This window comes from Phyllostomus hastatus, unplaced genomic scaffold, assembly GCF_019186645.2.
Source record: "Phyllostomus hastatus isolate PE091 unplaced genomic scaffold, TTU_PhHast_1.1 phas_contig_524, whole genome shotgun sequence".
NCBI classification, from domain to species: domain Eukaryota; kingdom Metazoa; phylum Chordata; class Mammalia; order Chiroptera; family Phyllostomidae; genus Phyllostomus; species Phyllostomus hastatus.
This window is the reverse complement of record NW_025333900.1, coordinates 6426318-6685240: the sequence shown is the minus strand read 5'-3', so window position 1 is coordinate 6685240 and position 258923 is coordinate 6426318. Positions and strand designations below refer to the sequence as shown.

The 258923-nt window shown below is 39.4% G+C and overlaps 1 protein-coding gene across 8 annotated transcripts; it reads left to right on the top strand.

Annotated features, from left to right (window-relative positions):
• Nucleotides 1-54161: 54161 nt before the first annotated feature.
• On the top strand, nt 54162-255717 carry KIF13A (kinesin family member 13A). Of its 8 annotated transcripts, none has more exons than XM_045847006.1 (41): nt 54162-54396; nt 54648-54738; nt 140140-140152; nt 161691-161751; nt 178164-178256; nt 179151-179331; nt 182538-182625; nt 184233-184367; nt 185056-185168; nt 196027-196138; nt 196520-196732; nt 199205-199315; nt 200716-200850; nt 203433-203563; nt 208683-208769; nt 208861-209027; nt 211381-211500; nt 215320-215533; nt 219218-219380; nt 220418-220558; nt 221295-221444; nt 223563-223724; nt 224253-224426; nt 226271-226422; nt 227361-227493; nt 227697-227843; nt 231032-231070; nt 232780-232879; nt 234200-234326; nt 236217-236272; nt 237740-237864; nt 238131-238307; nt 239022-239114; nt 239265-239417; nt 240390-240467; nt 242308-242355; nt 243410-243521; nt 244646-244797; nt 245769-245810; nt 249396-250187; nt 254150-255717. In XM_045847006.1, exons 1-41 carry the CDS (start codon nt 54342-54344, stop codon nt 254174-254176), a joined length of 5463 nt encoding a protein of 1820 aa, XP_045702962.1. In that variant the 5' UTR covers nt 54162-54341; the 3' UTR covers nt 254177-255717. The 8 variants fall into 8 exon arrangements, with proteins under 8 accessions (XP_045702962.1, XP_045702959.1, XP_045702964.1 ...); XM_045847003.1 differs by lacking the exon at nt 245769-245810 and adding an exon at nt 245309-245413; XM_045847008.1 differs by lacking the exons at nt 211381-211500; nt 245769-245810 and adding an exon at nt 245309-245413.
• Nucleotides 255718-258923: the final 3206 nt, after the last annotated feature.

The following is a 258923-nucleotide window of genomic DNA, read 5'->3' as shown; positions in this document are numbered from 1 at the left end:
GCGTTAAAGCAAACTGCTAGGTAATGTGAGAATTAATTACACGTGTGGACTAAGTCTGTTTACACATCATCATCATCTAAAGACTTAATTGAGTGCTTATCCAACATGACCTTTACTTTAATTCCTGACGGGAAATAATTAAAGAGTGTGCCAACAGAAAAACATCAATCAATTGCTACTTAGCACAGGTTAAATCCTGTGCATTGAAGACAAAGAAGGTCTTGTACTGCAGTTTTTCCTCCACGGTCAGGATGAGTACTCACAGAAAAAAAGATATGGATTACAAACAATTAGACAGTATTCATCCCTGGCTGGTGTGGCTCAGTGGATTGACTGCTGGCCTGTGAACCAAAAGCTCACCAGTTCGATTCCCAGTCAGGGCACATGCCTGGGTTGCAGGCCAAGTCCCAAGTTGGGGGCATACAAGAGGCAACCAATCAACATATCTCTCACCCATCATTGTTTCTCTCCTTCTCTTTCTCTTCCTCTTCCCTTCTCTCTAAAAATAAATAAATTAAAAAAGAGAAAGTATTCAATAATCTAAGACTGCAAGTGCTTTTTGTCATTCAATCATTTAACTAATTGTACAACTACTTATTGAAAGTTTACTATCTGCTGGCACTCTACAAGGTGCTGAGGATTTTTTTAAAGCAGTGAATAAGAAGTAATTCACTGCTTTAAATAAGAAACAAAATAATCCTGGCCCTCATGGAGCCTATATCCAGTGAAGATGCCAAAAACTAAAGAAATAAGTAAAATATGTGGTGATAAGTTCAATGGAGAAAAGTAGGGGCAGAAAAGGGGGTAGGGTGTGCTGGAGTGGAGATGAGACTGAGTTATAAATCTAAGTTGGACAGGTGGTTAGGAAAAGACGTTTCCAGAAAGTAACTTTTGCAAAGACCAGAAAGAGGAAAACAAGTGAGTCAAATAGGAATCCGAGGGAGGAACATTCCAGGCAGAGAAATCAACCCCTGTGAAGGCCCTAAACTGAGAACCCACCCAGTGGGTCCAGGGAACAGCAAGGTGACCACAAGGCTGGAGCAGAGTGAATGAGGGGAACGTGGTAGGAGGTGAGAGCAGGGAAGTGGGGATGCAGGCTGGAGGAAGTGGGTTGGTCCCTGAAGCCCTTGTATAAATCACTGTGGCCAAGGGAGGATTCTCAGCAGAAGAGTGACATGATTTGACTTACATTAAACATTTGTTGGCTGCAGGTGCTATGAAGATGCCAAATGACTAAGGTATCAACCACACACATGATTCATGCCCTGCCTGTGGAGATTCTCGGACTCATAGAACACAGGGCTGGACATGACGAGTGACAAATCACAGCCCAGCCAGGGGGAGCTCACTGCCTCCAAGGGATCAGGGAAGGCTCAGTAGGATACAACTGCACCTAGCAGGTGGATGGAACTTCGGTGGCAAAGATGAGGGGAGGGCACTACAAAGAAGGGCACCGTCTGAGAAGATACATGCAGAGGAGAATGCAAACCATGGCAGGGTCTGAAAAACTCAGAGCTTGTGAGCTCTGGCAGAAGGGAAGATTGAAGGCATGTGCCATGGGGCCTCCTCCAGGAAGGCTTTGTCCTTTTGAATGTCATTCCAAAGGGCTTGGACCTTACAGCCGTCAGAAACCATCAGAGTCTGTAAGCATAGAACGTGGTCATTAGCTGTCAAGTTAACTAGGCAGTGAGGTTTCTTTTCTTTGTGTTTTCTTCAATTTTAAAAATAACTTTTTCATTTTTTAGCGTTTCCTAATATTTTATTGTATTTTTCCCATTATGGGGGACCATTATCATTTGGTCCCCTTATACCCCCTCCCCCCAGCAATCACCACGCTGCTGTCCACGTCCATGAGTCCTTTTTCCTTTTTGCTCGATCTCTCCACCCCCAACCTTCCTCCCCCCAGCTGTTAATTTTTAACTGTGGTAAGGAAAATACATAACATAAAATTTACCACCTTAACCATTTTAAGTGTACAGTTCAGTAGTGATAAGTGTATTCACACTATGTGCAATAATAAATCTTCAAACCTTTTACATCTTGCCAAACTAAAACTGTACCCATCACATAACTCCCCATTACTTCCTCCCCCAGTTTCTCTCAATCACCATTCTAATTCTCTCTGTGAATTTGACAACTCTACATATCTTACATAAGTGGAATCATACAATATTTGTCTTTCTGTGACTCGCTTATTTCACTCAGCGTAATGTCCTCAAGGTTCATCCATCTTGTAGCCTGTGTCAGAATTTCCTTCCTTTGTCAGCCTCAGGGATTCCCAATTTTGCTCATCCATTCATCTATTGACGGATACGTTTGAGTAACACTGCTGTGAATATGGGTGTGCAGATATCTCTCTCAGATCCTGTTTTCACTTCTTTTGGATGTATGCCCAGAAGTGGAACTGCAGGATCATGTGGTAATTCTATTTTTAATGATTTGAGGAATCACCATATTGTTTCAGTAGCAGCTGCACCATTTTACAATTTACCAACAATGCACAAGGGCTCTAGTTTCTCCACATCCTTACCAACACTTGTTATTTTTTTTTAATTGTGGTCATTTCTAATGGATATGAGATTATATTCTCTGTTTTTAATTGAAATTGTGATCTCCAATTTCCCTCACCCTTCCTCATTTTAACCACCCCAACCCCTACACTGGGCAGGTTTCCGGTGACCTCTCTTACTTGTCCAGGAGTCCGAGCTGGGAAATTTCAGAGCCAATGGTCTTTCCTACCCCTCACTCACTGATCCCCTTTTACTTGCTGATTCATCTCAGGGGAACTGAGCATAAACTTTGCTTTTCTGCTAGGTTCTGTGAACATAATGTGAATTTTACACTTCGTTTTAACCAGGTTTAACCACAAAACACTTCAACAATCCAGGAGAGGGAGGCATTTTATTTGCAGTTCCCCTAAAAGTGAAGACTCCAGGCACAGGCAGAGCAGCCTGACAGGAGTGTTTTCTGGGCTCCATAAGGATCCTCGCTTAAACCGCATTCCATTTTTATTGTTGGACTGTTGAGAGGTGTCTCCAGTTGATTAGATAAGGAACTCTAAGCAAGGGTGGAGGAGGAAGATGATAACATTAAAGACTTTTCTCCTTTAGTTCCTGCTCTCTGAAGCTTGCCTTCATCCTGTGACTTTTTCTCAAGGAGATCCATTTAGTGCCGTGTCCTTGCCAAGCTTTGTCTCTTGTTTGAAAGTTTTCTTCTTTGAATAAGAAGTCTTTGATTTTTTTTCCTTCTGCCCTTAACAAAAGTTGCTGTAGTTAAGTGCCCTGGGCCAAATTCTGCCCTTAGTTACTATTTCTATGGCATTTGTGTTGCACACATAAGCAGACTCTGAGGTAGATTCTGTTACAAATGTTTAATAATATCAACTTATATCTATAAATTATTTTATAGTGTATAAAATGATTGTACATACATCTGACCATCTGATACACACGCAAACTGTGCAATAGGTAAGGCAGACAGACATATTTAGTCCTATTTTATAGCAAAGTAGCAGACTCAGAAGGTCGCGTGGCTGGTCTGAGGCTTCACAGGCACAGATGGGACTCAAACCAAGACCTTCTGATTCTTAAATCTGTGCTAGGTAGGGTTTTGTTTTGTTTTAATGTTTTATTTATTTTCAGAAAGAGGGAAGGGAGGGAGAAAGAGAGAGAGAGAGATATCAATGTGGGGTTGCTTCTCACACGCCCCCAACTGGGTACTTGGCCCCCAACCTGGGCACGTGCCCTGACTGGGAATCGAATGGGTGACCATTTGGTTCTCAGGCTGGTGCTCAATCCACTGAGCCACACCAGCCAGGGCTGTTTTATTTTTTATGATTATGGAATTATGAATGCACATATTAAGTTAGATTATTATATTATTCCTGCACCATGCATGGTATGAAAAGTGAGAAAGAAAATATAATTCAGTGAAAGTAATAAAAGTTATGAACTGCAAGACACAGGTAAAAAAAAAACCTTACAAAGACTGTTTGGAAGAAATATAATAGATTGCAAACTACTAGAGGGCAATGACTGAGGTTTATTCACCTTTGCATTTTGGATGATCCCTAGTGTAGCATCTTGCACTTAGTGAGTACCAAATGAATGAATACAATTACCTGGAGTCCTAGAGGAAGTTCGTCAAGGGTTCAACAGGAGAATTTAATGAAAGTGTAATGAAAGCAGAGTTTAATAAAAAGTTTAATGAATCTTTCATGATGTTCTCCCAGGAAAAAAAAAGTACCAACTAGCCCACTGGGACTTTTGCTTCTCTGCAGCTAGAGAACAGGAGAAGTCTTGGTTTGCTATGACCCACATTCTACCCACCTGAGAAACGTATGGTTGATAATAGATGCAATATTGGGTGATCAACTTGTGCTGAGAATTTCTGCTTTTCCAATCTGTCATCATTGTTCTGATATACATAGTGATGTTAACCCACCAATTGATCTGAATGTCTGTGGTCATCTGACCCACTGTAGGTGCCCAGTAAGCATTATTAAAAGGATGAATGAATGTCAGGAGTTAGCCAAGGGCAGACAAGAGCACCCTGGCAAGCAGAGAGGCTCTGGGGAAGGAGCTGTCCTGTGCACCCTCTTCCCTAACTAACGCTAACAGTGAGGCTGTGGGTTTGGAGAAGCAGCACTCATCTGCCACCCTCTTCTTCAAGCTGATGAGGGAAAAAGCCCCCACAAATTACAATATAAGTACCTTGGCAAGAGTTTTTTAGAGGGTTGTATGCTGGTTACATCACCGGTGACATGAGCCGGTGCTTTTGGAGTTCACTTTTCCAAATATTTATAGGAGTTTATGATCATTTATTTCACAGTTCCATTTCTGATCAGGTAAATTATAAACTTGTAAATGACTTGATAACTGAAATGTTTAAAAGAAATCTGTAAAAAATATTAGGTAGAGTAAAAATAGATATATTTCAGTTAACTAAAGAATTCCTTTGGATATTGAATTATCACACCTAAACTTATTGGTTTCCTAAGTATGTATTTTCATGTTTCCATTTTTTTAAGTAAGCCTAACCTATTTTTTGCAAATGTCAGTTAGGTCCAGTTGATTAATGGTGCTGTTCAGTCGAACAATGTCCTTACTGATTTTCTGGGTGCTGGGCCTACCCGTTACTGATGGAGGTGCATTGAAACCTCCCACTATTGTAGTGGATTCATCTGTTTCTCTTTGCAGTTCTTTCAGATTTTGCTTCTTGTACTTTGACTCTGTTGTCAGGTATATAAGTACTACGGATTGTTATGTGTTCTTAAATAACTGACCCCCTTATCATCATCTAATGCCTCTCTTCATCTGTGAAAATTTTACTTATTCTGAAGTCTGAAATTAATATGATACTCCAGCTTTCTATTGGTGAATGTTGGCATGGTGTAGCTTTCTCCATCCCTTTATTTTTTACCTATACCTGTCTTTATACTTGAAGCGGGTTTCTTTTCTTCTCTTTTTTTTTTTAAAGTGGTTTTCTGATAGATAACATATAGTTGGGCCTTATTATTTAATCCACTCTAATAGTTTCTATTTTTCAATTAGTGTTACTTGGACCATTCGCTTATAAAGTAATAGATTACTATCTACCATGTTTGTAACTATTTTTATTTGTTACACTTGTTTCTTTTTAGATTTTATCTTCTTTTTCTTTTTCTGCCTTATCTGATTTTAATTGAGCATTTTTTTTGTGGTTCTATTTTCTCTTCATTCCTAGCAATTATACTTCCTTTTCAAAAAAATTTTTAGTGGAGAACCCAAAGTTCATAACACGTATTTTCAACTAGCCTGAGTCCACTTTCAAATAATGTTATGCAGCTTCATGGATGATGCAGGTAGCTTTTTATAGAGTATTCAAGATTCTTTCCTCCAACCTCTTATAAAATTTCTGTCAGTTATTTCACTTATCAATACATTGTTATTGTTATCACTTTGAATAAAGTTATCTGTTAGATAAACTAAGAATTAAAATATACTATTTTGTTTTACCTTCATTTATTCATTTTCAACATTCTTTGTTTAGGTAGATCTGAGATTCTGACCTATATAATTTTCCTTCTCTCTGAAGAACTACATCTGGACAGACAGGTCTACTGGTGATAAGTTCCCTTATTGTTGTTGTTTTAAGATTTTATTTATTTATCTTTAGAGACAAGGAAAGGGAGGGAGAAAGAGAGAGGGAGATAAACATCAATGTGAGAGAGAAACATCAATAGGCTGCCTCTTGCACATGCCCCAGCTGAGGACCAGGCCTGCAACCCAGGCACGTGCCCTGACTGGGAATTGAACCAGAGATCTTTCACTTTGTGGGAATACTCCCACCCAACTGAGGCACACTGGCCAGCATGGATTTCTTCATTTTTGTTTATCTAAGTCTTTTTTTTTTTATCCTTCACTCTTGAAGGATAACATCACTGGGTATGGAATTATAGGTTGGTGGGATTTTCTTTAAACATTTAAAATATTTCACGTCACTCTCTTTTTGCTTGCATGGTTTCTGATGAAAAGTCACATATAATTCCTATGTTTGCTTCTTTTTAAGTAAGATTTTCCCCACCCACCAGCTTCTTTTAAGATTTTCTCTTTGTCTTTGGTTTTCTGCAGTTTAAATTTGGTATTCTTAGGTATAGATTTTTGGTGTTTATCATGCTTGGTGTTCTCTAAGCTTCCTAAATTTATAGTTTTATATGTCATTAATTTTGAAAAATTCTCAACCATATTAATTCAAATATTTCTTTTACTCTTTTTGCTCGTTTGTCATCTTCTGGTATTCTAATTATACAAATTTACACCTTTTATAATTTCCCCACAGTTCTTGCATATTCTGTTCTGTTTTTAAAAAATTTTTTTGTTCTCTCAACATCAGTTTGGGAAATTTTTATGAACGTACTCGTGTCTTCAGGTTCACTGATTCTTTCTAAAATTTTTAAATTTATTTATTGATTTTTAAAGAAAAAGAAGGGAGAGAGAGAGAAACATCAATTTAAGCAATCATTGGTCAATTCTTCTATGTACTCTGACTGGAGACTGAACCCACAACTTTGGTGTATTGGGATGATGCTCCAACTATTTGAACTACACAGACAGGGCCAAGTTCAGTGATTCTTTTCTCAGCTGTGTTCAGTCTACTGATGAACCTATCAAGGGCCTTATTCTATTTATACTTTTGATTTTTAGCATTTCTTGTTTATTCTTTCTTAAGGTTTCCATTTCTCTGCTTCCATTTTCCATCTATTCTTGCATATTGTCAATTTTATTATTAAATCCATTAACATATTAATCTTAGTTGTTTCAAATTTCCTCTCTGATAATTCCAAAATCTATATCATATTTGAGTCTGATTTTGATTATTTGTCTTCTCAGATTGTTTTTCTTTGTCTTTTAGAATGCTTATCATTTTTTTGCTTAAAGAGAGACATGATGTTTTAGATAATAAGAACTATAGTAAACCAACTTTACTGTGAGAGTTTATGTTAATTTGACTAGGAGCTGGGCTATGTTTTATGTTTTCTGTAGACTGAGGTGTCAGAGACTTCAATTTCCTCTGGTGTCCTTGTGTTTTCCCCCCTCCTATTTTCTTTGGGTCTTGCATTTCCTTTAGTTACAACCTACTGTTACTGTGCTGGAGCCATGTTGACAATAAAGTGTGGGGGAAGGGAAGCACTCTGTAATCTTATAACTAAATCTCAATCTTTCAGTGGACCTGGCCCCCTCAGCTGTGACCTGTGGAAATAGTTTTTATCCTTTTTTCTTCCCCTCAAGGGAAACAGAGGCTAGAGGGGGTTGTAGCTGGGTAACTTCCCTTCTCCCAAGTTGGTGAGTCTCTGGTAAAGTTGTTATCCTCAGAGAGCAGGACTTTGTAATGCAGAAGATTCTAGGTGATTTTCAAAAAGGTTACGTTTGCCCTCCCCCTGCCAGAAATATAAGGGGACATTTCTTAAAGTTTCATCTTGAGAATTTGGTGGGTTCCCTGGAGGTAAAACCCATAAAAGTGTGGGGTCCCCCTAGTCTTGGCCCCCTTGGATTTTTCACTGTCCAAGATGTCATACTCAGCCTCTAGCAGCTCATAGAAATGACCATTTGAATATTCCTACCAGTTTACAGCTCTAGCAGCTGTTGTTCCAGATACACTGATCTCAGTTATTCTCCGCATTCACACATCTCTCAAGATTTCAGAATGGCAGTTTTCCCTGTGACCTCATTTCTCTAATAGGTTTAACAAATTGATTTTCAATTTATGCATCTTTTTGTTGTTGTTATAAAGACAAGAGTGGTGACTGCCAAGCATTTTAAATATTGGGGCTGAAACTAGACCTGTCCTATATTTTCAGACTTCTACTGATCCCTTCTCCCTTCCTTCTGGTAGAGTGCGGAGAACACTAAGACAGTAAGTTTCTGAGAAAGGTAGATGAGTGTTAGAATTCAAGCTGCATTATTTTTAGTGTTACTGCACTGCTTTTGCTCCATGGGCTGGCCTTGGCTGGGTGTGGTTCAGCATCCTCCAGGTCCTTGACTCACCCAGGAAAGATTTCAAAGATGAATTGCAGTGAGAATAAAGCAAGTTTTATTCAGGTAGAGAAAACACAAAGAGGCTAGGGCGTGGGCGCTGCTGTGAAAGAAGTGAAAAGCATGAGTCTGAGTGGATGCAGGCTAATTCAAAAGTGAGCTTGTACACCTGGTCAGTTCTTGGAATTTTTTGTGTTGCCAAGGGTGGGGAGGGCCTTGTCTTCAGGCTTCGTGGCACCAAATTCTCACTCTGCCTTCTGGTTGGGGTGAGGACCTTGTTCCTAACATGGTCCATTCTGGAAGTGTCATGGCCTTTGTTCCCCTCAATACCCCTGACAGATTATGGTGTAAGTTTTTATTATAATGATGGTCTAATGAGCTTTGGGGTCAGTTTCTGGTCAATTTTCCCTCTATCTTGGTTTGATTTGGTTCTTGCCAGTTCTTGTTGGTGACCTCTGCAACCACTGCAGGGGTTTTCTCTTTGATCATGCTTGGAGGTGGGGCTCTGGCAAGAGGATGTGGGCTCCTACTTCTTCCACTTGTTGGAGCTTTTCTCTAATTTCTTTCTATCCTGACTCATTAGTTGCTAACTTTTTATGCTATAAACTGTGTGCATGTCAGGTACATTCCTCATTCCCCTTGACTGGGTTATAATAGAAGACAATATTACCAGGAAGAGAGATTTAGACAAACATCTCTATTCCACCAAAGGTTTCATTTAAGCATGAACAAACAAGCTGCATAAGACAAGGACTTTCAAGTCCCTGCCTTGTTGAAAGAGAGCCATTCATGGAACACATATGAGTGGAAACAAGGGAGGAGGAGTCACTTGGCTAGATCTCAGGATCTGGCTAAAGTCACTTAGATGATGAGCTTACACTGTCTTCAGACAGAAAAATTGTCACTCAGCAATTTCCCTGGCGGCCATGGCAGCCTTTAGCCCAGGGGTACCAGGTCTGAAGGAGAACAATGAAAGAGGTAGCTGGAGCATTTTTTCTTGAGTACCCTGACACCTCTCTGTTAATTCAGCTTGGCTCTTGCCCTTTTTCTTTAATTAAAAATTATTTTAAATGATTTGAGAGAGAGAAAGAAAGACATCAATTTGTTGTTCCACTTATTGATGCATTCATTGGTTGATTCTTGTATGTGCCTTGCCCAGAGATCAAACCTGCAACCTTGGTGTATCGGGACAGTGCTCTAATCAACTGAGCTACCTGGCCAGGGCCCTTTTGCCCCTCCTGATGGCAGCACCCTCTCTTCTGTCTCCTCAAAATATTTACTACCCAGTTTCTGCAAGTATGGCTCTCAGCTAATGGTCAGACACAGTAATCCTGACCTTTGTGTTCCCATCACCAACGTATCTCAGAACATGCAAACATACAACCTTTGCAAGGGGTATTTAAATTTTGACAAGGAGTAACTTACAATCAATGTGCTTCTAAGATAGTAACCTAGGACATGGAGAATATATTTTTCAGGTAAAGGATCCTAATGGTACCCTTCTTATAGCAACCCCTAAAGGGGCATGCCTCTATAACAGCGAACACCCGAATGCAGGCTACAGGTATCATACTTTTCCTTGATACTACTGCTAAATGCAATTTTTCAGAGCACAAATTTCTTTTGTTTTTAAACTTGTATATCAATTTCTTGGAGAAAAGGAAAAATCATTTAAAAGCAAATGTACAGTGACTTCTGGTTTTACCTTTTAAAATTTTATTTCATTTTTCAAAGCAAAACTCTTCTACATTTAAGGAAAAAAATTGAATCCAACTTAGTTTTCTGTGTCAGGACTTTATTCTCATCTCTCCAACATGACTTTGAAATTCTGAATGTTAATCCTACACAAAAGCTCATATTGTAAAGAAAAAATAAAAGCCCTTTATTTTTAACCAGAAAGAATTGCAAGAATTTTTTCATCATTAAGTGGGGAATAAATTGAGATACTTGCCACCACATACCTAGGAGCCAACATCTGTAATGGTAGGTTTAATCCCAGGCATTTCTTTTCCAGGAAGATAATGTAACAATGCAGATTCAGTTGCCTTTCACTATGAAAGCCATTACTTGAGAGGCAGGTGCTGATGTAAAGGAAAGTGGCTCATTCAAATGCCGGCCATCTGGAAGATGGGTGACTCATGGCTCAAAGCCCATCTTCCTGGGAAGACGAGGACTCTTGTCTGAAAGTCCACCTCCACTTCTTAGTGGAGGCAGAGGTTTTTATAAGGAAAGAGAGAGGAACAAAACGAAGAGATCAAGGGAAGGGATTGAAAACTTCTCTACATGCACTGAGCGTAGTCCATTCCAATAAGGGAAGTGATGGTCTGGTGTGCACCACCCTGGTTTAGGCATCCTAGATTCACATCATTCTAGTTTCACACCATCCTGGCTCCAGAGTTGAAGGTTAGCACATCTCCCAGATTTGCTGGGATGTCTGGAGGTCAGAGTCTGAATCTTTTGAAGCTAGTTCCTAGGATTCTTATACAAACATTCTTATGCAAGATGAACTTGCTGTTCACCTACAAGCTACATATTAGTCAGAGTCAGCTCTTACAGAAACAATGTCAAAAGAATGGCGGGGCGGGGTACAATTCCCCATTACAATTTCCCACTGTTACAATAACAGAAAACAAAGGGTAATTCAAAGAGGAGTGAAAAAAATCTAACAAGATTTCAGAGATAGAGTTAAAAAATATTTTAAAACATTTTGGATGCTAAGATTTATTTTTAGCTATTTAGTTAGTTGTCATGATGGCAGTGTTGTTAAGTTTTTAAATATCCATAAGTTATGAGATGTATACTAAATTATCTAAGGATTAAATGATGTGATATTTGGAATATGCTTTAAAACACTTCAGTTTAAACAGAAAGAGGAGAGAGATAGAGAGTGAGGGAAGTGGAGAGGAAGGAAGGAGGGAAGGAAGGAAGGAAGGAAGGAAGGAAGGAGGGAGGAAGGGAGGGAGGAAGGAGAGAAGAGAGGGATGAAATGTCCAAACCCAAAGAGAATTTTTATCAGAGTTTATTTGAGTCAAAGTGACTACTTATGCTGGGGAGCAAGATCTCAAATGCTCTGGAGAATAACAGTTTTGCAGCTTCTTTTGTGCACTTGAAATTGAGGAGGGACTGTAACAAAGATTACAGGAGGTGGGGGATAAAAAGCAAAGCAGGGATTGGATTACAGAATAGTTAACAAGATTATGTGCTTCCTTGAGGGTAGTTATACTTTATATCAAAGATGTGTTAACCTAAAAGCGAAAAACAATGGACAGGCCTTGCTTTAGGCAAAGATAAACCTTTTCCTATAAAGTTAAATGCCTGGGTTGTGACTACCCACCATGACCTGCCTAGTTAGAAATGTATAATCAGATCATTCTTCGAGGTTACTTTTCATAGAACCTCCCCATCTTTTTATTTTGTCCACAAAACAAATGTGACAAAATTGTGATTTTTGAATCTGCATGATGAGTATATGGCTTTTATAAGTTTCCTTGGCTGCCATAAGACATTACTCCAAATTGGGGATTTAAAACAAGAACTTACTCTCTCATAGTTCTGGAGACCAGAGGTTTGAAATCAAGATATCAGCAAAGCCACATTCCCTCTTGACTCAGGCAGAATTCTTTCTCACCTGTTCTTTCTACTGATGGCCCCAGGTTATCCTTGGTTCATGGCTGCCAAACTCCAATCTCTGTCTCCATGGCCACATGGCCTTCTTCTGTGTGTCTGTCTTCTGGTCTGTCTCTTATAAGACCACATGTCATTTGATTTATGGCCCACTAGATAATCCAAAATGACCTCATCTCAAGATTCCTTATTCGATTATATCTGCAGAGCCCCTTTTGCCAAATAAGGTCACATTCATCAATTCCCAGGGTTAGAACATAGACAACTTTTTAGGGGGGCTTGCATTCAACCACTACTGGGTATATTATACTACTACACTGTTCTCTCTACTCGGTCTTTTTAAAATTTTTCATATTAAAAAGTTTTGGGTTTTTTTTTTTTACATTTTGACTAGGGAGGACTATATTTTACTGAGCTTTGAACATGGCAGAGTTCAAAGCAGAAAACTTCATAGTCTGAGGCAGAAAGTATGGGTGTGTTAAAGGAACAGAAAAATGTGAATTGATAAAAAACACCATTGAGAAGTGATTCCCTTCCTCTTTTTCAACCAAATAGATACATACGCTGTATGTAGAACGGTGCAAAGGAAGTACAGACTTACCTATAGCCTTACCTAACTCCACTTGCAGTGGCTATCTCTCCAACCTTTGCAACATTTTGCTTTTCAAAAAGGCATGACAGAAACAGCTGGAGAGGAAGGATAAGAGAGCCACATGAGCTCTGTCATCATTTCAGCCCCCCAGATTGGGCTGTTTCTGTCCTCGGCCACCATGATTCATGCTGCTTGTCCTGCTGCTAACGGTAATGTGGATGCTCCTGCACCAGGGCTGGCAGGGACAAGATGATGCAGCAGGTCGGTTTGTCTCCCACACATAGTTCTCTTTGCTTTTTAGCCCTTTCATTTCCCCTCTGGAAAGAGAACTCTCTAGATGCTGATACCAAGGGACAGCTGGGGCATACTTCCTTAACTCACCTCCAGAAAGGAACACCGTGCTATGGTCCCCCTAAAATTTACATGTTATAATCTTAACCCCCAAAGGTGATGGTATGTAGGTGGGGACTTTGGGAGGTGCTTCAGTCATGCAGGCGGAGCCGTCCCGAATGGAATCATTGAAGAGGCTCCAGAGAGATCCCTTGTCCCTTACACCATGTGAGGACACAGCTAGGAGCCAGGAAGAGGGCCCCATAGAAAGATGACTAAGCTGGCACCTTGATCTTGGATTTACCAGCCAAGTTGTTTATAAGCTACTAAATCTATGATATGTTGTTATCGTAGCCCAAAACTGAGTCAGAAACCTTTTACTATGTACCCAGGACACATCCATGGCACAGGGAGGATGGAATGGGCTACCACGGGGCATGTGTTTGGAAAATGACCTTTTAATGGGAGGAACAAAAAGTAGAATTGGAATTCTTTCTTTGCACTTATTCTTTCTGTCTTAGGGCTGGAAAATGTGGATGGCCTGGAGTGGGGGCAAAGGTGAGGCAAGGGTAAGGTGATGATGTGGACAAAGTACTCTCTGGAGTTGTGTATTCACAACCTACACAGCTACATACAGTGGCCATGGGGATTTAGGGACACAGCAGTATTCAAGAATGTGCTTCCTTGTGTGTTTCTGTATTAGCTCCCCCTTTGGACATGTCAGCTAAGCTGCCTGAGTTTCCCCACTTCAAGAGACTGACATTGAAGCAAATAGAAGCTTTTGAGCCATCTTCAGGGTGAGAGTCCCCCAGGGTGACTCTCCCTGACTTGGCGTTCCTGGAGGGGAGCCTTGGGAAAGCAGCTGAAATCTTTGCTGCTGTGTTCTTCACTATCTCCAGGAACAGCAGTGCTGTGCTGAGCAGTTTCACAGAGTCTGTCCACTGACTTGCTTGTCAAAGTGGTAGGGCAGGCAGCCATATTTTTACCAGCCTCTTCTGGACATGGGACCAGAAAGGTGCCCTTGTCCCACACAGGTATGGGCTCTAGTGGGGCTGTCCATGACTTTCAGCCTCAACGTGGCCATGTGGCTTCTCTCTTCCAGCAATTTGAACTGAAGAGCAATAAGAAAAGGAGTTGGTTAGTAGTCAGAAAGGCAGAAGCCAAAAAATTGCATAGAGTGATGCCGCAGATAGGTTTGTGGTCATTAGTGATGCCCCAGATAGGTTTGTGGCCAAACCAAAGATAAGAAGGAGTAGAAGCATGAATAAGCAGAAGAAACTCCCGGAAAAGAGACAAGAGAGGACCAGGAGAGAGCAGAAGGAATGAGTGTCCCTGAGAGACCAGGGGAGGTGTGGACCCCTGGAGCAGCCCTAATTTCTGGTTCCTTTCCAGGTCTAGGGTTAGTACCTGGGTATCTTTACCATAAATCTCACTTTCCTCAGGATGATTTTATTAGATTTTTCTGGCATCTGAAGCACCCAAGACAGGAATCTTCCCTCAACCCCATAGTGTGCTTGATCGTGCTTTCTTTATTCAGCCTACATCTGTGGTGTATTTCAGGAAAATGCAGTGTTGGCTCACTGGAGAGCTCTTGAGACCCATTAACTCACCACAGAAACAGGAGGTATTCGAGGAAGCCCACCCTCCTGGAAAATTATTGAGTTTATCAAACTGTACAGAACACCTATCCTAAAGTCCTAAGACCTGGAGATAGAGGATGGCTTTGGAAGGCTCACCAGGGTACCGGCCTGGGAAGTATAAAGAAGAAGGAACATCTCACTCATCTGCAGCCCCCTTTCCTTATGTCCTTCTGTTGGGAACTGCCCTGCCTGGTATCAGAAGCTGTAACCCCCACCAAGGCTAAGGCTGAAGGAGTGGCCTTGGACTGTAAACCAGCAAGGAGACAAAAGCTTATCTCCCTGGCAGGAGCGCTGCTTCTGCTGCTTCATTCATAACTGAACTCCAAAGCTTGGTTGGGTAGCCAATGACAGGTAAGATTCCCCAAGGGGGGAACGATCTAAGACAGGCATGATCACGTGGGAGGCCCCCAAGGAAGGACTTTGGGGGCTACAGCAAAAGGGGGTGATGGACCCTCGCTCCCTGGCTTTGACATAGGCTGAGTCCTCATCATCTGGGAGAAAATCTCCTTATCTCTTGGTTTCCTTAGTCCCCCAGCTCCACCTAAGCCTGAAACAATGACAGGGTGGTACAGCTCTGTGCTGAAAAGGGCGGGTTCCCCAGGTGATCAGGCCTAAGAAAGAACATGTAAATTCCTGTGAAACCTGCTTTGTTTAGAATGCTCTCAGTTGAATGATAAGGGTCCAAAAAAGAAGTAAGTTTGTTCTTTAAAGTTGTACAGCTCTTTGACTCTGACTCAAAATAGGCCTTCAGACTTCCTTCTTATCTATTGTTTGATCCTTAATTCCTAGCAATGAGTAATGAGCTTTTACCTGAATTCTTATGCAAACGAAACCAATAAAAAGCCTCTCCAGAGGAAGAACGGTGCACTCTCCCCACCAGGGAGGGTGGCCAAGTGGCGTGCTCCCCACGTGAGGAGTGACCACGGCGCCCTCCAGGAGAGACGGTGGCCAAGGTGCTCCCCACATGAGGAGTGGCCCTTCTGTTCCTATTCCTCCACAGGACCTGGTTGTCTCTGTGTATGTTTTTAGCATGTTTCGACGAACATCCGCAGCTGAGATTGATACAGCAGGATGGTATCCTCCACATCCTTCACCATCTTTTTCCTTTTTTCCAATAAAAATTTGCTGTTGCCTACTATCCCCCTTGTTAGATATTCTTTGATATACCTTTCTACACTAACTGTGGAAGTGACAACTGGAGCTTAATGTTCTGTCCTCCATTGTGTAAATTATGAAATTACAAATAATTCCTTTATTCTTGATTTTGAAACTGGAAGGAAAGAGAGGATGAAAAAAGATGAGAAATGCTCTCTTTGTCAGGGCTGAAGAAACAGAAGTGAGTTATTATTTGAAAAGGTGTATTAAGTATTATGACATAAATTTATACAGAAAAAAATTAAAGTAATACAAAGTCTGAGAGTGAAATTCAATTAATCTTGGCTGGTGGTAAATAACTAATGATATGATTACCCCAGGAGTCTATATCAAAAACTCAGCTGGTAGAGAATAGAGACTGTGAGAAACTGAAGTGGAGTTCCAGCTAAGAGAGCAGAGGTTTAAAAATATTGAGAAACACTGTCTTAATCTAAAGAGAGACACATTTGAGGCCACAGTTTCAAGCTTTGACAGGGTGTTGACATATGTCCTTGGGCACAGGTCTGTCTGGCCTCTCCAATATGTTCACGTGGCAGATGCTTACTTGAACTGCTTCTCTGTGAAGCTTTTCCCACACTATCTTCGTGTCGTCTCAGTTCTCTGACCCCTGACCCCATTGTCCTTGGGGCTGCCCTTTCTCTTTGGCTAATATGTGGGGATCAGAGTTAGGACCTCTGGGATCTCTTTCTTCATAGTGAACCTAAGAATGAAATACTTGTCCAAAATTGCACATGAAAGTTAATAATGGAAACTAGTTGTATCAAGTCAAGGAATGCACAAAAACAGCATTTAGAGAGAACACTTTCAACTGTCAAAGAACCAAAAACTGTATATTTGTCCCACTGAACTGTGGAATTGTTCTCAAAATTCAAACATTCAGTGATTGGAAATGTCATAAATCAACAAATGGTAATTCAGTTTTTTTCTAATGTGAAGGGTAAAATGATTTATTTTTTTACATGTGAAAAGTTCAACTCAGTAAGTAATTAGGCTACAAATTTATGCACATACATTTTTTTTTCTTAAAAGCCAAAGATGCACATTAATTCACTTTTTAAAAAGTTTGGTTTTATCTTCTGCAAATGTTATCTTCTTAAATGCAAATTCCTGATGCAACACACCTTCAGGTATAGTAAAGGGAACATGAGCAGCGGATTGCCCAGTGGAAAGTGTATGGGCTACTGAATTAGAATAGAGTCACAACTCTGATGCTTTTCCTTGCTTGCTGTTGGTTTTGGGAAGATTAATTTAACAACTTTTGACCCTCAATCTCTTTATCTGTCAAATGGTTAGGGTATGATTTATTCACAGGGCTTTGGTGAGACATAAATGAATCTTCTCCAGTGGTAAGTAGCACTGCTATTCATTCAGTTGCCCAAGCTAGAAACTTATGAGTCATTCCTAATACCTCCTTCAAAATACACCTCAAAGTTTTCCACTTGTCTCTGTTACTACACCTATTCCTAATCTTAGTCAACATGGTTTTTCACTTTGACTGTTGCTTGAATCTCCTGACTGGTGTCTTCACACTTACTCTTACTTCTCCCACCTACTCAATCCATACATAGAAATATAGTTTTTAAAAATATAAATTATGCTACTCTCTTCCTAGTTAAGCTTTTCTGATGGCTTCCCACCATATTTTTATATAACATCTTTATTAAGATATAATTTATATGCCATAATTTCACCCTTTTAAAAATACAAAACCAAAGGTACAATGTATTTTTTAGCATATTCAATATTGCTCACCATCATCACTATCTAATTCCAGAATATTTTCATCACCCTGAAGGAAAAACCAATATCATTAACAGTTATTTCCTATTTCCTTTCCTCCCAGCACAACCACTAACCCACTTTCTGTCTCTGTGGATTTGCCTGTTCTTACTATTTCATATAAATGGAATCCTATAATATGTGACTTATTTTGGTCTGGCTTTTTTCACTTAGCATGGCATTTTTAAGGTTCATCTATGTCATAGTATGTGTTACTACTCTGTTCCTTTTCTTTTCATTTTTTTTTTTGTTATTTTCTCTTGCTAATCTGCCTCATATCTATTTGATTAGAAACTTCAGGATAAAGGAAAGTTTTGTTGTTCCCTATAACATTAACTTGACTTTACTGTGGTGATCACTTCACAATGTATGCAAATATCTAATCATGATGTTGTACACCTGAAATTAATGTGATACTATATGTCAATTATACCTCAATTAATTCAAATCTTGAAAAAAATGAATTAGCTAGAGACTTTGACTAGAATAATTCCAAGAATAAATTCAAATAATAATCTTGATGTAAGAAATGTCCAAACTTGTAGAGAATTTTTTACTTTATTTGAGCCAAAATGAAAATATATGCCTGGGAACAAGATCTCACATGTTGCTCTTTATTCCTTTCTATTTCCCTATAATATTCTATTTTATAGATATACCACATTTGTTTATCCATTCATCAGTTAAAAAACATTTGGGTTGTTTCCACTTTGGGGATATGAATAATACTGCTATGAACATTCAGGTACAAATGTTTGTGTGGACACATATTTTCAGTTCTTTTATGTATCTACCTAGGAATAAAATTACTAGGTTATATGGTAACTCTATGGTTAACCTTTTAAAGAACTGCTAAATTATTGTTCTAAGCAGCTGCACTATTTCACAATCCCATGAGCAATGGATGAGGGTTCCAATTTATCCACATCTGCTCCAACACTTTCTCTTTTTTATATTAGCCATGAATGAAATTATATTTCATTGTGGTTTTGATTTGCATTTCCCTAAAATGTTCTACGTCTCAATGTTAATTGAGACGTAGATAGACGTGTAGAACTACGTCTATAGACGTGTTCTACGTCATCTTTTCATGTGCTTTTTATCCATTTGCATATTTATTTGAAACAAATTCTATTCAAATACTTTACCCATTTTTAAAATTGTGTTATTTGTCTTTCTTTATGTTATTATTGAGTTGTAAGAGTTCTTATATACTCTTGATACAAGTCCTTTATCAGATATATGATAATACAATGTTTTCTTCCATTTTGCAGGTTATCTTTTCACTTTCTTAATGGTGTCATTTGAATCACAAGTTTTTAATTTGATAAAGTCCAGGTATCAGTTTTTTAGTGCTATAGATATCATATCTAAGAAACCATTACCCAATCTAAAGTCATGAAAATTTACTCATGTTTTATGCTAAGAGAACTAAGTCTCTTCTTTAATTACAGGAAACCAAGTATCAATTTATTGTGTAGTGCTGATTGCTATTTACAATATATAAGAAATTATTGTTCTTAAAACCAAATCTCCCATACATGGGAATAAGCTCACATTATTTAAAAAAAATAGTACTATTTACAAGTCTTTATTAAACAGTAGTTTTTCTAATTTCACTTTCCCACCTGAAGAATGTGATGATGTAATTTATAATCATGCTTTAGAGTTGGGAATAAACTGGGAGATCATCATGTCCAAGGCTGGAATACAGATCCTGCTCTTCTGCGTTCTCTCACTGGTGGCTTCTGCCTGGAATCTTGTCCTGGCTCAACAGGAGAAGGGACTCGGTTTAGTTAGTGACGTCTATCTGCCTTTGATATATGAGGGGAAGGTGACAGTGTGAGTCCAATCTAGTCCTGATCTAGTCCAACCTCTTTATTTTATGGGTTAGAAATTAAAGCCCTGGTAAATTGAGACTTCCTGAAAGTTATACAGTTAGTGGCTTAGCTAGGATTGCAAATTCAGTAGGAAGCTATTCTTGAATAAAATTTCTCCCCATTCACCCCCTGAACCCAGTTGTTCTAAACACTTGTCCCTAAATGCCTCTTGAAAATATTTCCTCTACCCTGATTCCCCTCATCCTGCCTATTTATCAAAAGTGCCCTAATTTGTCTACCCTCCTTAATGTCTATCTCCATTTCCACTTCCAATCCATCCTCCTAGGTCTAGAACATTGACAGAGAATTCTAATTCTAATTCTTAGAATTAGACAGTGCCATTCTAATGCTTAGACACTTGCAGAGTGCCAGCGCCCAGTGTACTTCCATCCTTTGCTCATTTCCGGTAGCCCACGTCCTGTCTGGCAAAACCCTGCTCACCCTTCAGATCAGCTAAGGTGTCGAGTCTTCTGTGAAGCTTTCCTGAACTCTTCTTTTCCCCCTGGATTACCAGTCTAGAAGGGTCTGTTCCATCAACACAGTCTTCCTTCTCAGGAAGATCTCCTCTGTGCATCAGTAATATTCATTGGTGAGTGACAAATCAGCTTGGAGCGACTACATTCACCTTCATGGCAGGATGCCAGGGCACTGCACCACTGAGTAGAAACTCCAGACTTAGGTTTTTGCTGCTACCTCTTTGATTCCTTTAAAAAATTACAACTGATACACAGCAGGGAATGTTACTTAAATATATAACCTACATTATAGGAAATAAAACTTTTGATAATAGCATTTTATGTAAATATTATTTATAGCAATGAAAAACAAAAACACAGAGTATCTGACCATTAACGTGATGGTTAAATAATTTACTGTATATGATGACATATGACATAGCCATTTCAAATCATGTCTATAGACGTGTTCTACGTCATGAAAAAGTGCTTACGATATGATGATAAGGGTGAAAGCAAATAAAATATGTGCTTGCAATAATACTTTATCCACATAAAACGTGTATTGACACTAAACTGAGGGGAAGTGTTAGTAGAGATTGCCTCTGGATGATTGGATTATGAGCCATGTTTTCTGTTTGGTATTTTCAATGTAGATGTTAAGACCATTTATTCTTTTACTAGGCCTTTGAGGTATAACTTACATACAGTAAAATGCATAAGTTTTAAGATAAAATTTTCAAAGATTTTTTTTTATTTTAAAGGGGGAGAGAAACATCGATAGGTTACCTCTCATCCATGCCCCAACTGGGACTGAACTCGCAACCCAGGCATGTGCCCTGACCTGGAATTGAACTAGTGACCTTTAGCTTTGCAGAATGATGTCCCCCAAAATGAACCACACTGGTCAGGGCAAGATAAAATTTTCAATTAAAAAATTAATAAGTATTTGTATATCTATTAATACGCTCCTGTGTGACAACCTTCCAGATCAAGATAGTGCAGATTTCCATCACCCCAGAAACTTCTCTCCTGTCTCTAGTGAACACTCACTCACCAGCATTCTTGGCTTTTGTTATCATAGACTACTTCTTCCTGTTCTTAAACTTCATATAAATGGAATCATCAGTATATATTACAGTATATATTATTTAGTGGTATCTGGCTTCTTTCACTCAAACTAATGTTTTTGAAAGTCATTAATTTTATTACTTATACTGTTGTTGCTATTGTTGTTTAAATATTTTTGTTTATTTATTTTTAGAGGGAAGGGAGGGGAGGGAGAAAGGAAGAGAAACATTGATGTGTGAGAGGAACATTAATTGGCTGCCTCTTGCATGCCCTCACTCCCCCAACCAAGGACCTGGTATGAAACACAGGCATGTGGCCTGACTGGGAATTGAGCTGGCAACCACAATACCCAACCCACTGAGCCACACAGGTCAGGGCTGTTTTTTTTTAGCTCCTGAATGGTATTCCATTATATTAATGTACCACAATTTGTTTAGTTATTCTCCTACTGGTGGTGTACATTTTGCTTATTTCCATTTTGGAGCTATCATGAATAAGATTGTTGCAAACATCCACATACAAATTTTTATGTGTACATATAAACTCACAGATATGCACTCAGCAGTGGAATTGCTGAGTTGTAAGGTGAATATATGATTAACTTTGTTAGAGAGTGCCTGTTTTCCACAGTGGTTGCTCCATTCTGTATTCCTACCAGTATTGTATGAGAGTTCTAACTCCTCCACATCCTTACCATTACATGTAATTGTCGGTTTTTCTAATTTTATTCATTCATTTAGGTCTGTCATAGCATCACACTGTGCTTATTGTTTGAATTTCCCTGATGAAGAATGATTTTGAGGGCCTTTTCATATGTTATACAGACTTTCACTTATTTTCTTCTTTGTGAAGTTCCAGTGCAAGTCTGTTGCTATATTTTAATGAAATTATTTATAAGTTGAGTATTGGTGTGTAGAAGTTTTTCAATATACATATATGTCTATATAGGTGTTCTGGATATAAGTCCTTTGTCAAATATATATATACTACAAATGTTTTTCTCCAATTCTACATCTTTTTACATTCTTAATAATTTCTTTTGATAGAGGTTTTCAATTTCACTGATGCCTAATTTTCAATTTTGTCTTCTATACTTTTTGTGTCTTGTTGAAGAAATCTTTGCCTACCCAAGAGCCATAAAAATATTTTTCTGTGGTTTCTCCTGGAAGCTTTAAAATATTAGACTTCATATTTAGATCTACGGTTTTTTAATCAGGGAGAAAATAAACTCAAAGAAATATAGGTGACAGGCTGCTGGTGAGTTTGTCCATTATTTAGGTTGGGGAATGTTGAAATTTAGGCAGTAACACAGTATGACTTCACCTGGGTAGAAAAACAAGTGATGTAAGTCTGTAAGAACATTCTGATTCTAACTCTGGTGCCACAGACAAGTTATACCTTGGGTTTCTTACAGTTAAATACTTGGGAGAAGTTTTAAGGAATTTGGAGGGGAATAAGTAGAGAACTTCTGGGCTTCAAATGATCCCCCTCTTCAGGGCTTAGACTGCAAGCAGTTTCTGGGTGGGTTTTTTTTTTTTTTTTTGCAGACAGTGTAGACTCCAATGAAAGCCTGGCTGGGGCCCTGGCACCTTCCAACATGGACACCTCCAGAGCAGAAGGCATGAAGGAGAGGCAGTTAGAGTAAGCAAAGGAAAATCACATCATTAGTTATGATGAATTGGGATTAAATGGGTATTAGTCACATCTCCAATGTGGAAAGACATTGAGAAAGATGACCAGAATTCAGGGCCTGAATTCCTAAATCCTCTCCAGTTGCTAATGAAGCAGCTGCCATCCCATGTGAGTTTCCCAAGGAAGATATACGCACAATAGACAAGACCAGGCACAGGATTACTTGTGACAGCAGCAATATTGGGTTCTGAACCTCTGTATTGTCCTCTAGTGAGCTAGACTGACCCTTGTTTGTTACATGGTCTTATCTTGGTCCTCTAGCCCAAGTCTCACACTTTAAGCAGCAGAAAACTCCTTTGGCCTTCTTCCCTAGACCAGAATGACAAATATCGCTCACATGCATGGCCACTCCCACTTTGGTGGCTATAGAGGATACTGTGGTATGCTACCCAGATTACCCTTTCAGGACCCATACATGCATTCTCTTAGCTGTCACAAGTGTAGACCAGTGATGGCTCATAATTGCATCTTCTCTGAGAATGGCCTTGGCCAAAGGGAGCACCCTTGCCCAAGGTTTCAGCCCTCTGGAGTCAATGTTGGAAAAAATGGGCAGGGGGGCGGGAAGAGTTTAGTGCTAAGGCCTGGCACTTTGTCTCATTTGGGACAACCCAGCTCCAGAGTCCCCTATGAAAGTGGCTGAGGATTTTGTAGCAACTGCAATGTCTCATATTACTTACCTCATTTCCTTACAAGTGTTGTTCTTGAGTAAACTCCTTAATAAACCTCCTGCAAGCAAGTCTCTGAGTCTCAGAGTCTGTTTCTATGGAATCCACCTAAAACACTGGCCTTGCCTGAATACATTACTAATTAGTCATATTACTTGTTTTTCCTTGCTGAGCCTGGATTAATTTGAAGGGTTCTTTTCAAAATAGCCAATAAGTAACTATAGAAAAACAAAGGGAGTGATAAACAAGTTGAAAACCACTTAGCATCCTTGCTCTAAGCCCTCATTTTAATATCAGTTCTCTAGATCTTGGTGTTCTGGTGACAAGAAGAGACAAGAAGAAATATGCCTAAGGAAAGTTCACCAAGGAAAGGAGAGAGCTACTTGAATGTCAAGCCTTGAGCAAAGCCAATCTAAAGTGTTTTTCCACAATTATCCAAAACATCCCCCAGGTGGGAGATAGCCCCGGGCCTGTCAGCTGTGCAGGGAAAACCAATCCAAAAGAGTCACTCTCAATGGCTTTATTCTTTGTTATACCAAATTTCCATTGCCTTACACCCAAGTTATAAAACATCCTTGGCCTTGACCATTCATAGCAGGATCCTCTAACTCTTCTTTAAGACATACACAAACTGGAAATCTGATGACTTTGTGGTCTATTTACACTACCCTGAAAAGCTGCCTATCTTAGATCTAAGACAATGGATGCTAGCTTCTTCATTTATAAAATTGAAGATGCAGAAGAAAGACTCAGTGAACCCAAAGAGAGATTATTTGAAATTAGCCAGTTAGATGAACAAAAAGATAAAAGAATAAAAAAAGAGTAAAGAAAATCTACATGAATTATATGATACCGTCAACCAAATGAACATTCATATCATGGGAGTCTCAGAAAAAAGAAGAGAGGGGAAAGGCAGAAAATGTATTTAAAGAAAATCATTTTCAGCTATCAAGCTGAAACCTTCCCAAATCTTGGAGAGATATGGATTTCCAGGTACAGGAAGCTCAAAGGACCCCAAATGAGATCCACCCAAAGAATTACTCTGAGACACATTATATTCAAGATTCTAAAAGTCAAAGACAAAGAGGTTAGTTTGAAGGCAGCAGGAGAAAAATAACTTATCACATACAATGGAACCCCTAGAAGGCTATCAGTGGTCCCAGAAAAAAAGACACCAGGAAACTGGCATTTCCAAAGCTGTCTTCCAATGTTTTTCAATGTTCTAATGAAAAAGCTTGCTTGAAACATGATCACCCTGTTCTGAGGCATACCCCTCCACACACACACACCACTGCCATTAAGCTTTTTACTGCTTCAACTAGTATTGAATGGAAATGGTATAGATAAGACTGGCCTTGAGAAGGTTATAAAGCATGATTTTCCATACCACACACTCTATGTTATTCTCATTTCTCACCCTGTATCTATGGCCTCATCAGAGTTCCTAATAAGTAGTGGATTATGGAAGAAAACTTAATGAATGGTTTATAGATTACTTTGCACCACATGCTGGCACCAGATAGATGAAAGCAGAATTATGACCCCACTCAGGAGTGGCCATCAGGAGGGTGAGCAAGGGAAAGCCTCCTGGTGCTTAGGATGTCAAGCAGGATCTCTAGTTATTCACTATTCCTGGAATAAGAATTTTCTAGGGGAAAGGATCTGCATCCATCCATAAGTAATAGTTAAAGATTTGGTGGCAAGAAAGTCCAAAACAAACAAATGAACAAATAAACAGTCAAAACAAAATAACCCAAAGAAACAAAAACAGTGCAAAGAATAGAAGAAAACTTTGAAAAACTAGAATTAATATCCTCAAGAGCAATAAGAAAAAAGGACAGGATATTGAAACATAAGAGAAGAAGAACAAGAAAAGGATTCTAAGGAAAGAAAATTTAAGAAAGAGCTTTTGGAAATAAAAAATAAATAGGCTAACCAAAAATTTAAAAAGTCCATAGAAATGCTGAACAGGAATGGTAGTAGAAACCTCTTAAGATGTACAACAAGGTGGACAATGGGATTAAAAAATAAGAAAATTAGAGAATCATTCCAGGAGGCCCAAAATCTAGCTAACAGATTTTATAGAAAGAGAAAATAAAGAAAATTGAGAGGAGAAAATTATCAATGACATAATAAAGAAATATTCCAGAACTGCAAGATATAAATTTCCAAATTTAAAGAGGCTACAATAATAGCTGAACATAATAATGAGATGATGATGATGATGATGACGACAATGATGATGATAAGGTCCACACTAAGGCACTTTATCATGAATTTTCTGAAAACTAGGAATAAAGGGAGAATTTAGTTGAGGAATAATCATCTTAAAAAATGTTCCTTATTAAGAATTAAGATAACCACATGTAAGTTTTCTGTAAATGTGCTCTTTTGTTATCTAAGACCATTATTATTTTCCTTCCGTTTGCCCTTTGAATTCTGCTCATCCTAAAATAGTAAGCCAAATCCTTTTTTTTTTTTTTTGGCAACAAAAAATTGCTGAAGATTCAGAGGATTCATTCACAGAGCAGAATACTGAAAAGGGAGGCTTGGAGTCCTGCTGTGCCGTAGAGTTGACTGAAGCAGGTAATGAACCTCAGCCCAGTGATCTGTTAAATCCATAACTCAATTAGAATACAAAGGTGTCTTTCTTTTGAAAGGCTATTTTTCAAACCCTCTAATGTAAAAGCTAGGGAATATTGCTATCAATTCTTCCTTTCCTCTAAGCAAATAGCATTTCTCTGCCCTGAACAGATGGGGCTCTGTGTGATAAATAGCCCAGTGTTTCAGTCCAGCCGCGGATGGCACGGACAACTTGTCCCCAGTGTGGCTGTCTCTCCACTTTCATTTCCTTTGACTAGACTGGAGCAGTGTTTAAGACTCAGACAACAAATCTGCAGGAATTAGTTTTGGCCATCCTCACATTCTAGCCATTCTTTATGATGATGAGAAGGGTAAGCACCTTCCAGGAAGTGTTCTGGAGAAGGTGAGAGATGCAAAGGAGGAAAGAAAGGCAGCCTTTCATGCTTGGTGCAGCCTTGGTGCTCTCCATATTAATAGCTCAGTCACTAACTGCTGTGGTTAATTACTTTTCTCAGAGGATCCAGTTGGTTTTCTATTTATGAAGGCGACTACAACAAAGAGTATGCACACGCAATGCACACTCCATAGGCACACACAAACAAACACACATGCCACTACTACTCTTCCAACTGCCTTCTGATTGGCTTCCTTGGAATCCCTCATGGTCCACATCATTACTATAAAGAATGTCAATCATCACTGCATAAGAGAATCACTTATCTCTTAAGGAACATCAGACAGAGTATTTGCTGTTCTAATGATCTCATCTGCACCGTGTAGAGCTCAGAATATGATCGGTGTTGCATTCAAGTTCCCTTTGTCACATTCTCGCAGATAAGGACAGACTGCCACAACTGTCTTCCAAACCAGTAGGGATAGGTCATATGACTGAAAGTAATGGAAAGGACAAATTTATTTTGGAGCACAGGGACAAGTTTATATTCCTACACCTGCAATTTGTTCTGATGATGTTCAATATGCTTCATGGGCATTATGGGTCAGTTCAAAACCAATAACTTGTACATAGTTTGCATATAAACACCTTTGGGTGCACTTCCCGTTTCTGTCTCTAACTGCTTATTCATAAAACTCTGTGCAATGAGGACTAGTTGCCAAGGTTTCATGTACATCATCTCTAAACAGTCAATCCTCAACAAATATTTACTGAGTTCCTTCTAATTGTCAGGTAGGGTGGGTGCAGGGGAATCTTGAATGCTGGCTGCAGGGGATTCTTGCCCTCATGGTCACTGGAGTGTGGGATCTAAGTTGCATGGGGTCCCAAGAGCACACAATTGGATGGATCTTTTAAAAAGAGAACAAAATGCCCTGGCTGGTGTGGCTCAGTGGATTGAATGTGGGCTGAGGATCAAAAAGTTACCTGTTTGATTCCTAGTCAGGGCACATGCCTGGGTTGCAGGTCAGGTGCCCAACAAGGGGCACATGAGAGGTAACCGCACATTGATGTTTCTCTCCCTCTCTTTCTCCCTCCTCCCCAATAAATAGTCTCAAAAAAATAAAAATTTTTAAGACAAATAAAAAATTAAAAAGAGAACATAAATTTACTATGCCACATATTTATTTAGATTAAATATATAAATTATCAAAAAATAGTAAAAGAGGCCCATCTAATTGAAAGATCTGAGGTATAAGCTTCACATATATCATAGTAAATCCTCTGATGGGGCAGTAGGTAGTGTCTTGTCTCAGTTTTACAGATAAGACAAACTGGTGTTCTATTAGTAAATGTCTGAGTTGAGGTCAGTAAGACTGACCATTCTACTGCTCAATCCAGGGAAGTATGAACAACTACCAGAAGGCATCCAGGTGGAAATAGCTGTCCTCAGCCAGGGCACAGCTCAGATTATGTTGGCAGGAGTAAAAAAGAGGCTGCCCAGACATCTCTGCTTCCATCCAAACCAGGGGACAATTTGCCCCTCAAAACATTTATTATAAGCTAGACCCTGTTTTCTTGGGGTGTTGGTCCTCACAATTCAGATACTTCTAATTTTCACTGCAGCTGGGTCTGGTTTAAAATTCTGTATCTGCTGTTCTATAACTCACTGGTAAAAGAAAGAGGATGAACCAGGCTATAATTTCTCAGACGTTTCTGGAGAGCATTAGATATCTACGGATGTGCATAAGCATTATGAGAAAAGATGTGTGTGGCGCATTAGTTAGGAAGTACTGGGTGGAAAGTTAAAACTGATTTCTTTTGTACTGGTTTCTCAGGGACTTTATTTTGCTAATGTGTGTAGTAGCCCTCTTTATGTTTTCAAATGACCCATGCTTGTACGTCTGGGCCTTGACATGTGATGTGAACTCTGTAGAATGCCTTCCTTCACCTGGTCTATCTGGAAACCCTCTTTATTTTTTATTGAAGTGAAATTCACATAACAAAAAATAACCATTTAAAAGTACATAATTAGGTGGCATGTAATATACTCAAATGTTGTACAAATATTACCTTTGTATAGTTGCAAAGTATTTTCATCACCTGCAGAAACAGCCTCATACATATCAAGTAATCCCTCTCTCTTTTCTCCTCTTTTGAGCCCCAGGCAACCACTAATCTACTTTCTGTGTCTATTCTGGATATTTCCCATAAATGGAATCATAACCTATATGACATTTTGAGACTGGCTTCTCTCACTTAGTGTAATTTTTAGTCACTCATGTTGTAGCCGCTATCTGTACTTTATTTCTTTTTATGGCTGAATATTCCATTGTTTGGATATACCACATTGTGTCAGGTATTCATTAGTCTATAGACATTTGGTTGTTTCCACCTTTTGGCTATTATAAATAATACTGCTATGTTCATTTGTGTACAGGTTTTTGTGTGGACATATACTTTCAGTTCCCCAGGAGTGAACTTGTTGGGTCATGTGGTAATTCAGTTTAACTTTTTGAGGAGCTGCCTAATTGTTTCCTACCAGCAGTATATGAGGGTGCCAATTTCTCTGTATTCATTTTTTAAGATTCATTTCAAGCTTCATCTCCACTGTAAAGTTCATTATAGCAATGAACTGTTGATTCCTTGCACTGATCACTCTGTATTTTTATCTCTGTCTCCCACACCAGAGATCTCCTTAAGTATAAGACAACGACTTCCTCGCATTTATATTCCCAGGACCAAGCATGAAACCTGGACTTCAATCAAAAGTTGTTGAAGAAATGAGTGAATGAACTAGCAGATGATGCCTGAAATTAGTTTCAATGTTTGACCAGCATTGTATAAAGTGATGTTTGGGTATCCTCTTTTCTTGGGACCTGCTACATCTCCCATTTCTTTGCTTTTGTTATCCAGTATGGAAACCCAGGTACTTTTCCCCCCATCTTCCTAATTAATTCCCTAGTTTCCTCTTGAGACTGAAGTCTGCCTGAATTCCAGCTCCCTTGTCTGATTCCTAAAGTTTTCCCAAATTTATCTAGCCAGCACCATCTGGAGGGTTAGTCCTACCCCTGTGCTTCCAGTAAGTGTACAGGATCCTGCTCTAAACCACCTGGGCCACCAGGCAAGCAGACCTGTCACTTATCAAAATGGTTACCCCGGCTCAAGCTTATTCTCTCCACAGCAGATACAGATATTGCACTGCACTGAATGCAAGTGCCCACAACTTTTAGATGACTGCCTGTGGGGCTGTTAGTGCAGGACTATCACAAGGAGCAAACCTAAGAATCTCATTAGTTGTCTCATTTTCCACAGTATGTGTATTGTCCTTCTTTCTTCCTTCTCTTCTGCTTCCTCTTCTACCTCCTCATCTTCCTTCTCTTCTGTTTCTCCCACATCCTCTCCCTCCACCACCTTCTCTCCTTTTCTTTCAATCTCTCTTTTCTCTTCTCCATCTTTACCTCCCATCTTCCATGGCCCTCTGTATACTTTATGATCTTCTTACCAAAGTCACGACAATCTCTAGGCTGTGCCATCATCTGCCACTAGTAATGTCAGACTGTTCCCAATGATGATGATGATGAGAGGTATCATGTTTCCTCTTCACACATGCCACCTCTAATCCTCAAGGCAGCTCTCCGTGAGATTGACAAGGGAATATAACTTGCCCAAAGCCACAAAGTTAAAAAAAAATGGATCTGGGATTTCAACCTATGTCTGGATCAAAAATTCACCCTCAGTTCCCTCTGCTGCCCTGAATGTTCTTTGCTACTAATACCATAACCTTTTTCTAATCCTTATTTAAACCCAACCTTTAAAAAAAAAACCTGCCAAGAAGACTAATACCTGACACATGAAATTCTTGCCCTCAGAACCTCCTTAGTTAAGACAGAACAGCCCTCCCTCAGCCTTTTGCCCATCTTGCATGCTTCTCCTTCTTAAGTCTTGTTCATTTGAACTGCCGATGAGCACTTTATTGTATTCTTCTTTATTTTTTGATAGCAACACATAATAAATTATTTTTTAAAATATGTCTGTTTATACTAGTAGCCTTGTAAGTCTGTATTGTATATTTTTGAGGACTATTTGGCTACCTATCAAAAGTAATTAAAGTATTTATATTTTTTGATTCACTAACACTATTTCTGGGAATTGATCACAAAGGGAATACATTTTTTAAAAGCTACATATAGTGATGTTTATAGTGGTATTAATAGGATATTTAAAAATCAAAGACCCCTAAATACTTAGGTATTTAATAGTTGGGAATGATGAAGTAAATTACATATGAATGATAGGATATTATGTAGCTATTAAAAATAATAAATATGTTGTTTATATCATAACATTAAAATGAGTGAAGGAAGTAGGACCCATCTATATATACTATGGTCCAGGTGAAAGCCGCATCCTTATATCAATGCAGACTGGAGTGGATTTGCAGTTGTAAAGCAGATGCACAAAGTGGTGTGAGTATACATGGGGACTTTTCTTTTTTTATTAGAATTTCTTCTTTGTGATATTTAAAAATCGATCTGAGTTTCTGAGGCAGTTTGCTCCAGTGAGGAGTGCTGGCCTCACGCATAACAGCTCTGGCTTGCTCAGCAAGCTTTGTATCAAGAGTAACCTGCTACAGAGTTCGGTGTGGGGTATGGACATCCCACTAACATTAAAGTGTGAAGGGCCAGGAGAAATGGAAGTGGGGTTAAATTGCACATCATTCCAGCTGGAACACCAAACTGGGATTGTCTGTGGACAGATAGGAACCTGTGAGGTGAGCCTGGTTAAAATTAGTGAGGTCACCTGATAAAAATTCAGGCTCTCCCTAAAAAATTGGAGATTGTATAATTTTCTCCTCCTTAAATTCTTTCACAGATCAGCTCCACCCATATGTTACTCACATGCATCCTCCTTTGCACAGCGAAAGAGGCAGGAATTTTTTTTAAGATTTTATTTATTTATTTTTAGAGAGGGAGGGGAGGGAGAGAGAGAGAAACATCAATGTGCGGTTGCTGGGGGGTCATGGCCTGCAACCCAGGCATGTACCCTAACTGGGAATCGAACCTGAAACACTTTGGTTCGCAGCCTGCATTCAATCCACTGAGCTACGCCAGCTGGGGCTGAGGCAGGAATTTTTAATAATGAGAGATTAAATGTCTGTAACTGACACATTAGGATCTAAACTGTTAAGCAAACCATTAAAATGTTTTTTCACACAAACACCTCAGTAGCAGTGAAATGCACATGACTGATCTAGCCCCAGAGATACTCAAAGGGAAGACCCACCTGCAAAGGTCATTTCCGAGACATTCCAAAACAGTTTTACACTGTGCACGCCACAACGTGAAAGGATTTGGTCAGGTGGGAAGTCAACAGCTCTCTTTTGAAGCATTGCTTGAAAATGACGTTATCCTGGAATTCTTACAGAGATTAATAATTCAGGTTTAACTGTCAGATAATACTTGGTTTCTCCAGAATATCAGAATCCCTGAAGATGGAAAGAGGAGAACTGTTTGCAATTAAATCAAAGTACTGGAAACACTGAACTTTAGAAAAGGCTGGAGGGGTGATAGTTAACTGAAATCACAGGTGTGTCCATTCATCACTGGGTGGATCATGATGATATATTAGTACTGCTTCACCCACAGACAAAAGGGTGATTCAGCCCCTGGGAGCAGCTCTGGTTTTTGGGTGTACCCTTAGTGAAGCCCAGATTGAAATGACCTCTTTGTGTTTCTGGTATTAGTCAGGTACTAATTACTCCTAAGAGGACTATTCCATTCCTCTTTGCTATGTGAGCTTTAAAGCCTGACAGTCCTGACTTATTGACACACAGATATAGTGATCTCTGACTGGTTATCTGTGGTTATAAGGCAAGAGGCTGTGCTCAACTGAGACAAACAACGATTCCTAATGCACAGAGTGAAGCAGGTGGCCAAGAGCTAGGATCCAACATCCGAGTACAGTTATAATGGTTATGTAGGGAAAGCACCAATAAATACATTTAATAGCTATAAAAACAGGATGCTTTTTGTTAATTCAGGTCTTCCAAGAATTGGATGTCATAATGGGACTCAGTGTGCAAGGATTTTGGCAGGACAAAATACCTGTGTGAGAGAAGATGAGGAGGAAGCTGGGTAAGGCTGGGAGAGCATGAGACCACATGCCCATCTGACCCCATGCAAAAGAGAGAGGGAAAGATAGTAGGTAGAAGTGTTCTTGACTGTTGTGCAATCAAAAGAAGGCTTATCGAAGCCATTGGGTGGTCCAGGAGCCAAAGTCAGCTGAGAGGCATTCCTTGTTCCAGAACAGCCTGCCTTAGCATTTCTGCTTCCCTCAGTCACCACTAGAAGCAGCCCTCAGGGGGCATTGCCTCAGCACACATACTTCAATGGCTTTTGGAGCACAGCAGCTGAGTGGCTTGGTCAGTTACACTCCCCACAGCTGGAGTTCTGTAAAGCATCGTTTCACAGCTTCTACAAATCAAAATATCACTAATACTGAAAAAAGGGTGGTATGTGGTAAGGATATAAAGTAAGTGTATATAGGCAGCTGATGAAACAAACAAAATAAAAACCAGAACCATGCTTTAGGAGAAAGTTAAAAGATGAGCAGAGAAATGGTAGGATCAATTTCTTACCCCAAATATGAGCACAGTCCACTAACAAACTAACTCGACCAACAACGACAAAAACGAAAATTAAAAATCCAACCCTGACACCAGCCAGCTATTTTGCTATAGAAAAGTCAAGATTTATTAACTAATACTGACAATATTTATAGTTTGGGCTTTATCCTTAACAGGTAAAGAAGATTGGATTTTGGCAGATGCAGGGTTTCAGAATATTTTCTCCAAAGAACGATTCATCTGTTGAATATATTGTTCTGGACAGAGTTTGAATAAATTCATACCAGCGTCTTTGATACTGCCTGTTTATTTTTTAAAATACCAGACTAATAGAATACAGACCAAAGCATTTCTCCAAGATAGATTAGTGGAATCAAATGAAACATAGAGAAAAATTGTCAAGTGCAAATGGAAATTTACTATGTGATAAAGGTAGCATTTCTAATTTGTAGGAAAAAGGTTATTTGAGAAATAGGGTTGGGACAACTGGTAGCCATCTGGAAAAAAGTAAATTTTGGATTCTTACCTCAAATGTTAAAGCAGAATAAATTTGGGAAGGATCAAAGACTTAAATGTTAAAAATAAAGTAAAAGTACTGATGGGATAATTTTTAAACCTTCTATATGTAGTAAAGAACTTTCAAAATGTGAGACAAAACCCAGATGCCAGGGAAGAATAGAAAAATAAATTTAACAAAGACCAAGTAGTTTTTCCCTGTGGGGGGAAATAAAAAAGACATAAACTATAAAATATTTTAGCAATTCATATTAACAAGGTCTGATTTCACTCAAATATAAAGAGGTCCTATAAGTTAGTAATAAAGTCCATTAACCCAATAGAAAAATGAGCAAAGGAGATGAAGAGATATCTCATGAAAAAATATGTAAATAGGACTTCCAGTCAAGATAGAGGTATAGATGAGCAAGCATTGCCTCCTTGCACAACTATAGCAAAAAATACAACTAGACTGCAAAACAAATATTACCCAGAATTGTCAGAAAATCAAGCTGCGTGGAAGTCCGACAACCAAGGATTTAAAGAAGCCACATTCATTCAGATGGGTAGGAGGGGCAGAGATGCAGAGATGCAGAGATGCACAGAGATGCACAGAGAGGCATGGAGAGGCATGGAGAGGTGAAGAGGTGTGCAGAGATGCAAATAGGTGAGGAGCCATGGAGTGGTGTGGAGATATGCAGAGGCTAACATAGAGTGCCACATTCACATGTGGTGGATAAAAATCAGGAGGGATAAATCAGGAGTGAGGAATCCCAGCCCCAGATCAGACCACCCAGATCAGGGTTCCAGTGCCAGGAAAATAAGTTCCCATAACTCCTGGCTATAAAGACTAGTGGGAGTTGGGGCAGCAGAAGACATTGCAGGATTCTCAAGAAACTCCTCTTATGATGCCTACCACATACTTAGGACTCACACAGACACACCCCTTCTAGGGTTCAGCACCAGGGCAACAACTGGAAGGGTATCACTGGTATATCAGGAGAAAGTAAAGTGACTGGCAACAGGATGAGTGCAAGGAGATAGCTTCTTCCTGGGCAAAAACTCCAAAGACCAGGCAGCGGCATTGTCCCCACTTTGAGCCCTCCCCAGACAGAGCAACAGAGTGGGGACATAGGTTGCCCGCCCTGGTGTATACCTTAGGCTCTACACCATACAACTTACCAGTGTGCTTTTCTACAATAGGCCATGCTACCAAGACAGGGAGTCAAAGCAGCTTTACCTAATGCACAGAAACAAACACAGGGAGGCTGACAAAATGAGGAGACAAAAAAATATGACTCAAATTAAAGAATAGGATAAAACTCCAGAAAAAGAACTAAACAAAATGAAGGTAAGCAACCTATCAGCTGTACAGTTCAAAACACTGGTGATAAGGATGCTCAGAGATCTCATTGGATACTTCAACAGCATAAAAAAAGATCCAAGCAGAAATGAAGGTTGCATTAAGTTAAATAAAGAGAAATCTACAGGGAACTAAGAGTGGAGGGGATGAAGCCAAGAATCAAATCAACAATTTGGAACACAAGGAAGGAAAAAGCATTCAATCAGAACAGCAGGAAGAAAAAATAATTTAAAAAAATGAGGATATACTTAGGAACCTCTGGGACATCTTTAAACATACCAACATCCAAATCATATGGATGCCAGAAGAAGAAGAGAAAGAGCAAGAAATTGAAAACTTATTTGAAAAAATAATGAAAGAAAACTTTCCTAATTTGATGAAGGAAATAGACATTCAAGTCCAGGAAGCACAGAGAGTTCCAAACAAGATGGACAAAAAAAAGACCACACCAAGACACATCACAATTAAAATGTCAAAGGTTAAAGATACAGAGAGAATCTTAAAAGCAGCAAGAGAAAAGCAGAAAATTACCTATAAAGGAGTTCCCTTTAGACTTCCAGCTGATTTCTCAAAAGAAACTTTGCAAGCAAGAAGGGACTAGCAAGAAGTATTCAAAGTGATGAAAAGCAAGGACCTACAACCTAGATTACTCTATCCAGCAAAGCTATCATTTAGAATAGAAGGGCAGATAAAGTGCTTCCCAGATAAGATAAAATTAAAGGAGTTTATCATCACCAAACCATTATTATAAGACATGCTAAAAGGAATTATACAAGAAAGAGATCAAAATTATAAACACTAAAATGACAATAAATTCACAACTATCAATAACTGAATCCAAATAAACTAAGAAAACAAGTAGAACAGGAACAGAATCATAGATAAGGAGATCATGTGGAGTGTTATCAGCTGGGAGGGGGAAAGGGAATAATGGGGGAAAGGTACAGTGATTAGGAAGCACAACTTGGTAGGTACAACATAGACAGGGGGATGTTAAGAACAGTATAGGCCAAATAACTTATATGCATGATCCATGTACTTAAACAAAGGGGCGGGGGTGGATTGCTGGAGGAAATGGGGGTACCAGGTAGAAGCAGGCAAAAGGGAAAAAATTGGGACAAATGTAATAGCATAATCAATAAAATGTATTTTAAAAAGAAAAAATATAAATGGTTCTTGAACATATAAACATGCCCAAATTCACTCACAAGAAAAATCCAAGTCCTTCCAAGAAGCAGACACCAAGATGGGATTAGACATGCAAGAGATGACTTGGGACAAATTCCTGTGAAGGAACAAGGGACAGGAAGGAGAAAGTGAAGAGAGGCTTAAGACCATGATGCTGATCTGACCCCTGGGAAAGAGTAAAGAAACGAAGGAGGGTTGAATAGGGGGAGTCTCTCTGTAGCACAGTTCTAAGAGAGTTTGCCCAGAATGATGGAGAGCTGAGGTGAAGTCACCTACAGAGGAATCCCATCTCTTGCAGGAATGGGCCTTCCTTAGTGTCCTTATTGCACTCAGCCACTGGCTGGGAGCAACCAGTGGGAAGCCTGGCCTCAGCACACTCACAGTGGTGGATTCAGAACACAGCAGTAATTACATGTTCTGTAACAACATGTCTGAGTGGTGCATTTTTGAGGCCATCACACTTGCCTTGTTAGCAAAAGTAGGAATGAACAGGCAATCTCCTACATTGCTGATGGGAGTGAAGCTTGGTATAACCTCCATGGAAGGCAATTGGTAGCACCTCCCAAAATCTCATCTGTATGAACTGTTTGAACCAGCAACCCCACTTCTACAAATTTTTCTTTCAGACATATGCATATTCAAGAGATTCACTCTGTCATTGTTGGTAACAACAAAAGATTGGCCCTAAATGTCCCTATTCACTAAGGAACTAGTTAAATTATAAAATACTTTAAAGTTATGAATAAAGAAGGAGGAAGCTCTTTGTGTGCTAAGAAATAATCTTTAAGATACATTATTAAGTGACAAAAGCAAGGTGAAGAACAGTAAAAATGGTATGCTAAAATTTAGGTTAAAACTTTAACGGGGTGGGGAGAGATGGACAAATTTGTGTTTATATGCAGAGAATGTCTTGGGAAGAGAACCCAGGAGACAGGTGACATATCTTGTCCTGAGGAGGGGAACTGGGCTACTGGGACAGAAATAGGAGGGACACTTTTCATTGTTTGCCATTTTTCCCTTTTGAGTTTTGAATCATGTGAATTCAAAAAATACAAATTTGAAAGGAATGTAAGAGCCTTTCTGACTTGATGCACACTATCACTATCCTGAATAAATGAAAAGTGGATTCTGTGTACCTAGGGGATATTTACTCAACAAAAATTACCTTGGGTCACCCTCCCAGCTACTGACACACTGATACCCTCTCTTCATAAAGTTTAACATTTCAAATTTAAAATCTCTATAAAAATGTAAATAAAGCATGGTTTATCCCTCAGCCTTGACAAATATACCGTTATAATGATCTTCAGTGTTCATATTTAGGATTCTTGGTTTCTTCAGGATTTCACCCAGTGAGGTTATAAGGGGGGAGGGCTGGCCGGTCATCTTCCCTTTTCTTCTGTCACCTCCCACTCTATCCTGAATCATGAGTGGCCTCCCACACACACGTGGACCAGCTTGCATGTTCAAACTCCATTTACACCTCTGAAAACAGCCATCCCTCGGTCACGCTTCACAGCGGCATGAATGGCTTAAAGAAAGATGGAACCAGAAAAGAGATCCACGCAGATTATGGAAGTAGTATTGAGGTCTTTTGGGAATTTCAGGATATGAGATGCCTGAAGGGTGGTCAAGAATAGGGGGTGGACTTCTGATGTATCAGGTTGGCTCCGCTGAATCCTATTTCCCAGAATTCCATTTCCCATGTTTCTTGTGGGAGACTTGGTGGGCAAGGAGGAAGCAGCTTCCTTTTTGCAAGTCACGTGCATGGTTGCTAATCTGCTGGCTCACCTGCTGGCTGTGAGGTAGCAGCAACTGCTCCACCTCCCCCAGGATCCTCTTCAGCTTCTCTGACTCCTGGGCCAGCTGTGTGTATATGTTTAGCTCTGTGACAAAGAACACCCATACCCCTAAGGTCAGAGTTAATAAGAACTGGCACAGGTTTCTGTCCATCTTTATGGGACTCTGGCCTGTGCTGTGAGGTCAGGTTTCTCTTGATCTCCCCACTTTATGTCCATCTTCCCTTCCCCATTTTCTGCCCTGTAGATTCTAAGCTTCAACACCAGACATTATGACAGTGGCTTAGTCACTCCTACAATGGTATGAGGTCAAACCCTTTTGACAAATTTCTCACCCTCCCTCCCCTCATATGTGTATTTATGCACATAGTATGTATGTGTGTGTTTGTGCACGTGTGTAATTATACATATCCCCTAGTGATTCTGCTTCTCAGATTGAACCCTAATTCAAAGGTCTGGGCTCTCAATGGACACATGGCTGGAGGAGGGCTATCCTTTAGCACAGCACCCAGCTCAGGGGCCTGAGCAGCCAAAGAATAAGGAGACTAAAACCAGGGTAAGAGGACAGAGGTGTCTGGAGAAAGGTAGCCATTTTAGGTGGTCCAGGACAGCCTTTCCAAGGTGGCCTTTGAGCTGTGACATGAATGATATAAAGAATCTTCTAGACATAGTCTAGAATGAGAACTCTGAGATAAGAAGGCATGATGTGTCCTGAAACAGCAAGAAAGTCAGTGTGGCTGAGCTGAGGGTGCCCAGGGAAGTGTGCTCAGAGGCGAGACCAGAGAGTGGGCAGCATCCTAGGCAGTGATGGCCCTGTGGGCTCAGGTAAGGCATTAAGTTTAATCCAGGTGTGAGGGAAAGCTATGGTAGGGTTTGAATACAGTAATGACACTAAGGAAAATTCTAAAAACAGTACTGTGGCTGCTCTGTGGATATTGGATAGACGAAGAATAGTGTGTACACATCTCTCCATGTGCCCCCACACTCACTCCCCATGTTTCCCCTCCTGCCTTCTCAGCTGGCTCGCTCCTCTCTGGTGTCAGCTGGTCAACCCCTGGAAGGAAGGCATCATGTAGGAATGAGTACTTATGCACTAAAAGTCACTGATCCTCTCAAGGTGGCCTTCTCTTCATGACTCACTCTGCTGACAGGAATGGCTCCTTCCCCTCCTGCTTCCCTGTGGCAAGATCTCCTCTGGTTCTAATCTGGTTTACTGAACTGTCCCTGAAGGTCCTCCCTCCCCGTATAAAAGGTCCCCAAACTCTCCTTAAGTTATCCTAATTTAAGCCACCCTCTCTTTCATCTTTGGGATGATCTAATTACAGAATTAGAGTATAACCCACTCTACTCTATTCAGAATCCTCTCCATCTTTCAATGACTAAGCCTTCATGTCTGGTTTCTTCTCTCCGTAGAATAAGTTCTGTCCCAGGAAGTGCTTCAGCTGTACCTTCGAATCCATGTCCTCCAGGACAGTCCTGATAGGCATCCAGAAAACAGTCTAGATGTGCCTGTACCTCAGCAGTGGGCCGAATAAGGCTGAGTTAAGGTGAAATCCTACTGCTGGCAGGTCTATGTGAAATCCTGCTGATGATGTGAAGTCAGTCAGGAGGAAGCATCTTTCACTAGGAAGAGACAATGTGTCAGAGACAATGTGTCCTGAGACATGCGGGAACCCTCGAGGTAACACACAGTTCTGTATGAGATCCTCTTGTTACAGCATTAAACACAAAGAAAAATTTTGCTCCTGATCAATAGGGCTTTGCAGTTTATTTTTACTTCTCTGCTAATGTAAGGAATCTGTAAATTTAATTCATATTTTCTTTAAAAATCGACCAACACTGAACATATTAACATTACATTCATTTACATGGCTAATAATTTTTATTATAAATTATCAAAGATATGCTAAAAATGATGTTTTTCACTTCAGTGTACAATCAATATTATTCAGTATTAGGTTCAGGTGTACAGCATAGTAGTTAGCCTATCATACACTCTACAAAGTGTTTCCCCTGATATTCTAGTATTCTAGTATGCCGCCTGGCACCATACATTGTTTTTAATCTAAAAGTGCACTTTGGGATTAATGTAGATGAAACATCTTACATTATTTTAACCTTTAATTTCTTTATGGTGGTTAGGCTCCTGTGCTCAATACCATCATTGTGTCTGATCATGAGTTGAGAAAGTTCATTGAAAAACTGTATATTCTTTGTACTAGGTTTGCAAATGACCTATTTCAGGTTCATTATTATGTCCATTTGCAAAACACCTCTCTTTCTTCCATGAGAAGTGACCTGTTGGTAATATTAGAGTCATTCTTTTAAATTTTTTATTTGTATTGTTAAAACACTGTTATGAAATGCATTAAACATTGTAAACCATGAGAATAATTTAATAAACCTCAATATAGCAACTACCTACACTAATAACTGACATTTAGGCCCTGAAGCATCCTCTGTTATATATATTTGATAAACTATTTAAAATAAATCCCAGGCATTATACTTGCCTTTAACTACTTCAATATGCATCTTTTTAAAAAATGGCATTCACCTGGCTGGCGTAGCTCAGTGGATTGGGCACGGGCTGCGAACCAAAGTGTCACAGGTTCGATTCCCAGTCAGGGTACATGCCTGGGTTGCAGGCCATGACCCCTAGCAACCGCACATTGATGTTTCTCTCTCTCTCTCTTTCTCCCTCCCTTCCCTCTCTAAAAATAAATAAATAAAATCTTTAAAAAAATGACATTCACTTACATAACCAAAATATTATCACTTCACAAAAGTAACAATAATTCCTTAAATATCATCTAACATTTAATCCATATTCAAATTTTTCTTATTGGCCCTAAAATATGTGCTTATTGTCAGTTTGTTTAAATCGGGATCCAACACTCCATACACTGCATTTGGTTCAGTTTTGTATTGTATTAAAAGCTCTTACAGGAAAATTTATTGTCACTCCTTTTTCTTCTTCAAAATGTATGAAGATATTTGACCTTTATAATAATGATTTCCTACACTATGGAGGCAATAAATATGTATGTAGCTAAAGCCTTTTTAAGGTCAATAGGTGCTTGAACTTAGTTTAGGTCTTCTGGAGAAAGCATTCACATAACCAGCAAGGTTCTCAATAGCCTCACAAGTGTTGCCTTACCATCTATTTTTAGAAATACATCTGTCTGCTGCCACTACAGTGCATTACTCCCTTCACAAATATGCGGGATTTTCTTGTTCAAAAGGGAACACTCATTTTTAGAGCCATATTTCTTCCACTTGTCTGGCAAAGTCTTTAGGAAATGCTTTCTAGAATTACAAAGCTATACCTGCAGGGCTCTCTAGAAAGTGGTAGAAAGTGGACCCACTGAGCAGGGAAATGAACCATTTCTCAGAAGGCACCTCATGTGGAAGCCTGAACTCCTAGCTCCATGAAGGCACTCCACCTGGAGAAAGATTTTGCAGGTTATTGTTTTCTTTCCATCTTGAAGCCTTCTGGGAGAAAAGGACAATCGGTGGAGTAGAGATCTGCAGAAGTGTTTAACACAGTCCTAGGAGGTTAGGATAGAATTCAAAGGAGCTATCCTGAATCGTCCCGTGAAGCAAAAAGGTGTTTTCACTTCCACATGAGGGAAATATTATTTAATTTATAACAGCTGCCTTTAACTGACTCCCCACAAGATTAGTTTGTGGTTTTCCCCTGGAAATTTTGCTACTGTAGGGGTCTCTCTTGATATTAACTCGACCAGAAGAAAACTTTTTTTTAAACAAATATGTCAGTGCTTATTCAGACAAGAGCCTTGTCTTATTCAGACAAGAGCCTTGTCTTGAATGAACATCCCAATTGGGCCTGGGCTGAGGGGTGTGATTGTGGACGGGGGAGACTTGCGTCTTTGGTAGCGTGAAGGAAAGACACTGGAATCTGGTGGGTTGGGAGTTACAGGAACTGCTAACTGGAGCCTTTCTTCGGCGGGTTCTGCAAGAGGATTAAACCCTAATGCCTCAAGGCATCCGCTGTGTGTACTGGATTAACCTCTCCTAGGAATTTAGAATAGGCTAGTTCTGTACCAATTTGGGGGAAATGAGACAAGAATTGTTGCAACCATTTTCTGTGTTCTGTCATTCGAAGGAGGAACCTGGGTTGGTTGATGAAACTTCCCAAAGCATCACACTAGAAGGGGTGGGCAGAGTGCCAGGCAAAGGCTCTGAGTCAATGTCTCAGCTAAGGTCAGGTAAGATGCTTAGGTCCTCCAGGCCTGCAGCCCCACTCAAAGGGAGTTTTTAATGAAAAACCGGTGACCTGGCCTGGGGTGAACATCCTGAGAGCTGTTAGACAGAGGGTGGAGCTGGTGTGGACAGGGCCTGTGAAGCCAGGTCACACCCCAGCATGTTGGGGACTCTTCTCTTGAAATTGCCTTCACTCTTATGAGACAAGCAAGTCTAGTTTATTTTCAGTCCTACCTCAGTTTTGAACAAACCAATATTTTTCAGCTGACTTACCCATTTTATCTCCGCAATTAACTACGAGTGACTTTAAGCTGTTTATGAAAACCAAGACCATCTTTCTGGCTTTATTACTGACCAGCTGTGTGGCCTTAGTCACTCCACCAAATGTCACTGGTGCCAACTGATCTAAAGCAAAGTGATTGGATTAAAGGGTCTCTAAATTACCTTCCAGCTTGAAAATCCCAGGACTAAGTGACAAATAAAGACCTGCCATCGAAGGTCTTAAGAACACTCACAAGAATGACACAGCTCTAAAAGGAAAAAGTTTAGAAACATCACAATAATCAGTACATTCCTTCCATGCTGACTATTTTGAAAAGAGCAGAGACCCAACTATTCAATTTATTCATTTAATCAAGGTCCCACTGAGAAGATGCTAGCTAGGCGTTAGGGTCTGTGCCATGGGCTGGTGATACTCAGATGAGCAAGGTAAGTTTCCTACCACCTTCAACAATAGCAATAATAAAAATAATTATCTTTTACTGAGTTCTTTCAATGTGCCCATCACTTTACAGATCAATTCTGTAAGGAGCTCACAGTTCAGGAAGGGCGATCAAACCAATGGATCATGAGGCACTGTGATTATGACAGCTGACACTTAATTTTTACTGTGTGAAGGCAGAATGCCAGTCACTTTGTATGAATTACTTCATTTAATTTTGAAAATAACAATTTGAAGTAGTTTTATTATTACTGACATTTTATAGATGAGGAATCTGAGGCACTGAGAATTTATATAATTTGTCCAAGGTCGCACAGCTAGTAGGTATGTAAGGTTAAAAATGGTTACCCCCAGGAGTGGGATAGGAGGGGGAAAGGGTGGCTTGGAGATTCTATAAACCTTTCTACGCTATCTGCTATTGGAATGCCAGAAGGGTATCATAGCACATGCAGGCCACACACCAAGAAACGAATCAGTGCTCCTTCAGAAGGAAGCGGGTGAGGGCCGTGGGGTACCCAAACTATCCTGGGTAAAGTAAAGACGAGCACAGCACCAGAGACAGGCATTCCAGGCCCAGACTTTTCCTTGAGCCCTTGACCCTCTTCTTCCATCTCATTGAGTTAATGTGCTGGGAACCTCTACTTTTGGAACAGGACATTTGTTTATGACTTATGGGTGAGAAGGCAATTTAAGGATCTCCATCCACCACCACCATGTTTTCCAGGCCATTTCTTCATGTGTCATGGACTATGCTTCCTCCACACTCCCACACACCCACACCCCCTCCTCTGGGAACCCCCCCTCCAGCAACCAACACCTGTGCAGAAGGTATTGAACAGTCCAGACTTGATCCCCTCCATGTCTGTCCCAGGATTTCCTCCTTCCTATTTAGGCTGCTTCTTGCGGATGATCAGGTGTGGTTCACATCCCATCATAGGGATGTAGGGACAGGATTATGACCAAATGATTTCGTGGTTAAAGGCGATGTGGAGGTGTAATCTATTTGTCTATCAGATGAAAGAAAATATCCTTCTGGTGGAACTGCAGCTGCAGAATAAGCATTGTGGGAAGGGGGAAGGTAACTACCAACCCCACCACATGCAGGACCTGAAAACTCCAAATTCCACCCGCAGTCTTGCTCCCTCTCAGTATATCCTTGAACCCCGAAACTCCCACATCATGACTCCTGTCCTCCTCCATTCTGTTGGTCACCCACTCTCCCCTGCACACTGATCTCTTCTGTGTTTTCTTCAGTCTGTTAACATTTTTAGTTCCTTTGCCTCTACCACTAACACTCCACCCACTTCAACACACACACACACACACACACACACACACACACACACACTGACTTTAATTGGATCTGAAGTTACTTAGAAGACAAGATACTGCTCGCTGTTCTATGCAGTTGACTGTTACTGGGAAGTGGAACGAGAAGGCCACACACAAAGATGTTGAAGGTGGCCCTTTTTCATTATGTGTACAAAGGTCATCTGGAGGGACGGAAGAAGAAATTAAGCATGCAGAGAGAGACAAAAGACCACAGGGCTAAAAGGAAACACGGCAGTAACTTGTACTCTCAACTTGCCAGACTCTGGCTGCTGCCCTTCATGAGACTTACGGAACTTAACTTTCCAAGAGGTATGTTCTTCCTATATACTTCACTTTGTTTTAGCCGGTTTGAGGCTGTCTCTGTTTCTTGCAACTCAATTATTCCTGATTAAGATATTCTCTTGCCCTGATTGGCAAACTACCCCTAAGCCATTAGGATCCAGCTCAAAAGTCCTCTCTAGTGTGAAGCCTCCTGCAGGATGGAAACTGTGGCTTCCCTCCAAATTGGTTCACACACGGTGAGAATGTGGCCCACTTTAGATGGCATCTAGCTGTTCCTCCCTTGCCCAGGAACCCCTTGAGGGAAGAAACAACGTCGGTTTTTAAACCCCCAGCAATTTCCACAGTACATGTGCCAGATGCTTGATGAACATTTGATAAATGAATGGATACATTGGTGGATGGGGGGTAGCTTTTCCACTTTCTATCAGTGATCTTGGAAAATTAAAACTAGAGTGCTCTGATTTCTCCTACCCTTACCCACAAAACTTCCAACCTGCAGTCTTCACAGCTGGATACATTCCTCAGCAAAGACTTGTTCTCTTTTGGGCTTCCTCTCACCTTCTTCTTCTTTTGGCTAGTTCCAAATAATTCCATAAGCTTACGTTCAGGAGCTAAGGCTATACAACAGCCAGGGATGGTACCTCTGCCCTCACATGTGGGCTGCAGCCAGGGTGACTAGGTGGCTTCCCCAAGCTATTCCTAAATGCCAGTCCAGGCATGGGCTATTCCAGAGTCAGCCCAGCCCAGACTTCCTGAATCTGAGAGCAGACACAGAAATCCCTGCTTCAGCAGAATGCAAAAAGTGGTCAGCCAGGTTTGGGACCATCCGGCAGGCTGAGGTAGGTTACGGGTCTATGCATTGAGATAGACATGAGACCCTATTCTGATCAGCCTCTGGTCCTGCTCAGAAGAGGGCAGAGCAAGAGGGCTGACCTGCGGTGTGGACGAAGACTTCCATCCAGGGATGTCTCTCTACCCTGCTCTTCTTCATCATTGTCCTTGCCCACCCTCTACCTCAGGAGCTCCTCAAATCTAGCTTGGATAATCCATTCCCTGATCATTCTCAGTGTCTGGTTTCTTCTGGGGCCAACTCTTCCAGTACACATTACTCGATTAGCTTCCTAAGCACAGCATTTCACTGTTTTCCCGTCTCTATAATCCTGTCTTCATTGGTCCCCCCACCCCCGCCCCACCAGACTGCTCTTCTACAAATATCCATATTAAAATTCTATCCTTTTTCAACAACGACCATAATAGCAGTAACAATAACAACTACTATTTGTTGACTATCTCCAAGCCAGGCATTCTACATACATTATCTCATGCAACCCTCACAACAACCCTATGAAATAGATATTATTGTACCCATTCTACATATAAGGCACCCGAGGCTTGAATGTCCAAGGTAAACACAGCAGGTAAGTAAGAGGCAGTAAACAAATCACAGTCAGGCTGAAACCCAAGTCTCCTTTTCCTATCATGCCACTTTGAGCTCAATATGCTCTGCAAACACTGCCCCCTGTATCCTAGATCACTGCCATAAAAAGTATTTTCTCTTCTATCTGCCATGGTATTTTGTGACTCCTTTGTGGAAGCCACCTATTGCAGTAAACTGTACATGATGTGAACGGACTACTCTTTATATTGCTTATCTTTTGTGCCAGAAAAACATAGTTGTCAGGGTAAATCCATTATCACTCTTTAAGAAAACCACTCACATGCATGTTCTGATTTGTATGTGTATTCAAATCCCAAGGTTACCTCATCTCAGGTATATGACCTTGAACAAGTAACCTGATAATTTTCTTTTTTTACTAATCAGTACAATGAAGGATAATAATAATAATGTGTGCCTCAGAGGGTTATTGTGAGGCTTAAATACTAGAACTGCTTGGTAAGTAGTCAATGTTTAATAAATGTTTGCTACTGTAAATTATTGCAACATATAAATGTTATTGTGGTAGATGGCTTGGAGCCCTTTTGTAAAGGAGAGACAGAACCCCATGTATTTTCTGTCTACCCACTCACTGCACACTGAGTATTTCTGTACACCAGTATGTGGGAGTTTTCCCTCTCACCAAGTAGCTCTCCAATTCTTGCAGGGGTGGGGGGGGCACCAAGTGTGTGCTGTGCAGTTTAACTCAATTCTGACATTCTCCACCTGGGTGTCCTATCACTGGTGTCAGCATCAGATCCCGCAGGTGAGGGGTGAAGTCCCACAAGGCTGCTCCCCACCCATTTCAGACACCAAACACAAGTCCAGGTTGTCACGGTGTGTTCCCACAACCCCCTCCTCTGTTCAATAATTTGCTAGAGCTGCTCACAGAACTCAGGAAAACAGCTTACTTCCTAGATGCCTAGTTGATTTACAAAAGGATATGCACAGGGTAAGGTATGTGGAACAGGTTTGGGGCTCCATGCCCTCTCCAAGCACACCACTCTCCCAGCACCTCCACATGTTCACTAACTTGGGAACTCTCTAAATTCAATCCTTTAAAAAAATTGTTTTTAAATGAAGGTTTCACTGTGTAGGCTTGGCCGATTAAATCATGGCTATTGGTGATTGGATCAACCTCCAGCTTCTCTTCCCTCCCCTGAGGTAAGGGTGGTGGCTGATGGGGCTGGTCGTTCTCAGCCTGCAACCACAGGGGTGGTTTCCTTGGCAACCAGTTTCCATCCTCTGGTTATCTAGGAGCTTTCTCACAACCACCTCATTTCACCATTAATACTCTGGAGCTATTTCAGAAATGAAGGTCAAAAACCAAATATTGTAACAAAAGATGTTCCTGTGCTCTACTCACTTAAATAATTGTAAGAGTTTCAGGACCTGTGAGTTAGAAACCGTGGGTAGAATTGAAAATATATATTTCTTATTACATATATGACAATATCACATGCTCCTTGGGGGAGAATCATTCTTTCCTGCGCTGAGGCTAGGCTTAGCTATATGACTTGCTTTGATCAATGAAAATGGAGAAGCAATATGTGTCATTTCTGAGCCAAAGTTTGAAGAGCCATTGCGGGTCTGTCACCTTCTCCTTTCCTTCTCCCACAAATCTGTTTCATCAGTCTGGGACTCAGAATAAAAGTGGTAAGAGCAGAACTGTGATGGACAACCAGGCTGTTACAAATAAGACATGTAAGTGAGGCAAGGAGCCTTGTTTTCATAAGCCACTGAATGGTTGTTGGTCAACACTTTAACTTAGCCTAGGCTGATAGATACAGTTGTTAAAGTAGATTGATAGAAAGCTCCTTATTTAAGTATTTGCCTGCTCTGTCAGTGCTCATTAATCGCCTGTAGACTTAAGCCATGAAGCAGTTTTTACCTCAGCCTAGCAACCCCCTTTCCACTGAAATAGCTTTGGAACTTTGTCTTACAGAAATTGGATGATTCCAGAGACCCTGGGCTGTTTATCAGGTGTCTGCCAGTTTTTCAGAACCCATGGCATTTCCGGTTTCTGAAGTAAAGCCCTATTAATAAGCTCTTCCTAACAAAATGCATATTTGTAACGTCCACAAGACTGTAAAGTGCAAAGTGAATCTAGTGACTAGTGTGCACAGCAGCTGTGGCTGGTCAGGCTGGCCTTTGGAAACTGTAGAGGTGGTTGAGAGTGTCTGGGCCAGGCTGTGCTGTCAGGGAGCCTCCTCCCCTCCTGCCTCTCCATAGCTCAGGTGAGCCTTTACTTCTACACCACAGGCCCATGGCCTCCATGAACTGCCTTGCTGTGTACCCTTGAGCTTCTCTCTCCTTTGACTCTGGAACAGGACACTGTCTGTCTAGCTCCCAGAGCTTTCCTTGCTGTCACTTGAGGAAAGACCTTGCATTCTTTTATTAGCTTTTTTTCTTTCTTTCTTACTGCTTACTTCATTAAATAAGGGGAAACAAAGTATGGGTGAATTGAGAAAGTTCCAGATTCTTCTTAAGAAATACATTCAGTTAAAATTCCTAGTGTATAGTCTATGACTCCTTAGGTGGATAACCTTGGAGTTCTTATTGCTGGAAGTCTGAGACCAGGGTTCCCACAACCTCCCCTAAGGGCTTCCCTAGAAAGGAGCCTTTTTGGAATCCCTTTCTAGAGAAGGGGCTCTGGAAAGGTCCCCACCCCATCCTGTCCTAGCCAACTGGCCCAAAGAGCCAACTGTGGCAGGACCACAGGATCTCCTTGTGGCCTTAATGTGAGTAATTCATACTTCTTAGTGGCTCTGGGTATGGGTAGGCTGATGGCATTGAGATATTGAAGGCTTCCCATTGGGGATTGTTTTAAGGGTGTTCTTCATTTTGTAGTGTAAAATACCTCAGATATTTAAAGAATATGGTAGAGTCATATCTACTGAATAATGTTGAGTAACCTAGGCTCATTGAAGGAGTCCAAGATCAATAAATAATAGGGACAGTGATAATAATGATATCAACAACAGTAATAACACCTGATGATAACTCATTTTACCCTTACTGGGTGTCAGATCTTGGTCTAAGTGTCCCTGGCACATCAAAGTAAGTCTCATCATCAGCACCAGTTTAAAGATCAGGAAATGGAAGTAGAGATAGAATCATTGATTTGAACAATATTGTGAAGCTTGCAAGTGGCAGAGGTGGAATTTGAGCTGGGGGTTGCATGACTCCAAGGTACGTGATTTAATTCTTTGCACTGTGCTTCCTTTCATTCTTCATTATGTTTATAATCTATGTACCCAACTTTAAATGTTCCCCTTCTGAATGGTCTTATGGATGTAAGGTGGTATCAGCAATATTTTGTGTAACTTGTTGACATTATCCATGCTGACAAAATACAACAGTTAACTGTTCATTGAGCACCTTCTTGTCCTCTCAGACACATTGGCACTTTTCCCAGGTTAGTTCGAGTGCCACTGCAGAATCTAGGACTGGGAACACAGCTCAGTGTTGATAGAGCCCAGAAGCAGAACTGAGAAGGTTTTCAGCTACCCAAACAGTTCCCTCTTCCCTAAGTGTCATGCTTCATGATTATTCTTCAGAGCAGTGTCTTGGCCCTCCCTGTGACCATGAAAATACAGCTGCCCAATAGCCCTCCTGTTGACTTCCTGGAGATGCCAGCCCCCATTCACAACACTGTGATGAAAATTTCACAGATATTAACTCACTTTATACTCAGAACAACCCCATAAAGTAGGTACTTTTACCATCACTAATCACCATTATCCTATTTGACAAATAAGGGAATTGAGGTCCAGAAGAGTTAATACAGATTTTCTAGCCCATAAGGGAAGGCTCAGGATTTAACCTAGACAGTCTGATTCCAAGGGTCACACTCTTGGGTCACAACCCTCTGAATCCCAAGCCCAGATTTCCGGTTGGAAGAACCCGATTGACAAAGTATGTGGCAGGAATAGACCGTGGTGTCCTATAAGCTGTATCAGTCGGCTGGGGTTATGAGTACAAACGTGGCAGCTGAAGATGGGGAGCCAGAGCTGAGGTGTGGGGACGAGGGAACAGTAGTTCTGAACATTGTATAATAGGCATTTGCTCACAAAAGTGTTACTACAGCCTGTGTGGTAGGAGTTCAGACTCCACATTTAGTCATAGACTGATTGAAGTTTAGGGAAGTTTAAACCACTTGTTCCAGGCTATGAATAAGTGAGACAAGATTCAAATGCAGCCTATCTAATTCCTAAATTTTACTTTACCTGAAGGCATAATCCACTTTCAGAGGAGGATGGCCAGGACAGCTAAGAGAATGCCTTATGTGGCAGACTGTATTTTCTAAAAAGAGCTACAATTATTTCCTACCCCACATGATCTTCCTGAAATATTAAGTTTGACATTTCCCCTACTGAGATAAAGGGAACATCGTCATCCCTTGGGTTTGGGAGAGCTTATGTGGCTATGGCAGAAGTGACTCCCCAGGACTTCTGAGTTAAGGTCATAAAAGATAATATGGCTTGCTCTCATAGTCTTGCAATGCTCCATCTCGGGACCTAGCCACCATGCTGTGAGGAAGCCAAAGTCTACCCATGCACAAAGACCTTATGGAGAAACGTTACACCTACCTAGAGAAAGAGAAATGTCTGGCCTGCTGGAGCTGTTCTCTGTCACCACAGTTCCAGCTCCAGCTACCATCTAACTGCAACCTCAGGATGGAACCAGAGCTGGAACTGCCCAGATGAGCCCTTCTCAAATTGTTTTAGTCTGCTAAGTTTTCAGAGGATGTGTTATATAACAGCGACCAAGCATATCCTGACCTCTTCAGAAGAACATGAGAGGCATCATTAAGTATCAGAAGGGCTGTGGTGTGTAAGAGGAGTTTGACTTGGAGTATGAAGCTCTAGGAGACAGCACTAATACCAGGAGTTGGGAATATGTGGGGAGGCAAATTTGATTCTTCATGGAAGCCTTCTCTAGCTGTACAACTTTTTTTATTTTTAAAATTTTTTATTTATTGATTTTGGGGGGGGGGGAGGTGTTGTTCCACTTAATCATGCATTCATTGGTTGCTTCTTGTATGTGCCCTGACTGGGAATTGAACCTGCAGCCTTGGCATATAAGGATAATGCTCTAACCCAATGAACTACCTGGCCAGGGCTCTAACTGTAGCACTTGAAAACAGAGTCATGCAACAACGAGCATGCCGCTGTCAGACATATACAAGCAGAGGAATGACCACTTTTGGCAATGTTGTAGAAGGGTCCAGAAGACCCCAAGGCACTTTTCAACTCTAAAAAGATATAATTTCAAAGGAGGTAGGGCTAAAAATGTTTTGCAGAAGAAACATTTAGTAAACCTTTCTTAGACGAGGTAAGGGCTAATCTAGGCTTTTTAAGTTGGAGAGGGTTGGGAAGGGTGAAAAGAAGAAAGACCACTCAGCTAAGAACCAATGGAAACTGTTTATTTAGCCAGCAACACCCAAATAACCATGCTGCTCTCATCTGAAAACCTATTCTTTCTCGCCCATTTATGGCAGTGGTCTCCAAACTTTTCAGCGGCCCCCAACCTTTTTGGCACCAGGAACTGGTTTCGTGGAGGACAATTTTTCCACAGAAGAGGTGTGGGGTGGGGGACGAGGGTAGTTTGGGGATGATTCAAGCTCACCTCCTGCTGTGTGACTGGCTTCCTAACAGGCCTGGACCGGTATGGTTTGAGGCAGGGAGACTGGGGACCCCTGATTTATGGTGTGTTATGGGCCTTCATCCTTCCAGACCCTCTCCCAGTTGCCTGAAACTCTCTTGGCTCCCTCAGTGCTCAATCCCACTGGTTGTTAAGTCATTCCACACTTATCTCCACAGTAAGTCCTGCATCTGTTCCTTATGTTCCATTTGCACTGTCATCGGCTTTGTTCATGCCATCCTCACCTCTCATCTGGATGACTGCAACATTCCTTTGCATAATCTTTTATGAACTCAAATTCATCTCTCAGAATGCTCTGAACATGTCAGTCCTTGTCTCTAAAATCAAAATTTTCAGTTTCCATTGCTTTTAATAAAAAGTTGAAATTTCTTAGGTATTCAAAGTTTTCATGATATGGCAGAAAACGAAGGGCAGGGAAAGCGAAAGAAGATGTGTCAGGACAGAGACATTAATTCCTGCCCAAGTTTCTTAGGAATGCTATAACAAATGACCATAAACTGCATGGCTTAATATGACAAATTTATTTTCTCAGTTTTGGAGCCTAGAAGTCCAAAGTCAAGGTGCAAGAAGGGCTATGCTCCCTCTGAAGGCTCTAGGGAAGAATTCTTCTGTGTTTCTTTGTGCCTTGTCAGAGCTCCTGGAAAGTCTTGGCCTTCCTCGGCTTATAGCTGTATCACTCTAATCTCTACCTCTATCTTCACATGGCCTTCCCTGTGTGAGTTCAAGTCTGCCTCTCCTTTCTTGTATAAAAACACCAGCCATTGGATTTAAAACCCATCCTAACCCAGTATGATTCCATTTTAACTTGATTACAGCTGCAAAGACCCTTCTTCCAAATAAGGTCACATTTACAGGTACTGGGGGTTAAGATTTGATGGTATTCTCTTGGAGGTAGAATTCGACTCTCTGTAATTTACATTGGTGGAAACTGCAGAACAACAGCTTAACAGAGGGATGGAATGAATCTTGCTTGTAAAAAAGTTCTGGATGGAATGAAGAATTTCACGGGCAGGAGAGGTAATATTAGCAGGATAAACCAGATTACCAGGAGGGCATTTTGAACAATGTAACAGCATGCATGATAAAACAGTAAAATTTTACTCATGAAAAATCACTCTGGAAACTGGATATAGAAAAGATTATAGGAAGTAAACTTAGGAAGTTGGGTTAAGAAGATGTCACAGTAGCCCAAAGATGAAGAGGCAGGCACAGAGTTAGATTGTTAGCCTCAGGAGACTGTTAATTTTGTGTCTTTTGTTCAGCAATATATCCCACATCGTAAGTGTGGGGTCCACGTTTGTTGAACAGATGATCGGATGGACAAAGTAGGCTTCTGTGGTAGGAAAGGGGAGTAAGGAAAGATTCCACAGATCTCTCAGAAGTGGGCTGTGGCATCTTTCCAACAAGCAGGGGTGGAGAGGTAGCCTCAGTTGCTACTCCCCCCCCGCTCCCTTTAACAAAACAGGTTCAATTAAACATGTTGCATAGAGTTTACAACATTACTCTCTGTATTTCTTTCAGTAGCAGTTGCTACTTCTTAAAGTCAAGCCCATACCAGGCACCTGTTCCAGACAGAACTGACCCTGTCTCATAGCACCTGCACAGTCTGGCACCATGTCTGACTCCGTGCTATTCCCTGCCATAACGTGGGCATCCGGGGCAGAGGAGGCATAACTTTACTCATGTTTGATTGAGTGTGCCCCCCACAACGCGTTGCACACAGCAGGCCCTCCCACACAATTTTCAATGAACTAATGAAGAATTAAATTCACATTTACTCAAAATCGAAAGATATCCCTAGATCCAAACTCTGGATTTTACACTTCTGTACGCTTCGAAGTGGCTGCCTGGCACACAGCGCCCCAAAGCCCCCGTTGAACCACGCGGAATAAATCGGATTCACCCAGTTCCGTCCTGGCAGCGAGGTCTGCATTTGGCAGGACGACAGAATCCGCCGCTATTAAATTCTTATGTAATAGTTAATGGCCCTCGCAGCCAACTTGACATCCCTCCCACAGCAAGGGAAGGGGAAGGGAAGGGAAGGGAAGCGAGAGCACTATTGACACACACACACATACTCTTTCGGTGGTGCGTGCACAGATTAATGTCTAACCTCGGTTCCCCACAAATCCCGCGGCAGGCGCCGCGCCGGGCCGGCGGAGGGGCCGGCGAGCCGGCGTTTCGGTTCAGGCGCGTTTAGGCGGCGAGTAAGGCCTGCCCACCCGGCACGCCGCGGGGCCGCGGGGGGACAGCGGCCCCAGGAGGGGACTCGACTCCGCGGCGGTTCCCGCGGGGTCCCCGCGGGCGCTGGTGCAGGCTCGGCCCCGGCCCCGGCCCCGCCCGGGGACCGCGCGCGCGTCCCGCCCCGAATTCCCGCGGCCGCGAGCCGCGTTCCCGGTCGAGCCCCGCCGCCGCGCGACGGAGGGCGCCGCAGGAGTCCGAGTCCGGCCACTCGGAGCCGCGGGGCCCCGGCGGGCGGCCCGGGGGAGCCGAAGATGGCGGGGCGGCCGGGCCCGGGGCGGCCGCCGGGGGCCCCCGGCGCCGAGCGCCCGGCGGGGCCCGCGCAGCTAGAGCGGCGCCCGGGCCCGCGCACGGCCTCCTCCCCGCCCGCCGCGCCGCGCCGCGCCCCGCCCCGCCCCGCGCCCGCCCCTCCCCGGGCCGCGGCCGTGCCCCGCGTCGCGCTCCCCGGGATGGCCCGGGCGCCTCGGCGCTGCCTCGCGGAGCTCACGGCGGAGCGGCGGCGGCCGCGCTCGAGGGGCGCGCGGCGGCGGCGGCGGCGGCGGCGGCGGCGCGGCGCGTGAGGGGCCGCCTCGGGCCGAGCGGGCGCCGCCAACATGTCGGATACCAAGGTAAAAGTTGCCGTCCGGGTCCGGCCCATGAACCGACGAGGTGAGGATCTTTCCGCTCGTTTCTCTCCGGGGTCTGGCCGAGGGCGGGGGCAACTTTGGAAACTGCGGGGCCGCGGGGCGGCGGCGCTGGGCGGCCGGCGCGCCCGCCGAGGCCGGAGAGCCGGGCGGAGGCGGCGCCCGCACCGGCCCGTGCAGACCCCGGCGCCGGGTGTCCGGCTCGGCCGCCTCACGGGAGAGCGCGCGCCGGCGGGATGCTCGGCTTTGCAGCGTCTGTGTTCCCTTTGCTTTCAGAACTGGAGCTGAGCACCAAGTGTGTGGTGGAGATGGAAGGGAACCAGACGGTTCTGCACTCTCCCCCTTCCAACACCAAACAGGGAGAAAGGTAACGCGGGCGCACGGAGGGCGGGAGGGGGACCCGACCCCGCGGTCTCCAAGTTTGAGCCAGGAAAATGGGAGTGCTCTCTCCTATTGTTAGGAGGAGCGGCTTCAAGTTTGTCGCACACTCGTCTCTGAAGCTGCTGCAAGTCCAAGTTCCTCTCCTCCCTCCGGCCCCCCTCCCCGCCAGAGCGGCGTCGGGCCGGGCTCCCTGTCCAGCCGTGTCTGTGGCCGCCGTCGGGGCACCCAGCCGGAGCCGGGCCAGATGGGTGGGACCCTGGAGAAGACTAGTCCAATAGCCACATTTTACAGATGAGAAGGCTGAGGCTTGAGTGGGCCAGTGTCTACCCTACAGCCTTATTTTTCGCGGAATCACTGCCCCAGGCTCTTTCCACCGCTGCACTGTTTGCTTTATTTGACAGACTTGTTTAGGGACTGTGTGTGTAAAACGAGAGAGGATCCCACATAAAGCAAAACAGTCTTGTAAGATGCAGGCTCAGGCCTGGACCATTGAAAATCTTTTTCTTTTTCTTTCTTTCTTTCTTTTCTTTTTTTTTTTGTGTGGTTCTGAGATGGGATAATGCTTGAATGTAATACGCGAATTTTGATTTTCAAGGAAACAAAAGTAGCGTCGGAGCGGTGTAGACGCTGGGGGGATGTTTAAAACGGGGCTGCCTTTACTAGATGGCAACATATTTGCATTTGAAAAGTTCTAACTGTTGGATCCTTATTAATTCTGCTCTATTCCACCCAGCAGTATGGGAAAGTGCCCTAAAATAATTTGAATATTTGGCATTTTTCTGGTAAACCCCCCCCCCCCCCCGCCAAGAAAACGGCTGGAATTCATTCAGTATAGCAATGCACTAGCTTATTAAAAATAGTAAAGAAAAAACAGGATATTTGCCAAAATTAATTCTCTGGGACATGAGTATGAGGTTGTGTTTCTAGAAGTCACCTGTTGACTGACACACTACAATTTAGTGATTTTTGCTCTTCAAAGATTTTCACTGGAAACTTGGAAGCAGTGTTTGTTACTTTATTGCTAAAGGTAGCAACTGCCTCCATTCTATAATCATGTAGTCTTTGGGCACAGTTTTGCTAAATTTGGGGAAAAATGATCAAGACGTAAGATTTTTTTAAAAGAGGCTAGCAATTTTTGCAAACATTTTGCTACCCAGAGCAGATTGTTCTAGTGATAGTAAATAGCTAAGTTATGTAGTTATGTTTAAAATGTTGTGTTAAATGCTTTTCAATAATGGATGTATCCATATCCTTGGGTAATATTTTTAGATACATTTTAAATATAATGTTTTAGATTCATATATAGCAATATAGTTGTGTATTTTATGGTTAGTAAGTAAACTCATTGAGTACATTAAAATAGCTACAGGTTGAATTAGATAGCCAGTGTTTTTTTCCCCCAAACTGGTTTTTGTCACATTGTTTCAGAAAAAAAATTCTGTGGGGTCAGAGTCTTCAAAGCAGTCTGGGAAACAGGTAGAATAGTTTAACTCCTGTTATGTAGCTGCTGCTTCGCTTGCCCTTGCTGGTTTGGCACCTGTTTCTTGTCACTCCTAACCATAAGGAATGCAACTGTTAGCTACTATTTAGTGAAATGAAACTTTGTCATGTGTGGGGAGAAACAGATTTAATTTTGTGGAATTTGGATAGAAATTATAACTGTAGACAGTTGATTAGAAATGCTAAATAATCAGTTGATCAATTTTAGGGCTGCCACTGCCGTTATTAATCAGGGTTTTTTAAAGTAAAAATGTGTAGGATGCTTTTGGGATTTATCCATCTGCTTGCTTATTGGAATAGCCCCTTCTCTGAAGTGACAAGAATAGCATTGAGATATGGGTGTTCTCTTGTTCTGTCCTTCTGACAGATCTGATTCTTTGAGTGACGGATGGGCACTTTCTGTAGGGTTCTGCGTGGTACCAGTCACTTAGGTTACAGACCAACTGAGAGGGGTCAATGCAACAGTGTTGCTTGTAGGTTAGGATTACTCTGTGGCAAGGATGGAGACACCAAATGCATTTTGATTTTCATTATGCAGCTTGGTTTCATGTTTCTCCACCAGGTTTTCCCTTAAAGCAACAGTGCATTTGAAAATAGAGACAGTTCCTCCCTTGGGCTCTGGGTTGATTAATTGAGACAGTGATCATGTTATGTTTACAATTTATTTCTATCATTTGTTTTGAGATAGAGCTCAGGGGAAGGCAAGAACATTATTTTTCCTACCTAGAAGTCCAAGGTTTGAAGTATAAGAAGTCCTTAAATTTGTATTGGAAATCCTGTATCAAGTTGAGAAGTACTGCTTTCCTGAGAATTGTTAGAAATTATTAATATATTAACTGTGAATAGAAATTTTAAGTTAGTGGGTGAAAGTTTTCAGTCCTATCAGTGAGAGTGCACTGATCTTTAGGGGAAGAAACAGACAGGCTTAGCTTTCATAATTTTCCCCCTTTATGGAATCAAAGCCGAGACTACATGGTGAGGACTAGAAGATCACAGGGCTTCTGGGGTTAATGGTGTTTGTTTTGGTCCTGATATTTTAAGTTTATAGTATACTGCAGAGATCCAGGTTAATAGTTGATGTGTATACTATTAATGTTCTGAAACGTTAAGACATATATGAATTTGTTTCTTAAAATACAGTTGTATTACTATGCAGGAGACATTTCAAAGTTCAAATGATATGGGCACCATACTTGGCACAGGGGATCCACAGATAACTACAGGCCCAGTAACTGTGGGCCTATGTCAGGGGACCTTGCCTTTGACAGGTATGAGAAGAGGGAGAAAAATCATTAAAATGCAATGTGGTAGATTATTTAGAGAATGTTTTTGCCATTGCATGTTCTGTATTACTTGGAAATTATCTATTTCTTTTTCTGTCTCCTCTCTGAGGCTGTGAGATCCTTAAAGGCAAGTACTTTGTCCTATGTACCTTTGTGTCCCATGCTTTTGAGCAGCGCCTGGCATAAAGCTGGTGCTCAGCAAATGTCTGTACCACTTAGGTTCCCAGTGTGATGGAGCACTGAGGAGGGGCTGTGGAAGTGACTCAGGGTTCTGGCACCCGGCAAAGACAGGTGGCATTTATGCTGGTCATGTGGGTGCTAATAGTGTAGATTCACTTTTGCAAAACAGGAGAAAGTTTTTGCCAAAGAAAGTGAAAGCATACCTGCCAGAAATGACTTCTGGGTGATTGTGTGTGCACGTGTGTGCATGTGTGCACACACATTGTGGAACAGGATGTAGAATTGAGGTAGTTCAGGAGTAGGGAATGGAATAAGAACCCTTAATTTGCAAAATAGACAAGAATTAACAAAAAATCAAAGTATGAAGAGATGTATGGTAAAAACTCATCCTTTCACCCCGCCTGTCACTCCTGCTCTTCCCATCCCCCCCAAAAAAGAGATAACCACAATTATTACTTTCTCATGCAGATTTTAGACATACATACTATGTGTTATTTATGTATTTCAACAAAAATCTTTTCTACCTTAAAGTAGCAGTAAATTAAGACTCATTTATTCTTTTTTACATCCAGTATGGATGGGAGTGGTAATTTTAACAGTATTTATGGGTGGCTTATGAATCTGATCTTTATAACTTTTTAGAAGTGAAGCTTTACCATGAAGAGACTATAAATAGAACTTGCTTTCTGCAGAAGTTTTTGTTCTTGATTATTTTATGCAAGTAAATTGTAGGGCAAGCATTCAAAGTGATGTGTATATAAGCTGGCTAAATTAAAAAGAAAAATTGAAGTAAATTTGGGCTCTTAGTAAAAGAGCATCAAAGTTTTATTTTCTTGCCCATATTTTCCATACTGCAAGGTGTGCAGCATACCTTATAAAGCAAGTGAGGGAAGGTCAGTGGAAGAAAGCTATGTCTTTATCCACTGCATGTATATTTTGTAGTTTATGCATTGTATATTGCAAGTTTTTATTTCCACACTGGCTTCCTCTGCCACTCCAAAATGCTTCCAGGATGGGTCCTTTTGCTCAAGTGTCTATATATACCAGAAATTTAAATATTAGTGAAAGTCATACAAAATTTAAAAGATTACCAAAGAAGCATAACATTCCATATTATAAAATTATTTGGATGATTTTGAACTCTGTTTTCTGTGTTATTACTTTTTTCTCTGGCTCAAATATAATAGAGTTGATTGTAAGAAAGGAGTATTTAGGTCCCACTAACGCAGGAGTGAGCATTGTTCATGCACGGTATTGGTGGGAGTTTAAAGCACATTGTAATGGAGTGTTTTCAGTAGCTGTCAACATTTTCTGTTTCTTTGCTTTACAGTAAAAGTAGGTTGAGCTTTGGCTGGGTGGTTCAGTTGGTTGGAATGCCGTCCCATGCACCAAAAAGCTGTGGGTTTGATCCCCAGTCAGAGCACATATGGGAGGCAGTTGATGATGTGTCTCCCGCCCATTGATGTCTGTGTGTCTGTCTGTCTGTCTCCCTGTCTCCTTCCCTTTCTCCCTTTCCTTTTCTCTCCCCCCACCCCCACTGTCCCCTCTATCTCAAAATCAATAAAAACATATTCTTGGGTGAGTATTAAACATAATAAAAATAAAATAAAGGCAGATTGAAATCTCTTGCTTTTAAAAAACAAAACTAAAGTGATTATAATGCAGTGTAGATGAATGATTTTAAAGTTATTTTGTTCATAGTCCAGAGTTAAAAATACATTTTACATTATGAACTGTGTGCATGTGTATGAAGGCTTATGAAAAAAAAATCATAAGTGCTATGTCTCTCTTATTTTCCGTCCCTTTCAGTTCTAATTCATTTTAGAAAGATGGTTGTGACTTACTGAATTAATTTCACAGTCCACTAATAGGTCTCACATTTATAATTTGAAAATGCAAGTTTAGAGGGTAAGAGGTTGGATTCTATGTCAGTAGGTTTACAGTTGTGAGTATGTAAAACAGTTTATTCTTATATTATAATATTACTTATTAATATTGTATTATTGTATTATTTTCCACATGAACTACTGTAAACCTACTTTTGCCCCACCTTGCATATTTCAATCAGTATACATAGTTTAAAGTGTAAAGTAGTTCTGTAATTTATAAAGGCTATGATAAAAAAAATAAATTCTCCTCTTTATTCCTTGTCCCAGAGAGGGCTATATATGGCAATTTTAGATCAGTCTTTTGGAATTTCCCTCCATATTTCTGAGTAACATCTGGTAGTGCTAGTTGTTGGGTTTTTTTTTAAACCCTCACCCAAGGATATGTTTTATTGATTTTTAGAGATTGAGGGGAAGGTGTGTTTAGGGTGTGGGGGGAGAGGGAGAGAAACATCAATGTGAGAGAGAAACATTAATTGGTTGCCTCCTATAGATGCGCTTACTGTGGGGATCAAACCCAAGACTTAGATATATGCCCTGACTGGGAATCAAACCCACAGCCTTTTGGTGTAAGGGACGATGCTCCAGCTAACTGAGCCACCAGCCAGGGCTGGTGGTGCTAGTTTTTGATTTGCTCTCTTTGTTCTCTTTCTGTGTCCTATCCCCAGCCCACCCCAAATTCCTCCCATTCCCCATTTTCCCTGTAGAGTTATTTAGTAATTTTTGTTATATCACCATTTAGTGTTTATATTGTTTGCATGACCAAATAGAATACTATTTATAGTTGAATTATATACTATACGCTCTCTTTTCCTGACACATAGAACTTTTTGTTTTCCATCGAGCTAACAATTGTGTCTATTTTTTCCTTTTCTTTAATTTGTTGTTTTTCTGTGTACTTACTTTTAATTCAACATTTACATTATCTGCTCCTTGCCTGAGTCTCACTTCAAGACGTTCAAACACATCAAGCACTTTATTGATTTCATTTTCTTAGAGACATTTCTCCTTGACCCTTCTAATATGCTCCTTATGAACTGGCGGCCCTCTCTGGCTGGTTTGGCCGCCATCCAGAGGTTTCTATCACGTCATTCTGAGGATTCCTTTTACCTGTCCATGTGTGAGGACTCCTTTTACCTGTGGAATGTCTTGTTTTTCTGTTTCCCTGTTCTTTCTTGCTTTACTGCTTAAATTTTGTAGAGCACACCCTTGAGTACTTTCCTTAGAAAAGGTGCTTGGGAGGTAAAGTGTTTTTGAAACCATGAAATTATCTTCATTTTACCTATCTACATCATCGATATTTTGGATGACTATCAAAATAAAGAAGCTGGTTGGCCTAATATCTTTTATCTTGTTGGTGTTTCTGTTAAAAAGTCCAAAACTATTTGGATTTCCAATCCTTAGTGTATAATCTGGATTTTCCCTCTTTGGAATCTTGTGGAATATTCTCCACCCCTCCCTCCCCCCTTTTCGGATAAATATTGGGACTTTTGACCTGGAAACTCATGTTCTTAAGTTCTAAAAAAATTCTTGAATTAATTCATTAACAAATTCTTTATTCATTCTGTTTGTTTTTTTTTCCCCACTGGAACACTTATTTGGATGTGGAGTTACTTTCCCGAACTGGTCATCTAATTACTTATTTTTCTTTCTACTTTAAAAAAATATTTTATATTTTTGTTTTTAGAGAGAGGGGAAGGGAAGGAGAAAGAGAGGGACAGAAACAATGTGTGGTTGCGCTCCCTCTTCTGCAGACCTGGTTGGCAACCCAGGCATGTGCCCTGACTGGGAATTGAACTGATGCCCGTTTGGTTCACAGGCCAGTGCTCAATCCACTGAGCCACACCAGCCAGGGCTTTTCTTTATACTTTCACCTCTTGTTTCTTATTCTACCTTCTGGGAGATTTCCTCTACTTTATATTGAATCCTTATGTTTAATTTTTCTTTCCTGCAATCATGTTTTTAATTTTCAGGAGCTCCTTTTTTTGGCCTCTGTTTTTATTTTTTTGATGGTATTCTGTTCTAGTTTCCTGGTTCAGCATTCGTGCCCTCTTTCTGGGGACATTAATGATAGATTCCTCTGTGTAGTCTGCTCTCTCTCTCTCCCCTCCCCTGGCCTATAATGCATTGTTTTGTTTGTGTTGGTCTCTAATGTTAAGGACCTATCTCAGGTGTGGACTCTGGGGTTTCTCCAGAGTAAAGACGATATATGTTTTATTTTTGTGTTCTCAGTGCCTACATTCAAGAATGCCCAGCACACAGAAAGCATTTTGTAAATACTCTTGGCTATTTAAGCAAAACTTATTACTGTTAGAAGCTTCTATCAAATCCCCTTTTTATTTAACTTCCCACAATAAAAATAAAAGTAATGATTCTCCTAAGAGCATATGTAAATGCTAAAATTGAAGGTGGTAGCTGCCCCCAGAGAACTCTCAAATTACCCACATTCAAGAAGGTAATTAGTTGTAGTCAGGACAGAAAGTTGGAAAATTTTGAAAAAATCCTATTTCTGTATTACTATTGCATGCATTTTAGGTCAGAAATTTTTCAAAGTCACTTTTAATTAAAAAATGTGTAAACATACTGGGCTGGGAAAAAATTTTTAAATGATACCACACTGGCCAGTTCGTTATCTTACCACTTAATTCAGCTTCTTCTGACAAAGTCTAGTTAGAGGTAAGTGTATAACTTGGATTGTTTCTAATTTTCAGTAAAATTGTACATGTCATGTACTCAGGTTTTTAAGAAATTTACAGGAGCAACTTTTTCCCCAATAGTATGCTTTTTGAAGACATCAAGGTTTCTCAGAGTTATTCTACCACAGTTACCTTTTCTTAAATCTTCCTGGGTGCTAGAACAGAGACCATATTAATGTATTAATTCAGCAGAATTTACGAGTTTGTACAACATTATCTAAGAAGGAAACAGAATAGTAGAGACTCCAAGATACACAGACATATGCAGGAAGATGATTTCGTACGTTGATGATGGAAGAAATTAAATTCACTAACAACAGAGCTGTCAAGAAAACAAGTAATGCTAAAATGTATATTAAAACAATCGAGTTGATTTAGGTGTGATCTTTTCAAAGAAAGTCACTCTATAAAGTATTTCTGGGAATGTAGACTTGCAAATTCAGGAAGAAAATGTGAGAAACACATAGTTGTTAGGTATATTTGGCAGTGTACCACCCAAACTATGTGGAAACTCAGTAAACACGGGAAAAATAAGTCAAATTTTTACATCTCTGAAATTTTATTTCATAAAATGCATACTTCTTTGATTTGATTGTAGGATCTAAGTTTGAAGAAGAGAGGAGAAATTATTTTCAGTATTAGAAGGGCACCCAGTCCAAGCTTTCTCATTTGCTTGAAGTCAGTCTTTATTTCATGTTACTGTGAGGTGGAAAATTCAGTGAATCATTGATCAAGTAGTGAGCTATTTTACCAAATGTTCTTGGAATGTACTTTTCACATCAAAACACAACTGCCTTTTTAAAAAAATTGCTTCCTTAGATACAGGGTCTGGCACAAATAATGCCCCCTTTTTATTACAAAATCTTTTATTACAAAATCATAATCATGTAATTCTGTAACATAACAATATCACACTCAAGCCCACCATGTGCCATTTTAAGAGAAATGTTCAAATTGCTATCCATCTCATGAGAGACATTCACATACCCTACCAACCACATGCAAGCAAGCCTTACTTCTACCACACCCTGAATTTTTGCACATGTAGGTGTAAGAAGCATGGCAAAATAAAAGGGGGGGAGTCCTTGTTCAGCCAAGTTTAATGAATCAGTTATTCTTATTTTTCCTCTATTTTCATATTCTCTTTATTCATATAATAAATTTTTGCAATTACAATTTTGTTTTGCTTTTCTTCCATTTATAGTTTGTCATCCAATATAGTTTTCACAAGTAAACAGGGGTGAGCAAAATTAGGTTTACAATTGTTCATATGGAAAATAATACAATACTTAATATGTAATAGTACAAAAATAAACTGTTTTGTGTAATCCCAACTGTAAAATTGTTTTTGCTCATTTCTGTAATAAAAAAATTTTTTTAATTCTCATCCAAGGATATGTCTATTGATTTTAGAGAGGGAGAGAGGGAGGAAGGTAGTGCAGAGAGAAGCATTGATGTGAGAGAGAAACGCAGATTGGTTGCCTCCTGTACACGCCCTGACTAGGGATCAAACCCACAACCTAGGTGTATGCTCTGGTGGCGAATTGATCCTGCAGCCTTTTGGTGCACAGGATGGTGCTGCAGCCACCTGGGCCACCTGGCCAGGGCCCATGCCCATAATTTTAATAATTGAGCATTCTGTTGACTTTTATCATTTTTAACCATTTCTATATTTTTGGACCTTAAGGTTGTTTCTTTTAGTGATTATAAATAACTGAGACCATCCTTATGAAACTTTTAAATAATCCTTTGCTAATTGAAAGACATTTCTTCTCAAATAAGCTTGCTAATATAAAAATATATCTTTGAAATTTTACAACAGCATGGACTATTCTCTTTCATTATAATGGAGTTAAAAGTTGATAATTTTCAGATATAGGTATGAGATAGGTCATGGAAAAATTACTCTCTATTGGCAGTAACAAGAGTAGTGGTTTCCTCACTTGAGTGTGCAGAGACTCATCTGGAGAGCCCCACCCCAGAAGTTTCGGTCCAGTAGGTCTGCTGTGTCACTTGAGAATGTGAATTTCTAAAGAATTCCTGGGTGATGCTGTTAGCTCAGGACCAAGCTTTGAGTACCACTGGTCTAGATGAGGACTGTCCAGTAGAATTTTCTGTGATTATGGAAATACTTCATGTGTTTGCTGTCCATTATGGTAACCACTAACCCTGTGTGAGTATTGAGCACTTGAAATATTTGCTAGGGTGAAGAGTGGAACTTTACATTTTATGTAATTTTCATTAATTTAAATAGCTATAAATGGCAGGTGGCTACTGCATTGGACAGCATAGGCCTAGAGATGGTTCTCAGCCATGGTTACACATTAGAATTACCTGAGTGCTTTTTTTAAATTTTTATTTTCTTTAAGATTTTATTTATTTATTTTTAGAGAGGGAAGGGGGGAGAGAGAGAGGGGGGAGAAAGAGAGGGGGGGAGAGGGAGAGGGAGGGAGAGAAACATCAATGTGCGGTTGCTGGGGGTTATGGCCTGCAACCCAGGCATGTACCCTGGTTGGGAATCGAACCTGCGACACTTTGGTTCCCAGCCCTCTCTGAATCACCTGAGTGCTTTATAACTAGATGCCTTGGTCCTACCCCCAGAGAATCTGGCTTAATTGGGCTGCAGTGCAACTTGGATGTTGGGACTTTTAAACACTTCCCAGGTGTCCCAGTTACTGTTGTCATGTAACAAATCACCCCAAAACTTAGTGGTCTAAAACAACTACTTTCTTATGCCCATGGATTCTGTGGGTCAGGAATTTGAACAGAGCAAAGTAGGTATGAGGGTCTCTCCTCTGCAGTGTGTGGGGCCTCATCTGTGAAGACTAGAGGTCTGGGGGTGTATTCATCTGGAGGCTTGACCAGGTGCATGTCCAGGTGACGTACTTGCATGGTCGGCACTTGATTCTCATGTGTAGCCAAAGTTAAAAACCACTGGTCTGCTGTAGTAAACCAAGTTTTAAAGCCTACTTTCGTAAGTTGTCCTTTGGTTTATTTACCATTTTGATTGTGATCATCTATGCAAATCCTGAAAACCACTAACTTTCTCAAAATTAATGTCTGAAAGCCTCATAAAACCAGCCTAAATATTTACCATATAAAGACAGTTTATGGAACTTTAACAGGGTCTTCCTGTGCCAAAGGTGGTTATTATTGTAAAAGTGAAACCTCAGAAAGCTAAGTAAATTGTCTTCCATTTTTAGAAAAAGCCTCCTACTCCTAGTCAAGTGTATTTAATCATATCACCTCTCCTTATTTGTTTGTACAATAGTTTAATTTCAGCAGAGGGGAAAAGAATTACCTGAATTGTCTAGATTAGATGCAGGATACTTGCCTATTCTTTCTCCTGTACTGACTTCCTGGGAAGTACAGGCTTGTCAGCTTTCCAGTGGCCTGTGGGCCAGTTCCCTGTTTCAGGCCCTTTAACCATGTGGTTGTACCAACCTCAGTTCCTGTGTATTAATCAGCATAGCATGATAAACAGGTACAAGAATGAGTGCCTCCTGGTTCTGCCCCTAACTTGGTCTGTATCCTTGAACTAGCCATAATTCTTTTTCATCTGAGTTTCTTCATCTGTAAAATTGACAGCTAACCTAGATAAACTGTTGTGTTTTTTTTTTAAGCTCTAAAGTTCAGATTTATCCCAACTGTATTTAGATGTAAAGTTGAGTCACATAGACTAAGTTGGTAAATTTATAGGGGCTGAAATGGGTTGCATTGTAATTTACTTCTCCTGGGAGTGTTAAGAGAGCTGGGAGGACAGGGTCACCGTTCTGGGCAGGCCCCACCTGTGTGCAGTAGCTGACGAGAGAATTGAAGGTGTCAAGTGAAATGAGACAGCCACCAGCTCCAGATACCCAAAGTCGTTATCAGGTGGCTGAGGAGCCTGGGTCCTTCACAGATATTCTACATGCCTCCTTCCTTCACTGGGACAGCAGTTCCTGCATATGGCTGCAGGGCATTGTGAATCATCTGATTTGGACTTTTCAATTAGTTTTCATCTTGTACAGTTGTGCTCTTTCAGGACCCAGTGATTTTTAAGCTGTTCTCATAGGCATACAGCTGTTTTATGCAATAAGTATGTTTGTATGGGGGTGGAAAATGACATTTCCAGAGCTGTTAGCTTAAAGCTTACTTGGGTAGCTTGTTTTGTTTCTGAGGGTTCTGTTACAACTCTACCAAACTGTAGTTAATCCCCAATATTTTCTGTCTTCCAGTGGTGTGTGTGTTTCCCTCTGGTTTGTGCCTCTTACCCTTTCTTTAAAAATGGATTGGAGTTGTTGACTACGTGGGAGTCTGGTCTGTAGGTGTGAGGAGTGTCACTGCTGTCAGAAGAAGCATGAGGACAGCCTCTGTTTGTAGTTTCCTTGAGGAAAGAAGTTTGGAACCTTGGGCTTTTTTTTTTTTTCTTTCTTTCTTTAAGACAGCAACAGGAAGGAAGCCTTTGAGTTAAGGGAAGCTTTTCCCTTTGCTGTTGGCTCTTTGCATTGTCTGAGAAGACACTCCCTAGATTGTTACACCCACCACACATGACCACACACATCCCTGTCTCTCCAGCTGGGAGCCTCAGAGGAAAAAGGGCAAATGATGGTGAATTGCATAGGCGATCTCTTGTGAGCAAAGGGTAGATTTATCCCAAATTTTGGGAAGGCTGTAAATGATAAACTCACATGTAGTTTGTTGATCAAATTAATAAGCGTTTAAATATACCTACCTTCTGTGATTTAATAAAACAAACCATCAGAATTGATGCTTAGTGTGTGCACATATTATTCCAGCTAAGCAGAGAATGTATTAAAGGTTTACAGCTGAACTTGTAGTTGTAACTGCCCTTTTTAAAATTGGATAACAAACTGTTAGAGTGTTTTGTTTTATTTTGCCTTTTTGTTTTCTACCCTTAACTACTTCTATTTATATAGTTAATTAAAGCTTAGTATTCAACATACAAATTGTAACAGGGAATGGTTACATTACTACATTGAGAAAGATACTTAGAATTACTTGTTTCTCTTGGGTAATGTTTTAAGTAGGGAGGGGTGTGGTAGAGAAAGCTTATCGAGATAATGGTGTTAAATTTGAGCAGCCTTATTGAGTTTTAAACATCTGCTTTTTTTGATCTAGAGTTACAGTACAAATAGGTAACATTAGCATGGTAATGTCACTTTAAGTTTTTTTTGAAGCCTTGAAGTACTGCTGACTTTGATAGAACTGTATTCTTCTCTTGAGGATGGTAGCTTAGTCTGAATTTTTATGATGAATTATGTGTTGGAAATAATTTTCCAAAATTGCTGTTCTACTGTACTTCTAAGGGACTTTAAAAAAAGTTCTCTAGGCAGGGTATTAACTAGTTTTTTCTAAGAATGACTTCTTGCAAAAATGCCCATAGATTGGTTCCGAGAGTTGAGAACCAAAATTTCAAAACCAGTAGAAATTAAAAAATTGGAGAAACAGAGTTTCTAGCTGCTTTTAAATGTGCTGAGAAGCACATTACAATGAAAACACCACCATATCTTGATTTTGCACTTAATAAAAAAAGGGACTCAACAGAACAGAAGGAAGGACATAATTAGAATTTAAACATTGGATACATTTACTTTTGTAAAACATAAACTCACTGCGTTGTTAATTTTCTCCTTTCCTGGGAACTGACAGGAACATCACCGCCGGTGACCTCTGGACTAAGACGTGTCGTCGATGTCCCTGGTGCCTGTGATGTCTACTGGGAGGGCCCTCAACAATTAGAGTTTCTGAGCTTTTTGGACTCCTTTGGTCCTTAAGGCCAAAGCATATAGTATGTATTTTTAAATAATTTTTTCTTTTAAAAATTGAATAGAGCCCTGATTGGTGTGGCTCAGTGGGTTGGGCATCGCCCTGCAAAACGAAAGGTCACTGGTTCACTTCCCTGGTCAAGGCACATGCCTGGGTTGCATGCCAGGTCACCAGTTGGGGGCGTGAGAGAAGCAGCTGGTCAATGTTTATCTCCCTTTCTTTCTCCCTCTCTCTCCCTCTCTATAAAAAATAAATAAAATCTTTAAAAAAGTTGAATAGAGTTCTCCTTATTTGTGTGTATAATTGAATTTGTTAAATGGCAGGGTACATCTTTGCTTTTGTATTTTGATATATTGAAGTAACCTCACCAATCTATTTAGAAGTTAACCTAAACAAAGTTTCAATTTTTATAATTATTGTGAATTACCTTGTAGCTGAGCCAGAGCTTTTACTCTCGATGAAGGAAAATCTTTTCTTGACTTTTGCAGTGTTTCTGTGGCCATCAATTGGGTGTGAATAACTAGTTTTGTAAAACACTATCAAGTATTGTGAGAGAATGATGTAGTAGCCAAGAGTCACCGAGTGGACTTTGAAGGCAAACTGTTCTTGTTTGAAATTGACTGTGTAACTTACTAGCTGTGAAATGTTGGGCAAGTTCCTAAACACTTGTGTCTTGGTTTCCTTCTCTGTAAAGTGGGAATAAAAAAAGTACAGACATCACAGGGTTAGGGTTAACAGGGTGCCTGGTTCATAACATACACTAAGCATGGACAATTTCATTATTTTTATCACTGTAGAACACCGAAAGGTTATTTACCTGGGCTTTTTTTTTAATGCCTAAAAACAGTGATTAGAGAAGGAGGTCTCAAAATTCTTACTTCTAAGTGGTAAGAATTTTCTGATTACTTTCTATTTAAATGTGGATACTTTAAGACTACCTTTACAATGTAAAATCAAGTACTTCACCATCTCAACTGCCAGACAGAGGAACATGGCTTTGCTGAGAGGGATGCAATGAATTTTGTCGAGAAGGAAATTCCTTCCATGACAGGTGTTCACCAGTTTCTGGTCATTTGGCAGTCATTTTTTTTTTAGGTGAAGAATTTTTGTCAAGAACTTGTATGTGAATACCTGTAAGAAGTCAATGTTCCTGATAAAACTTTGCCATGTTTTTAAAAGTGTGTGTGTAAAGAATGGGGGCTGGTGGTAGGAGGGTGCAGCAGAGCTGTGGGGCAGTAAGTGAGGGGGAAAACCTCAGTGCAGATAGCCTGCCTGGAATGTCACCCATTGTCAAACAATTGTACCTGACATGAGGGCCTGTTTGTGGGTTGTAGGGATGGGGCTGTAGCTCCAATTCTGGAACTTCAACTCTGTGCTCTAGTTATTGGGTGCTGCTCTCCTTTGTTACCTTCGACATAGTGCATCCTCAGTAAATGTTTGTTGTACTTCATTCTGTTTGTAATAATGTGGTTATGGGGCTTTAGTTAGTATAGGGGATTCACAGGTGAACAGAACCACCTAGTTATAAACTGACTTCTCAGAAAATGTCTGAATCTGAAATGTTGTGTTTAGTAATATTGAGCTTCTGTACTTCTTTTTTTCCTCCTATGGCAACTGACTTTATTATCCTAGTCCCCAGGCTGGTGACTCATTCTGTTTATTATACTGGAAACATGAACTCAGGGCCTCTCCATTAGAAATTCAAAATAGAGCCCTGGCTGGTGTGGCTCAGTGGATTGAGTGCTGGCCTGCAAACCACAAGGTCTCAGGTTGGATTCCCAGTTAGGGCACATGCCAGGGTTGTGGGCCAGGCCCCCAGTAGGGGGAGTGCAAGAGGCTACCACACATTGATGTTTCTCTCCTTCTCTTTCTCCCTCCCTCCCCTCTCTCTAAAGATAAATAAATAAAATCTTAAATTCAAAACTAGAGAAATATTTTTACTTGTATGTCTGGTTTTCTGGCACCCTTAAGTGAATATGTTTTATTTCTGAACTCTCTTTTATTTACTTATTTCTTTTTGGTAGTCATTTGGTTTTTGGCATTCTTTTTATGTCACACTGAGATTTGAGAAATTAGGCTATTTCACAGAAACATTCTAGTTTCCTTAGAATTTACTATTGATCTTCTTTAAAAGTTTTTTTTCAAAAACTATGTCATGCAAACCTAAATGCATGCATATTTGCGGTATTTTTTTTTAAATACAGGAGAGATGTATGCCCTCTCAGAAATTTTGATCAGTTTATCCATTTTTGTGTGTGTGTGTGCAGAAATACACTAAAACTAAAGAGGAAGATAAAACATTTTTATGTGCTAAATACTTTGTAAATTTACATGAATGAACATGACATGTATGCTGTGCTTTTCTCTTTTTTTCTGTCTGCACATCAAACATCTCCACCAACATTCACAGCCTGTGGCCTTGTAATTGGGGAAAGTACAGGTGTGCATTTCTGCTGTAGCCTCTGCCTGCTCTCAGCTGTGCTCTCAGAGTTTGCTGCTTTGGCCCTTGTTACAGCCCTTGAAGCAAAGAACAGGATGGGGAATGGGGAGGAGGAGGAATTAGGGGAGGGGAACAGGCCTGGGCCCTGAGCACCAGCATCCTGGCTGCTCTGACTTTCCAGCCTGTCCCCAAAGCAGCCTTGGAGTCAGCAGTAAAGCCTAGACAGGGTGGGGGGTTGGGCGAATGTCTTAAATTTAAAGCATCTGGGTATGTGTTAGATGTCTTCAGAAGATAAAGCCTTTTACTTGATTAGTCAACCTTCGTGATTAGACAGACGCTACTCAGCATGCATCAGATCCTGTCAGGAAGTGTCATCCAGGTATGACACTGAGTGCAGAGGAACATTTTTATTTCAGGGTTCTGAGAGAAGGGATCTAATGACCACCTGATAGTAACTAGATTTCAGATAAGTTACATGTGTATAGCAATTTGCCTGCTTCAATTACCAGGTTGTTTGTCAAAATTAATTTTAATGCAGTCTTTTTTTTTTAAATCTTCATCTAGGGACATTTTTCCATTGCTTTAGAGAGAGTGAGAGGGAGGGAGTGAGAGAGAGAGAAAGAGAGAGAGAGAGAGAGAGAGAGAGAGAGAGAGAGAAATATTGATGTGACAGAGAAACATCGATCGATTGACTCCCATACTTGCCCCAACTGGGGACCAAGCCCACGACCTACGCACTTGTGCTGACAGGGGATCAAACTCTCAACCCTTTGGTTGATGGTACAATGCCAACTGATCACACTGGCCAGGTCTTTAATGCAGTCTTTGACCTTAAACATCTGGATCCTGGAAAGCTCTGGCTGTGGGTATTAGTGACAAGGGACTTCTCCCTAAGCCTCTTATTTAGTGAGTTCTTTCCAGGGATGTCAGTGATAGGCTCTGGTTGTGGTGCTGAGCAGAAATAGATTATAGCCATTAAAAAGCCCAGAATCCTTTCTCCTTATTCTGGTGCCCTTCTTCCATTTGCGTGACCAAAACCTGTTGGCCTGAAGAAAGACAAACAGAAGTGCCGCAGAAGGCCAGCTTGGTCACGTGTGTGCCTACGGTGGGCTGCTGCAAAAATGCAAACTGATTGGTTCTTGGTCTGTGTTAGAGCTGCACAATGTGGTATTTCAGGAGGACTGAAAATTCTTGCTCAAATTTGAACGTGAGGAAACTTAAGCCAAAGCTACCTCTTTCAAAAGTATCTCCTTTATTTAATCAAGCCCTTGGGTAAAATGAGGTGGTTTGAGAGTACTTTTTTTCCTTGTAGTGTTGGCAGTGCAAGATGCTTGCAGGCCCCAGAGCCTTGTGGTTCTGTGCACGAAAGCTCCCACCTCACTGATGCTCCAGAGGTGCTCCAAGTTGTTAGGACGTCCCAGCCTGCCCTTTGGCAGGTGAGGTGGAGTTGAAGTGGTAGTTGAGGAACTGATGTGCCTCCTGGGGCCTGTAAATTGGAGGCAAATAACAATGCTCCTATTTCCAGTTTTCTGAAAAGCTATTTCTCTTGAAAGCTTTTCAGTTGCTTGTGGCTTCTTGCTTGCATAATGTGGCCCTTTAATAAAGACTTCTCATATCGTAGCAGGGTATTACATCAGAGCACGCAGCCACATGGCACTGGCGTCATGACTGTGTGTGACCCTGTGTGACCATTGTCAGCAGGGGGCGGAAGCCCTAGGCAGTGTCTGGTGCTGCCTGCTCTGGCCACTGTTTCATGGAGGCCAGTACTCAAGTGGAAACTGCCTGACATCTCACATACTCCAACATGGGTGACAAATAGATGCTTCCAGAGCTCTGTGCTGCTTTGCACCAGCTCAGTGAATGTTGTTTAGAGTACATCATCTTCAGAAGGTAAACCACTTGTTTCTCATTTTGGCTGGACTACTGCCTTGATATTAGACTGGACTTTTGGGAAGGAGCTTGACATTTTATTTAATAAACTGCTCAATCTTCTTTGCTTCCATTGGCAGTTGAGGAGCTCTGTGCATAGTGAAGGGGAGGTAGAGCACATATAGGAATCATGTGGTACCCTGTGTCTGACTACACCTCCCACTCATTACCTCCACACCGAAGGTCAGCTGATCCTCTTGGGAGGCTGGCACAGCAGCGCAGCTGTGCCCTCAGGAGACTGCCTGGAGGATTCTGGCAACAGGCCTTGGGAACCGTGGGTATGTGAAGAGATGTTCCAGGCTTCTGGTCATTCACTAGTTTCTAGAGTGTTTTTACAGGTTAGAGGTACAGCTGACTGTAAATATTCTATTAGTGTGTGCTTCCTTGCTTGCTTGTTTATTTAGCTTACTTACAAGCGGAATGATACTTACAAAGTGCCTTGGCATTTATTCACTGACAGTTCATTATAGCTCTTTTGAGTTTAGTCATAAAGTAATGAGTAAATATTTACAAATATTTGAGCGGAAGGTAATGACCACTTCTATGCCCTGAACCGCAAACGGCTTACCTTTTCTAGAGTATAAACTTGAGAGCAGAGCCCTTTATTTTATTTATCTCCTATTTGTTCTGTACTTCTTTCCCTCAGCAGCTGGTACATGCCTGTACATAGTAGGTGCCCTCAGGTGTGTATGATTGGATACAGTGCAAAGGTATGGATACATTGTGCCTGGGTATGTGAGTCTGTGCGTGGAGTGCTATTATGTGATCCTCTGGCTGTATCCTTCACTTGTGGTTCTACTGCCTTTAATTTCTGCATTAGATTGTTACATAATGTCAGGCTGTGCACTGTCATGTGGCTGTTTTGGATAAGGCAGTGCAAATGTAGCTCTGGCCCCTTACAACTTTTACTACCACTGCCTAGGGCTGACAATAAGAGGCCATCTCTGTTAGCACTACTTAGAGGTTGATCCAACTGAGGGGCCACCCAGACTTTGACAAAGTTCATATTTTTAATTTGCTGCACAACCTACATAGCAGCCTCAGCTGCAAGTTCTGTACAGGTCACTAGTGGAAGAGAATCCTGTTGTAGCAAAGCATACATGACCTTAGGTATGTTTCACTTCCAATAGTGCCAGAGCTGTTGTCTGCCCCAGAGGTGGTGTGTGTTCCCAGACTTGGGTGCACCCTACGCCAGCCAGACTTGGTTGGTGTTGATGTGGGTCATATTATGAATAGTTTTTCCTCCCCTTGTCCTGGATGGAGAGAGGTGGAGAGACAGAGTTAAGGAAAAGAGAAGATATTGGAGTGAGGTGCTTGCTAACCTGGGACAGCTCCATGAGTGGCGGGGGCCATTGGCTTGCTTACTCTTCTTTCTCCCGGTGGGTAAGAGTACCTCTCATTCTCTGGTTCCTAAATGGCAGTTGGGTTGATGCTGCAACTTCTGCTTGCCCTTGTGGCAGGTGTCAATTTTTTAAAAACTCTGAAACAGAGAGGTCACAAGATGCTCTTGAGTATGCCAATGCCCCAGGAGTGCTAAGGATGGCGGAAATTCAGAGTGTGCTGTCCAGGCGTGCACATGGGAATGGAAGTCACACGAGAATGGCGTTTTACAAGGATAGCTTTGAGTCTGTTAGTATTTACATTATTATGTAAGCCCTTGCAGGCTTTATTAAGTCTTTATTAACACTATAAGGCTTTATTAAGCCATTACAGGTTTTAATTTCTTAAGCACCTTATTAACAAGTTACTTTTGATATAGTTCCCAACAATTACAAAACTTTCGGGAGTCATAGTACCATGGCTGAGCCCTGTTGGTTCAGAAATCAGACCAGAAAGGCAGAAGACTCAGTGCCTAAGAGCAGGAGAAAACCCATGCTGCAGGCCTCACCTGCAGGGGGTGCAAGATGGGCAGCAGCTTGTAGCAAGTTGTTGCAAATAGCAGCCCATCTGGTGGGGCACTTCATGACTCAAGAAAAACTGGCATCTTTGCTCCTGGAACCTACAGCCCTTCCAGAGAATGCTTTGGATAATTTTCTGTGCCTTGGGCAAGTTGAGTTTTCCAGTCTTTGGGCAGTTGAGTGTAAGAGGGCTCTTGCTATCTTACTTTCTTCACAGCATTTAAAAAATGATAAAGGAACAAAACTGTGCTACTTCTAGTATTGTTTTAATCCAAGTGTCGGTGTGACTGACTTTTTAGGAACTCGCAGCTAACTTTTGCAGGGCTCAGGGTTTCTTTATGCAGGTGAAGTGAGAGGCATATATCCTTCCTTCTCTTTTTGAAATCTCAAATAACTTTTTAACAGTTTTTCTTAATTATAAAAGTGGTGCCTATTCACTGCTAAATGATTTAGAAAATGTAAGACATTAGAGATAAAATAAAATTTGCTCGTCATCGCTTAACATTTTGTTGCATTTCTCTTTTTATGTGCATGGTAGTTGTACTGCTGAGATGAACTTTTAAAAAATTTATTGATTTTTTTTTAGAAAGAAAGAGGAAGGGAGGTATAAGTAGATGGATGGATGGATGGTTAGATAGATAGATAGACAGATAGATCAACTTGTTGTTCTACCCACCTATATATTCATTGCCGTTTCTTGTATGTGCTGTGACTGGGGATTGAATCCACAACTTAGGCACATTGGGACAACTGAGCTACCTGGCCGGGGCAAGAACTTATTTCCTAAGGTTATGAAAAAAAGCAATTGCATACTGCCTCTAGGCTGTAACATTATCAAAAATTATAAAAACTTATAATACTAAGTTAAGTAAAACATTGGTCGAAGTCGAAGTTCTATCTCATTGACTTTTTTGGTTTTGCTTTATTTTTTAATCTTTTCCTTCATCAAAGTTTTCTCTGTCTTAGTTTCCCTTTCCTTTGAGAAAGTGTGCTCAGTACTAAAAGGGAATAAATTGTTCACTAGCCAAGATAGATGCCACTGGCATATTTAGCATTTTCCTTCCCTGTTGATGAGGCAGCATGTGAAAGGCATCTGGGCTCCCTGGGTGTGAATGTTGACACCTGTGTGTCTTCACTGGGTGGTGAGGAGCAAGCTGCCTGATTACACTGCTCCTTAATTTCCAGCTCTGTAAAATAAATAAAGCACTTAGATTAATTTCTTGCATGTGGTAAATAACATGTTGGCTATTTTTATTAGTGTATTCTTTTTACTCTTAATGTAGTAGTAAGAACCATAGACAGAGGGATGATCCTGAAGTAGTGCGATACACAACGATTTTAAGAACATCAGTACTGATACTGTCTCACAATTGCCAGGAGGGTGCAGCCAGGCTAATCTGTGCCGGGTGTGTGTGGGAACAAGCATTGTGTCGTGCTCGGATGACACTTGTTATTCACACCCTCCTTTGTCATAAATGCTCCAATTGTCACGTCTTGACCAGTGAGAATCTTAATTGTGTCCTTTCACCTGCTCTTCAGAACTTTGGAAAGTGTACTTGCTCACTGGCGAAAGTGCTTCAGAATAACGAATACCTACTGTTTCAGGATATCACTTGGTTTTGGGGGGGAGTGGGTGAGGTGGGGAGGACCTTAGAGACAAATTCTAAGGGGTGCACCAGGTCATTTCTCTTGAGTGCTAAAGTATCTATGTTAGGCCACTTCAGAAATGGAATTATAAAGATATACACACAATTTTTGTGTGTTGACATTGCTAATTTTCATTTTAACCATACCTTTTTCTTACCACCTATTTGAGAGTTTTTAATCCCAAAATTGTACTTCTCTTTAATTTGATGAGCATGTGGTTATTCCTTAATCTGAAATTATGACTAAAGCTAATGCGTTATCTGTGACTGCAAAGATAAATCTAAACTTAAACCCTCATAATAAAAGAATTATTATCCTACTGGATAAAGAATAAGATTTGACATCCCTGATGTCTTCAGTGGCTATGCTCTGAAAACATACCACTAAGAAGCACAGTTACATTACTTTGCTTTGAGTCACTTGTAATACTTTTTCCCCTCTTGATTCTAAAAAGAGAATGGAACTTTTGACTAAGTAAAAGTTATGTGAAATTTTGTAAGGACAAGAGAACCAGCTTCTATGTCTAAACTCTGAGTTTCCCTCATTAATTGTTGAAATATTGGCCAGTAAAATGGTCTTTAGGCGATTTGAATCAAATGGAACAAAAGCCTATTCTTCCTTATCTATGATTTTTTAATATTTGAATACTGTTCTCAGATGGTCAAGTTTTGGATGGTTTGTATGACTTTTATGGCTTTATCTTGGATTAAAATTAGCCAACTTCAAAGCTCTGTAGATGGTGATAACCCAAGTCCATGAAATATTTGACAGGCTATTACCATTTTTGTTCAATTTTATATGCCATTAACAAAAATCCTTCTGGGTTTCTCTTCAGGAAAGTGGCATCAGTCTACAATTTGACAGCACTCCACTTACATTTATTTTCCTCCTTAGTATAATATTGACATTTTCTACCATTTTTATGAATTTGATTCACTTGTGCTTTATTCATTGATTAGGTTCAGTACTTTTTATTTTCTTTGCTTTTTCTACATTTGAGGCCAATAGGGAATAAGGTACAGATTCCTGATGTCACCTTTTGAGAACCAAAGACAGGGTTCATTAAAACATCCTTTCAGGCCGGTGAGTGATCCTAGCTTCTAGAAAGTAGAAGAAATTACATATTTGAATATCATTTGCATTTTGTCTCCCATTCTTCAAATGTGTTTTGTGAGAATTAATGAGGTGACTACAACATGCTTGGCTAAAAAGAGAAGGAATAGTTAGTGGGGTTGATTTACTCTAAACTAAACAACTGGTTCCTGGAAAATATTCTTTAAAATCAACTTTGTGGAGGTATAATTTACTTATAAGAAAATGCACCCATTTAAGCATATACCTTCTTGAGTTTTTACAATTGTATACACCCGTGTAACCACCATCACTACAATACAGAACATTTCCATCATCCACATAGTTCTCCTGGGTCCTTTTGCAGTCATTGGTAATATATATTTTTCATATTTCTAAACCTTTTACTCCCCGTGTTACTCCACATGACATTCTAACTCCCTTCTCTACCCTACTTCTATCGGTCACAATGTTGAAAGGGAAACAAAAGCCTTTGATGTCTAGATGCAGTGATTATGTATTGTTAATTGTACTGTGTGGGATAAATGACTGTCCTTGTGAACTTTAACTTGACCATGTAGTAGGAGAGGACAGACAGACCTACCATCTAAACAACTGAATCATGCATATATGTGAGACACTGTGGGGCTGGTTGATAATGTGAGCTTGATTCTGCTCACTGTTTTGTAATTCATTAGCCAGAACGAATTGAAGAGATAGAACTTAAGTCAAACCTGAGGACAATTCCAGTTGAATGGAAAAGTGTTGATTGGCTGGATTACACCTCCAACATCTGGAGGCTCCAAAGAGAGTGAGAAAGAGGACTGCTGAGAATTTGTCAGGACAGAGTAGACAAAACAGTCATGCCTGGTTCTCTGGCCAAGTAGCTTTTGCATGCCTGTCAGTGACCTCCAGACTCAGGCAGACACACCTGCTGTGCCCACACCAGCATCAGCTGTTTCGGTAGGTTGGGACCGAGGTATAGATGATTGTATCTGCCTCCACCCACTGAGCCTTTGAGGCTCCTGCCACTTGCTGGCTGTTCTCATTTCTGTGGTCAGTGTCCCCCTTTTTTTGCCTCCATTGCCATGTGCTTTCACATATCTTTTCTGGGCTGGCTGTTCTCCTTCATGGCCTCCTTCATGGTTTGCTGCTTGCTTCTCTCTTGTGTCTCAGCCTGTGCAGGAAAAGTTTGACTTGTTATGACTGTTTCAATTCTGTTCTTCATTTTGTTACCATATGTTCACTGAATCTAAAATGGTATGGATTCTAAGTCACATTGGTATTCAGGTGCCACAAAGGAAAGAAACACTGTTGCTAACTGAATCATGAAACCTTGAATGTAGATGTAGCCTAATTTCAAATCGTTAAAATGTGTATGAAAAACACAGTATTACTAACCAAACACAGAGTGCTCTAGAGTATAGACTGGAGCAAAGCGTCAAGGGGGAGGATATCCAGGGTGAAAGAAGAATAAGAGAAGTCATTTGAAACCATGGTAAGACATTCAGTGTACATGGCAATGCCCATGTAGCTGCTGCAGGTGGACCTTATTGTTGGCTGGAGGATCCTGGAAGTCCATGTAAAGAGGAAAACAGCTACTGTTGTTACTAAGGCCTGGGTGAAACATCTCCTTATCTTTACAATATCATTTAGTGAACAAGATCCTCAAGAATATCTTCACTGTAGTACAGTCACTTTCCCCCTGCTTTGTTGACATATAATTGCCATATAACATATGTAAGTTTAAGGTATATGTGTTGATTTGATACAGTTATATATTACAAAATAATCACAGTGTTAGCCAACACTCCATCATGTTACATAATTACCATTTCCTTTTTGTGGTGAGGACATTTAAGATCTCTCTTACAGGTTTGAAGTATATAATGTTTTTAACTGTAGTCACACCATGCTGCACATTAGATCCCCAGAACTTGAAATATAGTTGATTGGTCTGGTTTGTCTGTATAATTTATGGTTGTCAGTTTGTAAAATATTGTAAGTGAAGTTTGCCTTTCATGTTCTGGCCTGTTCATGGATAATATAAAACAGCAATCCCCAACCTTTCTGGCACCAGGGACCGGTTTTGTGGAAGACAGTTTTTCAGCAGATGCGGGTAGGAGGATGGTTTTGGGATGATTCAAGCACATTACATTTATTGTGCACTTTATTATTATTACATTGTAATGTATAATGAAATAATTATACACCTCACCATAATGCAGAATCAGTGGGAACCCTGAGCTTGTTTTCCTGCAACTAGATGGTCCTGTCTGGGGGTGATGGGAAACAGTGACACTTAAAATGTGTTGCTTATGTCCAGTCTACTCTGTAATCTTGTTGTCATTGCTGTCACCACAGAAAACCCTCTTCACAAAGACAGGATGTTGGAAATGGAAGCAGGCTTTTCAGTGCTTTCATGGCAGTCTCAGGATATTCCACCTTTAATGGACTTTAATCCAGAATGCATGGAGGTTTGAAGTTGTCTCAAATATACTTTTAAGGACACTGTTATTTGTGATCTCAAGCAGTTGATCCTCTTCCAACATGGACAAAGTCGATTCACCTGGCTTATTCACAAGTGGGTCACAGATCCATTCCTCCCCAGTTCAGAGGTCTTTTGTGGTTGGGAAGTAATGCTCACACTCTTCTGAAAGCTGAGATAGGTGACCATGTACCAGCTGGGAGAAAGAAGGCCCTGGCTCAGTCTCTTTCAAAATCTCTTAATGTTTGAAACAGGTCAGACATCCCAATGTTCACTTGTTGCCCCCAAATTCCAGTTTGCTTCGAATGCAGCTACTTTAACTGCCAATTTGAACACAGTTGTCATTCTCTCCTGATGTGCAGATTGAGTTCATTGAGAAGGTTGACTATGTCACACAAGTAAGCAAGTTTTGTGACCCATTCTGTGTCACTGAAATGTGCGTGACTGTTTTTCCCAAAGAAATCTCTGGAGTGTCTCTTGTAACTCATCCTCTCTGGCTGGTGATCCACCTGTAGAAAGCCATCTCACTTCTGTGTATAAGAGGAGACGTGTGTGTTCTGTGTCCATCTCGTCACAGAGGGGTGGCATAAACAGATGTGAGTTAAGGGCATGTGTTTTAATGTGATTGATAATTTTAATCACATCCTGCAAAATGATGTTAAGATCAGGTGACACTTTTCGGCTAGCCAGCATTTCTCTATGGATGACCCAGTGCATAGACTCACATTCCGAAGTGACCTATTTGACCTGAGTAGTGAAACCAGAGCCATCCAGTCATGGCAGCCACTCCATGAATACACTGACACAAAATGACCAATTCGATTTTCCTGATCTGTAATCATTCAAAGACTTGAATAGTTCTGCATCTGTGGTGTTGGTCAGCAACAAAAGTATACGCCCTCATGCACATCCTCCTGAAAAATACGTCTCACAAAGACAAGCATTGTTACCTTGTTGTCAACATCAGTAGACTCGTCAACCTGGAGTGCGTACCATAGTGACTCATTAATCCTAACAATTGTGCCTCAATGTCTTTGGTATTTCATCAGTTTACCTAGTTATGGTGTTAACCCAAAGAGGAACATGTACCACCTTTTGAACTGCAGCCTCTCCTAAAAGTTCATGACAAATGTGCTTAGCAGCAGGCAGGATCAGCTGTTCACCAATAGTAAAAGGCTTCTTAGGTTTAGCAGTGTGCTTAGCCCCTAAGAATGATTCTCTCAGTGCAGACACATTTGATGAAGTGGTGGACTTCAATAATTGCTTCTGTTCTTCATGTTCACATTTTTTTCTTTGAACAACTCCAAAGGCTTGTCTTTTAATGCAAGGTGCTTGGTCTCCATGCAGTGAAGCAGTTTTGAAGGTTTGATGACTTCTTTGGATAGCCAGTCACCACATATTGTACAAAGTGGCCTTGGAGACTGTGAATCACCTGTTGCAGTGGACCCATAATTTAAGTAGGGTTCTTGATATTTTCTTTTAAATGCAGCTTTATTTCTTTTTGTTGGCAGCCTTAGAGTCTTCTGCCATCTCATCGTTGGGTCTTTCCCCTTTTTCAAAGAAGCTTCCAGTGATATTTGTTTTTTCCTCATTTTGGCTAGGGTTAGCTTGTGGGCTTACCAAAACTGTGATTGAGACAAGTGCGTTGTGTGGGAAATAAGCACAGACTAAAGTAGTAAATAAAATAATGGGCGGGCCATGCACAGACTAAAATAAGTGTCAGACTTGACTTAAAGTCTGCCACCAGGTGCAGCTGCACAAGTGAAGTACATCAACTTACTTGCCACTATAAAGCCTGCTAACCAGATGCAGCTTGTCATTTGCCACTCACTGATAGGATTTTCATATGAGTCTGCAAGCAATTGATTTTGTTCTTTGTGCAGTTAAACCTCTCTGCTAATGATAATCTGTATTTGTAGCTGCTCCCCAGCACTAGCATCACCACCTCAGCTCCGCCTCAGGCATTAGCTTCTCATAAGGAGCACACAACCTAGATCCCTCACATGCGTAGTTCACAGTAGAGTTCACACTCTTATGAGAATCTAATGCAGCCTCTGATCAGACAGGAAACAGAGCTCAGGCAGTAATGTGAGCAATGGGGAGCAGCAGTAAATGCAGATGAAGCTTCACTCATTTGCCTGCTGCTCGCCTCCTGCTGTGCGGCCCAGTTCCTAACAGGCCACGGACTGCTACTGGTCCATGACCTGGGAGTTGGGAACCCCAATATAAAAGGCTTAAAATATGCTTGGTGCTTGTTGGGCCAATTACGTGGTTGTTTTGGGTCCCTAGCATGCTTGCTGGAGCTTGGTTTAGCTCATATCTTAATAACTTGCTTTATTAGCTCCACATCAGTTGCTGCCTCCCACCTTTATAATCCTAGCTCCTTATCAGCTCTTCACACTTTACTCCAGCAAAGTCCACCTTCTTGCCATGCCCAGATCAAATTAAGTTGTGCACCCAAGTTCTCACTTCCTTAGTTTCTCCAGCCTGAAATGCTCTTTTAGTCTCCTCTCCACAAACTTATGTTCATTAATTCCTTTTAGAAGATTCAGAATACATTCTCCTCAGCCCTGGCTGGATAGGTCAGTTGGTTAGAGCATCATCCTGATTCATCAAGGCTGCTGGTTCAATCTCCGGTCAGGGCACATGCAAGAAGCGACCAGTGAATGCATAAATAAGTGGCACAGCAAATGTATGTTTCTTTCTCTCTGTCTTGCTGCCCCCACCACAAATCAATTAAAAAAAAATGCATCCTCCTCTGAGTATCTTTCTTTGACACTTGTCTTAACTTCAGACCCCCTTGGAATTATATAGATAATTTTGACCATGTTATCATGAACTTGCTCATTTGCCTTTTAAATAGTTTTTAAAGATAATTATATGGTTAGCTTCTTGAAAGGGCTTAGTTTCTTGTACTTTGAAGCTTTGAAGGTGTCTAGTGAGAAGGTGGGCACTGAAGAGCAGAAGGACCCTGAAAGCATAATGAAGGAATGGATGGTGTGTGGTACTCTGAATTCACCTCTTAAGTGGACAAGGGCATCAGAGTTCCTTCCTAGCTCTGTTCACTTTTGCTTTGCTGTTTCTCATGCACTACAGTATGATGGACACCACAATTCCATCACAATTCTTTACTTATCCTTATTCTTTTTATAAAAAAATGATTTTGTTTATTTTTAGAGAGAAGGGAAGGTAGGGAGAAAGAATGAGAGAGAAACATTGATATGAGAAACATCGATCAGTTGCCTCTTGTACATGCCCCAACCAAGGACCCAAGCTGAACCCAGACATGTGCCCTGACCAGGAATCAACCCAGCGACCTTTTGCTTTGAGGTATGATGCCCAACCAGCTGAGCCATGACAGCCAGCTACTTTATCTTTATTCTTTTGGGAATAAAATTCCTCTGTAGAGGAATGACATAAAAAGTATTCTCAAACATTTAAAACAGTGGCCCCTTTGGATCAACTTAAAAATCACACATCTCTCTGGGAGATGATATTCTCTTGTAGCCCCAGTGGATGGGAAGGGGGTGCCCTGTAACCTCTCCCCAGCGATAGCTGATACAAGACTATACACTCACATAATAGTGTTGAAGATTATGCGTCTACAGTAGTCACTGATATGTTGGCCAGCCCGACCACACTCATAAATGTATATCCAGGATACAGAGAGAAAAATTTATTTGTGGGGAGAGTTTTGCTTAACAAAGATGACTTGGTTTTGAAGTTTAGCCCTGTTGTTTTCAGTTATTATTCGTTTGTTAAGTTCAGCAAACCTTGGTGTCTAGATGCTGATCCAGTAGTGTTAAGCAGTCAAAGCAAAATCCAAAATAATTTTTCATGGTTACCTACTCTTAAAGAATATTTTATTTTTAAATTCCCATTGACCCGTGTTCTTATGATTATACCATGTTGGCAACTTTTAACTCCTAAAAAGTTTCTTTGCTGGTTAGGAAATCAGAAATGCCATTCAAAATGAATGCATAATGCAACTTTTCTAGGAAGTCTGGGAAGCATGCTGATTGGTGGGAACTGCAAGCCTTTAATTGCATAAGCAAATCTACTATTAGATGCCCCTGATTTTCATATTGACTTTAGAGTTAATGTGGAGGTTTGATGAATATAATTGAAAATGCTGTGTATCTTTCCTGAAAAGGATTTCTCTTTACTTCAGACAGGACAGATATCTACTTGTTAGGGAGAAAGCTACTGATAACAAAGGTGTTGAGATCATCTTGTTTTAGGGTTATTTACAGTGACTGCCTATTTCTAGCCAGTTTATTTTTCTAAGAATAACACATTCTTTCCTCTACTGCTGTCCAATTCTTAATTTGGATGTGTTCATACAAAGAAACATCTGGTATTCCAAGAATTTTATTAGTGACAACTGACTGTTTTATAAAGTTCTTTTTACATTGCAGCTTCCAGAGATGATGTAGCTCAATTAAAAAATGCAAATATATATAAAATACATGATTTTGTATGGATATAGCTGAGTTTTCCGTGCAGGCTCTATAAATATAAATAAGACTGTCTCTAGACACTCCTGCAAAGCTTCAGGCAAGCTTGTTATTGTATACCTAGCAGGAAGCCACACAGTAAACATGGAATGAATAATCAGATGTATGTAGCTCCTTATATGGTGACTTGTATATATATAGCTTACCAACATAATAGTTTTTATTTAGAAATAACACAAAAATGTTAGCATTGTCCAAATAATTTTATAACTTGGTTTCCATATGTACAAGAAAATAGTAGGTGAAAATCAATTTAGTGTTTCTATGAATAAAATAATGACAGTGGATTAGATGGAGTAAATGAAATTAAAGTATAAGTCATATATCAGGAATTAATTGAAAAGATCACAGTATATATTCAAGGTGAAGATGAAGGAATTGAACAGAATTCTCCAATTAGAAGCATAAGGACAGTTGATGGGAAAAAGTAAAGTGCTATTAGAACACTCAATTGTTGTAGACTTTTCCTCTGAAAATTCAGATGACAGCTGCACTACACTTTAGAGAATAGCCTTACTATTTATAGCTTGAGAACCAATGTTATGAGCAACAAACTATGTATTGAGATATTTATGGACATGTTACTTCATTTCAGATATCAAGCAGTCCACTGTATTTAGTATTCAAGAGATACAGAGTTAGATGTGTGTTATACAGAACATCCTATGCACATACTTATTCTTAAAGAGAAATTGCCAAGGGCCAGAGATGACATTTTTCAGGGAAGAGTTTTGCAAGCCACTTCAACATCTTTTGAGAAATTTAGATTGGTCATCTGGAGATAGTAGATAAAATTAATGTCACTGAAGACAAATTACAATGGATTACAATGGTTAGTGATTATTCTTTGGTTAAATCCTCATTGTGCACAAGGTATGATTGTAACTAGATGAAAGGTTACCAGCTTGTAGAGGCAGTGTCTATTATATGTCGAGTTTTCTATTTCTGTGTCAGGTTATCAGACAGAAGACTACTTCAGTAGCAGGGTTTGGTGACAGCTTTCAGAGACATTTCTCTATTGAAAATGTTTTCTTTGAATGTTTCCTGGAGGAAGACTGGCCCAAGACCTCAGCGTGTTCTTTTAAAGCTTTTTGAAAAGTGTGTGGAGCCACTGTGCTGGTAAGCTTAGGACACTGTGAACAGGAAGCAAAAACCCTCTTATTTGGCTGTTAGGTACTCCATGTACAGAATGTCTTCAGCTGTTGTGATAACCCTAACACTGCCTTCACTAATTATTTCATTTAGACATACCTTGCATCCTTAATTAGATTGTATATTTCTTCCATATTGACAATCTGTCCTAGATTTTGTTTTTCCATCTTGGCTGATCTTACAACATTAGACAAGAAGTAGATAATGGATAACACTTTGCTAATTAATTTGGAAAGGGAGGACGAGGAAAAGGTGGCACTTATAACTGCGTGGATGACAGCCTTTGAAAGGGTGCGCACATGCTGGACCTTCTTCAAAATGGACCCGTAGGGTGCTGGTCACAGGCACAGCATGGATGAACTTTCAAAACCTTATGCTAAGTGAAAAGCTAGTCATCAGGGACCACATGTTGTATGATTCCATTTATATGAAGTGTCCAGAACAAGCAAATTCATAGAGGTAGACAGTAGATTGACGGTTGCTGTGCCTTGGGGGTTTGAGGGAAAATGAGGAGTGACTGAAAATGGGTATGGGGTTTTTTGTTTGTTTTTTGAATGTTGAGAGTGTTTTGCAGTTAATTGTGGTGATGACCTTTCAACTGTATGAATATACTAAAAATCATTCACTGTATGCTTCAGATGGGCATATTGCATGGTATGTGGGTTACATCTCAATAAAGCTGTTATTTTAAAAAATGAACTATGGAATGAGTTGCATTAAAGCAGACATGAATAGTATATGGCTGGCAGAGTGTGGCTCCTTAGGAGTGTTTTGCCGTGAGCACGTATTTAGTCACTGTCAACCAAAGGTTGTTGAACACCAACAGGAATCCCCAATGTGGGGTACAGTGAATAAGGAAACTTGATTCATTATAAGCAGTTCAACTGTGATACAGCATGGCTGTGAGAACAGTGCCGCTGCTAGGAGACGCTGGGGTGAAGTGGCCTAGGGGCCAGGCCTCTCCAGCTAGGCAGCTCTGCTCTGCCCTGCACTGGTGTCTCCTGTGCTCTGGTGAGACATCTTAGGTGTTTCATCTCCAGACAATGAGACAGAGTCTTTGGTGGAAAGAGAAAGTGTGCTCTCAGAGCCTGAGAGGAGCTGACTTATATAGACAGAAGTCCCTGCCCTGGTCCCTGATTGATTTGTCCTCATGCAAATGAGGACTCCAGATCCTTCCAGTTTGGTCCAAAAGGCACTGTCCTAATTGGTCAAAATGAAGCACTCTTATTGGTTGGTGAAGAAGCTGATTGGGGTGGGGGAGAGATATAGCTGCACAGCTCTGTTTGGATGGGGAAAGCTTCAGTCCTATTGGTTGAAAGGATTCCAGGAACTTTACAAGGGCAGGCTCACACAGGGCAGAAACAGGGCAGACAGGTAGTTGCGTGCAGAGGTAGGTAGTTCAGCACAGGCTTCTCTCTGTAATGCAGTTTGCATGAGCGGTCCCTGTGTAGAAATGGCTGGTAGTCTCTGCTTTTTAAACTTGAGTCAAGTTAGCCACTGGGAGCCCTTTTTAGTAGGTATCATTTTTCTTAGGATCTACATCATTCACAGCCAACAGTATTGTATTCTTTTAAGGAATTTTAAAAGGAAATTTTAAATTAAGAAAAAAATCTTAAAGCGCCTCAATAGAGTTTTTTCCAGATGGGTGGTTAAGGAATGTTTTTAATATTTAAGTATTTTTTAAATGTTTCATTAGGATTTGTTTAGGCATGATTAAGTAAGTGTCTTAGAGGATTATTAGACAACTAAAGATAAATTCCTAAGATTGAGAGATTGTTATTGCTTTGTAATTTTGTAAGATACTCAACTGTTGAATAAATAATGCTTTTCTAAAATTTCATGGGGTGTTCATCCAGAAAATAGGGTGTAAGAAAGGAATGTGTTTGTGTACATGTTCTACTATCTGTTGGTACTTAAAGAGTTTAAGAAGGTAAATTTGACCAATAAATTACATAATGACAGTGCTTTATTTTGTAATCCATTAATAAACTTTTATAACATCAGATGTATTTGAGTTATTATACTTTAATCTTCTGTTTCTCTAACCAAAAATAAAATTTGCACTCATATTTGTTCAAATCCCCTCAGGTTTGTTAGAATTGAAACAGATTGCTCTTAACTCTTCTTTTCCTTATTTGTTAGGAAGTAGAGATTTGTAACTTTGCATTTACACTGATAACAGAAAAGATCAGATACCCCACACTCTGAGAATCTGCCAGATGTAATTTACAGTTGAACAAAGATTTACAAAACAACAAGGGTTAAGTTAAACAATTAGAGCAGTATGCTACAGACTATATCCTAGGAAAACTATTTGGGTCAATAGTTTTTGTCTTCAACAGACACTTGCATTATGAGTGCCCAGTAAATTGGTTGTAATTAATAATTGTCTTAGTGCAGGTCTTTTTTTTTTTTTAGGAAAAAGGGAGCTGCATTTTGTGGGAGTATATCATGTTAGTTAATCAGTGATTTTTATTAATATAAAAATTATTACATTTAAAGTCCACCAGTAATACATGTCATCTCTTTACTGTGTTTAGTTTTGGCCTTACCTCTTAATTTGTCATTCTTTGGACATAATAGCTTGAGATGCCACTTTTTATTTATTTTAGAACTTGCATGTAGTATTATGACTATCTGTGTAATACAGGGCATTTTAAATTGGGGTCAGCGAACCCCTGAAATTAAAAGTAAAGTGGTATGCTTGTGGATGCATATGCAGTTTCCAAGGGTGAGAGTTCATGTCTTTAATCAGCATTTCAAAGGGTTTCATAACTCTAGAAAATGAAGAACACTGGTGTCAGGTATATTTTATGGTTGTGTTTAGAAGTATGTTTTTCTTTTTCTATCCTGTTTTTCCCTCATGAGACCTGCACTAACAGCAAAGTACATTTAGAGGCTCCTTCTATAGCCAAGGTCTCCAGACTGTCACAGTTGTTTATACTAAAGTGGTGAAATATATCAGCAGCTGTGTTTTATTTCTCTAATTGCTCAGTAGCCAGAATTAAAATGTTATGGGTGGCTTTAATTCATAGCATGAAGGCCTTTGTGGTTACTATAATAAATGTTAAGCAGAACCTTCCCCAAAGCCATTGGTCACATGCTTTGCCTCACTAGTAATTAACTTATCAATGAGCTATGGTACACTCCGGTGACTTGTCCCTAAAAGATTTATACTTACAACAAACCAGGGCACAATAAATTTTTTTTATGCAAAGTGCTTTTTTTGACCCAGAGGAGGCTAATGTAAATTTCTAATGAGCTATGATGTATAGTGATGGGTGAGCTTTCAGCATCTCCTTTGAAGCGGCTTACACTCCATCTTGCTTACATTCCATCTTATCTGGCCTTGTTTTTCCTGAGGTCATGTTGTTGTGCTGTTCATTTGACTTGTGTGTTCTTATTGAATATATTATTGTAAAGCAAGAGGCTGTTTAATTGGAAAGTGTCTGTTAGAGTGTGGATTTTGCTTTCTAAGAGCCCCTGCTATATTGTAAAAGATGATGTGTGACAGAATATGTGTCAGATTTTGGAACAAAACCATTTCCTTCAATGTTTATGCAGCATAACTTCTTTTACTTTAGAAACTCTATAGTGTTGACAGAGTGAGTTGATTTCTGTCATGGTTTTTGGAAGTTGGGAGACATTTGGCTCTTTGTATGCCCTCCCCAAAGAAAATGACTTTCTTTTTAAACAGAAATTTGTGAATCTACAGTGACCACTCCCAAAGTGCCACTGCTTTTGGTGACATACAAAACCACTTGGCTACTTGATGAAAATTAATTGTAGCCCAGGACATTTGAACAATGAAGTCAAGCCTGCTCAGATGCTCCAGTCTGGTCATTCCAGCACCTTTGGTCTGAGGCCAGTGGGAGGAAAAATGTACCTCAGTTATGTGATTCATTACCATCAAAATGGTCAGAATAGGCATTAAAGTGTGTTCTCAATATAGCATGATGTTCCCTATGCTAAGTTTTTATTGGACAGCAGTTTTAATTTTTTTTTTGAGCTTGGAAAACATGTCAAGTTGCAAGCATAGCAAACTTCCACATTTTAAACCTTTGTTAAACCTTTGCTTTATCTCTTTATGATTTTATATGTGTATATATAATGTGCTTTTTCAGTTGTTTGAGGGTAGGTTGTGTACATCATAGTCCTTTAACCCTTTATACTTAAGGGTATATTTTCTACAAATATAACCAAATTGAAAATATTTAACAAAGTTTTGAAATTTTGAATTTAAGGAGGAAACAATGTCAAAGTAGCTAGTCTTAATTATTTTTTTGCTAAAATAAATGTTTTTTCTGTTTGTCTCTCTAAAGTAGAACTATTTAAATTTCCTTTATTAAAAAAATTGAAACATTGCATATGTAATAAAGGAGTATATTATTTATATATTTATTTTAACAGTTAAAAGTAAGTATCTTATATTACTACCTGGTTTGTACTTTTGAAGTCCCTTGTATGACTTTCTCAATTACATTCCCTTCCATTGCTCCTGAAAGGAAATTATTATCCTGAATCTTGTATATTTCTTTCACTTAATTTTCTTTATAATTTAAATACATTTAACTTTATGTTTTCCCATTTTTTATCTTTTTATAAATGGAAAAATACTCTTTACAGTCCTCCCCCAACTTCAGTTGCTCAGTTTTGTGGGGATAGCTTTATTGACCAATAATTTATACATAATAGTAAGTACCCATTTAAGTGTACAGTTTGGTGAGCTTTGGTAAATATTCACAGCTGTGCAGCCACCTCCATAATCAGCTCCGGTTTTGAGATTAATCCATGTTGATGCATGTAGGTGCACTTTATTCACTTATCCTGTTCTGTGGTATTCCATTGTATGAATATACTCCGGTTTATCCTTTTGTTGTTGATGGATATTTGGGTAATTTCCAGGTTTGGGCTTCTGTGAACAATGCTCCTGTGCACATTGGGATTACTGGATTGTAGGATATATGCATGATGAAAATTTACTATATACACACACACATATACATATATATACATATGTGTGTGTGTAAATACATGGGTCCAGAAAAAGTGCAGCCTTTATTAAAGTAACAAGGATGATTTGTGCAACATTGATGTAACTTGGCAGCCAAGGAGAGTGGACTGGAATATGCATGTGTGAACAATGATGACTTCACTGTACTAGTCAGTGGGGGCAGTAGATGCCATTGAGTGAGTATGTGTACTGTGTGGTCGTTGTATTCAGAATGGCTGAGCAAGTAGAGCAACAAATCTGCATCAGATTTTGCATGAAGCTTGAACATTTCTTCACAGAAACTGTTGAGATGATTCAGAAGGCTGCAGTTATGGGCCACTAGCAGTTGGCAGCTTCATCATGACAACATGCCCACTCATATATAATGTCTTGTGCAGAGATTTTTGGTGAAACTGAAATCACCCAGGTGACTCAACCCCCCTACAGCCCAGATTTGGTGCCCTGCAACATCTGGCTTTTTCCTAAACTAAAATCACCTTTGCAAGGGCAGAGATTTCACACTGTTGATGAGATTTAGGAAAAATACAACGGAGAAGCTGATGGGGATTGGGAGAACTGTGTGAGGTCCCAAGGTACCAACTCTGAAGGGGACTGAGGTGTCACTGTCCTATGTACAATGTTTCTTGTATCTTGTATCTTCTTCAATAAATGCCTTTATTTTTCATATGCCATGACTGGAAATATTCTGGACAGACCTCATATATGTGGTACATATAGTATATGATAATGATGCTACTTACAATGATAATACCTAATATTATAAGACTTTAAAATTTTTATCAGGTTGGAACATGTGAAATGCTATCTCATTATGGTTTTAATTTGCATTTCTCTTATAACTAGTAAGATTGAACATCTTTTCATGTATTGATATTTGTTGGCTATTACTATGCTTTCTTTTATAAAGTGCCTGTTCATTTTTTTCCCATTTTGTTCATTTTTTTGCCTTTCTCTAATTGATTTGTAGGATTATTCACATACTATAAATATTACTCTTCATTCATATGCAAATATCTTTTCTCAGTTTGTAGTCATTTTTTAATTATTTTTAATTTCTTTTGATTATCAGAGGTGTGATTTTTAAAAATATTCAAATCTACCTTTTAAGGATATTGTCTTATATGTCTTCTTTAAAAAGTACTACCTGATATCATAAAAAATACTGTTTTGTAGTTTCTTCCACAAATTTAATGTTTTGCATTTCACATTTAAATCCTTGAAATAGGTTTTTAAGAATATAATGTAAAGTAGGGATTCATTTTCCTTTCATATAGCTGCTATCCAATCACCCCAGCATTGTTTATTGAATAGTCCAGCCTCTCACCACTTATCTGGGATACCAGTTCTGTCCTATAAAGTTTCCAGATAACTGAGGATCATTTTCTCAGCTCTCGATGCTGTTTCTGTTTTGTTTCTCTATCCCTGAGGCATACCCCATCCTCTGCTGTGCTCATGACTTCAGGGCCAGTTTGTTCTGCTTCAGGGATAGCTTGGTCCTTCTTATAGATTTTTACTAAGAAAGTGTGTTGTGATTGCAGTGATGTATCCCTTCATGTCGGATTAACATCTTCACAGTATTGAATTTTCTAAGCGGAGAATATGGTATATGTATCTTAAAATGTATCTTTTGTTAGATGTGTACATAGCCCTAAGTACTAAAATGTATTTATTTTTTGCTATTTTAAGTTGTATGTTTAAAAAATTTTTTTTATTCACATAATATGATACATCCATTTTCTTGTAGCTGTAAATGTATGACATGCTGAATTTTAAAACTGAGTACCAGCACCCAGATAAAAAGAAAAACAGGACATTAGTAGTCCCCTAGTAGCCCGCCCTGCCCCCTCCTGTTCCTTCCCATTACTGCCATGCCCTGAGGGCTGCCACTGTCTGGACTTCAAAAGTATGGGTCAGTTTGGCCTGTTTTTGTACTTTATGAAAATGAATCATAGTGCTTGTTCTTCTGTATCTGTTGTCTTTTGCTCCATGTCATTTTTGTGATCACTTAGTTGTAGTTTGTCATTCTTATTGCTGAGTAGTATTCAGTTGTATGAATATATCACAAGTGGTCATTTTAAGTTGCATTTCTGAGCTTTTTGTTGTAGCTTGGAATGATACTGTTAACTAAAGTATTAAATATATACTGAGTTTTATCAGCAGTAACATTGCTAAATTCTTATTAATTCTAATAAGTCTTTGCAGATTATGTTGGACTTTCTTTATAGACTGTCATATTATTTGCTAATAATGATAGTTTCCTTCTTTCCCTGGCCCTTATTTAAATCTTTCATTTCTTTTGATTGAGAAGAAAAGCAAGTGTGAAACAAGTCAGATGCAAAAATCATGGGATATATATCTTATGAATAAGCTAGGTTTTCTTTAGGTTTTGGAAGGGAAATTGAGCTGGAATTTTGTTGTATATTTTTACAGCCTTGGGGTTCTGCGGTCTTCCAGTGCCTGTCTGGTTTGGTTTGGGAGGAGTGGGACCACAGGTGGTGGCTTCTTTGCCCTTGCCCTTGGTTTATGTGTGCATGTGCAACTGGAGATGAATCTCTTTTGTGGGGTCTTGACAAGCTGCCACAACAGGTTACTCTCTCCTTGGTTTATCAGTGCAGCTGGATATCCAAAACATGTAGAGGGGTGGCAATTTGTGTTCTAGCATATATGTTTGTTGTTTAATTGAATGAAAATAGATTTGGGGCATACTGATGCCAGAAAGGCACAAATAAGTTCCACTGTCCTGGGTCTGCGTCTAAAGGACTCCAGTGCATATGGTTCAACTGAAATTCCTCCTAGAAAACAGTGTGAGGTTTTAAGAGAAAGTTATAATCACAAAAGCCTCAAATCATAAATTGCCGGGTGATTTCTCAGAAGGCGGCTGTGATAAAGTTAGTAAGGCTCACCTATGAACTCTTAACAGTGCGCTTACTTCACTTACAAATTAAAGCTGGATTGATCATCTTATACTACTCTGTATGTATACTAATATAATTATGGCCTGTGGTGCTGGGTAGTGAGGAAAATATTAAATATGTGATGATTAGAAAGGCATATATTTGTAGCTTGCAATTCTTTTCTTGTGTTGAAGGTGGATGAAAGAAAGTGATAAACATCAACCTAATGCCCTGGAAGTTTTCTTAACTGATCTCCATTTACCCAATTTGTGGCATTAATTGGTGCCCCCTACTCTTTCCGTAACAAGTTAACTGATCTCCGTGGTTGGTCAAGTGTCCATTGACAACTGCAAGTTGTTGGATCAATTCAACACCAGTAGGAACTCCCAATTTGGGGTGCGATGAAGAGGGAAACCTTATGATGCACAGACAACTCAATTGTGGTAACAGTACCACATGGCTGTTTGGACGCCTTGGGGTGAGGCAGCACTTCCTAGTAGGTTTCTTCTTCTTCTTCTTCTTTTTTAAAAAAAGATTTTATGTATTTATTTTTAGAGAGGAGAAGGGAAGGAGAAAGGGAGAGAAACGTAATGTGTGGTTGCTTCTCGAGTGCCCCCTAATGGAGACCTGGCATGCAACCCAGGCATGGGCCCTGACTGGGAATTGAACTGGCGACCCTTTAGTTCACAGGCTGGTGTTCGGTGCACTGAGCCACACCAGCCAGGGTGGTATCTTCTTTCTTAGAATCACCATGGACATCCCAGTTGAATCCCTGAGTACTTCCACCCCTCCCAGTGGAGTTGTAAGCTATCAAGTATTGGTAGTATTTGTCCTTACGTGGTGGAATTCAGTTAAATATTATGTAAATTGATGAAATATGAATGCAGAAAGATATGCTTTCTCTGAGAGATAGGATCAGTGAGGGTAAGTTCTCAAAGTTTGGCTCCTAGGTTGTCAACAATAGCATCTGCTGGGAACCTGTTAAAAATGCTGATTCTTGGGCTCTACCCCAGGCCTGCTGGATCAGCAACTCTGGAAGTAAGGCCCAGAAATCTGTTTTACAAAACCCTTCAGGTGATTCTGAAGCATGCTAATATCTGAGAATTACTGTACAAAAAAATATTGCAATTGAATTTAGTACAACAAGATGGGAAATTATAGAAATATAGGAGCTTCCTGCACTCACATTGTTTTTTAAAGATATTTTAGTTTTTAATCCTCTTTAAAGAAACACAAACTGAAAATTGATAGTGTGTTGTGGTATAGTTTACATAGAAAAGACAACCAGAACTCCATTCAGCACATTATTCTCAAAGAAATAGCCTTTGCCTCACACCTAAAACCTAAAAATTGGCAAATGAATGAACTTTCATATGATATAAATTAACATAAAATGTTTAAAAGTGCAAGGTTCATTTTTATAATTCCCTGCTTTAGTATCATTTTACCACTCACTGCCCAGCCACCAAAGCCAGTATATGAGAGGAGGGTTTTGACTGTTTTCGATAAATCTAATCATCAAGGCTCATAGGCATCCAGTATATGTTGGAAGAGCTCCTCGGCCAATGTCTGGTCTAAAATACATTATCTCATTTAATCCTTACCACAACTTTATGAGGTAGAAACCCATTTTAGAGAGAGGGTGGGGCTCAAACTTGGAAATTGAACAGCTAATTAAATGACAGCACCAAAATTTAAACCTAGCGGACTGCAGATTATTCCGTTGGTGGCATTGTTGAGCATAAAGAGACGAATAATTTGTGTCTGGCCAGGCCTTCTGATTCTCACTGTGGGCTTCCCTCCCCATGAGCCAACCTTTCCAGTTGTGTTTGTGAGGAATAGTATGTACAGCCTGCCTTTTTCTGAATGATGCGTAGTGAGCTTCTGCTCTATTTCACTTGGAGAATCAAAGCAACACAAACCAATGTATTAGTTTGCTAGGGCTGCTGTAATAACATACTATACACCAGATGACTTAAATAAAAGAACTTAATTTTCTTACAGTCCTGGATGTTATAAGTCTGAAAATAAGGTGTGAGTGGGCAGGGTTGGTTTTTTCTGAGGACTCTCTTTGGCTTGTAGATGTCCGTCTTCTCCCTGTGTCTTCACGTGGTCATTCTTGTGTGAATGTCTGTTCCTAAATTCCTTTCTGATAAGGACACCAGTCACATTGGATTAGGTTCCACTCTGATGACTTTATTTTAACTGGATTACTTCTTTAAAGGCCCCATCTCCAAATCCAGTCATGTTTTGCAGTACTTGGGGTTCGGACTTCACATATGAATTGGGGTGGGGGATACATTCACAATTACCCTCATAACAACTGAGCTGCCATTGGTTAACTAGGGTTTCCCCAGAAGGTCAAAATTTTTGAGTTTTGAATGTTCTTGACTTCTCTTTAATATAATTAGAGCAGAGTTCATAGAACCAGGCTATTTGAAATCCAGGTGAGAGGAAACCAGCTTCTTAATAGGTTTTAGGAGAGTGATACAGTATTTTGGTAGCAGAATGGATTCCATCCTTCAAAGACTAATTAAAGTTTCTTTAGTGATTTAGAGTCATATATTCATCATAATCAATTTAAAAGTTTGTGTTTGTCATAAAAAAACTGCTAACTGCAGGAATTCTTGTTATAAGGATAGAAAACTTGTAAGATTTAGAATGCAAACAATACTGTTTTACATCAAATAATTATACATCCATTACTTCCTGCCTTTAGCTTTCCATTACTTATGCTCCTGCTCTGAGACCTGCTCCCAAAAACCCCTCATTTGGATCTGGCAAGGGCCAAGGGGAATTCTTCATGAACTTGGTGTGTTTTGAGAAGAGAGACAATGATGATTTTTGACCCCTTGGGGATGAATCTGTAGGTTCACTAACAGTTTCCTCCTGTATGTAAGATCAGTGAAACAGTACTACTTTCTCCACCATAAATAAGTCCTTGCTAGTGTGGTTTGTGGACCACCAGAATTAGTTAGCATACCCTGGGAGCTGGTTAGACTCTAGTCCCCACCCCAAATTTAGTGAATCGAAATCTGTATTTTAGTAAGATTCCTAGGTAATCTGTATAAATATTCAAGTTTAAGAAGCCTGCCTCTAGATGGTAGTAGTAGCTGGGCTTTAATTTAATATTTTATATGAAATAAATCCTACTATGCTTGTCTATGTTTTTCATTCTAGTAGTATATCCAGTTGGTCTGATCAGAATACCATAGGACTCAATGGCTCATTACTTGCCAATAGCATGACCTTCTCTTCTCTTTCATTTCCTCGTGTATAAGTGAGGATAAGACCTTAGTGTTGAAAGATTAAAGAAGTTAATGTTCGCAGAGGTCTTAGAACAGTGCTCGGCATAGTAAGTTCGGTCATGTTGACTTTTGTTGTTATTATACTTATTAATTATTGTCACTGCTGTTACTGCTGCTCCTACTACAAGCAAATAGCAATTAGTCTAGGAAAATGCCTACTGTAGAAGTGAATAATAAATGTCATAATTACTTCATGAACAGCAATTCTCTCCATGAATAGAGATGTCATACCAACCCACCAGATAATTTGCCCAATTTTTAAATTTATTTTTAGAGAGGGAGGAAGGGGTGTGAGAGAAAGAAAATATATCAAGAAACATCAATTGGCTGCCCTCTCCTGGGCTCCCCACCTGCAACCCAGGCATGTGCCCTGACCAGGAATCTAATCTGCAGTCTTTTGGTGTACATGACAGTGTTCCACCCAGCTGAGCCATACCTGCTGGGGATAATTCACCCAAGCTTAAAAACCCCTTTTTGAAACAAACACAAAATTTTAACAAAACATTTAAAAGTTTAGTGGAGAAAAAGTGTCCATGAAGCACCCATTTTTTTTCCTTGCCTATCCACCATGGAAAAACTCAAGGTCTGTGTTTTAGTCAGGACCTTTTTGTTTAGCAGAAATCATTGTATCCTCACCAGGAAAGCTCCAGCTGCAAAAGAGTCATTGTGTATGTGTGTGTGTTACAGTTGGCAATCCAGAAACCTGGGCTTTGGTCCTATCTGCCCTAGACTAGTCATGCTGAATTGGGCAAGTTACATCTATGTGGTATGAGAGTGGACTTGATAATTGCTAGAATTCTCTTATCCTGTGAGTATATGTAGCATTTCAGTACAGCCTTAGTGAGACTTCATTTCCATTTCAAATGGTTAGACTCTCAGACTCTGAAGAAGATTGTGTTCAGTGACAGCAAGACAATTGAATAATAAGCTTGAGCTAGCATGGCCTTGAGGAGCTATTTTAAATAAAAACAAATCAAGTATAACATACTTTTTGTTATGTTACAGTGAAGAGCATCATCACTGCTTTGCTGAATATTGGATTTTAGATGTACTGAAACATCTGGTACTAAGACACACACCAGAATGTCTGTGTCTTCCTTGTAGGAAATGTTGTTTATAGATGTCTTCTGTTGCTTCAGTGCTATTAATATGTAGCAGATGCAGTGGAGGGGGCAGGGGAGAGGATGGGGAAAGCATCCTAGAGCACCTTAGAGTTTTTCCAAGGTTTGAATTTGTTTCTCTTTGAATTGTTCTTTTGGAACAAATAATAGAGATATAAAAGAAGGAACTTGTGCCAACTTGCTTACATAGCAATTGCATATGTATTAACTCTTGTCCCTATCATCATGGGTTTTTGACATGCAAGACTATAAAATTTCATGAGATTGGTTGACTAAATTGAGCTGGTTTTACAGTAAATAAAAATTAACTGAGTATATCTCACATTTTAAAAACACTGTCTTGTCTTTGCTGGGTAAAGGTGTCACCTCCAAAGGAGTTAAATTCTAAAGCTTTCAGTTCCAAGATAATGATTCAAGGACAACGTACATGGGGCAGAAAGATGAGGAAAAAAAGACATTGTTTTTTAAAGTACCATATTGAATCCATTACAGTTCAGAAAGCTGAGATACTAGTTTCTGACATATCTGTGAGATTTAGTTGCCAAATTTCCAGAGGGAAAGGATATTTAAAAACTAATGCTTATTTTTTTGCTGCATGATGTTTGTTTTAGAACAAGTTGTAAGCTTGTATTTCAGGCTACTATAAGAATATGCCTATGTTTCTTTAGGTGAAAAGGGTACCTGACAAATTGCCTCATCTTTCAGGACCATATATAATCTGTCTTCATGAAGACCTTCGTGACTTTTGCTGGGGGCAATTTTTCCATTTTCCAGATTCCCAGAGCACTTCATACCTTTCTAATTGCATTGATCACATTTTATGTTAATTTGTCATTTTTGTATGCTTGTTTTATTACCGTTCGTTTCTTCATCCATTCAGCGAGTCTTTGTTGAGTACCTGCTATGTGTTAGGTACTCAACACATAGCTTCCTAATTGGAATGTATCTGTTTAAAAGCAGTATAGATTCTTGTCCATTCTTATATTGTACAACTAATAAGTCAAATGAATGCATTGCTTGAGTTGCTGGTGCTCATGTCTAGAGTTTTATAATTTCACTTGTCAAAAGTCTGAATAAATCACTCCACTTCTCCATTTAAAAGGCATCTTTGCTTGCTACAACTATGTGAAGAGACCTGTTACTACTTTTTTCCAGAACAACACAGTTAGAAATAACTGTGTGTTCAGGGCTATGGGATAAGTTCCTGCAAGCTGCACTGAGTGGTTACAGGAAGAAACATCTACAGGGAATAAAGGAATAAAACAATTAGAGGTCACTGCCACCGTCACTGCTGCCTCAGATTGTAATCCATATTGAAAGTGTGCTTTCTTTTGGATTTAGGACCAGCCAGCAATAACAACTCTGAATTACCAGACACTTCCAATTTCTGTTCTCCACTTTGGATTGTTGGTGGCCAGTATTGAATCCAGACTCCCTTTTCCTTTTTCCTTAACAAACTTTCTAGTTGTCACTACCCATTTTGTTTTTCCCTGAAGGAACGCAAACATTTAAATGTAACACATAAAACAATATCACAGAAATCCCATAATGCTTTTGGGATTTGATGTGTTGGTATTACTCATTAATTTTACTTATGAATACAGACCATTGAGATTATCGTATTGCTGACTTTCAGGAAGTTTGTTAACCTCCCTGAGCCTCATCTATGAACTAGGGTAACAGTAGCTGCATTACGGGATTACTATACTTAAAACAGTACAGGTTGGGACAAAAGTAGGCCTTCAGTTGTGAGTTAGTGAAACTTGTTTATTCTTATATTATTAATTACTGTATTATTTTCCATATGAACAGCTATAGTCATACTTTTGCCCAACCCTGTATGTGTGGAACACTTGACCCTAAGCCTTGCACATAGTACCTACAATTCCCTCTGCCTCCTTTCTCTTCTTGCAACATTGCCTGGGAAGGTGAAGCATGGAAGGGTGTATACATTTAAGCCTGTCGAAGACATGAGGCTTGTGGGGAGGTGAAGGGGGACCTTGGGAAGGAAGAGAGAGACACATTACTGCCTTGCTGAAAGTTTAGGGAAATGTGAATTAATAAATACACGTGTGCATGTGCGCGCACATGCACACACACACGCACGTGCATGCGCGCCTTAGCCCTTGGACCCCAGTTCATGATACAGAGTCCCTAAGACCTTCATAATTTCCTGAGAGGTAGTAGTGTCTGACACAGAACTCCTAAATATGTTGGAACTCACTGAGTGATATGGACATCTTTTGATCTAGTGAAGGGACTTTTAGTGAGCCCTGGGAAGGGGGCTGGTCACCAAAATGACCAAGCTGTGATTAGAAACTTAGAACTTTCAGACCCACTCCCCATGGTCCTGAAAGGGAGAGGGATTGGAAATCAGACTGTGTGATCAGTCATGCCTGTGGTAAAGTCTTCAATGAAAACCAAAGTTCAGGGTTCAGAGAACTTTGGTGTTAGCGAACAGACTCATCCATGTGTGGGAAGGGTGGCACATCCCAACTTCATGGGGACAGAAGCTCCTGCACAGAGACCCTTCTGGACCTCGTCCTGTGTACCTCTTCATCTGGCTGTTTATCTGTGTCCTTTATCATATTCTTTATTATATAGTAAGCTGGTAAATGTAAATGTTTCTCTGAGTTCTGTTAGCTGTTCTAGCAAATGATTGAACTCAAGGAGGAAGTTTGGAACCTTCTGCCTTATAACTGGTTGTTCAGAAGCCCAGGTGATTACCTGGACTTGCAACTGGTGTCTGGGGTGGGGAGGGCAGTCTTCTGAGACAGAGCCCTTACCCTGCGGGGCCTGGTGCTGACTCTGAGCAGTTAGTGTCAGAATCACTTGGTGGAGAAAACCCACAGGTCTGGTGTCAGGAGTGTGTGAGTGTGAGAATAAAGGGGGGACAGTGAGTTTTTTCTAGATGGGCAATGAAGAGGTGGCTCAGCCCTGTCCCCTGATGGCTGATGAACTGTTTGAACGCTGTCAGTTTAACAATGATTTTTTTATGTGACATGAAATTACTGTTGGTCATTTGTGTGTGTGTGTCAGTTGGTTGTTTGAGGTTTTTTGTGCAATTCTCACGTGAATTTCTGTTTTCATTAAAATTATTCTATGCAGTCAGTGTGACATGAAAGGAGGTGAGGTTTAAAGAGCAGGAGATGTGATTTATAGTTTCTTTAAAACCAAAAAAGCCATCATATTTTAGCTTAAGAATTGGGTTGGAAATGAGTAGTTTATCTCTTTGAAAACCTCATTTATACTAATCAGTATAGTACAAATTAGCCTTTGAATTTTGAAATTAACCAGGTTTTTGTTATATGCATGTATAAATCTAAGAAGATAAAAATTTTTGTATACAAGGTAGTCTTATGAAACTGTCCAGAATAGTCTGCCTCTCCTCCCCTTTCCCCCATATCACTTACATACAGACTAGGGGGACAGCCTTGAATTTTGAGAGAATTGAGATTCCCACCATTTGTGAGATTGGTGCTTTAGACATTTGTGGTGCTAGAGTAGTAATTCTCAATACCAGCTACATGCTAAAATCACTTGAGCGTCTTAAAAAAAACACACTCTGCACAAGTCCAGCTTCAGAGCTTCCGATCATTTGGGAGGACAGACGAATACAGATACATTGCTTTTCTCAGGCCGCAGTGAGGACCCAGCTGCCTGCAGAATTGCATGCGCAGGCCTCCTTGTACCCTCCTTCCCCCAGCAGAGCTGGAGCTGACCCAGGGGTCATAGCACTGAATTTCCCTCATTGAGGACCCTGGGTTTGTCTGCTTCCTAATGCCGTGGGCCTCAAACTGACTGTCCTTAGCAAGAATTGTCTGCCAAGGACGGGAGCTGGTTAAGTAGAAACCCGTGTGTGTGTGTGTGTGTGTGTGTGTGTGTGTGTGTGTGTGTGTATAGAATAAAAGTTTCTTTAGAATCTGATGGTGACATTAATTCAGGAGAGTGACCAATTTAAAAGAAAAGATTACTAAGGCATTAAAATGTTCATTGTAGAAAATTTGAGAACTATAGAAAAGCACAGACAAGAAAATAAAAATAATCTGTGGTCCAACCTCCAAGAGAACCACCCTTAACATTTTGGCCTTTTTATGCCCCTCCGTCGCCCCCAGGTAAATAATGGAAATAATGAAAATAGCCAAAAATAAAATTTCATTTATTGAATATTTACTTTGGAGAAGTCAAGTTTCTTGACCTTAGAATGAAAAGAAGCCTGAAGTTCAAGGTGTGAAGGAACTTGCTTCAGGTGTTGAAGTCCAGAATCTACCTGATCTCAAGGTGAGGAATTCTAATCCTCATGATACAGATCTACTTATATCTGGGTACTGCTTAAAAAGAAAAAAAACACACACACAAAACTGGGTCACATTCTACATTGCACAGTGGCCACATTTATGACACTCGGCACAAGAATATTATTTTTAGATGTTGTCTTTTAATGATGACATTATTGGGGAGTCTGTGTTTATGACATTAGAATGCTACTTACCAGAATACTTTGACTTGCTAGCTGCAGAAGCTTGTCATGCAGGGAGAGTTCTGAGTTCCTAAATTAGGATGGGCCTGTGTTCAGCCTCCCTTGTCTCTGGTAAGCAGCTGCTCCGATTTCTCCCATGAACACTTGCCAATGAGTGAGTGCTGCAACCTGGGCCTCTGCTCTGACACCGCCAGGGTCACTTGGGGGTTTAAAGAAGGCCAGAGCCTTGTGGCCGTTAGGAAATAGTTACCGGAATATGGACTTCTTTATCATTACAAAGAAAATACACCCTGGATTTTAATTAATGATTTTTCTTTTTTTTAATCCTGTTCCACTTAAATGCTTGTTTTCTTGCAACCTGTAAAAAAAGAAAAGAGACCCTAAATGACACAATTTACATGGAATTGAGTTATAAAAAGCAGCAGGGAAAAATATAATTCTAAATCCTGTGTTTCCATAGTTACATTGCATTGTCATAAGATAAAAGTCAGACTAAAGGCTAGATATGAAAGGCACTGCAGGAGCTGACTGAGATAAATGTGGTTTTAAAGCTGCTGTGCCAGGCTGTTAGTCAGGAGCTAGGCAGGCAGGTTGAATGGGTTGAGTTTCCCATTGGAAGAAAGGTACTTTTTTTATGTGTCTAAGGTAAAAATGGATCAAGGAAACTTGGACTGTTGCTTTTGTGTTGGGGAGTTTGTATTTCACTAGTTCCTAGACACATAATTTGCTGAAGTTGTTCCCTTTGGACATGTACACAGTATTTTTCCCCCATGTAGGAAATCAATAAACTTTAAAATCTAAGTTGCTGATTTGATCATTCTGATTTCTCTCCTTTTTTATCTTCCATTTATTTCAATATTTTCTTTAGTCCAAGAATCCGGGAGACTTTAGGCTGAGTGTATATTTTACTTGGTCCAAACTTTTTATTTTTTCTTTTGCTTATTTAAACTGTACTATTTTTTTTAAAAAAAAAAGGAGCATTGGTTATTTAGTAGGCTTTTGTGATTGGATTACTTGATGAGAACTAAAGTGGGGGAGGGGTGAGGAAATGGTACATGGTGAAAAAAATTCCAGCAATAATGTTTTCTATTTCAAGAGCTTGTTGCTCTTTTTAATAGTAAAACAAGAAGGTGTAAAGCTGTCCAAGTTGTTTTATTGTTTGTTTTCTAAATTTAATATGAATTAAAAAGGGTACAATCAAGATTTGGTATTAAAAATTTAAGTAGTGATTAGTAGTATCCACTGTAGAGTTGCTCTTGATAGGACATCAACCTCATGGATATTACCTTTAATAGACTACTTGTTGGACCAGTGTAAACATACCATTCTTAGAGTTGGTAATTGATACTTGTTTGCCTGTCTCTCAATAAAGTTTATAGACTAATTTGTGCTGCTTTCTGGAGATTGACCAAATTGGAAAGTTTCATAGAATCTCTCCCTCATTTGGTTGTATCCCAGTTCTTCCAGCTATGTTCTTATATGTGATATATGAGAATATCAACAATATTGAAGACGTTTTTGGAATTTGAAGCAAAATTTTAGGCGGACCATTGGTGAGGTTTATCATTCATGAAGTTATTGAGCTCATTGATCATCATTTCCTTTAAAATCTGCTTTGTAGGAGAATAGTTATCTAATTCACAGGAAAACTGAAGGTATTTTCTGTTCTAATTTAACAAAAACCCCATTTTCCACCAACTAGAGAAAGGATACCATTTATTATCCATGCCATCAAGTTAAAAGGGCATATTAATAAAATAAAATGTCTAAGGGTAAAAAATGAGGTTGGAAAACCTGATTGAATTACTCTCTTGGGAGAAAAAGTATAAAATTTCTTCTATTCCTTTTTTTTCTGTGACTAATTCTAGGAAGTATCTGTTCTGAGTCAAAACCAGAATTCTTCATCTTTTTCACATGAAATGTAGTATAAACATGATTTTATTTTCAGAGCAAAGGTCTAAATATTAGAGTTCCAGTTTTTCTTTTAATTTTCTGTCATTCTTTTAAAGCAGGTCTCCCTGTGGTCAATCCTCATTAATTTTCCCTGAGTTGTGTACGACATCAGTCTACTGTAGGAAAAACAGCCATAAAAGATAAGGTTTTATTGTAGCATCAAATGAAATGGCTTTCCGTGAATGAAACTCTTAACCATGCAACATCACCTTATGGTAAGAAGAGCAGCCAGATTATGGATGGGGAAAACATTCATGAGAAAAGGTATATTCTGTATTAATTTCCTAGTTACTTGTGATAGGAAGTGATGGCTTCATTAATTTTGGTCCTAGCATATGGTTTCTGATATTAGTAAATTGCTCTTATTATTAATACAAGTTAAATAGTTACTTTCTACAAAACAAAGCCTGCAATTAAAGCAAAACAAGAAAAACTTTAAGATAGAAGAAACAAAGCTATTTTTGTAGCTCAAAGACAAAAAATATTTTGTATGCAGTTTTGTTTTTGAGAAGGTAGCCTCTGAGCAAAGCTGTGAATTCTGTGGTTTGGCCTGGTTCTGGTTAGCACCCCTGTCACCCTTTCGGTCCTCCACCTCTCCCTAAATAGGCCACTGTCACCCTCCTGGTGCCGAGTGCTCTACACACATTCTCCACTTCCTGCCACAAGACAGAAAAAGGTTGGATGATCTAGTTAACTCTTTGTCCTTAAGATTCATTGTACTTTAAGTGGAGCTTGTATTTGAGGTGTTACCTCCTGTTTAAGACTTAACCATTATTACTAATATTTATCGATCACTTGTTATGTAGCTGTTCTTGTGCCAGGTTTGTAGCAATCTTGTAGAGCAGTTGAAAGTATATCATTTTATGAGATGAGGGCCATAAATCTCAGCTTAAGTAATTTGTTGGAAGCCACATAGCTTTGAAGTAGAGGGGCTGCGATTTGAACCTAGATCCTATTCTAACCCATAGCCTTGAAGCTTTCCTTTGAGCTACTTTGCCTTTGATCTCTAGTTGTGGGTTGAATATTGTCCCTTGAAAAATACTTCTATAGTAAGCTACAGTTAGGATTTAGACTAGCATGCCTACTTAACTGACTCAATCCATTGTCTGCCCTTTTGGTGGTCCTAGGTCATGTAGGTACATATTTACATTTTAATGATGTTTCCAGGCTATAGCCACCTTTTACCCTCTACTTCTTGAGTAGAACATCCAATTGCACTAATAATATTACTGACAATAGTAATAGTTGAAACATATAGATATAAATTTACATGCTTTATATCATCATTTAGTCCCCACAAGCCCTATTAATCTTATTTTTTAAATAAGGAAACCGAGGTGCAGTGGAATTAAGCTATTTGCCCAAGTCATCCAGATGGTAAGTGATGAAACTGGCATTTGAGCCTGGGCATCCTGGCTCCAGCCTGCATGTTAATTGTTTCTCCATGATTTTTTTTCATTCTGTGCCTGCTATACCATATCTAGCTCTACTTGTGAAGTTTCTAAGAGAGAAGAATGCAATTGGAATGTACTCTTCTTTGTTGTTGAGACAAGAGATTGCTATCCAATAAATTCTTTACAGATGCTGTAAAATTTTATTATACTTGCACTTTCTTGGGTTTTCTTCGTTTCCATCACTAGACAACGCTTAAATTTATATTCTCCAATCATGTCACTTTTATAGAAGAGGAAACTGAGGCCCAGAAAAGTTCAACAAAGTGCTCAAGGTCACAAAAGCTTATCTTTTTTATAAAGTAACAATGATATATTTGAGATGTCCTTATCTTACCATGAATTTTGTTTTGTTTTGTTTTTACAGTTAAGTTTTTTGTATAACCTGAAGCAAATAAAAAGCTTGACTTTTTCCTCTGGGGTGTCCCTGGAGCTGGCAAAGATTTTTGAAAGCTATGTATTACAAACCTCGAGAAATAATTTGGCAATATTAAGCAAAATCTGCAAGGGATTGATGGTCCTACTTACTTCAGTTTTCTTCCCTTTGCATTCCACAGACTTCTTCCTTGCCTCGATCTTCACTCTGTTATATGAATCAGGGCCCCTGCCCTAAATACAGACTTTCAGAGCTTGCATTGCTTTTCTAGAGTTTGTGTAGTTGTGGTCTGTGATGGGGTGGGGTGGGGAAGGAGGGCAGAGGTGACTCAAGCAAGAGTTGTCTGGGTGACTGTCCCAGTGTGTGCAGATTGGTGGGCCAGGGAAGCGTTTTCTGGTGCTGGAATGTTGGAAAGCAAAAGCAAGTTTATAAGTAACCCCAAAATAGATTCAAGGGCAGGATAGAGAAGCTAATACAGATGTTTCTTATTTTTTTAAAAAAGATCTAAGAATCTTATGTAACTACTCAGATTTAAATGGATTTCGTTAGGTCCTCACATTGCTAAATGACTTGTTTACTCGGCCATCAATGATTTAGTTTGGCTGACTCTAGTGTTTAATTGCATTTGTTATATGAAGCATTTTGTGATATCCTTCACTCATGCAGAAGACATTCACACATATGATAAGAGTATTTATGCAATATTTTCGTAACTCCCAACATAATAAGCTTTGGTGCCAAGTATAGATTTTAAATTTTAAACACTACGTATACCATGATCCCACTTTGGGGCTGGGGCGGAAGGTATGTACCTGTATGTGTATACAGCATATGTGAGTGCTTCTCAGACTTTGGCACCCATCATCTGTAATCATCTGGAAGATGTGTTAAAATACAGATTGCTGGGTCCCACCCAAAGAGTTTCTTATTCAGTAGGTCTGGGTTGGGCCCCGAGGATTTACTTTTCTAACAAGTTTCCACATACTGATGCTATTAGTCTGGGGAACACATTTTGAGAACTGCTGTCATTCTCACAGAAAAGCATAGAAAAAACCCACAAAGATAGTTTGTGATAATGTTAACAGTTGTTTTTGCTGGGTAACAGGATTACAGGGGCTCTTTATTTTTTCCCTAATACTTTTCTTTATTTTATTTTTTTCCCAATGACTATTACGACTATTATCAGAAGAAACAGTATTTAACATTTTTTTGAGGTCCTAGTACTGTTCTTGTGAGCACATGTAGTTCCTTTGTCCTCTGTTGTCCAATCTTACACTATTGCCTTTTAAAAACAAAGTTTCAAGAAATCAGTGTTTTGAATTCCTTGGTTTGTTTGTTTGTTTTTGTCTTCTCAAGGTGTGAGCTTTCAGAAGGGCATATTTGTCACGTAGAGTCTTTGTTTTAGTCTTGGTGTTAACACATGGTGAATGTTCAGTAGTTTGTCAATAGCTCACTTAGAATATCGGATTCTTTTATGCCACACTGCCTGTCTTCAGACCTCAGGGGATCCTATTTCATGAATACAGCTTATATTTGGAAGAGGAAGCTTTCCTCAGAGTCTGAAAGAAGAGTAAAGAATTTGTCTAAGGCAACAAAATAAGTCATGACCAAAATGATAATCTAGCTCTCCTGACCTGGGAATACACCAATCAACCAATGACTGACCAAAACCAAAAACAAACAAAAAAACAACACTTGGCACTAAACTATCACTTCATCCTGTAAAAGGCTTTCCATAGTTTGTTGCTTGTAGTTTTAGAAATAGTATGTGCATAACACCAAACATGAAAAACAAAGCCTCAAGAACGCAGTGTTTTCCTTGAAAGAATAGGGGCATATTGTATGTTTTTCATTTGTATTTTAGGAAGGTCCTTTTTTAATTGAAAGTAAATTTAAATGTTAGTTAGTTGGGAAAACACAAAACTTTGAATCCAGATAACTAGTTTCTAGGCCTGATCCTACTGAATTTTAGGCAAGTTACTTAGCCCCTTGGATTTAAACCCCAGTGTGTAAATGGGGATAATTGGCCCTGTGAACACCTTGGAGTGAGTCTCATCGTGCAAGTGAGCCAGCACTCAGATAAAGCTGGTTAGAAACATACGCTTCAAGGCAGCGGTGTCATCTGCAAAGTGAGATCACCACTGCCTCTTTCTTCTCCCCAGCCTTGGGGTCTTTTGTGGAAATTCACATAATTTCTGGTCTCTCTGCTTTAGAGAAGGTTATGGCAAAGTTTGGTAGGTCCAGGTTCTTCTCATCTACCTTCCGTCCGGCGCAGCCGATTTGTCAGTACCACTTACTAGCCTTTGCATGAACTCTGAAGTCAGACAGCTTTAGGAAAAGCAAGATAGTTTCCAAACAGTGTTTTTCCTGATAAGGCCGTAAGTTTCTTTTCAATTACGGTGTCTCCAGGAAGTTAAAGTAGTTACAGTCTCTATGGAAATCCATGAGTCTGTTATTTAAAAAAATGATCTCTCACCTGAGGAATTTATCACTTTATTTGTTCACCGCCTCTGTGAGGAAGCTAAGGAGGCAGGCCTTTGGGAGTTCTCTCTGTAGGTCCTTAGAGTACTTCATATTTCCAGCCACACTGAGAACTGCTTCCCTTCTCAGCAAACACTCTGTAATTGTTTGATGAATATGGATGTAAGTTTCAACACAAATTGCAACTTTTTCCAGGGAAGGGGTAATTTTGCTCTGCTTTTTAGTTCCCATAGCACCTGGCCAAATTTTGGTCTCCTGTGAATTCGTTTTATCCTGCAAAGGACAAAAGGACAATACATTTCACAAATGGTATCTTTTTAAGTGTTGCAGGCAGACTGTAACCCCGGTTTTTAGTTCCTTTCCCTTGACTGAAGGTTTGGTGAGTCTCATGTAGCTCCATCACCTGTCTGTCAGCAGTGTGCTGTTGGCTGTAGTCTGTGGTTGGGGTTAGTGCTATCGTGAGGGGAGTCTAACACTCACACACGGAACGCTTCATTTGCTGGAGAAGGGCAGAGAGCTAAAACCAGGTGGCTAGAATACAGTTTTTAACTTAAAATGTACTTTAATACTTACAGAGCAGTTAATTTAAAAATTAGTTGTGAGGGTTTTATACCTTTTCCTTGAAGGGCTGCTTTGTTTGTGGGAGAAATTCTTTTCTTTTGAGTTACTGCTTGTGACATAAGCTTGTGCATACTGGAATGCTTACACGATCAAATCGTACCCTTGTGTTTAGTCTTTATGTTATTTATGGTATCTGTGATCTTACACTACATTCTTCCTCAACATTTCCATTGTATCCTGGTCTTTCTAAGTCTACCTATTCAGGTTATTCTGAAGCTGAAGTTTAGGATGATGTGACCTTGATTAAGTGTTTTTGCTAATGTCTTTAAACATTATAACTTTTGAATGGTTATGATACTTAATACTGTAGGGGAGGAAAATAATTTTCCCTCCATCCTTTGGAGGTCTTGACTGAGACCCCTGTTTAACAAGAATAAAACAAACAAACTTACTAACATGTATATTTCCTGTATATGTAAGAAATGCCCAGTGAAAAAAATGAGTGACTCCCTTATTAAAAGTTTCTCATGATTGCGAGTCATCTTTTTTTCTTGGCACAGAGAGGGGAGCACTCTTACAAATGGAGGTTTCCCTAGTAAATGCACATGTCCCTTAAAAAGGGCAGCTTCTCTGTTTTCCAAGCTTCTCCTGCATCTGCTGTTCCTCAAAATAATCCTGATGCCAAAGAGGCATGTTTTGGGTGGTATAATCTATACCCTTCAACACACATGGCCTTCCTTACTCTGACCAGAGAAATAACAGTTTCTTACTTTGTACTATTCTGACATTAAGATGTCTTGGACAGCATGATACAGAGTAGCAAAAAGAAGGTATTTATAGTGAGACTTTTCACTGCTTTGTACTCTACATGTAGCATAATATATATAGCAGAATAAAACAAACTCTGAATTTTCTTTTCTTTTACTTGCTAAGTACCCCTTTGGCCAGTGAAATAGAACAAACTGTTGTCTCCATCCCAAAGTTTCCTTCGCTGGTGGCCTCCGATGTAGTCAGCAAGCTGGTAGTGCCAGGTTCTAGTTGGTTTGCTTCACCGAGTCCCCAGGCTTTGAGCTTCCTGAACCTACTGTCACCACCACCCCAGGCCTCCTAGGAGTGTGCTGATTCTCTCCTATATTTATTCTGACTGCTGTGGAAAGATTTCTTTGAACTTCATCTGAGACTAGTTTGGCGTACTTCAGACATTTTGGAGGATAAGGAACTCCAAAATATGTGCACACAAAACACCTGACCTATAAAGCAGCATGTACACACATGAGTGTTGTTTATTTTGGTTCATCACACCATACCGTTCAAAGTCTGATACCCATGAGAGGAGCTGGCCCAGCTTATTAGCTCACTGACCCTGGTTTATTTTTTCATGCTTAAACCAGCCTGGGAAATAAAAACGTAAACTTCTATGGGAGATTTACAGCTTTCATAGACTGCATTTTCTCATAGCCTGCACTTTCTGCATTATACCTGATAAGATGGTTTTAAACTGCCTTTCTCTTGAAAGTCTGTCTTTCACAGATCTCCTGGCTGATGATTATGAGAGTTAAAATGTTGTCACTGCTTGCCAGTGTCTGCCTCTGGGGTGTTTGGGGCTGGGGCTCTGGTGATATAGGGGCTCACACTGCTTGTTTATGTCAAGAGCTGTCTCGCCTGGGCCAGCCTCCCCTGCATCCTCGCAGATTTTCTTCTGGGAGAAATCTTGTTCCCTTATCTGTCTCAGTACCCAGTGATTATGAAAGTAGGGAATTATCTGTACTCTGATTAGATTGTTTATTGTGGTAAAAATACACACAGCATAAAATTGACCATTTTAACTATTTTTAAGTGGATAATTTAAGTGGTATTAAGTGCATTCACAACATAGTGCAACCATCATCATTTTCAGAATGCTTTCATCATTCCAAGCAGAAGTTCTTTACTCATTAAGCAATAATTCCCAATTACTCCCTCTCCTATGTCCTGCTAACCTCTATTCTACTTTCTGTTGGTATGAATTTGAGTCTTCTAAGTACCTCATATAAGTGGAATCACACAATATTTGTCTTTTTTATGTGTGTCTGGTATATTTCCCTTTGCATTAATATCTTCATGGTTCATTCATGTGGTAGCATGTGTCAGAATTTCCTCCTTAAGAATATTCTATTGTGTGTAAATACCTTTTTTTATTTATTGTCAATAATGCTGTTATACATACACAGGTACAAATAACTATTTGAATCCTGGCGTTCAGTTATTTTGGGTATATACCCAGAAGTAGAACTGCTGGATTCTGATTATGTTTTAAAGTACCACTTTCAGATCTGACTGAAAAGTGTTTTTCATCTGAATATCCTAGTATGTTTAAGCATTCTCCAGTTATTAACACACTGAAGTTGTAAATAATTTTACATCAAAGAAAGTTTCAGCCCTGGCTGGTGTCGCTCAATGGACTGAGCATGGGCCTGTGAACTGAAGGGTTGCTGGTTCGATTCCTAGTCAGGGCACATGCCTGCGTTGCAGGCCAGGTCCCCAGATGGGGGCATGTGAGGGGCAACCAAACATTGATGTTTCTCTTCCTCTCTTTCTCCCTCCCTTCTCTTCTGTCTAAAAAATAATTAAATAAAGTATTAAAAAAAAAAGAAAGTTTCAGTCTCCTTCTTATGAGTCTTGTGCTTTACCAGTCAATGTATAATAGAGGATGCCCTTCAGCAAGACAACCAAATGTGCTCTAAGAAATATAGTAGTGTTCCCTTAGTTGGGGCCTCACTTTCTGTGGCTTCAGTTATCTTCGAACAACCACAATCCAAAAATGGTAAAAGGAAAATTCCAGATATTGAGAGAGAGAGAGAGAGAGAGAGAGAGAGAGAGAGAGAGAGAGACTAAATTCATACACCTTTTCTTACAGTATATTGTTATAATTGTTTTATGTTCTTATTAGTTGTTATTAATCTCTTACTGTGACTAATTTATAAATTAAATTTTTTGTGCATATGTATGTATAGAAAAAAACATAGACATAGTATATATGTACGGTTCAGTGCTATTGTGGCTTCATCCACTGGGGTCTTGGAACATATTCCCAGCTGATAAGGGGGGACTACTATACATCAGGTGATAAATTTAGGAACTGAAACTTTATAAGAACTGAATTTCTTGGTAGCCCTATTAGTTGAACAAAAGATGAACAATGTATTTCTTTTCTGAATTAATAGGCACTTGCACATAATGACCACTTCAATTACATGCTCGATTCTGACATCTTCATCGTAAGATGAACAGTTTATACAAGGATATCATAAGTATGGCTGCCTTTTCTGGTGCTGTGGGAACAGCAGCTTCTCTTAAGAGTTGGGTGGGACAGGTGGAAATTGTTAGTAAATGTTGCTATTTGTACTACTAAATAGATTTTCCTTCTGATTTGCTTCTCTCTTAGCCAAGTATCCTCTTCACTGGCAAGTAACTTCCAGAGTAAACTGACATTTCTTTACTAAGTACCTCTTAGCCCTTCTAAGAGATAACACTATTTGCCTTTGTCTTTATGCTGGTGGTCTCCCTATTATCAGTGAACCACTGCAGTTAATCAAACACATTTCTTAATGAAGTGTTGAGGTGATGAACTTTGTTTAAATGTAGTGTACATACATACACACATTATCGATTTTCTGGTCCTGCCCACAGAGGTGTGTTGTTTATGCTATCTCCGAAGTAAAATGCATCGGAAATCTTTTGCTGCTGCTTGTGAAACTCTCACTGGACTGTCTCTTGAAAGTGGTGGATAAACCATGTCTATTTACTTCATGTTGGCTCGTAGACAGGCCTGTTCTACACAAGACAGAATACAGTGTCATCCAGGTACATTACTTGAAACATCATCTTACTTCTGACTTCTGTGTATCTAGATGGCCTACTTGCTTTCCCCACTTACATGTCTCATTGCCTAGTTGGTATCTCAAGGTTAGCATGTTTAAAGCCAAACTTCTGATTTCTCCCTGCAGACTAGCTCTTCCCACAGACTTCCCATTTTAGTAAAAGGCAACCCTCGCCTTCCTCTTGCTCAGGTGTAAAAACTAGTTTTCTTGTTGATTCTTCTTACCTGCACACCTCGCATCAATTCATTAGCTCTAATACGAAGACACATCCTGCATGAGACTGCTTCTCACATCTCTGTCCCTAGACATTCACTTGCCTCAGGGTTTCTGCGTGTGTCATCAGTACGTCCACTCTGAGTGTTCTTTTCTCATATAGCTGATGGAGAGATTTGAAGCATTTTTTTGTTTTGTTTTGAAAGTCATGTTTGAAGTGAGAAGTAAATTTAATTTGATTCTACTGAGTTTTTGTGTAAAGGTAAAAATTTTTAAGAGTATATCCATTTCCTGTTTTCTTAGATAATGTGCATGATAAGACAGGGGAATTCAGTTAACACAGGTTTTGTAGGAATTTGTTGCTGTCACTTCTGACCCAGCTAAGTGACAATTTCATACCTATCTGCAACTAACAAAGAGAAAAAAACTGGGTATGGAATAAACAATAATTATGCTAAGTAAATTTCTATCTACATATGGGAGACTTTGCTGCTTAATAGCTATTTTTTTCCTTTTTTTCCCCCTGTCTTGCCCTTTTCGATCTACCTCTTCTGAGATCATAGTGCTGTCCTTCCTAGGACTCTTTGCCCTTGTTCTGTTGTGTTTGTAAGGGAGATAAGTTATATAAGAAGGACTGTCCCCAGTAAAGTTTTTTATTACTTATAGACTTTTCATTTTACTTGCCAAGTCCTATTACTTGAGTGACTAAAAAAGTCTGCACTATACTTATAAAAGTACTGTACTTTTATTGATTAATCCAAGGAGAAACAAACTTTTAAATCAGACCAAAGGAAAGCACACCACAAATACAGAATTTGAACACCTTGAGAACATCATATGGACTCATAGCATAACATATTTCAAATCCAAGACTACAAGTTGTGCAGAAAATCCCCAAAATGCCTATTTTAAGCAGCTCTAACAAGTTCTGTAATTAGTGGCAGGAAAACATTCCAAATGACGTACAAGCCCTGCTGGAACCTCTGTATGTGACTTATCTAAGCATATTAATAAATGGTATCCCAAATATTATGTAATTAGAAATATATCTGCTCAAGATGCTATCTTTCGGGTTTAACAAACATTTATTCCATAATCCTGAGTTTTTCAAAAGTTTCAAATACAAATAATTTTGAAAATCTAGAATCATATTTTAAATTAAAGGACTTTTGAGCACTTTCACGTGTTAGATATTGAGGTAGCTGCAGGAGATATTGTGGGATTGAGACATGGCTGAGCTGGAAGAGCTTGGTGTGTAAAGAATGGTTGTTATTCTCCAGCGGGTCCTCAGCTAGATGTATCTTAGGGAAAGATTTGTGAGAGTTTTGCACTCACTCACATCTGAGATCAGAAATGAGGACTGCCAGCATATTCCCAGCTGAGACACTGGTAAAAGTTGACTGGAGAACTGGAAGGAGTTGGGAAAGGGTTAAAGAACTTGTATGTGAGCCTTCAGGTGCAGCTTGTGGAGGATTTGGGTCTCCTGACTTTTTGCTCTTCCTTGTCATTTGTCTAAGTGGTTCATTTGAAAATTTGTGGTTTTTAATGCGCTAATTGCGGAGAGGGTTACCCCTGATCACCATATATTATCTTTCCACAAACATGAAAAATCTAACTGCCAACCACTAAAAACAAAATTAAAAAAAAACCCAAACAAACCAAAACCAGGGACATGTTTGGCAGTCTCCAGGTCTCTGGAGCTGGGACCATGTAATGGGATTTCCTGTTTTAATTGCAAAGACTTATTGAATTCTAGGGGCATTCTCAACCTTCCTAAATGAAGTCTCTCCTAACTGAAGTCTCCTGACTCATCCAGTCTGTTTTTCAAATTTGTTTTCTTAAAGACTTGAGGAGAATCACTAATTGCATTTTAAAATTGTGAACTATATCGTATGTACAAAAGTGAATGCAACATATATGTGCATTTAAAGACTAATAATAAAACTGAATACCCACACAACCTTCTTCCAGTTGAGGAAACATTCCCTACACATTACAAGAGTGGATGAAAGGAGTACAGCCCTTGCAATAAAATTTCTTTTTTGTGTTCTTTATTTCTCAGCTTAAAAAAAATAACTTCGTTTTTAGCTGTATATTCCCCAATCAATATACAGAATGAGCAAAAGTAGGTTTACAGTCATTACACAAATAAATAATACAATAATAAGTAATACAACATTAAACTGTGTTTCACATACTCACAATTGTAAACCTACTTTTGCCCACCCCCGTATTGTTTAGTCTTGCCCTCTTGGGAGGAACTTTATATGAATGGAATCATACTGAATATATTATTCAGTGATTTGCTCTTTTCAACATTGTGTGTTTGAGAGTCATCTCATTGCCGTACGTAACTGTGGTTCATGTTCTTGCACTGCTGTAAAGTGTTGAATTCATGGATTGCCACAGTTTGTTTTTCCATTCCCTAGGTTTATTTCTTCACTGGTGTTTGGAAAACAATATGGACCTCAAATTCAGCAAGTTAGCTTGCCTTTTAAAGCATTAAGCGTTGATTCCTTTCTGGCCAAATCCCCTGAGTCTGGGTTGGGAATTTCCAGGTGGTTTGCTTTCCTTAGTGCGAATACCAGATGTCCTCATTTCTGGAGACCACCTAAAAAATGACCTTGTTTCTCCAGAGATTGTTCCTCGTGCTTCTCTTGGATCTGGAAGCAAAGCCCTGTTCCTGCAGGATCTTATGGATGAGCCTTCCCTGTGATAACCACACTCCTTTTAGTGTCAGTTTTTGTTTGTTGTTGTTGTTGTTGTTGTTTTTAATCTCTAGGTAGATTGGAGCCAGCTAGAAACCCAAATGCTTTAACCAGAACCAGGTTAGTCTTTAGAGGAAGACAGGAAGACACTGAGTTTCTCTTCCTGCACTCACTTTCCAAGGGCATTTTTCTCCCTTTTCCCTTCCCCACCCTGTTTCTCATCAGTTAGTGACTATTTGTTGCACTGTGCCTTCTACTGAAGGAGTCAGTTAAGGGGCACTCACACTGTTTAGTTTTAAAATACCCCTGTGGAAATGACCAAATCTTTAATAAAAATCTCAGCTGGTAGCATTTATTTTCAAATTTGGAAAATTTTCTGGTGAGATTGTTCTAAAAGGTTACTGGCGTCATTATTGTCCTGTGACACTTCTGAAAGCAGGTCTCTGAGTGAGTATGTTTTTCTTCTTTCATAACATGAGGAGTGTGAGTGTGTTTTTCTGTATTCGCTGTTAATTGATAACTTGAGATTTATTCAGCTTTCCTTAAAATGTGCCCCCTGAAACTGATGTTAATGGTTGATAATATAGGAAAAAATGATTCTGCAGTAAAAGTTAAATCTGCCCCCCCCCCAGCCTTTTTTTTGCTAGAGGACTTCTCTGAGCCTTTGCTATACTGTCATACATTGTGAACATTAAATGGGGAGCTAGTAGAGACAGGAGTTCAAAAACATATTTGATTATAGTATTTCTGGCAGTGATAACCTTCCTCTGAGGACTCTGGGAGAGGCATTGTTAACATATTTTCCATTGTTTATGTTAGTTCTATCTACCTAGATCTCAAGATTGCAGTGGAATTTTCTAGTACCTTAAGATGTGTCTCCCTTTATTTTGAAGGAGGATGTGAACCTTTAAATTTAGACTTTTTAGGCCAAAGAGGGGTGTGTGTATAAGGTGAAAAAGTAGTTTTGTAAATTGATTGGAAGAATAAGGTGTCAGCTTTTAAAAGATATTCATGGCCCTTGGAAATAAACTCCACGAAAGTAGGAAAGTAACGGAAGGACCCAGACCAAAATTAGCTTTTTGTGAATGTCTCCAGGTAGACAAAGATTTTGTTCATAGAAACACCAATGAAAATTATTGTTCTTCCCAGTGTCTGTTCTTCCCTCCTACCTTTCCTTCCTCCCTTTCCTTTTAGTAAGTGGGGAGACCTGAAGATGAAAATGCCAGGAACACTCATACTTCTTTCTTTCTTTCTTTTTTTTTTGTTGAAGACATGTTTAATGATAGGCACCTGGCTTGCTGATTTGGGTGCATCAGATCCCATTTTGTACCTTGTTGAGAGTGGTTTTATTTGTTGGTTACTGTTCTATGTTCTCTTCACCTAGCATGTGTAATGTGTAAACAAGACCAAGGCTGAAATGAAAGCTACATCTAATTACACCTTTTCAACTAAAATACTAAAACAAAAACCAGAGAAGCTCAATTCGGAACAATTAAAAATTATCTAGAATCTTCATCTAAAATAATTCCTATTACAACAAAAATTTCTTTTTCAGCTGCCTATGTTTCCCCACTAGTGAGTATTTTACTGTAAGTTTATTTTCCAGATAACTGGAGCTTATGCCTTCAAATACCACTCCTTAACCATTATGCCCTGTTTCTGCCTCTGTCTTAAGCTCTGAGAGGCCAGAGGCTGCTGGACATGATCATGATTCATAGTTTTCTGTGTGGTGAAAGGAGCTTGGGTAGTTCTCAGCTTCCTGTCTTTGGTCAGGTCTGGGCTGTCAGGAGACCCCATCCTGCTGTTGCCTCCCTTCACAGCCTTGCATATTGGCTCTCCTGTCTGCTGTGCCCTGGGAAACTAGATAACAGAGCAGGTCAAGCTGGAGTGAATAAAGGAGCCAAGGAATGAATGCATTAGGAGTGGAGACACGGCAGACCCCCTGGAACTATTGAGTATCTATTTTTGGTGCTCTCAAGTTTTCTTCTGGATACAGGGGGTTAAGGTCCTTGGAAAAGGAATAATCACTGTTTTTATATCATGCAAAACCTAGATAAGCCTTTTGGAAGTTTAAAATACACTAGTTTGTTTTCTAAAAGTGAATACAAGTCAACTTTGGTTTATATATCATTATAACTTTTGAAATTGTCTACTAGCCCTATCTTAGGAGTATTAAGTATGCTGTGCTTGCACAAGACTGGCCACATACTGATAATTGTTGAAGAAGGTTCGCTGTGGTATGTTGTTATATGATGGGATGCGATATAATGTTATGTGATGTTGTATTCTGTTCCCTCTCCATTTGTATGTGTTTGAAATTTTCCCTAATAAAGCGTCTGTAAAATACAACACTACATCTTCATTTGATTGGTCTTCTGACAAGTCTGGAAAAGTAGAGTTAGTGAGGGGAACACACCCATTGTCTCAAATATTACTAGTAACCTGGTGATGTGAGCCAAGGGCCTCGTATATTCATTTATTCATTTAACAGATATTTTTGGATTTGTTTTATGCCTGACAGTTTCTAGGCTCTGGGGACACAACTGTGAACAAGCTAGACAAAGCCCCGATTTCAATGGCTCTAATAACTATTAGATCCAGAGGAAAAGATCTGTAGATAAGTAAGTAAATAAATAAAGTGGTTTGAAATGGTGCAAGGTGCTGAGAGGAAAATAGAGCAGAGTAATATGAGATAGAGTGAGGAGGTAGGGGTGGTACAGGCTGCAGCAGCACTAATAATAGAAGTGTGGAAGCCTCCCCTCCCCCAGCCCTGAGAGGAGGAGCATAAAGAGGACATTCCAGGCAGTGGGAGCTTCTTGTGCAGACCCCTGAGATGTGAACACTTTCGCCTCTGAGTGGTGCTGTCACCTTTAGGAAGGCAGCCCAGGGAGCATGCAGTCCAGCCAGTTCACCTCACACACATGCCCCCTAAGACCCAGAACTGGGAATTAGCTTCCCTACTCAATACTTTTTATGTTAAGAGCTATTGAGTAATCCAATAAAGAAGCCAGTACACATATCCTTATTAAAAGGACTTTCGAATTAGTGGTTAACCAAACCAAAACAATCACTTCTATGCAGTAGTAAAACAAATGTCTGCAGGTATTTACATAAAAATAGGCTACCCTTCATGTATGACTGTCATAGGTGGTCTGGTGGGACATCTACATTCTTTTAGTACATAGTTCTGAGATTCTTTTTTATGCATGTGTTTGTTTCTTCAGTAAACATTTATTCTCTCCTGCATATCAAGCACTATTCAGACCAGCAAGAAAGAACCAGGACAAGTGAGACCAGCCTCTGCCTAGCGGGTGCTTGGAGTGGGGAAAAAACGGTGACTGTGACCAGGCCAAATGCTCACGCATGCCAAGTGCACAGAGTAGACAGTAGTGAGCAAAGCAGAGCTGGCGTCGACCTGGTGTAGCTTACCTTAAAGTGGACGTGACAGACAGTAAGCCACAATACTAACAAGGTGTGATCAGTGTCATCAGGAAAATGGATAGTAAATAACAGGCCTCTCTAGGCAGGTGGCATTCTTTCCACATGTGAGAAAGAACTAGCAGGTGAGGGGGTACATTACTGGCAGAGAGCAGCATGTGTGATTGCTTTGAGGCAGGAATGAGTTTTAGGAATTCACAGTGGGTAGAAAGGAAGAGGTGAAATGTGGGAAAGGTGACCACAGGCCATAGCCCAAGATGACATGAAGAATTTTGGTATTTATTTCAAGCATAATAGGAAGTCCTTGTGGGATGCTAAACCAGGAGAATCATAGGAAATTTGCCTTTGAAAGATCAGTCTGGTTGCAAGGATAGATGTGGGGTTAAAGGCATATGCTAAAAAGACCCTGAACATGGTCTTTTTTAAAATTTAATTGTTGTTGTATTTTTTCCATTACTATTTAGTCCCTGTATATTCCTCACTCCCCGCAACAATCACCCCACTGTTTTCCATGTCCATGAGTCTTTTTTCCTTTTTGCTCAGTCCCTTTACCTCCTAAGCCCTCCCCACTAGCTGTCATCCTGCTCTCCATCTATGAGTCTGTTCCCATTTTTCTTGTTAGTTCAATTTGTTCATTAGATTTCACGTATAAATGAAATCATATGGTATTTGTCTTTCTCTGACTGGCTTATTTCACTTAGCATAATTTTCTCTAGGTCCATAAATACTGTTGCAAAGAATAAAACTGTCTCTTTTTTATGATCGAGTAGTATTCCATCCACTCACCTACTGATTGACACTTGGGCTGCTTCCATATATTGCAATTAGAAATAACACTGCTATGAACATAGGGGTGCTTATGTTCTTTCAAGTTAGTGTTTTGGGTTCCTGCAGATATATTGCCAGAAGTGGGATTGCTGGGTCAAAAGGCAGATCCATTTTTAACTTTTTGAGGTATCTCCATACTGCTTTCCACAGTGGCTTCCCCAATCTGCCTTCCCACCAACAATGCAAAAAGGTTCCCTTTCCTCACATCCTCTCCAGCACTTGTTTTTTGTTGATTTATTGATGATAACCATTCTGACAAGTGTGAGATGATATCTCATCGTGGTTGTAATTTGCATTTCTCTGATGATTAGTGATGTTGAGTATCTTTTCCTATATCTGTTGGCCATCTGTATGTCCTCTTTAGAGAAATGTATATTCAGGTCCTTTGCCCATTTTTTATTGTTTTTTTTTTGGTGTTGAATTTTATAAGTTCTTTATATATTTTTGATATTAACTATTATCAGATGCATTGGCAAATATATTCTCCCATTTTGAGGGTTGTCTTTTTATTTTGTTGATGATTTCCTTTGCTGTACGAAAACTTTTTAGTTTGATATAGTCTCATTTGTTTATTTTTTTCTTTTGTTTCCTTTGCTTGGGGAAATATATCCAATAAAATATTACTGTGCATGGCCTTTTGTGATTCCATATAGGAATTGTGTTGAATTTATAGATTGCTTTGGGTAGTATGGGCATTTTAATGATATTAATTCTTCCTATCCCTGAACTTGGTATGTGCATCCACTTATTTGTATCTTCTTTAATTTCTTTCTTCAGTGTCTTATAATTTTCTGAGTATAGGCCTTTTACACCCTTGATTAAGTTTATTCCTAAGTATTTTATTATTTTTGTAGCAATTGTGAAGGGGATTGTTTTCTTAATTTCCATTTCTGTTAGTTCATTATTGTCATATAAAAATGCTACTGATTTTGGGATATTAATTTTGTATCCTGCTACTTTGCTGAATTGATGTATCAGTTCTAGTAGGTTTTTGGTGGAATATTTGGGGTACTCTATATATAGTGTTGTGTCATTGGCAAACAATGACAGTTTTACTTCTTCCTACCCAATTCAATGCTTTTTATTTCTTCTTTTTGTCTGATTGCTGTGGCTAGGACTTCCAGTACTGTGTTGAAGAAGCAAGGTAAAAGCAGGCATCCCTGTGTTGTTCCCAACCTTAAGGGGGATGCTTGTAGTGTTTGCCTGTTAAGTATGATGGTAGCAGTGGGTTTGTCATATATGGCTTTTATTATGTTTAGGTATGATCCCTCTAATCGAACTTTGCTAAGAGGTTTTGTCATAAACAGGTGCTGGATTTTATCAAATGCTTTTTTGCATCTGTTGATATAATCATGTTCTTTTTTAAAATTTATTTATTTTTACACAGAGGGGAAAGGAGGAAGAGAGTGAGATAAACATCACAGTGTGATTGCCTCTCACATGCTCCAACTGGGGACCTGGCCTGCAACCAAGTGTGTGCCCTAACTGGGAATCAAACTGGCAGCCCTGTGGTTTGCAGGCCGGCACTCAATCCACTGAGCCACACCAGCCAGGACTAATCATGTGTTTTTTTTATTCTTCATTGTGTTGATGTGGTTTATCACACGTATTGGTTTCTGAGTGTTGTACTAACCTTGCATTCCAAGAATAAATCCCACTTGATCATAGTGTATATACGATCTTTTTGATGCATTGCTGTATTCAGTTTGCTAATATTTCATTGAAGATTTTAGCATCTATATTCATCAGGAATATTGGCCTGTAATTTCCTTTCCTTGTAGTGTCTTTATTGGGTTTTGGGATTATAATAATGTGGGACTTGTAAAATGAGTTTGGGAACCTTCCCTCTTGCATTTTATGAAATAGTTTGAGGAGGAGAGGTGTTAGTTCTTCTTAGAATGTTTTGTAAAATTTACCCATGAAGCCATCCAGTCCAGGGCTTTTGTTTATTAGAATTTTTTTTATTACTGATTTAGTTGCATTAGGTATAATCTGTTTATTCAGATTCTCTGAGTGTTCCTGATTCATTTTTGGAAGAGTGAATGTTTCTAGAAATTTATCTATTTCATCCAGGTTGTTCAGTTTGTTGACATATAGTTCTTCATAACATATTCTTACAATCCTTTGTATTTCTTTGGTGTCAGTTGTTACTTCTCTTTCATTTCTGATTTTATTTATTTGGGTCCTTTCTCTTTTTTTCTTTGATGAGTCTGGTTAAAGGTTTTTCAATCTTGTTTATCTTTTCAAAGAACCAGCTCTTGGATTCATTGATCTTTTACATCATTTTTTTAGACTCTATTTCATTTATTTCTGCTCTGATCTTTATTATTTCCTTCTTTCTACTCACTTTGAGCTTTGTCGTTCTTTTTCAAGTTACGTGTGGAGTTAGATTGTTTATTTGAGCTTTTTCTTGTTTTTTTTGAGATAGGCCTGTAATGCTATGTTTTCCCTCTTAGGATTGCTTTCCCAGCGTCCCACAGATTTTGGATTGTTGTGTCTTTATTCTCATTTGTTTCCAGGTATCTTTTGACTTCTTCTCTGACCTCATTGTTGACTCATTCATTGTTTAGTAACATGTTATTTAGCTTCCATGTCTTTTTGCGTTTTCCAGTGTTCTTCTTATGATTGATTTCTAGTTTCATAGCGTTGTGGTCAGAGAAGATGCTTGATATGATTTTAGTCTTCTTAAATTTATTGAGACTTTTTTGTGTCCTAGCATGTGGTCTATCCTAGAAAGCATTCCATGGGCACTTGAAAAGTATGTATATTCTGTTGCTTTGGGATGAAGTGCTCTGAAGATATCAATTAAACCCTTTTGATGTAATGTATAGTGTAAGGCCACTGTCCTCTTGTTGATTTTCTGTCTGGAAGATTTATCCATTGAAGTCAATGGTGTGTTAAAACCTTCAATTATGACTGTATTTCTGTCAATATCTCCCTTTATGTCTAACAAGGTTTGCTTTACATATTTAAGTCATCCTATGTTGGGTGCGTAAATGTTTACTAGGGTTATATCCTCTTGTTGGATTGTTTCCTTTATCATTACTTCGTGTTCTTCTTTGTCTGTTACTATAGCCTTGGTTTTAAAGTCTTTTTTGTGGGATATAAGTACTGCTACCCTAGATTGTTTTTCCTTTCCATTTCCATGAAATATCTTATTCCATCCCTTTACTTTTAATCTGTGTGTATCTTTTGATCTGAAATGGGTCTCTTGGAGGCAGCATATTATGGGTCTTGTTTTCTTATCCATTCAGCTACCCTGTATCTTTTGGTTGGAGCACTGACACCATTTACATTTAAGGTGATTACTGATAGATGTATATTTAGTGCCATTTTATTGTTAGACTATTTTCCTCCATTTTATTTCCTTCTCTTTTTCTTCTTCTTCTTCTTCTTCTTCATAAAGCAAGCCCTTTAACATTTGTTCTAGTACTGGTTTGGTGTTAACAGACTCCTTTAGCTTTATCTTGTTGGGGAAGCTTCTTATTTCTCCTTCATTTTAAATGATAGCCTTGCTGGGTGAAGTAGCCTTGGTTGTAGGTCCTTGCTTTTCATCACCTTGAATATTTTACTCCACTCCCTTCTGGCCTGAAATGTTTCTGCTGAGTAATCAGATGACTGTCTAATTTGAGCTTCCTTGTAACTACCTGCTTTTGTCTTGTGGCTTTAAGCTTTGCCATTTTAATTATGATGCGTCTTGGTGTACTCCTGTTTAGGTCCATCTTGTTTGGGACTATCTGTGCTTCCTAGACTTATGTATCTTTTTCCTTCATCAGATTAGGGAAGTTTTCTGTCATTAGTTTTCTTCAAATAAGTTCTCGAGCCCTTGCTTGCTCTCTTCTCCTTCTGGTATTCTCATGATACACGTGTTGTTATGCTTCATGTTGTCTAAAATGTTTCTTAAGCTCTCCTCCTTTTTTTAAACTCTTTTTTTTTTTTTTTTTTTGCTGCTCTGCCTCATTGTATTTTCCTACTTTGTCTCCCAAATAATTGATTTGATACTCTGTTTCATCTAACCTACTGTTTATTCCTTCCAGGGTATTATTTTAGATACTGCATTCTTTATTTCTGACTGGTCCTTTTTTATGCCTTCTATATCTTTTTTCATGCTGTTCAGTATCCTTATATAATCATTACTGTAAACTCTATCTGATAAATTGCTTGCCTCCATTTTATCTAGTTCTTTTGGAGAATTCTCTTGTTCTTTCATTTGGGGTCTCTTTCTTTATCTTCCCATTTTGGCTGCTTCTTTGTATTTTCCATATTAGTTTTTAAAGTGATCAGTGATGTACCCTCAAGCTGTTATCAGCAGCCTGGCTTACACACCACAGGGTGGGGCAGAGTAATTCCTGTAGGTGCGGCTATTGCTTCCCCTTAGGCCACTTGGAGAGGAGTGCTCTTCCTGAGAAAGATGGCTTCTGCAGTATGGGGGATGACTCAGCATAGGGATCCTAGCTGCTGTCCCTTTCCCAGAGCCACCCACCCCAGACTCTCCTCAAGCATCTCTAGTTCACTCTGTCCTCTCTCTGTGGGAGTCCAGGGTAAATGGCTACAAATGAAATTTTGTGTGTTGGCCCTTTATGAGGCTCTCTGAGTCTCCATCCATCTCTCCTGGCAGACAGAAACCCTGTTCCTTTTCACAGCTGGATGTTATCTGGGTTCCTTTCTGGCTCTGGTGCTGTAGGCTGGGGAGCCCAGCTTGGAGTTTAGACCCCACACTTCTCAGAGGGAAACCCCTGGACCCTGATATATCCCTCCAGAACTTCTGCTGCCACCCGTGGGATCTCAGTCCTCTCATGCCTCATCCCCACTCCCTACCAGTCTTGTTGTGGTGAAGTGATTTATTGTCTCTGTCCTTGGTTGTAAGGCTTCTCTCCAGCTAGTGTTCAGTTGGTTATTTCGGATGATTTCTCTGCAATTTAGTTGTAATCCAGATTGGTCCTGGGAGGAGGTTAGTGTAGTTTCTACTTATTCCTCTGCCATCTTGGGGCTGAACTTGGTCTTAATCCTAGCTTTGCCATTTACTTAGGCTGGTGGGCAGTTTACTATCTGAGAAGGGGGGCTAGTAAATCCCACCTCACCTTGTAGTGACAACTGATTGAATAATACATGTTACCCAGACTGTGTGTAATGTACAGAATATGCACAGTAATATTGGTTTCCTCCTTCCCATAGAGTAGAATACATGAGTGTAGTGTTCTAGAATCCACCTCTGGTGGCCTCAGAGATGGCATCACTGAGCCCAGTAGCAGCTCCATGAGGTGACAGGTACAGTGTCCAGCCATGGAACATTTTGTTTTTCTATTTGAGATTGATTTGGCTCATTCCAGTATTGGATTAGCAATGGTGGCTTTATAATAACTTGTTCCGATTGAGTTTATGAGTTTAGTTTAGTGAACTGACTTTTCCCATTTTCTTGATGCCTTTTGAAGGAGAAAACTAAGTTGCTAAGGTAGTGGTACTCTTTTATTGATAATTCTCAGTTATACATATATTCCTCAACTTATAATGGGGTTATACCCTAATAAACCCACCATAAGTTGAAAATATCATAAGTTGAAAATGCATTTAATACATCTAACCTTTACCAAATGTAACAGTTTAGCCTAGCTTACCTTAAACGTGATCAGATCCCTTACGTTAATGTAGAGTTGGACAGTTACCTTGAGTTTCATCTCAAGAGTCACTGTCTTTCTCTTCTTGTCCCCAGATCCATGAGACACAGATGTGCATGTTGTAGATGTGAAAACACAAAACACAGTATTTGAGAAACACTGGTAACACAGCACACTGTGGAGTATCAGTTGTTGGCCCTTGTGATCGTGTGACTGACCGGGAACAGGGCTCATGACTGCTGTCCAGCATCACAGGACAGTATTGTACCACATATCACTAGGCCAGGAAAAGATTCCAATTTAGGATTCAAAGAATGGTTTCTACTGAATGTGTATCACTTTTGCACTATCATATAGTTTAAGAAAAATCTTAAGTCAAACTATCATAAGTTGGAGAGTGCATATCATAAGAACCTGCTAAACTTGCCTCTTGCTCATACCTCAGACTTTCCTTTAGACTAAAGATATTTACCTGTCAGTTCACTTGGACTTTCTTATTGTTTTGAATCCCTAAATATCCTCCACAAATAATGAGTTTCCTATACAATTTTGAAGAGAATACTTAATTCTCAAGAATTTGATGATAATAGTTTTCATTGGGTTCATGCTGTAAGTTTGCATAGTAAGGAAAATACTTGTTTATTTTTTAAACCATGTGAATAGTACATGCAAAGAAAATATTGTTAGGTGGTTGGGGGTAATAAAAGTGGTCCAGACATGGCAGCTGTCTTCAAGGAGTTTGTAGCATCAACGTAACCTTGTTTTAGCAATCCTGAACCTTCATGAATCTGTCTCAGACTTACCTGTAGTCAATTCTGCTCTGGGATGACAATAGGCATTGTAGGGGGATTACACATGCAGATTGGTTAGACAGGGTTTTTGTTTGTTTGTTTTGGGGTTGGGGGGGTTTTGCTTAGGTAAAAAAAATTTTTTTAAATCAAAACTTTTTTAAGAGCTATTTTAGGTTCACAGCAAAACTGAGTGGAAGGTAGAGATTTCTCATATACTCCCTATCACCATGCATGGTTCCCCCCATTATCAGCATCCTGCTCTGGAGTAGTACCTTGTTACAGTTGAACCTGCAGTAACACATCACCATCAAATGCACAGTTTATGTTAGATAGGGTTCACTCTTGGTGGTGTACATCTATGGGTTTAGACAAATGTTTCATGACATTTATCCATTGTTGTATCATACGGAGTATTTTCACTGCCCTAAAAATCCTCTGTGTCATCTATTCATATGCCCCCCTCCCCCCACTTGCCAGCACACCTGGCCATCTCCATTTTTTTTACTCTCTCCATAGTTTGCCTTTTCCAGAATATCATACAGTTGAAATCATACAGTATAGTAGCCTTTTCAGATTGGCTTCTTTCAATTAGTAATATGCATTGATGTTTCCTCCATGTCTTTTCTTGGCTTGAAAGCTCATTTCTTTTCAGTGCTGTGAATTTAAAATTGACCATGGACTCTGCCAAGGCTTTTAGATATATTTGGGCTCTAGAATCAAACTGTTCCTGATTTGCTGTCCACATTGCAGGTTTTTCATCTCATGCTTCCTCATCCAGAGGATAATACAGTCATGAATGTTCACCACTAGTGTGGTTCTCATCACAAACGTATTATCGGTAAGGGCTCATATGCAGCTCCCATGTCTGTTTTGGGGATGGGGATGAGAAATGCCATCCTGCCTAGTTAGCATGCTTCCTAAAATCTTTTTCATATTAGAAATGGGATTGATTGGAATTGTAATCTTCCTGCCTTCATGGTTTGACTCAATGTGACTATGAAGTTCAATGATTCTACACAGGGATCTTACAGTGTGTGGGGGCTGCAGAGTCAGGGTGTCTGGTCCTGCAGTTCTCAAGGTGGTGGGTCTGGCAGGCTCTCAGAGTTCATAAGCATCTGGCATCAGCAATGCCACCTGTTTCTATGGCAAATGGAAAGAAAGAGATTATAGGTAAAATAAATGGCTGGAAGTGGGAGATGTTTTAATCACCTGGGTTACCTTGATACTTTTAAAGGCTTTACATATATTTGTTTAACCCTCTGACAAAAACCAAGGAGAAACCAAGGTACTGAGAACTTGAACACCACATTCAAGGTCCCATCAGTAGAAAGTGGTGGAAGCTAAGAGTAGGATCCCAGAAGAACAGCTTATTTTGCATCTTTGCTTCTAACCACCCTGCTGGACTGGCTCTCATAAAAAACCCTTGTCTGTGTCTGCTAGGATTATTCAGCCAATATCCCTGCTTTTGTCTGACCCCCTAATGTAGAAAGTTTAAATGTTGTTTATGCAGTCATAAGCATGCTGTCATAAGTATATGTTATCAAGATACAAACTCATTTAAGTGGAAAATTAATCCTGGAAATAAGAACAAAACATATATTATGGTTCTTCCAAACTGCATATTAATTAGGGTCACTTATTAGCATATAGACTGAAAATTAGCCTGAGAATGGCCCCCCAGAGGTGCTTAATTCCTTATCTTCATTCTTGATTTTAAATCAAGAATTGGTGCTTTGTGCTACATTTTTTTTTCGAAAGCTTTACTGCATGATACCTTTGAAGACACAGCAAGAAAATTGCATAAGAGCCCTGCTTTCTCTGCTCAGTTTTGTTTTGGTTAACCTGATGTAGTTCTTGCCAGGCTTACCCACTGAGAATTGCAGCCATGGTGATTCGGAGCAGGAGCTCTGTACAGTGGCCTGGAGCCCGTGCCACAGAGACGGCTGTGCCCACGGGCTTTCTGTAGGCCCAAGGCCTACAGCTTTAGATGGCTGTGTTTTGTTAGTCAGGACTAGCTATTCATGTGTTACTTTTCTTGACAATATTCAAAAAAATGGTCAGGAGAGCTGTTATTGATAGTGATTGAATAAAATATTGTCATAGAACTTGTAAAACTTTCTACTTGCTTTGTGTACCCATTTTAATTTTGGAAATACATATATAGACTATATGGACATCATTATGTTGGATTAATAGTTACTGTGGATATACTCATGTATTCACCTCAAGTTTTGCATTTTATTATAAAGTCTGTTTATTAAGCAGTTGATTACATAGAAATGAAAACTTCCTTTGAAACTTCTCATTGGCTTCTGACAAGCAATATTAAAGAAACTGGACCCAAGGAGGGACACATCAAGGCACATCATAATTACTTTAGCCAAGGTTACAGATAAGGAGAGAATCTTAAAAGCAGCAAGAGAAAAGGAGACAGTTACCTGCAAAGCAGTTCCCATAAGTCTGTCAGCTGATTTCTCAAAAGAAATCTTGCAGGCAAGAAGGGGCTGGAAAGAAGGATTCCAAGTCATGAAAGGCAAAGACCTATATCTAAGAAGATGACTCTATCCAGCAAAGCTATCATTTAGAATGGGAGGGCAGATAAAGTGCTTCCCAGATGAGGTCCAATTAAAAGAGTTTATCAACACCAAGCCCTTGTTATATGAAATGCTACAGGGACTTAGAAAAAGAAGGTGAAAACTATGAACACTAAAATGACAACAGTAAAATCACAGTTGTTAACAACCAAATCTAAAACAAAACAAAACCAAGCAAACAACTAGAACAGGAACAGAACCACAGAAATGGAGATCACATGGAGGGTTATCAGTGGGGGAGTGGGAGGATGAAAGAGGGGGAAAAGGAACAGAGAATAAGTAGCATAAATGGTAGGTAGAAAATAGATGGTGGAGGGGGAGTTAAGAATAGTTTAGGAAATGTAGAAGCCAAAGAACTTACTTGTACGACCCGTGGACGTGAACTAAAGCGGAGGGTGGGGAATGCGGGTGAGGGGGTGTGCCGGGTGGAGGGGAATAAATGAGGGAAAATGGGACAACTGTAATAGCATAATCAATAAAATATATTTAATAAAAAAAGGCCTTTCAGGACCATTCCATTTTCCTTTTTGATTTTGATCCATCTCAGGGATGGATACTTTTGTAAATGTGGAGGAGGGTGGCTTGGTGGTATTTTACCTCTAAAGGAAGGCCAGAGTGGTTGTACCTTGGGGGGATTCTTATCTTCTCTAAGACCACTAACAGTTTATGGTCTTATGCCAGCAGCCCTCAGACTGTGCTATGAGGAGCATGTGGCCTGGGTATATTTCCAGATTTGGTCCAGGTACTAACCACAATAAAAGGGAAAAAACCTCTGACTCTGTGTTTCTCCACTCTCAGCAGTTCTGGCCATCAAGTGTGCAGGGGTTTTCTCACACAGACCACTCTCCAGTCTCTGCAGCACCCGCTGGGTATTCATGTCTTACAATTCAGTTCCATCCTGACACTGTTCACCCAGAGTCGGCATCAGATCCCACAGGTTAAGGACTCAGTCCCTCAAGACTGTCCACCCACCCCACTTCAGATGCCAGTCACAAGTTTCAGGTTGTCACCTGGTCTTCTGGCCTACTGGCTATAAATGGAAGGTTACCATGAGCCGCTCGTCAGGATTAATGATTTGCTATCACACCTCACAGAACTCAGAAAAACAGCTTATCTACTAGATTATCAGTTTATTATTATAAAAAAAACACATACAGTTTAGGAACACCCAGGTGGAAGAGATGTATATGGCAAGGCATGAGAAAGGGGCTCAGAGCCTCGATGTCCTCGGGGCACTCCACCCTTCCAGCACCTCCTGTTCAGCAACCTGGAAGCTCTCTGAACCCATCTATGAGGATTTTTATGAAGGCTTTACTATGCAGGCACTATTGATTAAATCACTGGCCATTGGTGATTGGTGATTGGTTCAGTCTCAAGTCCCTCTCCCCTCCTCCAAGGTTGGGGTATTTAGATTTTAGGTTCAACCTGAATGACATTCAATTTTTTTTAATGAAAAATATTTTTAGCCAAGCAGAGTTTTATTAGAAGTGAATTTACAGTTACTAGTGTCATAGTGGAGATGAACCTGATATTAGGAGAGGTTGGTAGCTCACAGGTTGGTTGATTAGGTCCTTTAACAAGAGTTCATTTGATTATTTGCAAGCCACTTGATGTGCAACATGAGCGCCATGGTCTGTTCATGTGAAGGGTCACCACTGTGTGTCTTCCTGCCTCTTCAATGGGCACAGTGATGCCTGTGTCATTAACCCTGAGTCTTGCTGAGCAGCACACTTGTTGTGCAACTGTGCAGAAAGAAAGTGATGATTTAAAAACTGAAATTGTATTGTATTGTATTTACAAACTCTTGCAACCCCAAAAGATTTTTGGGTTCATTAGAGTTGTAAAGTAAAATTAATATGTAAAACTTGAACTGTTTAGGAAGCCTTCAGTAGGAATTGTCGGACTTTGCTGTTTTTATTCACTTTATTTCAAAAGTTTATTGCTTCTATTATAAAGTTGATATATTTTTATTGCAAAAAGTGTTTTGGACAAAGACTAACAGAGTGGCTTTTTTAAAAAAATCACCTTGTCTCACAGTTTGTTCCAGTGCACTTCATTGGTGAAACTGTCAGCTGCCAATGCCTATCCTGGTCTTTTGGGCACATCTTACATTGATAATGTGAATCTGCTCTTTGGTACTCAGTTGGAAACTCTAGGTGTCACTTTTGGAAAGGGAACCAAAACCGTCCGCTCCCTTAGGTTCCGTTTCTCATGGTGACCCCTGACCTTTTATTGCTGGCATTTCAGGTACTACAACAGTGCTTCTGGGTCCTTCAGCTAGTGATAGACTATAGACTGAGAAAAGAAATGGCAAACATTTAAATTTAGGCCCTTTTTGAATGAAGTCTATCTTTATAATTTAAATCATTCCTGTGTCCACTTTGTCGCTGTCAGAGGAATTTTATTATATCCCTGTAGCAGTACATGGGACCGGATGTCACCCGTGATCAGCAACATGAAGTACTCTCCGGTGTTTGCAGTTATGCACCTGCTCTTACCTCTGTGCTAAAAACATTAGTATCATAGTTTAGTTATTGAAAGGCTTCCAACTTTATATATGTTTAGAAGTTATTTCCAAGTTTTTTCTCTGTTCTTTCCCTTCCTTTATTGTACATGTCTTAACAAGTGTTTTTGTGGTTTTTTTTGGTAAGGGAGAACCCTTGTTTTAGAAGTGCTCTCATCACCTGAAACCACTGTGTCATTGACAACACAGTGAGCATTTTTCCCTCCAAATTTTAATAGTATACACCCCTTTAAGGTATGCCATGGCTGAGGCACATTGAATGGCACCTTTCAGGCCTGGGGTCTCCTCCCAGTCCCTAGTGCTGCCGGCTGTCCTTACTGCTGCCGACCCTACCAGTCATTCTTACCTGCCCAGCAGGGACACTGAAGACTCAGAACATTGTGCATTCACTTTTGTGCTGGAGTATTTTCTTCCTCTAAAAGTAATTTCTGAACATTGAAAACATTTTGAACATCTTAACCTTTTTTTTAAGAGTACAATGACCATCCATGCACCCATTAGTGTGCTCCTGCAGTTGTCAGCATCTGCTGTCCTCATTTGAAGAACCTATTTTGAACACTGTGTTTCCTTTGTCTTTGTGAAAATAAATTTCCTCTATTGCCAAAAAAGTGCTCTCATTCTTTAACTCCAAGTAACTTTTTACTGCATTAGATTTAGTTGAGCTCTGTTGACATTTTGCATGTATTATCCAGGAGGGCTATTTGTTATAATAACAATAGCATCTGACATTTATTGAGCAATAACTGTGCTACTGCTGTGTAGTGCTACCCTTGCCATCGCATGCAATTCTTCAAGTGTCCTGAAGGAGTGCTCTTCTACCCCAGTTTCATAGACAGAGAAACTGAAGCTCAGAGGGGTTAAATAAAATTGCCCAAGATCAACACAGTTAAATGGTGGCAGAGCTAGAGTTGTTTGGCTCCAAATCTAATTACTTGTTATAGAAATTGCAGCCAAATTTAGTTATTCCAGAAGGATGTAGTCCAAATATACCAAAAATCAAACCACACATCTTTCCACAAGTACAAACTAGTGTAGTTTTCATTTTGACTTTTATTGAAAATAAGAGCAGGTTAAGTGGAATGAAAATTTTTTTAAAAAGCAGTTTTCTTTAAATGAATTTTGGGCCTATTAGTGTTTTATTGTAAATGTATTTGGAATTAAAATTTTAAACTCAACAACAGATTAAATATTAAAATAATTGAAGCTGTTTTCCCCTTCATTCATCTCATCTCAATGTCTGTGGCAGAAGTACCACATAAAGTCATCCCACAACCCTACAGCTGTGTTTCCACCTTATAGATGTAGTGGGGAGGTCAGGTGAGTGACTCATTAGCCAACAAGTCTTACAGATTCTGCCTGCAAATCATCTTTTTGTTTTCTCCTTTCCATCCTATTTTTTCTCTTGCCTTTGCAGTGGTGCCAACTTACACACCATGAAAGTTGGCACCACTACTTGGCTGTGGGGGGTGCCAAGTAGAGGGTCGTAGGACATCTCTCACTGCTCACTCTGTAGGTGGTATGGCCTCAATCACATCCTCCCTCAAACAGATCTGGCCATGTTATTCTTGCTGCGCCAGCCTTCCAGGGTAATTGCTTCTGGAAAGAGTCAAAGTCAGTGTGGCACGGAGTGCTGTCTGCACTGTGGTTGCTGTCTATTATTTCTACCTTAATGTTTTTGGTTACCTCTTTTTGCCTGCTGCTTCATGAACCTACCTTCTACTCTCCAGCTTTGTTTTAGCTGTTTCATGCCTAAGATTTACTCCCAAAACACTACATGCACATTTTGTGGCTTTATTCACAGTTCTCTCCAGTGGTGATCAATTTCCATGGGAGTTTACAGCCTTCTGCTAACTCCACACTGCTACCACATCCCTTTCTTTTATGTAAAAGACATTCCTCCTTTGAGATTCTCTTACACATTCATGAGGGACCTTGCCACAGAGAGGATTAGTTGATGCCATTAACCACATGGATGACCCATGTGGACATGGATGATCCATGTTATTAGGCATCCACATTGTCTCCAGCATCCTAGCCCTGGCTTAAAGAGCTTTCATTAAACTCTTGTAGACTCGAGAGGCAATATGCTATAGCTGTTCAGAGTGAGGGGACGCTATAGCCAGACTGCTGGGGCTTGAATTGTGATGCTGCTGCCAGTTAACTGTGACTTTAAGCAAGTCATAAAATCCCTGTACCTTGTATCTCAGTATTTTTCACCTGAAAAAAATGATAGTAGAGAGAGCCTTGTAGGGTTATCAAATATTTTAAATCCATGAAATCAGGTAGAACTAACAGAAACATACCTGAAACATGGTTAGAACTCCATTAAGTGTTAGTTATTAATGATTGTTCATTCCATTTACAAACATACTGCTGTGACTAGGTTAGAGTTTACTGCCTGGAAACATTCCGCTTCTGAAATATTACATCCCAGTCATCAACTGTAATCAGCATCTTTGCCTTTTAACTTTATCTAGACCATGAGATTCTTACCTTGCTGTTTTCACCTAGTCTGTAATCCTCCTCCTGACTTTGCTTCTTTTTCTCCCCAACCCATGCCCTATCGGGTCTTCCCATTGACCCATAGCAGCCTCTTGCCAGCCATGGGGCCTGTGTTGTTGAAAAGCACCAGTTAGCACAATTCACAGGTGGCAAGATCAGAGTCGTATAGGAAGTAGGGGATTAGGAGAAACACAATTTTAAAATGACATTAAGCATATATTTTAAACCTAGTGGAGTCTAGAAGACATACTTTTCAAAGCAAATCAGATATGTTGATGTTAAGGTCTGTTCTGATTGGCAGTACTTCCCTTGAATGAATCAGCTTCTTCACATGTCCAGAAAATTTTGCTGTAGCTTCCCATAAGCATTTAATATTTTGGTCATTAACATTCTTCTTGTGATAGGTTTCAAAGGCTTTTCAATGCATGTATGATTCCTTCTACTCATTGTAATTTATAGAAGTGCTTGTTATATGTTTTAAATATATCGATACCTTAACTTGGTACACAAGTATATAAACTCATCTTCAAACTACAGTTAATTAATGCTGATTGAAACTGGAATTTTATACCCACCTGTCTGACAAAACCCCAGCCCTGTGTCATCCTCTGTCCCACCATCTCTTTTCTAGGAGCTCAGTGACAGAACAGTCCTACGACTCTCCAGTCCTAAGTGGGCTGGGTACATCGGTGCTTTTGGCACACACAGTTCCTGCTCCTGGAACACCATGTCTTTGCCTTTTCAGCTTGGTGACTGTTCACCTTCTAGATCCTGCTCAGGAGGTTTCTGCTCAGAAAGAAAATACCTGCCCTCTTTCCCTCTTGGTCTTGCCTTCTTTTGGGGTTGCTGCTGTGTATATCACATTGTACTGTAGTATGTGTGTACAAGTTCAGTTTTGTGTTGTCTGAAAGGCAGCATGTTTAATTTATATTTGTAGCTTGACAAAATAGCGCACAGTAGGTGTTAAATATTTGTTGTCATAATATGTCTTTGTTGCTGTTTGTGCCGTGACACTTATCACTGTCTGTTCCTGTGTGTGCCTGTTTCTCTCACAAGGTATCAAGCTTCTTGAGGTCAGAGACTATGCCCCATTTCTGTAAAATATTCCACAAAGCACCTACAACATGCAGTGTGGGAATCCATACTCAGTAAATACTTGCTGGTCAACAGAGATCTTGGACCATTTAGTGACCCAGGATTTAGTGACCAAGCTGAAAGTGATCATCAAAGGCTAAATAAAAGTCATATCCATAATATTCAGGAGTTACAGGTCAGTTTGCTATGTATCTTTCAGATATAGGTTATGGCATTTTCCAACAATCATTAATAAGATAGTTAACACATGGAAACTATATTTGTGTTTAGAATAAGACACTGATCATTCATGTCTCTTGAAACACAGACTGGTATTAGGGTTGTGCACATTGAGCTCTTTGGCCATCTAAATTCTAAATGGCTAACTGTATTTAATAGGCTATAAATAATGGACAGAAGACTCCTTGACCCAGAAATCTTTCAGTGTGAAATGTGGGAAAAAAACTCCTGCTATGCAGGGTTGTTGTCATATACTGTTTATACTACTTTCTTTATTTCACTCTCCTATTAAGCTTTCCAGGCCTGTACTACCTACTAAATTAAGTGCCAACTCTCTTTTTAAGACCTTGCCCAATATAGGTTCAACTTATCTTTTATAGTCTTGTGTGTGTGTGTGTGTGTGTGTGTGTGCGCACATTCTCTAGCCTCATGACACTAAATATGAGTTCCTGAACTTAGTGGACTTCAGAAACTTTTGAGGGTTTGACCTTTGTTAACACCCATTGAACTTATCTGTATGAAATGCTGGTCTAGAGAAATAATTATTTTTAAGCAAGCCTTTGGAAATAGTCTACAATTTTTAACAATTTCTAGGTCTTCACTGCTATTTATTATAAGCAATCTTGTCACAACATTGTGGGATCATGGGATTGAGGTGGTGATCAACGTAAATCCTCACATCTGGATTATTTCTAACTCTCTAATGTAAAAAAATCATTTTTCAGTTCTTTCAATGTTCTCAGTCCTACATGAATATGTGAGATTGGGGATAGAGATTCTGAAATTCGCATGTGGGATAGCTTTTGCTTGCATGGGATTTAAATCTTAAGGATACATGAGATTCAAATACCATGCAGATAAAAGTACTCATGTACAGACAGAATTTACTACCTTTGTGTGTCAGTGAGTGCTAAGCTGTTTTGTCGACCATAGGAATATTGGAGTATCAGAGGGGTGAAGGTCAGAGTGGCCTGTAACATTTGGTAAAGAACTGAGAAAATGGAGCCTTGAGCTGGGTCTTAGAGAAAATTTGATGAGGCAGAGCAGGGAGACAAAAGTGGGAGAAAGGCATGTAAATTACATGAGTTGGAGGTGAATGTGCATGGTATGGGTGACTCGAAGAGATAATTGACTTCCTTGTCCTGAGAGGAAGGGAAGAAGCATCAGTTTTTGCGAAGTAGAGGTACTATACTATTAGTACAGAACAGTATCTCCTATTTTTATCTTCAAATCCTGGGACCTAGAAACATTATTACCTTCAGGGGAAAGGGGGAAGGGTTTACAGGAACAAATATAAAGGACACATGAACAAAAACTAGGGAGGGTGGAAATGAGAGGGAGGCAGGGAGGGCTGGGTGAGTGGGCTGGGATGGGAGTAAAGGACGTAAAACTGTACTTGAACAACGATTAAAATAAAAAAAGATTGTTCAATTAAAAAAAACATTATTACCTTGCTAGATTCTGAAATGTCAAATTGTGTTCAGTTTATTTCTTTAGAATACACACATATATACTCTCTCTCTCTCTTTCTCCTGATAACTTATAGAGGTTTGCAAAATTAAAAACAAGGGCTTTTTATGAGGATAAATGAGAAGGTGGGTAGAAGAGAGTGGTCAGGAGTACACAGGCCTTTAGCCAAGAGTCAGTGGAATTCTCTGCTTTCTAAAAAGCCCATGCCTGAGGTCAGTTCAGTCTGTTTAAAGGGATGTTTTTTATAGTTCACTGGATGTTTGCTTAGTCAGGGGTAGTACCTCTTTCTATGATTGAGTCATATAGGTATCTCAGCAATAGGCTGGACCTGACTGAGAGTAGGACAGAACTCTTTGTTGATAAAACTTTATTGATATAATCAACTAAAGGCCATAATTAAATATATATATTTAATATTGATTATGCTTCTGATAGATGTTTATATTCATCCTTTTTCATATGTGTATGAAACTTTTATCTTTACATTGTAATATCACAGATTTTTTCCAAAGGATCACATACTGTATTTGGTTATAGCATCAGTATTACTCATATTGGAAAGTTTTTTTCTTCACAACTACCAAAGAATACTATCAAACCTCTGGAGGTTGGGGCACTAAACTACAGTCCTGAATTAGAATGATTTGGTTGTTTGTGTGACCTAACTCATAAGCAACCTAACTCATAAGGGTTTAGCAATTAAGGAGGTAGTGTTGTGATGACTTCTTGCCTTGTATAGTAAGGATCCTTGTTCTAAACTAAATAACTAGTAATTGGGTAGCGACAGATGAAGTTAGTGGCTTCTCCTCTTCCTCTGCTGCCCAGTGTACATTTATTCTTTTTTTCTTTTTTTTTCTTTTAATCATTGTTCAAGTACAGTTTTATCCCATTTACTCCCATTCCAGCCCACCCATCCAACCCTCCCTACTGTACATTTATTCTTAACAAACAGAACAACAAAAGAGGGTAGTAGAATTACATTGGCATTCCCATATTTTCCCAAGTGAGAGGGATACACTTTTTAAGTGCTTAAAATGGTGAAGTAGGAGGTTTCCTAATAAGAATAAAGGAAACCATATTGGAATGTCAATGAAGAAGGGATAACTTTATTACTGGACAGCTAAGGAGGTAAAAGTACTACTGGCGACAAACCAGCACTTGTTCATTGATGCTGGTGATGCTCATTGTGGCATAAAGGAAGCACAGGAGAACTCTGGAGAGATCCCTGGGGTTCCTGTTAGCATGCTCTGCCCCCGTTAGGTTACTTGGTTCATCATATCCTAAATATGAAAGTTGTATTTCATAAGCTTGGTCCATGCTTTTCATATGAGTGCCTTATTGTAAACCAAGTGCCTTTCCTTTCCTTTATTCAATAAAGTACTGATTTAAATGGCTTTTTAAAAATAAATAAGAAAATTAGAGAAGGCTTAGTTAAATATTGTAATACCTGCTCAGAACAGATGCCTTCCAGACCAGTGTTCCACTTAAGGAAATTTTCTTGGCAGAAACCTCAAGCTTTAGGCACAGAGCAGAGATCCACTGCTTTCTTAGAATTAAAAACACTTGCACATTTTTATTATAACGACTATAAATGTTTATCTTGTTTTAAAGGGTAGACACAGAATCTGGAGACTTGCTTTGGAAGCAGCCAGAGATATCAGTTTCTCTAGACAGAATTCCCCTCTGAAACCTAAAGAAAAAAATCACATTCTCATTATGCCTAACTGTCCAAGATAATGATATAAGGGCTTATTTTTGTTCACTAATTCATAGAATTTCAAGAAGATGACTTTTTGATTTCATCACTGTAGAAACATCATGGTTTCTTAGATTTAAAAGTTTAGCATTGCCTACCTGACTGACTGTGGAATCCATGGACAGTCTTTCCTGGCTGCTGGGTTCTGGGTTTTCCTGGTGGTCTCAGAGCTCTCTGCTGGGCTTGGTGAAGGAGAAAGGGCACCATGCTCTTTGTGCCTGGACCCTTGGATTTTCAAACCCTCCACCCTGGAAAGTCCATTTTCTTGCCTCATGATTTCCTTTCCCTGTAAAGAAGGCTTAAAGCCATAGGGAATAATTCCCTTACTGATCTAACAACAACTTTATGGTTTATGAATTGATGATATTGGAGGTTCATTGAGAATGACCAGATCAGGAAGGCCAAGAACTGTCATAGGATCACATACTATAAATATATAGTCCACCTTAATTTTGTACTCAAGGAAAACATTTACAAAGCAAGTCAGCCTAATGGTTTGTTACTTTCAAAATGATTTCCTTTTTACAGTTTTCTTCAGATGCAATTTTAGTCATTTTTGAGGTGTAAACATGCAAAACTTAAAGTATATGAGTAGTTGGTGATGGGGAAAGATGTAATTTGCTTTTAAATTTCTGTTCTGAGTTGAAATATGGTTTTTAAATGGGAAAATTCCCTATAAATTGGAATACTTATAAGAAGAAATATACTAGGGGGGACCCAAAACACCCAGAATTTATTTATAAAAAACTGTGTTTATTCTTACATGTTTAAACTTCAGTCACCTTCAAAGTACTCTCCATATGATGCAATACACCTATAGACACTTTTTTTCCACTGCTCAAAACAGGTTTTGAACTGGTTGATTTTGATGTCTTTTAGTGCTTTTGCCATTTTTTTGTTTCACCTCTTCCACAGCAAAACATTTCCCTTTGAGGACTTTTTTCATCTGGGGAAACAAAAAAAAAAGTCACTTGCAGTGAGATCAGGTGAATAGGGTAGGTGAGACACGGGGGCCTCAAAAATTGCTGAACACTCAGCATGATGTGGGCAGGTGCATTCATAAATCACCCACCATGAAATGAGCAAATGCTTTGAAAGAGTCGTCAAAAAAATTCACTGAAGCCAAACACATCCTCTCACAAGAATGCTGGCTGTTATACTGATACAGATGGGCTCCTAGAATACTCACCTAGTGGGAGAAGCCTGTACTACAAAGAGCTCTTCCTCCAGAAGATAATTCTGGGATTTTTGGAGTCCCTCCTTGTACATACATTTTAATACCAACTTTTAAAAACTTTAAATATGAATATTGATTTAAAAGTATTTGACCGTATGCACTATGATTGCAGCATCTTTCTTTATCTTGATGCTCTTCTGTTGGCATCTTTTAGAATCATTGAAAATAGCTCTGAATGACTGGATCTGTTCTGTTCAACCAGGAAAGAAATTCATTATGCCTGTGCTATATTTTTGAGCAAACAGTAAGGGTTTATCACTTCAAGCAGTAAAGTGAATTTGGTGTTGATTTTTTTTGAAGTTACAATATCTTTTAGATCATGTTATCAGGATGCTGAGTTTCTCTTATGTTTTTTCTCTTTCATTGTTACCTTCTGATGTGGCTGCTGTGTTGACAACCCTCTCTACTTCTGCAACTGAAATTTTTCATTTCCATCATTAAGGAAACCTCCCAAGGTAAGCACTGTTATGGAATTTGACATGCATACTGGCTAAGTGTGTAAAAACCCAGGATTTTATCCATTATAATTATGAATGTGGAGCACCTTTCTCTGTGAAACGAAAAATCTGCTTTCTAATATAAAGTGAAACTGTAAACAAACAGTTAATGTTGGTAATGATATAAAATTAGTCTGCTCCTCTACATTTACAAACCAGTTTCATACATTTTATTCTTGGTATTAATGCTCTGGTCCTATCAGGTTTCTGTTCCTATTTTATTGATGATGAAATGAGGCTCAGCAGGATGTCCCAATTCACAGTTAGGTAAATGGAGGAGCTGGGACTATATAGTGTATCACCACCTAGAAAATGGAAGGATGAAATAGTAACATCTAGGATGATTGTGTGTAACTGATTATTAACTGGACCAATTATCTTTTCTGTGTCTTCCTTAAAATAGTTGATATCAGAAAAATTCTGAAAACTTTTACATAGAGTTTCAACTATCCACCAACTCTATGTGCTCCACTAGAATTTCTAGCCAATCACAAAGTCTACCAACTGGGGTCATTCCCCCTTGCTCTGGCCAGCCTGTGATGGCATGTTTACCAGTGAGAAGCCCAAAAGTTAGAGAGTAGGTGGGGAAAATAGGAGAAGCAGGGTGTCCGAATGACCAACTCCTGAATGAATAATTGAAGGCTGATTTTGTTACCAGTGAGCATTTTATTTGGTATCAAAGGAACACTTAGTGCCAGAAGGAAGAAGAAATTCGACTAGCCCCTGACCAATCATGGTGGTAATAGCTTTTGTTTCTAAGGTGTGATTAAGACAGGCTACACCCACACATGTTATATGGTCAAAATCTTAGATACGTTGGGTGAGGGTAAGAGGTCCAGAATAGGTTAGGCTTACTTGACTCTGGCGTTATGAGGGAAAATTGGCGTATGGAAACCTACTAAAAAGCTAAGTCCTATCCTTTATGTTTATAGAAGGCAGTATAGGAATTGTCCTTGGCACTAAGAGTTTGAACTCCAGCAAGGAAGGCACATACCAAACAAATACTGTAAGATCTGTTAAGAAGGAGGAAATATATGCTGTTACAGAGGTATAAGCACTGGCATCCTGGCCAAGTTTGGGAGATGAAGGAGATCAGGAAATTGTCTTTGAGGAATTACTGATGTGGATATAGCCCCCAAAATTTGCAGCCAAAAAAGTGTGTCTGTTACTCAGGAAGATGTGCATTTCCCTTGGTAGCTCTTCTTTCCCTTGCTGTCGGTTCCTAGAGGTTTCTGAATAGACTGTCAACTTTGTGATATATTTAATTCTTTCCCCACAGAAAAAGGCAATGGAATCCTAAGCAATTCCATATATGGCTACTTAGTGAAGGAGAAACACTGAAATGAAAAGAGGCACAAAAACAAATTTTTAAAAGATCACAAATTCTGTATGCATAGAAATGTTCTGATTCCTTTCTACCAGTGAATATAGCTTAGTGATTTCATTAGGTGTCCCATTGATCATTTCTAAGAAGTGTAATGAAATTTTCAAAATAAAATGAATGTTAGGTTATCACATTTATACATTTGTGTGTGTGTGTGTGTGTATGCCATCAAGAATATCTGTAAATTATAAAAATCATTTTGAAATCAAATAAGTGACACAATAGACATAATTATTTAAAAAGATACTACACTATATAAGGTCTTTTTTTGCAGAAGCTGTAAAGATTGAAAGCAAATAGAAAAGGGAAAGTTACTTTTGATGATATATAAGAAAAAATTTTATTGATTTAAAACAATGAGGCTTTGGCATGAATAATTAGCAAAAGTATCAGACTAGACTGTTGATTCAATTTAACAAATAATTATTCTGGGCAGGAGACAAGTGCTGCATGAATCAGACCTGACCCTAGCATTCTAATGGGGGTGGGCTAGAGAGCATATGCACAAGATAATAATATAACATCAGTTGTGTTAAGGGCTACAAGGAGTAAAATATTTGTGAAATTCATCGGATGCAGGGTCCTGTTTGGACTTCCGCATACCTGAGGACAGCCAAGACTTGAGAGAATATTGAAACCCTAAATTTGAAGGCACTGGAGAAATACCAGCTTAGTGAAGTATTACCAGATCAAGACCCAAGAGAAGGTAGAAACTTAGAGGTTAACTTGGTGTTTGGGTGCATGCATGTCAGATAAAAGCAGCTAAAAGGCAGAGCAGAGTTTCTGACGACAGCCTTGCAGGGCCTAGCAGACCTGTAGGACAGATATGTTGGAGTTCAGGGTCTGTCAGAGTTGCAGTGCTTGGTAAACTCCTTATACTTTGGGCTGACAAAGTGGATTGAGACCCCGCCTTGGTTGGGGTATAAAGGTGGAACAAAAGCAAACCAGTCCTTACACGTGTTGCCCTGTGGTTCAAGATCTTTGTGTGATCGAGGAGCTCTCGGGTATTAAAATTGGATCAAAGTGATCCTAGAATGCAGGTGCCCATAAGCACTTGGTAGAAGCAAATGTAGCCAGCCCTAAGTCTCTAGTGACTCCACAGATGGTTTTAAAAATACAGCGTCCAGCACACAAAAATAAAGCGGTGCATGACAAGATAAGGCAGTGTGCACAAGAACCAGAGGAAATATTAAGTAGAAATAGACCCAGAGATGTTTAAATTGTTAAGCATGAATTCTAACATGAGTATGCTTATTATATTCAAATAGGTAAAATATAAGATTTTAAACTGTTGGAGAGAACTGGAGATTATAAAAAGTGACAAAACAGATTTGGAAAATAAACCAATAGAAATTCTCACCCTGACAAACCCCAAACCAAAATAAAAATCTTAGTGTTAGGGTTTAGCAACAAAATAAATCCAGCTAAAGAGAGAATTAAATACCTATAGAAGATAGGTTACCAGAGAATATTAAAATGAAGTACAAAGAGACCATTGGTAGCAGAACAACTGGACATCCACATGTACAGAAATCAGTCTAGATACTACCTTATACCCTTCATAAAAATTAACTGAAAGAGGATCATAGACCTAAACATAAAATACAAAACCATAAACTTCTAGAAGTTTAGAGAAACTTCTAGGAGAAATCTAGGAGATTTGAGGGTAGGTGATCACTTTTAGATACAACATGAAAAGCATGATCCATAAGCTTAAACTTGATTAGTGGGATTTTGTTAAAACTAAAAATGTTTGCTGTACAAAGGCACTTCTAAGAGAATGAAAAGAAAGCCACAGACTTGGTGAAAATGTTTGTAAAACATATCTGATAAAGGAGTGTTACCCAAAACATAGAAAAAACTCTTAAAACTCAACAGTAAGAAAGCAAACTATCAAATTAAAAAGTAGGAAAAAGACCTGAACAGCAACCTCACCAAAGAAGATATACAAATGGCGAATGCACACATGAAAGCATTCAACATCACATGTCGTTAAGGAACTGCACATTACAACAACGAGATTTTACTCCATACCTGTTAGAGTGACTAAAATCCAAAAATCTGATACCACCAAAGCTGACGAGGATGTGAAGTACACAAGTGCTTGTTTCTTGCTGGTGATACTGAAAAGTAGCGTAGCCACTTTGGAACACAGTTTTGACATTTCTCACAATGCTAAGCATATTATCACTTGACTGAGCGATCTCGCTGCTAGGAATGTGCACAAATGATGGCTGTCCACACACAGACCTGCAGGTTTGTGTTTGTGGCAGCTTCATTCCTAATTGCTCCAGACCGGAAGCAACCGAGATTTTCTTCAGTAAGGGAATGGGTGCACAGCCTGGTGCGTCCCTCACTGGAATATTGTGTGAGCTGTCAAGCTGTGAAAGACATGATGCCAGGGTTGGGCCTTGATACCTTCAATTTCTCAAAAGCCTATTTTGAACAAAGCAGTGGCGCAGTTGAGGCTCCCTTTCAGAAGGTTAATCTGAAAGCAGAGCACAGAATGAGTTTGATTTGGTCAGTGGGAAGGATGGAGATGGTATTCAGTAAAATGTGCCAGAAAAGCGGTCACTGGGGCCTGCACTGGAGCGGTGCCACGGGAAGAATTATCAAAACATTGCAGAAATAAAGTATCTAGGACTCGGATGCTGACAGCGTGTAGGAGAAGAAAATACAGCACAAGGAGTAAGATATGACTGAAGTTTGACTCTAAGTGACTGAAAATTCATCAGGAACTAAAGAAGAAAGAGCTGGTTTGTTGCAGGGAGACACTGATGGGTTCAATTTTAGGGTGGGTTGAATTGGAATTGCTGGCAAAGCATTTGATATAGATGCCCAATAAGGTTTGTAGTCTCTGCCCTAGAAAGGTCAGGTAAATTCTTGTTTATACATTGTCTTATACTATATATTTGGATGTTCTTTTTGGTGTTACTTTTTGTAAATTTGTACTCCTAAGCAGAGAAACATTTATTTCAGTGTAGGCCAACTGCATGCTTTTTAATTCTCCCACAGTAGCATATTATGTAATGTTACAGAGTGTGTTCTAGTTCCCCCCTTTTTTTTAAAAAAAAAGTAGCTTTTTGAGAAACATGGAGACACCTTTTCTATGCCTCTTTAGTTTAGAAGGAAAAAAATACTAAGAGCCTTTGTCTCATAATTTTCAGAGTTGCTATGGGTGTGTTTTTCTTTACCAGTGTGACTATAGTTTTAAGTCCAAGCTTTTTGTCTTAGAGATATTGCAAGTAGAGGAGGGGGAAATTGCTTGTTAGTTTAGCTACCTTCTCATAACCTTTGGATTTTGGTAGGAGGTAGTATAGAGGGAAAAGATGTGTGGAGAAGCACTGTCTAACTATGCTGTTTCATGTACTCTGTGGGAGAGAACAGGCAAATGTCCTTGGTCATAATAGCTTTGCCTTCAGAAACCCAGTTCCTAGTCTCCCAGATGGCAGCCAGAATGCCCAGAACATTCTAGGACTCTTCACTTTTCATGCTTTTGTCACATCTGGCACAAATTTCTTGCCTTTCTGAGTAGCCACATTCAACACAGGTAGAGGACAACAAATAAATTCTTCCTCCTTTTTCTGTTTCTTTCTTCCCTCCCTCAGTGTTTATTGAGCACCTTCTGTGTGTGAAGTGAACACTACAGAGCTGGACATTTCTCAGCTCAGACCATTCTAACCCTGTTACATAAGACCAAGGAGATTGAAGCTTAAGGAATAAATTGACCAAGATCAGCCAGTAGGAGAGGTTGGCTCCAGCCCTAGTTTTTCTGAGTGCCAATGTGGTACAGTCGTGAATACTTTCTGTTGCACCACATGGTTGTAAGGTCATTTTTCTGCTTGGTGGGTTTTGTGGGGCAAAGATAGGGGAAAGAGTAAGTAAGGAAGAGTTTGCCCAAAATATAAATATCTGCAAAATCACTTTGTTTAGGATTATATCAGTTTTTACTTAGTTGCCCATTTATTTTCATGATCATTAACTTTAATATATCTCAATGCATGATTTATTTGAACAATTTGACCTTGTTAATTAAATTTGCTTTTAATGTTTTGTTTATTTTATTTACAAGTGAGGCTAGGCACTACCAAACATTAAGGTGTTTAATCCCTCAAAATCATGAACAGAAGAAAATGACATTACAGCAAAATAAAGTTATTGCTTTTTGAACTTAGTATCATTTAAACATTTTTATTACATTTCTTAGTGCGACTTTGGTTAATGAAATTATATAGGTTTCAAGTATACAGTTCTATAATACATCATCTGTATATTGCATTGCGTGTTCACCACCCAAAATCAAGTCTCCTTCCATGTCCATATATTTGACCCCTCACCCTTTATCCTTTTCTACTCCCCCTCCCTCCTTCCCTCTGGTAACCACCATTCTCTTGTCTGTGTCTATGAGCTTTTGTTTTGTCTTGTCTTGTTTGTTCATTTGTTACTTTCAGTTTTATATTCCACATGAGTGAAATATGGTTCTTGACTTTTTCCATCTGACTAATTTTGCTTAGCATGATATTTTCAAGATTCATCCATGTTGTCACAAATGGCAGTATTTTACCTTTTCTTATAGCTGAGTAGTTTTCCACTGTATATACACATGTGTGTACCGCATCTTCTTTATCCAGTCATCTATCAGAGGACACTTTGGTTGTTTCGATGTCTTGGCTGCTGTGAATAATGCTGCAGTGAACATAGTGGTACATATCTCTTTACAAAAAGTTATTTTCAAACTTTTCAGGTTGGTATCCAGAAGAAGGATTGCTGGGTCATGTGATAACTCTATTCTTAATTTTTTGAGAAACCTTGACACTATTTTCCATAGTGACTATGCCAATTTACATTCCTACCAGCAGTGTATGAGGGTTGCTTTTTCTCCACAACCTCTCCAACACTTGTTACTACTTGTTTTTCTGATGATAACCATTCTAGTAGATGTGAGGTCATATCTCATTGTGGTTTTGATTTGTGTTTCCCTAATAGCTATTGAAGTTGGCATCTTTTCATCTATCTGTTGGCTATTTATATGTCTTCCTGGGAGAAGTGTCTGTTCAACTTCTGTCCATTTTTTAATTACATTTTGTTGTTGTTTAGTTGTATGAGTTCTTTATATATTTTGGATATTGACCCCTTATTGGAGTTGTTTGCAAATATTGTCTCCCATTCAGTTGGTTGCCTTTTTGTTTTATTGATGGTTTCTTTTGCTGTGCAGAAACTTTTTAGTTTGATATAGTCCCATTTATTAATTTTTATTTTTTTAAGATTTTATTTATTTTATTTTTAGACAGAAGGGAAAGGAGGGAGAAAGAGAGGGAGAGAAACAACAATGTATGGTTGCCTACTGGGGACCTAGGCTGCAACCCAGACATGTGCCCTGACTGGGAATAGAACCAGCGACCCTTTGGTTCGCAGGCTGGTGCTTAGTCCACTGAGCCACACCAGCTAGGGTTCCTATTAATTTTTCTTTTACTTCCCTTGTTTCAAGGTCAAATTCATAAAATCCTCTCCAAGACCGAGGTATATAATTTTGGTACCTATGTTTTCTTCTATGTATTTTGTTGTTCCAGGTGTTATGTTTAGGTCTTTGATCCATTCTTAGTTAATTTGCATGTATGGTGACACATAACTGTGTAGTTTTATTTTTTTTGCATGAGGCTTTCTTTTCTCTGTTTCATGTTTTTGGGTCCTTTATCAAAAATTATTTGCCCGTGCATTTATCTCTGGGCTCTTAGTTTTGTTTCATTTGTTTGTGTATCTGTTTTTTTTTAAGGCAACATCCTTTAAAAAAGCATATCGATGTACCATAAACTTGGCTTTATAAAAGTGACTCAGAAAAAAAAAAGAAGGGGAAGATCTTATTATGTACAGCTTGTGTCTTCTGAAGTGTAGTTTCATTCAGATTTGTTTTACAAGCTGTGACTGCCATCATTTGCTATGGCCCCTTTGCTTTGCTTGGTGAATTTCTAAAAGCTAAGTTGGCCTCAAAAGTGATGAGTTCTAGATCCACGCTGGTCAGGACAGCGGTCATCCAGCCACAGGAAGCTTTTGAGCTTGTGGCATGTGGCTGGTCTGAAGTGAAATGTGTTGTAAGTATAAAATACACACCAGGCATCAAAGATAAATATTTTGGCTATGTTGAGTTAAATAAAATATATTAGTAAAATAATTTTTAAATGTGTTTACAAAAACATTTTAACGAACTTGGTTATTATATGTCTGTTGGGCAGCACTGTTTCAGACCAACACATGGCTGAGTATGGGACGTTTTTCAGCATCCTCCAGAGCTTTTGCCTGTATCCCTACCCAGTTAAATGCACCTGTTCCACTGTTGCCTCTACATCTACCTTTCTGCCTATATATCTGGGTCTGTGCATGTTGCAGCTGCATGGACAAAATGGCACCATAGCCATTCTGCTGTGCATTTTTCCTAGGAATGGTTTTTACTGTCCATTCAAATGTCATTAATTAGACAAATATTAATTGAGAGCATTTGTGAAAACTATTGTATGAGGAGTTTGTGGGGTTCAAGCAGTTCTTGCTCTCTAGAATTCAAAATGTGTCAGGAACATTAAATATATACAACACTAATGGAAAATAAATTATGATAAACCTCATTATTCATTGTTTCAGTACTTTGTGACTTCAGAGGAGGAAGGCTTTATAGCTTAAAGTGGAGCTTGAAGAGGGCTACAAGTATGTATCAAGTTTCAAAAGAAAGAAATGTGGGATGGTAATCAAGGTATATGTGAGGAACAGAAACAAATAGATGCTAGAGGAAAACTGTTTCTTTACTCAACAATAATTTTAACACCAAATGTGTGGGTTTTTCCACCAAGCAATGCTCCTGTTCTCTTTGGACACCAACTGGGTGTCCTACAAGTCAGTTCAATTCTGACACTAACTACCCAGAGTTGGCACAGACCCCACAAGTAAAGAGCTCAGTCCCACAAGATTGTCCTCACTTTAGCCACTAATTGTAAGTAGTGGGTCCCTAGGTTACCTGGACCTCCAACTGACTGCTTCAAATCTGGGTTTCCCCAGACCCCTCCAATGGCTTGCAAAACTCAGGGAAACATGTATGTAGGTTTATTGGTTTATTATAAAGGGTATAGATGAACAGCTGGATGACATATGTAGGGTAGGGTCTGGAAGGATCTCTGAGCACAGGAGTTTCTGTCTCTCTGGCGTTGGGGTGTGTTACCCTCCTAACACATTGTCATTTAGGGATTTTTACGGAAATTTCATCATGTAGGTGTGATTGATTATTAACAGAATCTCCAATCCCCCTCCCTTTCCTGGCAAGTAGATGGAGTCTGACTCAAAGTTCTAGGCTAATCAAGTCTCATTCTTTCTGGCATCCAGCCCCAATTCTGAAGCTATTGAAGGTTCCCCCATGGGTCACCTCAGTAGAACAAGAGAGGTTACTATCACCCAGTAAATTCTAAGGGATTTAGCATCTCTAGGTCAAGAAAAAAAGATACTCCTATTGGTCAGGAACCAGAGGTCAGGAACAACAATATATTTCTTACTGTGTTACAGATATCTTTAGACATACAAACTCTAGTTATAGAGTCCCTGAAAGGATATTGTGTTATAAAAAACTAGGAAACTAGGTAGCTTATAAAGGGTTGGGAATCTTGACATTCATCTGGTAGACTATGAAGAATCATTTTGGATTTTTGTATAGAAAAGTTACATGATCAAGACTGTATATGTGAGCCATTAATCTGGCTGTAGGATATATGATAAATTGTGAGTACAGAATATAGAGTAGGTAGCAATCTAGGTGTACTTTATAATAACCACTGTGTTTGTTAGCCAGCTTATGCTAGATGATACAGCAGTAACAACCTTAAAAGTTCAATGGCTTGAGACAAACCAGGTTTACTTCTCTGTTGTCCCATGTTAGTAGAGAGCAGCTATGGCTCTGTATGGTGGACCTTCAGTCTGGGCTCCAATCCGAAGGAATTGCCCCTGGCTGGAATTTGCTGTTATTATGGCAAAGGGGAGAAGAAAGGAAACCATGCAAGGGCCTATTAGAGCTGCTGCTCTGAACTGGCATATATCTCTTTGTCCACATTTAATTGGCCAAAGCAGGTCATGTGGCCAAACCTGATGTCGGTCGGGTCAGGAATTATATTCCTCATACTAGAGGCCCGACAGTCAAGGACATAGTCAAGGACAGGGAGGGCAGTGGGTAATTTGGGACAATAATACAATCTAATATACTTTGTCATTCTAAATCACATTTGTAAAAAAAATGCCAAAGAAACAAAAAAATCCTTCAAAACATAGAGCCACATGCTTCTACCTGAAAGTTCTGTAGGCTCGACCCTTCTCCCCTCGCCTTCTCCCTGGCTTTGTTCAGAGCCAGGTGTTCCCTCTGTAGTTGTGTGTGTCTAGATCCCTAAAGATGTAGCTGACAAAGGACCCAGTTTCATGCATTATAGACCCAGATAAAAAAGGGATCTGTCTCCCTTGCCTCTTGGCATTGATCCATCTCCAAATCCAGAACAGTGAAAGCTTACTAGACCAGGCAGAGTGTCATGAAACCCCGTTTCACCCCCACCTCCTTGCCTCAGGCTAGGGTCATTCCCAGCAGAGTGACTCTGTCAACCTTTCCAGTTTGATCTGACTGCACAATACAGGTTTGCAACCACTGAGCCCCCTCCAGTCCTTCTCACTGATAACCTGCAGCCTTGGAGTCAACCCAGCCTCTGTGCTGCACTGCCGGGGTGGGGGTGACAGGTAGATGAGGGGAGGTAGTGGTCTGGAGGTTCTGAAACAGACCCAAAGGTTGCTCATGGTGGGTGATGTCAAGGTGACTAAAATGCAGTCTGGATTTTGTTTTTTTCCTTTTTAATGAGCAACAATGACCATTCATTCATTAGGGACAACAGATAGTAGTATCCTGTGGTACATGCTTAAACATTTAGAGCTTGTTGTTTGGGCTGTTTTCGCTAAAGAAGAAATATTCAGTGTTTGAGAACATACAGCTTACCTTTTGAATGTGTTGTTGGAGAAGTTGTCTGGGTGACTGGCTTTTCTAGAAAGAAGTAATTGGAGCTTGAAAGAACCAGAAATGTCACAGATTGTGCATTTGTGACACCCCAACCCTCTCCCCTCAGTAAGCTTGAAGCAGATTTTACAACTGAATGGTAAAGGATTAAACGCGAAAGGAATGGAGTATTTGAAAGGGTTGGAGTTGAGTAAGTGCTAAATAGCTCTATGTTCTATCATACTGTTGGTCTCAGACTTGTTAGAACTACTTTCTGTTTAAAAATTTTTGAAACTCTGGTTGGTTTTTAGGGAACTTTTCCTTTTTATTGCCTTTTTTCACAGGATTGTTAATATTCAAGCTTTCAGCTCTATATTCAAAGGATAATCAAGCCTGGTTATTTCTTCCTTTAACATCTCTTATATTTATTTCTTTCTGTAGTATTTGGGAGTCTTTCAGCTGGAATGATAGGAACTAAACCATAAGATAAATGACTCTGGGATGTTTCAAAGACCCCACAGACAGGAAGTGGCTGGGGTTCAAATACAATCACTTTTTCTTATCTCTCCATTTTCTGTCTCTATTCTCATGTGTGTCCCTTTCATTTCTCTCTCACTGCAATCCAGCTTTGTCTGCTTCTCTGATCCATACTCTTAGAAACATGGCCTCAACATGTCCCAGGTTTTATAGCATCAGTTGTTAAAGAAAGACTCGCGACTTCCTTGGTCCCTAATCCAAAAAGTCCATCAGACCCTTGGGAACAGTTAACTGTGGTCAGGAGATTATAGACTGTGAATGGTCCAGCTTGAGCCCCTGTGTGCATCTTCCTTGCCCTCTCACCTGAACAGTCATACATACACTATGCAAGGTCTGTCCTGAAAAAGTCCAGCCATTGTTAATCTAACAAGTTTGTGCAACATTGATGTAACCTGGCAACCAAGGAAAGTGGACTGGAATGAGCATGCATGAACAATGACGACTTCACTGTACTAGTCAGTGAGGGCAATAGACACTGTTGAGTGAGTATGAGTACTGTGTGGCTGTTGCATTCAAAATGACTGAGTGAGTAGAGCAATGAGTCTGCATCAAATTTTGCGTTAAGCTTGAACATTCCTCCATGGAAAGTATTCAGATAATCCAGAAGGCTTTTGGGGACAATGCAGTAAGTGCAGTGCAAATAAAAGTGTGGCACAAACAATTCAAAGATGGTCAAGAATCTGTTGAAAGCGATCCACATTGTAGAAGGCCTGCAGCAAGCAGAACACCTGAGAATGTTGAACATATATGGCAGGGCTGTCAAACTCATTTTCTCCAGGGGCCACATCAGCCTCGCTGTTGCCTTCAAAGGGCTGAATGTAATTTCAACTCCTGAACAGTTAAGGAGTAGTTACATTTATACAGTCCTAAAATAATTTTAGCCCCAGGTAAAAATGAGTTCGACACCCCTGGTGTATGGACTGCAATCAACTAAGATTGGCAACCGACAGTGAGAAAACTGGAAGCTGATCTGAGGATTCCAAAACCTGCTGTGTCCGATTTTGATGCAGAATCTTGGCATGAGATGTGTCATAGCAAAATTCGTTCCTTGGCTTCTGCTACTAGAGCAGAAGGAACGTCGTGCTGCAGTTGCTAATGACTTGCTTCAGACCTCTACCAATGAATCAGATTTCCTCAAAAAGGTTATCACCAGAGATGAATCATGGGTCTACAGCTATGATCCAGAAATGAAGGCCTAGTTGTCCCAATGGAAGTTGCCTGGTTCTCCACGTCTGAAGAAGGCGCAGCAAAGTCACAGTAAGATAAAGACCATGTTAACTGTGTTTTTTGATTGGGATGATGTTGTCCATCATGAGTACCCCCCTCCAGGCTGAATAATTAATAAGGAGTACTGTCTCAATGTTTTTCATTGGTTGAGAGATGCAATACAATGAAAACCACCACAACTATGGGCAACTGGTGATTGGCAGCTTCATCACGACAGACATGCCTGCTCATGCACTACATCTCATGCAGAGATTTTGGCAAACTCTCAAATCACCCAGGTGACTCAGCCCCTCCTACAGCCCAGATTTGGTGCCCTGTGACTTCTGGCTTTTCCTCAAACTAAAATTACCTTTGAAAGAGAATAGATTTCAGACCATCCATTAGATTCAGGAAAATACAGTGGTACAGCTGATGGCAGTTCCAACAAAGGATTTTGCAGAGTGTTTTGAGCAGTGGAAGAGATGCTGGGAGAACTGTGTGAGGTCCCAAGGTCTTGCTTTGAAGGGACCTGAGGTGTCATTGTCCTATATACAAAGTTTCTTGTATCTTGTATCTTCAATAAATATATCTATTTTTCATATTACATGTCTAGATATTTTCTAGACAGACCTTGTATGATTTTATATGCCACATTAAAAACATGGCAGCAAACCATGAAAACAAAATGGCTGGAATGGAGCTTAGTACAACTCTCCAAAGAAAAGGTGCTGTTTCTAGAATAAATGGCATATAGGATTTTAGGGGGAAAAATGTGTTCACTACAACTCCTTTCTATCTCTGCTAAGGTTGGGAATTAGAAACTGTTACCTTCATCATAATTACTTGCTAATTAGCTTTTTTTCTCTTATCTTATACCTGTTCAGTTTATGTTCTACATTACTGCCACAATTGTCATTCCAAACAATATGATCCTGTCATTTGCCAACAAGCTGACTTCCAGACTTCTTAATAAGGCACATAAAATCTCACATGATACTATCTCAGCCTACCCCCAAGTGTTCCTTCTTTCTTCCCCTGCTTACTGCTCTTTGCACACTACTCCAATCATATCCAACTCCTCCTTATCTCAGTTGCTTGCTACCTTCACCCTTTACTTGGAATGCTTTTCCTAATTGTCTTCTCAACAATTATCTTTCAGAATTCAGTCCAGCCTTTGCCTCTTCTAGAAACCTTCCTGGGCCTCACTGCACCCTACTCAAGCCATTGTCCTGCAGTGTAATTATTCTTTCTTTGTATTTCTGCTGAACCCTATATTGATTTCTGTATTTTGCACTCCTCCCTTCATTTGGTTATTTCCATCTAACAGAGCGTGAGATCCTTGTAAGTGGGGACTTATTTCTGTCTTAACCAGCTCATAATAGCTATTCAGTAAATACCTTTCATTCCACAATATATGTAAGTGAAATCATTATGATGTATACTTGGACTTATACAGTGCTATATGTGAATTATGTCTCAGTAAATCTTGAGGGGGGAAGAAAAAATAAATGAATGCAAAGATGACTTAGTTGTTTGAAGAGACACTTCTCCATGTGCCCTTAGAAGGTGGAACTGCAATTCAGAGTAGTACTTTCCACAGCGCAGTCATTTCCTGTGACAGACTGTGAATTCCCTGAGATCGGGAACAGTGCCTTACTGCTTGTGGATGCTGTTGGCTTACTTTGTGTCTTTGAAATGCTTTGACATCTTCACAGCCAGGCAATATTAACTAATTCAAGGCATTGTTTGGTATGCCATATATATATAGACATATATAAAGGAAAAGATTAATTACATTATATATATCTATATATCTATATAGCCATCTATAAAGGAAATGGTTATAGCCATATATAGCCATAGATGTATACATACATTGTGCGTGTGTGTGTGTGTGTGTGTAGCCATATATAAAGGAGGTGATTAATTACATTGTAAAAAGACAGCAGTTACTTGACAGCTTTTTAAGTGGATGGGTGGTATCTTACCACTAGAGCTCACCAATAATAGGGGTGGTCACTCTGGCACTCCTTCTGTAGTGCCCAGAAGCAGAGATGTGCAAGCACGGGCTAGAGTTGGGCTGGCAGAGCTGTACTGGCTCCAGCACATAGCAACAGTGAAGACACTCTTGGTGATCAGACAGGCTTTTGGTGCTGGGCTCTCCTTTCACTTTCAGTCTAGCTTCTCCAAGAGGAATGAGGTTTAACTCTTTTTTTTTCTTAGGACTCTTTCCATATCTGATAATAGGAGAAAGCAATGAAAGGGACAAAAGTGTTGATGCTTAGCATGTAAGAATAAGATAATAAAAAATATGAACAGTAAAATAACAGAGTCACAACTGTCAACAATTGAACCTAAAACAAAAACAAAAACAAACTAAGCAAACAACTAGCACAGGAATAAAATCACAGAAATGGAGATCACATGGAGGATTATCAGTGGGGAGGGGGAGGGATAGAAAGGGAGAAAGGATACAGGGAATAAGAAGCATAAATGGTAGGTACAAAATAGACGGGGGAGGTTAAGAATAGTATAGGAAATGGAGAAGCCAAAGAACTTATATGTACAACCCATGGACATGAACTGGGGTGGGGGGTGAATGTGTTGGGAAGGGTGGTGCGGGGCAGAGGGAAATAAAGGGGAGAATAAAATGGGACAACTGTAATAGCATAATCAATAAAATATAAAAAATAAAAGGAAAATTTTAGCATGACATGAAATATACTACTTTAATTTTTTTCTTGGTCTGACTTAATTCTCATAACACAGTATGGTGAGATATGAAAAAATTTGGCATGTGTCTTTTATATAAATTGTACTCTCAAATTGACAAAGTTGAAAAGTAACCACAAAACTGGACATTGGCAAAGCAATATTTATAAAATTGGAGAAATGGGGATTTGTGGAGAGATCTTGGACTCAGTTTTCAAAGTAGAGAGTAGATAAAACAGGCTGTTAATAGCAGCTGGGTTTGCAGATGTGAACAGTAGATTAATTGTGCAAAGAGGGTAGGATGACAGTATAGAATGAGAGGAGAGAGACACACTCCTGTATGCAAACAAAGCAAGTTCTCACAGAGTGGGTCTTTTCCCCTGCCAAACCCTTTGATTCTGGATTTGGGAGCTAGGAAGTAGTGTGTTTTGCATTGATGCTTTTGACGCAGAACTCAGCAAACTGTAGCAACTCTTCTACTCATGGCCACGTGGACCCTTTCTGCCTTTTTTCATTTCTCTATTTGATTCAGCAAATACTGAACACCTATTGACTGTATCTATAGCTGTAGGGAATAAGGAAATAAATTATCACAGTCCCTGGCTCAGGAAGCCTCCCAGCTTGCTGAGAATATAAAGCACTTAGGATGGTGCCTGATACATAGTAATAAATACTTTGTAGGTGGTAGCTGTACTATTAACTGGGGAGAGGAGCCCATGAGTAGATACTGTTCCAATGATAACAGTGGCTGCTATATACTGAATTACTACTATGCACCCAACATTGTGTTAACAGACATTTTGTTTAAATTCCCAAAGTCCTAATTTAATGTAAAATGTGCAGTTATTTAGGTAGAGTATGTATTAGAGAGGTGGAGCCTATCAAGTAAAGTAGCACAGAGTGGGATAAATATGCAGAAGAGGATGAGAAAACGCTGGAGAAGGTGACATTTAGGCAGGTCTTAAAGAATAATTTGTAGCCCAGTGGGCAGGGAAGTGAGGAGAGGGAAAGGATTACAGGAAGGAGGGATTCCCTCTAATGTCTACAATTTCTTTTCTTTTTTCTCCCCTTCTGGACTTCCCACTGTGCTTAACACACCCAGACAATTTCTCGGTCATTGGTAGAAGGTCTCAGAGCTGAAGAGATGGCTGACTCTTGATGTAATTTATAGGAAAATATGGGAGCTTTCTTCTCTCTTTTCAGGAAAAGAGTGGGAATTCAATGAACACAAAAAGTGTCTAAAGAATGACACCAGTCTTGTCACTTCCACAGGTGAAGTGAAAAGGGAGATGTTGACCAAGTACTGTTGTGTTATTGACTCTATTGCAGTGCTGCAGAGGAAACATGTGAAAACACAGTTTTACAAGATCATTTAATTAAAAGATAGTTCACCAAGAAGCTGCTTTAAAAATATACTCTCAGAGTATTTTTGTTTGGCAGCATTGTGGACAATAAAAACATTGAGAAAACCAAAGTCCTGTTCTCTAAGAATTAATGATGTAGCAGAACAAAGAAAACCTCTGTGTGTGTGTGTATGTGTGTGTGTGTCTCTCTCTCTCACACACACACACACACACAATGTAGTTAGACAAATTTAAAATTCAGAGTAATAAGAAGTAGTGTCCTTAACAAAGGTTTCATAAGGGAGTGACATTTGAGATGACATTGAAAGGTTTTAATAAGGAGAAATTGAAAGGGAGTAGGCTTTGACTCACTTTGCAAAAAATTTGTGTATATGTTTGGAAATATTCTTTGTATAAAATTAAATTCTTTAGAGAGTAGTATTGGGTTAATCACTTTTTTCCTGGAGAAGGGCTGTGAGACGTGTTAAAGTAATTTTGAAAGACATGTACTTTTTTATTTTCAAGAATAATTGTTTCATGCCTTGTCTTTTCAACTAGACCATAAGCAACTAGAGTACAAATAATACATATTTGAGTTCCCTAAGATACCTAAAACTGAGAAAAGTGGAAAACAGGTATTCGTTGATTGCTTTCTGGATTAAATATTTTATAATTAGGTAACATAGAAGAGAAAGCATGCAGGTAGAAAGAATGAAAGGAAGGATACACAGGTAATGCAGTTGTAAGTACTGTTACGTTTGGATTTCATAGGTCAGGAAAATGACTACCAGATCACATTTCTTAGAACGCTGATGCCTTCTTGTTCTTCAAGATTCTTTCTTTCTTCCTTTTTTTAAAATTGTAAATTGAATTTTGCTGAAATGCCATCAGATTGGACTTTCAGATAAGAGTGGAGTTTGACTATGCTGCATCCTGCTCCTAAGTGCTGGAATACCTTCACCTCAGAATATATATCACTCAACACGTTTTTCTTATTAAAAACAACCTGTAGTAACTTTACTAGCTGTTCAGTGGTTCACAAAGATGCAAAGCCAACATTTTTTAAAAGAGTGATGAAGGTAGAGCAGATGTGGACCACAAGCTGAAGGGAATTAAATGCTGGTATGAATTTTACAAATTACAAAGGAAGAGGAAGGAGTGGGATTCAGAGAAGGTGGAATGACATTTTATTGAAAACAAGACAGTGCCTTTCAGATTTTAAGGACGACTGGGGAACATCTGTACTTTTGGCTCTTTTTCTAGTTCAAAGCACTTGGCAATGTATGGATGCGATTACAAATAAAGGCCCCACAGTGTTAACTGGCATTGATGAAATAGGAAATTTACACATGATTTCCAAATTTGATTTATTTTTCTACTCGTGTGCATTAAGAAATCCCACACCTCCTACATGTCACTTAAGACACTAGTGACTCTATAATGAATATATGAAATAAGAATTTAGGAATTCTTATTAAAGGAGTTAGAAATTTAACATATTTCTCTAATATGATGTGCTAGCTTTGAAAAAATTAACTTCTTTTCATTTGAAGTGGTCCATTTCCAAAGATAACTATCAAGAAAGTAGTTTTGTTAGCTCATTTGAAATATCAGTGGATTTTGTATTGGAAAGCCAAAACTTTTGTAAAACCTAAGATAATCATATTTCCTTTTGTTATAAACCTTTTGTAATTAAATTATAAGTAAATGTCCATGAAAAGAAAGATAATATTTTATGAATAGTTTATAGTACTAACAAGATTGCAAGGAAAATGAGAGGACAAAGAAATTGTTTTAAACTTCTTTGAAACTCTTAGTAACAGTCATAACTAAAATTATCCTAGCAATAGTCAAACAAATAATTGTTTTAATTTCTGTGCAAACTACACACTATACATGATGTGGCCGTACTTTATCCACATGAACCATGGCATGATGGTGCTGAAGAGGACCCCAGTGCCCATCTTGTGACCAGATCTGTATTTAACTGCTGAAGGGACCAAGTTCCACCAAAGCATGCATCGGAAAGTAATGAAACATCTGAAAATGTATCTTGGCAATTTGAACCTCTGCTTATTCATAATAGTTTTTCATATCCATTCTGTGTTCTTGTCTGCATTCCAACTCCTTCTGCTGGTATTATGTTTACTTATTGAAGAAACATTATGTACAGCAGTTGCTCTGTATAAGGTACTGACCCAGGTACTATGAGGCACATGAGCTGAAGTCCCTGCCCCCAATAGATTCACTTTTAGAATGGAGGTGAGACCCACACTGAACAACATGTGAACTAGTGCCATGGGAGCTATGGAGTGCTGTAGAGTTTCGTAGAAGGGGCAATCAGTTGTGGCGTGCATTAAAGAAAAAAACTTATAACACTTTTTCTATTCACTTGCTTTTGAATTTTTAGGGAAACCCCTCAGATTTCTGGCCTTCAGCTTTCTTACTGGTAAACATTTAGTAAAATAATAACCATGACTGGCTTGAAGGATGAGCATTCTAAAATGCCTGTGATCAAAGGGTTTGAAATTTGAGACACAATTCAGCTCAGGGAGAGGCTGGTATTTGACAAGCAAAGAACAGTTGTATCAAGTATCTACCAGTACTGTCAGGGCCCCTTTCTTCTCTGCTGTGTTTTAACATTTGTCTGAATTTTAGGAAGTGAACACTTAAAATATTTTCTTTATGAGCAAAAACAGCCTTAAACTATTAATTGTTTGTTAGAAATGGCACAAAATTTTAGAATAATTATCACTGAGTGTTGGATCCTGAATTTGGAGTGGATTTCATTGTATTTTAAGTAGCATTACTGGGAATGTAAAATCTCTAGCTTTCTTATCTTGTACATAAAATAGCAAGCTGTAAAAGTAAGTTTTAGCTAGGTGTGAAAATTGACATATAGGAAATAAATGATTATTTCACTTATAGAGCCCCTACTAAGAGGAATTCATTGAGACTCTAGAGCAGGGGTGTCCAACCTGTAGCCGTGGGCCGCAGATGGCTCAGGATGGTTGTGAATGCAGCCCAACACAAAACTGTAAATTTACTTAAAATATTATGAGATTTTTTTTGTAATTATGTGTCTCAGTGTATTTAATATGTGGCCTAAGACAACTCTCCTTCCAGTCTGGCATAGACATGCCAAAAGGTTGGACACAGGAAAATAAGAAAGGTACATAAAAATTAGAAAGTAGCCTCTTTTGGCCATTTAAAGTAAGGAGAGTTGACTTAGGTTAAAAGGAAAGGAAAATGTCCTGGGAATGAACATTAAGTATAATAAGATGCCACTAAAAGGAGGCTGTGAAATCTCCTTTTCTGGAAATGTTTGAAAACAAGACGGATCTTCATCTCTCAGGAAAAGTGTTGAAGTTTGGTTCTGCCTAGAGGCAGGATGATGAACTGGATTATGCCTGTGTGGTCTCTCAAGTCACTGGAACAGCCCTCTGAATGCAGTAAACATTCCACACTCTGTTGGCTGAAACTATTGTTTCATAGCTGCTCATTTTAGCCTTGTTTATTGTAAGGCCAGAGTGAATGTTTGCATAAGTCACAAAATTGAATTTGGACTCGAGATGGATGATGTAAGTTGTGTGCATACTTGAATCAGTTTTAAAAGCATTAAAGTATATGTAGTGCTGAAACTATTGAGAGCATAACTTAATCTTTTGATGATGAAGAAAGTACCTGCTTTCATGTAAGGTTTCAATGCCATTAATCATACAATAAATAATTTTAAAGCAATTACTATGAATACTGAAGGATACATATATAAATCAGGTGTGGCTCTTGATCTTAAGGAACTTAGTTTACCAGTGGAGATAAAACATATGCATGGATGATATACAGGACTAGTGAAAAGTAGAATAATTGGTATAGGTGTCACACACACACACACACACACACACACACACACACATACATGATTACACAGTGTTGTGAAAGTTTAGAGAAGGGAAAGCTAATTCCTTTGGATTGCATGAAGGAATGTTTCCTAGAAGAAAAATGTATTGCATTGGGCCTTAAGGAGTATGAAGCATTTTGAAGGGTGGAAATGAGGAGAACACCAGTGGAGGTGGGGTTGTGACTCTAAGGTACTGACGAGTTCAGCTGAAGCATAAAGAAGTTGGGGGACATAACCTGGAAAGGCCTCATTGTGGCCAGTCTCAAATGCCAGGTCAAAGAGATTGGGTTCTGTTTGCTCAGTGCCTAAGATCCCTTGGAAATGATTAGGCGTTAAAGGGTCCTTGTCCTTGGAAGGTTTGTAATTTGCTATGTGTACTACGGGGCAGGGGGGATGGATGGGTGGAGGGAGGCTGTAAAAAGGAGCCCAGGAAAGTAACTGCTGAGTCACCTGGGCCAGAGGTAGGTATATTGAGAAGCACTAGTTTCAAGACATGTTGACAGGTGTTACTCAAGAAAGGATCTCCTCACCAAAATTAATTGGAAAAATAAAAGTTAATTAAATTGATTTATTTGCTGGAGGACTTTTCAGAACCTTAAACATTGAAAATCTCAAACAGAGTAAAATATACACCATTTCCAACACAGTTTAGTCTCTCTTTTTTTAATGGACTGTCTCATGAAACTACTGTTTCTTGGAGCACACTTTAAGGAATGTTGCCCTATGCATTTGATAATGATGCCTGTAACATGAGTGGTGGTCTTATGCATGGAAAACAATGATTAGATGCGGGTCCTGAGGGAGGTAGCATCAGTCATTCCTCATAACAGTAGGCATTCAGTAACTATGCAGAAAATTAATGCATGCAAGAGTGAATTACTGATTTATTAACAACACTGGGCCCAAGACTGCATGCTGAAATAGAAGAAGAGATGGTGTCCAAGATGACAGCATGGGGAGTTTTGAGCTTTGGCTATGCTAGATATGGTAGTGTCATGGAAAGTTAGAAGAAATTGGTTTAAATGAAAGTTGATTGCTTTAGTGTTTCTTGAGAAGCTGTGGGAGATCCAGCCAGAGGGTTACAGCAGAACTGTTGACTTGGTAGAGGAGTCATTATTTTTTCTCACTAAATATATAATTTAAAAAAATTTGGTTAAGATGTTTGCTTGTTTGAATTCTGGATAAGTAGTAGTTTTCATGTATAGCTTAGCCTAGTACTAGAAGATAACCAACAGTTTAGTAAAAAAGAAACTTCAGGGTTAATAAAGCATCAAACCTATGGAGGTTTTTAAAAAATCAGACAGTAGCAGGCATCCTCACCTTCATCAGTGAATTTTTTTATTTTTTTGCAGTCTGATTTACTCATAGAAGTCAATGAATTTTTAAGTTTAATATTTTGTTCTTTTATTCAGGTATTTGCCTTTGATTATTGCTTTTGGTCCATGGATGAATCTAACACTACAAAATATGCTGGTAAGTTGGCTCTCTTTCTGCAGTTGATGGTTGGGCCTCTGGCCTCTTCTTCCTGGCCCCTTTCTTTAATTATTCTGGCATTCTGTCTTCCCCATAAAATTCACACTCATTCTTTCCAATCTAGTGCATTTGCTTAGAAGTTAGTAAGATTGGATTTTAGGATTTGGTTCAGCCACTAGGTGCTGAGAAGTCATGGGCAGGTTCCGACCCCTACCCCAACCTCATTAAGCTTTAGGTTTTTCCCGTATAAAGGGGATATTAGTATCTCCAGACATGCTCCAAGGATTAGAGATAATGGGGAACCATCTCAACTTATAAATGGCAGCTGTTGTGATTGTCACATAAGAGGAGCTTTAATGTACCATGCCTTTCCTTGTCATTAACTTTCAGGGAATGCATGGCTCCGTTTGTATAAGCAAAGCACAGGTGCTATTGGTTTCCAACCCTCCCTTTACGTCCTGAGTATTCTAAAGCAGTCACTGGTGATATAACTAAAACACACTTTCCTCAGGGAACATTGTCTCCTTGCCCCACATCATGCTAGTGTTTCTTTCTTGACACATTTTATCTCCTGTCAGACACAAATGACTGCTAATTTTATTATTATTATTTGTGATCCTAGGTGACTCTTAGCCTTTCCTAGGAGTTAATCACAATTGCTTTAGCTTAAGAGCAAAGCATTTGTTTAAGTGGAGGAAATCTTTGATTCCTTCCCTTCTGACTGTGTCCCCATTTTCTTGGATATATAGTCTTAATGAGTGTTTTCTCTTTATTTCTTCTTAGAATAATATCAGCTGAATGACTTTCCCATTTACTAAAAAAAAGAAAGAAAAGAAAAATAGTGAGGAAATGATGGAGAGGATGTAGGTCTTAAAAGATTAGAGAGCAAAAGAAAGTTACATGCTTGTAGGGAATTTTATTGACAGCCTTTCCCTTGCCAGGTAAAGCAGATTTGCTGAGAAATTACTTGGTATATATTTTTCCAAAGTTAGCAATCTTGAACTAGGAAAATTCCTTTAGTTGGTCACATTGGGTAAATTAGTCTTCCTTTCCAAGCATCAATTTTGTGACTTCAGCAGTATATTTTATTAATGTGAGTAAATAGTTCTTAGTGTTTTGTCTTTTTATTGGTCCTTTGGGACTTTAGATAACAAATTCTGCAGAGTCTGTATCCCTGAAACCTATGTAATTTTATTAACCATTGTCACCCCAATAAATTCAATTAATTAATTAATTAATTAATGCATACATATATACATACATACATACATACATACATACATACATACTACAGAGTCGGGAACAGTCTACCTTGATTGTTAGCACTGTATGTATTTTGGCTGGGTGTATCCTTGTAGATTTAAATAAACAACAGAAGTATAACATTTCCTACTGTAACAGAAACAAATGAAGTCAAATACTATGGCTGTACAAAGCCCATTCTCTCACTCTGTTCAACTGATGTGATTCAGGATATAGTCAGATATGTCTTTTGGATTTAGAATTTTTCTCATTCAGTTCTCAAATACTTTCATGGACTGCTCATCACTTATAATCTATACTTCTTAGATGACATTTAAGGTCCTTTATTATATAGCCATCGGCTACCTTCCCCACCCTCTACTCCATGACTCCCCACCACCCATTCTGTGCCCAGTCCAGAGTTATTGTTTGTTCTTCTTATAGAATCCAGGAAGCCAGTATAGTTTCTTATGTATTCATGAATCCTTCACTATGTGTGCGGCCCAGGAAGCCTTTGAGAAATTAAAAACTAAGTTGAAAAACAAAAGAATTCGTAACAACAGTAAAAATTTGAGGTAATATTTAGTTAAACTCTAAATTTTACAGATTATAACTGCTAGGGAAAAATCCTGGAAAAGCAAGATCTGGAAAGACTGCAGTTGCCTGGGAAGGCATCATAGAGGAGGGGGGACTGAAACTGGACGAAGAAGTTTAGCATAAGTTTAACCAAAGGACAGTACAGATAAGAGGAAGCAGCACAAAGGAAAGTGTATGGACTCAGAAGTGAAACCTGGGTTTTAACTTCTATTCAACATAGTATTGGAAGTCCTAGCCACAGCGATCAGACGAGAAAAAGAAATGCATCCAAATTGGAAAGGAGGAAGCAAAACTGTCATTGTTTGCAGATGGCATGATAGTGTACATAGAAAACCCCATAGACTCCACCAAAAAAACAGCTCGACCTAATAAGTGAATTTGGCAAAGCAGTGGGATACAAAGTCAGTATTCTGAAATCAAAGACATTTTTGTACACCAACAATGAAATATTAGAAACAGAAGTCAGGGAAAAAATCCCATTTGTTATAGCAACAAGAAAAATAAAGTACCTAGGAATAAACCTAACCAAGGAGGTAAAAGACCTGTACTCAGAAAACTACACAACATCGAAGAAAGAAATTAAGGAAGACACAAACAAATGGAAACCTGTACCGTGTTCATGGATTGGAAGAATTAACATCATCAAAATGCCCATACTACCAAAAGCAATTTATAGATTCAACACAATCCCTATTAAAGTACCAATGACGTATTTCACAGATACAGAACAAACATTTCAAAAATTTATGTGGAACCATAAACAACGCCAAATAGCTGCAGCAATTTTGAGAAAGAACAAAGTAGGAGGGATCACAATACCTGATCTCAAACGATATTACAAGTCCACAGTAATCACAACAGTTTGGCACTGGCATAAGAACAGACACATAGATCAATGGAAGAGAAGAGAGAGCCCAGAAATAAACTCAAGTCTCTCTGGTCAACTAATATTCAACAAAGGGGACAGAAGCATAAAATGGAGTAAAAGTAACCTCTTCAACAAATGGTGTTGGGAGATCTGGATAGCTACATGCAAAAAAATGAAATTCAACCACCAACTTACACCATGCACAAAAATAAATTCAAGATGGATAAAAGACTTAAATATAAATCACAACACCATAAAAATCCTAGAGGAGAATATAAGCAAAAAAAAATCTCAGATATTCCATGCAGCAATATTTCTACCGATAATATTTAAGTTGGCTTAAATCTCAGGACACCTGCTTTGATTCTCTTCGACAATTTAACCTCTCTGAGATACAATTTCTTTTCTGTAAAATGGGAAACATAGAAAGCTGTTACAAGGGTTAAATCGGTAGGAGGTGCCTATAAACAATACATTTGTCTTATCCATATGTGAAGATGCAGAAGTAGGAGAGAGTGAGGCTAGTCTGAGCAGACTAGTACACCTTGGGGGAAGCAGTGGGAGATCCAGTTGTACATATTGAGTGAAATTAGATAATAGGAAAATTTAAAAGCTAGACTAAGAAATTTAGATTGATATGGTAAAAAAGGGGGGGGGGTCTGTTGGAGTGATGTGGTTAAAATAATGCTGAAGGAAGATTTTCTTTCTTTTCCATATACCCTAGCATCACACCCCCCTGCAATGTGTCACTCATGTCCTTGAATGTAGGCCAAACTAATTTTTTTTACTAAAAATAACTTTATTAAGTATAGATGATAAAATTCAAGTGTGAAACTCAAGATTTCTGTACCTCTTCAGTACAAACAGTATGTTCAGAAATATTTAAAAAGATAAAACTGATTTTTAAACATACTGATAGCCTGAAATTTACTAAATTTTAGTTTGTATGACTATATCAAATACCACCTTCCAATTAGCTCTGAAATAGGATTCTCTTGCCTAATAGATCAATGTCTACTTAAAAAATTCCTTATTCTTTAGATATGTCCATTATTATACAAATACTGTGCCATAGCAAAAAGTAAAATCTTGCTTGCTGTTCTCTCAGATTTGTTTGCATTCTTTGTAAATACTCTGTCTAGTAAATATGTTACTAGTAGATTTGTTAACAGGTAATTTGATTTCCTTTCTCTTTATTAAAAAAAGCAATTCCTTCTTAATTGTGAATAGAAACATTAAAATAGAAACATTCATTCTGTGATGGGAAATAGAGGAAATGGAAAAGGGGAAGCCCATATTTTTTGAAGTCAACCTATTTTTCAGGCTCAAAGAATAATGGCATCATTGATGCTGAATGGGAACTCTTAAGGCAGCTCTCAAAACTTGGGAGGTGGGGGCAGGAAAAGCAGGGGAGAGAGAGAAAGATAAGTGCATGGATTGAAGGAGTGAAGAGAAACAGGAACTCTAAATTTCATATAAATGAAAAATGTTAAACTCACAATTACTATCAGACTTTCTGATTTAGAAATACGTAGTTCAGTAGCATATAATAGCAATGCAGTGGATTGGTTGGAGTACTGGAGGGCTGTGGACTCTTGAGTCAGACTGCTTGAGTTTAGATTCTGACCTCACCACCTTCTATCTGTGTAAGGTTGAGCAAGCAACTAATCTCACCTTGCTTCTGTTTCCTATATGTTAAATAAAGATAATAATAGTTCTGGCCCTGACTGGTATGGCTCAATGAGTTGGATGTTGTCCCACAATGCGAAAGGTTACTGGTTCTATTCCCGGTCAGGACTCGGCCTGGGTTTCAGGCCAGGTCCCCAGTTGGGGGTGTGCAAAAGGCAGCCAGCCAGTTGATGTTTCTCTTGCACACCAATGTTTCTCTCCCTCTTTTTCTCTCTCCCTGCCCCTCTTTCTAAAAATAAATAAAATCTTTTTAAAAAAAGATAATATTTCTGATTCAAGGACTAAATGACCTGTTCATGTGAGTACTTACGCCAGTACTTGGCAAATAGGAAAAGCTCACATAATATTTATCATCTTTATCATTGTCACATTGTACCAGGACTAAGAGTAGTAGCATCAGTTCTTTGGAAAGAAAATACATTGTACTAGTGTTTACAGGACCTGGTTTAGGAGACATTAGCCCTATTTCCTATTATTAGCTAGACCAGCTATTTTCAACCCTTTTCATCTCATGGCACATATAAACTAATCATAAAATTCTGTGGCACACCAACAAATATACTTTTTTTCTGATCTGACCAAAAAAGTCAGTATAATTTTGATTAATTTACACTGAACGGCTATTGTGTTGGCTGGTGTCATTTTTTTATTTGACAATCTAAGGGAAAAGAGGTCAGTGCCCCGATGAAATAGTCAGGTATTGTGTGTTTTAGAAAATCTGGTGGCACACCATTGTGCCTCTTGCAGCACACCCATTGAAAATCGCTGGCCTAGACTGATTTCAGATCTCCTCCAGCTCTCTGATTAAACATGAATTAGACATTTTATGCTGGCCACACAGCTGTCGAGATAGACATTTCAGAGGCAAATCAAAGACTTGTTTGTTGAGCCATTTGAATTGCATTTTATCATGCTTTGAGACATTTTACATTTTAACTATATTATCTCTTCTTGTTTTACCTTTTGGTTAGGTAGTCATAATAATGCTTGTCTAGCACATAATTCTGAGTCTTTAAAGCAAAAATCCTTGTGTCAAAGCTCAGAAAAAAACAAGTAACCTGCAGAGTGAGGCTCCCAAAGCGTGGCATTTCCGCATAAACCCACATCTTCCCCTGCAACCCCACATATGCGTAGACCCACATTTAGGATTATAAAGTTATTATATGTCAGAGAAGACTCTGATAAACTTGAGAGTATCATAATGGATAATAGGTCTTTGTAAATGTTTAAATCACTGCTGATTGGAATGAAGGCCTTCTCAGCAGTCAACAATTTCTCACTGCTTAAAATCTGTCAGATTGGTGAATAGCAGTGATTTCCAGCTACCTTGCTTTTAATTTTTCTTTCTTGTAGGGGAGTATTTTTCGTAAACATATTTTTCTATAAACCGTCATACCACAAACAAAAATCAGTCTTGTGGTAGCATATCTGGGGACCAGTGTGGGCATGAACATTTCCTGGCCTGAGAGATTCCAAACTATTGACTTAGAAATTATATAACAATTCTCACCATATGGCATGTTGCTCAAATTTGCTGAAGCCATGTGTTTTTGGTCATGGTTAATACCCTGCAATTCAGGAGAAAGGTTGCACTTCTGCTAGCGTTGCTTTATGCTGTGAGGGGACAGCTGAGTGTGTCCCAGTCTGGCTATTGCTGTGGGGAGAGCAGCCACAGTGGATTCTGTGCCCAGGGTGGCAGATTTTATGTACTCAGAGGTACAAATGATTTCTGTGTCACAGTGTTGAACAATGCATCAAAGTGTATATTCTAAAAGCTGACAGTGGCCAAAATAAAACTAATGTTTTCAGCAGAGTTCCAAAATAGTTGTTTTAGCACACTGTATTGGTTATTTTATACTACTACTCAAGTATATGTGAAGCATTCAGTAAGTGCTATGCAAAATAAATACTCAGTAATCATTAGCTGCTATCAAAATTGTAGTTAGGAGAAGCGGTAGTGGTTGACTATTTGAAAAATTTGTTAAAGTAGAGATTCATTATAAATGGTGCATGCCATCTTAAAAGACATTCATGAAACAGTCTGACTGCAAAATCCTTATAGATTTTTCTTTCATATAGTCTTTTACAAATTATCTTGCCCAAACCTAATTTGACAATTCTTTTAGTGACTGGCCTTTATCAAGTTGTTCCTAAGCATTCAACTTAGTTTTCTTTTTGCATTTGTTAAGTTATATAATTACAGAGAGGTACAGCCAATGTAGACCAATTTAGAAGCAAACACATCTGACCCTTTGTAAGAATGTAACTCAGCTGGTAGAGTCCAGAGAGCAGTCTCACAGCTGGCAATGTCCCATGCTCTGGGCACGCAACACTGTATTTTACAGATGGAAGAGAGAATGCTGGTTAATTCAGAGAATTGAATAGGTGTAAGTCAGTTAAGAAACATTTCTCTCACTCTGACCTGTGTGGCTGGGTTGGACATTGTCCTGCAGAGTGAAAGGTTGCTGGTTTGATCCCCAGTCAGGGCACACATGCTTAGGTTGTGGGGTTGGCCCCCCATTCAGGGGTGTGTATGAGAGGCAGCCAATCGATACTTCTCGCTCACATTGATGTTTCTCTCCCTCTCGTTCTCCCTCCCTTCTCTTTCTAATAAATAAGTACATATTTAAAGAAAAAAGAAAAATTTCTCTGAAACAAATGAGCTAGGTTAATATTATTAAATTATTAAAATGAGTATGTGTGTATACTTCTGTTTTTTAATCCCACCTGTTGATGTAAGAAATGCCCAAAGCTGTAGAGAATTTGTATGAGTTTATTTGAGCCAAACTGACAACAATTTCTGAAAAACAGTATCTCAATGGAATCAGTCAATGTTCCTGAGAATGGCAGTTATGCAGCTTATCGTGTACATTAGAATCAAAGAAGGAGACATAAGGGAGGTTACGTGAAATCCATTGGTGGTAGAATAGGGGGACTGGAGAAAGCAAAGCAGGGAAATCTCTGGGATTGCATAAAATGGCAAAATGGAGAAACGCATACTTCTTTTACATCCGTGGGTACAGGATAGTTCATAATTAACATGTACAGCACTTAGAGATAATGTAAGGGAAGTGGTTCTGTGGTCTCCTGGCTCTGATGCCAGGTTGTACCCAGAAAGGTCCTAAAAAAGGGGATTGATTACTCTGACATTTCAAAGGTATGTTATCTCAGATGCAAAAGGTAAAGACCAACCTTTGTCGAGGAAGCTACAGGCCTATGATATGACTACCTGCCATGACTCACTTTTAGTGAGGAATTTTTATGATCAGACCATCCTATGTGGTTACTCTCAGTCTCTGAGTTTGTAGGGCCCATCATATAGGCTCCCCTTGGGCTCGTCAGGTGTAGTGTGTGGCCCCCTTTTCGTTCCCATGGCCACCCTCTCCCACACTACCTTTCTTTGTCCACGTCTTTTCCTTAGAATCTTTATTGGCACCCAGAGACATCATTTAACTTAGGTATATTTAGAGGGTTGGATAATAACAACAGGTAATATAGTTCCGAGCACTAGGCTGTCAGCACAGTGTGCGTACTTTTACCTGCAGCAGGTTATTTTACTGTCAAAACAACTAATCGTGCAGAAAATTTATTGCCCTCATTTTATAGATAAGAAAACTGAGGTTCAGAGCCCCTGCTACCTGTGAGCGAGCTGAAAGCAGTGGCAAACAGGGTTTTGGTCAATGACAATGGTGTATGAAGACTTCTATGATCCCAGGCTCTCCTCTCCTCTCTCATCCCAAGAGAGGCTGTGTTCAGGAAATCAGATTGGAGTGCTGTGCCATGGAACCTAGCCAGGAGTGGTACTGATGGCATTCTCCCTCCTGTCAGAAGTTCTCTAAGAGTCCTGAATGCCTATATTTGGGTTGGGCTTTGTTTCAACCTCCCCTCGAGTGCTGTAAGTATTGTGTACCCCACAGTCCAAAAGAGATGTTGAGTTAAGCCTTCTTCTGTGTCAGACTGTGTAAAACACTGTTGAGCAGGTAGAAATGAAGAAAGTTTGCTGGGTCTGCAGTTGTATGTGAAAATACCCTCCTGAATAACTCCAAAATATTTCTATTAGACAATCTTCACATGTAAAGTGGGTTCTTTTTTTTCTTTCATCCTGAGCACCAAAGCCTGACCCCCTCCTCAGTGAGTCAGCCACTTTATCTGGTAACAAAAAAGGAGCCAAGCGTCACTGCCAGCTCATGATTACTCCCAGCACTGTCACTAGGGTGGAAACATCCGTCTGCCTGAGTCGCCCACACCGTGCCACCGGACTCCCTAGGCTTGCAGTGCTGATCACTCTTGGATGCCACCATGGAACCCTTATCCTCATGGCCCAGTTTCTCAAGATCCTTTTACCAGGTCCCCTTAATGGCAAACTACTACAGTTGATTAAAATTTAAACCTCATGTCACCAAGTTCAGCCTTAGTTCCTTTACCTGAACTTGGTTGTTTTTGGTCATTTAACTTAAACCAGGTTTAGAGTCATTACTTGTGAGAATTTCTGAGAGTTGTACTATTTGAGACAGGGATTTACTGAAACCTTGTCCAAGTTAGGTGCATTCCTCATGCCTGCAGGTATGTGTGAAGAACCTGCCTGCGCTTGCAGTGTCCAGGTGCTCTGATTTGGAGCTGGGCCACCTGCCAAGTTCAGACTCATCAAAATCACTGTGGCTGTCAGCCCTGTTTAGAAGTAGAAAAACATCCTCACAAATGAGCTGGTCTGGGAATTCCAAATCACAATTAATGACCTTAACCATTTTTTTCCCACACTAACTCCTGTGAGAACCAGACAGTGTTTAAACTGATAAAATTTTTGATCATATTAAAACCTTGCATGCTTGTTCATGTAGCTACTTTAGGAAAATGAGAAATATTCTGTGTATATGTTATGTCCAGCCTTGTACTCCCATACTTGGTGTTTTATTTGACTGTGATCTAGTGAGGCTGCCTTGTTTAACGCAAATTGCAAATGAGAGAAGGTATGCCCTCCCATTTTGTTCTCCCATTTCCTAGAACGTAGCACATTGTGACGTTTCACCCTTGTGCCTCTTCAGTAGTCAGATGTTAGGCATATGAATGATAGGTGCATTTTCCCTTCCATCCCTAGTTTCTGTGCTTTGCAGTCAGGTCCCTGCTGTAGAGAGAATATTACCTTGGTTATTGGGTTCCCAAAGCACATGCCTAGGAGCTTTACTGCTATACCCTGTAGGGACTGATTATGCACAAGTTGGAGACTCAGAGTGTTAGCTTTTCAAAGATCTGTATCATATGTGACTCAGGGCTGGGTGGGTCGGTCTATAACTTTGCTTGCAGATATTCCATACAGGAACCCTCTCTACTGTTCTGACATTGTGTTATGCATTGCTTTGGGCATGACTGTGTTTTCAGACTTGTCCACACATCTTACAGGATGTCTAATCATAAACTCCACAGAAGAAATTGGCACCTTGGTCATGGTTACTAACAAGTGAGGTCAGGTTTGCCCTGTGGACTCCCTACATCAGGCACATGGAGCTGACATCTACAGAATGGCCACCTTCTCTCTGGCATCAATCCTGCTGAGAAGCCACAAGGTTCTTGGATTTAACAGTGTTGTGGCTTTATTTGGCTTATCTGGTATAGAAACAAATAACTCTTAGATCCTCTTGCTTTCTATGCGACTTCTGAACTTTCCCTTATGGGCTGGTGCACATTCCCCTAGACAAATAGCTGTGTAAGTGTGAACAGTAGACAGGAAACATTTAGGGTGGGGATAGTGCATCTTTTATGGATTCCTTGATTCCCACCACCCAGCATAAATAGCTCCTTTTGTGTGAGTGTGAACTTAGCTTCTTAAAGTAGTTGGCAAGTTTTTTCCTATGATGAAAAAGGAACTACTGTGTTTAAAAAATAGAAATGAACAAAGCAAAAGACCTCAGTCTTTCGGATGAACCAAACTCCTTAACAGATTCTGTAAGGGTCATGGAGAGCTGGTCGTGATGAAGACAATATAGAGGCTGTATAGAGTCTACCGTGGCCCTGGCTGCATGGCCCAGTTGGTTGCAGTGTCATTCTGTACACCAGAGGGTTGTGGATTTGATCCCCAGTCAGGGCATGTGCAGGAGACAACTGATAGTTGCCTCTCTCTCACATCGATGCCCACCACCACCCCCCTTCTCTTTCTAAAATCAGTGACTGATCCTCAAGTGAGGATTTCCTTAAAAAAGAGCCTACGGTGCCCTAAAAGTCCTCAAAACAACAACAAAAAAATGATTACGTATAACCCCAGCTAGGAATTCACAGCTAAACAGCACCAGAATAGAAAATTAAAGGAACTTTATGAATATTTCTTTTTAAAAAAATTTATTGTATTTTTTTCATTACCATTTAGTTCCCTTGTACCCCCTTCCCTCCAGCAATTACCAAACTGTTGTTCATGTCCATGAGCCCTTTTTCCTTCTTTGCTCAATCCTTCCACCCTATTCACATTTTCATTAGTTTGATTTTATGTTGTTTTTTGCCCCATACCATTCTGAAAATGTCTTCATGTTACAAAAGAATGCTAAATGTTTTTCCTGCACTGGACAGCATGGATTGGCATATCCTGGCCCAAATAATGATATTGTTCCTTCTTCCTCTCCTCATCATGACTGAAGCACACTGACAACCCTCACACGTACACCCAACACACACCCTCCATCACACACACTCCACAGCGTACACACTTGTTCACACACACACACATACACACACACACCCCCCCCTTCTTTCTCAGTGGAATTTTAAAAGGGAGCCCTCGAGGGGATCTAGAGAAATAGCAATAAATGATTCCCTTAAAATTTTTTTCTGAGAACAGGTTTCTCTTGTCTTTGAAATTGGATTGTCTCATGGAATTGTTGCAAAGCTGGAGAAACTTTTTTCATGAAAAGGAGATGATCACCTCCTTTTCTACACCAAAATGAATTACAGTAGATTAAAGATTTAAAGGGTGATTTAATGATAGATTCTAACTAAAATATATCCCCTACTTACAACGGCCAGGCACTACGGTAGAGGGTAGAGGCTGAGCCTGCACTGCTGTAGTAAATCACACAGCAGCCCCATAGGCAGCACATGCCGTCCGGCTTTCCCAACGGAGAAGCCAAACACTTGCCCTGGGTTACACAGCTGGCAAGGAGTAGAGTTTGAAAATAAAACTGCAAAAAGGCAAACACAACAAAACTGGAAGAAAATGTGGGTGAATACCTATATAATTTGGGATAATAATAATCCAGAAGTATTTTGGAAGCATAACATATACCATAGGTGAAAATTATAAAGGAAAAGAAGAAAGATTTGAATATGAAAGACCAAAAGGTTTTGCATAACAAAGAACAGTGTAAGACCAAAAGGCAAATGACAGGGGGAAATGTTTACAACACATGATAGACCAAAGGTTAATATCCTTTATATATGTGGAGCGATTTAAAATTAACAAGTAAAAAAAATCAATGATGAAACCAATTTATTTATAAAAATAAACATAGGACCCAAATAGGGAAGTTATTAAAGAGTAAATACCAATGGGCATAAACTATGAAAGCGAAATTTTTAATCTAACAAAACAGGAGGAGGGTATTTTTTTCCTCCTGACAGTCAAAACAAGGAAGAGTGATAATAGCTAGCTTGTTGAGGGTGTAGAAAAAAGGACTCATGCATTACTAAAGGACTTAGTAATTTGATTTTTTTTTTTTGGAGTTTTGCCTAGTAAAGGCAATAGAAGAGTCCACAAAGGTAAATATGTAAGGATATTGCAGAAAAAAAGAAAAAATAATAATCTGAATGTCCATACTAGAAAACTGATTGTATCAGTTAAGAATACCCTGGAAAGCTAAGCAGCTGTAAAGCAATGTTCATACTGATGTATCTTTGCAGAGGTAGGAAAGTATACATTATGTCTTGTCTTAAAAGAGAATAAATTTCCCTTGAGACATGAAGCCATATAAAATGTTTTCCAGTCTCTATAGTATCCAGTCTTGCACAGATTTGTAAAAACACATGAATCTTACAGTAGTTCTTTATGGTTATCCTTTTATAAATTGTGCTTTAAAATAGTTATTTAAAGATGGAAATGAGAAAAATTCTTTCCAGAAACACAAAATAATTGTTTGCTTCTTTTTCATAGTTTATTTTGTGTTTCCCAGAAGTTTTCTTTCCTGTCCTAGCTAAACTTTTATTAAATATGATAAAATAAATTATATTCTGTCTTCAAATGTAACTGTAAATATCTAACTCAAAGAACTTGACTTTTTGGAAAGCATTTGTATATATTTAGTGGAAATCTGAGAGGTTAGGTTTTTTTTTAATCACATATTTTGTTTCAAGGTTCAAGAGGTTACTCTGAATGTCAGTAAAAGTATAATCTGTGATCTTTATTAAATCATCCAATTAGTAGGTACATATCATGTTGACATGTTTATTCACACCTCAATGCCTTATTGTTAACAAAGGATATTGTAGTCTTTAGAGGCTCATTAGAATTTCAAAAACAGCCAACTTTGACCAAAGTGTAACCTGTCATACAATTAAAAAATATTTCTTTTTAAGTTCAACACACAATATTTTGATGCCTCAGTCATCACTAATGAGAAAAAGGGCTCCCAATTAAATACACGTTAGTCTTTACGGCAATGTCAACATAGGAATAATTCAGTAAGAGTGCCTGCTGTGTGCTGGGCACTCTGCTAAGATGCAACAACTCCTGTTTTTGAAGGAGCTCACAGTGCGATAGCAGAGAAAAAATACAGTGCAGGGGATGAGTTCTGGAAGATTGTAGAAAATACCATGGAGACCAGAGGAGGGAGCAACTGATTCCCAGTGTCAGGCAGCATAAGTCACTGATTGTGAATGGGCATCAACCTTCACATTCAGAAGCCGATACAGACAAGACCCAGGCCTGGGTCTTGGGCAGATGGCTTACTCATTCAGAACCCCAGTCTCCTTATTGATCACGATCCATAACTACTATACCTGGGTATTGTAAGGATTCAATGATATAAATTGTGTAAGGTGCATTACAAATAGGACAATTGATAAAAATTAATTCTCTTCTTGGTAGCATAAATAATAATATTATACAAATTAAATAGGTTAATTCATATCCTATTTTGTATTTGCAATAATTTGGACACAGGGTAAGCTGAAGTGTATTCTTCTATCTTTATATCCTGGAGAATTCTTTGATCATTTGGTTTATTTTTCATGCAGTATTAGTATACGCGTCCTGAGTTGGTTTTTTATTTTCACTTGACATATGAAAAACCTATTTCATGTAGTTCTGTAGCATTCTTTTTTCCAACTAATGATCTCTAGTTTAAAAGGCCGTTTTTACCAAAGAAAAAGAAGCATTGTGAGTTGCCCTAGAAAGAACATTGAGAAGATAGTTCCTCATAACTCGAGCCTCCCAGCATTAGAAACCAGAAGTATCTTGTTTCACTACCTGATGTATCCATTCTTGATTGGGGAATGACTTCAGGCTCTGCGCAGCCATGGCATCTGCTCTTGGCCACAGTTCTCTGCAGTTGAGTCCTTTCATCATCTCAAGCTCTTGCTTTTTTTTTACTAGTTGCTAAATATGAATTGAAATCATGAATTATGGTCAGGATGTTCAACCTCGCCAAGTTTTAAAGTGTCTTGTCCTCCCCGTCCCCCACTCCCTTCCTGAGCACTAGTTAACCAACGTGGACAATCAAACAGGATTGTTCCACTCAACTGTGTGTGCCAAGAAAGCGGTGCTTTTCACATGCCTTCACATGGCATTTGGGTCTGAGGCCCACAGTCAGTTATCACAGGCCTGAGCACAGGCTGTGTCTTAATTCCTGATCTTCTGTGCTACAGGCTCATCTCCAGATTGAAGGCTGGCCTTTTGGCATGGACTTTGGGAATATATATGGAATAAGGAAAGGACTTTTTGAAAATGTATGAGAAAAAAATATTGATGGGTATGAAAGGTCTGCAACAGAGTGTATTTTCTTCATAAGCCCAAGGCTAACAAAAGCCGTTTTGAAAGTGTATTTAGTTGATAATCATTTGAGAATACTTTATTCTCCTCAGAGTATACAGGGTGAGGCAAAAGTAGGTTTACCTGTGTTCAGTGGAAAATAATACAATAATTAATAAATAATAATACAAGAATGAACTCAGTGTTTTGCATAGTCACAATTGTAAACCTTGTGTGCGTGTGCACACACGTGCCTTTAGTCTTCTCAACAAACCTGTGTGTTTGTTTAGGAAAGCTTCTTACTGTTGTATCTTTAAAAAACCCCATATGTTCCACCAACATGTTTTGAATACCTCTCAGGTACCAGTGTCTGTGCTAGATGTTGAAGTCAGAAATAGAGAATAAGGTTATATAAATTTGGTAAAATTTCTCCCAATTCACATTTTTACCTCAGCATCCATAAATTGATCTCTCTCTGTCTCAAATACACACACACAATTTGACCTAAGTTTTTATGTTATATGTACAGTCTGAACCTGACCTTTTTAAATGAACAATGTTTCTTAATTTCAGCATTATTTGCACACAGGTTGTTTCATTTTACATTACTTATAATATTACATCATATAAAATAGTCACATTTTAGTTACCGACTCCTTTACAGATGGGCACTTAACTTGATTCCAGCTTGCAGTATTATAAATAATGCTGCCATGAGCATCCTTTTACAGGGGTCCCTGCTTTCTGTAGGGTAGCTGTGCTTGTGATTATGGGCAGAGTCCCTTTTAGAAGCGCTGTGAGGTTTTCCTTTAGAATGGCTGCATTTGTTTATCCTTCTAGCATCTTATGAAAACATCTATTTCCTCAATCCAGCTATATTTCATATATTGTCAGAATTTTATTTTTGTCAGTCTAATGGCTGAAAATATATCTAGTTTTATACTCACACATTTTTAAGAGTCCCATTCTTCAACCATGATATGTCACAGTGTAACAAGGGACTGCTAAAATGAGATGCATAAAAGAGAAACATATACCCAAAAGCTTTTATTATGTTGCATTATTTCCAAATGTAAAAGGAACTGTTGTGTAGGATAAAAAGGTTAAATGGACTCATTCTTTCAATAAGTATTTATTAAGTATTTTGTATTAGGCACCAGGATTATAAAGATAAACAGATTACAGTCTCTGGCATTAGTCAGGGTATTCTCATTCCACTGGAGGTACTGAAAACCAGTAGTTTCTACAAATGCTGTAATAGTGAATGTTCTGAGGACTATAAATGCACAGCAGAAAGAAAATATCCTTTTAATTCTCTTAATGATGGTGAATGAATGTCAGAAAATCACCAGTTTCAAAGAGTAGTAAATACAGCCTTAAGTGCTTAAAAATATTTTCAGACTTTTAACTGTTCAGCTGGATGCTACGGATGCTACCATCGCATTTATACTATGAAATGGCAGAACTCCCCTGAGAGCTGCAATAAGCTGCAGACAGGCTCACTGAGGAGATCTTGTCCCTGAACCCCCTGTGAGAACACAAGTGAGAGGTGTCTGTGCTCAACACATCCCCTCCCCCAGCAATAAGCAGCCTCCCAGCACCTGGCAGGTACTCAGCACCATGCTCGGTGCTGAGGTACATGCATATACCAAAACGTGTAGGACATGGTTCCTCTTCATTGGAAGCTCAGAATCCAGATGGGGAAAGACAATTCATGATTAATGGCATTTTATACTGACTCATGAGAAGAAACTAAACCAGATTTAAACAGTGCTTCCATATGGCCTACGGACAATGGAAAGGAAACTTTTAATTCCCTAGAGAAGAGTCTTACAAGGAAGCAGTGGGTAGAATCATAAGTTCTATGGGATTCAAGTACTGAGCTATGGTTAAGAAGATTAAATAAAATCGCACCCATTAAGCTCTTAATCCTTAGCCCTACACGTAGCAGGCACACAATACAGTTTTAACATCTTTTTGGAGTTAGAGAATGCTGGTAACTGAGACTCAGTTATTAATACAAATATGTCAAGAAACATCACTTTTTCTTTCTTTTCTTTTTCTTTTTAGGTCAAGAGGTAGTTTTCAAGTGCCTTGGGGAAGGAATTCTTGAAAAAGCATTTCAGGGGTATAATGCATGCATTTTTGCATATGGACAAACAGGTAAGTTGCTGCTTTTATTTGTAGTTAATATTAAATGTGCATTTCTTAAACTATAGAAATGAAAACACTTTGGGAAGCAACCGAAAAATGCTTCTGCCTTTGTGGGTTTAACTGAGTGAGACAATCAAAAGAACCCTCTTTTTGATGATTCAACAGTTTTGGTAATTAATTTCAGTGTAAATGAGCAAGCTAGTTTCTAACTATTAAATGCCACTTCCCTAAATTACAGTTTTCACCTGTATTTAAACTAGAAAAAATAATTGCTAGTTTCTCGGTGTGAATGTTATAGTAAAAACTAAAAAAAAAAATACCTCTTAGTATCATTTTATACAAAGGACTTTCACTAGGATACAAAACTGATAGTAGATTACTCAGTGCAGGCTTGGGGCATAGTTGGTTGAAACAAGCAAAACAAAAACATACTAGGGTCTCAGCCATTTACTCTCTGAGCTGCCTTCATTTCAACTATAAAGGTGGAATAAATCAATAAATCATAACAATACTGCCTATGGTCACATTGCAAGACAACTAGGAGACTCAGATGAGAGAATATATATCAAAGCATTTCACAAACAAGTTAGTTTTGTACAAATATGTTAATATTATTTTGTAATGTACAGTTGATATTTATTGTACATACTGTTTTTAGTGGTTATATTTGTGTGCATATACCTGTAAATGAGCTGCCCTCTTGGATCTTACAATGAGAGTGAAACTAGAGGCAGTGGGTGTAATAGAAAAAATAGTAACCTAGCATGAGGGCCAGGTTTGGGGGCCAGTTCTGCCACCTCCACTGTGTGACCTTGGTTGGTCTATGTAGGAAACTTGTATGGTTGAAGCATTACTTGTTGCTGCCTCTTGTATCCTCCTTTCTTTGTGCTTGCTCTTCTCCAGGCTCAGGAAAATCCTTCTCCATGATGGGCAATGCTGAGCAGCTGGGCCTTATCCCAAGGCTGTGTTGTGCTTTATTTAAAAGGATCTCTCTGGAGCAAAATGAGTCACAGACCTTTAAAGTGGAAGTATCCTATATGGAAATTTATAATGAGAAAGTTCGGGATCTTTTAGACCCCAAAGGGTAAGTTGGTGGTTGAAATTAAGCTTGTACTAGAGGTAATAATTTTAAGTGATCCTAAAGTTAAAATTGCAAGTGAGTATATTTATTGGAGCCCTTGGTCATACTTTGATTTCAGTTCACTTACTGAGAAACCAGCAGCTTTGAAAGCATGTTGGTATACCCAGTATACATAGCTTATCCTACGTTCATGTATAAAGTTGCTTATATATGCCATTTTTTAAAGAGTGTTTACTGTCGGTATTAAAAGTTGAATTAGAAATGACACAGCCCTGGCTGGGGTAGCTCAGTGGATTGAGCGCAGGCTGCGAACCAAAGTGTCACAGGTTCGATTCCCAGCCAGGGCACATGCCTGGGTTGCAGGCCATAACCCCCAGCAACCGCACATGGACGTTTCTCTCTCTCTCTCCTTCCCTTCCCTCTCTAAAAATAAATGAATAAAATCTTTTAAAAAAAATGACACATTGGACCTTCCATTTATGTTGGAAAGTAGCACTTCCGAATTGGAGATAAAGAGGTTGAAGTATTAAAACCACCCAGTCAATGCAAGTCATTCTCTTACCAGACTGTGCATTGGAATCATGTAGAGAGCTTTTCAGGGATACGCCTACCCGAGCCCCCCACATAGAGACCAGGAGTCAGTAGACCCAGGGAAAAACCTAGGCATCTGTATTTTTAAAAAAGTAGGTGATAAAAGATAGATGAGTTTGATTCATAGAAGAGAGGACCATTTACTTTTTTTATTAAATTTTTTTACTGATTGAAATAATATATATTTATATAAAATTTAGATTATAAGCAAAATGTCAGAAGAAATAAAAATGATCTATAATCCCACCACTCAGAAATAACTGCTATTAATACTTTGGTGCATTTTGATCTCGTGTTTCAAATGTATGCTGCATGTGTGTGTGTGTGTGTGTGTGTGTTGAAGTGATTCTCTAAATATAATTCAATATCCTGAATTTTCTATGTAACATAGTGAACACTTTCTCTTGTCACTAAAAAATATTTTTTAAAACTTTTAGCAGCCAAATAACCAAGGGTATAAACAAACATATAGGGTCAAAATTGTGGGTGGGAAGGAAGTAACCCAATCTTAGAAAATGTTTACATTTACTTTAAAGATATGAACTATTTAATGCATATGAAAGAACATTTATAATACATGTAAGGTATAAAGAATAATAAAAGCAAAGATTGTCCTACTCGCCATGTTCCTTGATAAATGGAACATGACCAATATTTTTGAAGCCTCCTATATGTTCTTTCAGATCCCATTATATTTCCTATCCTCCCCAAAGTAATTACTATTATGAATTTTATGTTTTTCATTAATCTTCTTCCTCTTTCAAGTTAACACATGATTTTGCATAGTTTTTAACTTTGTGTAAGTGACATCATAGTTACATGTGTCCTTTGGTGACTTGCTGTTTTTACCATCAGTGATTCATTTGTTCTGATATATGAAGTAATAATGCACTAATTTTTACTGCTCTTTAGTATTCTGTGGTGTGATTATACCATAATTTATTTACCCCACTTTTTATCCCTAGATAGTGCTGCTCTTTCTTGTCCAGTTCTCCTGGTGAACAATTGTAGGAGTTTCTAGGGAATATATCTTGGGGTGGAATTACAGGTCAAAAGATACTGAATCTTTAACTTTATTTGGTACTGCCAGGCTGTTTTCCAAAGTGGTTGTACCACCCTACACTCTCAGCAGCAGTGTACAAGAATGCCAGATGTTAGACACCATCAAAAGCACTTGGTAGTGTGTTAACTGTACTTTTTCTTGCTCATGAATGGCACTAAAGACTCTCTGGTTGTGTAAGCAGAGTGAGCTGAGTTCTGGATTTGTGGTGCATCAAAGCAGCTCTTGTAAAGATGTGCATTTAGCTTGCCCCTGTTTAGAGGACAGCAAAATTGCTCATTGTCACATTGAGTTTTTCATCCTTAAAGTTAGTGAAACCTATTTTGTAGGGTTGTAAGATTGAGAGGGGTAACTGAAAAGTTCTTAGGTAACAATGCTAAGGCTTTGGGAAGCACTCTTGATTCTTAGTTCCTTTTTTCCACACTTGAGTGACTGTTTGAAAGGTGATTAATATCTAACACCTTGAAAGAGGCAGACATATACAATATAGTCATAATCTGTATCACTTTGCTTTTGGTCTCAATTATCTGTTGATAGGCTGTGCAAATGGGTACCAGACCAGGTTTGCCATTTAAAAATTCAAACAAGCCCTAAAATCTTCACCAGCAGAGCCAATTCTAAATGTAGGATAAATATCAGTAACTGCAAGCAACTGCTGTACTGTAATATCACTTTCTGTATAAAATTGTCAGCACAGAGCAGCATAAATCAATACAGACTTGTAAAACTAAATTAAAAATAAAATAAAGCACTTTAATATTGTTTATTGCTTGGTCAAAACTTTAAGATATTATTTACTGAGAATGTGCTTTTTCATAGACGAGCCTTGAGGTTAAATTCATTTGTGGCACATTCTTTGCTTTGTCTCTTTTCTTTTTCTTTTTTTTCCTCCTATGTAAAATTGAAGTTCATCTGCTAAAGCAAGTTGGCCCAACCTAGTATTCTGTGTGCTGACTCTTTAGTTTGGGAGTGGAGATAGAATTTTTAAATAATAAGTTACTTTAAATAGAAATCTGAGTATAAAAGACATTTGTCATAATGAATACCGTCATGTTAATCTAAATAAAGTAGCTTTTAGGATATTTGTTGATTGTTAAAAAAATTCTTTTGGAAAAAGGACTCTTGGCCTTGGCTGCTGTGGCTCAGTGGCTTGAGTGCAGGCTTTGAACCTAAGGGTCGCCTGTTGGATTCCCAGTCAGACTACATGCCTGGGTTGTGGGCCAGATCCATGGTGGGGGGCACACAAGAGGCAACCACACATTGATGTTTCTCTCCCTCTCTTTCTCCCTCCTTTCCCCTCTCTCTAAAAATAAATAAATGGAATCTTAAAAAAAAAAGGAAAAGGACATAGTTTTCAATGAACATAGAAAACTGGGTGGTGATTGCTGGGGAGAGGAGGATATAAGGGGACTAAATGGAAATGGAAAAAATATAATGAAGATTATATATTTAAAAAATTCTTTTGAAACTGGCATCTTGGTTTAGGAGTACTTAAAAAGAATGAAAAGACTATGAGTTTTTTTCTGATTTGTTCATTCCTTTTTCCTTCCTCCTGAAGGAGTAGACAGTCTCTTAAAGTTCGGGAGCATAAAGTTTTGGGACCATATGTAGATGGCTTATCCCAACTGGCTGTCACTAGTTTTGAGGTAAGTTTTATCTTTTTTAAGTCTTTAAATAACTACAGTAAGTTGAAGTATGTAAGTGATGCTGAATACATTTCTATATGAATGCTTTATAACAAGCTTATTGGTACCATTCATGCTCTTCAAAACTCAGTAACAACACGCCCCAAACAGAAAAAGAGGACCTTTAATCACACTCCTCAACCTGCTTTGTCGCCAAGGTTTTACAGTATGGCTGAGAGGCCCAGTGTTTTGAGCTTGCTGAATATTTTCACTAATACCACTTTGTTGAGACTGTTCTACTTAAGGTTGCAAGTGATGCCCATCTCGACAAATATAGACAGTGTTTGGTAGTTCATTCAACCCCTTCTCTTTAATAGGGTCTCCTCTCTTGGTTTTCATTACTTTTCACTCCTCTATTTCCTTTATTTTTAAAATCAATTCTCTCTACATTGATTGACTTGTTTCATTTTCCTACTTCTTGATTTTTATGCCTTCTTACATCCTGACTTGATGTTTTGCCCTTGTTTTTATTGTCATTGCTTTGGAAATCTCATAACATAAACTGCCATTTGTTGCTGAAGAAAGCTGATGAATGATGAGCAAATACACCTCTTTACTTAGTTGTGCTATTTCTTTGTTGTGGCTGTCCTGTCATCCCTCAGTGGGATGAAAATTAATGTGCAAAGTAACTCTCTAGCCATTTAGATGACATTTTTCAGATAGTTACTAGACTCATTGGAATGATCACTTTGTAAGTTATATTAATGTCCAATCACTTTGTTGTACACTTGAAACTAATACTATGTTGCATGTCAATTGTCATTGAAAATTTAAAAAAATTAAAAAGTGAAGACATTTTTAGTTTTGTTTAAATAAAAATACAATGTAGTTATTACTTTAAAAACACTCAGATTCTAAAATGAATGGAGACCTCTTTGGCGTAGAGAGGCTAAGTCAGCACTGGTTCATAGCTCAGCATGGTTGGGGTCAGTGCTCATCTCATCACTCATTAATAAGAGCCAGGGAGCTTGTGATTTGTGTCCCAGCTCTGCCCATTATTGGATGTGGGAAAAGTTATTTGACCTCTGTAAACTTCAGTATCCTTGTGTTTAAATCCATGAGAATACTTCCTTTATAAGGTTCATTCATCGCACATTGTATGAGAATCCATAGGTTCCAAGTGTTGTAAGGCAGGTGTACAAAAGTGAATAAGGAAAATTCCTGGGAGAACACAGTGTTGGAGAACAGAGGCAAATAAGTGAGCAGTAGATAGCTACACAGAGTTGTTAAGCCCAGAGAGTTAGAATAAAATAGGGTAATCATTGAGTATCTGAAGGGCTCAATACATATTAGCTCTTTTCTCCCATAGGACCTCATAAAGGAAAAAATAGGTAGTTAACAGAGAAAGAAGACAGTTGCGGGTGGGGAAGAATGGGGGCATCATTTTCTGCACTGGAGAGCACTGAGGGAGGTGGCAGCTGAACCACACTCGATGAAGGAGAGGCAGGGAGGATTTTATAGAAGGGTGGTGGCGAATGTGTCAGAGGATCATAATTAATACGTACACCTGTGGGCAGGACTGTTCATATATTTTTGCTTATAATACTTTCCTTATGCTTTGCCTCTAGGATATTGAGTCATTAATGTCTGAGGGAAATAAGTCTCGGACGGTAGCTGCAACCAACATGAATGAAGAAAGTAGCCGCTCCCATGCTGTGTTCAACATCATAATCACACAGACACTTTATGACTTGCAGTCTGGGGTGAGGAACTGGACAGATCCTTTGGTGGCAGTAAAAGAACTCAAAATACCTGCATGGGTGATGTGTTTCATGCTTGGGTTCAGCTACTGAGAATTTTGTGCTGGCTCTTCTACCAAGTAGAGCCAAGATTTGCTTACATCATTTAATTTTTAGATTCTTCTTTAATATATAACTTTTTAAAAAAGTCGGAGTTGTTGTGTGAACTCCCTAAAGAGTATGATGATGTCACCAGACAGCTTTAAATATGTATCCTTTCATACTGAAATTCACCTAAATACACCTGAGTCTTACCTCATTGTCATTAAGGGATATTAAAGAGGAAACCACAACATTTAGCCTAAAGAACACTTTCTCAAAAGAAGAGGAATTTGACCTGAGTAAATAGGAATTCTCATGTCCTAGTATTTTCTCATAGGCACATAAAATCTGCAGCTTCCTGACTATATTCTGGAACATGAAGTGTGTCTGCTTCTCAGCTGCCAAACACAATTCTCCATTACCACACCAGTTTAAAGTTTGGCTATGAAATTGCTGGTCCAACTCTTCTTACCATTTAAAATCTTCTTGAGAAGTTTGCCTCATTTTACTGGCTGGCTGCTTGGGTTGCTCTCAGAGTGCTGATGTGTATGTGGAAATCTGTGGTTTTTGCATTCACATGTGTTGTTTCTGTCTTGTTTCCTGCAACTAGAACTCTGGAGAGAAAGTCAGTAAGGTCAGCTTGGTAGACCTGGCTGGTAGCGAAAGAGTGTCCAAGACAGGAGCTGCAGGAGAGCGACTGAAAGAAGGCAGCAACATTAACAAGTAAGGTGGCCGGTGCTTACCTGGAACGTCACATCCAGTGTACTGTGTGCCTGGGGGAACTTGGGACATAAAGGGTCAGATGGCTCTGATCACAGGTGGCTCGGGAGCTATGCTGCTTCAGTAAACTGTCGAGGAAAAACAACAGCTGGCCTCTGTAGAGATGCATGAAGTTATTTAAGCTACGTGGTGCAGCCCTGCTCAAACATCCTACAAATCTTTAGTGCATCAATGTATGGAATGTAGTGTTAGGTAAATGCTAATTATAATTTCATTAATAAAATCATATAGTAAATTAACTTTTCTGAAGAGATAATCTGCTTTGAATCTCTTGGTAAGGCTAGTACTGTTTAAACATCAATACTTAAAAAAAAAAAAACAAAGCTTAGCAGTTATTGAATAACTGCCATACTGAAATCTCACTGTTTGCCCTGAGTGCCTGTAGTGTGCCCAGTGATGCAGGGAAGGCTGAGCACAGAGTGGTGCAGGGTGTGTGGGGGTTTGCCAGGTAGACAAAGGAGATAAAGGCATTTTACACGGCACATGCAGCAAAGGTACAGACAAGTGAAGGACTTGTTCTGTCAAGAGTGCTGTACCCAGGATGGTTCCTGTTACACGAGAGGAAGTCTCTCTCCTTTCCAGCATGAGAGGGAGCAGGGTTTGCATTGAAGAGGGTGTGCTCAAGCCAGACTGCCCCAGTTTAATCCTGCCTCCGCCACTTAAATAGATGTATATATATCATAGGCAAGTGATTGTACCTCTCTGTGCTTCATTATTCTCATCTGTAAAATGGGAATAATAACAGTACCTACTTCATAGAATTGTTTGGAATTAAATGCCCATAATGTGCTTAGAACAATGCCTGGCACATAGCACACAAACTGAATAAAATTAATTGTTGTAGCTATTGTTTTTATAATTCATGTAAACAGCATAATCATGATCTTTATTCCAAGTTCAGCAGAAAGCAGTTTAGTTTGTACTTGTAATATGTTTCTGTTGTGATATATTACTTGGGATTCTGTTTAGGACAGAAGGTGACAAGATATAATATATTCAGGAACATGTCTGTGCAGCTTGCAGTTTAAAATGATGTTAGCACATTAGAATTTTAGTATACACAAGTTTAAAATTAGAAGTCAGCCATTGCCCCCCTCTCTCCAATGGACACAGCCACACTCACTGCAAAGACTGCTGCTTTAGGGAGTTAATCTTCTAGTCATCCTGCCTCCTGCTCAAATAACAAAGGGTTTTGCTATATTTGATGACAACGCATTGTAGATGCCAAGGCTGGCACTACAGCTCTGCATTCCAAAAATGAGCTCAGGGCCAGGATGGGAAAGCAGAAATGGGTGTGTGACGGAGCAGGTACCAAAGAGAGGACTGTCACCTGTCCTAGAGACTTGTGTGCTGGCATTGGGCCATGCCGGCCCAGCTGGCTGGGGCTGTGGGGAAACACTGGGGATTCTGTACTGTGAATTTGTGGGAATTCAGAGTACGGCCTTGATGTGTAATGATCACTAACTCTTATTGACCTCTTACAGTGCACTAAGCATCTTTCTGAATGCTCAATGTCATAACTCATCTGATCCTCACGTCAGCATTGTGAAAGGAATCTTTTACCCCATTTTGCAGATGAGGAAACCAAGGCAGAGAGCCATTATATGATGTGTCCAGGGTCACAAAGCTCTAAGTGTGGATCTTGGGTTTGGTTACAGGCAGTCTGGCTCCAGAGCCCAGGCTCACCACTGTGCTTGCTGTATTTGGTGTGACCATGTGTTCTGCCTGAAAAAAGTTCTGATTGATACTTTTGTCCCAGAGTAAATATTATCATTGCCTCTTTAAATTTGGATACAAAATTATGTAGTGTCCCAAACGGAACTGCCTCAAGGCCACACGATAACATGATTTTGATCCCCCAGCAACTGGCCTGTTTCCCATAATGACTTATTGATTGAATGGAATTCTGTTAGCATTCCACTGTCTTTCCTTATTATATACTGGCTCTTTCATAAATGTGAGTATGTATCCTCTACTCCTGGTCTGTGCACTATTGTCTTCATGTTTAGGTTTCTTTATAGTTTTCAGACCACTTTCACATGTGTTATTTTGTGTGAGGCTTATACTAGGGTTTTTTTTTTAATCTCTGTTTAAAAATAAGGAAACTGGTGGTTGGAGGCATTTAAGTAATACCAATAAAGCCAAGCAGATATTTTAAGCCTCTGTCATGTGTCTGACATTGCAGTAGGTGCTGGGGGTGCAAAAGGAATTTAGATAGTGTTGTAAACAGAGTGCTGCCTTGCTGCCTCCCCCAGATGTCTCAGGTCCTAATTCCCAAATCTTGCACATAAGTTACTTTAGAAGTTAGAGGGATTTTGCAGGTATGGTTAAGTAATTAAGATTTTGAGATGGAGAGATTATCCAGGTGGCCCTGATGTAATCATAAAGCTCCTAACAAATGAAAGAGGGAGACAGGAAAACAGTCAGAGTCGGACTGATGCCAGGTGAGGAAGACTTCAGCGGCCATAGCTTGCTTGAAGATAGGGAAGGGGCCATGAGCTAAGGAGTGTGGGAAGCCCATACAAACTGGAAAAGGCAAGGAAACAGATTCTCCCCTAGAGCCTCCAGGAGGAGTGCAGCCCTGCTGATACCTTGATTTTAGCCTAGTGAGGACATCTTGGACTTCTGGCCACCAGAACTACAAGATAATAAACTTGTACTGTTTTAAGTCTCTGTGTTTAGATTATTTGTTACAGCATGATCATGGCCCTTGGGGAGCATATAGTTTAGGAGAACAGGAAGTCACTTCATTTGAAAAAGTGAAAGGAAGAAGGATTTTGGTTTTGACTGGATACTGTTGGAAAATGCTACATAACCTAACATTTAAGCATGGAGCTATTTTTTATGACACCTTTATCAGCCTGTGGATGTCTGCCAAATTGGTCTTATGCTTTTCCCAAAATAACTGGCTAGAAGGGAGTGGAACTCCCTCAGAGGCCTTTTCCCTGAGCCTTAATCCAGGGCTGTTTACTCCACACATCTCCCCAATCTCCAAGCTGGTGCATACGCACCAAGAGCCCACTGTGGATCCAGGTCTCCACCAGTTGTCCTCCAAGTTCTTGGCCTGGCCATTGATATGTGGTAACTGAGTGAATGGGACATTCTTTTCACAGTAAGGCAGTGCTGTAACATCTGCACAGCCGTCTTAGAGACCTTCATAGAAATAGCAACTCACTATCCCCTCCTTACCTGTAATTCCAAAATCCAAACAGTTCCAAAAACCAAGTGCTTTTTTTTCTTCATAGCACGCTTTCTGGTAAACCCTCACCTGAATTCTCATGAGGCTGTCTCTAGTCTTTATCTATATTTATAGTCTTTATTTACTCTCGTAATGTAGCCAATGATAAGTTTAACTCTAGAATTGTTCATGTATTCAGTATTTTACTGTGGAGTGCTGTCTCAGATCCCACTGATGGTCATATGTAGTGTATGCACTGAACTTCCTAAAATCCAAAATACTCTGAATTTTAAGATACCTGTAGTCCCAAGGATTGCAGATAAGAGATATGAAGCTGTACTTTTTTTAACCCATTTTGCAAACATGTGTTGAACACTGGGCATTAGAACCCAGGGATGAGTGAGTAAGATGGAACCCTGGCCTGAGGAAGTGCAAGGTCCAGTGGGGAGGGGAGCCCTTAGAAGGGCAGACATTTCCCCACAGGGTGCAGTGGGAACACAGGTGGCAATTCAACTGGAAGGTTCAGGGGGCTTCCAGAAAAGCTACTGGAGTTTCTTAATTATACAAATTAGCCTTGTGACCTTTTTGTGCCTCAGTTTCCTCATTTGTAAAATGCAGATGAGGAAGAAGCCTAAGAGTGAGGCTATTATGAAGATTAAATTAATTACTCATATAAAGTGCTATGACGGTGCCAACACATAGCAAGCTCTATATAAGTGTGTACTAATAAAACAATATAATAAGTTGAAACCACTGCCTGATAGTTCCATCCTTGAAATCAGTACCCAGTTGAGTGCTAAAATTAAAGAAATCTCTGATGTTTCCTAAGCTTTCTCTCAGCCTCCTATTTGGGCCTTTTTTTTTTTTTTTGTATAGAACATTAATAATCCTCTTAAGCAGACTTGTCAGGGACATCACACAGACATTAGTATATGCTTAATGGGCTGTGGATATAGGAGCTTCCTCTCTCCTTAAGCTCTTAAGAGCTTTAAATCACACATTATTCCTTCATTTTGAGAGCTGGGGCACTACACAGCTGCACCACCATGGGCTGAGAGGTACAGGTCGTCTATAGACCATCTTCACAGGAGAGTACATCTGAAAAAAAACCCTGCTGCTCCACCTGTCTGTTGAGGATGGAATGAGGAAACCTTTCCTTTCTGCTGGAGTCTGGCTGGCTCAGCTCGCTTGAGAACTTGTTTAGATCCTGGAACACTGTCTCTAATGCCCCAAGGAATATCACTGAAAATGGTTCCATTTTAATCTCAGCAACTGCCAGTCCTTAAATGCAAACAATGTTTATCCAATGAGTATCTTTCCTGGTCTCACTTGCATTTCAGTTACTGTGGTTAATAATAAAGTACATCTCCAAAAATTTGTTCTGGTGAACTTGTTCTAGAGATAGTAATATATGATACTCCTAGGATTCTGTTATATAACTTGTAATTATGTATTACTTTATAAGCTGAATGTTGCATGTGACTCAGTTTTCATTTTCTTCTGCTTGAGTACTTTCCATGACCCATGTTCATTTCTTCTTGGAAACCTCACTTAAAAGGATATTGTCTCAACAAACTTGTACCTAGGGAGAATAAAAATGGCTTACCTCTGTTCATTATTCAAGGGTGGGCAGGGACCCTTGTTAATTTACTACTTGCACATTGCCAGGTCAAAGTATGTTGGTAGGAAAATCTGAATAAACGTCTTTACATTTAACATAAGAGACCCATAAAGGACAGAGCAAAACTCTGCTCCTTGGGGTGCAGTAGCCATATCTTTTGTGGCATGTGCTATTTTTACCTCAATGCTTCTCAGAGCATTTTTGTGAAATACTAGTTCCTCAAGTGGCTTTGGGAAGAAAAGGATCCCTGGACAAATTATTTTGAGAAAGGCTACTTGTAAATCATAAAGCCTTCCTTTGGACAGTCACAGCGCTAAAAGCTCTGAGAAGTCTTGCAGTAATAAATCCCATAGAACTTTAACTTATTCCTTGAACTTATTAGATGACAGAATTCTAGGTATAATGTATATTAAAATCTCCAGAACAAATTTCAAAACAACTTGCTTTTGGAAATGTTGGGGTGTAGTTTATTATTATACCACAGCAGTTGAGATGGAAATGAGATTGGGAGCAATACTCATTAGATGAACGTTATTTGAGTTCATTAATTTGCATTAGCCACCAGAAAAAGGTGGTGAGTGGAAATGAGGACTGTACTATGGGTATAAGGGTTTCCTTCCCTGTCAGGTGATGGTACTGTCTTTCCCCCATATTTTGTTTTTTCTTTTTACTCTTAAGTGTAGGGACTTACTGGGGAAGAGGGCTAAATGCAAATCCACTAACTTCATCATCTTTCAACTAATTCTTTAAAAGCCAGAAACTGTATTCTGCTGTAAGTAGCATAAACCAGCTATTGTGACAACCAAATGGTATATTCATTTTTCTCACTTAACTAGACACTCAGAAGCTGAAACAGCACCTTAGAAATGCTTTCAGGCATACAGCTCTGCCAGCCTTAATATATGTTCATGTCATCCTTATAACCTAGAGATGGCTGTACCATTCTAGGCATTGTATCCATATCTGTGTTGCAAACAGGAAGTGAGAAGGAGGAAAGGTAAAGGACTACCAGCTTCTGTCAGCTGAATAATGTACCTTCTCTTTCAGGAGTAGGTAGCTTTCCTGGAAGCCCCTCCCAGTACTGTCTCCCTACATATCATTGGCCAAAACCAGGTTTGATGGCTTCCTCAAGCTGCAAAGGACTCTGGGAAGTGGAGTTTTTAGCTTGGCACATACTTCCCAACAAAATTAGGGTTCTGTTAATAAGAAGAGGGGGAAATGGATATTGGGCCAGCATCCACAGAGCATAGCAATGGTGACTAAATAAGTCCTTTTTAGAAACAGGTCCATGTTCTGTTCTTCAGTGTATTATAGACTCAGTTTTACTCCACAAGTACTGAATACTTTCTGTAAGCCAGGCACAGTAACTGGCAAAGGAATATCTGTGGCAATAGAATGATCACTGTTTTCAAGGTCATCTCAATCTAAGTAGGAAGAGACAGAGAAGTAGATTTAGGTCTACCTCGTTTTATTACACTTACAGATGTTGTGTTTTTTACAAAGTAAAGGCAAGACCTTCCAGCAGCAAAAAGATGACATTTTATTGCATTTGCTCTATTGTGGTGGTCTGGAACTGAACTTACAGTATCTCCAAGGTATGCCTGTATACAGCTAACACTAAAAAAGTTTAATAAATACTGAAGTTATGATCCTAAAAAAAAGTCATACCTACTTCTAAGGGCAGGAATCTGGTGGTTACAAAGTTAGGTAGGATGGAGAATATTCAGAAAAGTGCCCTCCCCTAAAAAAAAGTTGAATTATGACTATTTTTTCTCATTGATTGGATTTTTGGAGCAGTTTTTATATTGTTGATCCTTCCAAGTTTTATTTACTTTCTTTTTGATCCCAAATTGTCCATTGTTATCAATAGGTAGATTTTTGAACTTTTCAATCTTAAAGCATGGCCATCTGTTTATAAATGTCATCCTCTAGTCTAACTCATCCTTCACCTCCAGTCAGTCAGCCCCTCACATTCCATTCCCCACCCCAGCCCTAGAACTTGTGCTGAGAGATTTAAAGATTAGGAGCTTCCTTGCTCTGGCTGCCTCCAGTAAGTTCATGGAAGGAGCAGTTCTTTTGTAGAATTGGAAAGATTCCTGGAATAACTTTTTTCAGCTCTGAAACTGGCAAACAACTCCACCCTGTTTTGGATACCACTGAGGCACAAAAGCTGCCCACTCATCTCCAGTATGAGATGACAGTACTAGCAGGATTGATAATTGATGATTTTGTTATATTTTTAAGCTCCCTGGAATAAAGTTCTCATTAAAATATGTGAACCTATTGTTCACCTTTCGTACACTGGACTTTCAAACAGAACAGCTTTCAGGGTTCCAGGGTCATTGCTTCTGGGTGGGACCAAGTAGGGAGGAATGGTGTGGACCCCTTGTCACTAGCTGACCTGCTCTCTCTCACTCCTAGAGTCCACTCTCCCTGTAATTCACTTCTGTTTGTTTCAAGGAGACTATAATAGGTTTAAGTAAAGTTCTTGTTTTGAATGTGTGTGCACTGTTAGGTAGAAGGCTGTGGCTTCTACAAATGATAAGCTTCTCTGATTGGGTAAGTTACAGAGCAAAGTGTATGCAGTAACTGGAGTTGTGTCATTTCTGTGCAGCTCCACGCCCTGCTCCTGACACTTACGTGCTGCCCTGGGCTCACAGAGGGCACATAGTACAGTGGAACTGACGGCACTGTGCCACCATTTCCCTTTTTACTTCCTACACTCTAAAATTAGGAAATATAAGTAGTTGCCATAAGACAAAGTAGTGAGTCTCAGTGATGAAATATTCGTGACAACCCCAAAACGTATTTTCATATCAAGGGCCACTGTGAACCTTAAAGTTACTAATGCTGACCTTCCAGTATTTCTACTGCATTGGAGTATTAAAAATCTGGGATAGTTCAGAGAATTGTTTTCAACTAAAAAATTTTGTTGCAGTAGTTGCAAAATTGAAAAATGCCCTATATTCTGTATTGAAGCAGAAATGTGTTTTTGCCACATATTGAACTCTTACTTTCCTCTGTTCCTTGCATATCACATGCAATTGTCTTAAAACTATTAGCTTTGGGAGGATGCCTGAAATTGCTGAATTTTTCTATTATTAAAAAAATTTTTAAAGCTGCATTGAAAAATACTTCACATACTACATAGTTTGCCATTTTAAAGTATACAATTCAATAGCTTTATTATATTCAAAGTTGTGCAGCCATCACCACAATCTAATTTTAAAACAATTTCATTGCCCCCAAAAGAAACCTCACGTTGAAGTCATTCCCCTTTGGCCCCATCACTAGCCCTAGCAACCACTACCTCTGTCTCTATCAATTTGCCTATTCTGGATATTTCATATAACGAATTGATTAATATGTGGCTGTATTATTTCTTGCTGTTTTTACAACAGATACCACAAATTGGGTTGCAGAGTTTATTTTTGGATGTTCTAGAGGCCAGACATCCAAAATCAAGGGTTTCTTCCTTCTGGGGGCTCAGAGGAAAAATGTATTTTGTGCCCCTCTCCTAGCTTCTAGTGGTTGCTGGCATCTCTTGGCTTGTAGATGAATCACTACAATCTGTCTTGTGTCTTCACATGCTGTTTTCATGTATGTCTTCATATGGCTTTTTTTTATTTGAATCCTCACCTGAGAACATGCTTATTGATTTTAGAGAGAGGGGAAGGGAAGGAGAGAAACATTGACTGGCATGTGCCCCAACAGGGACTGAATCTGCGACCTATGCACGTGCCCCAAGGAATTGAACCTGCAGCCCTGCAGTTTGCAGAATGACACCCAACCAGCTGAGCCACACGGGCCAGGGCTTTACAGGGCCTTCTTATAAGGACACCAATCATTGGCTTAGAACCTTCCCTAATTATTTTCATCATAAGGACCCTATTTCCAAATAAGGTCAAATTCCGAGGTTCTAGTGGGCATGAGTTTGGGAGAGGAGGGACTGTTCACCCTAGGACAGTGAGTGACTTTTTGTGTTTGGCTTCTTTCCCATAGCATAGTGTTTCCAGGCTCACTCATGTTGTAGCATGTATCAGAATTTCATTCCTCTTCTATAGCCCATAATATTCCATTGTATGGACATACCACATTTTATTCATCCCTTCATCATTTGATGGATGTTTGGGTTGTTTCCACATTTAGGTTATTATGAGTATGGTGCTGTGAAAATTTCATGTACAAGTTTTTGTGTGGACATATGTTTTCATTTCTCTTGGGTTGGACTTGTTTAACTTTTAAATCTGTCAGTCATGATGTATATATTTATATCACTTTGTGGTAGTGGCTGTTAGTTATTAAAATTCTTGTTCATTATCTGCCTCTTGAATTTACTTTGCATTTCAATGACTCTTCAGTAAGTCACCATTGGGGAATTATGTTTTGTGGGAAATAGGCTTTCTTTCCTTTCACCTCAATTTCAAACCTGTTGTTGACATTCTAAAGAAAACTATCTAGGCTCTCACTTGCCAGCCTCTGGTCACTTGCTGATTTGTGCCCTGCCTTGTTTTTAGAAGTGGTAACATTTGATTTTTAAAACTATTTTGAAAGCATTTTCTCTTTGTGGTATCATGTAACCTTCCTCACAATCCTGTGAGATCTGAGACTGCTCTTTTCAGGCTGCTAACTTGGGGTCCAGTTGAATTTCTTTTAGAAGAGCAATTGGAATGTAACCATGGCACAGAGAGGATGTCCCTCATCCCTCGGTACCACATTTTTGTTGTTTCTAGGCCCCCTGCTCTTCAGGTGCAGAGAAGATGTGTAAGCCAACAAGGAGAGCTCAGCAGCCTAAACCAGTGGTACTCAAACTCAAGCCTACGTCAGAATCACTTGAAGGGCTTATTGAAGAGCAGATTGTCTGAGTTCCACTCCAGGAGTGTCCAAACTGAGGCCCGTAGGCTGCATGCAGCCCACTGTGGCTATGAATGTGGCTCAATACAAAATCATAAATTTACTTAAAACGTTATGAGATTTTATTTTGTGATTAGGTGTCGCAATGTATTTAGCTTGCGACCCAAGACAACTCTTCTTCCAGTGTGGTGCAGAGAGGCCAAATGGTTGCACACTTCTGCTTCTGATTCAATAGGTCTGGGGAGGGGTCTGAAGATGCATTTCTAACAAGGTCCCCACTGATGCTGATGCTGCTATTCCCAGCATCACATTTTGAGAATCACATGCCTAGACAACTAAATGTATTTATCATTTTGGGTGTCCTTCAATCAGGCCTTCTTAAATTTTAATGTGCATATGTATCACCTGGAGATACCTTTAACTGGTCCTGATTCAATAGGCCGGGGAGGCTTCAAAGAGCTGGTTTCTAACCAGCTCTCAGGTGATGCCAGTGCTGCTGCTTTGAGAAGCAGGGATTGGAAGAATAGCCATATGCTGTCCTTTCCTTGGGTAGCTCTTTGTTTTTGTGAACTATAATAATGCTACATGAAATAAACTTGCCAGGTTTAAGCAGATGAACAGTATATACCTTACAATGGGTAGTGGATGGGGACCCTGCAGGTTATGTGGTTATTCTGGGAAACAAAACCAGAGCCCAGCATGGCCCGAATTAGATCCAAAGAGTAAATAAATGGTTGAGACTTGAGGCATAATATCTGGAGTAAAGTTTTCCACTGTGATCTCTTAACTGTATGTTTCCAGGTTCTGAAATGAATGTTTCTTAGGTCTTGTGATGAACCAGAATCAGTTCTTTTTAAAAATATATATATACATTTTATTGTCGACCCTATTACAGATGTTCACCATTCTTCTGTTCCTCCCCCATTTACACCCAGAGTAGATTCTTATAGGAATTCTAAATTTATTCTTTTAAATCAATAAAGTTGTGTTTTGTATTTCTTTTCTTAGCTTCTCAACAAATTAATGTAGACTTGATTGTATCAACTTTAGGGCTTTATTCTGTATATTTTATACTTATTACCTAGAAGGATTACTGAAAACAAAATAAACATTCCATAAAACTAATTTTTAAATTATTCTCTTGGCAGATCACTGACAACATTGGGGTTGGTTATATCGTCACTGGCTGACCAGGCAGCTGGCAAGGGTAAAAATAAATTTGTGCCTTATCGGGACTCAGTCCTCACTTGGCTTCTTAAGGTAATTCAGCATTCCAGTGCTCTTTTCCAACTAAAAGTTGACTGTGTCAGAGGTGACGGCTGAAAGGTGTGTGCACAGCTAACTAAAAATAGAACAGCTGACAATTTTGTACTATTATCCCAATTGCTAGGAATGGAGAATAAAAACTCATTTCTGTTACTTTTTACCTCATGATAATGCTGTTGATAAACATTATTAACTGTCGTGATATAGAGAGACCACATTTCATCTTGTCATAAAATTATTTGTGAAATATCCATTTCTACACAGCATTTTCTTCACAGAGAATAGTATCACACATGTGTGTTTACTGCTTTTATCATACCCGTTGTCCATGAAATGGGCCTGGTTTCCTAAGATGCTGTTTGAAATGTTTTGCAGGACAACTTGGGAGGCAACAGCCAGACCTCTATGATAGCCACCATTAGCCCAGCAGCAGACAATTATGAAGAGACGCTCTCCACATTACGATATGCAGATCGAGCCAAAAGGATCGTTAACCATGCCATTGTGAATGAGGATCCCAATGCAAAAGTCATCCGGGAACTGCGGGAGGAAGTCGAGAAACTGAGGGAGCAACTCTCGCAGGCTGAGGTAATGTACAGGATAGGGAATATTGTCAGAAATATTGTAATAACTATGCATGATGACAGGTGGGCACTAGTCGTACTGCGGTGAACACTGTGTAAGGTACATAAATGTCTAATCGCTGTGTTGTACACCTGAAACCTGTATAATATTCTAAGTCAACTATAATTTTTAAGTAAATTTAAAAATAAAAATTCAGCCTGGTGTGCCCTATATTTGAAGTTTTCTGACTTCTTGTATCTGAGCAATAAGGACCTGCTTGCTTGCAGTCCTAGGTCATCTCCGTGTGGTTCACCACTTCATTGTTGATTGGCATCTGCTATGTGCTTAGCATTGTGAAGACAACATAATTAAAATCTTCTGTCCTACGATACAGTCAAGGAAGTGGAAAATTAAGAGAGAGTTGCTGCTACCTCCTCACTGTTTGCTGCATTAAATCAGTTGGTCCTTGAGAGCATAGATCTCTTCCACCTGAAAGCCAAAGAACCAGTTGTGATGTTTTTATTAACATTGTAGACTGTATTCACAAAGGGCTCTGCAGTTTTCAGGGAAGAATTGTGTGTCACCTCCTCCTTAAATCATGGAACATGGTATGATCAAGGATAATTTAATGTTAGGAATAATTCAGAAATATTGTATTACCTTTCTCTATATCAGCTCCTGGTAGCAAACAAAATCAATAATTTTGTATTGTTGCCATCTTTCCTTGGCTTTACCTAGACTTTAATAATTGCATCCTCCTCCAAATAGCTGTTGCTTTAGGGAACTTACCAGGCGAGGCACTGTCCCATTTTAAATAGGTGATGTGATGGAGGTATAGCACAAGTTCCTTAGGTTGAGTCACATGTTTCCACATGGCAGGACTTGGGTGTGTACCTCAGGCTTCTGAGTTCACATTCCTTCACACCACCTTCTTCTGAGGGTTGGAAGAGTCCTAAGGGTGGAAAAAATGTAATAGTTGTCATTTTATTGAGCACTTGTGTACCAGCCACTGTTTAAATACTATTTATCTATTGAATTATCTGTGTAATCATGAAAGTTATCAACAGGAGATAAAGAGAAAGGATTGAAGCCAGAGATTTGAATACTCCATTAGTTGGTGGCCCTGGCAGTTGTATTATAATTTTTTGCTTACATGTTTTTCTCTTCTTTCAGAGTGTGAGCTCCTATAGTTCAAGAAGCTATGTTTCATTAAATTTTTTTCATCCCTAACCCCTAGTACAATACTGAATCTGGGAGGTGCTTAGCACAATGCCTTGAGCATCATTAAGTGCTCAATAAATGTTGCCGTTATTATTGTCATAGTTATATCATCAGTCAGTGCATCAAGCGTATTTTTTTTATTGATGCCAAAAAGGGTAGCAAACACCTGAAAAATCAAAATGCTGATACCCTTTGAAGAGAGCCCTAATCCTGGGAGGAAAGTGTAATGCTTCTGGAATTTGTTTAAAGGTAGATGATCTTCTTCTTTCCTCTTGTCTCTGAATCTGCATTTTCACTGTGACCATATAATCTAGGCCAGGTGGGTAGAACAGCACCCGACTACAGGAGAGACGAGCCACAGCAGGTTTTCCTAGAATGTTCACATGTGTTCCCAGCCCTTCATGTCACTTTCAAGCTCTGTTCATACCGTGAGACTCGGCCATGCTCAGCTGGCCTCCAGATCATCGCCGCTTCAGCTTCTTGTCCAAGCTGCACCATCCTTCCTCTTCTCAGGGTTATACTCATGTTATCAGAGGGTGTCAAAGCATATTGTTTCAAATTAAAGGCTTCCTGAAATTTATAAGCTGCATATTATCAGTTTTTAGACCCCTTAGTAATTCTCACTAAAGAAACTCAAAGGGAAATTACTCTTCTTTTAAGCAGATGTCCTGTGTCCAGGTGAATAATAAATACACTAAGTTTGTTCCATTATAAGAAAAGTAGTTGGAGGGGCCCCAATTTAAATTTTAAAATAAGTGAGAATTTTCACCTTTCCTGATAGGTTAATATAACCGGAATGCCTTTATTTGTAATGTGCCTTGATCTCTGTCTTATTGAAAAAGAAATCTTAAAAATAAATAAATAAACAAACAAACAAATAAATAAATAAAAATAAAATGAGAAATGTATGAGAAAATAAGAAAAAGAAGCCTGCTTAAGTAAACTTTTTTCTAACTTTCTATTTTGAAGATGAACTTTAGCATCTTTTAAGTCTTTAAGTGTGAAATTTAAGTATGATGGGTAAAATTACTTTGTAATGATTTGTATCAATTAAATTCAGGGCACTAGTATTTCTTTTTCTCCTTTAAATAGTAGCAGTCATTTTGCCTCTTACATTTCACTGGATTAATAAAGGTCTAAACCCCACACTGACAGTGTGTGAATTAATTGCTTCCAATGGACTATTGATAACTGCTTAAGAAGGACAATAAGTGATTGTATTGTTACATGGTGGAAAAAATTAGAAAATCAGATAGCTCTGGTTTCATTTTAAAGGCTATGAAGGCCCCTGAACTGAAAGAGAAGCTTGAAGAGTCTGAAAAGCTGATAAAAGAGCTAACAGTGACTTGGGAAGAGAAGCTGAGGAAAACAGAAGAAATTGCACAGGTAGCTCGATAATGTAGGCCTAAAATGTTGTGATTCTTTTTCATTTCCTGTCTTTTCTGTGTCATCAGGCACTTGTCATCCTCAGCAAGTCTTTGAGAACTTCCTTCTGAAGAACTAGACTGCAAAAACCAGTTTAGACACTGGCTTTGTGTCTTTATAAACTACAGTGTGGTCTGTATATCTGCTACAAGTGTTCAATAGCACTGAATTTAAGCAGGGATGGTATAGGAAATATTTTAATATTTCCTGTTTATCACATTTAAACAAAAATCTGTTGTGATTTTAAGTTACTTGGCATAGCACATGGCATCCTGATTGCCAGAGAATTTGTAACATACAGAACGCCATAGCTTTTCCAATGTATTTGATTCTTTGGGCATGTTAGAAAATGCTGTGTGAACTTCCCTTGAGATGAAATATAAAGCAAGGACTAATTCTGCACAAGTGTGTGATTATGTGTCTTATGAATCTCTACACTATGCTTTCCATAAACATTTTAAGTTCACTGACCATTTGGAAATAATAGACTACCCTAAACAAGTCACTTGAAAGCAGTGACTGGAACCTAGTCCAGCTGTTTGCTGGACACATACATCCCTAAATTCCTACCCCTCTTACATTGCTTTCTGTTTTTCCTTAGCACTTAGCTGCATTGGAAATTATATATATTTACTCATCTTTTTTTTATAGTCTATCTCCTTCCACTAGAATATAAGTTTTCATGAAAGAGAGGGCCTTGTTTTATTTGCTGTTGCATTCTCAGCCCTAGATCAGTTCCTAGTCATGAGAGAGTGAGTGAATTAATGAATTCAAGGCCTTCTGCAATAGGGACCCAACCTGCTTTCCAGCCCCGTCTCCCACTGCTTTCCCACATTTAGTAGGAGTTCTTGGCACCTGAACTCCTCCAGTATGCCCAGAGTCTTTACTTGGCTTTCCTGTGTCCTTCACATGGAATACTCTGCCTTTATCTTGCTACTCCCTTCATTTCTTCCTGTTGAAATTCTTCTTATGCTTCAGGAACCACCTTAAATGTTAGCTCTTCCTGAAACCTTTCTGGTCTCTTAAGCCATCATGATTCCCCTCCTGTGAAGGCCAAAGCATGTTGTTCCTCAGCAATGGCACAGAGCTCTCCTCTTTTGTCTCCAGTTGTGTAGTCTCCCTCCTCTACTAGATGCTAAGCTCCTTTAGGGCAAGATGGGGTCTGGTTCACTCTTGGTGCTTCCAGAACACTGACCAAAGATGTCACACATTTTAGGCTGTAAATAAACTTGTTCGAGCTCCGTAGAATGTGTAATTTCATTGGCATTGTCCCCAGAAACAGTGACTTACACTTTCCGTGGATACATCTGGTGAGTAGAACAGCAAACAGAGTTCCCAGCTTTTGTCTGCTTTGTGCACAGGAGAGACAACGACAACTCGAAAGTATGGGAATTTCCCTGGAGACATCTGGTATCAAGGTGGGGGATGACAAGTGCTACTTAGTCAACCTGAATGCAGACCCTGCTCTCAATGAACTTCTGGTTTATTATTTAAAGGTAAGAGGGTATATAAACATGTGGTTGCAATCCTGATTCATTCATGTACAATTCGCAATTGAATCTGGGTATCTGTCCCCATGATTTTGCTTTTCATATCCAGCTTAACCCTCCTCAAAAGTAAGAGGATTCATAGTACAGTCAGGTGACTATTGAGAATGAAAACCAGCTATTTTGTATTATCCCGAGGCAGTGCATTTGGGGCTGATTTCCTGTGACCATGAGTATCAGAGGTGCACAAGTAGGCAACTGAGGGTGTCATGTCAATCCCTTGCTGTCACGACAAGAGTTCTGACAGTATATAGGTTCAATCACAAAAATCCTGAGAAGCTATGGAGAGTCTCAGTTATGCTTCTTAGTAATTCTAAGGCAATCTCAAGATCAATATAAGGCTAAAGCAAACTCTTGTGGTACATTAGATAGCTAGGGCTCTTCTGTAACTTATCTCTTTTAAACATACATCCACAGAAAATAACTTTTGGTCCCATAATCACCCATTTACTGTGGAAATGGGATGCCACCAACTATGTTGGATAGCTTATTGCCTCCAGTCCCAAACTTCCACAACCCATTTGCACTCTTTAAAAATGTATCAAGGATTTCAAAGAACTCATATATATCTGAGTTATATCTATCTATATTTACTGTATTAGGTACTAAACCTGAGGCCATTTAAAAATACAAAATTGGCCCTGGTTGGTGTGGCTCAGTGGATTGAGTGCCAGCCTGCTGACCAAAGGGTCACCGGTTTGATTCCCAGTCAAGGCACATTCTTGGGCTGTGGGCCAGGTCCCAATTTGGGAGCATGTGAGAGGCAACCAATCGATGTATCTCTCATACATTGAAGTTTTTCTCCCTCCCTTCCCCTCTGAAAGTAAATAAATAAAATCTTTTTTAAAAAAAAACAAACTTGTACAAATATACAATCCATTAATCTTCAGAGCTATGACATCACACACCATGTAGCCTCTGGAAAGCACTGTATACTTGTGATAAAACGAGAGTGCAAAGGCAAAGAGCATCTTAGTATTTTTATTAGTTTTTACTTCATGAGCCTCTTGAATGGTTCTCAGAGACCCCCACAGGTTCTCAGACCATGTTTTTAGAAATGCTGACATATTTTGTTAGGGGAAAACGAAGACATTTGTTTGGAATAGGGCACCCTGACTGAGGCCATTTTTCATCATATACAAACAACTTCTGATATGGTAGTATGTAAATAGATATTGTATATGTTGGATATTTAAGTAACTGTCAAGGGTTGGGGAGCTAGGGACTTGAAAGCAGCTTGTATAAATGGTCCACACACATAAATCTCAAATAAAGAAAAAGTACCCCCTTGTGAAAGGTCAGATAGACATCTTTTTAAGGATTCTGATCTGCCTAGTGACAGAATATACAAAATGCAATAGAGAATAAGCCAGAATTGAGGCAAGGAGCTTTCTATCCTTCTTTTAATTCTACTTTTTCCAGAGACATTATATAACAAAAATGGCACTTGATTTGTTGAGAGTCCCCTAACACTTAAGATCTGTTCATTCAGAAATGATTAAGGGGAAAGGAATTGTTTCTGAAATCTCACTTTGAAAAACCAGGACTTACACTTTCTCGGTGGAATAGGAAATAACTGTTATCATAATGGTTAAATGACTTTTAGAGCCAAAGAAGTGAAGGACATGAGCAGTGGATTGTATCACCAGGAGTCACGGTCCACATATGTGTGAGGTTTGAAGTCCTTAACATCACGTTAATCTGAACATCATATAACAAAGAGGCTTCTTCTGTGTAATACTAGTATTAGACACTCGGCTATTTTTAACATTTTATAAGTTATGTAGTTTAGCCCTGCCCGGTGTGGCTCAGTGGATTGAGCACCAGTCTGTGAACCAAAAGGTCGCCAGTTTGATTCCTAGTCAGGGCACATGCCTGGGTTGCAGGCCAGTTCCCCAGTGGCGGGTGTGGGAGAGGCAACCACACATTGATGTTTCTCTCCTCTTTCTCCCTCCCTTACCCTCTGTCTAAAAATAAATAAAAATAAAATATTTAAAAGTTACGTATTTTCAAGTATAACTTTCCATGAGACATTTTTAGTGGTTCTTGAATTTATATAATTGTTTTCAAAGCACTTTTGCCGTTAACTCAGGTGGGCCTTAAAAATATCCTGCTAAATAAGTCAAATTGATATTATCATCTTCGTTTTGAAGAAAAAAGAACTTGAGGCTCAGAGAGTGAAATGACTTGCCTGCAGTCACATAAATAATAAGTTGTCAAGTTAAAATTGGAACTCAAGGTATTCTATTGTCAAGTCTGATTTCCTTGAATTTTAAAGCAGTATCTGATCACTGTTGATCAGGGTTACCCACCCCTCCACCCCCCACCAATCCTGTTTTAACATTTTTAAAAAATTTAATGTATTATGGTAAGCTTTTACTTACAGTGCTCCAGATATCTTGCATCTCCTATCTGATTCACTTACTATTGTCATGCATTTGCTGTTCAGTTATTGAAATTGATTGTGATGGAGTTGTAAGTAACTAAGGGCAGTAAGTAAAGGTTTTACTTTCTTTAATACTCTGTTCTAGGACCATACAAGGGTGGGTGCAGACACCTCTCAGGACATCCAGCTCTTTGGTATAGGCATTCAGCCTGAGCACTGTGAAATTGATATTGCATCTGATGGCGATGTTACTCTTACTCCAAAAGAAAATGCAAGGTAAGAAAAGTAGATAGCCTACTTACCAAAGCTTGTGCGCCTAATTTTCCAAAGGAGGAGACTGCCCTCTCTCTTTTTGCTTCAGTTATATCAAAGTTAAGGCTACAAAGATTGCTTTCCTGTTACACAGAGCTGGGTAGCAGCATTTCAAACACCTGCTTTGGGGTAGGCTGATTCTGCTTTGACCAGCACTTTGTTTATCTAAACTTCAATTTCCTCCTGTGGTTAAGTGAAGCTAATGGTAGACAAAACATGCATGTCACTTGGCTCAGTGCCTGACACATAATAAATATTGAATGAAATTAGTTGTTACTCAATGTAATGCATTGTGTAAAAAACAGTTAATCAGGCAACTCTGTTGTTTTGAAAAATTACTAAACCAGGCTGTAATATGTAAAAACTTGAGAATTGACAGAGTAATGTATTTATTTTTAGTACTATTAAATGATGTTTAAATTATTTAATAAACAGGTATACTATTTAAATAAAGTTCTATAATAATATTCATTAGCATACAAATACTGTAATTCAGAACACTCATTTTTATAAGGAAAACATTATACTTATTTTAAATTATTCTGTTAATATTGGCCATATAAATTTCTAAGTACTGAAAAACTTAGACTTAAAATAATAGTGTACCTGATACATGAAAGTTTATAGATCTAGTATTATAGTGATGTTATTATTATTAAAATATTTAATGGTAAAATGATACTATTCCTTAATTTTTACTTATTCGAAGTTCAAATAGTTCTTAGCCTTAAACTGACTGTATTCTCCTCTGTTAGAAGCTTTGGATTTCTTTATACTCTTTTTTTGAAATATAATTAACAAATAAATGTACATATATTTACAGTGTGCAACATGGTGGTTTGATCATATTCTCTTCTAACACTATGTCTCAAAATTATTTTAATCAGCAAATTTTTTCATGCCCAATTTTAATTCCAGTTCCATGTCTTCATCCTACTCTTCTTTTTTCCCCACCCTGCCCAATCTCCAACTTTCCTGGAACCCCAGGGTAGCAGTTCATTCATTCAGTATACTTTGCTCCATGCTCTGCTGGGAATGCCTGGTGGAGGAGAATGTACAGAACAACAGTTACTGTACAGGAAGATAAGTGCTTTTTTTCAAGTGATCTTTAGAGCCTGCAAATCTGATCACTGAGGTAGTGTGGGATATTCATAGGACTGAAAGTGGATATTTATTATATTGTAATGGGAACACAGCAAGTGGCAATGGAGAAGAACAAAATATATTTGAAAATTATTTGAAAGTTAGAAAATTGTAGTCATCTGCTTGGGGACAGAATGGGACTCAATTAGTGAAGAAAACGGGAAGTCAGCAATGATGACAGGTTTTTATCTTGGGAGACTAGATAAACAGTGGTTGCTGCTAAAATGAATAAGGAATACAAGGGGAGGAACCAGTTTGGAGGATGATAGGTCTGAGTGGTAATGAGTTCAGTTTGGGATACTTCGACGTGTCCTTGGGCTGTGAAGCTACACTAAAGATAGAGAGTTGGGCATTAGCCGTGTTGCCTCTCTTGAAAGTGGATTGAGAGTGTGTAGTGTGAAAATTAAACCAATGTTTTTGGGGTGGTCTGAGGAATAGTCCATGAAGGAGGCTGAGATGGGGAGCCAGGGAGTCAGTAGAGGTAACAGGAGGATTATAGTCATGGAAACTAAGGGAAGAGAAAATTTTAAGGAAGGAGAGGTCAGAATAGAAGCTAAAAAGATTTTTTTGTGTTTAGCAATTAGGAAGACGCCAGCAACCGTGGGGTGTTTAGGTACTATATAGTTCTGGGTATGGAAGGAAAAATGCAAAGAAGAGAGAATGTTAGGTGAGGAACTGAGTCAAGAGTCTTGGTTCTGAAGATGGAAATGGGGTTGAGGACATAGTAAGAGAGGGACATGGGGTTAAGAACTATCATTGTTACTTCCTATCTATCCTCAAGTCTACTGATTCTCTCTATAGTACTGTCTTAACCATTCTGTTGAGTTCTTAATTTTAATGTCTCTATTCTTCATTTGTAGAAGTTCAGGAGGCCCATTTTTAGATATGTTCTCTACTGGAAGTCTTGTTTTTACTCCAGTGTATGCCATTAATAATTTTATTTTCACATATTTTATTGTCCTTATTTGAGAATTCTGTTCTTTGGAGTTGTTGGGGCCTCAGTCTGTTTGTTGTATCTGCTGATAAGTTTGCTTTCTAAACAGTTCATGGTTTTTTAGATGCACTCATCTTCAGCAGTTCATCTGTGGGTGTCTTGTGCCTGGGTGAGGGCACATAAATTCCTGCAGAGAGGCTTTATGTTTGCTTGTTCCAAGCATCCCAAGCATGTATCTAACCGGAAATTACTTTTTACGCTAATTTCTTAGCTTAGGTAGAGTACTAAACCAGACAGCTTCCTTAACTTTTTCTTTTTCATTCAGAGTGTACTATAGATGGCAGTGATATGTTCATATGTGTGTTGAGGGGCGTGCACATGGTGTGCATGCATGTGTCTGTATGTATCCCTGGACAGGGTCCTCTAAAGACAGAAATTATCTTGTAATTTAAAGATAAGTAAGAGAGGCAAAGCCTACTGTGTCCCTCTCTCATGTACTCCGGAGCTGCTCTCTGTGTCGCTCTGGAATGGCACTGCCTAGGAGAACATTCTGAGAAAACGGGAAGGTTCCGTGACTGCTAAGACCACTTTGGTGGCCACTGGTGAGGTGCTCTTGAGCACTAAAGTATGGCTAGGGAGCTTGAGGAATTGCACTTTTAAAATTATAATCCTGTATTAAAAATAATGAAGGACACAGAGGGACACATCTCTATTATTGATCATACTGCTATTTCTAGAATTTCTGAAGAGCCTTTTAGATACCTCAGTAAACAGTGGGCAAATATGTTCCTTAGAAAGTGACTAGTGAATGTTTTTTAGGTAGAAATGTATTCCATAAAACTTTCAAAAAAACTCTTTTCATCATCCTTTGGCAAAAACGCATACACATATGTGTATACATATACATAGGTATGTATAGACACACCTATATATTCTGATCTTATGTTCCAGTTTGCAGATGACTACATTAGTTCCTAATGCCAAGTAGATGGGACACAGACTTTTGAAGCTTGAGTTACAATGATGAGAGTCATTTTCAATGGCAAGGATGAAGAGAACATGTTACTGTAAAAATACACACACCAAAGTTTTATCAAGTTTATGTATGACAGATTACAATGATTTAAGAGAGTATTTTCAGAGTACTCTTATGAGTAAAAACTTAGCTACTTGATTTGAAATATTTCTACAAAGGAGTGATTATTTCCATATGTGAGTTCTACTTATTCCATAACTCTGCTTTAGAGTTCTATAAATATTAGGAGCCAGAAAATGATATTATTATATGAGAAAAGTAACTTGTTGAAAAATTAAAACTCAAAATAATACTCATTATTTTTCTCCATTAAACTTCTCCTGACAGTTCTTTAGCAAATTAAATTTCAATTAATTATCCCCCTTATTTTTTTGGTTTTAATATACCAACAAAATTTCATTTTTTAATTAAAGGAAACATTTAAAAAAAAGACCAAAATTTTCAGCACTAAAAATTCCAGAGGACTTTTCCTTTCCCCATAAAAAATGTCAGTGACTGTGCTTTAACTGTGTCAGAGGATCAGTCAGTGAGATCTAATCAGAAAGCTTTTACAGTGGGTTATTCAGGCGACTGACTTCACAGCCCCATGATAGCTGGAAAGCTGTAGTAAAGTTGCAATGTAAGAAATGCTGCCCTATTGAAAGATCACCTACAAATGTCCACAGGGTTAAGTTGCTTCTTCAAGGTTTGTTTCAGACCCGTCAGAGATGCATGGGCCAACCCAAACCCAGAGACGCAGTGCACATTATTTACAGTGCAATAATAAAGACTGTCAGAATTGTCTCCCCCACCCCTAGTTGTTAGTTTTGCTTTACAATATGTTTGGTTACTGTTTGTGATTTAAGTATGGTATTCTTACTCTTACTCATGGTATTCTTATTCTTTTTATGTTTTCTCCATTTTTATTTTGGAGAAAGATATAAAAGTGGAAAGAATGCTATAATGAACCCCCATATATCCACAATCCAGCTTCAACACAAGCGCTTCATAGACAATTATGTTTTATTTACATGCCCTCCACATCCCCTCCTCCCTCTTGTCTGGGTTATTCTAAAGCGAATTCTAGACATTCTAACTTTGCATCCATAAATATCTCAGCTTGCATCTTTTAAAAGATGAATATTCTTAAACATAACTTTAATACCATCACACCTAAAATAATTAACAATAATTTCCTACTAATAATTTTATATTCAGTGTTCAGATTTCCCCAATTACCTCATAAATGTTGTTTTTCGGTTGTTTTTTGAAATCAAATTCCAAATAAGAGCCAACCTTTGTCATTGGTTATTATATCCCTTAAACCTCTTCTAGTCTATGGGTTCTTCCACCCTCTCCCCCCAATCCCTTTGTTCTTGCATTGTTTGTTGAAGATGCCTAGTTGTTGGCCTAGAGTTTCCTGTTACCAGCATTTTGCTCATTGCATCCCATGGCATCATTTGGCATCTCCCTCTGTCCTCTGTTTTCTAAATTGATATTTACATATAGAAGCTTGATTAGATTCAGCTCAAATTTTTACAGAAGTATTCCATAGGTGGTGCTGTCTGTCCCCTACAGGCTGCATACCACATCAGGTTCTTTCTCCTTGGGGGCATTTGCAGCCCTAGATTATCAGTGCTTATCAGCAGTCTAACCGTTTTGGCACCAGGGACCAGTTTCATGGAAGACAGTTTTTCCATGGGGGTGGGGACAGTTTGGGATGATTCGAGCACATTACATTCAAACTCACCTCTGGCTGTGCAGCCTGGTTCCCAATAGGCCACGGATTGCTGCTGGTCCGTGGCCCAGAGGTTGGGGACCCCTGGCTTAGATCATGTGTTTCAGAAGTGGTTATAATTCTCTTATTCCTTCTTCAGGTATTAATAGAATACATTTATTAAGGGAAAGTCCCCCCAGTTATCTCTTTAGCTACTGGGGCTGGTTTTGCACTCTTTACCGTTCAGCTGACTATTTCCCTGGTGTTCCTTCAGGTCCTGTGTGAATGGCACCCTGGTGTGCAATACCACCCAGCTGTGGCATGGTGATAGAATCCTGTGGGGCAATAACCACTTTTTCAGGTAACTTCTTTGTATTCACTAATATTTTCATATACATTTTTTATCTGAGTGCAAAATAAGTTGATTTTCTCTAATGGTGACAACTCCACAGAATTAATTTACCTAAGAGGAAACGGCGAGATTGGTTGAAAGACTTTGAAAAAGAAGCAGGCCCACCAGAGCATGACCTGGACGCAGCCAGTGAAGCTTCTTCGGAACCAGACTATAACTATGAATTTGCACAGATGGAGGTTATCATGAAAACACTGAATAGTAACGGTAAGGCTGTCACTTCAGATTTCTGTGTCTTGGGCAGTTCCTGATCTCACCACATTCAATGAGGGATAAGTGTGTATGTTGTGCCATTCTGAAAATGTAAACACATCACATTGCTAATTCCTTAAAAAGGCCGTAACTGAGGGGCTAATGAAAGTATTCTGGAACTTGGTCAGCTCTCTTCAATGTAACCAGAAAGTAGGTGGAAGCTTTTGAGGACCGAATTCTCGGGCCAGTTGTTGGAACATTTCCATGGTCCTGGAGAGCTGAGTGACTATGATGGAATTCCTTCCGAAATTTCCCTTTGCAGAGCCCATCATTTCTCGGTACTTCAGAACATGAAAATCACCAGGAGAATATTACTGGTAATCCAGAAATTTCAAATAGAATCTATTGGAGAGATAAAAGTTACAACATTGTACTATGAACTCAATTGGAAATTACACCCTAAAGAGACTGACTTAAAAATGAGTGCTGGTTTGTGCACCTCAGTGGATTGAGCGCCAGCCCATGAACCAAATGGTTGCCAGTTCAATTCCTGGTCAGGGAACATGCCTTGGCTGTGGGCCAAGTCCCTGTTTGGGGGCATGCAAGAGGCAACTGATTGATGTATCTCTCACACTTTGATGTTTCTCTCCCTCCCTCCTCCTTCCTCTAAAAATAAATAAATAAAATCTTTTTTAAAAAAATGATAGCTAAAATAAAAGCTTTTATGGGTTCTTTGCTTGACCTACATTCCAGCCTGTCTCAGATCCTTAAGGAATAGATTCTCCTTGAAGAATTATTTCTAGATCCCTCTTTCTAGAAGGTTTTCAGTGATTATATTGAAGTTCTTCCTATCAATATTTAAAAGGAAGTCCTTTACCTACTTTCTTCTGTGCTTACACACTTACGTGAGTTCAATAAAATACACACCAAAGTTTTTTCTTGCTTGCTTTTTATAAATCTGCTTCTTCCTTTTCCCATCTCCCAGTCTTCTGATCACTGCACTTTGTACCTGGGATCTAGATGCTGGACAGGAAAGTTCTCCTGTTACCAGGCACAAGGCTACGTTTCTAGGACTAGAACTCTTTTACAGGGATATAGTTGAGGACTACATTCAGGAGCACATGAGCAAGTTGGTTTCTGGATGTTATCCAGTCTTACTTTCCCATTCATCTGTTCTTCAGATACCTGAGGATCCCTAACTTGAACGAGGGAGGGTGTCCAGGAACCCTGAGAGCCCTACCGAGGCTCTCCAGAAGGCCAGCTTCCACCTGGCGGGGTGCTTAAAGAGTATTTTGGTTTTCACAGTTGAGCTCTTCCCTTAAACGTTCACTTTCTCACTCTACTCCTTGAATAAGCGTATCCGGGAAGAATTTGAGCATGGCTCTTGAGTAGTTGGTCAGATCTCTGGCATATCAAATTGGGGATTCTGTTGCAAAAATAAAGATTTTGATTTATCTCTATTTATGGATTTTTAGCCTCAAGGAACCCTCTTTTTAATTATAAAGATGAGGTTTGAAGAAAAGGTCAGATTGAGAAACAAGTGTAGTGTAACAACAAAAAAGGAGGGAAAAAGTAACTTTATGAAAAAAGTTTGGCAATTTCTTGTTTTAAACATGAAGATTACGGATTAAATTAGCTATTGGAGCTTTTGACACTGTGGCACAGGGTGGACCACAGCTAGAAATCAAGCTTTAGTTCACTCTGCTACTTGCTCAGCAGGACAGCAGAATCCCAAAAGACATTTCAAGTTGATGTTCCTGCATCAGGATCACAGTAACACATCGTTTAACAACGTACCTGTGCAACAAGCCTCCTGTGAATGACTTTTTGGAAGCCTGAAGGGACACGGCTGTTACAGGAGGGTATAGGCTCCACACTCCAGCTGGAAGAACTCCCATTTCAAGAGAACTTATTTCTTTCAGTGAGGTTACAGAATTCTAGAGGTCTCTATCCCCTAACTCTGCAGAGTCTGCTAGTATCAATTGAGTCATGTATCATCCCATATCACAGATTTCTAATTTAATCCAGCTGCTACCTTGTTATCATATACATAGTAAATCTCTGAGTAACCAATGAGTATTTAGTAAATATTTGTTAATTCCTTCAGTCCTCTTGACCAAACTGATTAGTTAGCAGCAGCGTGGTTCATGGTATTAACATAAGTTATTCATCTGTATTCCAGATCAGGCCTTACTCTCCAGTGTTGATTTTATCTACTTAAAACTAATGTTTTCCTCTCCCCTCCTGATTGCTTACCCAAGTTCATTGGTAAATGGAGCTTCCCTGTGGGGCACATAGACATGTTCTGATGCAAGTACGGAAATGCTGACGGCTGGACACTGTTCTTACAATTCCCTTCTGCTACTAGGTGGCTTCCCAGTAATAAGCCTGTCTGCCTGGTGGTCGTCCCCTTGGTGGTCCTATTTGAAGATTCTCTTCCCTCTCCTGTGGTTTCAGACGAAGCTCCTCCACAAACAGTGGGATAAAGGTTTTCACTGATTGGCATTAGCATGAGGGAGCTTGACAGGGTTTTAGCAGTGCTGCTGACTGATGCTTGTGCTCCATGCTTTGGCAAAATCTAACGTGATTGGGAAGAAGCTGACCTTTTCTGCCAGTGGTGCTCTGCATCCTTGATTGAGGAATGTTCCCTTTTCAGTTAAGATCCCTGCCTCCCGTGTCCCACCTCCACTACCTTCCCCATGATTATGGTACCTATTCTTTTCCCTCTGCATCCAACAGCACAAAAGTGTTGCTGGTTCCCCTACTACTGCTGCTAATGGTTTTATTACTGTTGAAAGCCCAGCAGTCAGAACATTTTTCTGTATATGCATTTACCTGCATTATCCCAGTAACAGAATAGAGTAATGCGTTTTCAGTCTCTAGAGTAAATGATCGAAAACTCAATTCATTTGAATTAAGAGTAAAAACAAGCCACCTAGTATCTGTAGACAATATGCCTTCTCCCCAAGCATTCAAAATTAGGAATCAGACACTCATCTATTTCACAGAGTCAATGGTAGCTCTAAAGTAAAGAACAATCATACAGCCCGCTTATTCCATCTGGGATTAAAAGGTTCTTTTGTCCCCAAAGAGATCTACTTCCCTTCAATTTGGTGCCTTGGGCCTCATGGTATGAATGAATTCTAACTCTCTTTATCACATTAATGCCTTCCAACCACCACCACCATCACCACCACTCTCTCTTTTCCATTCTTGGGAAAGACAAGTAAATTTGAGCTCATTTCATAGTTGCATACCAGGTAAACAATAAACTAATGAAGAAGAGAAGTGCTCTGCCCGAGGTAAATGTGGTCCTTTTTTCTCTTCCTAAAATACCACCCTCCTGGTATCTTGGCCTCAGGCGCCAGACTCACTGCGTTTTAAAACAGCTCATTGAAAAGGAGGAAAGTGATAGGGGGAAATTAAAACTGTGGACAATGTTTTGATAGTTGATTGGTCACTTGAAAATAAGCCAAATAATCTTTGGCTTCTGTCCTAGGCCTTATTATAGAGTCAGATTGACTTGCTGATTAGAGTGATCTATTTTTTAAAATATAGGTAGTGATAAAGACTTGAAACTGGTAAATTTGAAAAGAAAATGTTATCAAATATGTATAAGAGAAAGGTGTTTCCAGACTTGTGTTAGGATTAGAATTTAAAAAAGAAAAAACAGACAGAAACTCTCGGCCCCTGTACCTCCACCAGGGCAGAGTCCCGGGGCAGGGCTTGCCAGGCTGTAGTGGAGCAGGTGCAGGGGCATTTGCTTTGGGTGGCTCTGTCTCTCACAGCTGCACATTGGCTTGTGGCCACTGACAAAGCCTGGGGAGCATCAGGGGTGTCAGTCATGGCAACTGCTGAAGCAGTTTAAGCAGGATCGGTCACACTGCCTCTGCATGCTGTGGAGCCCTGCAGTGAAATCCCCTCCACTTCAGAGACTTAGGATCCTGTGTGTTTCTGCACACCACTAACAAGTGGAAATGAGAGTTAAATATCTTATTTAGGGTCTTTTAGCAAAAACCCTAGCATATATACTTGTATGAAGTGGTATGTTTTCCAGGCTTCTCTCACTAGAAAAGACTCCTCTCTTAACTCATAAACACTGAGCTAAGGCTCTTGAAAATAAGGTGTAAATGTAAATCAATGGCAAGGACCTTGTTTTTTACTTTTTAAACCTGAAGTCTAAATAGAGCAAAAATATGTACTGTCTGAGAAATATATTTTTAAAAATTTCTGAGGGAGCTTTTGCTCTCTAGCCCTTGCATTTAAAAGTCCTTCAGACTCCCTCAAAAAAACTCCCCATGTTGTTCTTTTTTTTCCCCCAGAAATTTTGGGTCTATGTCAGAAGTTCTAATGCTTTGGGGTACATAGATTTTTACTCTATAGCAAATGTCTTGTCCACTCTTGGTCTGTCTGTCTGTAGGATTTTTATTTTTACTTTTTTTTTGGTGAGGGTGAGCTGAGGGGGCTGATGGTGGTGGTTAATTTTCCATCACATTTTCAAGTAACATATTTTAGAGACTCTGTGAAGCAAACCATTCTGCTTTGAAAAAAATGCAGAATTTGAGAATCTTATATCAGCAAAGAACAGTATTTTTTAAAATTTGGGTTTAGCAAAAGTAGGTTTACGCTTGTGAGTATGAGAAACACAGTTTATTTTTGCATTATTATTTGTGAATTATTGTGTTATTTTCATATTTTTCCATATGAACAACTGTAAACCTACTTTTGCCATATCCTGCATCCTTTAACAGAGTACTAATTTTGAGCAAAACATTGGAAGTTAGAATACTGTATTATATTACTACTGAGTTTATGTCTACCCCAGCCAGTTCGCACTGATCTGAGGTCAGATGTGATCTTAGGTCAGCGACTTAACCTTTCCAAGCCCCAGTTCCTCATCTCTGCTGTGGGAATGATACACCCTCTTAGGTTTGATGATGCATGCAAAGGGTATATATAGCTCCTGTACATGAGATACAGCCAGTAGCTAATCAAATTATCATTGTCATTGTGGTTGTCGTTTTTATTTTAAAAGCTCACCGATGCTGTGCATATCGTGATATTTTCATTGCTTTCTACTTTTTGTTTTGTATGATTTAACCTTATTTTTTTTAAGTTGATGCTCTCTTTTTCTCTTACTGCTCATATAGAGATTGGTACAATTTACACACTTATTTCACAAATTGATAAGGGCCTTCTGGAAAAGTCTGTCAGTAGCTATCATCAGGTGTTATACAGAATCTTAATTTCCCACTGTTATCCTGGAAATTAAACTGACAGTTAGTATGTGGAAATATAACACAGATAGCTCTGAGTAGCTGGCAAGTGTGTCCATGTACAAGGAGGAAATTAAGCCCCAGGCTAGTCTGAGAATATGAACACGTCTAGCTCACCTGTTCCTACAGGAAATGTGTATGTGGCAGTGACTTTCCAGGCAGTCTAACATGCCGTTTCCCTACAGCCTGCTTACTTACTGTCAGTAACATTATTCTGTGTACATGAGGCCAGCGCCTTAATCCTTCTCCGTGGCTTTGAGTTCATTAGTCCTCACCAAGCGAAGTTCTCCCTCAGCCAGTTAACTCTTCAGAATCAAGTCTCACCTGCATTCCAACCCCTCTGGTTAGAGTACAGCCCTTCTGAGTATGACCTATTGGTATTTTTATGCCTGTTCACCCGTATACATATTGGTGATCTTTAGATCTGCAACAGCAAGAACCACAAAAAGAGCCATTTATTTTTGCAAGTGAATTATCCTCTTAGTTTTCAGCACCTGAAAAATTGTCAGATGTTGTACTCAGTGTTTTCAAATATATACAGTGATCTGTAAGTTTTGTTCCTCTCACATTACAGAAATTCAGGAGTAGTATGATTTGTGGTTAAAATCAGAAATATAAACCATTTGTCATATACCAAAACTGAGTGCTAAATGGGCATAGAAATTCACCACGATAAAAATCAAATCTTGTATGGCTGCGTCTTTGACATTATCCTAGATTTCATGACATTTTTCTTCTCAGTGCATCGGATCTCATCCCCTTCTTTACACTTTGCTTATAGTAGGTGTATCATTAGGATAAGCCCATCAAATTGAAGAAAATAACATTTACATATATGGAATTTACCTAAAATGTTAGTGAAAAGAAAGCTGACAGGATTTCCCATAGGGCCGCTCAGGCCTCTGCTAGAAAGCACATCAAAAGGCCATTTTCTGGGGGAGGGAGGAGGTGGCTCCTGCTGAAGCAGCGCAGGCTGGCTGCCTGTCTTAGCCACCACTGAACACACTTTGTCTTATCTCTTGGCTCACCAGACCCAGTTCAAAATGTGGTTCAGGTCCTGGAGAAACAATACCTGGAAGAAAAGCGGAGTGCACTTGAGGAGCAGCGGCTCATGTATGAGCGAGAGCTGGAGCAGCTCCGCCAGCAACTGTCTCCTGAGAGGCAGCCCCGGAGCAGCGGTCCAGACCGCCTGGCCTGCAGCAGCCAGACTGCTCAGCAGAAGGTGACGCAGTGGGCAGAGGAGAGGTGAGGATGGACCTGCTGGACCCAGAGGCCAGGCTCCGGGGCTGTGGGGCTTGGAGGGAGTGCTGTGAGACATGTCAAAGGGGGATAAACCCAGCACAGAAGGAAATCTTAATCCCATTTCTGGATTGTTAGCAACTGACTTTTCTTTTCAAGGATGCTGTCCAACCTTGGTGTGCTTATACTTTGCTGTTAAAGACACGCCCCCCTTCCCAACCCTTCAGCAAAAATGGTACCAAGTTTGAAGGCTTAGACTGTTAAGATATTAAAATGGAGATAATCTGAATAAGACTTTCTTCTTATTTTTTTATTTCTTATTTTAGATTCTTTTTAAATTCTTCAGTGTTAAGGAATCTCATATATACAGACTTTTAAAAATTATGACTTTAGAACATCCCAGAACTGAAGTAATGGTAGAAGAAATGGTAGTGATAATACTGATAAGAACAATAAATTATTCCTAACTTGTGTTGTGTTCTTACCACACCTAGGCATGGTGCTAATTTTATTTAACACTCCCAACAGCTCTGTTACCTCTGTCTTGTAGATGGGAAGTCAGTGTAAATGCTCTGAGTCAGTCACCCATTTAGTCAATGAAAAGCCCAGAATTTGAAAAAGCTGGGTCTCTCCAGAGACCCATTAATAACTCCTGTGTTGTAATAATAATTAATGGTAATAAAAGCAGTATCTGACATTTATAGAGCATTTATCATGCACCAGTGACTAAGTGCTTCACATATATTTACCTAATCCTCACATCTGCTACCATATTTTATCATTTTCACTGCCTGTTTTACACATGAGGAAACTGAGGCTGAGAGGTTTAATCACTCGCCCAGTTGTTGAGCTAGTAAGTTGGGCCAGTGGGATCAAAGCCAGGGCAGTCTGACTTCAGGGGACCTCCTCTCACTCTTGCAACCACACTGCATCACTCCCCAGCAGTGAGATGCTTAACTTGAGCCACATTCAGGAAAGATGACCCCTGAGAGGAGAAAAGGAGACCCTACCCTGTATTGAAAGGATCGCCATAGTAATGCACTCAGTTGTTCCAAATCAAGAGAGAAGAGTCAGTTACACTTTCCCAAGGAGCTGCCAGCTCACATGTCTGGATACTGAATATGAATACTTATCATACTTGTATTATTTTGTCATATTTTATTGTGCCTGGGTAAAACAGACAAAGGTTATCAGATGATGCTTTTTCTGAAGAGCTGCCTTTTCCATGTTTCCTATGAGCTGGTGGCTTTACTCTAAGCAGTAGCTAGCTGAAGGTAATTGGTGTAATTGTTCCCACTGATATCCTTACTATTTATCCTCCCTATTTACTTTCCTATATACATAAGATTGCAAAAGACAAAAACAAACATGTAGTAGAAATGGTAGATTGCTTTAATTACATCATGTAGCATTTTTTAGTTAAATGTCAAAAAAAATTTCCACTTCCCATAATACCACACGGATTCTCCTTGAGGCTCAAATTCTTAAAAAGAAACAGAGTAGAAAAGATAACATTTAAAAAAATGGTTATAGCATTGATTTCACCAGCTTTCGCTGGACAAAATTAAGATGCCATTGAAGATGGTCATTAAGAAGGTGGGGCGACTTTTATCTAAGAAGGTGTTGATGGTTTGCAAAATATTGAAGGATTCACATCTAAGTAAATTAGGGTTTGAGAATCAAATATATTTAAGAGAATTAAATATATTCAAGTATATTTAATCCTCATATTTGTGAGAATTACAAAGAAAGTTAAAGTTGTAGTTAATTCTTTCTTTATACTTATAATTTACAATAAGATATAAATATGTGAAAATCCAACCATAATAGTGAATTTAAAAAACAGTTTCATTCAACAATAGGAAGTGCTACAATTATATAGTTATTTATTTGTTTATTTCCTCCACTGAAAAATAAGGTTCATTCATTGAACTACCCCCAGTGCCTAGAACCGATGCTGTCACATGCTGGGCACTTGCTTGTTGATTGTGTGAAATTGTTGAGTGATAAGAATGTGATGGCCAGCTGGGCAGAGGGCACAGTAAGTGCAGTGATTGTTCAGTGGAGGACAAGATCCCATCAAGCTGAGTCTTCTGCAGAGATTTCCTGGACAAGGAAGGGTTTCAAGGGAGTCTGAAGGATGCAGTTTAGGATAGTCAGAAGGTGGGATGGCACTGTGGATAGATGGGTTGTCATAAACCAATGTGAAGCAATGGAGAAGAGTAAGGTATATTTGGGGGATTACATGAGAAGTTTAGTTGTTTCTGGAAGGTGATTTGCAGAGGAATAAGGAGAACTAAGTCCAAAACTCTCAGGGTACACAGGAGGCCTAGAGACTTGCACATTTGGGATTTATCTTGTGGAAAAGGAGAAGGCTTTGAGCCTAGGAGCTACCCATTTAAGGCAGGGCTTTGTACGAACTGTCTTGTAGTGGAGGAGAAAGAGCCTGGGTACTGTAAGAATTTGGGGCAAGTATGAGGAACATGGACTGGAGTAATGAATGAAACAGAAGGAGAGAGATTCAGGAGATGTTTCAAAGAAAGAATCAACAAGGCTTTTTCTGCATATTGTGGAAAAAAGAAAAGACTAGGCTAGCTGAAAGTAGTCAACCCTAAGTAACTGGGGGGAAAAGGTAATGTGATTTAGAAAAGGCAGCAGGACAGTATCAATGTGTGATACATTTTATGTCATTTTATATTAATGTCTTTGCAGTGGCCCTCCTGTTGTCATTTCTAAGGTGAGAAGGAAAGAGTACAGATTTGGATGTTCCAGGCTTATCATTTTCCTATGAAGTGAGGGCAGGAGGTGTGTAAATGGTATTGAAAAGAAGAGCTATATAAGGCATAGCGCAGTCTGCTAAACTGGGTTGCCTTTGAGCCCAGATTCAAAAGTGGAATCCAGATGTACTCTTTCTTTCATTCAGTGGTATTTTTAATACCTTACAATGGGCAATGCACTTGGCCAGGAATTAAGTGTAATGACAAGCAAAAAAGACAGGATCTTTACCCTAGGGATGCTTACAGCTTCTTAGGGTAGACAGACTTCAGTCAAATCACTGTACAGATAAGTGAAAAATTGTAACTGTAAGTGCTACTGGAGTAAAAAAGTCTGTGGCTGGGAGAACACATATTGTTTTGACCTGGTCAGGTTGTCTGAGAAGCTTTTATCAGAAGTGCTGCTGTGTAGAGAGTTGAAAAAAGAATTCCTGCTGCCATGAAAGTGCCCATTCTTGCCTTTTACCAGCTGAAGAAACCGTGTGAAGCACTTGCTTCTTTATGACTGCAGGCATGTTTCTCCACCCACCTCCCTTCCCCACCCTAAAACACACCAAAGTCATAGTCATGTCTTTTCCCTAAAGGATCCTTTGTTGGGTTGGGTTGGGTTGGGTTTTATTTTTGCATCACCACATCAAAATCTAGTAGTCTTCAAATGTTATGTAATTTTTACAATGGATTTTACTTACATCAGTTCACATATTTGCTCCTCATCAGTGGTTACCAGCAGATAGCCCACATGACCTTGGTGGGAAGAAGGAGGGATAAGAAGGATTTAGTAGCAAAAATCAATTGAAAAATATTGCCCAAAAGGTATTTCTAACACTTTCTAATAATATGACTCACTTAGAAACTGGATTGCAGTTAGTTTGCTTATCTTTTCGATTTTCTCATTTCCTCTTCTTCTATACCACAGGGATGAACTCTTCCGTCAGAGCCTGGCAAAACTGCGCGAGCAGCTCGTTAAAGCCAATACCTTGGTGAGGGAGGCAAACTTCTTAGCTGAGGAAATGAGCAAGCTCACTGACTACCAGGTGACTCTGCAGATCCCTGCTGCAAACCTCAGTGCTAATAGAAAGGTGAGAATGAGGGCAAGGTGTGCATTAGTGACGACTGTAGGATGGCTGTAAACCTGACATCTAAGGTAAGATCCCGAGGAGATCCTGAAGTGTGCCAGGGTATTTGTTCTTCTCAAAACTTCCTCTATAGACCTTCTCATGTATGCATGCCCTTAGATATGTTATAATCAGAATACGAGAATTCGAGTGGCTTAAAGCATTTAAATGTTTTCTTTAAATCAGACATATATAAGTAATCCCACCTGCTCTTCTCTTTCATATAAATGCCCCTTCTGAATTGGGGGATAGGTATATGTTTTGTTGTGGTATCATCCTGACAGTGAATTCCACCAGAAAGGAAGACAAGAAGGCTGGCAGGGTAACTGTCTTTACATACACAGAAAAACATTCTGCAACCATTTGGATGTTTCCCATCATTTTGTCTTGAAGAATGTTTTCTTTAAGGAGAAACTTTGCAATAATTTTTCTTCTGTTCATTTTTCCCCTCCCAAGATGTGTGAGGGAGTGTCTCAGTCCGTCTTGTTGGGTTTTAGTCATTTGACCTTGAAGAAATGTATTCGAAGTCCATAGTCACATAAGTAAACTTAAAGTTTTATGTGCTTTTTTTGTATAAGGATATAAAATTTCCTTTATAAAATTTGAAAAAAAACTGAGAAAACCATGATATTGAATAGTAGAATTATTAGTCATATGAATAATCCATCCACATAAGGATTGCTGCATTACCTATAAAAATCATGTTTATGAAGAACAGTGAGCACAAGAAGATGGTTGTAATATAAAAACTGTAGAGAGAGAATTGGGATAGGAAATTTATATTTTGTTCAGTCCTACTTGTGGTAAAAATTAAGTGTGTGCCTGAGTATACATAAAAGGTGGAAAATAAACCAAAATATTCTGTAGGTGATAGAATTTCATTTTCTTTTGTATATATTGTTTTCATAACTTGCTTTACAATAATATGTAATGCTTTAACAATTCAAAAAGTTATAAAAAGATTTGTTTCACTTTTGTTTTTGTTTTTCTTTGTTCTGCAGAGGGGAGCAATAGTGAGTGAGCCAGCTATTCAAGTGAAGAGGAAAGGAAAGGGCACCCAAGTTTGGACCATTGAAAAGCTGGAGAATAAATTAATTGATATGAGAGACCTTTACCAAGAATGGAAGGAAAAAGTCCCAGAGGTAAAAGAGATAAAATGTGAAGGAGATTTGGTCATTTTAAAAGCAGAGAGTATAAATGACTTAATCGTCAGAGCACACGCATACTGGTGAATATTTGTAGTGGTGCTTTGGACATTTAGATTTAAAAAGTAAAGCGGAAACAATCTTGAAAGGAGTGCTGAGTTATGTCAGCAACATAACATGTGATCTCTACCCAGAGAGGAACTGAACGAGGATAACACGGTGTATTCTCGTCTAGCCGCATTTTTTCTGCCCTTCAAGGGAAGTGAAGTGGAACGAAATTTGTGCAGTCGTATCAGTGATGTGAAAAGTTGGCTGGATGGAGTCAGCACGGATTTTATATTTATTAGCTCACTCCCCTAGCTGGGCTCATGGCTGGGTGGATTACTATGAATAATTTTAGAGAGCACACTTCATTTTTTAGACATTAGAAGATTCAGTGAAGGAAATGAGGCAACACACAGGGAATAAAATGAAATAGGCTGCAGGTGGAGTGTGACTGGGATGATATGACAGTAACTAAAGAAGGGTCCTCTACACAGACTTAGTCTCCAACTAACAATCCCCTCTTGTATGCTACTTTTGTTTTATTTACGTGATGTGATTCTAAGTTTACTTTTTAACTTGTTTGAATAAATGCCTTTTTAGAAACTGTTAACACGAGTTTTAAATCACATTATTTCAATTGCTGTTTCATTTCCTTCTGTCATATCCACTGACCTGTCCTACCACTCAGGCAAAGAGACTCTATGGGAAACGGGGTGATCCTTTCTACGAAGCCCAAGAGAATCACAACCTCATTGGTGTGGCTAATGTGTTCTTGGAGTGTCTCTTCTGTGATGTGAAACTTCAGTATGCAGTCCCTATCATCAGCCAGCAGGGGGAGGTAAGGACACGCCAACATCAGAGAAAATGATGGTGGTTCAAGTTTGGGGGATTATTTTCGATTTAAGTTTCTGAGGTTGATTGAGAGAAACTAGGCAAAGGAATCACAGTCCTCATTCTTTTTTTCTGTACTAGTATCAATAGAAACTATCAAACTTAAGTCATGGTTTTAAAAGATTATAACATTTTATATTTGTGGCTCACAAGTTTTTTCTTTGTTTTAATCAAATTAGAAATCTTTGGAACCTAGATTCAGCTCTGGGCCCCATATCATTTCCTGTCATCTCTTACCTTCGTATACACTATAGTTCCCTCCTGGCCTCTCAGTGGTCTTTACAAGATACAACTTGAGAGGATTATTTTGAAACCCAAAGTATTCAAAGAAAACAAGCTTTATTATCCTATTGTTACCGCCTTATTTTTAAACTCTTGTATTTCAGTTATTTAGATATACTGGCTTTGCGTAGGCCTAAGACATTTCAGAAAGTCTTCAAGTTCAAACTTTTTGATTTTATCCAATTCATCAACTGATGTTTTAATTTAAATTTAATAACACTTTTATTTCATAGTTTGTCCTTCAATAACATGCAAGGTTATTTTTTGTGATTTTTAGAGCAGGCTTAGAATAAGGTGTCATTCTGCCCAAAGCAAACCCTAGATCCCCTGTCGTGCGGTGTGAGTACACAGCCTGCCTGCACGTGTCATAATCCCCTCCGCTACAGCCCCATGAACATCCTGCTGTAGCAGACCATTGGGCTAGAGTTGTTGTTTCCCTGTTAAAGACGGGCACAATTCCTGGGGCAAAGGGATCCAGTGGCTGAGTCAGGGTTCTTAAGCTAGGGTCCATGGAGGGCTTTAGAGTTCTGTGAATCCCCCTGAAATTATATTAAAAATGAATTAGTCTCAAGAAGCATTGAAAAAAACTTAAGAACCACTATCTTCTGTGTCGTGATTTCTCTTATTCCCTTCCCTACCCCCCATCTTACTACTTCCTCATATTTTCTCCCTTGTCAAATACCATCAACCAGTATCTCTCAGGTCCCTGGCGCCAGTGCAGATTGCTGCGTGGAAGCTGGGTCTGAGCTGCCTTTGAAAACAAGCTCACTATTTAAGATGACAGTGGCACTGCCAGAATGTATGTCATATACACATTGCAGTTATTACAACCTTAGCCTGTTTTATGAAAGATCACTTGGCCAATTACAACACTCTGGGAATGCATATTTCAGCAGTTTTCCTTTGATTCTTTGCAACGGTGTTAAGAGAGATACTGCTAAACTAGCATCTATTCTGAGAACACCAAGAGAGTGAGGAAATTGTAAGCCTTTTTTTGGAAAAACAATTTTAAAGGAACTGTTTCCTTATAACTTCCTGGCTTTGTATATGCTGTTTCTCCTGGTGTAGGTCTCACTGTCTCAGGGAGCGCTTCTTCACTGGCTCCCTGCCCCAGTGTGAATGACATGCCCATTCTCTGTTCCCAAGAGAATACAAGCTACATGAGCCCAGTGACCATGTCTGTTTGGTTTACTGTTGTCAGTACAGCACTAAGCACAGTTCCTGGCACAGTGTCAGTTCCTGGCAAATATTTGTTGAATGCATACATTTATTCCATAACAACGGGTACATGATGCCTGTCGTGGCAGCTAGCCTGCACTGTTGTTACTGGGTTTTACCTCTCTGTCTTTCCCTACTGGGCTGCTAGTGCCCTGACAGCAGAGCCCATGTGTTTGTCTTGGTATTCCTGTGAGACCAGGTGTTTGGTCAAATGAGTAAGTAAGTGAGTATATATATATATACATGGGAAAGAGTAGAATATGATGATAGTAGCCCTACGCTGTTCATGGGCCATCCTGTAAAAAAAAAAAAAAGATAAGAATGAAGATGGCTCCAAAAGGCAAGTTACTGGGAGGTGAATTTGGGTGAAAGTTAGGCAGGATGATTAGAGGGGCAAGTGGTGGACAGGACCGGCTCTGGGAGTGTTGGGTTTCTCCTGGATGGAGAGGGTGAGCAGCCGCCTTGGAGCTGCTCGCCCGGGACGTTGTAGAGTGCTTTCTGCCTCGGGTCTGTGTTGTCTGTGGGGTGCCCTTTAACCTTGGCACCCTCTGGCTCCTTGTCCCAGGTTGCAGGGCGTCTCCACGTGGAGGTGATGCGTGTTACAGGAGCTGTCCCGGAGCGCGTCGTGGAGGACGACTCCTCGGAGAACTCCAGTGAAAGTGGCAGTCTCGAAGTTGTGGACAGCAGTGGGGAAGTCATTCACCGAGTCAAAAAGCTGACATGCAGGGTAGGAGGACAGGAATGGGGAGGCTCAGATAAATGACTTTTTAATTCAAAGCAATTTTACAGAAAAATCTTAAGAGTTTTCTGTAAAGCATAATAAAAATTAAACTTTCTGGCAATAAATACAATGGTGAACAATACTTTTTCCAAAAGTATAGCACACTTTTTGATGACAGGTGTGTGATATTTCAAAAGCCTGTGTGTTTGGCATGCAAGGAGTGTATGTTGTTTGGTGAATCATACTTGTCTAGTAAAGGTTGCATCTATATCAGAAACTCAGTTAGTAGGACAATTTTGGAGGGATGTGTGTTTCTGTTGCCAAGTTTATATGCTGTAGTTACAGAACTGTGGTACAGATTTCATTACAGATAGAACTCCTAATGAAATGGTGCCAGATATTTTCACATGTCAGATGGATGACTGATTTGTTTATTTCATTGCTTAGTCTTAAATTTGGAGTAGTTAAGAATGCATAGTGTAATGTTTTTTTTTATGGAAGTTATAGTTGCATTTTTAAAATCTGTCTCTTCAGGTAAAAATTAAAGAAGCAACTGGGCTGCCCTTAAATCTCTCAAACTTCGTCTTCTGTCAGTACACATTCTGGGACCAGTGTGAGCCTACAGTGGCTGCCCCTGTAGTGGACCCGGAGGTGCCCTCCCCACAGTCCAAGGATGCCCAGTATAGCGTGACCTTCTCTCATTGTAAGGTACAGGTGCCATTATGAAATGAATTATATGGGAGGCAACAGACCTGGGTGTCATTCAAAAGTATACCTGTACTTTAGAAGTTTTCCATATAAGAATGTTTTATAAAGGTAGTATGTTTATTGGGCATTTTAACCTCAAAATGTACTTCAATATAATTTCAAAAAATTAAAAGTGTTTAAAATAAAATCAGAAAAACCTATACTCGAAATCGTATTCCCCAGAGGTGTGATGACCAATGATAGCTTGCTACATATTTTGATAAACTATTTTCTGTGTTGTTCCACAGCTTTTATATGTGTGTGGTAAACATATGTTCATACATATAAATGGGCATAAACACACACTCTTAATATCATGCATACATAACTTCTAATGCTTTTTTACAAAAACATGATTACATTATACATATTGCAGGATTGCATCTTGTTATTTTAATATATGTGGACATCTCAACATGTAAGTTGTTGTAGATATCTTCATTCTTTTGAATAGAGTATAGCATTATAAGCATAGCATTCTAGTGTACCAAATGAGGTTTGATAGAAAATATAAAATGGGGAAAGTGAATTTTTGGTGAATATTGTATGGACCTACTTTGGAGCATTAGCTGCCGTTCCTGGCTTTCACATTGAACTGCCAATGAGCCTTGTCTGACAGACGGGCTCTAGCTTCTGTGCAATTTGTGTGTGTGTGCAAACCATGCATGTTCCTTCTACATTTTAAAAACAAATCCATATCACCACCTATAAAATTTCACACATATAAAGACTATCAAGTTTTTTTCTGAAAATAAATAGCCCACATTTTTTACCTGTACTCACCAATCTGTTTCTCAAGATTTTTATTAATCATGTTTTGTTTTTGCAGTCCCCATGTTTCTTTGGATCTACAAAGCTGTTTATTTAGCAGGATGGAATCTGAATTTTAAATGAATTCTAGTTAACAACTGGTTTAATAAATACTGGTTTCGGAGCCTCCAGATTCATTATGTAACCTTGGGGTTTATTTCATGTTAAAAATATGTAGATTGTACTAATTGGTTATCAAGTTTATTTTCTTTTTAAAATTCTTGCTCTGTCTCCAAATGAAATAAGTTAAATAATACAAGGTTAAATCAGTATAACATAGCTCTTGCCAAAAATGAGTCAGAGTTAGTTGTCTTCATCTGAGACTCCACCGAGATGCTAATGGAAAGAAAATGGGCTTTGTTCCTTGCCTGCTGCTTGGTTTTGGGTGATTTGCTGTGCTACTCAGTCAATTCAGTATTCATTTCCTCACACTCATCTGTTTGCATTTTAGAATGAGAAGCTGGGTGGGAGATTCTAAGAGCAAGAGATCAGAATTACGACCATAATCAAATACAGTTTAATCCTGTTATTAGTCTTCTAAGCCAGGGGTCCCCAAGCCCCAGCCACAGACCAGTAAGGGCCAGTAGGAAGCTCACCTAAGCTCTGCCTCCTCTGTCCCCCTTTCCCCACCCCGTCTTCCCCAAAACAGGCCCCTAGTGCCAAAAAGGCTGGGGTCTGCTGTTCTAAGCCATAGCAAGGAATAATCAAGCGTTCATTTTTTTGCCCTGACCAGTGTGACTCAATGGATTGGGCATCATCCCACAAAGCAAAAGGTCACTGGTTTGATTCTCTGTCAGGGCACATAACTGTGTTGAGGGTTCAGTGTCCCATTGGGCAGCCAATCAACGTTTCTCTCTCTTTCTTTCTTCCTCCCTTCCCCTCTCTCTAAAAATAAATGATGAATCTTTATACAGTTAAAAGGTAAAAAGGAAAATTTCACAGATGTCTTTATGCACAATTCTTGTCACTCTTTTCTTTCAACCCACTTACCCCAGGACTTTGTGGTGAACGTAACAGAAGAATTCCTGGAGTTCATTTCAGATGGAGCGCTAGCAATTGAAGTGTGGGGCCACCGGTGTGCTGGGAATGGTAGCTCCATCTGGGAAGTCGATTCTCTTCATGCTAAGACAAGAACGCTGCACGACAGGTTTGTACTTTCCTGTGACCTTTAGACACACAGGGCCAAGACTAGCACTCGGACAGTGGTTAAGAAAACAGGTTCTCTGGGCCTGTGTCCACATGTGTGAGATGGGAATGATAAAAGGAGCTACTGGGTGTCACAGAAACGTAATGGGAAAAGAAAAATCTTTTTAACAAACAAGACTGAAAAATCGCATATCGGTATGTGAAGAAACAACTTTGATCTTTACTTCACACCATGCATAAAACTACATTACCTTAAATGTAAAAGATAAAACTATAAAGTTTATAGAAGAAAACAGGAGAATATTTTCTTTTAAAGTTGATCATTTGCCTCTTCTGTGACCCAGCAATTTCACTTTTAGATATTTATTCAAGAAAATGAAAACAAGTTCATAAGCAGACTTGTACACAAATGTTTGTGGTGACTCTATAATACCCTAAAACTACAAACAATCCAGGTATCCTTCAATCTGAGGCTGGATAAAGAAATTATAGTATTATTCGTGTAATAGAATATTACTCAGAAATACAGATAAAAAGAAAAAAGATTATTGTTATCCATTTGGATGAATCTCAAAAACATGCAGCATCAAATAAGCCAGTCCTAAAAGAGTACATGCTACTACCTGATTCCATTTATATGAAGGGGCATGAACAACCTTTCTGAAGTAACAGTGGGGTGAATTACACAGGTGTATGCATTTGTCAAAAGTCATCATACTCTGTGCTTGAGATCTGGACATTTCACTGAATGTAAATTATACCTCAAATAAATAAAAAGAACCTATAGTGAAAGCTTGTTTTCAGAGTGCAATAGAAAATAATCTATGCAACATTCATGGCACAGTGCCTAGCATACAGTAAGTGTTCAGTGAATGGCGGCTAATTCCTAACACTGTCGCTGGGCAGTGACACTGTTGCGTGTTGGAATGTGTTCTGCAGGTGGAATGAAGTGACTCGCAGAATAGAAATGTGGATCTCCATATTAGAACTGAATGAGTTAGGGGAGTATGCCGCAGTGGAGCTGCATCAGGCGAAAGATGTCAACACGGGAGGCATCTTTCAACTGAGACAGGTACTATGTTGAAATGAACTACGTTGTTCATTTCATGATCCTGCTCTATCCCACTCTTACACACAGTTTGTGGAGTTTTCTCATTATTTGCTGCTTTGTTTCCTAATTTGTTTCCCTTCCTTTATCCCTTCCCCCATCTCTCCCCATCCCCATTCCTGGCACCCATCTCCACATGCTCCGTCATCACACCCTCTCCTCTACAGGGTCATTCCCGGAGAGTGCAAGTCACAGTAAAACCTGTACAGCATTCAGGGACACTGCCGCTTATGGTCGAAGCCATCTTGTCAGTGTCCATTGGCTGTGTGACTGCCAGGTCCACCAAGCTCCAAAGAGGGCTGGACAGTTACCAGGTAAGGCAAACAGGTTTGAAGTAGTATTTAATGAAGATTGGTTAGTGCAGAATTAAGGAAGTCACTGATCTGTGATGGAGACCTGTTTAGGAATGCAAGAGAATTCCTTGCCTTAACCATCTGTTTGTCCACCCATTCATGTTTCCACCCATTGCTCTTTTTCTAGATTTAAAATACTATATTGGCTTAGTGTTAATTAATAATAATTTTATTTGTAAACACACATTTTAGTGCTATAGTACTCATTTACTTTAGGCAGGTTTTATTTTATATCTGGGACAAATTATGTTGGATATCTTGACCCTGCTACCTGATTCACTTTTATTAGTATAAAATTGCCCCCATACGCTGTCATAAATAATCAGCTCTTAGAAAACTTTACTTTTTTTAAGTTAAAAGTTATCCTCCTGATTATTTTTGTCCATGGGTTCTTCATTTACTAAATCTTCTGTTCTCATTTTTAAAGATAAAAAGATGAAAACCTCTAGGGACTGACCTTTATATTACCAGAATACTCTTTAAAAATAAACTTTAAGATTAGGAGATTGTCCCCAGTGGCCTGAAGGAATGCATGTGCTTCCCCTAGCCCCCAGTTCCCTCTCAGACATGGACTAGGGACTGGGAAAAATCAGACCATGAAATCGGGGCTCCCTCGCTGTCATGGGTGAGAGGGAGCCCTCTCCCTGTCATGAGGGAGAAAACATTTCTCTGTGGGTTCCAGGCATAACCCAGTCCATCTAGAAAATGATTCACCTTCCATCTCTGTGTTTTTTGTGTGTGTGTGTGTTTGTTTGTCTGTGGGGAGCTTCATGGCATTCAGGCAAATACTTTTCTGAAAACTAGAAAGAACATTGGCTTGGACTCTTGGATCTTAAGGACGGAATAGCTTTGTCAGACACTGCCTTCCCTGTCCAAGCCAAAATTCCCCAAAACCTGGGGGAGAGTGTGAGTGAAATTATGGAGACACAGCCTGCAGGCTTGTCCATGAGACTTTTCCTTATGTGTTGAGAATGAAATTGGCTTGTCTGTATTCTCATCACAGTTCAGTCCCTCACTTGGCTGTCAGTGTTAGGGTGACCTTGGGCCTGGTAGAACCCCTTAGACTTGGAGTCGGGAGACTGGGGTTCTTAAGTTCAGTTTGACCTTCCTGCATGGTTACCTCAACTGGGTAATTTAAACGTCAGGCTCCCTTTTTCTCTTCTCTAAGATGATGATGTAGACAATAATTCTCTGAGGTCCCTTTCTGCAGTAAAATTTTGTGGCTTAATAAGTCTCTGATCTTCAATGAAACTTTGAATCTGTGTGTCCTAAACCATGACCTACAGAATATAGAGCATCAACCGACTAAATGTTCCCATTTGAGGAATATCAAAGGGCTTGCTTTTTAGCACTTATCAAAACAACATACCTCTTAAGTTAAAACAGTTTTGTCAAAATTTGAGCTCTCAAATAGCCTTTCCTCTGGGCTACATGTTCTTTAAAGAGCATAGTGCCAGTCATGCAAATTTAAACTGGCTCTTTTAAAGCTGTTATTTATTGCCCTGATTGGTGTGACTCTGTGGATTGAACACCAGCCTGGGAACCAAAGGGTCACCAGTTTGATTCCCAGTCAGGGCACATGTCTGGGTTGCAGACCAGGTCCCCGGTAGGGGGCGAGTGAGAGGCAACCACACACTCGTGTTTCTCTCCCTCTCTATCTCCTTTTCTCCTCTCTAAAAATAAATAAATAAAATCTTAAAAAATTAAAGGTGTTATGTATGTATGTATGTATGTATGTATTGTTCATTCGTTTATTTATTTTTGTGCCATGTTCAAGGTCATGTCCATAAACTTTTTTTGTTGTTATTGACATTATATGTTAAAATTATTCTGACTTGGTAGCTCAGGCCAGTCCAGAATATGCTGATGTCACAACAGTTACCCATCATAAAGCTGAGGCTAGTTTTCAGTCAATAAAAGTATCTCCTTTGTCTAAAAAATAGTGACAAATTACTTGTTAATATGGGGGATTAATTCAAGAAAATGTATTTCAGTGCTAGGCTTACATTTAATGAATTATTTATACAAACAGTCATTATGGTTACCAAACTAAAACAAAGTGTATTTTATAGTATTTCAAAGTCTATACATAGTGTATTTCAAAGTCTATACATAGAATAATCTTAACTATATTTTTAAAGCACTTTTTAATAACAGTATATTTTGAGATATACTTAGATATAAGAATAATGTAATTATATTTTTAAATCACTTTTTAAAAATCCATTCTATCTCCTTTATGACTTGACCACTTTACTCCCTGTTTAACTGTTAACCTTCCAATAACCATGGAGCAATACAAGAAGGTTGTTACATGACCTAGCATTCATTTGAGTAGAACCTGCCTCTGTATGGATGAATATTCTCTACAAACGGGAATTTCTTTATTCTTATATTTAAAGAAAATTGTCTCAACTAAAACCCTTTTGTTTTCAACCTAATGATTTTGTTTTGTCAAATGTTTTTGCCAAGATGTTATTTTATATTATTATTGTAAAATGTTGCCATGGATTTAACAGTTTTGACTTTTCTCAACTGACGGGTATGGATGCTGATATGTACAGTAGTGGATGATGTTGCAGTAGTCTCCTGCAGAGACTTGTGTGTAGACAGCCTCAGGTTCCCTGGGCGCTTTCACTGTGATGCCATCCTCGGTGAGAGTAGTGTGCTGCGGTGGGAGACCAGGGGGGCCTGCCCCTACCATTACATGTGCGATCCTCAGGTTAAATTATTTCATCCTTCATGGCCTTGGTTGCCTCATGGTTAAAACTCCAGAGGTCAAGCAATGGAGTCTCTAAAGTCCTATCTCAGGCATTCTGTCTTTCTAAACCCATTCTAAATCTCAGCCCACAAATATATAACAACTATTTGGATAACAGTGCAATAAGACCTGTAGTCCCATCTAAGAGAGTTATTGTTTTTAAATGACTCCTCTCTTTCTTTTTTAAACTTAAATTCCTTAATTAATTATAGACAAGTGAATGGAATCCACTAAATCTTTTTGAGGCTCAATTAAATGTTTTATTATGCTGATATTGTGTGTGCTATCTGTTGTGATGTGTGTGTTAGTTAAGCTTAAAGAATTATGTTCCTTGTATGCTGTTTGAGAAACAAAATGCATGTTTTTTGTGTTTATTTTTCCCTACCAGAGAGATGATGAGGATGGTGATGATATGGATAGTTATCAGGTATCGCTGCCGTCAACCCTGTGGCATGGGGCACAGCTGCTGCTAACTGCCAGCCTTCGCGAGCAGAGGGCAGGGAGGAGGAAGGAGGAGTGTAGAGCAAGAATACACAGTTTTTCACTTGTGTTGTATTTGCTTCAAATATAATCAGGGATACAATACTGTCTCTATAGATTTCTCTGTCACTTGAAAATTCATAACCAAATACTGCAATTTTGCTATGCTATCTCAAATTGCTAGCTTATAAAGCCTTTCTAAGCAAGAACATTATCACTGTATTAAATTGGTGATCTTCAAACGTGCAGTTATCCATGCATATTCTGTAAGCAATTCTTGTCTTTCCTGTGAGGAACTGCACTTGGCTGCTTATATCCAAGAAAGTAGTATTGTTCTAAAATGCCATTTTACCTTAAGAGACTTTTGTTGGATAAGAAAATTGAAGACACTTCATGTACAGTTTTGTTTTTTTAGCCAATTTTCTTCTCTTAGTAGGGCCAAGCTTAGTTATACATTACCTGGAGAATTTAAATCTTGCTTTTTAATCTTTATTTACAATTACATATTCTTTCACAGTGAGACTATTTCCTCCTTCATTTATTTCTCACCCAAAGACATTTTTTTTTTCATTGCTTTAGAGAGAGAGGAAGGGATGATGCTCCAACCAACTGAGCCACACGGACCAGGACAAATCTCAACTTTTTAATATGTGCAAATGTGAACTTGTACTTGGTCATCAGTGACTGGCCTGCTGTCATGGAGTGTGCAGCAATAGTAGTGGTCGAGGTAGCAAACCAAGATGGACAATTTGGGGTTTGGTTCCCAGTCTGTGTACTCTTCTCCACATAAACTTTAAAAGCATGTTTTCCCCATGTGCCTTCCTGTACTTAAAATGTGGATGCATTGTAGGTAGAGCCTCAGAAGTCCACAGGTGTCTGCTGTGAATGTAATGTCTTAAAGGTTACACTAGAATTAAGCAAGTCAGGGCATTTTCAATAGAATTGTGGATTTCTTTTCCTCCTCATAATTTTACTGAGAAAGAAAACAAGCAAGCAAAAACAAACTGTAAGAGGAGGATCCCCTTGGATCTCAGAAACGCCATTAACTAACTCCTGCGGCTGCCTGTGCGCTTCCTGCCGCGTGCCCACGTGAAGTCCGGCGGCTGCTGCTGGGAGTTCTGGAAAGCATGGCTGGCTGCATGTCGGGTTTTTGCATGGGAGATTTTTGGTTAGCCTCAGGGTAAGGGTTGGAAATACCAATGTTGCAGCAAATTCAAAAGGTTCTCTGCTGATCTATTCTTTGCATTTCAGAAAATGCCTGTCGTTTTCCATTCCATTTGCTGTTACATGGTTTGGGCTCTGTTCATGGTGTCCTTCAGCTTGGAATTGCAAATCCTCCAGATGAATAGCTACAATTTAAATACATACATGCACACACACACCGTGTAGGAATCATCCAACAGCTGGTGTAATTTGAGGCTCTCTTGCTTTTAGGTATAATTATCCTTTTGGAAATACAGGGGCTCTGATTTCTGAGTGCTGGGATTCTCAATCAGCATGCAGTTTTTCTGAGGCCTCTTTGCTTTCTTGCATATTAATCACACAACAGTGTTCAACGCCTTTCCTGATGAAAATTTTTCTAGTCAATGAGACATCTTTAAAAAAAATAGTTGTCTGTGGACTCTGCAGAAAAATACTTTCCTTCCCTCATGTCAGGAAGAAGACTTGAACTGTGTGAGAGAGAGGTGGTCTGACGCACTCATTAAACGACGAGAATACTTAGATGAACAGATTAAAAAAATCAGCAATAAAAAAGGTATGTGAGATTAGACTGTTTCTGGAGAGTAGCTTTTTCACTTCTAGACCATGGTGGTGGGTTATTTTGTTCCCTTTTTTGGATAATTTATCTTAGTTTTTAACGTTATAACAGTTATAGATATTTGTGTATCATATTGTACAGTGTTGGCTTAAGAAAGCTCTGAATTTGACGTCAATTTGTTAAAAAAACTCTGAGTTTTCTTAATTTTATTGTTGTTCAAGTACAGTTGTCTGCATTTACCCACCCCAAAACTCCCCCCAAAAAACTCTGAGTTAACTGTCATATTAAACATGAAACTAAAATTTTGTTTTGATGAAAATAAATATAATCAATACTGTATCTCAATAATGAGGTTATTTCTGGCTCAGAACAATGGAACTGACAGCAGCTTAAAGGGCTGGTTCCGAAAGCACAGCATTTGGCAGGTCAGCCCCGCTGCTGTTGGGTGGTGGCCGTGCACTCAGCTCAGGCTGGCCCGCAGCTCCATTCACTGCGACCAGGCTCCAAGGCTGCAGTTTGCTCATGCTGGCAACTGCCTCTTGGATTTTAGAGCAAAAATATGCTCTTAAAACCCTTAGTCTCTCATCCTGACTTTATGACCACTCATTGTTATTGATTCTGCACCAAAAGACACATCACAGATGTTAACCCATTTCATGAAGAAGTTAGCAAACATTCTCCCTCAAAAAAAACATCTTGATGTCCTTGGTGTCAGTTTGTGTATGTGCTCAGCCTACTAGTGAAAACTCACTTTGACTGTGCCCAGGTAGCTCCAGAGTTGGATTGTAGGTAAGAGGATTTCAAAATATACCAAATCCAATCTCTTTGTAATGAGCATGAAGAAAAATAATGTTAGGTTTGCAGAGTGCACTATGTGGTGTTCTTTAATCCTCTGTCTTTATAAAATGGTGTGCGGTTTTTATAAAGCAGTGTCACATCTGTCATTTCATTTGATCGTTCCAGCAAGTGCACGAAGTACAGTAAATACGACTTGATTATGCCTTTTTGTCAGGTGAGGAAACTAGACTCATCTGTTAAATAACTTCCCCAAATTACAGAACCAGTAAGATAACCCCAGTCTTCTAATCCTCGTTCCAGTGCGTTTTCTTCTCTTCCTGGTTTGTGGTTTATTGAGCTAGTGTCATAGCCTCTCCAAGACCATCCGGGTGCTCAAGCTTGAGCTTTGAAGCACCCGATGCCTTGTAACGTAGCAGATGTTTAAGCCATGTGTGGATAACACCAAGTAATAATTTATCTGAAATGTAGAGATTGTACTTCCTCCCTTCTTGGTACTCCTGCCCTCATTTTGTCCCACAGAGAGAACTGAGGACGACGTGGAGCGGGAAGCCCGGCTTGTGGAGCAGTGGGTGGGGCTGACTGAGGAAAGGAACGCTGTGCTGGTGCCGGCTCCCGGCAGTGGGATCCCCGGGGCACCAGCTGACTGGTACGTCCTCCCTTCCTTCTGTGCGGGCCTAACAGGATGGCTCAGATGGCCTGTGGCAAGAGTCTTGCAAGTGACTTCCCAGGATTATCACAGGAAATGCTAAGGAACAGGAGCTGCTCAGGGAAGAGGCACCCATCTCTAAGTGCTGCCTTACCGTATTTCCTCCCCACCGCAGCTGGCTCCCTATCAGGGGCAGCCAGAGAGCATTCGTACCTGGCGGGGAATCAGATACCATACTCCTCAGTTCCTCTGTGTGATGCAGCTTGGATGTGGTTTCCTGATCACCAGAAATTCTCTTTTTTTTGGCTCAAATGAAGGGTATTTCCAGGGTGTAGTTGAAGAGGGAAGAAAATACAGGGTGGGGCAAAAGTAGGTTTACAGTTGTGAGTATGCGATAGAGTTTATTCTTGTATCATTTATTAATTATTGTATTTTTTAGGTATGTTACAGGCTTACTTTAAACCATTTAACTTATTATGCTCCAAAGTAACTATAGTTTACTGTTGGTAGTATAGCAAATTATGAATAGCTTTAATTGTGTGTTTAAAAGTCATTTCACAAGCTTAAGTCTGGATATCAGAATTTAAGCAATTCCTGAAATGTATGAATGTCCCCTTAATATATTGATTACAAAAAAACCCCCTACTTTTGCCCATCCCTGTATATCTGAGCTGTGATCAGTTAGTTGATGTGTCAGTCCTGATGTTCATGAGAAAGAGTGCGTGTAATACGCTGGACTCTGGGCTGAAGTGGAGCTGGATATAGTCTCTGTCTGTAGCTCTTACTGTTGTCTACTTAACTTCTCTAAGGCTTTATTTCTAATCGTGAATGGAGCTACCTTGTTGGTACTCTTGTAAAGATCAACAATTTTAAAAAATACCATGTTCATAGTGCCCATTCATTAAATGGTAACTTCTACTGCTGCTTATTCTCATTCTTATTGTAAGAATATGTTATAGGCATTTAAGAGAAAGCAGATTTCTTTTGAACACAAAATGTACATGCCCAGATAATCTCTTTCACATAGGCATAGAAACATTAGTGATGCTGTGTCTAAAATGATGAATGGAAGTGTAATTGATTTCATGGTATTATGTAAGTAAAATATCTGAATTTGCAGGCACATAATTTGTAACCTGATGTTTCTCCCTGCTGATCGTCCTCTTGTGCTGGAGCCCTGTAGTCACAGGCAGTGTCTCAGCCAGCCACTCAGAAAGAAATAGTCAGCTCCGTCCCAGTCGTGTTCTTCCCTTTGAGGCCCTGTTTAAACTGTTTTACCCCAGGCACTTCCATCTGAGATATTTCCAGACTTCAGAGCACCGTCAGCATTCATAAATGTAGAGTCCTGGGTCCCCTTACTAGTTATTCTGATTAGGAAGAAAAAGGATGGGGCCAGGAATCTCAATTTAAAAGGCCCCCAAGCTGACTCCGATGCAGATGGGCAAGCTTTTGATAAAACACTGCTCGGGTCTATCCAGTATGCAACCCTGCCTCCTTTTATACATCTTTCCTTCCCGCTTTCTTTGAGCTTTTTCGAATACTGTCTCTTTCGTTTACTTCTGCTCATTTTTGATCCAGTCCCCTGTTCCCACTCTAACAACATCCCCATCTCCTTTTTCCCATCACTAGAATTATGTTTAGAAATGCTTCAAATAATCTTTCCCTTAATTAATTACATGTAATTCATATAACCGGTAGTTCTTCGTGTAAGTCACATAATTCCTGTGATTTGTGTTAATAGGAACATCAGTAAATGTGAACTTACTTCACTAATAGAACCTGTATCTCCACAGTAGTTCTCTTCTGTGTCTGTGGCCCTGCACTGCCTGATTGTCTTCCAAGATGTAAAACACATATTTGGTTATGATTAAATTTTGTTATTAAATTTAGGGTCCCACCACCTGGAATGGAAACCCACATACCAGTTCTCTTTCTTGATTTGAATGGTAAGTACGCCTCTAACATTCTAGGGGCTATCGGATTGAATTAAAGTCTGTAATCTGTTCAGATCCACATGATGGTGATCCTTACATCACTATTCCAATTACTCATATGCTGCACCTAAGTGGCATTTTTAGTTCAACCACATATATATGGCCATGACAGGTAGATCACTAGAAGAGAGATGTGGATATTTAATCTTAAAAAGAGAGCACTTGGAAGATTGAGAATTTCATATAGGAACATTAAAGCAGTAATTGCTCTGAAACATTAACAGACATAGAAATTACCTCAGATTCTGAATCTTTAGGCTTTGCAAGGGCCCAGGCATCTGCATTGTGTCCTTTGCTCTCCACCACAAGAGAGCTGATGTCAGAATGTGATCACACATTCACCCTGCATTAAGGGTTGTGCTTTACTATAGCAGTACATCAAACCTGGGTGAACCTAGAACAATGGTTTCCAATATGTTTTAGCAGTAAAATACATTTTCAAAATGCAATCTTAAATGGAACTCCATGTGTAGAATACAAAAGCAGAGTTGCTGAGTTTGGGGATAGGCAGGCTCTGGCAGGTCCTTCTACTGGGCCCTTGCGATCCTCAAAACACAGCCTCAAAACCTCTCTTCTGGAGAGAAGACTGATAATGGATGGGTGAAAAACATGGGAAGACTGTGTTTGCCTCTTCATATGAAGAATGTTTAAAAAACATAAAGGTAGACTGTGCCTCCAGAAGTGGGGTGTTCCCCATTATTAGAGGTGCACAACCAAAAACTGGATGACCACTTACAGAGATTTGTGAAGGGTAAATCCCACTTTTGGAATCGCAGTGGAAGAAGATGATCAGATTTCTCCCAAGTGCTCAGAACTTTGATTCTAAATTGATAGTTGAACTTCTCAAATCTCTAATTTAGCATAAGTTATGTAAGTAGGACAACAAACCTAACACTAGGTTACAGAAGGAAATGATATCAGAAAGCAACAAAATTTTGGTCGTGGGCTCGATGAGAGCATCGTCCTGCTACGCCAAGACTGCCGTTTCAGTCCCTGGTCAGGGCACATCGAGACATGGCTGGGTGCAGCAGCAGACCAGTGCTTCTCTCTCTCGGTCCCCCTCCCCCCACTTCCCCTTTCCTCTTTCTCTCGAAAATCCATAAATTAAAAAAAAAAGAGAGAAAAAAAAGCAGCAAAATTTTAAGCTGTATGTAATAAAAACTATTTGCTCCTAGAACTACATACAGAATATATTCAGTCCATTTTGTAGGAGACTCACAAAGGTACCTTTTTGGCCCCATACTTGTTTCTGTAAAGGATACAAGCTGTTGTGAGTATTGAAGTCTCTATATCAACTGCAGCATAAGGAATGAAAGAAAAAAGTTTAAATGTGTCACATGAAAACTTCATCTCTTTGGTCTTTAATTAAAAACTGACTTTTTTCCCCCCACTTTTGTTTCTGTGCCCTGGCTTGGTTAGCGGATGACCTCAGTGCCAATGAGCAGCTTGTGGGCCCGCACGCATCGGGCGTGAACTCCATCCTGCCCAAGGAGCACGGCAGCCAGTTCTTCTACCTGCCCATCATAAAGCACAGTGATGAGGAGGTAATTGGCCCCTACGCTTCTCTTTGAGGACTTTGTATTAGTGCATATGCTGGTGGGCCTGTCTTCCAATTAAATTACTACAGTCTGCTTTAGGGAAGAGGACTAGGAACTTTAAAAAATAGAACTTGTGGGTTGTCACTCAAAAAAGTGAGGAGAAATACTATTCAGTTGAGCTGCACGTATTTTCTTTCTCTAGTGGGTGATATAAAACTGCAGTACCTGACTTGCCTCTTGTTTCCTGCTCCCCATCCTTCTGCCATTTTTAGGTTTCAGCCACCGCCTCTTGGGACTCCTCGGTGCATGATTCCGTTCACTTGAACAGGGTCACTCCCCAGAATGAAAGGATTTACCTGATAGTGAAGACCACAGTCCAGCTCAGCCACCCGGCTGCTATGGAGTTAGTGTTACGAAAACGGATTGCAGCCAATATTTACAACAAACAGGTAGTAACTGGACCTGGTTCTGCAGTTGCATATATAAGCTTGGAGTTTTTCCTTCTGTCACAAAGTTTAGTGTTTTGTGGTGTTAACACAGTGGGTGTGCAGATTGTTACCATACTGGCCAAGTTACAGCCTGATTCTCATTCATCTAGAATAATGGGGTCTGAGGGTAGCAGAATTAATGTCACTTGCAAGGACTTTTCCACCTTTACCAATTTGAGACCCATGATCCTAGGAGGCAGAGGAGCTATGAGATTTCACTTTCAAAAGGGTTAAGTGCCAGATCCAAGAGGATTAGTGACAAAACCAGGACAAAAATGCAGGCTCCAACAAATCCCTGTCCAAATGTCTTCCCCAGACCTCATCTCAGAGGTACTGTCGCAAAACTGATCCTCTAGTTTTCTTCTGACTGTGCAAGGACAGACCAATGAAACCCTGATATGATCAAAAGAAAGGCAGCAAATGGGAGAGAGAAGCATCCCCCGTGCACACGCACACGCACCCTACATAGGCCACAGATTCTGTAGTCTGCCCAAATAACAGCTGGACATCATTGTCCCTTAGGGGTGGACACAGATTTTTTCTGTTCCATTTTTTTTCTATTTTGAGTATTGTGTGTGTGTGTCAAAACCAGTGATTAGTAATACTCTTACAGTTTGTAAAATACTAATAACTTATACTTTCACATCGCTTAATTCAATTTTCTTTTTCTACCAGAGTTTCACCCAGAGTTTGAAGAGAAGAATGTCATTGAAAAATATATTTTATTCCTGCGGTGTAACCTATGAAATAGTATCCAATATACCAAAGGTAAAATATTTATTACTTTTTTTAAAAAGATCACAATATAAGTAATAGAGAATGTTAATTCTCAAAACTTTTAAATCATTTTCTCACCACAGTTTTGATAAAAGATACAGTTCATGTAAAAGTATAATATTTGTCTTCCTGTCACCTTAGGCAACGGAGGAGATTGAGGACCGGGAAACGCTGGCTCTAATGGCAGCAAGGAGCGAAAACGAAGGCACGTCGGATGGAGAGACGTACATCGAGAAGTACACGCGTGGCGTGCTGCAGGTGGAGAACATTCTGAGCCTTGAACGGCTCCGGCAGGCAAGTGACTGGACCAGAGGATTCGTCACCAGACTTCACCCCAAATGGACAGAGATGAATTTATTTACCAAACTCTTTCTGGCTCAATCTATCTGAGAAGGGAAATTTGAGTAGAGATCTCATTACACAAAGCAGTTACTTTGACAAAACAAAAGTTCAAATAATGACTACATTTTATTGAATACCTTTTACTTAAGCATGGCACTTAAGTCATTTAGATACATTAGTTTATTTAATCTTCAACATAATCCTTGAGGTAAATACTATTATAATCCCCATTTTTAAATGAGAAAATGGAAGGTAACATGTTAGCTGACCTGCCCAAGGGTACACATCTGGGAAGTGGTACAAACTCAGATGTAAACCGAGAGAGCTTGTCTCTGAAGTCCACATGCTTAACCACATACTAGTACTGGTTCCCTGATTTTCTGATCCAGGTTAACGTCATGGCAACAGCATGACATTCAGGTGAAAACCACTGGATGGGGGACTCTGAGATGGAAGGTGTCATTTCTTAGAAGCAGGAGTTGAAGTTATGGAAAGTGTGTCTTGAGCAACCAGAGGACTGAGATTGGCATCTGTCAGAAAAACCTTCCTTCAGTGAAGTGCCATCTAGATTGCTGCATAAGTAAAACACTAACAGCATAAAAGTTCATTGTCGTTTTTAAAGTGAGATATATAGCTAGAGGTATTTTTCTGTGTTTCCTCTGCCCACCTTTAAAAATATCTACAATGTATAAATGTCTATTCAGCAGTTTTCATGGTTTTATTCATGGAAAAAAATGTCTTTTTGATGGATTAAGTAAAAAAAGATGAGTAGTTACAAAAAGTTTCCAATTTTGTAAATATGGGGGAGTAGGTGACATGTAGGATTGAAATGATCTTTATTTCTGTATTTTCTAAGTTGTCCACAAGAAACATATTATTTCTGCTATCGAAGGAGGAACATTAATGTTGTCTTCAAATTTCCAGGCGGTTACAGTCAAAGAAGCACTTTCCACCAAAGCCCGGCACCTGCGGAGGAGCCTCAGCACACCGAATGTGCACAACGTGAGCACACCCCGGCGGGGCTGGGGCTCACCGGGCGTCTCAGGGGCTGGGGAGTGGCACAGGCAGGAACCTGAAGTCAGGGTTTATAGGTACGAATAGAACATTTGGCACTGGTGTGGGCGTGCTGAAGTGCCACACCTGCTCCTCGGCCCTAGGGAAGCACATCAGAGAGCCCAGCTGCGGAACACGACTGGGCCTTTAGTGGGATCTCACAAATACTGGACAGCAGAGAAAACGAAAGAGTGAGAGCTGCTATGAGGAGATTTGTAGCTCTCATATTTAAAAGAACAGTAACTAATAATAAGGGAAATATCTGTCTTACAAAGGAAAGAGAAACCACCTATGAAGTATTTTACCCCCTCCCACACACACACACATACAAATTGTAGCAAAATCTGATCAAGGCTGTAGATCTAACTACTAATATTTACAAGGGTTAGAGGAAAATGTTAAATGACACCACAGGGATTCAGTCAGCAAAATCCCAACTGCAGGAACTTTACAGAAAGAGTGACCTAGAGAAAAGGGAAAACTCATAAATTAAAGGAGACAAGATATATCCAGTTGTAATGTATGAACTGTTTGGATTTGGCTTCCAAATTAATTGTGAAAATGGTTATGAGACATTTGAACACTGATAGACCATTTAGGAATCGCTTAACTTTTTAAAATGTAATAATGGTATATGGTTGTGGTTTTTAAAAGGGGAGGAGGAATTACTTATTTTTAAGAGATTCATATAGAAATACATTGGATTTTTTTAAAGTTAGAAAAATCAGAATATTTTTTAAAATAAAATGATAAATATTGAAGTAGAATTATAAGTTCAATAAAGAAGGAAATAATAAAGATCAGACAGAGTTGTATCAAAAAGAAACTGAAAAATGGGTTTTTAAAGACTGGTCAAATAGATTGCTTACAGTGATATGGATTAGGGCAGGAAAGAAAATATGAAAGAAGATACAAATGGTGGAAATACAAAGGGCCTTATCACAAGAAAGAGAACAGAGACTTAAACATCATAAGAGCAAACCATGAATATTATGTCATTAAATGTAAAAGGTTAAACAAAATGGAAATTTCCTGCAAAGCACAGAATCAAAAAGAAATAGGAAATCTGAATCCAGTTATCACTACAAAGAAGACCTCACCTCATGCGGAGACTGTGTTCGTTTTTGGGAATACACAATATCAAAAAATTGGCACATCTCCTGAAACTGATCTATAAATTCCCAACATAATTTCTTTTAGGGTTTGATAATATGATCCTAAAATTTTAACGGAAGAGCAGAACTGAAGATGCATGTACCTTGTCTACAGCCAGGGAGTCCATGCCTTAATGTATGCTTGGAGATTCTCATGGATACATGGGGTGCCTTTAGAACCAAAGGATTCTGGAATAATGCACATGTCAATACTGCTAGCAGGCAGACAGAGTGGTACTCAGGGGCAGCAGCAACAACATTTATTTCATCAAAGTTCATAATAAAAACAAACTAGAAGCAACCTGGATGTCCATCTAGAACACAACAAATTATTAGACTATTGAGGAAGACTGTGTAGTAAGATACCATTTATATGAATTATAAAAATATGCAAAATAATGCTATATATTGTGTGTGTGTGTGTACATACACACACACATAATTATATAAAACCCGTATGGGAATAATAAGCCCTGAATTTAGGGTAGTCATTGCTCCTGGGGAAGGAAGAGAGAAAGAAGAGGAGAGATGATCATCCAGGCTTCACCTACATATGGCGTCATATTTCTTTACCTATACATAAAATCTATGTAAAATATATAAACCACATTGGTAAAACTGTTTATCTCTTACAGGTCTCCTCCAGTCGACCAGACCTCTCTGGCTTTGATGAAGATGATAAGGTGTGTGCCTTTGGGCATGGCTAGGTTATTAGCAGTCTCTTAAGTCTGGAAAGTTAGGATATCTTAGTGGTTCACTCTTTCTGGACTTTCTATCTTAATCTTATGCAGAGCATTGTCTCTACATGTCCCCTTCCAAGTTCAAATACTTGATATGAAATTGCTGTCCACTCTGAATGTTACACTGTTACTTAGCACGATACTGCTTTTTATACTAGGATGATAGCACACACAGTTGAACAGCAGTGTTTATAGGTCTAACTCTAAATGATTTTAGAAAGCATTGCATCCACCCTTGCAAAATCACAATTATTTCAAGTGAGTAAAGTTAGGGATTTAAAATCAAGGGCATTTGCAACATCATCTTATTCAGCAAACATTTCATAACCATGTATATTGCATGTTAAGTTACTAAGCTAGGGACTGTGGCTGCTTCAGAGTATAAATACAGATTATGTCCTCAAGAAGCTTAAAAGTTAGTCCTTAGAGGCAATGAACTCCTGAGAATTTGAAGTAAGTAAATGAGCTTATATGAGAGGAGTTGTCTCCCTTGAGGATATCAATATCTTATGCCAATTTGACACTTTTAAATCTCAGGTATACATAGAGTAACCATATCACCTAGTTTACCTGGGGCAGTCCCAGCTTATACCTGCTACCCAGAAAAAATTACTAGTGGAACAGTTTCCTTCTGAAAAGTGTTTCAGTTTGGGCTTTAAATTAACCAGCCTCCTTAGATACACACCAAATTTATAAACGTGGCTGCTTCTGGGGAGGGAGGAAGATGAATGGAACCTGTAGGCCACTCTGTTCATAATGATTTTATTAAATCTTGAACAATACAATAAAGTATTAACATTTATTCATTCTAGGTATACCTTGGGTATGACAGTATTTGTCATATTTAGGACTTTTCTACATGTTTAAAATCTGTCATAACAAAAATAGGAGAGTACATACTGCCATCCCATTAAAGTACAGGAACAACTCAAGTCTGGGCTTCCTCTCTCATTTTAGAGGGACTGAGTCACAGCTGAACCGTCCTTTTCCCTCGTAGGGTTGGCCGGAGAGCCGGCTAGACATGTCCGACTACAGCTCCAGTTACCAGGATGTCGCGTGTTATGGGACTCTGCCCAGAGATTCACCTCGAAGGAGTAAAGAAAGTAGCGGTGAGATTGTTGTTCTGTGTTATTTCTTTATAATTGCTCAGGAAGGCACTGAGTAAAGTCCTTTTATAGAGGGCAAATAATAAGATAGCAGGCTGAAATTCTAGTTTGCTGGGTAGTCCTAAACTATCTTCTTGATTGGAACATATCGTGTTCACTTATTTGATTTCTTTTTGCTGTGTATCCAATGTGTCATTCAAATAATAATAATAAGCCTTTTGTGTAACACTTCAGAATTTTCAAATCACTTTTCATGCATCATTTCCTGAGTTGGAAGTCACAAATCTTACTACATTATGGTAAGACTTCATTCTTCACCAAAAAAATATCTACTTCTGTCATGTTTTTGTACTCAAAGGATTTTTTAGAGCATGTCTCTTTGATTCCTAAATTTTAAAATGACACCAGAAATAAATTTGATTCGTGACGTTATTACCTAAAAATGCCATGAAGGGGACACATTTTGTGGATAAGTAAATCAGTTCTATTATTTTACACTTCAGTTTACTTAAGTTCCATTGTACCAGTGAATGGTGGGGGTGGGCGTGGAATATAGGAGGAGGAGAAGAGGCCCAAAGAAATGAGTAGAAGCAAGAAAGAAGATTGCCCTTCCTTACTCATATGGAACAGGTGGTCTTGAGGAGAAAATGGGATTGCAAGGATTTATGTAGTATTCACTCATCATTTATTGAGTCTCTACTTGCTATATGCAATGAAAGGTGCTAAAAGGTACCACTAATACATCTTAAAATTGAACTGTGGAAATGAAATACATAGAAAGTTAGATATTAATTGATAAAGTATCAAATTGCATGTGCATGTAATAAGGGTTCTGAGAATTCAGGGCAACAAAATCAGCACAAGTTGAAATTGGTCTGGTAAGTGGCACTTAATCTGGATCCTGAAAAGAAGGTAAAAAATTTGGTTTCTCATGTTTTTGATGACTCTTTGTGACTTTATAGATGTATCTCCATTCTTGTCTACCTCTGTTTTAATGCTTAGCCACATATTAGCATATTAATTTCTTTGTCACACCAGATGTCCCTGTGGCTAGGTTGTACCTTTCTTTCTGTGTGTTGGTTCAAGTGCTCTGTGCCTGTAAACCGATGCCTTTTTGTCTTCCCCAGGCTGTACATCGGAGAATCCTCATGCCTTATCAGTCAGCCCTTTTAAAGCATTCTCTCCTCAGCCACCGAAGTTTTTCAAGCCCCTAATGCCTGTAAAAGAGGAGCATAAGAAAAAGATAGCTCTTGAAGCAAGACCTCTCCTAAGCCAGGAGGTAAATGCTTGATTTGTCTGTACCATGTAACATAGGAAGGAGTCATGTTGCCTGTGGAGAAGTAACAGTTTGCATTAACAAGTTGCATGCTGGATGTGGACATGTATGCATGGGTCACTCCATGGGTCCTATTCTGAACACCTCTTTCTCAAGCACACAGGGTCATGGTAGAATTTTTTGTTAGTTGCAATTGCTGTTTTCTTTGTTTCTGTGGATTTACAAAGTCTGTTTTATCTTTCAAGCAAGAAAGAGATGTTCTCTAGGCATTTTGAAAATATTAGTCTTTCATTTTTTTAATTTGATAAAACCAGTTATGCTCTTTGCCACAGAATCTGTGTAGTCTTGTCAGATTTCAGTAGTACTTTAACTGTAGCCTGCAAAATTGTTTGCTGCACGACTCACATGTAATGAAAATGTTTGTGTTGCTTTTCTAACTTGCACATACTTAATGTGTATTTCGGCTGTCATCGTCTTCTGTGTGTGATGCATCTGTGTGTCTTAACCTTTGCAGAGCATGCCTCCACCTCAGGCACATAACCCTGGCTGCATTGTGCCCTCAGGAAGCAATGGCAGCAGCATGCCAGTAGAACACAATAGCAAACGTGAGAAGAAGATTGTAAGTTCTGGAACCATTTCTGTCATATTGCCCGGTGGTGGGTTTAAGGCCCTTTCACAACAATGATCCAGATATGTGTATTGGGTCTTCGGTTTTTCTAAAAAAAAAAAAAAAAAGAAAAAGAAAAAAAAATATGACCACTGGTAATGAAATTTTGCATGAAGGTAGCCATGACCTCTGTTTTTATTCTCTAAGTGTTCGTTCTATTTTATTTTATTTTTTCTGCTTAGTATAAATTTGCTTAGAAAAAGGGGGAAAGGCACTTTTCATGATTCTAGACTTTATAAAAAGTAGAACAAAGGGGTTACTTTAGCTAGTATTGACTCTTTCTGATGTGCCTGTATGTATTGGCCAGATTCTGAAGTTAATCTACCTAGAAGAATTGCACTTACTTGCAGTAAGTAATCATGCATTTAGCTGTGGGTATGTTTGCAAGCTTCTTTCATATTGTTTGATGTGATTGCCAAGGTTGTTCTGTAGCTTGCAGCCACACTGCAGCCCATCATCGTCATCCCTACATCCCAGATAGCCTTTTTACATTTGCTCGCCAAACATAATCCACAGCCCTCGGTGTCAGTCTCCCTTCCAGGGTGGCCCATCTGCATTTTATCGCAGGTAGGTTGAAACTCTACCTGTAATACAACATTCCCTAGCATTTGGTTTTCAAATGAAAAATTTGAAAAATCTTTTTTAAAACAATGCATACCAGGCACTGTGGGTTATAAATGATACCTCAATTTAAAAAACAAACAAAACAAAACAAACCCTCTGTATTCTCAGACCTGGAAAGAATTCTGCAGTTTTGTGCCTGGTCTTTCACTCTCATGTGGCCTTTCTTAGATGTTGAAATAGCAAAGCAGCCAGGAGCAAGAGAGGGTTGCTCGCTGCTGATGCTTGTGTGCCGCCTGCTCTGTGGCCAGGGTGTGGGAAGTTTCCTTTCCCAGCTGTACCACCTCGGACCCATTCCTGAAGCTCTTTAGTGTAAGGTCCTTTAACGGCTCTAGAATATGCTGCCAATGCACAGTGTGTGAAACTAACTAGTTCAGGATATGCAGCTGGCCACTCTGCTACATGCATGAAGTGCTAGCAGATTTAGGAAATGAGCTTCTCATCCCTCTTGTGCACTGAGGGAAGAAAAAAAAGTCACCATTTCCCCCTCACCTTTCTGTCCCTCCCTGGTGCCTATGCCTCTGTGTTCTCCCTGCCCCTCTAACCCTAAATCCCCATCCTAATTCCTGCTGGAGAAGAGAGTACACAACAGCTGCTCCTCTGAATCTTAATGAGCTGCTCAGTCACTGAGCTGACCTGCTTAATTAATAAGGGCTGCAGCATGGGGTAGAAGGGCCAGGTGGCTACTGTGTTACCCTCAGATTCTCTGGCTCTATGGCTGATTAGATCTGTTTGTTGGCATGGCCCTTACCACCATGGTGCACAGGCACTAAATTTAAGCCCACTTTAACACTACATTTTGGTAGAGCACCATTAAAAGAAGGCTGGGTGACCCTTCTCGGCTACTTAGAAGGTAGTTTCACTCTTCTCAGAATTTGCCTAGTAGTTATTTTTCTATACTTCCACTATTTTACAATGAAACTATCTCAGCACCCCTCCCTGGCAGAGACAGGACAGAACCAGACTCTCTGGACCTGGGAATTCTCAAGCAGCAGTCAGACCCTTTGTGATGGAACACCCCATGGAGCCTGGGAAGCAGGGCTCGATGGTGCCGTCTTTCTTGCTGGGGGCCTACTTGAGAGATCAGCTTCTACTCTCCTTAGAAATCTGGTTCACAGAGCTCTCTTCATCCCTGAAGCTGTTGAACTGTTTGCTTTATTTCAGATAGCAGTTTCTCTAGGATGTTTTGGTAGATTTTAAGGGCATTACTTGCTTGACCTGAGGTTCTCATTTCTCTTTAAAAAGCTTTAATTTTACTTCTTTCCTTATGAATGGATATAAACTGCATTATTCCTTTGTCCCTAATTCACTTTCTGGTTTTTCTGGTTGAAAAACCAGAAAGTGAATCAGTGGTTCAGTGTGAGCAAGGGAGTTTGAAATCATTTTGGAGACACAATATTGAAACATTGTTCCTTTTATTTTTAGCCCATCTAGTTACCAGAGTAACCTGTAATTTCACATAAAACATAATAAATATAGCTATGCTCAGTCCTTTAAAGCAGTATTTTGTCAGATCTTAGTCATTCAAGATGTGAAGTACATAAGATAAATGCAATGATACACCTTTGGAGTCTTATTTAAGTCATGAAACAGAGAGAAGAGCAGGAAGTATTTCTCCCTCTCTTAGGTTTTGCATACATAGCATTTTATTTCTCTCATTTTATACAAGAAGAAACAAAAGACCTGTTGAGGGACTTGCCCAAGGTCTCACATTTAATGAGAGTGTAAGAACAAAGGTTCCATCCCTCAGCAGAATTGGGCTGACCCCAGTGACCCCATAGATGGTGCAGTCTTTCAGTCACCCTCTGCTGTTTCTAATGGGGGCTTAGCACCATGGACAGAAGTACTGGGGGCCTTGGCTGATAGTCTCTGCAAACAGACCATCTCTCTGATGCAAATACAGTCCCATTCGTAATGGGAGTGAAAATGACTTAAATCAAGTGAAACTTCTTACAGAGTCACTGCTTTATGTGGGTTTTGATTCCTTCTTAAAATCAAGGTGTTTTGTCTGTAGGTAATTATCAGCTGCATAAACTAAATTATAAAAATCAAATCATGAAGACTGTAGCTATAAGGAAGCTTGAGAATGCAACTCCACGATCCAGTTTTAGGTAGCGTTTTCATTCTTTTTTGTCCTTAAGACATAGTAGGAAGGTGCATGGTTTAGTCTACTTTAGATGCAACAATAAATAATATTTCTGGAACAAATTGTCTATGTAACCAAATTCCCTTAACACACAGTTTAAGACAATTAAGTCCTCTCTTTTCTTTTTTAAGACAACTTGATAAACCTTCGGTCTCCTTTTACATGTTAGAAAATATTTCATCTGCACTCAGTTTTCTTTATTCTGGAGTTGGTTGTCCCACTGCTGCAGCCCATGTAGTGGATGCTAGATGAATATTTGTTGAATGAAAGTTACATTTTAAAAGAGAAACAGAATATTTGCAAGGTCATCAAATGTTTATGAGGTTAATTTGAAATGACTAGATAGTAATATTTATTTTTATTTGGATGTAAAATACCTATATGTTTTACATTGTTTTCCACAAAATATAAAGAATCATTCATTAGGGAGAGAGGTTGGGGAGTTGGTAACACCCAACTTTTGCATATTTACCAATCTTTATAAACAGAATTCAAAAGCTATTAGACTAAGTAGATTTCCATTTAAGTATTCCTCACTTTCCAGCCAAATCCTCTATCCATGCTTCTCCAAACCCCTGTAATTCTCAGATTGATTGTTAGTATTTCACAGCCTCCCAATATGAAGTATAATACTGAGAATGGGTGTTGAGGTTGTGTTCTTAGCCATCTTGCTGTTGCGGCCTTATTTTACCACCCTCTCTCCATAAAGTAGCTCAGAAACATTTCACAACTCACCTATCTGCACTGCAACCCCAAGGTGAGGATTGTAAGAACAAGTGAAGCAGCAGCTCTTCTCTGGCTGCCTCTTTACTCATTTAGTTAGAGAAGACACAACATCGTAACCGAAAACCAATCACACGTAAACTAATTCAAGTCCACTGCACTATAGTTCATCCTTTTTATTAAACCAGGGGAGGAAAAGTTTCCAATTAGTATTGAATGAGCACAGAAGAAGGGAATCTTCATATTAGGAGGGAATGGCTTTGTGTTCCCCAACGTCTGAGAATAATGTAGCTGTGTCCATAATAGGTAATAAGATTTAACCAAATGCAGAAAGAAAGAAAAAACACTAAGTGTGAATGCCTTTAATAATGAAGTACTTAAAACTTGCCTTAACAATACAGTTCTATAAGGAGCTAATGACTGACTTCTGCCTCTTTTCTGTAGGACTCTGAGGAGGAGGAAAATGATCTGGAAGCTCTGAACAGGAAGCTGATAGGTTCACAGCCTTATGTACCAGTGGAGTTTGCTGACTTCAGTGTTTACAATGCCAGCTTGGAGAACAGAGAGTGGTTTTCTTCAAAAGTAGATTTGACGAACTCAAGGGTCTTAGAGAAAGAAGTGTCCCGTAGCCCTACCACCAGCAGTATTACCAGTGGCTACTTTTCCCACAGTGCCTCCAATGCCACTCTGTCTGACATGGTAGTCCCCTCTAGTGACAGCACAGATCAGCTAGCCATTCAGACAAAAGATGCAGACTCCAATGAGCATTCTGGACTCTCACTCGTGCATGATTTCAGATCGTCCTCAAACAAAGAGCTGACAGAGCTAGAAAGAGGCTTGGTAAAGGATAAGATAATTACGGTGCCACTCAAAGAAAACAGTGCCTTAGCCAAAGGGAGCCCATCATCCCAAAGCATTCCTGAGAAAAACTCCAAAATATTCTGTAGGACTGGCTCATGTTCAGAACAAGACAACTGCTCCAGAAAAAATGGCCAAGCTGCCAGAGAATTCTGCTCCAAGGAGGTGACCATAGAGTACACCACAAACATCCTTGAGGACCATTCTTTCACAGAGTTTATGGGTGTGTCAGATGGGAAAGATTTTGATGGCTTGACAGATTCTTCTGCTGGAGAGATTCCAAATAGGAAGAACCTACCAAATAAAATGGACAATAAGAGTGTCTCAGATGAGCCACAGGATCCTGGCCAGCTGCATTCCTTGGCAGAGAATGACCAGGTAATAAATTCCAGAGGCATTCCTTGTGCTATCAGTGAGCATACCTAATTGTACACCAACCCCCAGCCGCTCTTCACCTCAGTGACTTAGGAGATGTTCATTAAGAGGTTGCCAACAGGTAGAGCTACTTTGACTCCCTGTCTTAGTGCATCTGTTAAGTTGTATGGGGTGGAGCCTTAGGTAATCCCCAGGGTGGGGCAGCCTGCTTCACCACTTTGTGGCTCTGTATGTTGGGGAGGGGTCAGAGAGAGGACAGTGATGCTTAGGCTTGCTCGGCACTTGCCCCGTTTCTAGTCACTTTACCCCCTTCCCATGTGTGACTGGTGCTGCTCTAGCTGCTGCCCGAGTGGTGGTTCCCAGAGCAGGTGTGTTTGCATTCATTCCAGGACTGTGCAGGCCCTTTAAATGGCCTCTCCTGAGAGACCAGCAGTTTCTTCTGCCACCCAACCCCCATGGATTTTATAGCCAGAAGTTACGAGGCTTTATCTTCCCAGCACTGGAACCCTGAGCTTTGCTGTCTGGCTTGGGTCTGGGATTGCTCACTCCCAAGGTATCCCTCCTGATTTTATCTACCACACGTGAATGTTGGACCACCGCCTGTTCTGCTGGCTACCTCACCAGCACCTCCCCCTTGTAGCTGCCACACCACATCCTCTCCTAATACACAGAAACAAACACAGGGAGGCTGCCAAATTGAGGGATCAAGGAAACATGGCCCAAATGAAACAACAGAACAAAACCCCAGAAAAAGAACTAAGCAAAATGGAGACAGCCATCCTATCAGGTGCATAGTTAAAAACACTGGTGATAAGGATATTCAGAGAACTCACTGAGTACAGCAAAAGCATAAGAGAAGAAATGAAGGCTACATTAAGTGAAATAAAGAAAAATATATAGGAAACCAACAGTGAAGGGAAGGAAGCTTGGGTTCGAATCAACAATTTGGAACATAAGGAAGAAATAAACAATCAACCAAAACAGAATAAAGAAACAAGAATTCAAAAAAAAAATGAGGAGAATAAGATGACTCTGGGACATCTCCGAAAGTGCCAACATGTGGATCATAGGTGTTCCAGAAGAAGAAGAGGGAGAGCAAGAAATTGAAAACTTACTTGAAAAAATAATGAAAGAAAACTTCCCTAATTTGGCAACAGAAATAGACGTGCAAGTCCAGGAAGCACAGAGAGTCCCAAACAAGTTGGACCCAAAGAGGACCACACCAAGACACATCAGAATTAAAATGCCAAAGGTTAAAGATACAGAGAGAATCTTAAAAGCAGCAAGAAAAAAGGAGACAGTTACCTACAATGGAGTTCCCATAAGACTATCAGCTGATTTCTCAAAAGAGACCTTACAGGCAAGAAGGGGCTGGAAAGAAGTATTTGAAGTCATGAACAGCAAGGACCTACATCCAAGATGACTATCCAGCAAAGCTGTCATTTAGAATGGAAGGGCAAATAAAGTGTTTTCCAGACAAGGTCAAGTTAAAGGAGTTCATCATCACAAACCCCTTATTATATGATATGTTAAAGGGACTTATTTAAGAAAAAGGAGATCAAAACTATGAACATTAAAATGACAACAAACTCACTACTATCAACAACTGAATCTAAAAAAACAAGAAACTAAGCAGACAACCAGAATAGGAGCAGAATCATAAATAGGGAGATCATTTGGAGGGTTATCAGCTGGGAGGGGAGAGTGGGGAGTATGGGGGAAAAGGTACAGGGATTAAGAATCATAAATGGTAGGTACAAAATAGATGGGGGAGGTTAAGAACAGTATAGGAAATGAAGAAGCCGAAGAACTTGTACATATGACCCATAGACATGAACTAAGGGAGGGACTGCTGGGGGGAAGGAGGATACTGGGCAGAGGGGAGTATAAGGGGAAAAATGGGGACAACTGTAATAGCACAATCAATAAAATATACTTAAAAAAAAAAGATGTTGCCAGCAGGAAAGACGTGCTCACCTGGGGAGCAAGCTCACGTGTTGCCCAGCTGTCAGTTCATAGGGCAGCAAGCCTGCTTGCATAGTTGCAGAGTAGAACTACGAGGTATACAGGAGCAGTGGCCTTTTCAGTGTATGTGGGTTTTGTTGAATTAAATATTCACTTGAATAAGGATCAGTCATTTTCCTATTCATTCCCTGAGATGTTTAATGACTGGCTATGGCAAGGTATCTGGTAGTATCTGCCATATTTCATCAAATTAGTGATTTCTTGGCCTATTAGATACACCATTATTTTATGTATTAAGGAAAAATACTTCCAATTAAACTACATCATATTAGCAATTATAAGACACAATCCAATTTCAGAGATGTTAAAATGTGGGGGAAATAACGTGCATCGTAGAACTGACAAAATACAATCATTAGGTTAAAAGGTGCTTTGGAGAAGTAAAGGTGAATTCCTTGAGCAACCGAATATTGGGCTTTGGAAGTTGCCCAGGTTGGTTTATTATGTTAATTCTTATATTGGAACAATATGGATTTTTGCTAATATTCCTAAGGAAAATGGCAAATTATATAAATAAATTATCTGCCTCTGCATACTCTGCTCATGCCACCATTTCTACCCATTAAGAGTCACGGTTTTGAACCCACACACCAAGCACAGCGGTGTAAGGGGTATGGTGGTACCAGTGCTTAGCAGAATGAAGAGCTGACCAAACTAGAAAGCAGCTTGGTGAAGGATAAGACAATCCTGGTGTCACTCAACCTCTGTGTCTCACAGAGGAAGTTGCCATTTCAGATTGGTGGATTTTTCCCACCCAAGTTTTCCATACTGTCCCTTAAAATATCAGTGTGTAGTCATTTTTATAGCATACTCATGAACTACAAAACCTATACAGTAATCTCTTCAATAAAAAAAGACTTCATGCCCAATTTAAGAATAATAATAAAGTTACTCATGACTGTTCTTGCAAACCAAACTCATTTGCTTAAAAGTCCCACGGATGGGGACAGCAGTGTGGAACTGACTGTGGGGGCAGCATGGGGTGGGCAGAGGAGGGCAAAAGGGGAGAAACTGGGGCAACTGTAATAGAATAACAATAAAAAAATTATTTTTAAAAAGTCATCAACGTCCTCTATGCTGACTCTTCAGCAGAATCTTCATTCCTGGCCTACATGAGCTTTCAGCCCCTCTTCCAGGAAGTCCGAGAAGGACTTGGACAAGAATTCCAGGGAAATTCTTCACCCTCGAACTGTGCTTCTCAACCTAAATGTGCAACGGATTCCTTGGGGCTGTTGGAAGAATGTGCCTCTTAAAAGCTCAGATTCCCAGGAGTCACTGCTTTCCACACCTAAGGTTTTACTTCCGTGGGGATGGCTCCTGGGTTGAGGTTCCCACAGAGCCCTCCGCAGATGCCCTGAGAGGCAGGGTGCCCGAGGGCTGCACTGTGAGACACTCAGCCCAGAGAAGAGGGAGGAGGGCAGGAAGAATGCCTGGGGTTTGCTTGTGAAAGACTTCTGAACTGTGTGTCCCTGCCAAAGGTTGTGGTTTAAAGGTGGAATTTACAAAAATATCTGTTATATATTAGGACAATGTGGGATTATGGTAATATTTTTTCTTTTTATTGCTTTAGTATTTTGTTATTTTAGTTTTAATAAGTTGTTTTAACACTGTAAGAGTTTGAGAACTTTTTACGTACTAAAGTTTGACTTTTGTTCTTACTCTAATATGACTTACTGTGTGGGCCCAGAAATAACAGTTTTTTGCTTTAACTCTAGGTCTTGCTGTACATTACTTTTCCTAGAAGCGTCACCTTGGGGCTAGTTTTCTCCCTTGTATACTGTAAATTTTAGAGCTGGATTCCATCCTAAACTGAATCTTGTGGGTCCCTAAGGAAGAGCCCCTTGTGTGGGATGGGCACAGTTTGGCTGAGGATGGTCCCTGTGGATGGGGAGGGGAGGGGAGGATCGGGGCTTGAACTCACTATAGCCTCTGAATTCCAGGGAAGCAGGACCTCAACTGCTCGGTGAAAGGATGCAAGCACTTCCTCTGCAGGCCCCCGCGTCTCCGTCTCGGGTCTCCTTTCCAAAGCACCAGCCTCATCTTCATAACATGCAGTGGCCCAGCAGACCCTCAGACTGGCGTGGAGAAGCCATGCACTCCCTGGGCCGCCACCTTCTGCTCCTGTGCGAGAAGAAGCAGCGGTGCTCTGTCACCTGGGTGAACCGACAGCTTCTGCTTCTTCCAGAAAGCCAGAGAACTGAAAATTGTGGATTACTTAAGTGGCAGTATTTGTTTTTTTGCACTTACTATACATCCCACTGTGTGGAAACCACAGATTCAAACAAACTTATTCTTGTACAGTTTTAATCAGTTCTTACTGTAGATTCTGGAGTCAATACTCTAATGTGTTTTTTTTATAAATAATATATATTATGTATATGAAATGTGTATCTATAGTATGTCTGTGTCGAGACAGACAAGACTGCACACTAAAATGCAGAGAAAAGTGGTTTGTAAAAAATCATAAGGTACTGGACTTGGTTACAAAGCAACTTGGGCAATCATGTATACATGAGCAGATGAAACATGTAATTGCCTAAATGAGGTTGTGGATCCCTCTTTGCAAAAAAGATTACAGAATGCTGTTCTTTATAACCAAAGAACTTACATATGACTGGTCAATTTTGCTGTCCACCCTTGTTTTCTGTGTACATACATGTTTGGCTACAAGTTTGGTGCCGCACTGCCCTTGGCCACCAGGCCACGCGCTGCCCTTCTGTCCTGTTTCATAAGCACACTGAAAACTCTCACAGCAGGTTTCCTTGGTCTTCCACCTGGCCTATCGCCTGCTGACTTGACATTGCATTGTAACCGTGACTGGGGCTCTTGGTTCAGCCCAGCAAGGCAGGCAGAATGGGGAAAGCAGTATTACTGTAAAAACACAAGGACATACCAAGAGTTGGATTGGGGTGGGGGGGAGGGTGTTGGTTTTTGTCTTTGTGTGGTTTTGTTTCGGATTGGTAGGTTTCATTGTGGTGTGGTTTTTACTGTTGCTATTGTACTTAATTCTGGACAATGCTGAAGAGATGGAATGAGCTATAAAGTTCACAGGTTCCCACTGCACCGTGTTTGCAGGAGGTGACTGAATACAGATGACCCTGCTGCCCATGTCTTCATTTGTAAAGTTCTCCTGCTAGTGGCAACATTGGAGGGATTATGTGTGCAGAAACTTTACCGAGGTGCTTCATGTACCTGTTCTGTAGATGCCTGCACAGTTGGTCTGGAGACACAGCAGTAAATGTGTGTGTGCGTGAGAGGAGGTGTCCAGCCTGCTGTCCCTTTTCTCTGTAAGTTCTTAGCATCAGTAAATGAATAAGATATTCGAGACTTTAATGAAAAGCTGCTGTTCATGATTTTTGTGTATAGTGAGCTCACTGTAGTGTTTTACTATTGTCTGTTTTAAAAAAGGAAAACTGTAATTTATATTCCCTTTCAACTTTATTGTATTTAATTGGTACAGATTGTGTGTGTCTTTTAGAATACAGATGGTCTAATCCAGATTTTAAAACAGTAGTTGTTTGTCCTTAATAACACTGCCATTATCCAATCCAATGTTCCGCACTTGTGTGTCTAGTGTCCCTGCAGCTTTAACAATCATAATAACAGCCAGCATTCACTGAGGGTTTACTGTGTTCCAGGCGCTGTTCCCTTTAATCCTCACAGCGACAGATGCCCTAGGCCCTGTTGTCACTGCATGTTTGGTGAATGGAAATCTGAGGCAGAGAGGTTAGTGCCTGGGAGGGGGATTCCACTGCACTTCCAGCAGCTTCTCCTCTCCGTGTTCTGTCTGGTGACATGTCATGGAGGGACACGCAGGGCTGTGGTGAGCGTTGGACGTCCCAGGTTGACCAGCGTTGCTGGGAGGCATCTGCAGTAGATAGGACAGAGTGTGCCATTCATGGTCACAGTGCTTAAACTTTTAAAGCAAGTAGCAGTGCTCTGCCATCCATGAAGTAGTAACCAGAGATAGTGTAGTAGGAAAGATTTATCTAGAAAATGCTATGACAGAATCTTTTTAGAAAAGTCTCAGTTGTTTACAATAGCCTTTCTGAAGTAATCAAGAATTAGATCTAAATATTCTAGACAGAAGAGTGTCTTATATGGACTGCCAGGAAAAAGTAGAGAGGGGGAAAAAGCCCAAAACGTTTTGGAATTTTACAAAATAGGGGTTGGGTGGACAGTAGCTTTGTAATATTTAAATAAATTATGACAAATACAAATACAGTTCAAGGCAGAATGAACTACTTTTCATTCCCTTCACTAGTATGAGGTAAGTGGTGGTCGGGCTTTGACCTTGCCCTTTGTCGTTACGACTGCAAGAGAGCGGAGTGGTTTTAGGACATAGTTTATTGGACAGTTAAGTGTAGGCACATATTCAACAGTTAATTTCCAAAGCACATTATTACCAGTGTTACCACATTTGTTTATACTTATTTAGACACATTTTATCATAGCAAAAATATAGGCTTATTACTCTAGGGAAGAATAACTATAAGAATACCATTAGGGTTAGGTAAGGGCAAGATGCTATCTTCTATTAAATGCTACACTAGCCAATACTTACTTTGAAAATTACAGTATTCAAGCTTTAAAACTACCTTGGGAAAAGGAAAACTATTTACATGATTAAGCTTTATTTTAAAAGGTAAAGCTTTTTGTTCAAATAATTAAAAAGTCTTAAAAGAAGATGTAATTGAGTAAGTTCTTGCTGTCTTCTTTCCTGGACCAAGAACTAAAAACAAAAAAGGATGCTACTGGTAATGTAATCACATAGAAAGCTTTTTGTATTTGGCTTTGAACTTATTACAGTAACACTAGCACAATTCTCTGTGATGTGAAGCCTATCTCCTAAGTTAAAAATCAACAACAAAAAGTCGATCTGTAATATATAGCAGTTCATTTCAGACTTTTCCCTAACCCAGAAGAAAGGCAGTCTGTTCCAATGTCCAGCAGCGTCCCCTCAGACATCTGGGGGCTCCTATAATATCCAGTTGGTGGGGGCCTGGAATGGAGACAACTCCATGAGAAGCTGGGACACCAGCTCTGCTCTTTAACTCGTTAAGAACTGGAGCTGACAGTAGTGAAAACAAAGTCCCAAAGTCTAAATTTAACCAGCTTGTCATTTGTTTCTAATCCCTCAAGGTATGGGGAAAGATAATTGTCGATTTCAGTGCTGCGGGTTAATTTAAGTTGAAATAAAACTTAGTCACTATTTCTCAGATGATCCAGAACATACACTCACCTCAGTGTATTCTCGGAGAAACAAGTGATTTTTCACCTCCCTGGTGCTCACTGGGTGCCTCTATTTTTGCATCGAGTTCTTAGAAGACTGCAGCTTGGGGTGCCTCAGATACTGTGATCTGAGCCCAATTGGCAGAAACCACCATCTTGGAGCTCACTGTAGGTTTTCTCAGTGCCAGATTGTCCCTGAGAAAGGAACTCTGAAATCCTTATGGGACCCTATTCATGAAGACAGTGACAGGCTGATTATTAGAACAATGAATGTCTTGTAAAGAAAAGGCAAGTTTTGAAATTGGAGACTCTGATGGAAGAAGAGATTAACTTGAAGAGGGAAAAAGAAGCCCAGTTTGGTTTTATAGTACAAACCAAGTTGACCCTTTCACAATACCTAAAACATGTAACTATTTAGATTTTTTAATGGAAAAACATTGATGTTTGTAACAACTTTAAACTTTTACTTTGGCTCTTCATCTCCTAAAAATCTGCCTGAACCAAACCATTTAAAGATGTTAGTTTTCTTTGTTACTATTTTTTCACAGTCTAGCCTGAGTTTGGAGAAATATCAAGCAGAGTAGATATATTTTTCTTTGACTAAAAATTTCAGAAAAGCCCTGGCCAGGTAGCACAGTTGGTTGGAGCTTCATCCCAGTATGCTAAGGTTGTGGGTTCGATCCCTGGTCAGGATGCACTACAAGAACCAACCAATGAATGTGTAAATGGCTGGAACAACAAATCGATGCTTCTCTCTCATTGTATCTATCTCTCCCCCATCCACCGACCCACCCAACCTCTCTCTCCCCCCTTCTTTTTTCTTTCTAAAGTCAATTTTTTTTTAATTTCATAAAAGTACATCTGAGCCAAAAGTCACACCTTCATGTAATTGATTACTCCGTCTTGTTGAATCAGCATAATCTTTACCTAGTGTGTGGTCAACCACAAGTAAGCCAAGCTACTTACAAACACCAGTTAAAATGCTTAGCTGCAGCAGCTTCCTAAAAGAGCAGTTCACCAAGATAAGGATGTAAGATCTTAACCTCACTACCACTTGTACCCAAGGCTATCTTGATATAAAATGCCAGTTTACCCACATTATCTTTTTAAGATTTTTTTAAAAATTTATTTTTAGAGGGGAAGGGACAGAGAAAGAGAGGGAGAGAAACATCAATGTGTCGTTGCCTCTTGTGCGCCCCCCACTGCGGACCTGGCCCGCAACCCAGGCATGTGCCCTGACTAGGAATTGAATCAGTGACCCCTTGGTTCTCAGGCCAGTGCTCAATCCACTGAGCCACAGCAGCCAGGGCCCACATTATTTTGTAGATCTTTTGTATGTAGTGGGAAAGCTAGTTATTAACCTGTTGCTGCAAAATGAATTACCCTCAAACTTGGCAGCTTAAAACAGCAATAAACATTTATCATCTCAGAATTTCTGGGTCTAGATTCAGGAGTGGGTAGTTCAAGCTCCAGTCGCTCTTG

Excerpts from the sequence above, each read along its gene's own strand:
- KIF13A (XM_045847003.1), top strand. The coding sequence starts at position 54,342 with ATGTCGGATACCAAGGTAAAAGTTGCCGTCCGGGTCCGGCCCATGAAC. Across the intron at positions 231,071-232,779 it reads ATGATATGGATAGTTATCAG|GAAGAAGACTTGAACTGTGT; the intron begins GTATCGCTGCCG and ends CCCTCATGTCAG. Across the intron at positions 239,115-239,264 it reads TAGTATCCAATATACCAAAG|GCAACGGAGGAGATTGAGGA; the intron begins GTAAAATATTTA and ends CTGTCACCTTAG.